Source organism: Delphinapterus leucas, unplaced genomic scaffold, assembly GCF_059928025.1.
Source record: "Delphinapterus leucas isolate spDelLeu-1000000601 "Yukka" unplaced genomic scaffold, BTC_Dleu_Yukka2 spDelLeu_asBTCV2_sq74, whole genome shotgun sequence".
In the NCBI taxonomy this organism is placed as follows: domain Eukaryota; kingdom Metazoa; phylum Chordata; class Mammalia; order Artiodactyla; family Monodontidae; genus Delphinapterus; species Delphinapterus leucas.
The window spans coordinates 318,252-606,609 of NW_028322283.1; the positions used below are offsets into that span (position 1 = coordinate 318,252).

The following is a 288,358-nucleotide window of genomic DNA, read 5'->3' on the forward strand; positions in this document are numbered from 1 at the left end:
ATTCAGGGGCCTAATTGAAGAAAGCGCAGACTACTGGTCAGAGCATCTAGGCTGGCAGAAACGGTCAGCCTAAGGTGGCCGAACAAATGTTGGGCGGGGTAAAACAGGCCCCCCCAGCGTCTCTGCGCATCTCTTTCCTGGACCCTTAAAGGTCATTAGAATCTATAACGCTTCCAATGCTGGTGCTCTGGCGGACTAGCAGGGAGGCAGGAGGCCTGGGGACAATCAACCTCACTTGCAGGCTGCTGGGGAGAATTTCTGCCCCTCCCCACCTGGTATGAGGACTCCGAACTCAGCACGAAGCAGTTACAGAAGAAGGGTCTGCACCCTCAGCCCCCCAAGAATGAGGAACGGGACAAAAGGCAGAGGAGGGCTTTGTCACCAGCAAAACCCATTAAAAATTCCTTGGAGATAAAAATAGAATCTGGGCAATAAAATAAAGTCTAACCATTTTTTCCTTTGTGCTTTGTCTAATTTCACGTGCTCCTAGGGTTCCGCATGCCGAGGTCCCACACCCTGCACTTCAGACCCGATTTCCTAGTGCAGAATGGCTGGGTCGACACCTCAGCTCACGGGGCCCCATGCAGACTCCGCGACATAGAGCCTGAGCTGCAGCCAACCTGGCCCTCAAGAGCTCCACCCCTTTCCTCCCACTGACACTGCTGGGATCCCTACACAGCAGCTCCACCCACAGCCTGTGGGGGAGTGCTCGCTCTCACCTCTCCATTCTCTCATCAAAATATAAAGTTTCCTTTGCTTCTGAACCAAACTCAGTCTCGATCTGTTGGCTCCAATGACACTGGGCAGGAGGACCCTTGTTGGGGCCCACTCTGGAGGATCAATAACAGAAATTGAGAACATTGTAACTTCAATGAACAGATATGTGAGCCAAACTGTAATTAACATAGAGCAGTGTATAAGGCTTGGGTAAAATAAGATGTTTCTAACACTTTCATTTGATATTTCCAGCACTTTATTATAAGCAAGTTCAGTGAAAAGGTTTGTCTTATTTGTCAGGTCAACATTAGAGAAATGAAGTGATTTCTTTCCAAGGATGTACATCTAATAATCATGGCTGAAGCTTCAATCTTGTTTTGAATGCTTTTCCATTGAAAATGATACCTCTTTCAGCTCCCCCATTTCTGAGAAGTATAAAATCTTATAATTTATTATTACCAAAGGGGAAAGGTGGGAGGAGGGATAAATTAACAGTTTGGGATTAACACATACACACTTCTATGTATAAAACAGATCATCAACAAGGAACTACTGTATAGCACAGGGAATTACACTCAATATTTTGCAATAACCTATAAGGGGAAATAATCTGAAAAAGAACAGATATTTTTATCGACATCATCTATCAAAGACAGATAAAATGTAACCTAAGGGAAGCCGATGGTGAGCGCTTCTGACCCTGAAGACTTCAATCATCTAAAGTTCGCACTCTGCCTACTTCCCAAGGCCCTTAATGAACATACGTGTAGCCGTATCTTAAAAATTCCCCAGTTTGGGTTTCACGGAGACACTGATTTGAAAAAATCCCTGGTGTTCTCCTTACATGCACGGGACCCTGCCTACTGCTAAAACATGCCTGTCACACCCAGAGCATAGTACACCGTCTGATCGGGAAGAGTTTGGAAAAGGCATCTCATCTCATCGCTTGGTGCTCGGGTTCACCCCTCCAGTGTCTTTCCTAACAATCTCCCCACTTGGGGATGTCAGCACCGTCAACATCCTGTTGCACACAGTTTGGAATCTGTCCAGAGGATGAAGCGGAAGGATGAGAAACAATGAGAGACAAGTCCTAGGTGTTCGGAAAGGCACATGTCACTCTAATTTCCAATCAGGAAGACGTATTGACCAAAGACTAAGATTACCCACGGAAACAGAATAGGGCTTGAGGAAATCCCTATGTTTTGTGGCCTGTTCCCTAAAACACAAGTTGAAAAATGGAACTCAGGGGCACTAAAGTTCACGAAACTGAAGAGCTGAAAATATCTATCGTCGAAAAATGTCTTGAGGTAAGTCACCGAAAAGGACTTGTAAGCAAGGGAGAATGGCAGGAAAGGGATTTGAAGAGGTAGAAAGGACTCGCCATTAAAGCACAAGAAAAGGGGCTGAACATCGCCAACGATGCAGTTGGCCAAAAAGGGCATATGCGTTTTTTCTGAATATATTCAAGAAAAGGGGATATGCCCTTTTTAGCCAACCAAACAGGTGGGCACTGGAAATCAATACTACAAAAGGTATCACTTCCCATCAGTCAGAAGAGCCATCCTCATAAAGTGTAAACACCACAAAGGCAGGACAGGGGGAGGAGAAAAGGGAGCCCTGTGAGGCTGATAGTGGAAATGTAAATTGCCAACGGCCACTCTGGAGAAGTGTATTGTGTTTGCTAAAGCATCTAAAAAATGAGCTACAGAGCATAGGGCACTTGCACTCATGGGCGTATATCTTGGGAAAAACAAAAATCGACAGGACACAGGCACCCCAATGTTTACCGCCTCTCTGTTTAAAAGATCCTCGACTAGGATATAACTTAAATGTCTCTGGAGGGAAAAACTGGATAGAGATGTGGTACTTACGTAGAGTGGAATATTACTCAGCCTGGAAATCAATGAAATATGGCCAGTTGTAACAACCCCGGAGAAGTTACGTATGATCATTCTAAGTGACATAATTCAAAAAGAAAAAGACACATATCATAAGATATCACTTAAAGGTGGAATCCAGAACGGCTACACATGAAATAAATTACAATACAAAAACATAGTCAAATATGTAGAAAACACGCATAAGGCTGCTAAAGGGGAAAGGTAGGGAGGGGTGAGGCATTATCCAGGAGGTCGAAATTAGCAAATATACCGTTCCAAATACCAAATTGATAATCGAAAAGGCCTACACCGTATCTCAAAGAACTGCACTCAGCACACTCAAGTCACCGGAAAAGAATACATACGACTGGTAAGAATCTGAAGAAAAATTTATTGATGTCTCTCTATACGTGAATCAAGTGGATGTACAGCAGCAAGAAACAAGACCATTGAAAATCAGCTGTAACCAATATGATAATAAATTTTAAAAAAAGACAGTGAGACAGAAAACTTCTTACAACTTTTGCTCAAGGGCTGTTAATCAACATGGATTGAACATATATAGACCCACAGCAGGATGAGACATAAGGCTGGAAACTGTTCGTGGTAAGAGAATTAGTGAGGTTGGGTGAGGAAATGCAGACCATTAAAAGTAATACTGCCTGGTATCCATTCCATGGGTCCCAAATCTGCAGGTTCAAGGGAACTGCCTACAGGTAAAACATGCATGGGAAACCCAGAGGACTGTACACGGTGTGAACGGGAAAGGTGGCTAAAATGCACCTCATTTTTCACCTCCTGCTGTTCAGGTTCGCCATTCCAGCCACTTTACTAAAAATCTCCCCACTTGGAGAATCAGAGCCTTTAACCTCCTGTTTCGCACAGCTGTCAATCTGTGCAGAGGATGAACGGGAAGAAGGGGAACCAATGAGACACTAGCTGTGGGTGTTTCGACAGGCACATGTCAGACTAATTTCCCATCGGGAAGAAGAATTAACCAAAGGCTCAGCCTGCCGGCCTAAAACCAGAATAGGGCCTGAAGCAATCCTGCGGTTTTGCGACCAGCACACAAAAAAGCGAGTTGAAAAATGGAGCTCAGGGGCAGTGAAATTCACAAAGCTGCAGAGTTATATATGACACCTAACGTCCAAAAATATATTGAGGTAAGACAACGAAGAGCCTCTGAATGCAAGGCAGAATTGCAGGAAACAGATTTCAAGAGGTGGATTAGTCTAGCCTTTAAAGCACATGAAAAGCGTCAGAACTTCGACAATGATGCAGTTGGCCAAAAAGGGCGTATGCGTTTTTTCCTAAATATATTCAGGAAAAACCACATACGCCCTTTTTGGCCAACCAAGCAAGTGGGCAATGCAAATCGGCACAACAAAGAAGTCTCACTTCCCACCACTCAAAAGGGCCATCCGAAAAATATGTAAAAACCAGAAATGCAGGACAGGCCATGGAGAAGAGGGAGCCTTATTACGAGGATGTGCGCGGTATAAATTGCCAAGAGCCACTCTGGAGAAGTGGATGGTGTTTCCAAAAACATTTAAAAAAGAGAGTGAAAGAGCATAGGGCACTTCCAGTCCCGGGCGAATATCTTAGGAAGACTAAAAATAAACAAGACACAGACACCCCAATGTATAGGGCTGCTCTGTTTACAAGAACCTAGATTTCGGTTCACCTTAAATATCCCAGGAAAGAGAACAATGGATAAAGCAGTTGTGGTACTTAATGTACAATGGAATTTCACTCAGCCATGAAATCAATGTCATAAGGCTAGTAGCAGCATAATGAGTGGATTTAGGTCCGATGACTCTAAGTGAAATAAGTCACACAGAAAAAGAAACTTATCACAAGATATCGCTTTTAGAAGGAATGTAACCATCGCTACACATGAACTAAATTACAAAACAAGGCAGAGTCACACATTTCGAAAACACGCTTATGCCTGCTTAAGGGGAAAGTTGAGGTGGGGTGATGCATAAAAAAAGAGATGGAAATTAGCACAAATACCGTTATATACATCAAATATGTAACAGACAAGACCTACTCCTTGCTCAATGAACTAGACTCAACACTCCCTCTTCACCAAAGAATATATCTGACTAGTAAGAATCTTAAAACCTATGTATTGATATGTCACCGTAGGGAAATCAAGTGTGTGTAGAGCAGCATAAACACAGCAGTGAAACTCAGCTATATCCCATTATAAAAATGAATTTCAAACACAAACACAAAGACCGTGAAAGAGAGAGAAATTTTTACAAAATTCGTTCATGGGCTGTGATGCAACACGGACTGAGCACATCTACAACCACAGCTGGATGAGACATAAGGCTGGACATTCTTGTGGCTGAGAGGATTGGTAGGGTTGGGTGAGAAAAGGCATACCATTTAAAGTAATTCTGCCTGCTACCCATTCCATGGGTCCCAACTCTCCAGGTTCATCGAATCTGCGTACGGTGAAAAGATGAGTGGGAAAACCAGAGGATGGTACACGGGGTGATGGGAAAGATTTCTAAAACACACCTCATTTTTTAATCTCCTGGTGCTCGGGTTCACCATTCCAGCTGCTTTACTAACAATCTCTTCACCTGAATAATAAGCGCCTTTAACCTCCTATTTCCCACAGTTTGCAATTTGTCCGGAGGATGAATGGGAAGAGGGGGAATCAATGAGAGACTAGCTATAGGTGTTTGGATGGGCACATATCACTATAATTTCCCATCAGGAAGAATAATTAACGAAAGGCTCAGCCTGCCGCTTCAGAAGCAGAATAGGGCCTGATGCAATCCTGCGGTTTTGAGGCCAGTTCACAAAAAAGTGAATTGAAAAATGGAGCTCAGGGGCACTGCAATTCACAAAACCTGCAGAGTGATAAAGCACAACTATCGTCCAAAAATATATTGAGGTAATGCTACGAAGAGGACTTGAAAGCAAGGCACAATTGCAGGAAACAGATTTCAGGAGGTAGATTGGAATTGCATTTAAAGCATATGAAAAGCGGCAGAATTTCGACAATGATGCACTTGGCCAAAAAGGGCGAATGGGTTTTTTCCTGAATATATTGAGGAAAAAACGCATACGCACTTTTTGGCCAACCAAGCAAGCGGGCAATGCAAATCCGCACTACAAAGAAGTCTCACTTCCACAGGTAAAAAGGGCCATTCGAAAAAAGTGTTAAAACCAGAAAGGCAGGACAGGCCATGTTGAAAAGGGAGCCTTGTTACGCTGACAGACGGGATGTAAATTGTGAACAGCCACTCTGGAGAAGTGTATGGTGTTTCTTAAAACATCTAAAAAACAGCTACAGATCATAGGGCACTTCCACTCATGGGCATATATATTGGGAAAACTAAAAATCAACAAGACACAGCCGCCACAAAGTTTAGGGCTGCTCTGCACACAACATCATCGACTTCAGTACACCTTAAATATCATAGGAAAGAGAAAGATGGATAAAGAAATTGTGGTACTTATGTACAATGGAATATCACTCAGCCATGAAATCAATGTCATAAGGCCAGCAGCAGCATAATGAGTGGATTCAGGTACGATGATTCTAAGTGAAAGAAGTCACACAGAAAAAGAAACTTATCATAAGATATCACTTATAGAGGGAATGTAAACATGGCTAAATATGAGCTGAATTACAAAACAGAACAGACTCACACATTTAGAAAACGCACTTATGCCTGCTTAAAGGGAAAGGTAGGTGGGGTGATGCATAAAACCGGAGTTTGAAATTAGCACAGATACCATTCCATAAACCAAATATGTAATAGACAAGACCTACTCTTGCTCAATGAACTGGACTCAGCACCCACTACGCACCGCAGAGGAATATATGTGACTAGTAAGAATCTTAAAACCTATGTATTGATATGTCTCCGTAAGGGAATCAAGTGTGTGTAGAGCGGCAGAAACACTGCAGTGAAAACAGCTAAACCCCATTATACAAATAAATTTCAAAAAACAAAAAAACACAAAGAGAGTGATGGAGAGAGAAATTCTTACAAAATTCGTTCAGGAACTGTGATGCACCCTGAATTGACCTTATCTACACCCACAGCTGGATGAGACATAAGGCTGGACACTTGGGGCTGAGCGGATTGGTGAGGTTGGGTGAGGAAATGCAGACCCTTTAAAGCAATACTACACGCTTCCCATTCCATGGGTCCCAACTCTCCAGGTTTAAGGGAATCTTCCTACAGCTAAAACATGCAAAGGAAACCCAGAGGACGGTACACCGTGTGATCGGGAAAGGTTTCTAAAACGCACCTGATTGTTCCTCTCCTGGTGCTCGGGTTCGCCATTCCAGCCGCTTTACTAACAATCTCCCCATTTGGAGAGTCAGCGCCTTAAACCTCCTGTTTCGCACAGTCTGCAATTACTGCAGAGGATGATCGGGATGAGGGGGAACTAATGAGAGAACAGCTGTAGGTGTTTGGACGGGCACATGTTACTCTAATTTCCCATCAGGAGGAAGAATTAACCAATGGCTTAGCCTGCCAGCCCAGAACCAGAATAGGGTCTGAAGCAATCCTGTGGTTTTGCGGCCAGCTCACAAAAAAGCGAGTTGAAAAATGGAGCTCAGGGGCACTGCAATTCACAAAGCTGTAGAGTTAAAAAGGACAACTTTCGTCGAAAAATATATTGACGTAAGGCAACGAAGAGGATTTGAAACCAAGGCAGAATTGCAGGAAACACGTTTCAACAGGTAGATTGGAGTCTCCTTTAAAGCACATGAAAAGCGGCAGAACTTCGACAATGATGCAGTTGGCCAAAAAGGGCGTATGCGTTTTTTCCAGAATATATTCAGGAAAAAACGCATACCCGCATTCTGCCCAACCAAGCAAGCGGCAATGCAAATCCGCACAACAAAGAAGTCTCTCTTCCCACCGGTCCAAAGGGCCATCTGAAAAAAGTATAACCACCAGAGGCAGGACAGGCCATGGAGAACAAGGAGCCTTGTTACCCTGATGGGTGGGATGTAAATTGCCAACGGTCACTCTGGAGAAGTGTATGGTGTGTTGTAGTTTTTCTTATGACAGGGCCGAAAGTAAGCTCATCACAGGAGATGAATTGTGCGGAAGCACAGCAGTAGAGGGCTGCTACTCGCTCAGGCAAAACAGCGCCGTCTGTCCTGTTGTGGTAGCTTTTATTTAAGCATTATCTATGTTTACATTTTAAGGCTTGTTTTCTTAACATTCCAGAAATGCCAAAGCAGCAACATACGCTTTTATTGATTATACAAGCAATAATGGGCTTTCTTGAAAACATGCCGTGCTTCGTCCTTGAGCGCAAAAGCAGCACAAGGACATTGCCTTGTGTTCCCACCACTCTGATTATACTGAGGACATCTCATGGATCAGTGCCCAAAGCACTCAATGCTTATTCGCAGGCCCCCGGTTTGCTGGGGGGGGGTGTCTCAAAGCACGCAGGACTGTTTACAGTTCTGGCTTATTCGCATGCCCCCGTTTTGCTAGGGGGGTGGCTCATGGGTCACGTCTCCTTTCCATGTCCTCAGTTATTCCACTACATTTCCCCCTTTTTGTTTTGCAGCTTGTGCACCTTCAAGGATAACACGGCAGCTTGTTGAGATGTTGGATGGTGGGTAGCTTTCACTCGTCGTCAGACTACAGTTAAACATATGATTATTATTATAATGAGCATTAGCAATCCTGTAGTAGAACCAAATAAAGCATGTAATTTAGACATGGGATTTAAATTATTAAATCCTTGAATAATTTTAGACCATATTTATTCTGAATTAAGTCATTGTAATTTCTTTTGAAAAGTTTGTTGAATTTTCCCTTGTAAATTCACAATTTCTTCTGTCAAATTTTTGTGATGTAATAAATGCTTTTTTATTTTTGCCCAGGGGAATGTAGACTGATTCTATCGAACCGAAGTGCCACAAAAGGCACTTTGATTCCAGTCACAATGTAGCTTCATTTGTCTTTGTAAATTTACAAGTTTGTCCCCCAACATAACCACAGCTTGTTGTAAGTCTGCTATTTCCGAATGTATTTCCGAATCAATTTGTCGTTGAGAGGAGCAAAGCATTTCAGAATTTTTATGTCAATCAGTTATATAATCAACGGTCTGAACAGATTGTTCTAAAGCAACTCCAGCTACTGCAGCAGTAGCTGTTATAGCTATAATACCCATGACAGCTGCAATCAACATTCCTACAAATCTTTTACTTTTTTTTTAATGCATCAGCTAAATATTGCAAAACAGCCACAGGAAGAGATTCTTGCCATCCCCTTCCAAGATTGACAGGAAGCCAAAGACCTGTCCGATCTCGTAAGATATACAAACTTTCAGTAGATATGTTAAAAGATATACTAGAGTTAATACAGGTATACAGAGAGCAATTTTTACACATTATAATACCTAGAGTCTTATTCCATTTATCTGGTCCCTTTAACAATATATAAAGTAATTTCACACAACTATGAGTATACCAAGTAACATTTTTATGAAAAGTCAAACTATGATTTCCAGATTTGTTAACCATATGTCCTACCCAAGCATTAATCTTTTTCAAAGCTGCCATAAGCTTCCACAAGTCCTTTTGGATAGGATATCCATTTAAATGAGGATCTGGAGGAGAAAACCCTCCAGCATGTCATACTATGGTATCATTAATAGTATTGCTATAAATAGTGTTATCCTCTCTATGCCAGTGTAAATTCTTCAGACCCCCTTTTTCTCGGGCGGAGCCAAAAGGGCTCCTATCAATGACACTTCCCCAAGAAGTATTAACAAGAACCCGAGCCATTTCTCCTCGGCATCGGGTCCAATGGACCCAATCCGATAATCGATCCACAAGAGGCACCTGACATGGAGGCAAGGTGTGGAAACATTCTCATTAAGAGTGGAATTAGAACTTTTAAAACTATAAGCACTCAAAAGATATAACCCATGATATATGCTTTCATTTTTGACAACACTTAACCATGCCTGATAATTCATTTTAAGGCAATGATCTCCATTTCCCATACAAATAAGAGGTCCACTAACACCCACGGTGTAATTTTCTATTACCCTTCCTTCTTCTTCCGGCTTCAAAGGGCCTCTATCATCAAAAGGACCAGGCAACCATCTAGACTCATTTATATATACAAGAATTCGGGCATCCCACCAGGTAACCCCCATATTAAGAGGAGGGTTAGGAATATAAGTCCAATACGTATGGTTAGTACAATTTATCTCATTGGCTGATACGCTTATTACCTGTGCAGACAACACTGCCATCATGACCATAAAAAGACTGGTGCTATTGAGGGATTTACCCTGCGAAATAACAAGATTTTCAGCAGTGCCTGTAAACTTTTTCATTTGTCCCCAGGTCAATGGAGGCGCCTTCTTTTTTCCACCAAGTCTTAAACTGTATATATTGTCCAGGTTCAAGAACAGTCTTGGCAAGCACCTCCCAATCCCGAGGAATTAATGTTTTCGGAAGCATACCTAGACAAAACACCTTGAACATAATTAGAATGCATCCCATATACATTAATGGCTTTTTTTAGCATTAAAAAAAATTTTACATCATGAGGGTTATACTCAACGTTCATATATCCATTCGGAAATTGATCATTAGCAGGCATAGCTTGTCTAACAATAGGGAAAGCAAACAATGATTCAGAATATTGCTTTTCTTCCTTATTCATTTCTTCTTCCAACAATAGTCTATTAGATTCAGGTTTTAGAGGAAAGCAAAACTGACGAGAGGCTCCAACAGGATAAGCTGCTAATTCTAAAGGAGGAGCCAAAGGAATACTAGGACATGGCTCCTGATATAAAGGAGTGGTAGCATTGTTTTTATTTTCTTCCAATTTAACCCTCAAATTTTTCAACTTTGAAAGTATATTAGAAATCTTTTTGTTGAGAAAGTGGCATCTCATTTTGTTTGCTAGCCTGCTCCCAATCTTCATCATCAGAAAAACCCCTTCATCACTGAAACCTGAAAAATCCTCTCCTGTCTCAGACACAAGGGGAGGAGGTGGCGGAGGAAGGTCCTCTATAGGAGACTCACGAAACAGAGTATGAAAAGCAGCAGAATGATCGGAATCAGAATTCGGACGCTGAGGGCGTGCCCCATTTTCACTTTCAGTTTCAGATTGTAATGGTTTCAGGGCAAGGGAAATTAATTTACAAACAGACCAAACACGGACAGATATAGGGTCTCCATGTTGATGAGCTCTTAAGGCTCGCATAACCTGTTTCCAAACTTTTAAATTCAACTGGTTATGACCAGTAGGTTGAAACCAGTAACAATGTTTACGAACCAGCGCAAACAATTCATCACAAGATTCTGGTTTCACTTTCACTCCTGAACTCCCTAATAACTGTTTCAGGAGTTTAATATATTGGAATTCTACTGAATGGGAATTCCCCATTACAGTTACTCTACTGCTCCCAAAGGTTTGGCTTACTCTTGAACGTACCAAATTCCCCTCCGGTCCCACGATCACGCGATTACTTACCTTCAGGTCCCTGTTCGGGCGCCAAATGTTGTAGTTTTTCTTATGACAGGGCCGAAAGTAAGCTCATCACACTAGATGAATTGTGTCGAAGCACAGCAGTAGAGGGCTGCCGCTCGCTCAGGCAAAACAGCGCCGTCTGTCCTGTTGTGGTAGCTTTTATTTAAGCATTATCTATGTTTACATTTTAAGACTTGTTTTCTTAACATTCCAGAAATGCCAAAGCAGCAACATATGCTTTTATTGATTATACAAGAAATAATGGGCTATCATGAAAACATGCCGTGCTTCGTTCTTGAGCGCAAAAGCAGCACAAGGACATTGCCTTGTATTCCCACCATTCTGATTATACTGAAGTAGCACAAGGACATTTCCTTGTGTTCCCACCATTCTGATTGTACTGAGGACATCTCATGGATCAGTGCCCAAAGCACTCAATGCTTATTCGCAGGCCCCCGGATTGCTGGGGGTGGGGTGGGGTGGGGCGGGGCTCAAAGCAATCAGGACTGTTTGCAGTTCTGGCTTATTCGCAAGCGCCCACTTTGCTGGGGGGCGGGGGCTCATGGGTCACGTCTCCTTTCCATGTCCTCAGTTATTCCACTACAGTGCTGTTTCCTGAAACATGTAAAAAATAGAGCTACAGAAAATAGGGCACTTCCACTCATGGGCATATTATCTTGGGAAAGTTAAAAATCAACAAGACACAGCCACCCCAAAGTTTAGGGCTCTTCTGTTTACAAAATCCACGACTTCGGTACACCTTAAATATCCCGGGAAAGAGAAAAATGGATAAAGGAGTTCTGGTACTAGTGTACAATGGAATATCACTCAGCCATGAAATCAATGTCATAAGGCCACCAGCAGCATACTGAGCGGATTCAGGTACGATGATTCTAAGTGAAAGAAGTCACACAGAAAAGGAAACTTATCATAAGATATCACTTATAGACGGAATGTAAACATGGCTACACATAAGCTGAATTACAAAACAGAACACAGTCACACATTTAGAAAACGCACTTAGGCCGACTCAAGGGGAAAGGCGAGGTGGGGAGATGCATAAAACCAGAGTGTGAAATTAACACAGATACCCTTCCATAAACCAAATATGTAATAGACAAGACCTACTCTTTGCTCAATGAACTGGACTCAACACCCCCTATGCACCGCAGAGGAATATAGGTGACTAGTAAGAAGCTTAAAACCTATGTATTCATTTGTCTCAGTAAGGGAATCAAGTGTGAGTGGAGTGGCATAAACACTGCAGTGAATATCAGCAAAATCCCATTATAAAAAGAAATTTCAAAAAGCACAAAAAACACAGAGTGATGGAGAGAGAAATTCTTACAAAATTTGTCCAGGGGCTGTAATGCACTGTGAATTGAACTTATCTACACCCACAGCTGGATGAGACATAAGGCTGGACACTTGGGGCCGGGCGGATTGGTGAGGTTGGGTGAGCAAATGCAGACCCTTTAAAGCAATACTGTGCGCCACCCATTCCATGGGTCCCAACTCTCCAGGTTTAAGGGAATCTTCCTACAGCTAAAACATGCATGGGAAACCCAGAGGATGGTACACTGTGTAATCGGAACAGGTTTCTAAAATGCCCCTCATTTTTTCTCTCCTGCTGCTCGGGTTTGCCATTCCAGCCGCTTTACGAACAATCTCCACATTTGGAGAGTCAGCGCATTTAACTTCCTGTTTCGCACAGTCTGCAATTAGTGCGGAGGATGAACGGTATGAGGGGGAACCAATGAGAGAATTGCTGTAGGGGTTTGGACGGGCACATGCCACTCTAACTTCCCATCAGGAGGAAGATTTAACCAAAGGCTCAGCCTGCCGCCCCGGAAGCAGAATAGGGCCTGAAGCAATCCTGTGGTTTTGCGGCCAGCTCACATGAAAGCTGGTTGAAAATGGAGTTCAGGGGCACTGTAATTTACAAACCTGCAGAGTTTAGAAGGGCAACTTTCGTCGAAAAATATATTGAGGTAAGGCAACGAAGAGGATTTCAAACCAAGGCAGAATCGCAGGAAACACGTTTCAACAGGTAGATTGGAGTCTCCTTTAAAGCACATGAAAAGCGGTAGAACTTTGACAATGATGCAGTTGGCCAAAAAGGGCGTATGCGTTTATTCCTGAATATATTCAGGAAAAAACGCATGCGCCCATTCTGGCCAACCAAGCAAGCGGGCAACGCACATCCGCACAACAAAGAAGTCTCTCTTCCCACCGGTGCAAAGGGCCATCTGAAAAAAGTGTAAACACCAGAGAGGCAGGACGGGCCATGGACAACAGGGAGCCTTGTTACCCTGATGGGTGGGATGTAAATTGCCAACAGCCACTCTGGAGAAGTGTATGGTGTTTCCTGAAACATGTAAAAACCAGAGCTACAGAGCATAGGGCACTTCCACTCATGGGCATGTATCTTGGGCAAATGAAAAATCAACAAGACACAGACAACCCAAAGTTTAGGGCTCTTCTGTTTACAAAATCCTCGACTTCGGTACACCTTAAATATCCCGGGAAAGAGAAAAATGGATAAAGGAATTCTGGTACTTATGTACAACGGAATTATCACTCAGCCATGAAATCAATGTCATAAGGCCAGCGGCAGCAAAATGAGTAGATTTAGGTACGATGATTCTAAGTGAAAGAAGTCACACAGAAAAGGAAACTTATCATAAGATATCACTTATAGACGGAATGTAAACATGGCTACACATGAGCTGAATTACAAAACAGAACAGAGTCACACATTTACAAAACACACTTATGCCAACTTAAGGGGAAAGGCGAGGTGGGGTGATGCATAAAACCAGAGTGTGAAATTAACACAGATACCCTTCCATAAACCAAATATGTAATAGACAAGACCTACTCTTTGCTCAATGAACTGGACTCAACACCCCCTATGCACCGCAGAGGAATATAGGTGACTAGTAAGAAGCTTAAAACCTATGTATTGATATGTCTCAGTAAGGGAATCAAGTGTGTGTAGAGTGGCATAAACACTGCAGTGAATATCAGCAAAACCCCATTATAAAAAGAAATTTCAAAAAACCAGAAAACACAGTGATGGAGAGTGAAATTCTTACAAAATTCTTCCAGGGGCTGTGATGCACCGTGAATTGAACTTATCTACACACACTGCTGGATGAGACCTAAGGCTGGGCACTTGGAGCTGAGCGGATTGGTGAGGTTGGGTGAGGAAATGCAGACCCATTAAAGAAATACTGCGCGCCACCCATTCCATGGGTCCCAACTCTCCAGGTTTAAGGGAATCTTCCTACGGCTAAAACATGCATAGGAAACACAGAGGATGGTACACCGTGTGATCGGGAAAGGTTTCTTAAAACCCACCTCATTTTTCCTCTCCTGGTGCTCGGGTTCGTCATTCCAGCCGCTTTACTAACAATCTCCACATTTGGAGAGTCAGCGCCTTAAACCTACTGTTTCGCGTAGTCGGCAATTAGTGCGGAGGATGACCGGTATGAGGGGGAACCAATGAGAGAATAGCTGTAGGGGTTTCGACGGGCACATGCCACTCTAATTTCCCATCAGGAGGAAGAATTAACCAAAAGCTCAGCCTGCCGCCCCGGAAGCAGAATAGGGCCTAAAGCAATCCTGTGGTTTTGCGGCCAGTTCACAAAAAAGCAAGCTGAAAAATGGAGTTCAGGGGCACTGTAATTTACAAACCTGCAGAGTTAAAAAGGGCAACTTTCGTCGAAAAATATATTGAGGTAAGGCAACGACGAGGATTTGAAACCAAGGCAGAATCTCAGGAAACAGGTTTCAACAGGTAGAGTGGAGTCTCTTTAAAGCGCATGAGAAAGCGGCAGAACTTCGACAATGTTGCAGTTGGCCAAAAAGGGCGTATGCGTTTATTCCTGAATATATTCAGGAGAAAACGCATGCGTTCTTTTTGACCAACCAAGCAAGCGGGCAATGCAAATCCGAACAACAAAGAAGTCTCTCTTCCAATCGCTCCAAAGGGCCATCTGGAAAAAATGTAAACACCAGAGAGGCAGGACAGGCCATGGAGAACAGGGAGCCTTGTTAACCTCATGGGTGGGATGTAAATTGCCAACAGCCACTCTGGAGAAGTGTATGGTGTTTCCTGAAACGTCTCAAAAACAGAACTACAGAGCATAGGGCACTCCCACTCATGGGCATATATCTTGGGAAAATTAAAAATCAACAAGACACAGCCACCCCAAAGTTTAGGGCTCTTCTGTTTACAAAATCCTCGACTTCGGTACACCTGAAATATCCCATGAAAGAGAAAAATGGATAAGAAGTTGTGATACTTATGTACAATGGAATATCACTGAGCCATGAAATCAATGTCATAAGGCCAGCAGCAGCATACTGAGCGGATTCAGGTACGATGATTCTAAGGGAAAGCAGTCACACAGGAAAAGAAACATATCATAAGATATCACTTACAGAGGGAATGTAAACATGGCTACACATGACCTGAATTACAGAACAGAACACAGTCACACATTTAGAAAACGCACTTATGCCTGCTTAAGGGGAAACCTGAGGTGGGGTGATGCATAAAACCAGAGTTTGCAATTAGCACAGATACTGTTCCATAAACCAAATATGTAATAAACAAGACCTACATTTTGCTCAATGAAGCGGACTCAACATCCCCTATGTACCGCAGAGGAATATATCTGACTAGTAAGAATCTTAAAACCTATGTATTCATATGTCTCCGTAAGGGAATCGAGTGTGTGTAGAGCAGCAGAAACATTGCAGTGAAAATCAGCTAAACCCCATTATAAAAAAAATTTCAAAAAACAAAAAACCACAAAGAGAGTGAGAGAAAATTCTTACAAAATTCGTTCAAGGGCTGTGATGCACCCTAGATTGACCCTATCTACCCCCACAGCTGGATGAGACATAAACCTGGACACTTGGAGCTGAGAGGATTTGTGAGGTTGGGTGAGCAAATGCAGACCCTTTAAAGCAATACTGTGCGCTTCACATTCCATGGGTCCCACCTCTCCAGGTTTAAGGGAATCTTCCTACAGCTAAAACATGCATAGGAAACCCAGAGGATGGTACACCGTGCGATCGGGAAAGGTTTCTAAATCGCACCTCATTTTTCCTCTCCTGGTGCTAGGGTTCGCCATTCCAGCCGCTTTACTAACAATCTCCCCATTTGGAGAATCAGCGCATTTAACCTCCTGTTTCGTACAGTCTGTAGTTACTGCGGAGCATGAAAGGTATGGGGGGAACCAATGAGAGAACAGCTGTAGGTGTTTGGACAGGCTCATGCCACTCTAATGTCCCATCAGGAGTAAGAATTAACCAAAGGCTCAGCCTGCTGCCCCGGAAAAAGAATAGGGCCTGAAGCAGTCCTGTGGTTTTGTGACCAGCTCACAAAAAAGCGAGTTGAAAATGGAGCTCAGGGGCACTGTAATTCACAAACCTGCAGAGTTAAGAAGGGCAAGTTTCGTCTAAAAATATATTGAGGTAAGTCAACGAAGAGGATTCGAAACCAAGGCAGAATTGCAAGAAACAGGTTTCAACAGGTAGACTGGAGTCTTCTTTAAAGCACAGGACAAGCGGCAGAACTTCAAAAGATTGAAAGATTGAAAAAAGATTCAACCCCCTCAGGGCTTTGTGGATGCTAAGCAGGGGGCTCCTGCTGGGGTAAAGTTTCAGCCTCCTCAATGAACTCTGGATGAGGAGCTCGGGCCTCCTGCTGGGATGGAGAATTTTCAGCTTCCTCTTGCGGCTCCATAGTTTTATATGGGCTCCTAAAAAAATCCCTAGGTCGCTTCTCCTCAGGTTAAATGGCATCCATACTAGTATCCAAACAACAACCCTGCAACTGTCGTTCTAGACCCCGATTGTTTTTTTCAAAATTGGCCTGTAGTTCCACCAACAACTTTGGCAAGCCGTTGATGCTGAACTAGATCTTTCTTCAGGTTTGGGGGTGAAACAATAAACTTCATTGGTTTTGACCTCTTACTACCTAGAGGTGGAACAAGTATTTTAAATGACTAGTGACCTTCAGCGTGACCTAGACCTATGTTTTTAGTCTTACTTTTGTGTCCAGAAGGAAGAACCAAGGGTTAATTCTGATCCCAGTCTAGAACTGGAACTGCCTCTGGGAGGTTTTGATGTTGGGTTTGCTTGTTATTCAGATCCTGATGGGGAACAGCAAACTGATCTGGCCCTATAGGCAGCTCTCCAACCGAATCCGTGTCCGGGTACGGAACCTCAGTCTCACTCAAATCCTGATGAGGTGGGGCCAACATCTGGACTGGAGACTAGGACGTCAAGTAGTTAAAGCCCCCGGCTTCTGCAAGGGATGTAAGGGCATGGGGCAATTTGGGAAGCGTTCTTAGGCATCTGAAGACAAAGCCTCGGTCAGCCGTGCGGGGTTGGGGATCACCTGGACGGGGCCCATGGCCCACTCCGGAGGCTGAACTGCCTGGACTAGAAGCGACCGTTGTTGCCATGTGAGGAAGAGCCGTGGGGTGCAGCCACGACACAGAGGCGCAGCCGCGACATAACATGCGGCGGCTCCCAGGCACAGTGACCCAGGCCAGTGAGGAGCCGGAGCCACATCCTCCTTCAGAGCCAAACCGAACTGCTATGCCAGTGCCGTGACGCGAGGGCTCACGTTAGCAACCGCGCGGCCCGGCCCCGCAAAACATCCCACCCGTTATTTATGACGTCTTTAGTTACGCCACCGTTATTAGGCTCGTGCGGAGATCCAATCTGCGCCACCAGAGTGGGACTTTCTGCCAGAGTCCACAGGGCGCAAGCCATCCTTCCCCTTGCAAAGGTGACAATTACCTCCTGCTGGGCCCTCTTCCCAAATCCACCCTGCGCACCCGGGCCCCAAACAATGAGGCGGGATTTGGGCTGCAGACCCGAGTGGCCCCAAACTCCGGCAGCCCAGGGGTTGAGGGGTGTTGGGAACAATGCAGAGCTTCCCGTGGAAACCAAAGGACCTGGCATTCTGGGAAATTCAAAAGTGCTAGTCCAGTTCTGACAATCTGAACTCTTCCTCCTCAAAGCTGAAGTCTGAGAGACATTCTTCCTCCCTTTGGCCAAATGGCTGACATGAAAAGTAGGTGACCTGCAAAATGAGCACCAGTTAGGGTGGCAGGAGGGGAACACTCCTTACAATTATGCTAAAATGTTGCCACTTCCTCCAAACTCTCAGTATTTACGTCTCATGATTCATTCACCACTCTATTATTAGGGGGTCACTACTGAATCAGTGATGACTCCAGAATTTCTGTAGGAGGGGTCTGGGGCAGGTGAGCAATTCATTCTGGGAAAGAGTTTAAAACCAAGTGAATGGCCCTTTACATTAGCATGGGAAAATGTCCCACATCCCACCTTGTCTCAACAGAGCCATTAATCTAGAAAAAACTACAGTGTCACTTTTCAGAGGTCTACCCTGTGTGCACACATGGAGAAGATACTTAGAATGTTAAAGTCAGCATGTTAAGTAATTTTCTTGAAATACTGTTAACTAGCACCCAGTTTACTTTCTTCACAGTCCTTTTCATAATCTATTTAATTTTACTCCTTTTTAATTTTCTGGTACACCTTTAACACCTAAACTCCAAGAGAGAAGGAGCTTCACCTTATTTCCAGTGCCTAGCACATGATGGTTTCTAAATGGAACTGATTCCAAGATTGGCCTCATTTAGGAGTGGATCTGTTGTTATAATCAGGTTTCCAGAATCTTTAGTATCAATATGGAACCCTTTCCTCTCACATTTCATAGGAAGCTAGACTTCTTAAAGCCCAAACATGGATACGTTTCAAGTTTCCTTGACTGATTTAAATTGAATCGAAATAATTATTTTGTATGGGAAAAACGTTCAAAAATTTTTCATTTTTCAGAACATAACCACCTTTTCTTTCTCTACTTTCTTCCCTTCAAAACAAACTTTGCAACATTGGGGTGAGTTAAATAATCAGAAATCTAGGCAAAAATTAAGCTCTCAATGGCATGAAACCCATTTTTTGCTCATTTTAAATAAAAATCCTATATGCAGTACATTAATGTTTTCTTTTAGAAATTACGTTGACAACTTAATCCCTAATTCGAGGTATCCATATAACTTCTTTACAGAAAGGTTCTTTGGCAAATTATTTAACACAAGATATATATGAGATCTGGGTAATACACCTTACTTGAAAGGCATGAATTGTTTTTAAACAGTGTAGCATAATCACACTTAAGACCATAGTTACTTTGTTCCCAAATCCCTGCAATTCTAATTGAGGGGAGTTCTAAAGGGCCTGTGTCCGCAACTGTAGACGTACACTGGTGGCCCTCAATCCTGCTCTCCAAACTTCAAATAAGGGGCCGGAGACAAGGCTCAGAACTTGGAAAAGTCCTAGAAATTTCCTGCCTCAAAAGCAGTTTCAGAGTTTCACCTTTTCCTAAGGAACACAGAGTTGAGTAGATATGCTGAAGTCTTCCATATCCTGCTGGTTGTTTTGAATTATGGCTACACTGGCTGTGTACCCCTTGAGCTTTTATCTCCACATACTTGAATTAAATCCTGTAGTTCCTCTTCGGTTCTAGCATCTGTGACCTCTTCACAGGGTCTATATGCCACAGCTGTTTTACCACTTTCTGTAATAAAATTAACAAGGATCGATTCAGAAGTTTTCTTGTTCTTAAACTTCCTATATACAATGGTAGCGCCAAATAATTAGACATTCTTTTGACTTCTAGAAGCAGAAAATAAGAGCATTTTCCTAGAAGTTCCCTCAACTGACACTTCAGTTTTTATCATAATTATTTGTGAAAACATATATAAGAAGTATCAACTTGGGTTCAAAAATTTATGATCTTAGAAATGAGGACTAAGGAATAAGGACATAGATATTAAAAGCTGTGGAAAAAACATGTTCAATCACAATACAATTAAATAGGTAGGCATTAGGTGGGAGTCAAAGTGAGTTCCAACCTGGGAGAGATACCAGGACTATAATAGATACTTCCTATTAGAAGCAAGGCAAGTGCCTACTCCTTGGGACAAAAATTCTACCAGATAAAATGAACAAAGCTTTGGAGACAGAGACAGAGAGAGGGAGCATTTGAACACTCTACTGGCAGAAACTGGCCCATGTACATTTTGCACAATACAGCTTTCCTCGAGGCAAGTTAGGGCCACCAGGCTTTTTGGTCTAAGGGGTTTTGGGTACATATAAGGAGTGCCTTGGCATATTAGGCACACACAACCCAGTCATTTCGTTTGGTTCTTAAAGGTTGTTACCCAGAGTTGACAGCTGATGGAGATTCTGCCTGATGACCAGGGAAATCAAACTTCACTGGAAAGATTGCCCAGGCTGGAAAGCCAAGACCAATCCAGGGTCAACTCTTACAAGCAAATAAGGTCTCTGACAACTTAGCTAGGATTTCTCAGTCTCTAAGCCTGCAGGGCTGTGAAGCAGGGGAGCAGCTCTGTTCCAGGGATCTACTAATCATAAAGTTTCCTTTGGGCACAGCTTGTGCCATTCTCACCGCTGCATAACTCAACAGGGAACAAAACCAACGCTATTCAATCGCATGACCATTTTCAAGGTTTACAAAACGTAGCCGATTATTATATAAGAATCATATTCACCCAATACATCAGAAATGAAAACTGAAATTAAACTGATTCCAAAAACATAATCTAATAAACTTTTCAACAAGAAAACAGCAGTAATCATAATAGTCAATATATTTTGTCTGCTTACTATGTTTCAGGCATAGCTCTAAGCTTGTTAGGTTCATTATCCCATTTACTCTTACAATATCCCCCATTTGGTGGTAAGCTGAATTACTAACCCTATTTGCAGATAAAGAAATTGCAGCTTAGAGATATTAAATACCTACAAATGTCTCTGGCTACAAAAATCTAAAATTGCAAGAACAACAACAAGAAAATCTAAGAGACAAAGTTAGGACTCAAACACAGGTGTCCAAGGCTTATAATCACTACACTACTCTGTATGAGAAGCAAGCAACTGAGGAAGAAGTGGATCAAACACTTTCTGTATGAACTGAGGCAAGTGACTCTACATCTAAACACTGGGGACAATAATATTTGCTGTCGTTTTTCTCATAAATGCCACAAAGCACAAATGTAAGACTGCTGCTGTGAAAGCATCTGGTGAATGAAAGAATATGTAATGTTTTAGATAACCATTATTTTCATCCAATTAACTTTTCAAATAAGTTTATTTGCTCACTGAAACTGAAGTACTCCAACGACAATCAAAAAGGTCTTACCTAAAACCACATTCAGTAATTTCTGGAATGCATCTGTCATAGCTTTCTGAATAGCAAGCTTCTGGGTTACCTTCCTTCCCATAAGGAATGATAATGACCCCAAATCCAACCAAAACAGATGAATTTAAAATGCCTATATGAATAACTGATTTCTAGGTTATACGTTTAAAACTAAAAATGCATCTGTGATCCTTAGATCACTACCTTAGTGATTAAGGGCAGGCACAACACTGGGCTATGGGTGAATGTCTCCGTTGCAGGTATACCCTGGCATGGCACATGTTTACTGCTCGGATCTATTCTGGAAGTTCCTAAAATACTAGACGGGAAATGCAAACCAAAAACGTGGCACAAATCTCATATTACTCACAGATTTCAAATGGACAAGCTGAGGCTACACTGCTACAGACCCTGCTCTCCTCTGTGTAAAGGGCTGGATTCATACAGTGAGATAGATTTGGTTGTAGTGCAGATGATCCTGCCTCTACTCAACCATCACCCACTCAGGTGGATGGTGGAGCCTCCTCCACCCCATTCGCTAACAGCCCTGCCTCTGACTTATAACCCTAAGCCCAAGTGCCATGGATTCTAGGAAAAAACTCAGTACCAATCGGAATCCCCTTTCTAGGAATCTACATTTAATTATTCTGCTCAAGCCCTTTTACAGGAGGCAAAGGACTGAACATTTACACAAGAGTTTATTTCAAGCTTTAGACAATGATTTTGTTGGGATAACTGAAGGCCAGAAGACATGTGCATTTGAAGGACTATTTTAGCACAAAAATAATTATTAACCAAAAAATAAAAACATTCCTAATTTTCCCTCCTCCTAAGCTTCTTGGCAGGCAGTGAGTTCCAAATTTCTAAAGATTAAGGTGCTGTCAGGTATTGCCTAAGATAAAAACCTATAGTGTCGGGCAGAAAAATTCTGCCCAGGGCTTTAGTTGCTTAGGTGATGATGTATCTGAAAAGTTGAGATTCAGAAAGAAAGGAAAAAAGAGAACTCCCACTCCCTCACCTCCCCCACCACACACATACTGGAAAACAGACCTTCCTCCAACTTATCCAAAGGTTCCTCAGCCATGCCAACCCAGGGACTCCTGCACTCGTGGGAGGGCAAAACCACCTCTAAAGCACAGAAGAACTTCAGGCTTTGCTTCTGAAGTGGTGTCACAATATCTGTATTTTCCCTTTCTTCAATGTTAGAAAGATCCTGAAGTTGTTAGGATTTTGAATTAAAGGCTAGATTTCAACATATTCTGTTGTTAGAAATAAATACCAAACTCCAGCAATCCCAAGTAATAGTTTAGGTATGCTATCCCTTCAAAATCAACTGAGACTTGCAAATGAATGACTAGATATGGACAACTATTTTTTTATGATATACCATACAAATACTGGAGAAAATTATGGACAGCACCATCCAAGTCATTGAGATTATCACTAATTCTAGGTGGCAGGCCAATGCTCAGATACTTCCATGTGGAACCCTCCCACATCTCCTCCCCATAGCCCTGTTCTATTCTGCTCTCTAAAGTCTAGGAGTTCAATGTCGAAAGGCGTCTGGTTAGTCAAAGAAAATCTACAGAGTTTACCTTGATGATCCTTTTTCACCACCCACGGAAACCAAAGTAGTAATTTGCCAATTCTTGGCATCTGGAGCTCTTTAGGGCAAGTGTATTATGTTGAACCGCCTTATGTCTGGTGCCGAGATGAACCTAAAGACATAAAAGACCTAAAAATATCACGACCCTACATAGAGGCTCATTTTCGATACACCTGAGATTTATCAATACCAATTTTACAGAGTGGTTGTGAAGATTAAGTAGGACATTTTAAGCAATGAGTTCACAGTGATCCCTAAATAAATGTTATTTATTATTTTTCAGTCAGTATTTTTCTGCATCATTTCCAGGACCCCTGATTAACTGGAAGGTTCTCTGACCTCTGGTGGTGAAAGTGATGATGAAAGAACCAAGGAAGCCCAGGAGAAGCCTATTATGGGGCTGGGGGTAAGCAAAGGAAGTGAACTGTTTTACTCGCCTCATCCTGTATCTCCTGCTTGAGAATATGACCTGAAGAGTAGATAAGACGGACCTGCCACTGAATTAGGACCTGAATCTGTAGCACCCCCTTCCCAAGTTACTAACCCGTTAGAAGAGGGAATATGTATACCTCTATAAATGTAAATAAAGCAACGAAAAGAATTAGAGGTTCATCTGCATTAACAGGCTTGAGAGTGCAAATATTTCCAGTCTTAACTCTCTAAAGAACTTACATATTACTGTGGAGTTTTTATATCACTAGTTCTTTCTTAGATGTCCATTTCCATTTTGAACAGCGTGTAGTATATAAAAATAGTCATAAAAATTCAAATAATACAAATAAAATCAAAGCATTGTTAATTCTTTATGGATTTGTTTGTGCATCTTCCTCTGTCACTAGTTTATGAGCTCCTTCAGTGCTTGAAGGAACCATATATTATTCTTTCCTTGTTACCAGAAAGAAGAATACACATTGGCATATAATAGAGGAGTGATGGTCTGCTGACTGAGTGAATGAATGAGTACATAAGAAAATGAAGTTACTTTCTCCGACTGAAGTTGCCTGCTGGGAAGGAGAAATGAAGATTAATTTTTAAATATTGAGTGTCGCATGGGATGCTAGGCCCTGTACGGTGAGTCATAATGGAGCTGTCCTGGACAATTAGGAAGCTTCAGAAGGGCTTGAGCCCCTGGGTAGTAGAGACAGCTGACATCTGGGATAACCTTGCCACAGTTCTTGCTGGCAAACCTTTCCCTTCGTGCTAAGAAAAACTCAGATACATTAGGCCTTTCCTTGATTTTATTTTTAGATGTTATTCTCTTTTCTGTATTTATAAAAAACACAGCGGAAGTAAGATAAGAAGTATGTATACCTGCCAATGAATAAAAGAACACATAATTGGAATTTCCATGCTGGTGTAGTGGTTAAGACTCCATGCTCCCAATGCAGGGGGCCTGGGTTCGATCCCTGGTCAGTGAACCAGGTCTCACATATATGCTGCAACGAAGAGTTTGCACGCCAAATTTCAGGAGCCTGCAAGCCACAAAAAAAGGAGCCTGCCTACTGCAAATGGGGAGCCCACATGACACAAATGGGGAGCCCTTGAGCCGCACCTAAGGAGCTATGTGCTGCAACTGAGATCCAGTGCAAGCAAATAAATAAATAAAATTGAAAAAGAACGCATAAGTAAAGTAGGGAAAAATTTCAGGATTGTGGGTAGTTAACTAAGGCTCTGCATTAAATAAACAAATCTAATACGAATGCCCTTTCCTCTCAACTCTATAGTGACTTGGAGAACATTTTCTTCATTACGCCATCAGTGACGGGCTTTATGCTGTGAAAATCTCACAACCTACGCTTATGGAATGGTCTTAATATCTAATATAAGCAAAGAACTCATTACTCGCAACTGATACCAAGTAACTGTTTCATAATCTTTCCAGGACCATCTGTAATATATGAGTGGTTATGTGAAATGGTCACAGGGTGTGCAAATTAAAGAATGTCTGACACAAAATCATTTCAATCCCAGGGAGTACTGCCAGGATTGAAGAGGGTGTTAAACAGGGTAACGAAGTGGGAGGTAGTGTACCTGGAGTCACATCTGAGGAGAGTTCTCAGATTCAATAAAGGTGAAATCAGTGAGTAAAGAAATATGGGTGAGAAGAGGCAGCAAGGTCAGTAGGAAGTAGCCAGAACAAGAAGCCAATCAGAGAAGACACACAATTATAAAGGGAAAGGTCTGGGAAATCTAAGCCTCACTCACTTATTCAGAGGAATTGAAAAGGTCCTTGAGAAAGGAATGGTGGCTGAATGGAGGTACATAATGAAATGTTAATTCTGGGGGAGTAAAATTGGATGGCATGTTGATATGGAATAAGGTTTCTACAATGCATTAAAGAATATTTTAACCATTTTCTGGAATCTGAAGGGAGTTCTGAATAGGCAGTTTGACAGTAATGATGATGATGAAGCCTCCTTTATGTTACATCTGACAAAAGTTTGTCAAGCTCGGGACTTCCCTGGTGGCACAGTTGTTAAGAGTCTGCCTGCCAGTGCAGGGGACACGGGTTCAATCCCTGGTCCTGGAAGATCCCACATGCCGCAGAGCAACTAAGCCCGTGTGCCACATCTACTGAGCCTGTGCTCTACAGCCTGTAAGCCAAAACTACGGAAGCCTGTGTGCCTAGAAACCGTGCTCCGCAACAAGAGAAGCCATTGCGATGAGAAGCCCACGCACCGCAACGAAGAGCAACCGGTGCTCGGAGCAACTAGAGAAAGCCGGCGTGCAGCAACAAGACCCAACGCAGCCAAAAATAAATGAATTAATTAAAATAAATTGTCAACCTCACACATTTAAAATCCACATAAAACTAAATATAAGGAAGACTCTTGTGAAGATTTCTTAAATTAAGGGGCAGCATAAAATGACGGGGTTTAACATCAGTTAAGTTTGGGTTTGGCCTCTTGTTTCCATATTTACTGCCATGAACCTTAAGTAAGTCACTTAACCATCCTGAATTCGCGTTTCTTCATCTAAAAAAAAGGGAGAAACCACTAGGGAACTGGCGGATCAGTGGAGCAGTGCATCTGAGAGCATTTTGCACACCACAGTGCTGTACAAACGCTGGCCATTTTTTTTTCCCCCCTGGGATCTTAGTTCCCAGACTAGGGGTTGAACCCGGGCCCTCAGCACTGAAAGCGCAGAGTCCTAACCAGTGGACCACCAGGGAATTCCCGATGGCCTATTAGTTTTAAATTCAGCACTTCCTCCCAGTAGAGCGAGGAATTCCACGTTTGGACGCACCTTCACTGGAGATGTGTGAAAAAGCTGCTTCTGGTCGCATGCCTTTTGGGCTCTGTGGGCATCCCTTGCTGAATAAAACTTGATGATGGCAGAGAACCCAGGACCGCCCACTGCTGCGTTTGGGAAGACTCAGACAGAATACAGAAGGCCAAACCAGGAAAAGACTGTGAAGAGAGAATGCTGTAGGGCGGTCCCACGCTAAGTAAGTGCAGTAAATTTCAGGCCCAGGAAACCAAACCGCCCATTCCCTTGTATTCCCCCAGCCTTTCGCCACAGGTAACTATGGTGAGTCTGGAACTCCAAACACTTCTCATTTCATGAACAAGTTTCCCTCTGAAATCCTAAGCTTCGGGAAGTATTAGGAGGCAATGCCTTCTGTTGGGAACTATGTCTGAAAAATCTATGGGGACGAGTTGACTGCTCAGGTCGTCTCTAGAACTAAGATTCCTCTCAGCAGAGACCACAGGCAGATGAGGTTCTGAAGCAGTATCCCGGGGCACCCAGTTACTGGGGCGCGGGGCGGCTTCCTCCAACCCTCCCTCCCCTCCGGCTTGTCTCACTTGCAAGGCCTCGGCCGTTTTATCCAGAGCTCAACTCCCACAGCAGCAAGGTTTTGTCACCCCCGATGGGAACCGCAAAAGCTACCAAGTGCAGCATCCTAACATCACCGCGTGTGCGCTGCTCAGGGCGCAAGTGGACTGCACCAGCGAACGTGCGCCCGCGCTTTTTAAAAAGTTAGTGCCAACAAATCTAATATATACAAAAATAGCTGAAAGCCCCTGAGTGTTTTGTGGATAGAAAAGCATGAGATTCAGACCAAGTTCAGAGCTTGAGAGTCTAAGAATAAACTAGCTCTCCATTCCATTAGAAGGACTAGATAGCAGCTTCTTGTTATGGAACCAGAAACTCTCAGGCTCCAAATAGGACATAAAACAGCATCACTTGTACTCTTTATAAAACTGCAGAAACAAACAAAGTAAACAAAAATATATTTACACCTGTCCTATAAGACAAAGGGTACTTGAGACCTAATGTATATAAAATCAGTTTACAAACTGTGATGCACTATATCAATAAGTTCTCATTTGCAGAGAGCACAGCATAGAACATGTGGCCATTAATGGTAATTCCCTTCCCCCTTGGATTCCTTTCTCTTGTTCCTTTAACTATGCGGATCCGTTACATTATTAAGCTAACAATGTAACTGAGCTATTATTAGCTTAATAATGTAACCAAGAATCTGATTTTTAGCAAGGGGGTAGTTCTTAGAAATGTAGGGAGCTGGAACTCTGAATGAATGAATTAAAATAATGCAATTACATCATTAATTTTAAAATTTATCATCATTGATTAAAAATTAAAATATTAAATTAAAAATGAAAAATTTATTATCCTGCAATTGAGACTCACCACAACGTGTTACGTCTGTCAGGCATTCATTGTCACCACGTAGCTTGAATGTCTTACAGACAACCTCAATAATATTTTTAAATTGGCAGAGGCAGCAGGCCACGTAAGATCCTACAAATAGAACCATAGGTAATTAAATTCATGGTAAAAGAGATACTTGAGTAGGCAGAAGAGGTAGGCCAAGGCCACCACAGACCAGTGCAAAAAGGAGTTCTTGGGGCATATGGACTGCAGAACTGGTTAGGGGCCGGTTGGCCAATTGCTGCTCTTGACTGTTGTAAATAAATATAGAGGAGGAGAGAGGCGTCCAACAGAAGGACTAAGATGGTAGTACATATAGTATGCCTAGAAAAAAGGGAATAGGGATTAGAATTAGGTGACACTGATCTGTAGTTTAATTCAGAAGTATCTCCTTTCAACCCGAAAGCCTCGCTTTGGGTTGAGAGTACACAGGAAGAAGGCAGACATCTAAGAAGAGTCTGAATAAGACCGCACCTTCTGGACTCCCTTTCTCAGGCCCTATTTGTGAGTAGAAATATATTAGAAATTACTCTAGTAATAAAAAAGCATCCTGTGGTTAAACAATAACAGAGATCGCATTGGCCAAATCTGGAAAAAAGGAACATTTGAAAGAATAACTTTATCATTATAATAAGGTATAGAATAGTTAATTGAAAAAAAAGCACATGAGTTCATAATGATACTCAAAATGAAAAGTGGGGGAGCTCTTCTTTATAGAACAATTTCCACTAATAAATGCAAAAGGAATGATAGAATTAGGAAAGTGTCATTTTGCATCTATCAGTATAATAATCGATTCAGACAAGGATTATCATTGATGCACAGCTGGATGAAGAGTTGTTTGAAAGTAGGATCTTTACTGATCCCAAAGGATCACCCCACATATGACTTATCAATTACCAAGTGGAAAAATAATTTTACAATGGAGAGATATGGAAGATACCACCTTAATCAAGTGATCAAACTTAGCACTGGGCCACCTGAACTGATGAAGTATGAAGAATACATCACCTACGTAGTATTCTTCCCCAAAATACTTACTTTGAATCTAATGAAGAAATAGACAAATCCAGATTGTGGGGCAATTTACAAGACAACTGGCTTAGACTCTTCAAAAATGCCAATGTCATAAAAGACCAAAAAAAACATAGTAGGGAAATATTCTAGATTAAAGGAAAAAAAGACATAACATGCAATGCCTAATCTTAATTGGACCCTGTATCAAAGCAAAACACACTTAAAGAATGTTATTGGATTCTGGCCAAGATGAAGTAACAAGGACCAATTTAACCTCCCACCTGAAACAATGAAATCATTAGACAGAACACAGGAAACAACAGTTTTCAAGAAACTGGACCTCAGGCAATAAAGTTCAGTGATCCCCAGGAGATGGGAAATAAATGAAGTGATCCCTACAACTGCCCTAGCTTACTTCTCTGAGAGAGTTTCCAGGTCATGGTACAGGGAAGAGAAGTCCAGGCAGAGACTGGTGGATTCCCTGACTGAGGAAATGGAGCTGAGTGTCTGGGAAAATCAAAGTAACTAGAGTTCACAAAGCAGACTATCAGAAAGAAAAGAACTGCACAGACAAAGAAGTCTGGAGATATGCAGAGGGATCTCCTGAGAATTCAACAAAGTATTTGTCAGTACATTTGTGTGAGGAATTACTTGATGCCAGGAAAAGAACCACATGAAAGGATTAATAAGAAGAATAACTGGATATCACACAGGGTTGTAGGAATAGTACCTGTTCTTACAAGTCAAACTGGAAAACCTCATGATACTCAGAAAAGACTTGTCTCAGTAGTTTCAAATAATGAGCTCCACACTAAAGGCTACTTAGACTCCTACCCAACGAATCTTAAAAGCTAGACCTAAAAGAATAAAATTGTTTTGAGTAACTTAATTCCACCCATAACAAAGCCCAAGCATTTTACAAGAATATAAATATATATAGCACACAAGAAAGTAAAACTCACAACATCTGGGATCATATGAAATATTGCCAAGCCTGCAAAGAAGTAGTAAAATATGCCCCATAGTGAGGAGAAAAGGCAATCAATCAAAACTAACCCATAATCTATACAGATGTTAGAATTGGCAGAAAAGAACATTTTAAAAGTTTTTACACATGAAGAAAAGTTATTATAACTGTATTTCATATGTTCAAAAACCCAGACAAAACACTGAAAATGTTAAGTACAGGCACGGAAAACAGTCCCAAATTGAGCTTCTAGCGATTAAAAACAATGGCTAAATGAAAAAGACACTGAATGAGGTTAATGGCAGATTAATGGCAGACACTGCAGAAGAAAGGGTCAGTGAACATTAAGGCATAGTAATAGAAACTATCCAAAATGAAACAAAAAGAGTAACAAAACAAAACAACAACAAAAATGAATAGAACATCAGTGAGCTGTGCAACAACTTCAAGTGGCCTAATACACGTGAACTTAGAGTCCATGAAGGAGAGGAGAAATGCAAAAATTTGAAGAAGTAATAGCCAAAAATTTTCCAAATTGGTAAACACTATAAAGCCACAAAGTCAAGATCAATGAACTTTAAGCATGAGAAACATGAACAAAACTACACCAAGGCACAAAAAATAATCAAATTACTCAGAACCAGCAATAAAGAGAAAAATTTAAAAGCAGCCAGAGGAAAAACCTATACACTACATAGAGAGGAACAAAGATATCAATGACAGCAGAATTTTTGCTGGAAACAATGTAAATGAGAACTCAGTGGAATAACATCTTTAAAGTAGTGAATTGAATTCTATCAAGCTAGAATTCTATACCCAGATGCATCAAAACAAAAGCAAAATAAAGACTGTTTCAAACATACAAAAGCTGAAAGAACTCATTACTAGTAGACTTTCACTTTAAGAAATGTTAAAAGATGTATTTTTAAGCAGAAGGAAAATGACACCATATTGGAATATGGATCTACACAAAAGATTAAGAATACTGGAATTGGGACTTCCCTGGTGCTTCGATGATTAACAACCTGCCTGCCAATGCAGGGGACATGGGTTCAATCCCTGGTCCGGGAAGATCCCACATGCCGTGGAGCAACTAAGCCCGTACGGCACAACTACTGAGCCTGCACTCTAGAGCCTGTGTGCCACAACTACTGAAGGCCACGCACCTAGAGCCGAGCCTGTGCTCTGCAACAAGAGAAGTCATCCAATGAGAAGCCAATGCACTGCAACGAAGAGCAGCCCCTGCTTGACGCAACTAGAGAAAGCCCAGGCGAAGCAAGAAAGACCCAACGCAGAAAAAACTAATTTAAAAAAATACTTTAAAAAAATTTGAAAGGATTTTAGTCATTCAATATATGTCTCTGACCACAATGGAATTAAATTAGAAGTTAACAAATCCGAAAAAGCTCCTAATATTTGGAAATTAAACAACACTCCTCTGAGTAACTTTGTGGTCAAAGAAGAAATCAAAAGGGAAAACAGAAAATATTTTGAACTCACTGAAACTGAAAACATAATATGTCAACATGTGGGATATTGCTAACGTGGTACTCAGCTTCCTCAACTTCCACCTTAAACTGGAAAAACGAGAGCAAATTAATCACAGAGTAAGAGAAGAAACAACACAATAAAGATCAAAGTAGAAATAAATAAAATGGAAAACAGAAAAACACTATAGATATTAAAAGGATGATAATAGAATATATAGAATACTTTATACCAATAAATTCAAGATGAAATGGACAAATTCCTTGAAACACATGCACTACCAAAGTTTATTCAAGAATACAGATATTAAAGAAATTGGGTGTGCAGTTTAAAACCTTCCAACAAAGAAACCTTCAAGTCCAGGTGGCTTAGCTGATAAATTCTACTGAACATTTAAGGAATAAAATAATGCCAAGTCTACACAAACTCTACCAGAAAGTTGAAGAGAAGGGAATACTTCCCAACTTATTTATAAGGCCAACATTCACCGTATCAAGATTAGACAATGACATTACAAGAAAACTATAGACCAATATCTCTCATGAACACAGAGGCAAAAAATCTTAAAATTCTAGCATATCAAATCCAATAATATATAAAAAGATGATACATCATGACCAAGTGGGGTTTATCTCAAGAATGAAAGGTTGGTTTAATATTAGAAAATCAATTTACTAAAAAAGAAAAATCAGGACATCTCTGGTGGGGCAGTGGTTAAGAATCCACGTCCCACTGCACGGGACATGAGTTTGACCCCTGGTCAGCGAAGATCCCACATGCCACGGAGCAACTAAGCCCGTGCACCAGAACTACTGAGCCTGAGCTCTAGAGCCCGTGCGTCACAACTACTGAGCCCACGTGCCACAACTAGTAAAGCCCGTGCACCAAGAGCCCGTTCTCTGCAACAAGAGAAGCCACCGCAATGAGAAGCCTGCATACTGCAATGAAGAGTAGTCCCTGCTCGCCACAACTAGAGAAAGCCTGTGTGCAGGAATGGAGACCCAATACAGCCCAAAAATAAATAAACAAATTAAGAAAACAAAAGAAGGGAAAAGCCACATAATCATTGCAATAGATGCAGGAAAAGAATGAAAAAAATCTAACATCCATCCCTGATTAAAGAAAAAAAAACAGCCCTCAGTAGACGAGGAATGGAAGGAGACTTCCTCAACTTGATAAATGACTTCTACAAAAAACTTAACATCATATTTAATGGTGAAGGACAAAGAACTTGCTCGCTAGTATCAGGACAAAGGCAAGGATGTCTGCTCTCATTATTTCTATTTCACATTGCACTGAACGTTCTAGCCAGTGCAATAGGGCAACAAAAATAAAAGAGATATTCAGAAAGGAAAAGAAGAACTAAACCTATGTTTATTTCCAGATAACATGATTATGTAGAAAACCTGATAGAATCTACAAAATTGCTACTGGAACTAATAAATGAGGTTATCAAGTTTGCAGGGTACAAGATGAACATACAAAAAGATTAATTTATGTCAACAGAGATCAAAGTTTTAAAATACTACTTATAATAGAATCAAACATATAAAATATTTAGAATAAATCTGACAAAACATGTAAAAGACTTGCACAGTGAAAACTGTAAAATATTGCTGGGGGAAATTAAGGAAGACCTAAATAAATGAAGAGATAAAATGTATTCATGGATCAGAAGATTCAATATTGTTAACACATCATTGCTCCCCAAACTGATTTATAGATCAAAATACCAGTAGGATTTTCTATAGAAATTGACAAGCTAATTCTAAAATTCATGTGGAAATAAAATTTAGAGTAACTAAAACAATGTTGAAAAAGAACAAAGTTGAAGAACTAATAGTAACTGATTTCTAGGCTTATGAAGTAACACTTTCAAGACATTGTGATAGTAGTGTAAAGATTGACAAAAAGATCAAAGGAAGAGAATAGAAAGTTCAGAAGTAGAGAGATGTGGACAAATGACTTTCAGGTTCAAAGGCATTTAAGTGGAGAGACGATAGTCTTTTCACCAAATGATGCTGGAACAATTGAATATCCAGGTGCAAAAACCAGAAAAAAAACTTCCATCCAAACCATATACAGAAATGAACTCAAATTAGTTCAACGATCTAAATGTAAAACATAAAAGTATAAAACTTCTAGAACAAAACAGGTGAAAAATTTTATGACCTTGAGTTAGGCAAGATTTCTTAGATACAACACCAAAAGCATAATCCATGAAAGAAAAAAACAGATAAATTAGACACTATCAAAATTCAGAATTTCTGCCCTGCAAAAGACACTCCTGAGAGAACGGAAAGATGAGGCATAGAATGGGATAAAATACTTAGCAACTTACATATTGGATAAAGGACTAATTTCCAGAATATATAAAGAACTCTCAAAACTCCAGAAAAATATAGATAAAAGATACAAACATACACAGATGGAAAATAAGCATATGAAAAGACTTTTGACATGATTAATCATTAGGGATGCTACAGTGAGACACAACTACACACCTATTAAACTATCTGAAATTAAAAACACTGAGCATAGCAAGTGTTGGCCGCAACGTGAAGAAAATGCAACTCTCATACACTGCTGTTAGAGATGTAAAATGATCAAACCACTATGGAAAATAGGTATTTTTAAAAACTTCAACATACACTTACCAATGATCCAGCCATTCTACTTGCAGGTATTTACCCAAGAAAAATGGAAGTATACATCCATACAAAGACTTGTACACCAATACTCATAGCAACTTTATCTGTAATAGACAAAGACTGAAACAACTCAAATGTTCATCAATGGTGAATAGATAAATTGTGGTTCATCAATATAATGCAATACTATTCAGCAATAAACAGAAATGAATTACTGATATATACAACAATATGGATGAAGATTAAAATAATCATGCTGAGTTAGAAACCAGTTACAAAAAAGTATACACTGTATGATTCCATCTACATAAAATTCTAGAAAATGCAAACAGAAAGCAGACCAATGGTTGCATGGTGATTGGGAAGTTCAAGGAACAATGGGAAGGAAGAATTACAAAGAGAGGTTAAGAAACTTTCTGAGGAGATGGACATTTTGATTTTGGTGATGTCTTCATGGTGTTTATATATGTGTGTGTGTGAACACATATTATTGTATGTCAATTATACCTCAAAAAGCTGTTAAAAGAAATATTATATGAGAGAGACAACTGGGGAAATTTGAATAGCAACTCTTTATAAGGTAATGTCATTGTGTAGGAATTTAATTTCTTCAATACTGTGTGTTAACAGTATTGTAGCTACACAGGGAAATAATTTTTAATATCCAGAGAGGAGGGCATGTAGCTGACAAGAGAGGGATCGCAATTGTGGCAGATGCTGTTGGAGGCTGAGGAAGACGAGGCTACAGCAGTGACCAATGTGTGATGGCGTGGTGAAGACACTGATTTGTCAGCTGACCTGACAAAGACAGTTGGAACAGACTGATAAACGCAGGGCCCTTTCTGCATACTAATCTCATGCAATCCCCTCACCTAGCCTTGGCATAACAGAAAGTTGCTAATAGCTTGCCATATTGGAGGGGGGATGGCACAGTTTAAGGTGCAGTAAGTTGTGAAATAAACTGTCACAATAGGATCCTACAGAAATAGTTTTTAAAATGCAAAGAAATGAAACTTGACCCTTCCCTCACATCATATATAAAAATTAACTCAAAATGAATCATAGACCTAAATGGAACTATACAACTTCTGGAAGAAAACACAGGAGAAAATCGTTGTGATTTTGGGTTAGACAATGGGGTCTCAGACAAAGATTTCTTAGATAAGACACAAAAAAGCACAAACCATCTAAGAAAAATGGCTAAGGGACTTCCCTGGTGGTTAAGACTCTGAGTTCCCAATGCAGGGACCCGGGTTCGATCCCTGGTCAGAGAAATAGTTCCCACATGCATGCCACAACTAAGAAGCCCATGAGCCGCAACTAAGGAGTCCATGAGCCGCAACTAAGGAGTCCATCTGCCGCAACTAAGACCCAGAACAGCCAAATAATTAAATTAAATAAATATGAAAAAAAAGAAAAATTGCTAAATTAGAGTTCATCAAAAATTTAAAACTTCTAGTCTTCAGAGACACTGTAATACAATGAAGATAAGTCACAATCTGGGAGAAGATATTTACTAAACACATATCTGAGAGAAATGACTTTTTCCATTGCTTTTTATATAAGGCACTCTTAAAACTCAATATAAATATCCAATTTAAAAATGGATTTGAACAGACACTTCATTTAAAAAGATGTTTGCACATAATAGACACTCAACATCATCAGCTATTACAGAAATGCAAAATGTGGCAAAAACCACGAGATGCAACTACACACCTACGAGAAAGGCTAAATTTTTTTTAAAAACAAATATAAGGATCAGGTGACGATGTGGAGCAACTGAAACGCGCATAAACTGCTACTGGGAAAGCAAAAAGGCACAGTCACTTTAGAAAACTGTTTAGCAGTTTTTTAAAAAGTTAAATATGCACTGAGCATATGATGAAGCAATCCCAACCTTAAGTATTTTACCCCCCAAAAATGAAAACATATGCTCGCACAAAACATATGTTCACACACACGTGCGAATGTTTTCAGAGGCTTTGTTCAAAACTGCCAAAAAACTAGAAAAAACTCAAATGTTCATCAATCACTGAATGTGTTAAAAAACTGTGTATCTACACAACTAGAATATTGCTCAGCAATAAAAAGGAATGAAATACTGACAGGTGCAACAAAACAGATAAATCTCCAAAGAGACTGGCTAAGTGAAAGAAGCCAAAAACAAAAGGCTACGTTCCACATTATTTCATTTATAAGACATTCTGGAAAAGGCAACATTACATGGACAAAAATCAGAATGGTTGTTGCCAGGGGCTGATAGTGGGAGGAGGATGGATTGACTACAAAGGGACATGAGGGGTCTTTTGGGAGTGCAGAAATGTTCTTTACCTCAAATGTGGTGGTGGCTACAGAACTGTATGGTTGTCAAAACACATCACACTGTATATTTAAAAATAGTGAATTTTGTTAAATGAAAATTATACATAAGTAAACCTGACTTAAGAAAATAATAAAACAAACCTAAAAAAAAGAAATGAGTGAAAATAAATGTCAGAGAAATCAACTTACAGTTTTTCCAATTCCAGGGTCATCATGAGGATGCTTTCAATTGTTGTAAGTGACACTTGTGTTGTTCCCATGTCTCTGAAGGAGAAGCCCAAACATGCATGATATAAAACCCAAAGACAAAAATTCTAAACATAAAAAGATACTTAACATGTGATTACTTCAATTCTGGCTTCTGACTTGCCATAGATGATAATTCCAAAGAGATCTTATTGAAGAAACTTAAATTTGCATCATCAAATGAATGACCTTGGTGCTGAACAGCACAATCATTTTTTCTTATCCTAGCTTCTCATTTTCAATTGCATCTACCTCTTTGATCACTGTTTTTTTAAAAAAATAATGTACCCCTTATTCCTTTTTGCTTTCTGGGATAAATAATATTCCTACACGCATCTACATCTTCATAACTATATGTGTTCTTCAACACTGTCCTCATTCTCTGCTGGCTGTCTTACCCGTATATGTTCTTTCTTAATCCTTTTCTTTGCCAGTAACTCTTATTTTCAATAACCCAGTTAAAATCTAAATTATGACTTTTTAGCCAAAGTACTCAATCTTTGACAAAAGAAAGAAGGAGCAGAAATTATCTCAAGAGCCATGAAACTGTTGCAATACTTACAAATATTTTAATGCTGGCAATTTAAAAAGATAAGAATCTTCAACTGTGGTCAAAGGATTATGATTGAGAATTCTGAAAAATGGAATGGAATTAAAATTATCTGCATTTTCAATTACTTCCATGAAAGCTTATATTCATTTTTCTTGGTATGTAACTTGAAGGTTAAAAAAAAATCATTTTCTCTCTTTACCTATAAATCATCATTAGAATTTGCAAAACACCCTTTCATTGGGAAGAAGGCAGGTCTCTAGATGATAGAGTGGAGAAGAGAAACAAAGAAAAAAATAGAAAAAAAGTGGCTAGCATAGAAAAAATATGGCAAAGAACTTTACAGGTTCAAAACCCTCAAAGCGACTATACTGGTAGGAGGCCCTTTCTCTGTAAAAAATTACTATTTCTAGTGTCCTCCATAATTCAAAGTGATTTCTTACATCTCTACAATATTTTTGAAAATTTCATGATTTAAACTACCCAGTTAAAGACAAAAATAGGTCTAATTCCTTGGTTCTGGAGCCAAAGAAGAAGAGATAAATCCAAGAGGAACTGGTGAAACCCATACTACCATCACATAGTCCCATGTGTATTCTAGTATTATAGCCTTTGTTACTGTGTATGTAATCACCGGTTTACTTGTCAGTCTCCTAGATTGTCAGCAACTTCAGAGCAGGGACCACACTTTATTCTCATTATTATTCCTGTGCCTGACATAGTGGCTATATATTTACTAGGTATTTAATAAATGTTTGCTGAATAAATAAATAACATTTTCTTTATATATCAATAAAATAAACAAATTAATTTTTGGGAACAAAATTTTATTCCAAAGTGCTGGAATAGATTTTCTTCTTAGTTCTTTCTTTCTTCTTTTTTTTTTTCCTTTGCTCTGTAAAACAAATAAGGGATTAAAAAAAACCCAAAAGAAACAGGAAGAAAGAAAATATCTGACTTTAGCTTAACTCTACTCAAGAATTATTAGTGTACTTTTGCAGAATATTATAAAGATAATCATCAAAACTAATATCTTTTGGGTTCCCAGGCTTCTGTGATCAGCATTTAACATTTAATCCTCACAGTAACCTATGTGATAGATATAGTACCCCATTGTACAAATGAGGAAACAGAGGCACAGAGAAGTTATATAACTTGTCCTAAGTCATCAAGCTAGTAAGAAGCAGAGCTAGAATTTGAACTCAGTTCTGACTCTAAAGCCTGTGTTTAACATGAATGAAAAAAAAAGGGGGGGTTTAAAATATCTGTCACTTTAATCTTAATTTGGAGAGCACTAAGTATAGAAATACCTTTTCAAACTTCATCTACCCATCTGGGAAAGCCTCTATGAGAATTTATTTTCTCTTTTTATTTATTTATTTATTTTTCTTTTTATTTATTTTTTCCTTAATCATCTCCCATGATAAATATTTAATTAGCCTATGGTCATTGAGACTTTAGAGATTTTAAAAAACATTGCAGGAAAATCAGTAATAAAATGATGGAGGAAGGGCATCTGAAAATTCATCCCTCCATAGAAGCAACAATAACAACAACAACAACGAAGCTGGCAAAAATCGTCAGAATCAACTTCTTCTGAACTCTGGAAATTTAACCAACAGACTTGCAACACATTGGGGAGCAAGTTATTCAAGGAAAACAAATTAATTTCTGTAAGAACAATGAGATCTGTGTTGCTTGAACTTGTCCTTGACCTTTGCTCTCCATGCCAGTGGTAGCCTTGAAAAACAGCCCACATCCCTGGTACCAGAAGGAGCAGCATGGACTGGGAGGTCCTTCAAAGCCTCATTCCCAAAGAACTGTCACTGTTTTACATGTCTGGTGGTCCCCTGGAAGACATCAGTTGAAAGGCTTGCCCTTTGACCTGACTGAGAGCTGTCTAGTGAGAAAAGCCGTTACTCAGGTTGCATTCCTGGAAAACAATTTCAAGAAATATTTTAACATGGCGGTTGCATGAGGCGATGGATAACAGTTTGGGGCAATAAACAGCCCAACGAAAAAGCTTAAAAAGAAAAGCTGAGGAATGAGATGTCCACAGAGACTTTGAAATGTGCCAATGTATTCCTGGGAAACTGGAAGACCACAAGACATATTCTTGGGAATCTAGGAAAATAACTGTTAGCATTAATAAAAGAATTCATCAAGGTTGTAGGATATAAGATAAATATTATTTCTACACACCAGCAATGAGTAATCCAAAAATGAAATTAAGAAAACAATTCCATGTGTAACAGCACCAAAAGAAATAAAATACTTAGGGAAAAATTTAACCAAGTAAGTGCAAGATTCACACTGAAACGTACAAAGCTGTTGAAAGAAACTGAAGAAGATCTAAATAAATATAAAGACATGCCGGATTCATGGACTGGAAGATAATCTCATTAAAATGTCACTACTTCCCAAATTGACTTCTGGTTCCATTGAAATTCCTATCAAAATCTCAGCTGATATCTTTCCAGATATTGCCAAGCTAATTCTAAAATTCATATGGCAATTCAAGGAAACAGAATAACCAAAACAATGTTGGTAAAGAACAAAGTGAGGGACTCACACATCCTGGTTTCAATACTCAGTTCAAAGCTACTGCAATCACAGTGTGGTACTGGAATAAGAACAGACATGTAAATCAATGGAACAGAATAGACATTATAGAAATAAACCCTCATATTTATGGTCTATTGATTTTCAACAAGTGTACCAAAACAATTCAACGTGGAAAGAACAGTCTTTTCAAATGATACTGGGACAACTGTACATCCCCACACAATATAATGAAGCTGGACTCCTACACTTCACACCATGCATGAAAATAAACTCCCAATGGATCAAATATCCAAATGTAAGAGGTAAAGCTATAAAACTCTTAGAAGAAAACAGAGGGCTAAATCTTTATGACCTTGCATTACACAATAGTTTCTTAGATATGATACCAGAAGTACAAACAACCAAAGAAAAAATAGATGAATTGGATTTTATAAAAATTAAAAAGTTTGTGCTTCAAAGAACACTATCAAGCAAGTGAAAAAACATATAGAATGGGAGAAAATACTACAGGTGGGAAGAATAAGAGGCAGTTGGGAGAAGAAAAGCATAGTAGTTGCTAGGTGTGACAATCTCAAAATTTTGAACTACTACAAATAAAACAGCCACCCTGAATCACCCCAAAGGGCAGACCCAAGTTATTTTTGTTTTTAGCGTTAATGCTTTTCTAAATCTGAGAAGGTGCTAGGATTCTAGTACATAGCAAAAAGTGATGACAGCACCCTGAAGTGTGTAAACTTTTGTGTGTACATAGCTATCTAAAGGAAACCAGCGCTAGCTGACTGGGGGAGCATTAGGGCTCAATTTGCCTTCACAGTGTGGCCACACCTCCCTTACTGATATTCTCAACAATGAGATAAATAATTCAATAGGGATAAGGCTTTGCTTTTCCCCTTATTCTCTCTTAGTGCTTATGTTCCTGGTACCATATTATTTTTACTTTTTTTTGCGGTACACGGGCCTCTCACTATTGCGGCCTCTCCTGCTGCAGAGCACAGGCTCCGGACACGCAGGCCCAGCGACCATGGCCCACGGGCCCAGCCGCTCTGCGGCATGCGGGATCCTCCCAGACCGGGGCACGAACCCGCGTCCCCCGCATCAGCAGGCAGACTCTCAACCACTGCACCACCAGGGAAGCCCTTGGTACCATATTAATGTACCACAGAGAAGGCAGCATGTGAATGTGCTCTGTCTGGTTAAGTTATATAGCCTTTCTACATTGTACAGTCCCACAGTTTCTAAAATCACGGAGCTTGTATTGTTAGAACCAATGAAGTGACTAAAAGACTTTTTAAAAATAAGCCATCAGTCTGGACCTTCATAGGTGAATGAAGCAGAAACACTTTGAAGTCAGAAAAAAAAGTATACTTAACATTTAGGATTATCAACCACTATTGATTTTCCAAAATATATTTCATTCCTGATTTTATCTGAAAGAGATATGATTACTACCAGCATTCAAAAAGTGGTACTTTATTAATTAATAGGCTCTTGGCTCATTTTTGAGGTTGATTTCAGATATAAAATAGACTACCACACTGCTAACTACTTCACCTGATGTTTGTCAATAACATAGAGGCTTCAGTCAAGAAACCTACTGACTTATAATCACCTGAAACCCGCTGATGAATCAAGGTTTTGTGGGGCCTGAAGCTCACCTACTTTGGAAAATCCTATCTAATAAAAACATGCAAAATTATGAATACAAAAATCGCTAGGACCCCTCTCAAGACCTTGGAAGGGACCTCTGCAAGTGAGGAGCCCTGAAGCCTAAGCTTCATTGAATTCATGATAAATCCACCTCAGCTGGGGCCCTTTTCCAAACTTATTTAATGTAGGCAACTTATAAACACCCCAGTAATATGTCATTATAGGTAGTAAAATGACTTAACTCGAGGGTGGCATCTTCCCTTGGTGGCTAGCCTTTGGAAAGAGATGCAATAAAGTTTATATCTCACCATGGCAAATGCTTCCTGAAGCAAATTAGCTATGTCTATTAGAAAGACTTATCCCAAAACAAAGACTTACTATACTGTGACAATCTTTTTTTTTTTTTCTTTTGCTGTACGCGGGCCTCTCACCATTGTGGCCTCTACCGTTGCGGAGCACAGGCTCCGGACGCAGAGGCTCAGCAGCCATGGCTCACGGGCCTAGCTGCTCCACAGCCTGTGGGATCTTCCCGGACCGGGGCATGAACCCGTGTCCCCTGCGACGGCAGGCGGACTCCCAACCACTGCGCCACCAGGGAAGCCCTGTGAAAATATTTTGAAAGTAACTGTGAACGAGTTTTAGGAGTACAGTACTAATTTATTTACAACATCAGATAGATCTGATTCTTTCACTACCTCTTTCTGTCATTTAAGAGGAACACAAATTCAAAAGGAACAAGTTGGCGCCTCTTCCATTACAAATATTTTCTAACCTACCATGCATTTTCTACTTCATCACCCCCGTCCCACACCTTGTTACCCTGCTGCATAGATGCTCGAATAGCTCTCATATATGTTTTGCCATCAACATCCATCTTTCTGCTTCCAGTATGAAAGTCTCTTGGGGAGAAAGTCCCTGTCCTATGCGTCTTTGTATCCCCAGCACTTAGTACAGTGCTGACACACAGTGGGCATGGCACTCAGTGAACATTTTTGAATGAATTCATTAATTTTTAAACTGTGATTTATTTATTTATTACCACAATGTATTTTCCCGTGTTGCCTACATAACTACAGCGAAACTCTGATTCTTACAAGGAACTCTTGCTGTTATAGGATGTTTAGGAAAGTTGGTGAGTTTCAGACGTTTTATTGACTTTACTAAAACCTCCTGGTGAAGCGACCTCATGAGCCTGCTCTCCAGTGCGCTGGAAAAGAAAAACTGACCCTTGGTGCTATCTCCCCAAGGTAGGCATCAGCAAACTAACAAGGGAAAGGAAGGAGGGCGCTAAAGATAGGCATCTGCAGGAATTGCTAATCCAGCTCCAGACACAGCCTCAACACCTTCATTAACCCAAAATGTGTGAACTGTGTGAAACTGGATTTCTGAACCACAAGACAAGTAAGAGAGTCTTTTCCAAAGTCAGGTGTAGAAGAGCTCTTTTTTACCTTGAGTCTGAAATCACCTTCGGGCCATTGAACGTACCCTCTATCATTTCCTTGTGTCATGAGAAATCACAGAATTTCTGAGCTGAAGGGGTGTACAACCCACACTTCCTATTGAAGAGTAGTCAGCAAAGAAAGTATATTGTATTAGGCTACAGCAATGTATTTTCTTTATATTTTTCACACTACAGCTGAACACAAAACATCTTTTTCCATACCTCAAAGGTTCCTATTGGCCACAGATAATTCACTTCAGAGATATATGCTTTTTGAAAAATAATGTTCTGGTTGGCTGGGGAGAGCCATGCGATGGGTGTTCAGGAATTCTTTCTGCTTTACCATTTAAAAGAGCTAATAATGGTTGGGGAAGCACCCACAGCTTTTTCTCTCTGAAGAATTCGGTGCTAAACTTAGTTCTTTGCAGCTCTGTGTTGCATACATTTTAAGCAGTTTGGAACATTGCACATGAGGAGGATTCAAAGTTAAATTCAAAAGTGGAACTTCATGGACTATTCGCATATTGGAGAGGCATCAGTGGGATTCCATGACAATGCTAATTTGAGTGTTTTTGCTTGGTGCCTTTTATTGCCCGTGCCAAAGATCAGTACTATGGAAAGCAGAGCGTTTCATATATATGAGTTAAACAAGTCTCTTGGCCTCTTTGTTCCTTAGTTTCCTCATTTGAAAAAATAAAATAAATGGCTCTCAAGACATGTTTTCCAGAATTCATACTGGTCTTACACCCAGCTAACCAATAACTGCATGATGTTTTTATACACAGTTTTTTACATGTATTCATCTTCTATTTCACTTACTACTTGTGGAAAAACTGCATTCCATGCCAGGCCTGGATGTTCCAAAGCTCAGTTCTGTGAGTAAATTGCAACCAAGATTTCTACAAAAAAAGACAGAAGCAAAAGAAGAATAAAAATATATATTCTTTCAGAACATTTATCCTTCGGCAATAATTCTAATTTATATATGATGAAACATAACATCACTACTCCCTCCATACAGTAAAGAAATCTCACTGTGGAAGATATTATGATTTATACTTTCATGATTATATATGTGGTGCATTAGATAGAAAATAGTAAATGTTCATTAAATACTTGTGTTAAGTGATCTTTATTTTTCTAGAAAGGCAGCACTCTTGGCTGGATAATTCTTTGCTGTGGGAGGCTTCCTTGAACAGTTGGATGGTTAGTAGAATCTCTGACCTCTGTTCACTAGATGCCAGTACCATATACAGTTCTGACAAGGAAAAATATCTCCAGACACTACCAAATGTCACCTGAGTGCAAAAATCACCCTAGTTGAGAACCATTGCTCCATAAAGATTCCTCTGATCTGTGTAATAATTCTCACACTAATCTTTGCTAGAGACAAAAAGGATTTGCTACATAATTTTAGTAGTAATTTATTCTTATTTCAAATTGAGTAACAAACTAATCTTATAAAAAATTAAGCTTTATAAAAATTCCAAATATAATGAAGTTATATTTGTAACTTACATAAACTGCAAAAAAGGTAGTGGTTCACATGTACGTCTTTCGATAGTCTGTATTTTATTGTAGGATAAATCTCTAGGAAATGTAAAAGGAAAATATTGCCTCAATTAGCTATTAGATATCTAATTAGTAAGAATAACTAGTAGAAGTTAGAATGATTATAATAAATAAGCAGCTTTGTTCTAATCTCCAAACCTTACGAATTACTATTTGAACCTTCCAGAGCCCCTAACCCTGCCTTCACCTCTCTTAAGAGTCTCACCTTCAGGATCTTCATAAATTAAATATACAACTACAGATCTTTATAGATTTTGGAGGTAATCTTTCCTGAGAGCAGAGGCATTGATTAGATTCCAACTTTTGTGGTCTTCTCAAATTCTAGATTATGAGCTCAAAGGTTTTATCTCTATATATCATTATAATTTCTAATATTAGAAGGAATATTCTTATATTTACACATTTCCCAGTATAGTTCTGTTTTTCTACGCCAATTCATTACCAGAAGAAATAAAAGATACCCTTTCACACAACTTGAAAGGAAGTTATTCCTATGATTAATATGTAATGTTAATTCAGGATTACACTTTCCATCATATTGACTTTTATTCGAAAATACCTACTCTTGACGATAGCTGACTATCTTATTTCCATTGATTCCAGCTTAGTCTCTCATTTCACCTAGATCGGTATAACTGTCTTCTGACTGCTGTTTCCATCTCTACCCTCTCCCTTTCTAAAACATGCTCCACAGGATCACCAGGTTAACTGCTCTGGCCGTGGAATCAGCCTCACCATCAGCAGGTGATTACTGAACAGGGACTGCATGGAGCTTGGACCTACCCAACAGCAAACCTGCTCTATCAGTGGGATCAGCCTCATACACCAACAGGCACACACCAGCTCCAGGAATACCACATTCCAGCAGCGTGTGTGACCAGAACACTCACCTGCAGGCCAGAAGCAGCCATGGACTCAGCTGGTCCTGACCCTGCCCATCAGAATGCCAACACAAGATTAGGGATACCCCAGACCCTGCAGATAGCTGTGTCAGGGACAGTGATCCAACGCCAACTCTGCAACTCCTGGGCCCTGCAGCCAGAACTCAGGACCTGTGTCTTCCTCCCAGTAGCCAGCATAGCCCCAGGACCAGGGACTGGGCACTAGCCCTGAAATCACCTGGACTGCAGTTCAACCCATAAGTGATCCAGCACTAGATGTGGTGTCCCCCAGAGTTGTACAGCCAGCTGCCTTATGATTTAGCCTCACCAAGCAGCACAGACAGCTTCCGTACTAGGCAGAGTCTGGCAAACATGCACTCTGGGGGCAGCCAAGGCTACCAGACCACCCACAGTAGTCAGCCCACCACAAAAGAAGAGCCCAAGCAGCCCACACAGGGGGTACACCTTGAACATATAGTTCTAGTGACCAGGGGACAGTGGGCTGCTGGGACACATAGGACCTCTCTTACAAAAGGCCACTTCTCCAAGGTCAGGAAATGTAATGAGCCTACTATATACATAGCAATAAAAACAGCAAGTTAAGTAAAATGAGGTGACACAGAAACATGATCCAAATGAAGGAATGAGATAAGAACTCAGAAGAAGATCTAAGTGAAGTGGAGATAGCCAATATCCTCAACAAACAGTTCAAGGTAATGACTATAAAGATGATCAAAAAACTCAGGAGAAGAATGGACGACCAGAGCAAGAAGTTAGAATTTTTTTAAAAAGAGTTAGACCATTAATGAAAAACAAAACAGAGATGAGGGATACAAGAACTGAAATGAAAAATACACTAAAAGGAAACTACTGTAGACTAAATGATACAGAGGAATGAATCAGAAAACTGAAGGACAGAGTACTGGCAATCACTAAAGATGAACGGTAAAACAATAGATTAAAGTGAAATGAGGAAAGTTGAACAGACTTGTGAAACAACATCAAGTGTACTAATATTTGCATTATACTTGTCCCAGAACCAAAAAAGGAAAGAGAAAGCAGTGTAGAACATACCTGAAGACATAAGAGCTGAAAACTTCCATAACCTGGGAAAGAAAACAGACATCCATGTCCAGTAAACACAGTAAGGGCAAAACATGATCAACCCAAAGAGGACCACACCAAGACTCATTGTAATTAAAATGGCAAAAAAAATAAAGATAAAAAGACACTATTAAAAGGAGCAAAGGAAAAGCAACAAGTTACAAACATGGGAACTTGCATAAAGTTATCAGCTGACTTTTCAGGATAACCTCTGCATGCCAGAAAGGAGTGGCATGGTATATTTAAAGTCATGAAAAGGAAAAGCCTATAACCAAAAATACTCTACCCAGCAAGGCTCTCCTTCAGATTTGATGGTGAGATCTAAAGTTTTACAGAGAAGCAAAACTTAAAGAGCTCAGCAACGCCAAACCAGGTTTATGAGAAATCTTAAAGGGGCTTTTCTCAGTGAAAAAGGAAAGGCCACGACTGAAACATAAAAATTAGGAAAGGAAACTTATTAAAGGAAAAACCTCATTGGATAAGACAAACATTCAACAAAGGCAGTAAATCAACCATGTACATAGCTAGTGGAAAGGATGAAAGAAAACAGTAATAAAGTCATCTATATTCACAATAAGAAGTTCAGGGACACACAAAACAAGCAGATGTAAAATATAAGGTAAAATTCAGTAACTGTGGGGGGAGCAGAGTAACAGTGCAGGGTTGTTAGTGTCCATGTGAAATTCAGAGCTCAGCAGCTTAAATAATCACACACACACACACAACTGCAAGAAATCCAAACATAATATTAAAGATAGTCCTCACATCACAGATGAAGGGAATAAAAGGGGAAGAAAGGAACACTGAAGAAATTAAAGAGGGATTCTAAAAATACCCTAGACAAATGAAAATGAACACACAATGATCCAAAATCTATGGGACACAGCCAACGCAGTGTGGGAAGTTATAGGGGGAAGTTATAGTGATACAAGCTTATTCTTAGGAAACAAGAAAAAGTTATACTGATACAAGCTTATTCTTAGGAAACAAGAAAAATATCAAATAGACAACCTAGCATTACACCTGAAGGAATTAGAAAAGGAAGAAAAAACAAAACTCAAATCTGCCAGAAAGAAAAAAATTAAGAAAACAATACCATATGTAATCACACCAAAAAGAGTAAGATACTTAGGAATAAACACCCCTAGGCAGGTAAAAGACATGTACTCAGAAATCTATCAGCCACTGGTGAAAGAAGTTGAAGGCAACAGAAATAGATGGGAAAATATAGCAGGTGCATGGACTTAAAGAATTAATACTATTAAAATAACCATACTACCAAAGACAATCTACAGATTTAATGCAATCCCTACCAGAATACCAAAGCATTTTCACAGAACTTGAAAAAATAATTTTAAAATTTGTATAGAAACACAAAGACCCCAAATAGCCAAACAACGTGGAGAAAGAAAACAGCTGGAAGCATCACGCACCTTGACTTCAGATTATACTGCAAAGCGACAGTAATCAAAGAGAGTTGGACCGGAGCAAAAACAGACACAAAGATCACTGGAATAGAATACGGATCCCAGAAGGAAGCCCACACACATATATTTAATTGATTTATGACAAAGCAGGCAATATGGAGAAAAAACTGTCTCTTCAATAAGTGGTACTCGGAAAACTGGTCAGCTACATGGAAAAGAATAAAATTAGAGTATTTTAGCACACCATATATAAAACCAATGCAAAACTGAATAAATACTTAAATATAGGACCATAAAACCCCTAGAGGAAAATACAGAACATTCTTCAACATAAATGATAGCAACAGTTTTAGGTTCAGTCTACAAAGACAAATGAAACAAAAGCAAAAACAAACAAATGGGACTTCACTAAACTTAAAAGATTTTGCACAGCAAAGGAAACCAAAGACAAAATGAAAAGACCACCTGCTGAAGGAGAGACAATATTTGCACATGATAAAAGGTTAACACCAAAAAGATGACCAAGCAAGGGTTCATATCTAAACTACAGAAACAGCACATAAAACTCAATATCAGAACAACACCCAAAATCATTTTTAAAAATATGAGAAGACCTAAATAGTCATTCTTCCAAGGAAAAAGTACAGATAGACAGCCAGAACTCACAAAGATGCTAAACATAGCTAATCCGGCAATAAAATGCAAATCAAAACAATGAGATATATCACCTCGGTCTTGTCAGAATGGCTGTCATCAAAAAGGTCACAAATAACAAAGGTTAGTGAGGATGTGGAGAAAGGGAAACTCTTGTACACGCTTGATGTGAATGTGAAGTAGTGCAGCTACTGTGGAAAGCAGAATGGAGGTTCCACAAAAAACTAAAAATAGAACTACCATAATATCCAGCAATTTCACTCTTGGGTATATCAGAAGAAAACAAAACCACTATTTCAAAAAAATAACTGCACACCAATGTTCATAACAGTGTTATCTGCCATAGCCAAGATACAGAGTCAAACTAAGTGTTCATCAATAAGGGGATAAAAAAGATTTTCTATGATGACTTCAGCAAAAGATGAAATTTTGCCATTTGCAAGAACATGGATGGACTTGGAGGGTATTATGCTTAGTAAAATAAGCCGCAGAGAAAACAAGCCTGGTAGGTTATCAGTTACACGTGGCATCTAAAAAATTGAATACAACAACAACAACAACAAAACAGACTCACAGATTAAAGAACAGACTAGTGGTTACCAGCAGGGAGAGACAGGGTGGAGGAGCAAAATAGTAGTAGGAGATTCTGAGGAAGAATCCACTATGTATAAAATCAATAATCTACAGTGACATACAGTATAGCATGGGGAATAGAGCCACTCTTTTATAATAAGTATAAACGGAGAACAAGCTAAACATTTATGAATCACTATGTTGTACCTCTGAAACTAATATAATAATGTAAATTAACTATAGATCAATAAAATATAAAGTAAGAAACAATAAAGAGGAGATTATTAGATAGAAATCAATTAAATAAACACAAATTTTGGAAATCAAGGAATTAAAAAACAACATGTAAGACACAACATTGGCATTTAAAGTGTACGATTATTCATTTAAAAGAAATCATTTAAGTGGTGAAAAATGGTACCCATTCTCACAATTTTGTATATCTAGCATAAATTATTAGCTACAAAAATATGTTACAAATATTCACTCAAAAAGAAAGACAAAATTTGGATTAACCCATTTTAGTATACAAATTTAATATCAAAGTCTCTATGTAACGTTGATTTGAATAAGTTCTGTTAGCCACTTCTAGTTTCTTTGTGATGTAAAATCTTTTAAAGCATAAAAATCAGCCTTTCTACATTATTCCATTAGACATACATAGAAGTTAAAAGAAATGAGAAGACAGAACAATCAACCAAGAAGGTGAATTTACTGAGAAACACTCGTTCGTTCTCTCTCCTCCTTTTCCAGGTCTCTTTCGATTCCAATCAAGAGAAGTCTTGAGAATTCTGAGAACATTTCTTTCAGGGCTTCAAATCACCATACCTACATCCTCCGCCACAACTACACACACAGGGACAAAAATAAACCTCTGCTATCTACTCATGTAGGAGGGATTCGTGCAACATAAACTCCTACATGGAGACCAACAGGTGAGTTTTCTACCTGTTCTTTGTAATGTCCTTCCATTATAGTAAATCCCACACATTCTGAGGCAAAAGGGGTTATGTGAGCTCTTCCTTGAAGTAAAAAAAACTTGCATTCATTTCAAGTACCTGGTGATCATAGGGTACAGCCAGGAAAGGTGCCATCCCCCTTGGGGGGAGGGTCAGTGAATGGGCTCCCACAGCCATGCACCTCCTGATGTACAGATTCTGGAGAAACAAAGGGCGGTCACACCACAGTCAGCCTGTCAGGCTGTCGGGCCACTGGGCAACCACACCAGCCTGGAAGTGCCCCATCAGTTGCTGAAAGCAAAACTCTGTCCCCGCTGTGAAGCCAGGCAATTTGGGCCAGAGAGTCAGAGGAGACCGGTAATCAACCCCTCCTCTCTGCTCACCTCCTTGGGGTTACAACAACCCCACCTCCAAACCCAACTCTGATCCTGGAGTGCCAAAGTGGGAGTGCAGGTGGGCTCTGCCGGTGCTTCAGCGCACTCTGGAGGTTGTCTGCTCTAATGGCAACTCTCAGCCCTTCCTCCTCCTCCTTCCCTAGTCCTGGGGGCTGCCTTGCCCTCTGCAGCTGTTGACCTGACTTCATTCTGCTTTTTTCTCCAATTACACTGAAGTGTCCTACAGAGGTCTGGAACCTCTTGAAGGAAGGTCTTTTAGTCAATACACCTTTACCGTGAGAAGTTGGTTTCAAGAATGAACCTGAAATACTCTATTTTTCTCCTGATGATTCCAAGGAGAGACAGCTCAAGTTTTCTAAATCATAAGAAAAACCAAGGTAAATATGATATTCTGAAAAAGCAGTTTTTAGCACCCCCTCCTCATGTCATATGACCGGGATTTAAATCAATCAACTGCCATTGGTTTTTAAATCACATGACCCAACTTTAAGTCAATCTGCTGCTTCCCTATAACTCATGTGACTTGGCTTTGAATAGTAAGAAATGCAGAGGTATAAAAATGTTCTGAACAACAAATGGAAAAACAACATTTTAGAAAGTTCTTTTCTTTTCAAATGGACCATTCATTGCATACAGAGTAAAGGATTCTCTTCGGGATTTCTTGAACTGTAAACACATACAATGTCTCCGTTGGCTTGACTGACTTAGCTTTTTGGGGTTGTTGCTGTTGTTAACATCTTTATTGGAGTATAATTGTTTTACCATGTTGTGTTAGCTTCTGCTGTATAACAAAGTGAATCAGCTATTCGTATACATACATCCCCATATCCCCGCCCTCTTGTGTCTCCCTCCCATCCTCCCTATCCCACCTCTAGGTGGTCACAAAGCACTGAGCTGATCTCCCTGTGCTATATGCAGCTGCTTCCCACTAGCTATCTATTTCACCTTTGGTAGTGTATACATGTCTATGCCACTCTCTCACTTCATCCCAGCTTACCCTTCCCCCTCTATGTGTCCTCAAGTCACTTCTCTACATCTGCTTCTTTATTCCTCAGCAGCGACTCCTGCGAGGGGTGGATACTTAGTTTTATGCTCAGGAGAAATCCCCTAGTTTGTATTTTTTTTTTTTTTTTTTTTGCAGTACGCGGGCTTCTCACTGTTGTGACCTCTCCCCCTCTGGAGCACAGGCTCCAGACGCGCAGGTTCAGTGGCCATGGCTCACGGGCCCAGCCGCTCCGCGGCATGTGGGATCTTCCCGGACCGGGGCACGAACCCGCATCCCCTCCATTGGCAGGCGGATTCCCAACCACTGTGCCACGAGGGAAGCCCCCTAGTTGAAAACAGATTTCAGTTTGATCCTGTGAAACCATCAGAAATTCCCACCAGAGATAAATGAGGAGATTCTGGCCATTATTACTATGCACGGTGAACACGGTTGTCCTAGCTGTACTTGCCAACCCTCCTATTTTACCCACCTATTTTTATCCACCTTCTTCCTTGTGAGTACCTTTGACCAACCCTGAGCTCAGACTCCTGACCTATTACAGTGACTTTGTCAGCCTTTCTTTAAAAATGGACAGGTAGGGCTTCCCAGGTGGTGCAGTGGTTGAGAGTCCGCCTGCCAATGCAGGGGACACGGGTTTGTGCCCCAGTCCGGGATGATGCCACATGCCGTGGAGCGGCTAGATCCGTGAGCCATGGCCGCTGAGCCTGTGCGTCCGGAGCCTGTGCTCCGCAACGGGAGAGACCACGACAGTGAGAGGCCCGCGTACTGCAAAAAAATAAATAAAAAAGGACAGGTAATAAAATGAATTTAACCTAGAAGCAGCAGCTCAGTAAGGGAAATAAAATCATCAGAAGTTATCTAATCACAGCCACAGCCATCCAGGGCTCTGTCTTATCCGCTGGGGCATAAGAATGGGACCTTCCTAGGCTTGAAGGGCATCCAATCAAATAAGTAAAGGTGTCGCTCACCTCTGGCTCTTGGAGGGATTGCTAGGCAGTCTACCCAGTGTTTACTAACTGCAAAACACTGTCATGGTTTTGAAACACCCATGTTCAAGGAAAGCTTTTTAGGGTACATGAGGAAGGTTTCTTTTTGACATCAAGCAGAAAATAAATCACCAAGCTCTTTGAGCACAGGGGTTCTTAAGAGGGAAGTAGAAGGAAGGAATGGGCAGAAAAGACGATCTCCCCTGAAGTGAAGGTCGTTTTTCCAAAAGAGTAGGATTTAGTCTCAGTTTAAGGAGAACACTTTTAAATAGCTAGGACAGCTCCAAACTGCAGTTTAGGGAACGAGTGTTTCAAAAGAACAGTGCTTTAAAAGTCCTGGCAAGGCAGCAACAGGATGAAGAGTTTGTTTTGCATAGTTTTGAACACAGGAGTAAAGAAGCAGAGGCATCTCTGACTAAAAGGACCTGAGATCCTATGGCATCAATGCGTCACTTGCAGGGGGCATGGGGTGTGGGAGACGATATTTCTCTCTCAACGTTTCCCAGGGCAGCCACCCCTCCCTACCCCACCCCCCTATTCCCTTCACCCTTCCTCCCTCCACTGTAGGGTCCCAAGGGGCAGCACTTCTTAAGCGGGAGCCCTCAGGCACCATCTCTGCAGTCTGGATTCTTCCTGGAGCCTGGAAAGTTCTGGAACAGGAAGCCAGGTCTGCAAGGCCGCTGGGATGAAGTTGGACCTGGAGGCCTGGAGGGGAACTGGAGCCCTGAAGTCCACCCACGTCCTTGAAGCCGAGGGAGGAACACATCCTCCTAACAGTACTTCTCAGGGCTCAGCGTACTCCCTACCGGGCAGTGATCCATACTCACTTGAAGCAGCAAGGACTGCCTCTAACTAGCCCCCTCGATTCCGCCTTGAGGGTCCTCACACATGTGTGAGAGCACAGGCCACAGATCTATTCAGTCAGCTGAGCCAAGTGCTGCCGGGGTCCCTCCAGTCCCATCCCCCAGCCCCTCCCGCTGGGACTGTCCCTAATAGAAGAAAGAGCACAGAGGAATTGGCTGAATCAAGGGACCTGGGAGCCTGGGTATGAGTTTGAAGACCGAGAACCTAAGGCGCAATTACATATTATTGGAAACTCTTGTGGGGTGTGTGTGGGTAGGTTAGGAGGCTGAGAGGCTGAGTCGACCTGGTGAGTCCAGCCCCAGGACGCCACACAACCCCGCCCCACCTTCCCTGCCATCAGACAAGGGGTGCCGCAACTCCAGCCGGGACTCTGCACTTCCCCCTCCCTGATTCTTCTCCAGAAGAGCAGGTGGCCCCCCTCTGAGGGCAGCGGTAAGACAACACACCAAGTCTCCCTGCACTAAGGCGCTACTGGAAACTCTTCCTGAACAGCAGTGCTGGCTTGGAGCGAACCCGTGCACCGCCAAAGTTGGTCTTGTCCTGCAGCTGAGAGAATCGGAGTTTAAGTCAGCTGCCCTGGCTTTAAATCAATCAGCCCCCGCTTTAAGTCAAGTGACCCGACTTTAAATCACTCTGTGCCCCTCAAGCCTGCAACTTCAAAAGTTGGGAACTTCACTTTGATCCCAGCAGCTCACCGAGCTGAACGCACACTGTAGTCACCCCCAAGCCTGGCTTAGAGGCAAGATATAAGGTAAGGGGATGGGCGTGCACTCATGGTGATGAGAGTGTACTTCATGTACCAGAAGGGTCTAGGTACTCTGGGGTACAGCAAGCAGTGCACGATACAGCAGCTCCCTGGCAAAGCTGGTGATGCACAGGGAGAGCAGGCACACTCATGCATGCAGAGGGTCCAGGACGGGAGCTGGGGCACAGCCAGCCGGGAGGGTGTGGAAGCAGAGGATCTGAGCCTTCTTGAGAAAGGCAGACACAGAGGATGGATGAGAAACAAAGACCAGATGAAATATGGATTTGAAAAACACACCCTGCTCTTGAAATTGGCGTGGGGGGGCACCCAAGATTTGAGTCTTCTTACTCCCCATTACCTAGTGCTTTGGCCTTTGCCCAAATACTTATAAAATTTACTGATAAGATCTAGCCCATAGAATACTGCATTTGTACTGGTATCGCGTGTTAATGTTTCTATAGTGGAATAATCTTTTCTACAAGAAACATGTACACTATCTGACATAAATTAAAACCCCTCTTTATAAAGTACTATATCGGACTTCCCTGGTGGCACAATGGTTAAGAATCTGCCTACCAACGCAAGAGACATGGGTTCGAGCCCTGGTCAGGGAAGTTCCGACATGCCGCGGAGCAGCTATGCCCATGCGCCACAACTACTGAGGCTGCAGCCCACAACTATTGAAGCTCCCATGCCTAGAGCTGGTGCTCCACAGCAAGCGCAGCAAGAGAAGCCACCGCAATGAGAAGCCCGCGCACCACAACAAAGAGTAGCCCCCGCTAGCCACAACTAGAGATGCCCGCGCATAGCAAAGAAGACCCAACGCAGCCAAAAATTAATTAATTAATTAATTTTTTTAAAGTACTATATCCTTCTGTACAACTTCTCTGGGAAGAACAGAGTGATGGCATGGGAGAGTGAGAAAGACCAATATTTAGTGCACATCTCTCATGCAAGTGCTCTGCTGGCTCAGATACATTTATCCCCACTTTACAAAGGAGGAAATAAGCTCAGAGAGCTTTAGTAATTTTCCCAAAGTCAAATAGCTATTGAGTGGCAGAACCAGGATCTGAACCAAGTCTGTTACCTTCAAAGCCTAAGTCCTCATCACAACAAAACTCAATTAATATTTACATTTATCGAATTACATTGAAGACTGGGGAGTTCTTGGCACAATCCTGAATAAGAGTGAGAAAGAAAGAAATAGCATTGTTCCTACAGTCAACCAAAATTTTTGGAGCAGCTGCTAGATGCCTGGCCCTTTTTGGGGTTCAGCAGTGATCATGACAGGAAGAGTCCTGCTTTCATGGACCACGTAGTGGGGAGGAGAGACGGGTGCAACTTGGGTGAGGGATTTCACCTTGCTGGGCCTCTGTTTTCTCATCTGGAAAATGGGACGGGTGTTCCTCATTTTGTGGGATTGTCCAGCCTTCACATTCTCTGATTCCATAAGAAGCATTTGTTTTCCTGTTTCTTTAAAATTCATTCAGGCCATGAGCCGTGATGAATGTTGTTAGCTGCTCCCCAAATCACTCTATTCCCACCCTTTTCCTGTGACCAGGTTTTTACCGAAACATGACTCACAATCAGTCAAGTCACAGAACCTAAGGGGCACCCAGCAGAAAAATTCCAACCCTTGCTTCTCAGGAGCTCTGAGGTCTACCTGCCAGGTAAACTTAAGTCACCTGGCACAAGGTGGCCATCCCCGGTTTCACATCAACGTGATCTCAGGCACAAACCTCCTTGTTTTTCCATTTTGTCTGTAAGTAACTTGTTGAAACAACTGTACAAATATGACAAAGATATAAAATCAGGCATCTTCTGCCCCCAGTGCCTACTAATAAATGATTTTCTGCCACTTTAATGATAAAAATAGAACATTTCAACATTCTGCTGACCTTATTATTTGTCATTTTTGTTGATATTTCTATTGAATACACCTTTCAATATTTTAACAATGGAACATTTATGTAGGTTGTTGCAGACCCAGCCTTTAGTGGAAAAGGTTTTGTTGTTATATTTCTGTTATGTTTCCTTTAAAAATCATTATCCTATTTAAATGGATTAAGTCAAATCTATAGGCATTTATCTTATGAACATTGATGAAATGAATACATAGAGGGCAGTAGTACAAGTTGATTGGACTTGAGAACCTCTATTAGCACTGTTACGTATAAATATTATCTATATGTAAACCAAACTACATGCTGAATGAGATTCTCTGACTCTTCACTGTCTGCCCCTCAAGCCTGTGAGAAATGGAATATTTCTTGCCATCTCAGTAAACAAAGGGTGTCACAGTCATCAGCACTTGCAGCCCTCCAGTGTGAGCCGCGGGCCCTGAGAAACTCAGGATATGCAAATACAGAATGCAGGCCCCAGAGAGCTGAGGTGCATATGAAAGGAAGGATTTCAGGGAGCCCAGACTCTGGCATCTTCTTATACAAAGAAAAGCGCTACATTCCTCACGTTGGGAGAGCTGGTTTTCCTTAGTTAACAATCACCTTTTAATGTTCCCCATTACCTGCGCCAGGGCCCTGCCCTGTCCCCTCCCCCCATACTTTAGCTCTGGAAGGAAGGAGCTCAGAGGGTCTCGGCTGAATAAGGGGCCTGCGAGCCTCGGGGGCAGTTTTCATTCGCTTTCCCTGCAGTCGGGAGGAGGGGCGCTGACGCTGCAGCCGGACCCTGCTCGTCCCTTGCCCCGTTTCCCCTCCGAACGCTCAGGCCGACCCCCTCCACACGCCCCACAGGCCCCGCGAGCCAGGCCGAGGGCAGGGGGGAGAAGAGGGACGGAAGTTCCCCGGACCAGACGCTGGGGGCCGCTCTTTCTGCACAGCAGTGGCGGGTGGCAGCGAACCCCTACCCCTCAGAAGCTGGTCTTGCGCTGCCGCCCGGGCAGCGGACCAGGCGGAGGGCCGGCGCCCACTTACCCGGCCCGCGGTCCGCACGACTCTCCCAGCTTCGGCCGCCGGGGCCCGTCCAGAACCGGCAGCCTCAGTGAGGCCGCCCTCCCCTCGGCCTCCGGGGAGTTCCGTGACGGCGGAGGGAAGAGACCCCGAGCTGCGGCACTTCCAGCTCTGCGAAAACGCGGGCTCCGTTCTGGGCGTAGGGGGTGGGACCGCTCTGACCCGAGGCCTTCCGGGAGGGAGGGGGCGCCGGGGGAGGGAGCCGCCAGGAGCGCAGGGCCCCGTCGGGGGTCCTGGAGGGGCGGCCCGGCCTGGGGGCCCCGCCCATTGTAGCCGCAGCCCATGCCTTTTTCCTGGAATCCTACACAAAAAAGTTAGAAAGATACACGGTCTCTAGTAAATATTCACAAATGATTGTTGCTGCTGTGCTTTCTATCCTATTTAAGGTGTAAAATCCATAAAACACTTTAAGTTCAAAATTAAATATGAATTTTTACCTTTCTAATGATGTCTCTGCTATTCACAATTGTCGTTAATGGATCAGAGACTGTGGCATCACTAGTTAAAAATGAGCTTGTGAAAAAAATAGAACTCAGGCCCACCGGACCTACTGAATCACAATCTACACTTTTACAATCTCCCCAGTGTACTTGTGTACCCATGAATAGTTGAAAGGTACATTTCTACCTCGACATGTCTTTTGTGTCTCAGAAATACACACATTTTATCCAATTTGATATAAATAAAACATTCAAAAATATATATGCCTGTGTTGAAACCATCATTTTCTCATTTCTTTTCCAGATAAGTATAGTCTCTATACTGGTTTTGTGACTCACATGCCATACTCTTCTTGTAGTTAGAAATAAGGTAGAGAAAGTTACTTTGTAATATATATATATTCGTGATAACTGAAGACACTCTTCTAAATTAAAACCAGTTCTCTTAACTTGCTGTGTTCTTCTTGGGTCACCTTATGAACTCTTCCCGTGGCCACATGGCATGTGTACCTTTAATTTCAGGGACTGCTGACATTCCAGGATATGGCTATAGATTTCTCTCAAGAGGAGTGAGAGTGCCTGGACCAACATCAGTGGAAATTGTACAGGGATGTGATGTTAGAGAAGTATAGGAACCTGCTCTCCTTGGGTGAGGATACCTTCCTTCTAGAATTCCTTATCCAATCACAGCGTTTAGAGTCCTTCATTTGTAGAATGTCTCCTGGAATCTTCTGCTTCCTACAATAGGGTTTCAGATTGCAATGTTTCAGGAAATATTGGGAGTTTGTGGGTATAATTTATCCTATTCTTTTAAAATTGCAGCCTCCCTCAGCGGCATAGCACAGGGAGAGCAGCTGGGTGTTTTGTGACCACCTAGAGGGTTTGGAAAGGGATGGTGGGAGGGAGGGAGATGCAAGAGGGAAGAAATATGGGAACATATGCATATGTATAACTGATACACTTTGTTATAAAGCAGAAAATAACACATCATTGTAAAGCAATTATACTCCAATAAAGATGTTAAAAAAATAATAAAAAACAAAATAAAATTGCAGCCTCCCTTTTAATATACTTTGTAACTGCTTGGGATGTGTCTATATGAACTGTGTACTATATGCTTCTGTTATAGTCCTTACAATATTTTATTGTCTTATTTTCTGTAACAATTTTCCATGGATTCTTTAGGCTTACGGTATATTAAAAGGGAGACAGCGATTCTGGGACTTCCCTGGTGATGCAGTCCTTAAGAATTCGCCTGCCAATGCAGGGGACACGGGTTCGATCCCTAGTCCGGGAAGATACCACGTGCCACGGAGCAACTAAGTCAGTGGGCCACAACTACTGAGCCTGTGCACCACAACTACTGAAGCCGGTGGGCCTTGAGTCTGTGCGCCATTTATGTTTTGGAGAATAAAACCACCTCTGAGTGATTAAAATTTAGACCAGCTAGTCAAAATGCTTTATCACCTGTTCTTAAAAACACTGATCAACGGAACGAGTTTTACTAGGGATAGCAGTGTAATTGTATTCTGGAGTTCATATCGGCAATATGGTTTATGACCTTGATGCTGGATGACGACATTTCAATGGTATAACTGCTATTAATTGTCTGTTTGTTCAATGATTAAAGTCTCACATGATCTGAGTTCAGACGGGAGACATCCTGGTTGCTTTCTGTCTATTGCAGATTTCTTCCAGTATGAAAGGACAGGAGCAATACGGCTTACTTTACAAAATGTCTGCAAACTAAATGATGATATAATCTACATTCAATTAATTTATACATACCCTACTGTAGAACTGGGTTTGTTACGGTGGCAGAGCCCAGTAATTATGTAAAACTTAAACCTTTATCTGCACTGGTTCAAGTTCTCTTCCTAAGAATATGTTTATAATCAACATTCTTTCACAAATGAACCAATTTAATTCACCATAGCATTCCTCATATTAACTAAATGGAAAATACTAGGCTATATACAAATGCAGAAAGGGCCAAAAATTATCAGCCCCCATGGAATATTACAACCCATTGCTGAGGCATTCAAATTACTTATTAAAGAACCACTATGTCCATCAACATCATCAATTTATATATTATTGCCCCAATGCTAACCTTAACCCTGGCTCTCACAACATGAATTCCTCTTCCCATATCTTATCCATTAATTAATATAAATGTAGGCATATTATTTATATTAGCCATATCACACCTAGCCATTTATTCCATCCTCAGATCTGGATGAGCTTCACATTCAAAATACTCACTCACTGGAGCTCTAGGGACAGTAGCACACACAATCTCATATGAAGTAATGTAGCAGTTATTCCATTCTCAGTCTTACTGATAAATGGATCATTTACAATTTCAACAGTAATTATTACACGAGAACACCTATGACTAATTTTCTCCTGACCCCTACCCAGAACTTGATTATCTCCGCAGTAGCAGAAATCCAATGAAGCCCCACTTGATTTAACAGAAGTAGAATCAAAACCTGTATATGTCTTCAATGTAGAAAATGTAGCAGGCCCATTCAGACCGCCCTTCCTAAAGAATATGTCAATTTCCTTATAATAAACATTTCCACAACAATCTATTTTTAGGAGCATTGGACAATCCCTAGGTGCCAGAATTATATACAGCCCAAGTCATCATTAAAACACATCTAACAATTTCCTTTCTATGAATTTGAGCATCCTACCCAGAATTTTGATATGATCAACGTATACATCTCTTATAAAAAGTTTTTTTACTACTATCGTTAGCCCTATATATATGAGAGTTTTCACTACCTGTCATCATACCAGGCAACCCAACACAAACTTAAGAAATATGTCTGACAAAAGAGTTACTTTGACAGAGTAAATCATAGAGGTTTCAATGCTCTTATTCCTGGAATTGAATTCTTCCTAAGAATTTTACATTCTCCATGCTACCACATTACACCACATGCTATATAGTAAGGTTCTCTAAGTAAGCTTCAGGCCCATACCCCCAAAATGTTGTCGTATGCCCTTCCTGTACTAATAAACTCTCATTGTTTTTACTATCATTTTACTGACCATTTTCTCAGGAAACATAACTGTATAACAAGCTCACACTGGTTAATGGTATCCCCATTCTAATAAAAAACACGAACCCATAAGCTACAGAAGCATCCAACAAATATTTTCTAAAACAATCCACCACATCAGTACTACTTATAATGGCTATTATCATTAATCTAATATACTCTGGTCAAAGAACACAATGAATAACAAAAATCTTTAATCCAGCAGCATCCACCCTCATGACAATCGCCCTTGTCACAAAAGTAGGACTTTCCCCATTTCACTTCTGAGTGCCTGAAGTCACACAAGGTATCCCATGAACAGCAGGCCTGATGCTATCAGCCTGACAAAATTGCACCCCTATCAGTTTTATATCACATGTCACCATCCATCAAGCTAAATATACTATGAATCATAGTGATATTATAAATCATAGCTGGAGGATGAGGCAGACTTAGCCATACTCACCTGGAAAAAATTACACCCTCATCAATTGCCCATATAGGATGAATAACAGCTATTATAAAGTATATTCCAATTATAACAATCCTAAACATACTAATTTATATCATAACAACACTCTCTTCTTCTTATTTATGCCCAGATGATGTACTACAAGAGTATCATTATCACACACATGAGATAAAACACCTCCCATCACAATCCTTTTCCTCACCATTATAGTATCAGTAGGACATCACCCATCACTATCAGGGTTTTTACCCAAATGAGTAATTATCCAAGAGATACCAAAAATGATAACATCATTCTACCAACACTAATAGCCATCATAGCAGTCCTCAACATATATTTCTACTTGCAGCTAACATACTCCACATCACTAACTATGTTCCCTTCATTAAACAGCACAAAAATAAAACAATTTGAACATACAAAGAAATAACCTTCCTATCATTATCAATCATAATATCCACACAATTACTACACATAACACCCATTCTATCAGTGCTGGACTACGAATTTAGGTTAGTTCAGACCAAGAGCTTTCATAACCCTAAAGAAGTAAATTTTACTTAATTCCTAAAAATAAGGGTTGCAAGACTTCATCCTACATCAACTGGATGTAAAGCAAACATTGTAATTAAGCCAAATCTTTACAATATTGATGAGTTTTAACCTCAGGAAAGTTTAGTTAACAGGCAAATCCTCTAGTCAACTGGCTTCAGTCTACTTCTGCTTCATTTGAGAAAGAAAAAAAAGGCAGGAAAATCACCGGCAGAAGTTTAAGCTGCTTCTCTGAATTTGTTGATTCACCACAGGGTTTTTGAGAAAGAGGGCTCAATCTCTGTCTTTAGATTTACAGTCGAATGCTAGCTCAGTCTTTTTACCTCTGTTCATACACTGCTGATTATTTTCAACAAGTCACAAAGATATTTTATATTTACTATTTGGTGCTTGAGCTGGAGTAGCAGGCAGCACCTTAAGTATATTAATCCAGGCTGAGCTATGCTAACCTGGAGCGCTACTTGGAGATGCCCAAATCTGTAAGGTAGTCATAACAGTCCCTGCACTTGTAATAATTTTCTTTATAGTTGTACCCATTATATTCATTATATTGTAGGGTTTGAAAATGGACTTGGGCCACTAATAACTCGAACACCTGAGGTAGCATTTCCCAAAAAAATCACGTAAACTTTTGACTACTTCCCCCATCACTCTTGCTCCTACGCATATCACCAATAGTAGAAGCAGGTTCTGGTACCAGTGGAATCCCATATTCAGCTCTAGCCTGCAATCTGGCCCACGCAGGAGCCTCTGTCGACCTAACCATTTTCTTCTTACATTTAGCCCGTGTCTCTGTAACTCTTGGTATTATTACTTTTATTACTATAGTCTTTCATACAAAACCAGCAGTCATATCCCAATACCAAACACCACTATTAGTTTAATCTTCCCCAACTATAGCCATATTACTATAATTACCAGTGTCAGTATGAGCAGCCAGAATTGCTATACTGTTAAGAGATAGAAATCTCAACACTACTTTCTTTGACCCTGCAGGAGGAGACCGTATCCTATACCAACACCTGTTTTGATTCTTTGGTCACCCTGAAGTCTGCACTCATGGCCTACCAGGGTTTGTTATAAACTTACATATCATTACATACTATTTAGGACAAAAAGTGTCTTTCAGCTATTTGGGAATAGAATGAGTCATGTCTACTGGCTTTTAAGGATTTCTCTTGTGGGCCCATCATATGTTTACTATAGGGATAGCTGTCAACTCAGGAGCACACTTTGCATCAGCTACCGTAATTACTTCTATCCCTACAGGAGTAAAAGTATCTAGCTGATTAGCAACTCTTTCTTTAAGTTTTGTTTTTTTTTGGCTGCGTTGGGTCTTCGTTGCTGCACATGGGCTTTCTCTGATTGCGATGAGCGGCAGCTACTCTTCGTTGCGGTGTGCGGCCTTTGCATTGCAGTGGCTTCTCTTGTTGCAGAGCACGGCCTCTAGGTGCGTGGGCTTCAGTAGTTGTGGCTTGCGGGCTCTAGAGGGGAGGCTCAGTAGTTGCATCGCACGGGCTTTTTACTCCGCGGCATGTGGAATCTTCCCAGATGAAGGCTCGAACCCGGGTCCCCTGCATTGGCAGGCGAATTCGTAACCACTGCGTCACCAGGGAAGTCCCTGGTTAACAAATGTTCACGGAGGTAATACTGTATGACCTCCCACTATATTATGAGTTTTAGGCTTTAGTTTTTCTTTTTACAGTAGGTGGTTTGACAGGAATTATCTTAGCCAACTCATCCCCAGACATTGTCCTCTAGGATACATACAATGTAGTAGCACACTTCCATGACCTAATGTCCATGGGAGCAGTCTTCACTATTATAGGAGGGTTCCTACACTGATTCCCACTATTCTCAGGTTATACAGTTAACTCAGCATGAGCAAAAATTCACTTAACAAGTATATTTGTAGCAGTAAATATGACTTCCTGCAGCACTTTCTTGGCCTCTCAGGGATGTCACTACGTTAGTCTGAGTACCCTGAGGCACACACAACATGAAGTATTTTGTCTTTAGGCTCATTCATCTCAGTAGCAGCGGTAATGTTAATAATCTTCATACTTTGAAAAGCATTTGCGTCTAAACAAGAAGTCTTAGCAGTGGAAACTGCTACTCCTAACCTAGAATGGTTACACGAATGCCCTCCACCATATCCTATGTTTCAAGATCCTACCTATGTAAATGTAAAATAAGGAAGGACTCAAGTCCTTTTCAACCAGTTTCAAGCCAACACCATAACAATTACGTCTTTCTCAATAAATGAGATAAAAGTAAAAAGTTAAATCATAGGCTAAAATCCTGTATATCACTAAGGCATATCAATTTCATCTAGGCTCTCAAGACACAACATCACCGATTATGGAAGAACTTTTACATTTTTGTCATCTCACAATAGTGATTTTTAAAATAAGTTCTCTAGTCCTCTATATTATTTCACTAATATTGACAACTAAACTAACTCATATATGTACAATAGATGCACAGGTAGAGAAAATGTGAACAATTTACCAGCCATTATTGTAATCTTAGCTGCTCTATCATCATTGTGAATCCTTTACATGATACATGAAATCAATAACTCTTCCCAAACCATAAAAGACTATGGGTCAGTAATGATACTGAAGCTACAAATACACAGATTATGAAGATTTAAATGTTGACTCCTCTGTAATCCCCACATCAGAGCTAAAACCAGGAGAATAATAACTAATAGAAATCAACAACCGAGTAGTTAGAGATAGTCATTGAATATTAGTTAGTTTCATCTGAAATTGTTGTACACCCCTGAGCTGTTCCTTCTCAGGCCCAAAAAGAGCTGCTATCCCAGGACGCCAAATTAAAGAATCCTAATACCAACAGGACCAGGCCTATGTTATGAACAAGTTATTCCACCATCCCCTACAGAATTTGTTCTTGTCATTGTTCACATTTGAGCCGTTCTAATGGGTGTCTCCAGCAGCCCAGTGGTGGAGGGGGGTTGGGAAGGATGCAGAACTTCCGGAGGAAACCACAGGACCTGGCATTCTGGGAAATTCATAAGTGCTAGTCAAGTTCTGGCAACCTGAACACTTCCTCCTGAAAGCTGAAGTCTGAGAGACATTCTTCCTCCCTTTGGCCACATGGCTGACAAGAAAAGTAGCTGACCTGCAAAATGAGCACCAGTTCGGGTGGCGGGAGGGGGACACTCCTTACAATTATGCTAAAATGTTGCCATTTCCTCCAAACTCTCAGTATTCACGTCTCATTATTCATGCACAACTGTGTTATTAGGGGTTACCAATGAATCAGTGATGACTCCAGAATTTCTGTAGGAGGGGTTTGGGGCAGGTGAGCAATTCATTCTGGGAAAGAGAGTTTAAAACCAAGTGAATGGCCCTTTATATTAGCATGGGAAAACGTCCCACATCCCAACTTGTCTCAACAGACCCATTAATCTAGAAAAAACTACAGTGTCACTTTTCAGAGGTCTACCCTGTGTGCACACATGGAGAAGATACTTAGAATGTTAAAGTCAGCATGTTAAGTAATTTTCTTGAAATACTGTAACTAGCACCCAGTTTACTTTCTTCACAGGCCTTTTCATAATCTATTTAATTTTAGTCCTTTTTAATTGTCTGTTACACCTTTAACACCTAAATTCCAAGAGAGAAGGATCTTCATCTTATCTCCACTGCCTAGCACATAATGGTTTCTAAATGGAACTGATTCCAAGATTGGCCTCATTTAGGAGTGCATCTCTTGTTATAATCAGGTTTCCAAAATCCTTAGTATCAATAAGGAATCCTTTCCTCTCACATTTCACAGGAAGATAGACTTCTTATAGCCCAAATATGGATATGTTTGAAGTTTCCTTGACTGATTTAAATTGAATTAAAATTAAAATAATAATTTTGTATAGGAAAAACTTTCAATTTTTTTCATTTTTCAGAACATAACCACCTTTTCTTTCTCTACTTTCTTCCCTTCAAAACAAACTTTGCAACATTGGGGTGAGTTAAATAATAAGAAATCTAGCCCCAAATTAAGCTCTCAATGACATGAAACACATTTTTTGCTCCTTTTTAATAAAAATCCTATATGCAGTACATTAATGTTTTCTTTTAGAAATTACGTTGGCAACTTAATCCCTAATTCGAGGTATCTATATAACTGGTTTACAGTAAGGTTCTTTCGCAAAATATTACACAAGATATATATGAGATGTTCAGATCTGGGTAATATACCTTACTTGAAAGGCATGAATACTTTTTAAACAGCGTAGCATAATCACACTTAAGACTATAGTTACTTTGTTCCCAAGTCCCTGAAATTCTATTTGAGGGGAGTTCTAAAAGGCCTGTGTCTTCTCGGTGTCCACAACCGTATACGTACACAGGTGGCCCTCAATCCTGCTCTCCAAACTTCAAATAAGGGGCCAGAGACAAGGCTCGGGGCTTGGAAAAGTCCTAGAAATTCCCTGCCTCAAAAGCACTTTCAGAGTTTCACATTTCCCTAAGGAAGACGTAGCTAAGTAGACATGCCTAAATCTTCCAAATCCTGCTGGTTGTTCTGAATTATGGCTACATTGGCTGTGTACCCCTTGAGCTTTTATTTCCACATACTTGAATTAAATCCTGTAGTTCTTCTTCGATTCTAGCATCTGTCACCTGTTCACAGGGTCTATATGCCACAGCTGTTTTACCACTTTCTGAAATAAAGTTAACAAGGATCAATTCAGAGGTTTTCTTGTTCTAAAACTTCCTGTACACAGTGGTAGCACCGAATAATTAGACATTCTTTTGACTTCTAAAAGCAGAAAATAGTAGCATTCTCCTAGAAGTTCCCTCATCTGACACTTCAGTTTTTATCATAATTATTTGTGAAAGCATATATAAGAAGTATCAACTTGGGTTCAAAAACTTTATGATCTTAGAAATAAGAACTAAGGAATAAGGACATAGAAATTAAAAGCTGTGGAAACAAAAATGTTCAATCACAATACAATTAAATAGTAAGGCATTAGGTGGGGGTCAACGTGAGTTCAAACCTGGGAGAGATACCACTGGACTGTAATAGATACTTCCTATTAGAAGCAAGGCAAGTGCCTACTCCTTGGGACAAAAATTCTACCAGATAAAATGAACAAAGCTTTGGAGACAGAGACAGAGAGAGGGAGCATTTGAACATTCTACTGGCAAAAACTGGCCCATGTACCCTTTGGACAATACAGCTTTCCTCAAGGCAAGCTAGAGCCACCAGGCTTTTTGGTCGAAGGAGTGTTGGGTACATATAAGGAGTACCTTGGCACATTAGGCACAAACAACCCTGGCATTTAATTTGGTTCTTAAAGGTTGTTACCCAGAGTTGACAGCTGATGGAGATTCTGTCTGATGACCAGAGAAGTCAAACTTCACTGGAACGACTGCCCAGGTTGGAAGGCTAAGACCAATCCAGGGTCAACTCTTACAAGCAAATAAGCTCTCTGGCAACTTAGCTTGGATTTCTCAGCCTACAGGGCTGTGAAGCAGGGGAGCAATTCTGTTCCGGGAATCTACTAATCATAAAGTTTCCTTTGGGCACAGCCTGTGACATTCTCACCGCTGTATAACTCGATAGGGAACACAATCAACGCTATTCAATAGCATGACCAGTTTCAAGGCTCACAAAAACTTACCGATTATTATATAAGAATCATATTCACCCAATATATCAGAAATGAAAACTGAAATTCAACTGATTCCAAAAAGATAGTCTAATAAACTCTTCAACAAGAAAACAACGGTAATAATAATAGTCAATATACTTTGTCTGCTTACTATGTTTCAGGCATAGCTCTAAGCTTGTTAGGTTCATCATCCCATTTACTCTTACAATATCCCCCATTTGGTGGTAAGCTGAATTACTAACCCTATTTGCAGATAAAGAAATTGCAGCTTAGACATGTTAAATACCTTCAAATGTCTCTGGTTGGAAAAACCTAAAACTACAACAACAACAACAAAATCTAAGAGACAATGTTAGGACTCAAACACAGGTGTCCAAGGCTTATAATCACTACAGTACTCTGTATGAGAAGCAAGCAATTGAGGAAGAAGTGGATCAAACACTTTCTGTATGAACTGAGGCAAGTGATTCTACATCTAAACACTGGGGACAATAATATTTGCTGTCGTTTTTCTCATAAATGCCACAAAGAACAAATGTAAGACTCCTGCTGTGAAAGCATCTGGTGAATGAAAGAATATGTAATGTTTTAGATAACCATTATTTTCATCCAATTCACTTCTCAAAAAAATTTATTTGCTCACTGAAACTGAAGCACTTCAACGACAATCAAAAAGGTCTTACCTAAAACCACAATCAGCAATTTCTGAAATGCATCTGTCATAGCTTTCTGAATAGCAAGCTTCTGGGTTACCTTCCTTTTCATAAGTAATGATAATGACCCTAAATCCCACCAAAACAGATGAATTTAAAATGCCTATATGAATAACTGATTTCTAGATTATATGTTTAAAACTAAAAATGCATCTGTGATTCTTAGATCATTACCTTAGTGATTAAGGGCAGGCACAACACTGGGGTACAGGTGAATGTCTCTGTTGCAGGTATACCCTGGCATGGCACATGTTTACTGCTCGGATCTATTCTGGAAGTTCCTAAAATACTAGACGGGAAATGCAAACCAAAAACGTGGCACAAATCTCATATTACTCACAGATTTCAAATGCACAAGCTGAGGCTGCACTGCTACAGACCCTGCTCTCCTCTGTGTAAAGGGCTGGAATCATACAGTGAGATAGATTTGGTTGCAGTGCAGATGATCCTGCCTCTACTCAACCATCACCCACTCAGGTGGATGGTGGAGCCTCCTCCACCTCATTAGCTAACAGCCCTGCCTCTGACTTAAAACCCTAAGCCCAAGTGCCATGGATTCTAGGAAAACAGTACCAATCGGAATCCCCTTTCTAGGGATCTATATTTACTTTTTCTGCTCAGGCCCTTCTATAAGAGGCAAAGGACTGAACATTTACACAAGAGTTTATTTCAATCTTTAGACAATGATTTTGTTGGGATAACTGAAGGCCAGAAGACATGTGCATTTGAAGGACTATTTTAGCACAAAACAAATTATTAACAAAAAAACCCCCCCAAAAAACAAAACAAAAAAAACTAACTAATTTTCCCTCCTCCTAAGCTTCTTGGCAGGCACTCAGTATTAAAATTCTAAAGTATAAGGTCCTGTGATGTATTGCCTAAGATAAAAACCGATATTGTCAGGCAGAAAACTTCTGCCCAGGGCTTTAGTTGCTTAGAAAAGATGATGATGTATCTGAAAATTTGAGTTTCAGAAAGAAAGGAAAAAAGAGAAATCCCACTGCCTCACCTCCCAACACACACATATACTGGAAAACAGACCTTCCTCCAACTTATCCAAAGGTTCCTCAGCCATGCCAACTCCAGGACTCCTGCACTCGTGGGAGGTCAACACAACCTCTAAAGCACAAAAGAACTTCAGGCTTTGCTTCTGAAGTGGTGTCACAATATCTTCATTTTCCCTTTCTTCAAGGTTATAAAGATCCCGAAGCTGTTAGGATTTTGAATTAAAGGCTAGACTTCAACATATACTGTTGTTAGAAATAAAAACTAAACTCCAGCAATCCCAGGAAATAGTTTAGGTATGCTACCCCTTCAAAATCAACTGAGACTTACAAATGAATGACTAGATATGGGCCACTGTTTTTTTATGATATACCATACAAGTACTGGAAAAAATTATGGACAGCACCATCCAAGTTATTGAGATTATCACTAATTCTAGGTGGCAGGCCAATGCTCAGATACTTCTATGTGGAAGTCTCTCACATCTCCTCCCCATAGCCATGTTCTATTCTTCTCTCTAAAGTCTAGGAGTTCAATGTTGAAAAGAGTCTGGTTAGTCAAAGAAAATCTACAGAGTTTACCTTGATGATACTTTTTGACCACCCATGGAAATCAAAGTAGTAATTTGCCAATTCTTGGCATCTGGAGCTGTTTAGGGCAGGCGTATTATGTTGAACCGCCTTATGTCTGGTGCCGAGATGAACCTAAAGACATAAAAGAGCTAAAAATATCACAACCCTACATAGAGACTTATATTGGATATACCTGAGATTTATCAATACCAATTTTATAGAGTGGTTGTGAAGATTAAGTAGGACATTTTAAGCAATGAGTTCACAGTGAGCCCTAAATAAATGTTATTTATTATTTTTAAGTCAGTACTTTTCTGCATCATTTCCAGGACCCCTGATTAACCGGAAGGTTCCCTGACCTCTGGTGGTGAAAGTGATGGTGAAAACAACCAAGGAAGCCCAGCAGAAGCCTATTATGGGGCTGCGGGTAAGCAAAGGAAGTGAACTGTTTTACTCGTCTCATCCTGTAGCTCCTGCTTGAGAATATAACCTGAAGAGGAGATAAGATGGACCTGCCACTGAATTAGGACCTGAATCTGTAGCACTCCCTCCCCAAGTTACTAACCCCTGTTAGAAGAGGGAATATGTATACCTCTATAAATGTAAATGAAGCAACGAAAAGAATTAGAGGTTCATCTGCATTAACAAGCTTCTTTGAGAGTGCAAATATTTCCAGTCTTAACTCTCTAAAGAACTTCCATATTACTGTGGATTTTTTACATCACTAGTTCCTTCTTAGATGTCCATTTCCATTCTGAACAGGGTATAGTATATAAATATAGTCATAAAAAATCAAATAATACAAATAAAGTCAAAGCATTGTTAATCTTTATTGATTTGTTTGTGCATCTTCCTCTGTCACTAGTTTATGAGCTCCTTAAGTGCTTGAAGGAACCATATATTATTCTTTCCTTGCTACCAGAAACAAGCATAGATCCTGTATTATAATAGAGGAGTGATGGTCTGTTGACTGAGTGAATGAATGAGTACATAAGAAAATGAAATTACTTTCTCCAATTGAAGCTGCCTGCTGGGAAGGAGAAATGAAGACTAATTTTTAAATGTTGAGTATCACATGGGAGGCTAGGTCCTGTGCGGTGAGTCATAATGGAGCTGTCCTGGACAATTAGGAAGCTTCAGAAGGGTTCTGAGCCCCTGTGTAGTAAAGACAGGTCACATCTGGGATAACCTTGCCACAGTTCTTGCTGGCAAACATTTCCTTTCATGCTGAGAAAAACTCAGATACATTAGGCCTTTCCTTCATTCTATTTTAAGCTGTTATTCTCTTTTCTGTATTTATAAAAAACACAGGGGAAAAAAGCTAAGAAGTATGTATACCTGCCAATGAATAAAAGAACACATAATTGGAACTTCCGTGCTGGTGCAGTGGTTAAGACTCCTTGGTCCCAATGCAGGTGGCCCGGGTTCGAACTCTGGTCAGGGAACTAGGTCTCACATGCATGCTGCAACTAAGAGTTCACACGCCACATTTAAGGAGCCTGCAAGCCATAACTAAAGGAGCCTGCCTGCTGCAACTGGGGAGCCCACATGCAACTGGGGAGCCCTTGAGCCACAACTAAGGACCCCGCCTGCTGCAACTGAGACCTGGTGCAACCAAATAAATAAATAAATAAATAAAATTGAAAAAGAATGCATAAGTAAAGAAGGAAACAATTTCGGGGATGTGGGTAGTAAACTAAGGCTCTGCATTAAATAAAGAAAACTAATACGAATGTCCTTTCCTCTCAACTCTATAGTGACTTGGAGAACATTTTCTTCATTACTCTATCGGTGACGAGTTTTATGCTGAGAAAATCTCACAACCTATGCTTATGGAATGGTCTTAATGTCCAATATAAGAAAAGAACTCATTACTCACAACTGATACAAAGTAACTGTTTCATAATCTTTCCAGGACCATCTGTAATATATGAGTGGTATGTGAAATGGTAGCAGGGTCCGCAAATTAAAAATGTGTGACACAAAATCATTTCAATCCCAGGGAGTACATCCAGGATTGAAGTAGGTGTTAAACAGGTTACAGAAGTGGGAGGTAGTGTACCTGGAGTCTTATCTGAGGAGCGTTCTCAGATTCAATATAGGTGAAATCAGTGAGAAAAGAAATATGGGTGAGAATAGGCAGCAAGGTTAGTAGGAAGTAGCCAGAGCAAGAAGCCAATCAGAGAAGACACACAATTATAAAGGGAAAGGTCTGGGAAATCTAAGCCTCACTCCCTTATTCAGAGGAATTGAAAAGGTCCTTGAAAAAGGAAGGGTGGCTGAATGGAGGCACATAATGAAATGTTAATTCTGGGGGAGTAAAATTGGATGGCATGTTGATATGGAATAAGGTTTCTACAATGCATTAAAGAATATTTTAACCATTTTCTGGAATCTGAAGGGAGTTCTGAATAGGCAGTTTGACAGTAATGATGATGATGAAGCCTCCTTTATGTTACATCTGACAAAAGTTTGTCAAGCTCGGGACTTCCCTGGTGGCACACTTGTTAAGAGTCCGCCTGCCAGTGCAGGGGACACGGGTTCGATCTCTGGTCCAGGAAGATCCCACATGCCGCAGAGCAACTAAGCCCGTGTGCCACAACTACTGAGCCTGTGCTTTGAGCCTGTGAGACACAACTACTGAAGCCCGCGTGCCTAGAACCCGTGCTCCGCAACAAGAGAAACCGTCAAGATGAGAAGCCCATGCACGGCAACGAACAGCAACACCCGCTCGCCGCAACTAGAGAAAGCCGGCGCACAGCTACGAGACCCAACGCAGCCATAAATAAATAAATAAATAAATAAATAAAAAATTGTCAACCTCACACATTTAAAATCCACATAAAAGTCAATATAAGGAAGACTCTTGTGAAGATTTCTTAAATTAAGGGGCAGCAGAAAATGACATGGGGTTTAACATCAGTTAAGTTTGGGTTTGGCCTCTAGTTTCCACGTTTACTGTCATGAACCTTAAGTAAGTCACTTAACCATCCTGAGTTTGAGTTTCTTCATCTAAAAAACAGGAAGAAACCACTAGGGAACTGGGGGATCAGTGGAGCAGTGCATCTGAGAGCATTCTGTACACCACAGTGCTGTTGAAACGGTGGCCTTTTTTTTTTTTCCCCTGGTATCTTAGTTCCAAGACCAGGGGTTGAACCTGGGCCCTCAGCAGTGAAAGTGCAGAGTCCTATCCACTGGACAGCCAGGGAATTCCCGATGGCCTATTAGTTTTGAATTCAGCACATCATCCCAGTGGAGCGAGGAATTCCACAGTTGGACCCACCTTCACTGGAGATGTGTGAAAAAGCTGTTTCTGCTCGCATGCCTTTTGGGCTCTGTGGGCATCCATTGCTGAATAAAACTTAATAATGGCATAGAACGCAGGACAGGCCACTGCTGCGTTTGGGAAGACTCAGACAGAATACAGAAGGCCAAACCGGGAGAAGACTGTGAAGAAAGAATGCTGTAGGGCGGTCCCACGCTTAAGTAAGTGCAGTAAATTTCATGCCCAGGAAACAAAACCGCCCATTCCCTTGTATTCCCCCAGCCTTTCGCCACAGGTAACTATGGTGAGTCTGGAACTCCAAACACTTCTCATTTCATAAACAAGGTTCCCTCTGAAATCCTAAGCTTCGAGAAGCATTAGGAGGCAATGACTTCTGTTGGGAACTATCTCTCAAAAATCTATGGGGGAGAGCTGACTGCTCAGGTCATCTCTAGAACTAAGATTCCTCTCAGTGGAGACCACAGGCAGATGAGGTACTGAAGCAGTAACCCGGAGCGCCCAGTTACTGGGGCGCGGGGCGGCTTCCTCCACCCCTCCCTCCCTTCCGGCTCGTCTCACTTGCAAGGCCTCGGCCGTTTTATCCAGAGTTCAACTCCCACACCAGCAAGGTTTTGTCACCCCCGATGGGAACCGCAAAAGGTACCAAGTGCACCATCCTATCGTCACAGCGCGTGCGCGGCTCAGGGCCGCAAGCAGACTGCGCCAGAGAACGCGTGCCCGCGCTTTTTAAAAAGTTAGTGCCAACAAATCTAATATATAGAAAAATAGTTGAAAGCCCCTGAGTGTTTTGTGGATAGAAAAGCTTGAGATTCAGAGCAAGTTCAGAGCTTGACATTCTAAGAATAAACTAGCTTTCCATTGCATTAGAAGGGCTAGGTAGCAGCTCCTTGTTATGGAACCAGAAACTCTCAGGCTCCAAATAGGACATAAAACAACATCAATTGTACTCTTTATAAAATTGCAGAAACAAACAAAAATATATTTACACTTGGCCTATAAGACAAAGGGTACTTGACACCTAATGTATATAAAATCAGTTTACAAACTGTGAGGCACTATATCAATAAGTTCTCATTTGCAGAGAACACAGCATAGGATATGAGGCCATTAATGTTAATTCCCTTCCCCCTTCCATTCCTTTCTCTTGTTCCTTTATGTATGCGGATCAGGTACATTATTAACCTAACAATGTAACTGAGATATTATTAGCTTAATAATGTAAACAATAATCTGATTTTTAGCAAAGGGGTAATTTTTAGAAACTTAGGGGGCTGGAACTCTGAATGTATGAATTGAAATAATGCAATTACATCATTAATTTTAAAATTTATCATCAGATTAAAAATTAAAATATTAAATTAAAAATTTACTATCCCACAATTGAGACTCACCACGTGTGACGTCTGTCAGGCATTCACTGTCACAACGCAGCTTGACTGTCTTTCAGACAACCTCAATAATATTTTTAAATTGGCAGAGGCAGCAGGCCATACGGCTAGGTAAGATCCTATAAATGGAAACACAGGTAATTAAGTTCGTGGTAAAAGAGTTACTTGAGTAGGTAGAAGAGGTAGGCCAAGGCCACCACAGACCAGTGCAAAAAGGAGTTCTTGGGACACATGGACTGCAGAACTGGATAGGGGCCGGTTGGCCAATTGCTGCTCTTGACTGTTGTAAATAAATATAGAGGAGAAGAGAGGTGCCCAACAGAAGAATTAGAATGGCAGTAGGTATTGCATGCCTAGAAAAAAGGGAATAGGGATTAGAATTGGGTGACACTGATCTGTAATTTAATTCAGAATTATCTCCTTCCAACCCGAAATCCTCACTTTGGGTTGAGAGTACACAGGAAGTAGGCAGACTTCTAAGAAGAGTCTGAATAAGACCGCACCTTCTGGAGTCCCTTTCTCAGTTCCTATTTGTGAGTAGTAATATATTAGAAATTATTCTAGTAATAAAAAAGCATCGTGTGGTTAAACAATAACAGAGATCGCATTGGCCAAATCTGGAAAAAAGGAACATTTGAAAGAATAACTTTATCATTATAATAAGGTATAGAATAGTTAATTGAAAAAAAAGCACATGAGTTCATAATGATACTCAAAATGAAAAGTGGGGGAGCTCTTCTTTATAGAACAATGTCAGCTAATAAATGCAAAAGGAAAGATAGAATTAGGAAAGTGTCATTTTGCATCTATCAATGTAATAATAGATTCAGACTAGGATTATCATTGATGCACAGTTGGGTGAAGAGTTGTTTGAAAGTAGGATCTTCACTGATCCCAAAGTATCACCCCACATATGACTTATCAATTACCAAGTGGAAAAGTAACTTTACAATGGAGAGATATGGAAGATACCACCTTAATCAAGTGATTAAACTTAGCACTGGGACACCTGAAGTGATGAAGTATGAAGAATACATCACCTATATAGTATTCTCCCCCAAAATATTTACTTTGAATTTAATGACAAAACAGACAAATACTGATCGTGGGGTAATTTCACGACAACTGGCTTAGATTCTTCAAAAACGCCAATGTCATAAAAGACCAAAAAAAAAATAGTAGGGAAATATTCCATATTAAAGGAAACAAAGACATGACATTCAATGCCTAGTCTTTAATTGGAACCTGTATCAAAACAAAACAGACTTAAAGAATGTTATTGGCTTCTGGTCAAGATGAAGTTACAAGGACCAATTTAACCTCCCACCTGAAACAATGAAAACATCAGACAGAACATATGAAACAACAGTTTTCCAGAAACTGGACCTCAGGCAATAAAGTTCAGTGATCCCCAGGCAATGGGAAATAAATGAAGTGATCCCTATAAGTGCCGTAACTTACTTCTCTCAGAGAGTGTCCTGGTCATCGTACAGGGAAGAGAAGTCCAGGCAGAGACTGGTGGACTCCCTGACTGAGGAAATGGAGCTGAGAGTCTGGGAATACCAAGGTAACTAGAGTTCACAAAGCAGACTACCAGAGAGAAAAGAAGTGCACAGACCAAGAACTCTGGAGATATGCAGAGGGATCTCTTGAGAATTCAACAAAATATTGGTCAGTACATTTGTGTGAGGAATTGCTTGATGCCAGGAAAAGAACCACATGAAAGGATTAATAATACAAATAACTGGATATCACACAGGGTTGTAGGAATAACAGCTGTTCCTACAAGTCAGACTGGAAAACCTCATGATACTCAGAAAGGACTTGTCTCAGTAGTTGCAGATAATGAGCTCCAGACTAAAGGGTACTTGGACTCCTACCCAACGAATCTTAAAATCTAGACCTAAAAGAATAAAATTGTTCTGAGTAACTAAATTTCACCCAAAACAAAGCCCAGGCATTTTACATGAATATAAATATATATAGTGCATAATAAACTAAAACTCACAACATCTGGGATCATATGAAAAATTGCCAAGCCTGCAAAGAAGTAGGAAAATATGACCCATAGTGAGGAGAAAAGGCAATCAATCAAAACTAACCCATAATCTATACAGATGTTACAACTGGCAGAAAAGAACATTTAAAAAGTTATTATACCTGAAGTAAAGTTACTATAACTGTATTTCATATGTTAAAAAACGTAGACTAAAAACTGAAAATGTTAAGTACAGGCATGGAAAAGGTAAAAGATACCAAAATTGAGCTTCTAGCGATTAAAAACAATGTCTAAATTAAAAATATATTGAACGAGGTTGATGGCTGATTAGACACTGCAGAAGAAAGGGTCACTGAACATTAAGGCATAGTAATAGAAACTATCCAAAATGAAACAAAAAAAGTAACAAAACAAAACAACAACAAAAATGAATAGAGCATCAGTGAGTTGTGCAACAATTTCAAGTCACTTAATACATGTGTACCTAGAGCCCATGAAGGAGAGGAGAAATACAAAAATTTGAAGAAATAATAGCCATAATTTTCCCAAATTGGTAAACAATATAAACTCACAAACTCAAGAAGATCAATGAACTTTAAGCATAAGAAACATGGACAAAACTACACCAAGGCACAAAAAATAATCAAATTGCTCAAAACCAGCAATAAAGAGAAAAATTTAAAAGCAGCCAGAGGAAAAAACTACACAATACATGCAGAGGAAGAAAGAAAACAATGACAGCAGAATTTTTGTTGGAAACAATGTAAATGAGATCTCAGTGGAATAACATCTTTAAAGTAGTGAATTGAATTCTATAAAGCTAGAATTCTATACCCAGATCTGTCAAAACAAAAGCAAAATAAAGACTATCTCAGACATACAACAGCTGAAAGAATTCACTACTAGTAGAATTTCACTATAAGAAATTTTAAAATAAGTATTTTTAAGCAGAAGGAAAATGACACCAGATTGGAATATGGATCTACACAGAAGACTAAGAATACAGGAATAGGGACTTCCCTGGTGGTTCAGTGGTTAAGAATCTGCCTGCCAATGCAGGGGACACGGGTTTGATCCTTGGTCCGGGAAGATCCCACATGCCGTGGAGCAACTGAGTACGTATGCCACAACTACTGAGCCTGCACTCTAAAGCCTGTGTGCCACAACTACTGAAGCCCATGCACCTGGAGACTGTGCTCTGCAACAAAAGAAGTTATCCAATGAGAAGCCAATGCACTGCAACGAAGAGCAGCCCCTGCTTGCTGCAACTAGGGAAAGCCCAGGCGAAGCAACAAAGACCCAATGCAGCAAAATAATAAATTTAAAAAGATACTTAAAAATTTTTTAAAGGATTTTAGTCATTCAATATATGTCTCTGAACACAATGGAATTAAATTAGAAATTAACAAATCTGAAAAAGTTCTAAATATTTGGAAACTAAACAGCACACTTCTGAGTAACTTTGTGGTCAAAGAAGAAATCAAAAGGGAAATCAGAAACTATTTTGAACTCACTGAAACTGAAAACATAATATGACAACATGTGGGATATTGCTAAACCTGTACTCAGCTTCCTCAACTTCCACCTTAATCTGGAAAAACGAGAGCAAATTAATCACAGAGTAAGAGAAGAAAGAACACAATAAAGTTCAAGGTAGAAATAAATAAAATGGAAAACAGAAAAATACTATAGATATTAAAAGGATAATAAGAGAATATTATAGAATACTTTATACCAATAAATTCAAGATGAAATGGACAAATTCCTTGAAAGACATGCACTACTAAAGTTTATTAAAGAATAAAGGTATCAAAGAAATTGGATTTGCAGTTTAAAACCTTCCAACAAAGAAAGCTTCAAGTCCACGTGGCTTAACTGATAAATTCTACCGAATATTTAAGGAATAAAATAATGCCAATTCTACAAAAACTTTACCAGAAAGTTGAAGGGAATATTTCCCAACATTTTTATAAGGCCAACTTTCACCGTATCAAAATTAGACAATGAGATTACAAGAAAACTATAGGCCAATATCTCACATGAACACAGAGACAAAAACTCTTAATAAAATTTTAGCATATCAAATCCAGTAATATATAAAAAGATGATACATCATGACCAAGTGGGGTTTATCTCAGGAAAGAAAGGTTGGTTTAATATTTGAAAATCAATTTACCCAACTTAGTACACTATAAAAAAGAAAAATCAGGACATCTCTGGTGGGGCAGTGGTTAAGAATCCACCTGCCAGTGCAGGGGACATGGGTTTCAGCCCTGGTCCAGGAAGATCCCACATGCCACGGAGCAACTAAGCCCATGCACCACAGCTACTGAGCCTGTGCTCTAGAGCCTGTGAGCCACAAATACTGAGCCCATATGCCACAACTGGTGAAGCGTGTTCACATAGAGCCTGTGCTCTACAACAAGAGAAGCCACCGCAATGAGAAGCCTGCATACTGCAACAAAGTTTAGTCCCTGCTCGCCACAACTAGAGAAAGCCTGCATGCAGCAATGAAGACCCAATGCAGCCAAAAATAATAAATTAAGAAAAGAAAAGAAGGGAAAAATCACATAATCATTGCAATAGATGCAAGAATGAAAGAATCTAACATCCATTCCTGATTATAGAAAAAAAAAAACCCTCAGTAGAATAGGAATGGAAGGAGACTTCCTCAACTTGGTAAATGACTTCTACAAAAAACCTAACATCATATTTAATGGTGAAGGACAAAGTACTTTCTCTCCAGGATCAGGACAAAAGCAAGGATGTCTACTCTCATTACTTCTATTTGACATTGCACTGAAGGTTCTAGCCAGTGCAATAGGGCAACAAAAAAAAAAAGAGATATTCAGAATGGAAAGGAAGAAGTAGAACTACTTTATTTGCAGATAACATGATTATGTAGAAAACCTGATAGAATCTACAAAATTGATACTGGAACTAATAAATGAGTTTATCAAGTTTGCAGGGTACAAGATCAACATACAAAAAGATTAATTTATCTCAACCAACAATCAGAGATCAAAGTTTTTAAATACTACTTATAATAGAATCAAACATATAAAATACTTAAATAAATCTCAAAAAAGATGTAAAAGACGCACACTGAAAACTGAAAAATATTGCTGGGGGAAATTAAGGAAGACCTAAATAAATGGAGAGATATAATGTATTCATGGATCAGAAGATTCAATATTGTTAAGACATCAATTCTCCCCAAATTGATTTATACATCAAAATCCAAGTAGGCTTTTCTATAGAAATTGACAAGCTAATTCTAAAATTCATATGGAAATAAAATTTAGAATAACTAAAACAACGTTGAAAAAGAACAAAGTTGAAGAACTAACAGTAACTGATTTCAAGGGTTATGAAGCTACACTTTCAAGACATTCTGATAGTAGGGTAAAGACAGAGAAAAAAAATCAAGGGAACAGAATGGAAAGTTCAAAAGTAGAGAGATGTGGACAACTGACTTTCAGTTTCAAAGGCATTTAAGTGGAGAAACGATAGTCTTTTCACCAAATGATGCTGGAACAATATCCAGGTGCAAAAAAGAAAAAAGAACTTCCATCCAAACGATATACAGAAATGAACTCAAATTGTTTCAGAGATCTAAATGTAAAACATAAAAGTATAAAACTTCTAGAACAAAACAGGTGAAAAATTTTATGACCTTGAGTTAGGCAAAATTTCTTACATACAACACCAAAAACAGAATGCATAAAAGAAAGAAAGAGATAAATTAGACACCATCAAAATTAAAAATTTCTGCCCTGCAAAAGACACTCCTGAGGGGACGAAAAGATGAGTCACAGAATGGGAGAAAATACTTAGCAACTTATATACTGGATAAGGACTAATTTCCAGAATATATAAAGAACTCTCAAAACTCCAGAAAAATATAGATAAAAGATTCAAAGATATACACAAGGAAAATAAGCATATGAATAGATGTTTGACATGATTAATCATTAGGGATGCTACAATGAAATACAACTACACACCTATTAAACTACCTGAAATTAAAAATACTGAGCATAGCAAGTGTTGGCCCCAACGTGAAGAAGATGCAACTCTCATACACTGCTGGTAGAGATGTAAAATGATCACACCAGTATGGAGAACAGGTATTTTTTAAAAAATAAAACATACATTTACCAATGATCCAGCCATTCTACTTGCAGGTATTTACCCAAGAGAAATGGAAGTATACATCCATACAAAGACTTGTACACAAATATTCATAGCAACTTTATCTGTAATAGACAAAGACTGAAACAACTCACATGTCTATCCATGGTGAATAGATAAATTGGGGTACATCCATATAATGGAATACTATTCAGCAATAAACAGAAATGAATTACTGATATATACAAAAATATGGATGAAGATTAAAATAATCATGCTGAGTTAGAAGCCAGTTAGAAAAAAGTATACACTGTATGATTCTATTTACATAAAATTTTAGAAAATGCAAACAGAAAGCAGATCAATGGTTGCATCGCGATTGGGAAGGGCAAGAAACAATAGGAAGGAAGAATTCTAAAGAGACGTTAAGAAACTTTCTGAGGTGACGGACATTTTGATTTTGCTGATGTCTTCATGGTGTGTATGTATGTGTGTGTGTGAACACAGATTACTGTATGTCAATTATACCTCAAAAAGCTGTTAAAAGAAATGATATTATATGAGAGAGACAATTGGGGAAATTTGAATAGCAACTCTTTATTACGTAATATTATTGTGTAGGAATTTAATTTCTTCAATACTGTGTGTTAACAGTATTGTAGTGACATAGGGAAATAATTTTTAATATCCAGAGAGGAGGGCATCTACCTGACAAGAGAGGGATCGCAATTGTGGCAGATGCGGTGGGGGTCTGAGGAAGATGAGGCTAGAGCAGTGACCAATGTGTGATGGCGTGGTGAAGACACTCATTTGTCAGCTGACCTAAGATGGTTGGAATAGAGTGCTAAATGCAGGACCCTTTCCACATACTAATCTCATGCAATCACCTCAACTAGCCTTGGCATAACAGAAAGTTTCTATTAGCTTGCCATACTGGAGGGGGGATGGCACAACTTAAGGTGCAGTAAGTTGTGTAATAAACTGTCACAATAGGGTCCTACAGAAAGTTTTTTTTAAATGGCAAAGAAAAGAAACTTGACCCTTCCCCCACAACATATATGAAAATTAACTCAAAATGAATCATAGACCTAAATGGAACTATACAACTTCTGGAAGAAAACACAGGAGAAAATTGTTGTGATTTTGGGTTAGACAATGGGGTCTCAGACAAAGATTTCTTAGATAAGACACAAAAAAGCACAAACCATCTAAGAAAAATTGCTAAGGGACTTCCCTGGTGGTTAAGACTCCGAGTTCCCAATGCAGGAACCCGGGTTTGATCCCTGATCAGGGAACGAGATCCCACATGCACACCGCAACTAAGAGTTCAAATGCCACAACTAAGAAGCCCATGAGCCACAACTAAGGAGTCCATCTGCTGCAACTAAGACAAAGAACATGCAAAGAAATAAATTAAATAAATATGAAAAAAAGAAAAATTGCTAAATTAGAGTTCATCAAACATTTAAAACTTCTAGTCTTCAGAGACACTTTAATACAATGAAGATAAGTCACAATCTGGGAGAAGATATTTACTAAACACATATCTCAGAGAAAGGACTTTTCCCATTGCTTTTTATATAAAGCACTCTTAAAACTCAATATAAATATCCAATTAAAAATGGATTTGAACAGACACTTCATTTAAAAAGATGTCTTCACATGAATAGACACTCAACATCATCAGCTATTACAGAAATGCAAAATGTAGCAAAAAACATGAGATGCAACTACGCACATACTAGAAATGCTAATTTTTTTAAAAAAATATATATAAGGATCAGGTGACGATGTGGAGAAACTGCAACTCTCATAGACTGCTAGTGGGAAAGCAAAATGGCACAGGCACTTTAGAAAACAGTTTAGCAGTTTCTTAAAAAGTTAAATATGCACTTAGCATATGATGAAGTAATCCCACCCTTAGGTATTTTACCCCAAAGAAATGAAAACATATGATCGCACAGAATATATGCTCACACACACATGTGAGTGTTTTCACTGGCTTTGTTCATAATAGCCAAAAAACTAGAAAAAACTCAAATGTTCATCAAACGATGAATGTGTAAACAAACTGTGTATCCACACAACTAGAATACTACTCAGCAATAAAAAGGAATGAACTACTGACAGGTGCAGCAAAACAGATGAATCTCCAAAGAGACTGGTAAGTGAAAGAAGCCAAAAACAAAAGGCTATATAACACATGCTTTCAGTTATAAGATATTCTGGAAAAGACAACATTATACGGACTAAAATCAGATTGGTGGTTGCCAGGGGCTGGTAGTGGGAGGAGGATGGATTGACTACAAAGGGACATGAGGGGTCTTTTGGGAGTGCAGAAGTTTTCTTTACCTCAAATGTGGTGGTGGCTACAGAACTGTATGGTTGTCAAAACACATCACACTGTATATTTAAAAATAGTGAATTTTGTGAAATGAAAATTATACATAAATAAACCTGACTTAAGAAAATAATAAAGCAAACCTAAAAAAACAATTGAGTGAAAATAAATGTCAGAAAAATCAACTTACAGTTTTTCCAATTCAAGGGTCATCATGAGGATGCCTTCAATTGTTGTAAGTGACACTTGTGTTGTTCCCATGTCTCTGAAGGAGAAGCCCAAACATGCTTGATATAAAACCCAAAGACAAAAAATCTAAACTTAAAAAGATACTTAACATGTGATTACTTCAATTCTGGCTTCTCACTTGCCATAGATGATAATTCCAAAGAGCTCTTATTCAAGAAATTTAAATTTGCATCATCAAATGAATGACCTTGGTGCTGAACAGCAAAATCATTTTTTATTATCCTAACTTCTCATTTTCAATTGCATCTACCTCTTTGCTTACTCATTTAAAAAAAAATAATGTACCCCTTATTCCTTTTGGCTTTCTGGGATAAATAATATTCCTACACGCATCTACATCTTCATAACTATATGTGTTCTTCAACACTGTCCTCATTCTCTGCTGGCTGTCTTACCCGTATATGTTCTTTCTTAATCCTTTTCTTTGCCAATAACTCTTATTTTCAATAACCCAGTTAAAATTTAAATTATGACATTTCAGCCAAAGTACTCAGTCTTTGACGAAAGCAAAAAAGAGCACAAATTATTTCATGAGCCATGAAACTGTTGCAATACTTACAAATATTTTAATGCTGGCAATTTAAAAAGATAAGAATCTTCAACTGTTGTCAAAGGATTACGATTGAGAATTCTGAAAAATGGAATGGAATTAAAATTATCTGTATTTTCAATTACTTCCATGAAAGCTTATATTCATTTATTTTGGTATGGAACTTGAAGGTTAAAAAAAATCATTTTCTGTCTTTACCTCTAAATCACCCTTAGAATCTGTAAAACACTCTTTCATTGGGAACCACCCAGGTCTCTAGATGATAAAGTGGAGAAGAGAAACAAACAATCAAAGAAAAAAATAGAAAAAAAAGTGGCTAGCAAAGAAAAAATATGCCAAAGAACTTTTCAGGTTCAAAACCCTCAAAGTGACTATGCTGGTAGGAAGCCCTTGCTCTGTAAAAAAGTACTATTTCTAGTGTCCTCCATAATTCAAGGGGTTTTTCCTTCATCTCTACAATTTTTTTAAAATTTAGTGATTTAAACTACCCAGTTAAAGACAAAAATAGGGCTAATTCCTTGGTTCTGGAGCAAAAGAAGAAGAGATAAATCCAACAGCAACTGGTGAAAGCCATACTCCCATCACATAGTACCATGTGCATTCTTCTATCATAGCCTTTGTTACTGTGTATATAATCACCTGTTTACTTGTCAGTCTCTTAGATTGTCAGCAACATGAGAGCAGGGATCACACTTTATTGTCATTATTATTCCTCTGCCTGACACAGTGCCTAATATTTACTAGGTATTTACTAATTGTTTCCCGAATAAATAAATAACATTTTCTTTATATATCAATAAAATAAACAAATTAATTTTGGGGAGCAGAATTTTATTCCAAAATGCTGGGATGGATTTTCTTCTTAGTACTTTCTTTCTTTCTTTTTTTCTTAATTCTTTAAAACAAATAAGGGGGGAAAAATACCCCAAAAGAAACAGGAAAAAAGAAAAGAATATCTGACTTTAGGTTAACTCTACTCAAGAATTATTAGCATATTTTTGCAGAATATTAGAAAGATAACTATCAAAACTAATATCTTTTAGGTTGCCAGGCTTCTGTGATCAGCATTTAACAGTTAATCCTCACAGTAACCTTATGTGATATATTACCCCATTGTACAAATGAGGAAACTGAGGCACAGAGAAGCTTCATAACTTGTCCTAATTCATCAAGCCAGTAAGAAGCAGAGATGGAATTTGAACTCAGTTCTGACTCTAAAGCCTGTGTTTGACCTGAATGAAAAAAGAAGTGGGCGTGTTTTAAACATCTGTCACTTGAACCTTAATTTTGAGAGCACTAAATATATAAATACCTTTTCAAACTTCATCTACCCATCTGGGAAATCCTCTATGATAATTATATTTTCTCTTTTTATTTTTTTATTTATTTCTCTTTTTATTTATTTTTTCCTTAATCATCTCCCATTACAAATATTTAATTAGCCTATGGTCATTGAGACTTTAGATATTTTAAAAAACATTGCAGGAAAATCAGTAAAAATGATGGAGGAAGGACATCTGAAAATTCATCCCTCCATAGAAGCAACAATACCAATAACAACAACAACAACAACAACAAAACTGGCAAAAATCGTCAGAATCAACTTCTTCTGAACTCTGGAAATTTATCCAACAGGTTGCTGCACATTGGGGAGCAATTTATTCAAGGAAAACAAATTAATTTCTGTAAGAACAATGAGATCTGTGTTGCTTGAACTTGTCCTTGACCTTTGCTCTCCATGCCAGGGGTAGCCTTGAAAAACAGCCCGCATCCCTGGTACCAAAAGGAGCAGCATGGACTGGGAGGGCCTTCAAAGCCTCATTACCAAAGAACTATCAAGCCGCTTCTCAGGTGGCATTACTGGAAAACATTTTCAAGCAAATATTTTAACATGGCGGTTGCATGAGGCAATGGATAACAGTTTGGGGCAAAAAACAGCCCAACGAAAAAGCTTAAAAAGAAAAGCTGAGGAATGAGATGTCCACAGACACTTTTAAATGTTCCAATGTATTCCTGGGAAACTGGAAGACCACAAGACATATTCCTGGGAATCTAGGAAAATAACTGTTAGCATTAATAAATGAATTCAGGAAGGTTGTAGGATGTAAGATCAATATTATTTCTAGACACCAGCAATGAGAAATCCAGAAATGAAATTAAGGAAACAATTCCATGTATAATAGCATCAAAAGACATAAAATACTTAGGGAAAAATTTAACCAAGTAAGTGCAAGATTCACACTGAAAAGTACAAAACTGATGAAAGAAATTGAAAAGGATCTAAATAAATATAAAGACATGCTGGATTCATGGACTGGAAGATAATCTTATTAAAATGTCACTACTTCCCAAATCGACCTATGGTTCCACTGCAATTCCTATCAAAATCCCAGCTGATTTCTTTCCAGAAATTGCCAAGCTAATTCTAAAATTCATATGGCAATTCAAGGAAACAGAATAACCAAAACAATGTTCGTAAAGAACAAAGTGGGGGACTCACACATCCTGGTTTCAAAACTCCATTCAAAGCAACTGCAATCACAGTGTGGTACTGGAATAAGAACAGACATGTAAATCAATGGAACAGAATAGACATTATAGAAATAAACCCTCATATATATGGTCTATCGAGTTTCAACAAGCATGCCAAAACAATTCCATGTGGAAAGAACAGTCTTTTCAAATGATCCTGGGACAACTGTACATCCACACACAAAATAATGAAGCTGGACTCCTACACTTCACACCATATATGAAAATTAACTTCAAATGGATCAAATATCCAAACTTAAGAGCTAAAGCTATAAAACTCTTAGAAGAAAACACAGGAGTAAATCTTTATGACCTTGCTTTAGACAACAGTTTCTTAGATATTATACCAGAAGCACAAAGAACCAAAGGAAAAATACATGAATGGGATTTTATAACATTTAAAAAGTTTGTGCTTCAAAGGACACTATCAAGAAAGTGAAAAAACATATAGAATGGGAGACAATACTACAGGTGGGAAAAATAAGATGCAGTTGGGATAAGAAAAGTATGGTAGTTTCTAGGTGTGACAATCTCAAAATTTTGAACTATTACAAATAAAACAGCCACCCTGAATCACCCCAAAGGGCAGACCCAAGTTTTTTTTTGTTTTTAGCGTTTATGCCTTTCTGAGAAGCTGCCAGGATTCTAGTACATAGCAAAAAGTGATGACAGCACCCTGAAGTGTGTCAGCTTTTGTGTGTACATAGCTATCTAAAGGAAACCAATGATAGTTGACTGGGGGAGCATTAGGGTTGCTCTGTGATGACAGCTCAATTTGCCTTCATAGTGTGGCCACACCTCCCTCATTGATATTCTCAACAATGGGGTAAATAATTCAATATGGATAAGGCTTTGATTTTCCTCTTATTCTCTCTTAGTCCTTTTGTTCTTGGTACAATATTGATGTACCACAGACAAGGCAGCATGTGAATGTTCTCTGTCTCCTTAAGTTATATAGCCTTTGTACAATGTAGAGTCCTTCAGTTTCTAAAATCTAGGAGCTTGTATTGTTAGAGCCAAAGAAGTGACTAAAAGAATTTTAAAAATAAGCCATCAGTCTGGACCTGCATAGGTGAATGAAGGAGAAACACTTTAAAGTCAGAAAAAAAAGTATACTTAACCTTTAGGATTATCAACCACTGCTGGTTTTCCATAATATATTTCACTCCTGATTTTATCTGAAAGAGATATGATTACTACCAACATTCAAAAAGTTGCACTTTATTAATTAATAAGCTCTTGGCTCATTTTTGAAGTAGATTTCGGATTTAAAATAGACTACCACACTGCTAACTACTTCACCTGATATTTGTCAATAACATAGAGGCTTCATTCAAGAAATCTGCTGACCTATAATTACCTGAAACCCGGTGATGACTCAAAGTTTTGTGGGGTCTGAAGCTCATCTACTTTGGGAAATCCTATCTAATAAAAACAAGCAAAGTTATGAATACAAAAATCGCTAGGACCCTTCTCAAGACCTTGGAAGGGACCTATGCAAGTCAGGAGCCCTGAACCCTAAGCTTCATTGAATTCATGATAAATCTACCTAAGCTAGGGCCCTTTTCCAAACTTATTTAATGCAGGCAAATTATAAATACCCCAGTAATATGTCATAATAGGTAGTAAAATGACTTAACTTGAGGGTGGTGTCTTCCCTTGGTGGCTTGCCTTTGGAAAGAGATGCAATAAAGCTTATGTCTCACCATGGCAAATGTTTCCTGAAGCAAATTACCTTTGCCTATTAGAAAGAGTTAGCCCAAAACAAAGACTTACTATACTGTGACAATCTTTTGAAAGTAACTGTGAACGAGTTTTAGGAGTACAGTACTAATTTATTTCCAACACCAGATAGTTCTGATTCTTTCACTAACTTTTTCTGTCATTTAAGAGGAACACAAATTCAAAAGGAATGAGTTGGTGCCTCTTCCATTACAAATCTTTTCTAAAATACCACCCATTTTCTACTTCATCACCCCCCTCCCTCACCTTGTTACCCCGCTGCATAGATGCTAGAATGGCTCTCATATATGTTTTCCCATCAACATCCATCTTTCTCCTCCCAGTATGAAAGTTTCTTGGGGAGAAAGTCCCTGCCCTATGCGCCTCTGTATCCCCAGCACTCAGTACAGTGCTGACACACAGTGGGCATGGCACTCAGTGAATGTTTTTGAATGAATTCATTAACTTTTAAACTGCGATTTATTTATTTATTCATTTCCACAATGTATTGTCCTGTGTTGCCTACATAACTATAGTGAAACTCTGATTCTTATAAGGAACTCTTGCTGTTATAGGATGTTTAGGAAAGTTGGTGAGTTTCAGACGTTTTATTGACTTTACTAAAACCTCCTGGTGAAGGGACCTCATGAGCCTGCTCTCCGGTGTGCAGGCAAAAGAACAACTGACCCTTGGTGCTCTCTCCCCAAGGTAGGCATCAGCAAACTAACAAGGGAAAGGATGGAGGCCGCTAAAAATAGGCATCTGCAGGAATTGCTAATCCAGTTCCAGACACAGCCTCAACACCTTCATTAACCCAAAATGTGTGAACTGTGTGAAACTGGATTTCTGAACCACAAGACAGGTAAGAGAGTCTTTTCCAAAGCCAGGTGTAGAAGAGTTCTTTTTACCTTGAGTCTGAAATCACCTTTGGGTCATTGAACGTACCCACTATCATTTCCTTGTGTCAAGAGAAATCGCAGAATTCTTGAGCTGAAGGGGTGTAAAACCCACACTTCTTATTGAAGAGTAGGCAGCAAAGAGAGTATATTGAATTAGGCTACAGCAATGTATTTTCTATATATTTTTCACACTACAGCTGAACACAAACAACATCTTTTTCCATACCTCAAAGGTTCCTATTGGCCACAGATAATTCACTTCAGAGATACATGCTCTTTGAAAAATAATGTTCTGGGTGGCTGGGGAGAGCCCTGTGGTGGGTGTTCAGGAATTCTTTCTGCTTTACCATTTAAAAGAGCTAATAATGCTTGGGGAAGCACCCACACCTTTTGCTCCCTGAAGAATTCGGTGCTAAACTTAGTTCTTTGCAGCTCTGTGTTGCATACATTTTATGCAGTTAGGAACTTTGCACATGAGCAGGAATCAAAGTTAAATTCAAAAGTGGAACTTCATGGACCATTTGCATATTGGAAAGGCATCAGTTGGATTCCATGACAATGCTAATTTGAGTGTTTTTGCTTGGTGCCTTTTATTGCCCGTGCCAAAGATCAGTACTATGGAAAGCAGAGCGTTTCATATATATGAGTTAAACAAGTCTCTTGGCCTCGTTGTTCCTTACTTTCCTCATTTGAAAAAAAAAAAATAAATGGCTCTCAAGAAATGCTTTCCAGAGTTCATACTGGTCTTACACCCAGCTAACCAATAACTGCATGATGTTTTTACACACAGTTTTTTACATTTATTCATCTTCTGTTTTACTTACTACTTGTGTAAAAAGTGCATTCCATGCTGGGCCTGAAACGTTCCAAAGCTCATTTCTGTGAGTAAATTGCAACCCAGATTTCTACAAAAAAAGACACAAGCAAAAGAAGAAGAAAAATATATATTCTTTCAGAACATTTATCCTTTGGCAATAATTCTAATTTATATATGATGAAACATAACATCACTACTCCATACACTAAAGAAATCTCACTGTGGAAGTTATTATGGTTTATACTTTCATGATTATATATGTGGTGCATTATATACAAAATAGTAAATGCTTATTAAATACTCGTGTTAAGTGATCTTTATTTCTCTAGAAAGGCAGCACTATTGACATTTTGGGCTGGATAATTCTTTGCTGTGGGAGGCTCTCCTGTACAGTGTTGGATGTTTTGTAGCATCTCTGGCCTCTGTCCACTAGATGCCAGGAGCATATACAGTTCTGACAAGCAAAAATATCTCCAGACACTACCAAATGTCACCGGTGTGCAAAATCACCCTGGGTGAGAACCACTGCTCTATAATGATTCACTCTGATCTGTGTAATAATTCTCACACTAATCTTTGCTGGAGACAAAAAGGATTTGCTACAAAATTTTAGTAGTAATTTTTACATTTAAAAATGAGTAACAAATTAATTTTATAAAAAATTAAGCTTTATAAAATTTGCAAACATAATGAATTATATTTGTAACTTACATAAACTGCAAAAAAGGTAGTGGTTCAAATGTACATCTTTCGATAGACGGTATTTTATTGCAGGATAAATCTCTAGGAAAAGTAAAAGGAAAATATTGCCTTGATTAGCTATTAGATATCAAATTAGTAGGGATAACTAGTAGAAGTTGGAATGATAATAATAAATAAGAAGCTTTGGTCTAATCTCCAAACCTTAGGAATTACTATTTGAAACTTCCAGAGCCCCTAACCCTGCCTTCACCTCTCTTAAGAGTCTCACCTTCAGGATCTTCATAAATTAAATATACAACTATAGATCAATAGATTTTGGAGGTAACTTTTTCTGAGGGCAGAAGCACTGATTAGATTCCACCTTTTGTGGTCTCATCAAATTCTAGATTATGAGCTCAAAGTTTTTATCTCTATATATCATTATAATTTCTAATATTAAAAGGAATATTATATTTACACACTCCCCAGTATAGTTCTGTTTTTCTAGGCCAATTCATTACTAGAAGAAATAAAAGATAACGTTTCACACAATTTGAAAGGAGGTTACTCCTATCATTAATATGTAATGTTAATTCAGGATTACACCTTCTACCATATTGGCTTTTATTCGAAAATACCTACTCTTGACGATAGCTGACTATCATATTTCCATTGATTCCAGCTTAGTCTCTCATTTCACCTGGATAGGTATAACTGTCTTCTGACTGGTTTTTCCATCTCTACCCTCTCCTTTTCTAAGCCATCCTCCACGCGACCACCAGATTAACTCTTTGGAAGCGGTTCTCAAATACCAGCATCACTTGTGAGCTTATTGAATATACAAATATTCAACCTACTCTGGACCTCTTGAATTAGTAACTACGGGGGTGGAACTTGTGTTTTCACAAGCCCTCCAAGTGGTTGGTTCTGATGCAGGCTAATGCTTGTCCTAAAGCACTGCTGTGGTAACATGCTAGCTTGGCATGCTATCCTTGGCTTGGCCTCCAAAGCCCTAGATGATCTGGCTCTAATCTCTTACTCTTCCCACTTGTACTCTACAGGTACTGAGTATTTCTTCTGTGTTTTGCCTTTCTCCCACTTTCCTTTTGCAACCTTATTCTTCCCAAGATGTCTGTCATTGATACCCAATGGCCCTTCGTGCTCCCATTTAAACAGCATTGCTCTAATAACATCTTCCCTGATCCAATTTGAAGTCTTTTTTTCCCTCTTTTGTGCTCTAATACCAACTTACAGCTCTCCTTCCCCATATTCATTTCTTTCTTTAAATATAGCTCTTTTTGCAACCCATTTCCTCTGAGCATAAACTCCTTCAAAGTATGGACTAGATTCTGCTTATGTGCATCATCTATCATGTTTAAAGCCAACGCGTGGACATGAAGCAAACTCAAATATTTATAAAATCAGCAAATAGCTGGGGAGTGAACAGAAGGAGGAAATGACTGTTTTTTAAAAGAAGTGTAGATTTATTACTTCATGGTGCCTCCATAGCACTTTGTCATTATGGTTTGAGCTTATTATATGTTTATTTTACCTATGAGATCATGAGTTGCTAAAAGGAATCCTGTCTTACCCATCTTCATGTTTACAACACTAGGCATAGTGCGTATTAGCATATTCTTTTTTTGCTTTTTTATTGATTGGCATTTTTTTTAAAGAATGAGAATACTTATGCTAACATAAAATAATCAGATTATAAAGTATTTCATAGTAGAAGTAATGAAGGGCCTAGTCCACTGAGCAGTTATCTTATTTGTTTTTCTGCAAACTGTGTTTGTAAGGTTTGGAGCCCAGATGGCAGAGAAGAGACTAATATAAAGGTGATTGTCCCTTAATGTTTGGAAGGTTTGATAATTAAAAGAACTATTTTTCGGGTCATGTGAGGCTCTTTATACCCATTTCCCTTAAGCCTTTTATATTTGCAAGAAGAATCTATTTGCTAAAGAGGATCATTAATTGGCCTAATAAGGAATAATGACATATACAGCTTTGGATGCCATGGACAAAGGACAAAAACTGAGCTTTTATAGCAAAAAACACAGTTATCTCCTTATCCCCAAATAAAAAGAAATACTAGGCAATCATTTCCTCTTTGATAAAGAAGCTGGAGAGGGAATTCCCGGCGATCCAGGGGTTAGGACTCGGCGCTTCCACTGCTGGGGACCTGGGTTCAATCCCTGGTCAGGGAACTAAGATCCTGCAAGTCGTGTGGCATGGCCCTAAAAACAAAACAAACAAACAAACAAAAAAAACAGAAAACAAAAGGCTGGAGAGATTTTTGTTAGGGGCATTTCTGATATGCTTATTTAGTGTGAACATTTCTAAATATACCACTTAACCATCATTTTAAACATTCGTAATTATCAGTATAACAGTTTATGCACTGAAATCCTTAACAACAGTTTGTTCTTGTGGTAACTTAATGTGTTCCTGACAGTACTGATTTTTTTTTGATGTGGACCATTTTTAAAGTCTATACTGAATTTGTTACAATATTGCTTCTTTTTTTTTTCATGTTTTGGTTTTTTGGACATGAGGCATGTGAGATCTTAGCTCCCTGACGAGGGATTGAACCCACACCCCCTGCATTGGAAGGCAAAGTCTTAACCAGTAGGCCACGAGGGAAGTCCCTTTACAATACTGTTTATATAATTCATCTGCTTAAATATTTAACACTTAAATGTTAATTTAATTTAGATTAAATTATCAAAGCTATGAGTTAATGGCATTCATATTAATGTAAGTGTGCTATATTTTCTTGTCCTGCAGGTGACAATTTGAGGTTAACTTTAATTCCTCTCATTTCACTAAACCAACTTTTTCAATCCTTTTCTGTAAAGACCAGATAAGTAAATATTTTAGGCTTTGCAGGCCACATACAGTCTCTGTCACATATTTTTTGTCTTTTTTCTTTTTTCTCATTTACAGCCCTTTAAAAATCACTTTTAAGTTATGGGCTGTATAAAAATGGACTGTGGGCCAGATTTGATCCATAGGTCATAAACAAAATGTAAATACAGATGGAGACTATATGAACACTTATATAACAAGGTTCATATGGGAGTCTATAATGGCTGAGACCTCATTACCACTTTTCCTCTACAACTAAAGGGTATTTTTCTATCTATACCTTGTCTATATAGTTAAAAAATTAAAAATGAATAGGAAATATTTAGTGCTAGTGATGGGCTGGGGGCCTACACAGACTCACAGAATTGTAGAATTTAATTGCTAGAAGAAATTGAAGACATTATCTCACTTGAACCCCTTAATTACTGTATATATAATCTACTTTATAGATAAGAACTCATAAATAAATATGATTAACTTACAAATATTAGAGGGGTAGCAAGCCTTCAAATGAGTTCTTATGTAATTCAGTCAAATAATTTTCACTGAGAATTCTGAAAAATGAAAAGGTTATTTCTGGATCAAAATGCAAAATAACTACAACTATATACTACATAGGACTAACTCCTATATGTGGAGGAAAGCTGGGTAAAGGTGCCACCTAAACAACATAATTCTTTTTTAATTTAGGGATGGTGATTTCTGCTCTGTTTCCATTTAAACCTTCTTTTCACGTCCTCCTTTGTGTCCATCTCTCTCCATCACACATGTGCTTACATGCACACACACACACACACCACGCACTCTTCCCACCAAATCATATAGTTAATGCCTACTCTCTAGATCAGGAAGTCTCGGTTAGAACCCTGCAGTTGCAGTGATTCCCTTCCTTACTCTCTTTCCCCAAACCTTATTGGGAAGTCCCACACAGAACTGTATCAGGGCAAATGAAGCCATCTGATTTTTTCCCCCATTACAAACTTTTTGAAAACTACAATCTGCATAAAATATACATAACTGTTCAATAATTCAATTGAACAACTGTTCAACTATTTAATAATTACAAAACATATGCCCAAGTAACACCATTCATGTCAAGAAAGAATCCTGCCAGCATCCCAGAAGCCCCCCGTGTGCCCTTTTCCAATCACAACGCTCTCTCTGACTTCCTAGAGGTAACAACTATCCTGACTTTAGTAATAATTTCCTTGCTTTTTAAATGTGGTTTTGCCTTTTCGCTATCAGCCATAAACAACACAGTTTAGTCTTGCTTCTTCTTGAACTTTATATGAGTGGAATCATATTATATGTATTATTTTCCACATGGATCTTTTCATTCAACATTATTTTGTAAAATTATTTTATTTTTGCCTGTAATATGTAGTGTTGCATGTCCAACTACATGAGGATTCTGAGTATTTGAAAGTGGCTAATGTGACTAAGGAGTTGAATTTTTAATTTAATTAATTTCAATTATTTTAAAATTAAAACTGATACTCAATGTAATTATTGGAAAATGTTTATGTTATCAAAATTTTCATATGTGATACATTTTCGACTGTAAATCTTACGAAATCTAAATACCAATCAAGTATTTGTAATAAAATTTAGCAACCAAATTGGGATTTCAAAGAGTTAGTATGGGCAAAAAATGTAGATCCTCTCATTAGTTTTTATATTGATTACATGTAGATATGATAATACCTTGGATATTTAAAAATACTTAGTATGAAAAAAGCATAGAATATCTTATTAATAATGTATATAATGATTACATGTTAAAATGATAATATTTTGGATATAAGGGTTAAATAAAAAATATTAACATATATTTCATCTGTTTCATTTTACTTTTATTTTTAAGTGGCTATCAGAAAACTTAAGATTACTTATGTGGCTTGCATTATATTTCTGATGAAGTGTATGACTTCTAAGTATGATTATACCATAGTTTACTCATTCAACTGTTGGTGTATACTGAGATTTTTTCTAGTTTTTATTTATTAAAGACAATACTGCTTTGAAACTTCTTGTATTTGTATCCTGATACATATTTGCCTGAGTTTGTCTAGTATGTAATAGGGATACAAAATTGTTTCCTAAGAAGTTGTGCTATTTCAAGTTGGCAGATTGAAGCATGTCAAGTCTCCACCCCTTCAACTTCCACCAAAATCCTTAAGAATGATAGAAAAGATATAACTTAAAAATCACAACCTTAGCTCAATGTGTGGGAGCACCTCCCCTACCAGAAACGTCCCGGAGCTGCCTACAGGGTGATCAGTTGGAATAGTGCGGTAGGAGCAGCCGACAGCACACATCAACCCCACATCTTCCCTCCTTGATCAAGGCAGCAAAAGGTGTTTTCTTCTAGGCAGAGCAATTGGTGTTAGAAAGGGGGCAAGGTCCCAGAACCCTGAAAGAAAGGTATGCACTCCCTGACTAGCCACAAGAAGTCACCTTCCACCTCTACCTTATTACCAGGGGAACCCATTGGGTGTAATAAGCCCCAACAGCTCATTTCACTTCTCCCCTTAAGCTAGGAAAGAAACGCTGTAGAATCTCAACTACAAAGATGAATTACACTCAGGAATGACCAAACAATGTGAGAAAGTCAACTCCATTAAGGACAGAAAACAAAAACAAACATAAGAGCTTATAGCCGATGAATCAGTTAACAAAGCACAAGAGGACCTTAGGATAGCACAATTATTACCCTCAGACAGATGTAAGCAGATAGTGCCTCCATTAATCAAGAATATACAAATGAAAAGTGTTAGCAATAATAAAAAAAAACTCAGTATATGAGCAGCAGAAGTGACAGTTAAAGAATAAATTAGGAAACTGAGAGATGCAGCCAATGACTTCTCCAGAATGCAGAATGAAGGGAGCAGGAACGATTCACAGTCAAGCCTGACGCCTGGGTCTGCATGAAGAATGTTAAGCCCTTTGCTTCTGCTGGTCTCAAAATAAAGTCTAGTAACATGCTGCGGGGAGGAGGGCGTGGTGTTTTGCACCTGTTTCTTATGTCTGATAAGCAGGAAGGAACATAACCAGTATCCCAAGAGTGGAGTGAGGGAGTGGTAGAGAGAGCCAGTACAGAAGAAACTCTGTAAGATGTCAAAGGTAGGTTTCTCTTGCCTGGAAGTATCCCCTTCCTTGCAGGTAATACTAACAGTGGTACATCCTTCAGGAGCCTTGGGGATCTGAGCACAAGCTATGTTGCCTTGTGAAGCTATTTCCACTGAGTTCTGCATTTAAAACGTTCTGCTTTTCACTCACAGTGTCTCTTGGTCACACATTTATATTAATTCCATCTCATAGCTTAATTCCAGCTCAAAAATTAATTCTTTACTCATAGCTTATGAGAATTAAAATATTACTACCTGGAAACTCTGCAACTCAGTTATTAAGGTGGTTCATATTATACAGAATATAGTCACACACATTTGTATAAGATCACTAAAACAAAAACACAAAAGACTTCAATTCCCACAAAGAACTCTTGGAGCCCTGAGCATGCTTCAAAGACCCTGACCTCAATTTGAAATTCACCATTTTAGAAGGAATCGCAGTGATTGTCAGAATACATGCTAGGGGGCAGGGTCAACAGATGGTGCTAAGATTGATTGTTTTCTCACTTCTAAGTAGTGGTTTCATATTTTCATGGAAATGATCCAAAAAGAAAAAAAACAAATCAATATGTCCAACGACATTTATGGTAACCCTTTCCATACCTTCAAAGGTAGGAAAAAACTCTACCTCCCCATATGGCGTAAAACTGTATGTATACACCATACATGATATACAAACGTCACAGGAAATGATGGTATATGAAAAAAAGCTACATAAAAGTGGAACTCATATATACTAATTATAACTTTGAACCTTGGCAAGAATTCAGTAAGTACAGCAAAGAGATGATCCTCAACTGTTTATGGCACTGTCTTCTCTGACTGGCTGATGCCCATATCAGACTGGTTACAGTTTGAATATCATGGTAGGACAGGGCGTAACCAAACAGTATGTATTTCAAATTAATGGGGTTTCTTTCTCTGGAGTTGTTTGGATGACAGGATAGTAGAAATTTTTAAAATAACAACGGTAAATTCAGCCTAGAAGTAAACTTGAGATTGAGAATGAGTTAAGTCACCGAAAATTTACCCAAAAAGGAGCTTCAAATAAGCAATAACTGAAACAAAATACATTAATCTGTAAAATTCCAAATATTCATTTTGACTGAAGAAGAAAATTTTTAAACTATGGGGAATCAGAGTTAAAGCCAGATCTAAAACTTTCTCACACCATGAAAATATCAAACCAGGCATGAAGTAACATTTAGGAAAGATCCATGTCTAACTTTTGACCAGGGTTCTAGTCTAAGGCAATCTTCTGAATTTCACATTCATTCTTGATTCTGTATTACTGACAATTATCCTTCTTTCCACCTCTGTAACTTCTAGGAAATTGAGAGATCTCAGGGTTTCTTTGTTTCATTGATTTAACTATATCAATCAACTATATATATATATAATGCAAACAATAGGCATTTCTGGAACTGATCTACTCTCCTTCCCCTGCTTTCTTTCTCCACAAAGTACTTAGCAATGCTTGAAATTATATCTATTTATTATACTTATATACTTATTTCTATATATTTGCAAACCCCCTGAGAACTGGTATACTTGGTCTGTTTCATTCTTGGGCCTGTAACCCTAGCATGTAAAAGAGTTCCTGGCATATAGTAGATATTCGAAAAATATTTTTTGAATGAATTCAGAAAGTGACAAGTTATCAACTATCAGATACTTTTATTTAAAACAAATTATCCATTTATCGTCACTCATGAGGATAAGTACAGGAAAAGAAATGTCTTTCTTCTCCCCTACATTTGTGACTCAATCTTTTGAGACAAGAATCCTTTGAGAATTTCATAAAAGCAATGGTTCTTTTCCCTAAAAAACTGCACTTTCTTGAACACACGCAAAAGTGTGCATGCAATTTCGACTTGTGGATCATCCTTTTAGGGCAGAGGTCTGTGAATCGAGAGGACTGAATCCAGAGTGCCAAACTTGGATGGGAAATAAAAGTACATCTCAGTTTTCACAAATCTCTAACTAAAATCAGCACTTCCTTCCATTATGAATGTAGGCAACAAACCACAGTAGATCAGCAGTACAGTTAATTTGGGCCTAACAAAAATCACAGGTCATTTCATATCACGTATATGTTGCAGATACCTCGAAATATCATTTATTCTCATCACTACCCTGGAGTTATAATATTTATTAGACCTACCACTGTATCTTGTTTTTTAATGTGTTAAGAGAAGCATATTTATTACTATTTCACTAATTTTAAAAATATTCTGAAAACTATTTCAATATAGCTGGTTTCCTTTGTTTTTCTATATAGTTGGGCTTATTATACATTTTAAAACATTATCCCAAGAACATAAGCTTCTGCAGCTTGCCGAAGAGGTATACGCTGGGGAGCAGGAGGGAGGTTAAGGAATTCTGCTTTGGGGAACCACTGACCTCAAGTTAGGAACCCCTGCTTATAAGGTATAAACTTCAAGCTGACTTAGAACTCTTCAAACCTTACCAGACTCATGTTATAGTGTATCACCTCCCAAACACATGCTTTTTAAAAATCAATTTTTAAATTTCAATTTATTTTTTAAAAATATGTAATATATATTCACATCTCAAAATTCCAAAAATATGTAGCACACAATTCAAACTTTTTCTCTTACCTCTGTCCCTCTGCCTACCACTCCCCTCCACTCCCAGAGGAAATTAAGTTATCTATTTCTTGTGCCAAATGATTTTCATTTTTCTTACAAGTTTGGGAAATAAAATCTCCAAGTTAGATACTATCATGGGAAAGGTAAACTACATATAATATTTAGGAAATCTGTAAATTAAAAAACATTGCCTGGTTCTAGCAGTTTTTTCCTTACCAATAAGATATCAGACTAAGGAGGCATCTCTTTAAGGGTGGTCACAATACCTGTTTTTAGATTGACTGTTATGTCTTTTATTATTAATTTAGAAGTCATTTATGACTTGTCTATTCAAGTTGAACTACGGATATGACCACAGACTGTTATGAAAAATTACTTTGAATGTTTTTTTTCCAAAATCACTAAACTGACATTTTCTACAAATCTATAAAAAAAAATAGTAACAGAAAAATGGGCAAAGGACAGACAATTCAGAGATAAAATACAAATGTACAGTAAAAATATAAAGATATTAAATTCACAAGTAATAAGAAAAATTCAAATTCAGATGGGCCTCCTTTTATTCACCCGTCAGATTAGCAGAAAAAAAAAAAAAGGGAGAATATCCAGTGGTGGTGGAAGGGTGTGGGGAAATGAATGTCATCACAGCATGATGACTGGAGTATAAGTTGGCACAACTTTTTTGAGGGCAATTAAAATTTTATGTCTAAATAGTCTTCACCCCAACAATCTCATTTCTAGATAACTATTCTATAGAAATTAATGACCAGGCTCACAAAAATGCATGCACAAGGATATTCATTGCAGCAATGCAAGTAACAAGAAAACTGGACATAATCTAAACATCCTTCAATAGGGGCATTATTAAACTGTGATACATTCATACTATGGAATATTAGGCAAGAGTTTAAATGAATGGGGTAACCCTCTATGTACTGGGAAGGAAAGAAATCTAAGACATATCATGAAATGAAGGAATCAAGTTGCAGGATGTTACTTATGTATAAAAAAGATAAGAAAAACACACAAACCTATTTTGCTATCTGTAAATATGTATGTACTCACACGTATGGAAAAGAGTCTGGAAGGATTAATACAAAACTCAAAGTAGTGGGTGGGGGATTAGGGCACAAGGAGGGTTTTCACTATATCTGTTATTTCATTGTTATATATTGAGAATACAATCATGTATTACTTGTATAATGGAAAATAAGTTTAAATTGTCTCTTACTGATTTTAAAGAGGTCCTGCCAAATTTAATTTTTAAAATAAACACAGAATTTCAATCATTAGGTTGCTTTGGGATATGGAAGGGGAAATACCTTTTCTCACAGGTATTGACCTCAAAATTCTGGACCAAGAAAGATCTTACAATGCAGTTAGCTTTTTGTATTGATATTTGGGGAGAGTATACTCACAGCTTCTAAGCCCAGCAGTATGCCTTCCATATACTTTCATCAATGTAAGAAATAAAGTTTCCTTGGAAATTTCTGTGAAGAAACACAGTTCATATCCTTTTATAGGTAGGAAGAGAATGCAGAGAATAAGGAAAAGAATAGTGGCCACCGAGTGGGAAATACTCAAATGCAGAAAAGACCAGCTTTCCAGTTCCCACAGCTTATCAGCTTATCAGTGTGCACAATTAATAAAAACATACCGTGAGGCCACTGGCGCAAACAATGAAGCATCTCCTCAGAACCTGAACTTCCTATCTGTCCAATTTCTTGGATACACGCCAATTACTTTTTTTCCAAAATCACTTATGTGTCTAAAATGACTCCTACAAATCAATGAGAAAAATGGCAAACATTTATCAATATCAGAAAATAAATATAAAGAAATCCTATGCCAGGAAACATCAAGGCTTTGGCTCAGTCCACTCAGAATCTCTCCATGTGTTAGAAGGATACAGGCAATTAGAAATCATAGGGAGTAATACGAAAATATCTCTTCAACATATTGCATAGGGAAAAGCACAAGTCACTGAGCAAGGAATAAAGTTATTACCTCATTAGGGGAACAAAATACAAAGGAAAGAGATCGGAAGGAAGGACACACATCAAAACAGTAACAGGAGTTACCTTATTGGTGGTAGGGAAGGTGGGGTGCAATTTTCACATTTTATCCTATATACTTCTGTGACATTTCTTTTTTTAAACAGTGAGAATGTATCCAGGAATTAGACATGTTTAAGACAAGCTGTTAAATGCCTGAGGTTCAGTTTCAACCACTAACTCAGTGGTTGACTTTGAATCTTTCGCTTTAGCTTTGCCCTCTTCCCTCAGCAACAATGTAACTATTCAGTTTATACGCACATTTTTCACGGGAGTCAGAAAGAAGTCAAAATGGATACCTGTCTGCCCATCTGCCTGAGGGACATTTTCACTCAAACAGAGCCTTCTGCTTGCTTTATACTCACCAATAAAAGATGCCTAAGACTGAAGTCATCTCCCTCAAACTGACCCTGCTTCCCAACTGCTGTATTTCCACCTGTTATACCACCATCATTCTTCCCATCAACACATACGAGTTTTCTCTTTCCTGTACTACAATCCCCCAACTCTAGTCAATTACTGCTTCTTACCAGTTTTTCCTCTGTAGTACTCTCAGGTTTTTCTTTCTACTTCCATCACAACCACTCTAATTCGGCCCCTTCTCACTTTACTCCTAGATTTTGCTAAAGCATTCTGTCTGGTCTCCCTGAAGCAAGCTTTCCTCTCTAGATCCCTCTACATATGAAATCTAAAATAAGCATCTTATATTAATCATTTATCTCTCTTGCTTGAAAACTTGCAGTGGCTCCCCATATCTTATAGCATAATTTTCAAACACCCATTGCCGATAGCCAATGTATTTTTATAATCCTACCTTTCATTGTTGCCTAACCCAATTCTTTTCAGCCAGACTAATATATAAAATTCTGCTCAGTCCTGCAGTCACACTTTTGCCTAGACGGTACTGCCTCTTATTTTTCTGACAAATCACAGCCAATCTTTAAAGTCCCAGCTAAAGATTTAGGTTATCCATGCAGCCTTCTGTGACCTCCACACCCCTGTTATTACAGGTTCTGGTGAATTACAGCACCTATCTGTATTTCTCTTAATACTTAATTATATATTACCTCCCTTTTAAGGCATATCCCCTTTCTTCCCACTTGTCATTGTCATGTTCTGGAGACAATGCCATATACTTCTGTGGCTCCTAAAGTACTTAGCCCTGGGTTGGGCACAAAATGGGTGCTACATATAGAAAGCCAGGGGACAAAGATGACTTCTAGATATAACTGAGGGATGGAATAATAATAATAGCTAACACTAAAATATATGCTAGGCACTGACAGACGAGCTTTACCTATATTAACTCATCTAAATCACCCAATGAGATTGGAGTCATTGGGAGATTTAGGAGTCATAGGAGTCACCCTATGAGATGATGACTACCATAATCCCCATTTTACAGATGAGGAAATTGAGTCATAAAGCTAATAAATGACAGACCTGGGTTCAAACCCAGGTAGTCTGGCTCCAGAATCTCTACTCTTAACCACTTTGCTGTATTACCACAAATGAGATGGGGAGAGGGACAAGTTGCTGTAAAGAGGATGGAATAAAGATGGAAGAAGAGTAGATGTTAAGGAATTAAATAATGGGGTAAAAAATGGAGAAGGAAAAAATAAGGGCAATTAAAAGTAAAAGACTGGAGGAGAGGGAAAAATAGTAAGAAAGAGAAGGAAGATAAGGAATCATTGACAAACAAAAGGTGAAAACAGGAAGTCAGTCACTGTGGATTGGTGAGATAAGGAGGACCCAGGAATACCTGAAGAAAGGCTGCCATGTCAGGCAGGATGCAGAGAACAAATGAGGAGAGGCGATTCTTACATGATGGTGAAGGTGCCGTTATAGGTGTTAGGCTCTGGCTCAGGCACTCTGTGGAGCTTCTGCTTTGGGCTGAGGCCATTACATGACAGCGTCTCATTTTTGCAGGTACAGAGCTCACATATGCTGATGTTTGTGGTGGCCGTTCCGGCTGCTTCTTTTCTGGGGTATATTTTACACCAGGAAGACCTGTGGATACTGAATACTGAGTCGAAGGAAAAAGAACTGTCTCAGATGCCTTGGTTGCAGAGATATGTTAACTCACAGGTCCACAGGTGGAACTGTGACTTGAGTCAGGTTTGGTTGTGCAAGTGTCACCTCAGGGTGTTTTGGCTGGGGAGCTGTAGTCTGCTGTAGGGATGTAGAATGTCCAGCCTCCATAGTGGGCTCTGGAATTGTGGTTTGCTCTAGGTCCACATGATGAACTGTGATGCTGGATGATGCTGAACACTGACCTTGATCCTTGCTTCAAGTTGGAACTGTCACCTCCTGCTGGAATGGAGATTGAATTACTACATCCTGAGGTGCCTCTGGAGGCTGAGTTGTGGTCTCCTGCATGATTGGAGAAGGTACAGTCTCCATATTGCATCCTGCAGTAATGGTAAGTTGCACATCCATAGGTTGAATTGTGATTGAGTCAGGTTTGGCTGTGCAAGTGTCATCTCAGGGTGTTTTGGAGGGGAGCTGTAGTCTGCTGCCGGGCTGTAGAATGTTCAGACTCCGTAGTAGGTGCTGGAGTTTTGCTAAGCTCCAGATCCAAAGGTTTAACTGTGATACTGGGTGATGTTCGATGCTCAGCATGATCCTGATCTGGGGCTGGAACTGGCACCTCGGGATACAATGGAGACTGAGCTACAACTTCCTTAATGAGCTCTGGAGGCTGAGCTTGGGTCTGCTGCATTGCTGGAGAAGGTTCAACCTCCCTACTGGATTCCAGAATTAATGTAAGTTCCAGGTCGAAAGGTTGAACTGTGACCTCAGTCAAGGTTGGATGCTGAGCCTGAACTTGCTCTGGGTTTAGAAGTGCCACCTCGGGGTATGTTGGAGGATCTACACTCTCCTGCAGGGGTGTGGAATGTTCACCTCCATAGTAGGTTCTGGAGTTGTGGTAAGCCCCTGGTCAAAAGGTTGAACTGTGACACCAGGTGATGTTGGAAGCTCGGTGTGATCCTGATCTGGTGTTGGAACGATTGGGTCCTGATATACTGGAGGATGAGCTACAAAAACCTCCTTAGGTGGTTATGGAGGCTGTGTTAAGTTATCCTACATGGATGGAGAAGGTTCATCTTCCTTAGTGGGTTCTGGCCTTATCGTCAGTTTAAGGTCCAAAGGTTGAATAGTGACCTCAGTCAAGGTTGGATGATGAGCCTGAACTTGCTCTGCATTTGGAAATGTCACCTCGGGGTATGTTGGAGGAACTGCAGTTTGCTGCATGGCTGCAGAACGTTCAGCCTCCGCTGTAGGTTCTGGAGCTCTGGGAAGTGCCAGGTGCAAAGGTTTAACCCTGACCCTGGGCAAGTTTAAATGCTGAGCTTGGTCCTGCCCTAGTGTTGGAACTGTTATCTGATAATGCACTGGAATTTGTGCTACAACCTCCTTAGGTGGCGCTGGAGGCTGAGATGGGGCCTTCTGCTCGGCTGGAGAAGGGTCTGTCTATTTAATGGGTTCCAGAGGTAGGTCTGGGAACTCCTGCTGGACTGGAGAAGATTCCATATTCTCAGGGAGCTGTAGAAGCTGAGGAAGGGTCTCTTGAGGGACTGGAAATGGTTCCACCTTTGCAGGGAGCTCTGATGACTGAGCCTGAAGCTGCTGCTGTGTGGGAGAAAGTACCACCCATCCATAGGGGCCTCAGGAGATATATCTGAGCCCCACTACGGAACTGGAGATTGAGCTGGAGCCTCTTCCTGGGTTAAAGAAAGCTCTATCCCTCCAGGGGGTTCTGGAGTCTGAGAAGGGTCCTCCTGCTGCACTGGAGGATGTTCAACCTCATTAGTGGGCTCTAGAGTTAAGACAACTGCAAGATCCATGGGTTTAACTGTGGTATTAGGCAACACTGGATGTTCAACTTCACCTGGACCTAGAGGTGAGAATGTCACTTCATTATGTACTGAAGGTTGAGCTGCACCATCTGTAGAGGCCCCTGGAGGCTGAGTTGGGTGCTGATGCTGGACTGGAGAAGGTCCAACTCACTCAGTGGGCTTTGGATGCTGAGCTGAGCTCTCCTGCTGGCTGGGAGAAGGGTCAGTTTCCTCAGGAAGCTCTTCAGGTTGAGTTGGGGCTGCCTGCTGAACTGCAAAAGATTCATCATTTTCAGAGGGGGTTGGATGCTGATCTGAAATCTCTTGCTGGACTGACAAAGGTTCCAACTGCTGAGGGGAGACTGTAGACTGAGCCGAGGTTTCTTGTTGGGGTGGAGAAGTTTCAACCTCATTAGTGAACGCTGGAGTTACGATAAGTGCAAGATCCACAGGTTTAACAGTGACATCGGGCCACTGCAGAAGCTGAGCTTGATCCTGACCTAGAGGAGAAACTGTTGTCACAGGATGCTCTGGAGAGAAAACTACAGTCACATTAGAGAGCTCTGGAGACTGAGTTGGAGAGGATTCCACCTCACCATGGGACTCTGGATGCTGAGCTGTGGCTTCCTGCTGAGGTGGAGAAGGTACAAACTCAGGAGCCTTTGGAAGCTGATCTAGAGTCTCCTGCTGGTATAATTTCTTCTCCAGAATACTTTGGATACTGAGCTGGGGTCTCCTCTTGTACTGAAGGTTATTATGTGTACCAGCTTCTGGAGATTGGGCTGGAACCTCCTCTTGAACTGGCAAAGGTTCAACCTCCTCAGGTGGCTGTGAAGGCAGCGTGTGGGCCTCATGCTGGATTGTAGAAAATTCTGCATTAGCAAGGGCCCCTAAGGGCTGAGCTGAAGGACTGTGCTGATTTGGAGAAGGTCCCACCTCCGGAGTGGGTTATTTTCTTATGGTAAGCTCCACATCTGCAGATTTGACAGCAACACTGGATAAGTCTGAATGCTGAGCATAAGGGTGACTTGGAGGTGAACCTGTCATTTCATGATGCTCTGGAGGTTGAGCTGGCTGTTCCTTTTGAGTTGGAGAAGGTTCCACCTCCCCTGAAGAAGGCTCTGGAGGCTGATCTGGTTGCTCCTGCAGTGTTGCAGAAGGTTCTCTGTCTGCTGGAGAAACAGCTGGGATCTCCTGCTAGGTTGGAGAAGATTCTGCTTAATAGGGGTCTCTGGAGACTGAGCTGTGGCTTTCTCTTTTGTTGCAGAAGTTTCAGCTTCTCCAAAAGACTCTGAAAGCTGAGCTGGAATGTCCTGCTGGGTTGCTGTTTTCACCTCCTCAGGAGGCTCTGTAGGCTAAGAAGGCTGAGCTGGTTGATCCTGTTCACTTGGAGAAGGCTCAGCTTCCACAAGAGGCCCTGGGGGCTGACCTGTGGGCTCCTGCTGGGTTGGAGAAGGTTCAACTTCCCCAGGAGGCTCAGAAGGCTGAGCTGGTTGCTCCTGCTCCCTTGAAGGCTCAACCTCTCCGGGAGGCTCTGGAGGCTTAGCTGAGGTCTCTTGTACGGTTGGAGAAAATTGTGCTGCTCAGGATGCTCCAGAGATGGAGCCAGGTCGTCCTGCTGAGCTGTAGGAAATTCAGCTTCTGTAGTGGGCTCTGGAGTGATGATAAGTTCCAAGTTCAGAGGTTGAAGTGTAACACTGGGCAAGTTGGAATGAGCATGACGCTGAACGCCAGGTAGAGATACTACCACATCACTCACTGGAATCTGATGTAAATACTCAGTAGGAAACCCTGGAGCCTGAATTGGGGACTCTTGATGGAGTAGAGAAGGTTCAATCGTCTCAGGGTGCTCTGGAGCCTGAGATGGGGCATGCTGCTGGATTGGCAGAGGTGCAACCTCCTCAGGGCTCTCTGGAGGCTGAGATGGGGTCTCCTGCTGGACTGGAGAAGGATCAACCTATTTAGTGACCTGTGGAGTTATGGTAAGTGCCAGATCCAGAGTTTTATCAGTGACATTGTACAAGTTTGACTGCTGAGCTTCATTTACCCCATGATGTGCTACTCGTCAAACTACAACCTCCTTAAGTGTCTGCAAAGGCCGGGCGAGGGCCTCCTGAGAACTTGAAGTTTCTAGTTCCTCAGGGGCCTCTGAAGGCTGAGATGGAGCCTCCTGCTGAAGTGGAGGTGGTTCTACCTCTTCAGTGGGCTCTGGATGCTGAGTCTGGGCCTCTGCCTGGGGTGAAAAAGATTCAACCTCCTCGGGGTCTGTGGATGCTGAGCAGGGGCCTCCTGGGGAAAAGATTCAGCCTCCTCAGTGAGCTCTGGATGACGAGTTTGGGCCTTCTTCTGGGATGGAGAAATATCTCATCCTCATCAGAAGACTCCCTGTCGTGTAGCTTTTGTGCCATGTTTTCCTTGCGTGTGGCGTTGAGAGGCCTATATGTATCCCTAAGCCAAAGTGGCCGCCTTCTCCCAAAAAAGCCTTCCTAGAACACAGAAAGGGAAATATTAATTCTGCATCTCTCCTGCTGTCTCTGGTCACAGTACTTTATCCTCCTCAAATTTTCCTGACTCTCACCTCCCCTGAGCTTCTCTTACGCAGCAGAAATCGAAAAAAGCCCCTTGGAGGAAAACACACACAGTTAGTGTTACATGTCATTTTTCATCTGTCTCACAATGTGTTATCTCTGGTCTTATTAGGACTAAATGGGTACCTCAGTCCATAATCACAATGAGCAAAATCACAACAGACCCGGGATCTTGAAAATCATTCCATGCATGCTGGCCTTCCAGAAGTTCTCTGTGTCTGTCCAAAATGGCCCCCTAGTGTCTCTGGGGAGACCTGTGCATGTGGCTTAGCATGGAGTATAGGCAGGATTTTCAGCCCCATTCACCTTTCTTGGCCCCCTGCCAAGTGCCATCGTGCAGAGAAAACACTGCACAACAGCTCTGGGCAGAAACACGTTAGTTACTCTCTAGATGTGCTTCACACCAGTCCGTTTCGGACTCAGTCACACATGCAGCATTTGCTGGGGGTGTGGGTGTGGGGAGAAGGTGCTTTTATTTTCCTGGCTACTCTATCCTATAAGTTGAACCACACCAAGTAGCACCTGAACCCAATGTGCAAAGTTATCTATAACTCTCTGACTTTCGTACTGCAGGCTGTCACTAAGGTGACAGTGAATTGTGGAATCAGTTTAAAGGCCATGACCAGCAGAGAAACACAAAATACTCTTTCTGAATACAAATAGAAGAGAAAAGCATCAGAGTGCACAATAAGTTTGTTTCAGAAACTACTCATGTCCATATAGTACGTGTATACTGAATCGTGGCATAAAACGAAGCTCACAGCCCAAGCACAGTGTGATCAGTAGAGAAGTCCTCAGTGGAAAGGGACAATCTTCTTTTTGATAATCACTAGCAGTATGACCATGGGGCAAGATATTTTCCCTTTCTGTTTCTCCAGTTCCTTATTATAAAAGGAAGAGACAAACTACTGTCTAAAGCTTCTCCCGGTTAAAATTCTATGAGCTTCGGATAAAGGGAATAGAGAGTAGGGGTCTGAAAAACAGTAGGATGAGAAGGGAAGTTTTCTTGCCACTTTACAGAAGGGACTCATATATTCTACCTTTCATCAGCTTTGAGTGAGGCCAGCCCCTAAATCCCCAACCATGTGGACCTCCTACTCCAGAGCCTCCTAGAAGGCCTCTGGCGTGGCCTGATGTCTAGGAACCAGACATCAGGCCAGCAGGAACAGGTACAAAAAAAACCTCTCCCCGTTCACCCTCTTTCCTTAAAGGACTAGTGAAAGCAGATGAACCTGTGCCAGTCTTGTTCTAACTCACCTCGGCTGGGGAGCTAATTCTGCTGATAAATAAATTAGGGTAAACCATTAGGGTAATTAAACATTCTTCCTGCCTTTGGTGAGGAAATTGAAATAGATGAGTTCTAAGTTTCCTCTAGTTGTAAAATTCTGCTTTAAAAGACCAATATTTACCTTCTGCTTCTTTTTTTCACTTCCTCTTTTGCAATTCTATGAGAATAAATCTGTTTTGAAAGAAAACATGATCATGATTATCCATTACAACTATTTCCAAATCCTTATTCATTCCTTTTTACTTTAAATCTTATCTACCCAGTGAGATGACAACTTTTTTAAGGAAAGGAATTCTACCCTGTTTAATAATCCTTTGACTCTTCCACAGTACCTAACTTAGGGTCTTGCATGCAGCCGGTGATATATTTTATTGACTGTTTTAGATAACGTTCAACAGATCATTCTTAATAAAAACTCTTAAAAGTAGGAAGAGAAAATAAAAGTTTCTAGCAGAAACCTAAGCATTGTTTTAAAGTCAAGAACAAGAGTAGGATGTCCATGATTACTGCTACTATTGATCATTGTGAAGGAGGTCTCAATCAGTACGACAAGAAAAATGAAGTATTGGAAAGGAAGAGACAAACATATTTGCCTAGGAAATGAGGGACCTAAAAAGACCAAAAGAATCAACCGAAATTTTATTGGAAGTAAAATGAGTAAGATGGCTCCATACAAAATCAAGAGATCAACATATAAGCCTCAATAGCTTTCCCATATAACACAAATAACTAACTGAAAAACAGAAGACACATCCCATTTAATATATCAATAGAAATGCATAAAGTACCTAGGAATAAACTTAACCAAAAATTTGTAAGACCTATGTGATGAAAATATTAAAAATTTTCTGAATGACATTAAGAAGCAGTACTTACATGGCATGAGATACCATCCTCCTAGAAGGTTGTAAAGACATCTATTCTCCTCACATTAACCTACAAATTCAATGCAATCCATTTATATCCAAAATAATTTTTTAAAAAAACCTGGCCAGCTGACATTTGGTCCGAATATATGTAAGAATAGTTATGAAATTTATGAAAAAGATGGTCAAAGAGTAGGACCTTGCCCTACCAGATATAACATATGTTATAGAGCAACTGGAATTAAGCAGTGTGATATTGGTACTGGTACAGGATGAGATAACTGGATCACAGAATAGAGTCCAGATGAAGAGAGTATATTAGACCAGGGAAGAAAGAATAAATCATTTAGTGAAAGATTTGAAAACAATTAGATCTTCATGTAGGAGGAAAAAGTTAGATCCCCTACCTCAAACACACGAAAAAACAAATACAACAAATTCTAGACAGATTATTAAAGTACTTGAAGAAAATATTAAAGATTATTTTTACGTCATGAGGTGACAAAGGCCTGGCTAACAAAACCCACCACATAAGAGCCATGAGGAGAGGACGGGCAGATATGGTGGCTGACTGTCAACACACATCCTACTCTTCACAGCCCTTGCCCCCTTTTTCCCTGGACTGTTTGTCTTCTTCTTGTTGACTTATGAAACTCTTGGGAGTTCCCTGGTGGTCCAGTGGTTAGGCCTTGGCGCTTTCACTGCTGTGGCCCGAGGTTCAGTCCCTGGTCAGGGAACTAAGATCCCGCAAGCTGCACAGCATGGCCAAACCCCCCACGCCCAAACAACCAAAAAAACAAACAACAAACTCCTTATAGTAAAGAAATACTGGCTTTCATTGAATTTCAGTGTTTCGAATCTTTCCAGTTTTTTTGTCTCTGAGGAGACAAGACAAAAGAGTGGAGTAGGGAGCACAAGCTTTGCAGTCGGGTGAAACTGGCTTCTGCTTTTGGTTTGGCCACTGGGGCCTTACATTGATCTCCTTCATCTATGAAGGAGGGGTAGTAATATCAACCTTACAGGACTGTGGGCATTAAATCAGACAATATATGGAAAACTCTTCCTCTTACGCTTGGCATGAATCAGTGCTAAGCTGGTGTCACAGACAAGATGGTGGAATATATCAAAGGCTCTGCTCGTGGCATCAGGCTCTGAAGGCTCTTTCCCACCATAAGATTATAAAAATATTGCTTTATTTTCTCTAATACCTTTATGTGGTCTTTCTTCACATTTATGGAAATATGTTTATTTAAGATGAAAAATGGGGATCTGCTATTATTTACCCCCCAAATAGTTAGGCAGCTATTCTATCACCATTAATTCATTTTTCTTCACTGATTCGAATCTTAGAACATGACATTTCAAATGTCTTAAGAAAACATGGGTCTACTGCTTGACTCTATGCTACTTCAGATAAATATTCGGCTGCATTTTTCCTCACTGTGGAATTAACATAATGCCTCATCTCTCTTCCGTTGAACGGCATTATTGGCTACCATAGGAAGAGCACTGCATGGCCCCTGTCCTCAAAGCTTATCATGTAAGTGGGGAGAGGAAATAGCGGTTAGGACTCCTCGCTTTCACTGCCGAGGGTACAGGTTTAATCCCTACTTGGGGAACTAAGATCCCACAGGCCTAAACAAAACAAAACAAAACAAATGCAAAACAAAAGGTTACACTACATAGAAGTTAAAAACAATAAAAAGGGTACTTTACAGAAATCGTAAAAAAGCAAAAGGCCATATGTCAGCTGGAGATGTAGAGGGTACAGTCTGGGCAATGGCCAATGACTAGCAAGCTGACCCCATGCTAGTCCCCAGCCTCCTAGGCTCAGAAATCATACTCTTCCTCACCAAGAGAGAACTCATGTCTTCCTGTTGTGGCGGTCTCACTTTATCAATATCACAGGATTGATCAAAAATCAGAATGCCAAATTATTACTGGACAATGAGAAATACATCTGTTCTACAAACAGGGCATCCGTGTCTGCACAATCAGTGAATTACCTTTTGTAGATACAGGCCTCAGTGTCACACTCAAACACAGTCACAAAATCGAAGGCTACTTGGTGAGAACAGAATTAGAAAAGGAGTCAGCTGAATCGAGAATTTAATGGGAAGGCCTGAGGTAGCTGGATCCGTCCATCTCCTCAACAGGCACAGCCTAGCTAGTGGGCCTGACTCTTCAGTTATGCTGCCTAAGGTGCCATCTCTACTCTCGGGCAATGTGAGGATGGGCACTGTCCATGTTGGTCTCTCCTCACCTTTTCTATGCTTTCACTACTGACCAACCCTCCTGCAGATAGACACATTTCTCTTGAGAAGTTAGTACATCATGTCAGGTTTTATTCAAGTCTGATAGGCCAGGAAGCCATTGGTCCTTACACATCTCTGCTCAGCTCCGTGATGTGCTAACATTGGTGTTTCTCTCTTGGGGGGCTGCCTTTTAAAAACTGCTTACCACTGTTGTCAGTTCTGAGGGGAGGGGACTGCTTTGCTATGGCCCCTAAGAAATGGTGACAAACCTCACAGGACAAGGATCAGGAGGGCTGGAGTATTCAGGGAACGCTTTATGAAGAAAGATATCTGAACTTGAGCTGCTTTGTGAGAGATTCATAGGACTTCCACAGGCAAAGCAAAGTAAAGGAATTTTCGATGGGTAAAGGCACAGACAAAGTAGGAATGGGTTTGGTGTAACTAGCGTATAGTGAGGAGCTGCTTTGGCTGGAATGGGGGACTGCCATTACAAGAGAAAAGGTAAATAAAGTAGGTTGGGTTGGTAGGGCAGAATCAAGATTGTCAGCTTATTAAAGTCACTCTTTTAATGTTAGCAACTGCCTGTTGGGAAAAGTAATAAACCATTATGTAACTGAACAAAACGTAAACAGGCTAGCTCCAGGAATAGGCTACTATAAATATGACATACTTTAGGGTAGCCTGCTGCAGGATTTTACTTGCAGTGTTTTAATGGAAGATATCTACACAATTCCTAATACACCGGAGAAGAAAGCTGCTTAGTAAACCTGAGGAATTGAAGAGATCACACTTTTGTCTTTTAGGCACGTCCTTTTAGCCCTCCCAGTGTGACTGATAGCTCCATGAGTATGGAGATCCTATATCTCTCATCACTTCAGCCAACAAGGAAAGAAATCAACAGTAGAATGTGTGTGACTGGTGAGTACATCAAATAAGCATAGTTTTTTGAGTTGAAGAAATTTTACTATCATGTCAACTCTGGCTGTCTTATAAACTTAACTTGTCAAAATAGTCCAATGACTTGTTATCATGGATCCAATTCCACAGAGATCTCCTGAGAGTAGAGTTCCTTTAAATTCTGTGGTGACTTCCCTGGTGGCGCAGTTGTTAAGAATCCGCCTGCCAGTGCAGGGGACGCGGGTTTAATCCCTGGTCTGGGAAGGTCCCACACGCTGCGGATTAACTAAGTCCGTGCGCCTCAACGCCTGAGCCTGCGCGCCTAGAGCCTGTATTCCACAACAAGAGTAGCCACCACAATGAGAAGCCTGCGCACTGCAATGAAGACCCAACACACCCAAACAAACAAACAAACAAACAAAAAAAACAAAATCCTGGGAATATACTTTTCAGTAAAAGAACAAAATGTATTCAGTCCTCATGACTAAGAGAAAAATCAAGTAGTAGTAGGTGGAAAGGTGGCTTTCATTCTCAGTTTGTGGGTTCTGAATCTGAATTAATTATTGTCCTTACCTCAGTGAGACAGAATTGTAACCAAAATCGTCACTACTACAATTACAGATATTGCCAAGATGACTTTGTTGTTATAGCCATATCCTGGAACTTCTTCTGTGAGCTAAAAAAATAAACAACAATTTTTTAAAAACAAGGAGATGGAAGGGATGAAAGCTAACTATTCTTAAACCTATTCTAAACGATAGCTAACTATTCTTAAAATAATATAAAAGGCAATCCTTTCAGGCGAGTAGGTTCTATAAGAACAAGCCAAATTTAATGTTATTAATCTTATCATTAGCATTTTCTTCTACAATTTATTTATCTTGTGTTATGTCCTTTTCTCGTCTACCCTAGGAATAGTGGCACACTCTCTAAACGAGCAAAGTGGGAGATCACTGTCTTAGCCAGTTTCATGGCTGAAGATAAGGTACAGACTACGACCCCGTGGTATTCCTGCTTGGGCACGTTAATGGCATGTCCTAAACTGAGTAAAAGTCCAGCTCCCATGTGTCAGGGGTTATCCTCACCTCACTTGACTCCTGCTCTTTCTGCTCACTCTGGGCTTCTGTGCTCTCACTGATATAGTTGTCAGTTTTCCACTGGTCCGTATGCCATTCCGCTTTGGAAACACTTACTTCTTGCTGCTTTCTGAGAAGCTTCATCAGGAGGCCTGTTTTAGAGATGAGGTTGGCACAGGCCAGTGCACGTGGGTCTCTGAGCAGTCCATTTTCAAAGTCTGGATAACATGAGAAATGAGCTTTCGCATGTCATTGTTGGGGACGAGGGACCAGAGCTGCTGGTTTAGCTGAGTTTCAACTTGATCACCTGGGGATGTGAGCCCTGGGAAAGTGAAGCCTGTGGGCTTGGGGATAATTCAGTGCCCGTGTTGTGGTACTCCCATTGTGTTTTGTTGGTGTGTTGAACAGTTGGCATACTGTTATCTGCAGCAACAGTAGAATGTGCAGTGGAGACGTTCCTAAGAGTAGTGTTTCCAGGGCCGGTTCCTCCTGGCAGAGTAGAGTTTCCTGTAGAAAAAATTTCTTCAGAAACATTTTGTGCAGTATTGTTTTCTGAAGTAGTGTTTTCTGCAGAAGTGTCTGTAAAAGAAAATAATGCTGGAAAAGGATTTTCCTGAGAAGTCACCTCACTTGAAGGTGAAACAGCCTTTCGTGGAGGGGAATTTGAGAGGCTCCTCACTACAGAGAACGGAGAGCTTGCAAGCATCATTCTATTGAGTGAACTTTTCTTTCTGCACTTTCTACTCCTTTTGACTTTGGTTTTCTGTGGACCCGATGAGACTGAGTTTTATGGAAGATGTATTTTTTCCCAGAATGTGAGATTAGTTCAGGAGCCTTAATATTTCTAACTCTAGCCTTTACAGCTTCTAAAACAAAAATAGTGTGGGATAAGTCTTTTGATTTGCTTTTAACCTCAGATGGGGATTTTGGAGGGATGGAGGCAGAAGGCCTGCCCTTGAAGGACTGTTTCAGGGAAGAGGAGCCTGCTGCCTTGTGTTCCTTTGTGAATGAAGACTCTGCATTGGACGACTTTCCTACCAGCTTTCTGGGCCTCTGCACCATGAGAAGCTGTTTCAGCTTTCTTGGGGATGGCCTCCTGAGCCTTCTTTCTTCGGCAGTGTTCGCCACAGATTGCTGGGCATTCTGTTTCCTCCTGACGCTCTCATCTCCCACTGCTTTGAGGTGCATTTTCTGTATGCCCCTTGGGCCCCTGAGGCCCCTGTTCACTCTCAGCAGGTGTTTCTCTGTAATCTCAATCTTTGCTAGGCTGTCTTTCTCTGGTTGGGCAGCTTCCAATTTCTTTTGAAAGATGTAGAGTTTAAACATGGCACTTAAATGGTTGGAACGCATATGCGTGGCAGGTTTATCTTCCTTTTTAACCTCATCAAATTTTTCTTCGGTTTCTGCATCTACCAAATTTTCCAGAATGTGAAGTTTCTTCAATTTATTTTTATTAGTTGAATTGTTGGGTACAGCTTTAACAGAAGGGCTCCTTGTATTGATTTTCAAAATGCCCAGTGGCATATCTCCATCTTGTGTATTGAATGAAAGGTAATAATATTGATTCCATATCTCCTAGATTTCCCTCTGAGATAAAAGGCAGTATGTAATTCATGCACTGATAATATCACTTTTATTATTAAAGTCCAGCTGCTCATTCATGAAGCCTGACAAGCTGACAGCACTTTATCTGAGGATGCCCTCTCTGACTCAATAGTCAGCTCGCTGCTGTTCTTCTTCCAGGCTTGTAACACCTTCATCAACGATGCTTCTGCATTCCCTATAGATGTTTCTTCATCTGTCAAAAATAACTGTTTTTGATCATTGAAGACTGATGGGACAGCTTTTAGTCAGTCCACAGCCAAATAAATTAGGAATCAGTCAACGTTTGAGTGACAGGAGAAAAAGAAACACACACTTAAACCTATAACTGGCAACAGCAAAATGCGAAAAGATATCTCTTGAAAAAGTGGCTATCTACTCAGAAAATTCTGTAGCGTGAAATATACTAACTATATTCAGGATTACTCCACTGGTTCACAGGGGCCAGTACTGAAGAAAAGCCAAGGCTGGAAGACAAATATTCCCCTACTCAGCTGGACTCTCTGCAGATCTACTGGGACTCCTCACATTCATATACCCCATCCTGTCCCTCCTCAGAGGCAGAGGAGTGTGAGCCTTCCTCTATCCACCTCTTTAGTGTGCTTGTGTCCTTGCTACTATCACAGATGACCACGACAACAACCGCCGTTAACAGATCGTCATCTGGACATTTTCTTCTCCACCCACCCACCAAGTCCTTTGCTCAGTCCCTGCTTCCATATATCCCAGCCCTCATAACAGAAGGCTCTATACACAAAAAAAAAACACTATGTCCACCCAAGCTCTTTGCTAAAATTTGGGCAGGGATCTGGGGTATAAGTTAAGAGATTTGCCCAATTGTATGCCAATGTGGAATGTTCAACAAATCAATGGAATAATACTTGAGGTCCAAAATGCAGAAGGGAAAAAGCAACTTCTGTCAGATGGCTACTTTGCTTTCATTTCATTTTACTTCTAATATTTCCAGCTTTACTTGGGGAACCATCCAAAGCTTCTGACTGTGTGAAGGTAATGTGTACCATTGTGTAGCTAGGCTTCTCTTCCAAAAGGATTAAAAGTATTTTTCCTAAGGGTCAAAGGAGGAGGGAAGGGTCATGAGAAAGGAGGAGCATGGGCTTGCAGAGAGCCCAAACTGGAGAGAAGAGATCGGGGCACTAAGGTCATAGCACTTAACATCTCTGATCTTGTTTCTCCTCACCTCTAAAAGGAGATTAAAAATGACTTTTCTGCCCACTTCTGGGGTAGAAGGGAGTAATACAACTAGTAAAAAAATTGTTTCGGGGAGTTCCCTGGTGGTCTAGTGGTTAGGACCCGGCACTTTCCCTGCTGTGTCCCGGGTTCAATTCCTGGTTGTGGAGCTAAGATCCCACAAGCTGTGTGTCACAGACAAAAACAAATTGTGTTGAAAAATCAGCGATATTGTCTTTATATAAGTAGCAAAGTATTATTATTTATGATGTGCTCTAGATCAGTGATAGAGACCTGTATTCAAGCTACGTGGGCATGAAAGCACATTTTGGAAGTCACCAAGTTAGTGTCAATAAATCTAATATATAGAAAAATAGTTGAAAGCCCCTGTTTTGTGGATAGAAAAGCTTGAGATTCAGAGCAAGTTCAGAGCTGGACAGTCTAAGAATAAACTAGCTCTCCATTCCATTAGAAAGGCTAAGCAGCAGCTTCTGGTTATGGAACCAGAAATCTCAGGCTCCAAATAGGACATAAAACAGCATCACTTGTACTCTTTATACAATTGCAGAAACAAACAAAATAAACAAAAACATATTTACACCTGTCCTATAACACAAATGGCACTTGAGACCTAATGTATATAAAATCAGTTTACAAACTGTGATGCACTCTATCAGTAAGTTCTCATTTGCAGAGAGCATAGCATAGGATATGTGGCCATTAATGTTAATTCCCTTCCCGCTTCCATTCCTTTCTCTTGTCCCTTTATGTATGTGGATCAGTAACATTATTAAGCTAACAATGTAACTGAGCAACTATTAGCTTAATAATGTAACCAAGACTCTGATTCTTACCAAGGGGGTAGTTCTTAGAAACTTAGGGAGCTGGAACTCTGAATGAATGAATTAAAATAATGAAATTACATCATTAATTTTAATTTTAAATTAATTTTTAAAATTATCATCATTGATTAAAAATAAAATTAAATTAAAAATTTATTATTCCACAGTTGAGACTCACCACAATGTGTGAAGTCTGTCAGGCATCCACTGTCAGAACACAGCTTGACTCTCTTACAGACAACCTCAATGATATTTTTAAATTGGCAGAGGCAGCAGGCCATATGGTTAGGTAAGATCCTGTAAATGGAAACACAGATAATTAAATTCTTAGTAAAAGAGTTACTTGAGTAGGTAGAAGAGGTAGGCCAAGGCCACCACAGACCAGTTAAAAAAGGAGTTCTTTGGGCATATGGACTGGAGAACTGAATAGGGGCCGGTTAGCCAATTGCTGCTCTTGACTGTTGTAAATAAATATAGAGGAGGATAGATGTGCCCAAGAGAAGGATTAGAATGGCAGTAGGTATGGTATGCCTAGAAAAAAGGGAATAGGGATTAGAATTGGGTGACAATGATCTGTACTTTAATTCAGAAGTATCTCCTTCCAACCCAAAAGCCTCACTTTGGGTTCAGAGTACACAGGAAGAAGGCAGACTTCTAAGAAGAGTCTGAATAAGACTGCACCTTCTGGAATCCCTTTCTCATTTCCTATTTGTGAGTAGTAATATATTAGAAGTTATTCTAGTAATAAAAAAGCATCGTGTGGTTAAACAATAACAGAGATCGCATTGGCCAAATCTAGACAAAAGGAACATTCCAAAGAATAACATTATCATTATAATAAGGTATAACATAGTTAATTTCAAAAAAAGGTCATGAGTTCACAGTGATACTCAAAATGAAGTGGGGGAGTTCTCCTGTATAGAATAATGTCAGCTAATAAATGCAAAATGGATGATAGAATAGGAAAGTGTCATTTTTCAACTATCAATGTTATAATCCATATAGACAAAGATTATGACTGATGCACAGTTGGGTGAAGAGTTGTTTGAAAGTAGAACCTTCACTGATCCCAAAGTATCACCCCACAGATTATTTATCAATTACCAAGGGGATAAATAACTTTACAATGGAGAGATATGGAAGAAACCACCTTAATCAAGTGATCAAACTTAGCACTGGGCCATCCTGCTGGGATGGAGAAATTTCAGCTTCCTCAGGGGGTTCCGTAGGTTCATCTGGGTGCCCCAAAAATTCCCTAGGTAGGCTGTCCTCAGGATAAATGGCATCCATACTGGGATCTAAATAATCACCCTGCAACTGTTGTTCTAGACCCTGAGTGTTTTTTTGAAATTGGCCTATAGTTCCAACAATAATTTTGTCAAGCCGTTGATGCTGAACTAGATGTTTCTTCAGGTTTGGGGGTGAAACAATAAACTTCATTTGTTTTGAGCTGTTACTACCCAGAGGTGGAACAAGTATGAACAAATGACTGGTGGCCTTCAGCCTCATCTAGACCTATGTGTTTAGTCTTACTTTTGTGTCGAGAAAGGAGAACCAAGGGCTGATTCTGATCCCAGTCTAGCACTGGAACTGCCTCTGGGAGCTTTTGATGTTGGGTTTGCTTGTTATTCAGATCCTGATGTGGAACAGCAAACTGATCTGGCCCTGTAGGCAGCTCTCCAACCGAATCCGTGTCCGGGTATGGAACCCCATTCTCAGTCAACTCCTGATGAGGCCGGGCCAACATCTGGACTGGAGACAAGGACGTTAAGTAATTAAAGCCCCCGGCTTCTGCCAGAGGTGTAAGGGCATGGGGCAATTTGGGAGGAGGGTCTGAGGCCTGTGAAGACCAAGCCTCTGTCAGCCGCGGGGGGTTGGGGGTCACCTGGACGGGGCCCAGGGCCCACTCCGGAGGCTGAACTGCCTGGACTAGAAGCCACCGTCCTTGCCATGTGAGGAAGAGCCGTGGCAACCAATGGCACAGCCGGGACATAACATGTGGCGGCTCCAGGGGCAGTGACCCAGGCCAGTGAGGAGCCGGAGCCACATCCTGCGTCCGAGCTGAACCGCTATGCCAGCGCCAAAGCGAGGGCTCACGTTAGCAACCGCGGGCCCCGCCCCCGCCTAACGTCCCTCCCGTTATTTATGACGTCTTTAGTTACGCCACCGTTATTAGGCTCGTGTGGAGATCCAATCCGCGCCACCAGAGTGGGCCTTTCTGCCAGAGTCCCCAGGGCACAAGTCATCCTTCCCCTTGCAAAGGCGACAATTACCTCCTGCCGGGCCCTCTTCCCAACCCCGCCCTGCCCTCCCTGGCCCCAAACAATGAGGCGGGATTTGGGCTGCAGACCCGAGTGGCCCCAAACTCCAGCAGCCCAGGGGTTGAGGGGGGAGGGAAGGATGCAGAGCTTCCCGTGGAAACCAAAGGACCTGGCATTCTGGGAAATTCAAAAGTGCTAGTCCAGTTCTGGCAATCTGAACTCTTCCTCCTCAAAGCTGAAGTCTGAGAGACATTCCTGCTCCCTTTGGCCACACGGCTGACAAGAAAAGTAGCTGACCTGCAAAATGAGCACCAGTTAGGGTGGCGGGAGGGGAACACACCTTACAATTATGCGAAAATGTTGACATTTCCTGCAAACTCTCAGTATTCACGTCTCATTATTCATACACCACTCTGTTAACAGGGGTCACCACTGAATCAGGGATGACTCCAGAACTTCTGAAGGAGGAGTTTGGGCAGGTGAGCAATTCATTCTGGGAAAGAGAGTCTAAAACCACGGCCCTTTACATTAGTATGGAAAACATCCCCCATCCCAACTATTCAAAACAGAGCCATTAATCTAGAAAAAAACTACAGTGCCACTTTTCAGAGGTCTACCCTGTGTGCACATATAGAGAAGACACTTAGAATATTAAAGTCAGCATGTTAAGTAATTTTCTTCAAATACTGTAACTAGCACTCAGTTTAATTTCTTCACAGGCCTTTTCATAATCTATTTAATTTTACTCCCTTTTAATTTTCTGGTACACCTTTAACACCTAAACTCCAAGAGAGAAGGAGCTTCACCTTATTTCCAATGCCTAGCACATAATGGTTTCTAAATGGAACTGATTCCAAGATTGGCCTCATTTAGGAGTGGATCTGTTGTAATAATCAGGTTTCCAGAATCTTTAGTATCAATACGGAACCCTTTCCTGTCACATTTCATAGGAAGCTAGACTTCTTAAAGCCCAAACATGGGTACATTTCAAGTTTCCTTGACTGATTTAAATTGAATTAAAATAATTATTTTGTACAGGAAAAAACTTTCAAAATTTTTACATTTTTCAGAACATAACCACCTTTTCTTTCTCTTTCTTCCCTTCAAAACAAGCTTTGCAACACTGGGGTTAGTTAAATAATCAGAAATCTAGCCAAAAATTAAGCTCTCAATGACATGAAACACACTTTTGCTCCTTTTTAATAAAACTCCTATATGCAGTACATTAATGTTTTCTTTCAGAAATTACGTTGACAACTTAATCCCTAATTCGACGCATCCATATAACTGGTTTACAGAAAGGTTCTTTGGCAAACTATTTAACACAAGATATATATGAGATTCTGAGATCTGGGTAATATACTTTACTTGAAAAGCATGAATAGTTTTTAAATAGTGTAGCATAATCACACTTAAGACTACAGTTACTTTGTTCCCAAATCCCTGCAATTCTATTTGAGGGGAGTTCTAAAAGGCCTGTGTATTCTCCTGTGTCCACAACCGTAGACATACACTGGTGGCCCTCAATCCTGCTCTCCAAGCTTCAAATAAGGGGCCAGAGACAAGGCCCGGGACTTGGAAAACTCCTAGAAATTCCCTGCCTCAAAAGCAGTTTCACCTTTTCCTAAGGAAGACAGAACTGAGTAGATATGCTGAAGTCTTCCAAATCCTGCTGGGTGTTTTGAATTATGGCTACACTGGCTGTGTACCCCTTGAGCTTTTATCTCCACATACTTGAATTAAATCCTGTAGTTCCTCTTCGGTTCTAGCATCTGTGACCTCTTCACAGGGTCTATATGCCACAGCTGTTTTACCACTTTCTGTAATAAAGTTAACAAGGATCAATTCAGAAGTTTTCTTGTTCTAAAACTTCCTATATACAATGGTACCACCGAATAATTAGACATTCTTTTGACTTCTAAAAACAGAAAATAAGAGCATTTTCCTAGAAGTTCCCTCATCTGACACTTCAGTTTTTATTATAATTATTTGTGAAGACATATATAAGAAGTATCAACTTTATGATAAATTTTTGAAAAACTTTATGATCTTAGAAATAAGAACTAAGGGGACTTCCCTGGTGGCACAGTGGTTGGGAATCCGCCTGTCAGTGCAGGGGACATGGGTTCGAGCCCTGGTCTGGGAAGATCCCACATGCCGCGGAGCAACTGGGCCCGTGCGCCACAACTACTGAGCCTGTGCTCTACGGCTAATGAGCCGCAACTACTGAAGCCCACGTGCCACAACTACTGAAACCCCAGCACCTAGAGCCCGTGCTCCACAACGAGAGAGGCCTCAGCAATGAGGAGCCCGCACACCACAATGCAGAGTAGCCCCCACTCGCCCCAACTAGAGAAAGCCCATGTGCAGCAACAAAGACCCAACAGAGCCAAAAAAAACCAATAAATTTATAAAAAAACGAAATAAGAACTAAGGAATAAGGAAATAGAAATTAAAAGCTGTGGAAACAAAAATGTTCAATCAAAATACAATTAAATAGGAAGGCATTAGGCGGGGGTCAAAGTGAGTTCCAACCTGGGAGAGATACCAGGACTATAATACATACTTCCTATTAGAAGCAAGGCAAGTGCCTACTCCTTGGGACAAAAATTCTACCAGATAAAATGAACAAAGCTTTGGAGACAGAGACAGAGAGAGGGAGCATTTGAACATTCTACTGGCAGAAACTGGCCCATGTACCCTTTGGACAATACAGCTTTCCTCAAGGCAAGCTAGAGCCACCAGGCTTTTTGGTCGAAGGAGTTTTGGGTACATATAAGGAGTACCTTGGCATATTAGGCACAAACAACCCTGGCATTTAATTTGGTTCTTAAAGGTTTTTACCCAGAGTTGACAGCTGATGGAGATTCTGCCTGACGACCAGGGAAGTCGAACTTCACTGGAAGGACTGCCCAGGCTGGAAGGCCAAGACCAATCGAGGGTCAACTCTTACAAGCAAATAAGGTCTCTGACAACTTAGCTAGGATTTCTCAGTCTCTAAGCCTGCAGGGCTGTGAAGCAGGGGAGCAATTCTGTTCCGGGAATCTACTAATCATAAAGTTTCCTTTGGGCACAGCCTGTGACATTCTCACTGCTGTATAACTCGATAGGGAACACAATCAACGCTATTCAATAGCATGACCAGTTTCAAGGCTCACAAAAACGTAGCCGATTATTATATAAGAATCATATTCACCCAATATATTAGAAATGAAAACTGAAATTCAACTGATTCCAAAAAGATAGTCTAATAAACTCTTCAACAAGAAAACAACGGTAATAATAATAGTCAATATGTTTTGTCTGCTTACTATGTTTCAGGCATAGTTCTAACCTTTTTACATTCATCATCTCATTTACTCTTACAGTATCCCCCATTTGGTGGTAAGCTGAATTACTAACCCTATTTGCAGATAAAGAAATTGCAGCTTAGAGATATTAAATACCTTCAAATGTCTCTGGCTAGAAAAACCTACAATTGGGACAACAACAACAAAATCTAAGAGACAATGTTAGGACTCAAACACAGGTGTTCAAGGCTTATAATCACTACACTACTCTGTATGAGAAGCAAGCAATTGAGGAAGAAGTGGATCAAACACTTTCTGTATGAACTGAGGCAAGTGACTCTACATCTAAACACTGGGGACAATAATATTTGCTGTCGTTTTTCTCATAAATGCCACAAAGAACAAATGTAAGACTCCTGCTGTGAAAGCATCTGGTGAATGAAAGAATATGTAATGTTTTAGATAACCATTATTTTCATCCAATTCACTTCTCAAAAAAATTTATTTGCTCACTGAAACTGAAGCACTTCAACGACAATCAAAAAGGTCTTACCTAAAACCACAATCAGCAATTTCTGAAATGCATCTGTCATAGCTTTCTGAATAGCAAGCTTCTGGGTTACCTTCCTTCTCATAAGGAATGATAATGACCCTAAATCCCACCAAAACAGATGAATTTAAAATGCCTATATGAATAATTGATTTCTAGATTATATGTTTAAAACTAAAAATGCATCTGTGATTCTTAGATCATTACCTTAGTGATTAAGGGCAGGCACAACACGGGTACGGGCGAATGTCTCCGTTGCAGGTATACACTGGCATGGCATATTTTTACTGCTCAGATCTATTCTGGAAGTTCCTAAAATATTAGACGGGAAATGCAAACCAAAAACGTGGCAGAAATCTCATATTACTCACAGATTTCAAATGCACAAGCTGAGGCTGCACTGCTACAGACCCTGCTCTCCTCTGCGTAAAGGGCTGGAATCATACAGTGAGATAGATTTGGTTTTAGTGCAGATGATCCTGCCTCTACTCAACCATCACCCACTCACGTGAATGGTGGAGCCTCCTCCACCCCATTCGATAACAGGCCTGCCTCTGACTTAAAACCCTAAGCCCAAGTGCCATGGATTCTAGGAAAAAACTCAGTATCAATAAGAATCCCCTTTCTCGGGATCTACATTTACTTTTTCCGCTCAGGCCATTTTATAGGAGGCAAAGGACTGAACATTTACACATGAGTTTATTTCAATCTTCAGACAATGATTTTGTTGAGATAACTGAAGGCCAGATTACATGTGTATTTGAAGAATTATTTTAGCACAAAACAAATTATTAACCAAACAAATAATAATAATAACTAATTTTCCCCCCTCCTAAGCTTCTTGGCAGGCAGTGAGTTCTAAAATTCTAAAGTTTAAGGTGCTGTCAGGTATTGCCTAAGATAAAAACCTATATTGTCGGGCAGAATAATTCTGCCCAGGGCTTTAGTTGCTTAGAAAAGGTGATGATGTATCTGAAAAGTTGAGTTTCAGAAAGAAAGGAAAAAAGAGAAATCCCACTGCCTCACCTCCCCACGCACACACATACTGGAAAACAGACTTTCCTCCAACTTATCCAAAGGTTCCTCAGCCATGCCAACTCCAGGACTCCTGCACTCGTGGGAGGGCAACACCACCTCTAAAGCACAGAAGACCTTCAGGCTTTGCTTCTGAAGTGGTGTCACAATATCTTCATTTTCCCTTTCTTCAAGGTTAGAAAGATCCTGAAGCTGTTAGGATTTTGAATTAAAGGCTAGACTTCAACATATTCTTTTGTTAGAAATAAAAGATAAACTCCAGCAATCCCAGGTAATAGTTTAGGTATGCTATCCCTTCAAAATCAACTGAGACTTGCAAATGAATGACTAGATATGGACAACTATTTTTTATGATATACCATACAAATACTGGAGAAAATTGTGGACACCACCATCCAAGTCATTGAGATTATCACTAATTCTAGGTGGAAGGCCAATGCTCAGATACTTCCATGTGGAAGTCTCTCACATCTCCTCCCCATAGCCATGTTCTATTCTGCTCTCTAAAGTCTAGGAGTTCAATGTTGAAAGGAGTCTGGTTAGTCAAAGAAAGTCTACAGAGTTTACCTTGATGATCCTTTTTGACCACTCATGGAAAACAAAAATGTAATTTGCCAATTCTTGGCATCTGGAGCTGTTTAGGGCAGGCGTATTATGATGAACCGCCTTATGTCTGGTGCCAAGACGAACGTAAAGACATAAAAGACTTAAAACTATCACAACCCTACATAGAGATTTATTTTGGATATACCTGAGATTTATTAATTCCAATTTCATAGAGTGTTTGTGAAGATTAAGTAGGACATTTTAAGCAATGAGTTCACAGTGAGCCCTAAATAAATGTTATTTATTATTTTTCAGTCAGTACTTTTCTGCATCATTTCCAGGGCCCCTGATTAACAGAAGGTTCCCTGACATCCGGTGGTGAAAGTGATGATGAAAGCATCCAAGGAAGCCCAGCAGAAGCCTATTATGGGGCTGGGGGTAAGCAAAGGAATGGACTGTTTTACTCATCTCATCCTGTAGATACTGCTTCAGAATATGAACTGAAGAGGAGACAAGATGTACCTGCCACTGAATTTGGACCTTAATCTGTAGCACTCCCTCCCCAAATTACTAACCCCTGTAAGAAGAGGGAATATGTATACCTCTATAAATGTAAATAAAGCAACGAAAAGAATTAGAGATTCATCTGCATTAACAAGCTTCTTTGAGAGTGCAAATATTTCCAGTCTTAACTCTCTAAATAACTTACATATTACTGTGGATTTTATACATCACTACTTCTTTCTGAAACGTCTATTTCCATTTGAACAGGGTGTAGTATATAAATTTAGTCATAAAAATTCAAATAATACAAATAAAATCAAAGCATTGTTAATTCTTTGTTGATGTGTTTGTGCATCTTCCTCTCTCACTAGTTTATGAGCTCCTTAAGTGCTTGAAGGAACCATATATTGTTCTTTCCTTGTTACCAGAAATAATACATATTGGCATATAATAGAGGAGTGATGGTCCGTTGACTGAGTGAATGAATGAGTACATAAGAAAATGAAATTACTTTCTCCAACTGAAGCTGCCTGCAGGGAAGGAGAAATGAAGACTAATTTTTAAATATTGAGTGTCACATGGGAGGCTAGGTCCTGTGCGGTGAGTCATAATGGAGCTGTCCTGGACAATTACGAAGCTTCAGAAGGGCTCTGAGCCACTGGGTAGTAGAGACAGTTGACATCTGGGATAACCTTGCCACAGTTCTTGCTGGCAAAACTTTCCCTTCGTGCTACTGAGAAAGACTCAGATACATTACGCCTTTCCTTCATTCTATTTTAAGATGTTATTCTCTTTTCTGTATTTATAAAAAACACCGGGGAAAAAAGATCGGAAGATACCTGACAATGAATAAAAGAACACATAGTTGGAACTTCCTTGCTGGTGCAGTGGTTAAGATTCCGTTAGTCCAATGAAGGGGGCCAAGGTTCGATCCCTGGTCAGGGAACTAGGTCTCACATTCATGCTGCAACTAAGAGTTCACACGCCACATTTAAGGAGCCTGCCTGCTGCAAACGGGGAGCCCTTGAGCCACAACTAAGGAGACCACCTGCTGCAACTGAGACCCGGTGCAAGCAAATAAATAAATAAATAAATAAAATTGAAAAAGAACGCATAAGTAGGGAAAAATTTTGGGGTTGTGGGTAGTAAACTAACGCTCTGCATTAAATAAAGAAATCTAATACGAATCCCCTTTCCTCTCAACTCTATAGTGACTTGGAGAACATTTTCTTCATTACGCCATCAGTGACGGGCTATATGCTGTGAAAATCTCACAGCCTACGCTTATGGAATGGTCTTTATGTCAAATATAAGAAAAGAACTCATTACTCACAACTGATACTAAGTAACTGTTTCATAATCTTTCCAGGACCATCTGTCATATCTGAGTGGTACGTGAAATGGTCGCAGGGTCCTCAAATAAAAGCATGTCTGACAAAGATCATTTCAATCCCAGGGAGTACTGCCACGATTGAAGAGGGTGTTAAACAGGGTACAGAACTGAGAGGTAGTGTACCTGGAGTCACATCTGAGGAGAGTTCTCAGATTCAATAAAGGTGAAATCAGTGAGTAAAGAAATATGGGTGAGAAGAGGCAGCAAGGTCAGTAGGAAGTAGCCAGAGCAAGAAGCCAATCAGAGAAGACACACAATTATAAAGGGAAAGGTCTGGGAAATCTAAGCCTCACTCCCTTATTCAGAGGAATTGAAAAGGCCCTTAACATAATGAAATGTTAATTCTGGGGAGGTAAAACTGGATGGCATGTTAATATGGAATAAGGTTTCTACAATGCATTAAAGAATATTTACCCATTTTCTGGAATCTGAAGGGAGTTCTGAATAGGCAGTTTGAGAGTGATGATGATGATGAAGCCTCCTTTATGTTACATCTGACAAAAGTTTGTCAAGCTCGGGACTTCCCTGTTGGCACACTGGTTAAGAGTCTGGGTGCCAATGCAGGGGACACGGGTTCGATCCTTGTCCGGAAAAATCTCACATGCCGCAGAGCAACTAAGCCCGTGTGCCACAACTACTGGGCCTGTGCTCTAGAGCCCGTGAGGCACAACTATTGAAGCCCGTGTGCCTAGAACCCGTGCTCCGCAACAAAAGCAGCCGTCGCGATGAGAAGCCCACGCACTGCAACGAAGAACAATCTCCCCTCGCCGCAAATAGAGAAAGCCGGCACGCAGCAACAAGACCCAACGCAGACAAAAATAAATAAATAAATTCATTAATTAATTAGAAAAATTTTTGTCAACTTCACACATTTAAAATCCACATAAATGTATATATAAGGAATATTCTTGTGAAGATTTCTTAAATTAAGGGGCAGCAGAAAATGACATGGGGTTTAACATCAGTTAAGTTTGGGTTTGGCCTCTAGTTTCCACGTTTACTGTCATGAACCTCAAGTAAGTCACTTAAGTATCCTGAGTTCGAGTTTCTTCATCTAAAAGAAAGAAAGAAACAACTGGGGAACTGGGGGATCAGTGGAGCAGTGCATCTGATAGCATTCTGTACCCCACGGTGCTGTACAAACGCTGGCCGTTATTTTTGTTTGTCGGTTTGTTTGTTTTTTCCCTGGGATCTTAGTTCCCAGACCAGGGGTTGAACCCGGGCCTTCAGCAGTGAAAGTGCAGAGTCCTAACCAGTGGACCACCAGGGAATTCCCGATGGCCTATTAGTTTTAAATTCAGCACTTCATCCCAGTAGAGTGAGGAATTCCACATTTGGACCCACCTTCACTGGAGACGTGTGAAAAAGCTGCTTCTGGTCGCATGCCTTTTGGGCTCTGTGGGCATCCCTTGCTGAGTAAAACTTGATGATGGCAGAGAACCCAGGACTGCCCACTGCTGCGTTTGGGAAGAGTCGGACCGAATACAGAAGGCCAAACTGGAGAAGACTGTAAACAGAGAATGCTTTAGGGTGGTCTCACACTAAGAAAGTGCAGTAAATTTCAGGCCCAGGAAACCAAATCGCCCATTCCCTTATATTCCCCCAGCCCTTCACCACAGGCAACTGTGGTGAGCCTGTAACTCCAAACACTTCTCATTTCATAAACAAGGTTCCTTCTGAAATCCTAAGCTTCGAGAAGCATTAGGAGGCAATTCCTTCTTTTGGGGACTAACTCTCAAAAATCTATGGGGGAGAGCTGACTGCTCAGGTCGTCTCTAGAACTAAGATTCCTCTCAGCAGAGACCACAGGCAGATGAGGTACTCAAGCAGTACCCCGGGGCGCCCAGTTACTGGGGCACGGGGTGTCTTCCTCCACCCTTCCCTCCCCTCCAGCTCGGCTCAATTGCAAAGCCTCGGGGGTGGGTCCAGAGCTCAGCTCCCACACCAGCAATGTTTTGTCACCCTCGATGGGAACCGCAAAAGGTACCAACTGCACCATCCCACCGTCACCGCACGTGCGCTGCTCGGGGAGCAAGCGGACTACGCTTGCGCACGTGCACCCGCGCTTTTTAAATACTTAGTGCCAATAAATCTAATATATAGAAAAATAGTTCAAAGCCCCTGAGTGTTTTGTGAATAGAAAAGCTTGAGATTCAGAGCAAGTTCAGAGCTTGACAGTCTAAGAATAAATTAGCTCTCCATTCCATTAGAAGGGCTAGGTAGCAGCTTCTGGTTATGGAATCTGAAACTCTCAGGCTCCAAATAGGACATAAAACAGCATCACTTGTACTCTTTATAAAACTGCAGAAACAAACAAAATAAACAAAACTATATTTACACCTGTCCTATAAGACAAAGGGTACTTGAGACCTAATGTATATAAAATCAGTTTACAAACTGTGATGCACTATATCAATAAGTTCTCATTTGCAGAGAGCACAGCATAGGGTATGAGGCCATTAATGTTAATTCCCTTCTGTAGTGGGATAACTGAGGACATGGAAAGGAGACGTGACCCATGAGCCCCCCCGCAGCAAACTGAGAGCTGGCGAATAAGCCAGAACTGCAAACAGTCCTGATTGCTTTGAGCCGCGCGCCCCCGCCCCCCCACCCCCCCCCCACCCCGGCAAACCGGGGTCTTGCAAATAAGCCAGAGTTGTGAACAGTTCTGAATGCTTCGAGCGCCCCCCCGGCAAACCGGGTGCCTGCAAAAGAAGCATTGAGTGCTTTGGGCACTGATCCATGAGATGTCCTCAGTATAATCAGAGTGGCGGGAACGCAAGGATATGTCCTTGTGCTACTTCAGTATAATCAAAATAATGGTGGGAACTTTGTGCTGTTCTTGCGCTCAAGGACGAAGCACGGCAGGTGCTCACGAAAGCCAATTATTGCTTGTATAATTAATAAAAACATAGGTTGCTGCTTTGGCACTTCTGAAATGTTAAGAAAACAAGTCTTAAAGTGTAAATCTAGATAATGCTTTAATAAAAGTTACCACAGCAAGACAGACGGCGCTGTTTTGCCTGAGCGAGCGGCAGCCCTCTCCTGCTGTGCTTTGGCACAATTCATCTCGTGTGATGAGCTTACTTTCGGCCCTGTCCTAAGAAACTACAACATTTGGCGCCCGAACAGGGACCTGAAGGTAAGTAAGTAATCGCGTGATCGCGGGACCGAAGGGGAAATTGGTCCGCTCAGAGTAAGCGAAACCTTCGGCAACAGTAGAGTAACTGTAATGGGGAATTCCCATTCAGTAGAATTCCAATATATTAAACTCCTGAAACAGTTATTATGGAGTTCAGGAGTAAAAGTGAAACAGGAATCTTTTGATGAATTGTTTGCACTGGTACGTAAACATTGTTACTGGTTTCAACCTACTGGTCATAACCAGTTAATTTAAAAGTTTGGAAACAGGTTATGCGAGCCTTAAGAAGAGCTCATCAGCATGGAGACCCTATATCTGTCCATGTTTTGTCTCTTTGTAAATTAATTTCCCTTGCCCTGAAACCATTACAATCTGAAACGAAAAGTGACAATGGGGCACATCCTCAGCGTCCGAATTCTGCTCCCCATCATTCTGCTGCTTTTCGTACTTTGTTTCGTGAGTCTCCTATAGAGGACCTTCCTCCGCCCCCTCCTCCCCTTGTGTCTGAGACGAGAGAATTTTTCGGATTCCAGTGATGAAGGGGCTTTTTATGATGGTAATAAAGATCGGAAGCAGGTTAGCAAACAAAATGAAATGCCACTTTCTCAACAGAATGAGATTTCTGACATACTTTCAAAGTTAAAAAATTTGATGACTAAACTGGGAGAAAATAAAAGCAATACTACTACTTCATATCAGGAGCCATGTCCTACTATTCCTTCGGCTCCTCCTTTAGAATTAGCAGCTTATCCTGTTGGAGCCTCTCATCAGTTTCACTTTCCTCTAAAACCTGAATCTAATAGAATATTGTTGGAAGAAGAGATGAATAAACAAGAAAAGCAATATTCTAAATCATTTTTTGCTGTCCCTATTTTTAGACAAGCTATGCCTGCTAATGATCAATTTCCGAAAGGATATGTAAATGTTGATTATAACCATCAGGATATAAAAATTTTTTAAATGTTAAAAGAAGCCATTAATGTGTATGGGATGCATTCTAATTATGTTCAAGGACTTTTCTCTGGGTATGCTACTGAAAACATGTTAATTCCTCATGATTGGGAAGCGATTGCCAAAACTGTTCTTGAACCTGGACAATATATGCAGTTTAAAACTTGGTGGAGAGCGGAAACTGAAACCATGGCAAGGACTAATGCGGTCCGCAATCCTCCAGGGCCACTTCTAGATGAATTAATAGGAGCAGGTGCATTTAGTAATCTACAAGCTCAAACTCAATTTGATGATTTACGAATCATTCAAATACGTATGTGTTGTTTACGAGCATGGTTACGAGTGGAACCCCCTGGAAAAACAGCACAATCTTTTACTAAGTTAATGCAAGGGCCTAGTAAGCCTTACACTGATTTCTTGTTTAGACTGCGTGCAGCCATTCAAAGAGCTGTAGCACAAATAGACATGCAAGATTTATTATTACAATCTTTGGCTTTTGAGAATACAAATTCTAAATGCCAGAAGGCACTGTGGCCTTTACAGGCTGTAAACGCTCCAGTTGAGGAGTATATAAAAGCTTGCCATGATATTGGATCTCCTACTTACCAGGCCAATTTACTTGCAGCTGCCATAAATGAAGGGTTGAAAGATAATCGTATTAAATGTTACAATTGTGGAAAGTATGGACATGTGATGCGAGATTGTCGAAAAGGGCAAGGCCAGATATCAAAACAGGTTAAGAATGAGCAGCTACCTGGTATGTGTCGCCAATGTGGTAAAGGACGACACTGGGCTAATAAATGCCGTTCAAAAAGGGATAAGTTAGGAAATCTTTTGCCTCCACGAGATAATGTCTCGGGAAACGGGAAGCTAGGCCCAACCCGGGGCCACAACAACAATACGGGAAAAGTGACAGTAAACTCTCAACAGTATCCAGTAAGCAATGCCAGCTTTTATCAGACATTACAGGACAGTCTCAACCTCGGCTCTTAGTTACTGATCTCATGCACGCTACCAGCGGCAATGCTGCCGTTGACCTAATTGCTCCTCGAGATTGTATCCTTAGGCCAGCAGGAGGAGTACACAAATTAGCTACAGGAATTTATGGCCCTATACCTGCAGGAACTGTGGGACTATTATTAGGACGAAGTAGTTTGACTCTGCAGGGTGTAACAGTTCATACTGGAGTTATTGATGAGGATTATAATGGAGAAATTTCTATTATGATTTCTGTTTCAAATCTATAGAATTTAATAAGGGACAAAGAATTGCTCAATTGTTATTGTTACCATATGTAAAACAAGCAGCCGCCCCCATAAAACATACAGGGGGGTTCGGCAGCACGGGAAAAAATGTTTTTTGGCAATCCTTTCTCAATGACCAACGTCCTCAATTAATGATTACTTTTAACAATAATGTAAAATTTATGGGCCTTGTTGATACGGGAGCTGATGTGTCTATAATAAAACAATCTGAATGGCCTTCATATTGGCCTTTAGAAAAGGTGGAAGTTACTTTTACAGGAATAGGAACATTGCGTATGATTTGGCGCAGTAAGGAACTGTTGGGATGTAAAGGCCCGGAAGGACAAAAAGCTGTGTTGCAACCATATGTGGCCAATATTGGAATTAATTTATGGAGAAGAGATATACTACAACAATGGGGAACCTCTGTCTCCATACCAACAATTTCCCCTGAAACAATGCAAATGATATCAAATAAGGAATATGATTATTCGCAATTAAATGCTACTGAACCCCAATATGTAACTAAAATGGGAAAAGATTATACTGGGCTTGGATATCCAAATTTAGTGTAGGGGCCACTGCTCAAAAATTTGCATTACCATTAAAATGGTTGAAAGATAACCCTATATGGACACAGCAGTGGCCCTTAACTCAAGAAAAATTACAAGCATTACACCAATTAATACAAAAACAATTAATAGCAGGACATATTAAAATATCCACTAGCCCTTGGAATTCACCTGTTTTTATAATTAAGAAAAAATCAGGTAAATGGAGAATGTTGACAGATTTACAAAAAATTAATGAGATTATTCAACCTATAAGGGCATTGCAATCTAGAATTCCATCTGCTGCAATGCTCCCTCGCAATTGGGAACTTATAATTATAGATTTAAAAGACTGTTTTTTTACTATACCATTACAATCTCAAGATTGTGAAAGATTTGCATTTACTGTACCAGCCTTAAATCAAGAACATCCAGCTCAAAGATTTCAATGGAAAGTTCTCCCTCAGGAGATGTTAAATAGTCCAACTATATGCCAATTTTTTGTTAATCAGCCTCTGGAGGAATTACGTCACATGTATCCTGAGGCACGTATTCTTCATTATATGGATGACATTTTATTTGCTCATCCTCATCAACAAACATTACAGCAGATGTTACAACAAGCAGAGTTAAAATTTAAAGAATGGGGTTTACAGATAGCTCCTGAAAAAAATTCAAAAATGTGCTCCCTGACAATATCTCGGACAAATTGTAACCAATACTCAGATTATTCCTCAAAAAGTACAAATTAGACAAGATTCTCTTGTAACATTAAATAATTTTCAAAAATTATTAGGAGATATTAATTGGTTACATCCTAGGAATTCCTAGTAGGAATTCCTACTTATAAGTTACAAAATTTATTTCACACCTTAGAGGGCGATCCAACATTAAATAGTTACCGTAAACTTTCTCCCCAGGCTGAACAAGAACTTAAATGGATAGAAAAACATATACATGATGCACAACTGGATCGGATTGAGTCTCTGGATCATTTACGACTTATTGTATTTCATACTCCTCATTCTCCTACTGGTTTACTACAACAACAAGATCTCATAAAATGGATATTTTTAGCTCATAAAGCTCAAAAGAAATTGCAATCTTATGTACAAAAAATAGCTGATATTATTATTAAAGGTAGGTTACGATTAAGGCAACTATGTGGTCAGGACCCACATAAACTTATAGTCCCAACAAAAAAATACAAACTCTTTCAACTAGAGGATAACTGACAAGTTGCCTGTGCTCATTATATAGGTAAAATACATAATCATTATCCTTCTGATAAACGTTTACAGTTTTTGAAAAAGACTAATTGGATTTTGAAAAAAATAGTTCAATTAGATCCTGTTATAGGACCAACTTTTTTTACTGATGCCAATAAAACGGGAAAAACAGGATATGCTAACAGTCATGATCATAAGGTGTTACAATCTCCATGTTTCAATTCAAAAAACAGAACTATTTGCTATACTATTGTTATAAGATTATCCAATTGCTCTTAATATAACTACAGATTCTCAATATATGAAATTTACAGTTAAAAATATTAAAACCGCTTTTATCCCAGATAATGGATCAGAACCACATTCTTTATTTTTACAAATACAACATATAATTAGACTACGTACTACACCACTTTATATTACTCATATTCGTGCTCATACTCATTTACCCGGTCCATTGGTAGATGGAAATGATTTTATTGATACTTTAGTGAGTGCTATACAATTAGCTACAGCAGAACATCATAGATATCATACTAATGCCAGAGAATTAAAAAATAAATTTAATCTTACATGGAAACAAACAAAAACTATTCTCCGTACATGCCTGGAATGTGCTGCTATTAATCAACCTTATTTGAATACTGGAGTTAACCCTAAAGGCTTATCTGCTAATACTATCTGACAAATGGATGTAACTCAATATCGTGGTTTTGGAAAGTTAAAATATATTCATCATTCTGTAGATACCTACTCTCATTTCTCATGGGCAACTCCATTATCTTCTGAAAGCTGATGCTGTAATAACTCATTTATTAGAAGCTTTTGCTGTTATGGGAATTCCCGACAGCATAAAAACTGATAATGCTTCTGCATATTATTCTCAAAAATGTCAGACATTTTTGCCACACATAATATACAACATGTTACAGGTATCCCAGGAAACAGTACGGGACAAACGGTTATTGAACGACAAAACCACACTTTGAAAAAAATGCTTATAAAACAAAAAGGGGGAGATGAGGTACAAAGTCTTGCTTTATTTACTCTTAATTTTTTAAATCATGGAGAAGATGATCTTAGTGCAGCTGACAGACATTGGACAAAAACAAGTACACAAGAACTTAGACAGCCTGTTTTTATATTAAATGAAAATACTAACACTTGGGAACCTGGCGAGGTTCTTCGTTGGGGTCGAGGATATGCTTTTGTTTCTGCAGGAGCTAAATCCTATTGGGTGCCGGCTAAGATAAAGCTTCGGCATGGCAACTAAGCGTAGCCTTGATGTGACGGGAATGACAAAGGGATTTGCAGAGATGGATTTGAGCAAGAGAACACTCCGTGTGCCATTGGATCAAACAAAGAGGGCGTCTCAATTGACTTGGGGGCAAATGAAAAAGTTTGCAGGCACTGCTGAGAATCTTGTCATTTCACAGGGTAAACCCCTCACTAGCACCAGTCTTTTTATGGCCATGATGGCAATGTTGTCTGCACAGGTAATAAGCATATCAGCCAATGAGATAAATTGTACTAACCATACTTATTGGACTTATATTCCTAACCTGCCTCTTAATATGGGGGTTACCTGGTGGGATGCCCCAATTCTTGTATATGTCAATGAGTCTGGATGGTTGCCTGGTCCTTTTGATGATAGAGGCACTTTGAAGCCAAAAGAAGAAGGAAGGATAATAGAAAATTACACTGTGGGTGTTAACGGACCTCCTATTTATATGGGAAAAGGAGATCATTGCCTTAAAATGAATTATCAGGCATGGTTAAGTGTTGTCAAAAATAAAAGCAGATATCATGGGTTATATCTTTCAAGTGCTTATAGTTTTAAAAGTTTTAATTCCACTCTTAATGAAAATGTTTCTGCACCTTATTTGCCTCCATGCCAGGTGCCTCTTGTGGGTCGATTATCGGATTGGGTCCACTGGACTCAATGCCGAGGAGAAATGGCTCAGGTTCTTGTTAATACTTCTAGGGGAAGCGTCATTGATTGGAGCCCTTTTGGCTCCGCCCGAGGAAAAAAGGGTTTGAAGGATTTATACTGGCATAAAGAAGATAACACTATTTATAGCGATACTATTAATGATACCATAGTATGACATCCTGGAGGGTTTTCTCCTCCTGGTCCTCATTTAAATGGATATCCTATCCAAAAGGACTCGTGGAAGCTTATGGCAGCTCTGAGAAAGATTAATGCCTGGGTAGGACATATGGTTAATAAATCTGAAAATCATAGTTTGATTTTTCATAAAGATGTTACTCGGTATACTCGTAGTTGTGTGAAATTACCTTATATATTGTTAAAGGGACCAGCTGTATGGAATGAGACTCAAGGTATTATAATGTGTAAAAATTGCTCTCTGTATACCTGTATTAACTCTAGTATATCTTTTAACATATATACTGAAAGTTTGTATATCTTAGGAGCTCGGACAGGTCTTTGGCTTCCTGTCAATCTTGGAAGGGAATGGCAAAAATCTCTTCCTATGGCTGTTTTGCAATATTTAGTTGATGCATTAAAAAGAAGTAAAAGATCTGTAGGAATGTTGATTGCAGCTGTCATGGGTATTATAGCCATGACAGCTTCTACTGGAGGATTGTTAATGCTCATTATAATAATAATCATATGTTTAATTGTAGTTCGACAACGAGTGAAAGCTACCCGCCATGCAACATCGCAACAAGCTGCTGTGTTTTCCTTGATGCTGCACAAGCTGCAAAATAATTCCATGTAGTTTAGTACCGAGAGTAATGCTGCCGTGTTCTCCTTGATGCTACAAAAATTATAAAACAAAAAGGGGGAAATGTAGTGGGATAACTGAGGACATGGAAAGGAGACATGACCCATAAGCCGCCCCCCCCCAGCAAACTGAGGGCCGGCGAATAAGCCAGAACTGCAAACAGTCCTGATTGCTTTGAGCCGCGCGCCCCGCCCCCCCGCCCCCCCCCCCCCCCCCCCCCCCGGCAAACCGGGGGCATGCAAATAAGCCAGAGTTGTGAACAGTTCTGAATGCTTCGAGCGCGCCTCCGGCAAACCGGGTGCCTGCAAAAGAAGCATTGAGTGCTTTGGGCACTGATCCATGAGATGTCCTCAGTATAATCAGAGTGGTGGGAACGCAAGGATATGTCCTTGTGCTACTTCAGTATAATCAAAATAATGGTGGGAACTTTGTGCTGTTCTTGCGCTCAAGGACGAAGCACGGCAGGTGCTCACGAAAGCCAATTATTGCTTGTATAATTAATAAAAACATAGGTTGCTGCTTTGGCACTTCTGAAATGTTAAGAAAACAAGTCTTAAAGTGTAAATCTAGATAATGCTTTAATAAAAGTTACCACAGCAAGACAGACGGCGCTGTTTTGCCTGAGCGAGCGGCAGCCCTCTCCTGCTGTGCTTTGGCACAATTCATCTCCTGTGATGAGCTTACTTTCGGCCCTGTCCTAAGAAACTACAACACCCTTCCCGCTTCCATTCCTTTCTCTTGTTCCTTTATGTATGCGGTCAGTTACATTACTAAGCTAACAATGTAACTGAGCTATTATTAGCTTAATAATGTAAACAAGAATCTGATTTTTAGCAAGGTGGTAGTTCTTAGAAACTTAGGGAGCTGGAACTCTGAATGTATGAATTAAAATAATGCAATTACATCATGAATTTTAAAATTTATCATCATTGATTAAAAATTAAAATATTAAATTAAAAATTTATTATCCCACAATGGAGACTCACCACAACGTGTGACGTCTGTCAGGCATCCACTATCACAACGCAGCCTGACTGTCTTTCAGACAACCTCAATAATATTTTTAAATTAGTAGAGGCAGCAGGCCATACGGCTAGGTAAGAACCTATAAATGGAAACACAGGTAATTAAATTCGTGGTAAAAGAGTTACTTGGGTAGGTAGAAGAGGTCGGCCAAGACCACCACAGACCAGTGCAAAAAGGAGTTCTTGGGGCATATGGACTGCAGAACTGGATAGGGGCCGGTTGGCCAATTGCTGCTCCTGACTGTTGTAAATAAATATAGAGGAGGAGAGAGGTGCCCAACAGAAGGACTAAGATGGTAGTACATATAGTATGCCTAGAAAAAAGGGAATAGGGATTAGAATTGGGTGACACTGATCTGTAGTTTAAATCCAAAGTATTTCCTTCCAACCTAAAAGCCTCACTTTGGGTTGAGAGTACGCAGGAAGAAGGCAGACTTCTAAGAAGAGTCTGAATACGACCGTTCCTTTTGGAATCCCTTTCTCAGTTCCTATTTGTGAGTAGTAATATATTAGAAATTGTTCTAGTAATAAAACAGCATCGTGTGGTTAAACAATAACAGAGGTCACTTTGGCCAAATCTGGACAAAAGGAACATTCCAAAGAATAACATTATCATTATAATAAGTTATAATATAGTTAATTAAAAAAAAGCACATGAGTTCATAATCATACTCAAAATGAAAGTGGGGGGTGCTCTTCTTTATAAAATAATGTCAGCTAATAAATGCAAAAGGAATGATAGAATTTGAAAGTGTCATTTTGCATCTAATAATGTAATAATCGATTCAGACAAGGATTATGATTGATGCACAGCTGGGTGAAGAGTTGTTTGAAAGTAGGATCTTCAGTGATCCCAAAGTATCATGCCACATATTATTTTTCAATTACCAAGGGGAAAAATAACTTTACAATGGAGAGATATGGAAGATACCACCTTAATCAAGTGATCAAACTTAGCACTGGGCCACCTGAAGTGATGAAGTATGAAGACTACATCACCTATATAGTATTTTTCCCCAAAAAGTTTACTTTGAATCTAATGAGGAAACGGACAAATCCAGATTGCGGGGCAATTTACAAGACAACTGGCTTAGACTCTTCAAGAATGCCAATGTCATAAAAGACCAAGAAAAAAAATAGCAGGGAAATATTGTAGATTAAAGGAAACAAAGACAAGACATGAAATGCCTAATCTTATTTGGATCCTGTTTCAAAGCAAAACACACTTAAAGAACATTATTGGATTCTTGCCAAGAAGAAGTAACAAGGACCAATTTAACCTTGCACCTGAAGCAATGAAAAAATAAGACAACATATGATAACACAGTTTTCAAGAAACTGGACCTCAGGCAATAAAGTTCAGTAATCCCCATGAGATGGGAAATAAATGAAGTGATCCCTATAATTGCCCTAATTTACTTCTCTGAGAGAGTTTCCAGGTCACGGTACAGGGAAGAGAAGTCCAAGCAGAGATGGGTGGACACCCTGACTGAGGAAATGGACCTGAGATTCTGGGAAAACCAAGGTAACTAGAGTTCAAAAAGCAGAGTATCAGAGACAAAAGAAGTGCACAGTCAAAGAACTCTGGAGATATGCAGAGGGATCTCTTGAGAGTTCAACAAAGTATTTGTCAGTACATTTGTGTGAGGAATTACTTGAGGCCAGGAAAAGAACCATATGAAAGGATTAATAATAAGAATAACTGGATATCACACAGGGTTGTAGGAATAGTACCTGTTCTTACAAGTCAGACTGGAAAACCTCATGATACTCAGAAAGGACTTGTCTCAGTAGTTGCAAATAATGAGCTCCAGACTAAAGGGTACTTGGACTCCTACCCAACGAATCTTAAAATCTAGACCTAAAAGAATAAAATTGTTTTGAGTAACTTAATTTCACCTAAAACAAATCCCAAGCATTTTACAGGAATATAAATATATATAGCACACAATAAACTAAAACTCACAATATCCGGGATCATATGAAAAATTGCCAACCATGCAAAGAAGTAGGAAAATATGACCCATAGTGAGGAGAAAAGGCAATCAATCAAAACTAACCCATAATCTATACAGATGTTAGAATTGGCAGAGAAGAACATTTAAAATGTTATTATACCTGAAGTAAAGTTATTATAACTGTATTTCATATGTTAAAAAACATAGACTAAAAACTGAAAATGTTAAATAAGTACAGGCATGGAAAAGGTAAAAGATACCAAAATTAAGCTTCTAGCGATTAAAAACAATGTCTAAATTAAAAATATATTGAACGAGGTTGATGGCTGATTAGACACTGCAGAAGAAAGGGTCACTGAACATTAAGGCATAGTAATAGAAACTATCCAAAATGAAACAAAAACAGTAACAAAACTAAACACCAACAAAACTGAATAAAGCATCAGTGAGCTGTGGAACAACTTCAAGTGGCCTAATACATGTGTACTTAGAGTCCATGAAGGAGAGGAGAAATGCAAAAATTTGAAGAAATAATAGCCAAAATTTTTCCAAATTGGTAAACACTATAAAGCCTCAAAGTCAAGAAGATCAATGAACTTTAAGCATAAGAAACATGGACAAAACTACACCAAGGCACAAAAAATAATCAAATTGCTCAAAACCAGCAATAAAGAGAAAAATTTAAAAGCAGCCAGAGGAAAAAACTATACACTACATACAGAGGAAGAAAGAAAACAATGACAGCAGAATTTTTGTTGGAAACAATGTAAATGAGAACACAGTGAAATAACATCTTTAAAGTAGTGAATTGAATTCTATCAAGCTAGAATTCTATACCCAAATCTGTCAAAACAAAAGCAAAATAAAGACTATCGCAGACATACAAAAGCTGAAAGAATTCATTACTAGTAGACTTTCACTTTAAGAAATGTTAAAAGAAGTATTTTCAAGCAGAAGGAAAATGACACCAGATTGGAATATGGATCTACACAAAAGATTAAGAATACAGGAATAGGGACTTCACTGGTTGTTCAGTGTTTAAAAATCTGCCTGCCAATGCAGGGGTCAAGGGTTCAATCCCTGTTCCGGGAATATCCCACATGCCATGGAGCAACTAAGCCTGTATGTCACAACTACTGAGCCTGCACTCTAGAGCCTGTGTGCCACAATTACTGAAGCCCATGCACCTAGAGTCTGTGCTCTGCAACAAGAGAAGACATCCAGTGAGAAGCCAGTGCACTGCAACGAAGAGTAGGCCCTGCTCGCTGCAACTGGAGAAAGCCCCGGCAAAGCAAAAAAGACCCAACGCAGCAAAAAAATAAATTAAAAAAATACTTAAAAATTTTTTAACAGGATTTTAGTCATTCAATATATGTCTCTGAACACAATGGAAATAAATTAGAAATTAACAAATCTGAAAAAGCTCCAAATATTTGGAAACTAAACAACACACTTTTGAGTAAATTGTGGTCAAAGAAGAAATCAAAGGGGAAATCAGAAACTATTTTGAACTCACTGAAACTGAAAACATAATATGTCAACATGTGGGATATTGCTAAATCTGTACTCAGCTTCCTCAACTTCCACCTTAATCTGGGAAAACGAGAGCAAATTAATCACAGAGTAAGAGAAGGAAGAACACAATAAAGATCAAAGTAGAAATAAATAAAATGGAAAACAGAAAAATACTATAGATATTAAAAGGATAATAAGAGAATATATAGAATAAACCAATAAATTCAAGATGAAATGGACAAACTCCTTGAAAGACAAGCACTACTAAAGTTTATTCAAGAATATAAATATTAGGGCTTCCCTGGTGGCACAGTGTTTGAGAGTCCGCCTGCCGATGCAGGGGACACGGGTTCGTGCTCCGGTCTGTGAAGATCCCACATGCCGCACAGTGGCTAGGCCCGTAAGCCATGGCCGATGAGCCTGCGCGTCCGGAGCCTGTGCTCTGCAACGGGAGAGGCCACAACAGTGAGAGGCCCGCAAAAAAAAAAAAAAAAAAAAAAGAATACAGCTATTAAAGAAATTGGATGTGCAGTTTAAAACCTTCCAACAAAGAAAGCTTCAAATCCAAGTGGCTTAACTGATAAATTCTACCGAACATTTAAGGAATAAAATAATGTCAATTCTACACAAACTCTACCAGAAAGTTGAAGAGAAGGGAATATTTCCCAACTTATTTATAAGGCCAACTTTCACCGTATCAAAAATAGACAATAACATTACAAGAAAACTATAGACCAATATCTCTCATGAACACAGAGGCAAAAAGTTTTAACAAAATTTTAACATATCAAATGCAGTATTGTATAAAAAGATGATACATCATGACCAACTGGGTTTATCTCAAGAATGAAAGGTTGGTTTAATATTTGAAAATCAATTTACCCAACTTAGTACACTAAAAAAGAAAAATCAGGACATCTCTGGTGGGGTAGTGGTTAAGAATCCACCTGCCAGTGCAGGGGACATGGGTTTCAGCCCTGGTCCGGGAAGATCCCACATGCCACGGAGCAACTAAGCCCGTGCACCACAACTAATGAACCTACGCTCTAGAGCCTGTGAGCCACAACTACTGAAGCCCGTTCACCTAGAGACTGTGCCCTGCAACAACGGAAGCCACCGCAATGAGAAGCCTGCATACTGCAACGAAGTTTAGTCCCTGCTCGCCACAACTAGAGAAAGCCTGCGTGCAGCAATGAAGACCTAAAGCAGCCAAAAAAAAATAAACAAATTAAGAAAAGAAAAGAAGGGAAAAATCACATAATCATTGCAATAGATGCAGGAAAAGAATGAAATAATCTAACATTCATTCCTGATTAAAGAAAATAACAGCCCTCAGTACACTAGGAATGGAAGGAGACTTCCTCAACTTGATAAATGACTTCTACAAAAAACTTAACATCATATTTAATGCTGAAGGACAAAGTACTTTCTCTCCAGAATCACGACAAAAGCAAGGATGTCTACTCCCAATACTTCTATTTGACATTGCACTGAAGGTTCTGGCCAGTGCAATAGGGAAACAAAAAAAAGAGATATTCAGAATGGAAAGGAAGAAGTAAAACGATCTTTATTTGCAGATAACGTGATTATGTAGAAAACCTGATAGAATCTATAAAATGCTACTGGAACTAATAAATGAGTTTATCAAGTTTGCAGGGTACAAGATCAACATTCAAAAAGATTAATTTATCTCAACAAACAATCAGAGATCAAAGTTTTAAAATACTACTTATAATAGAATCAAACATATAAAATACTTAGAATAAATCTGATAAAATATGTAAAAGACTTGCACAGTGAAAACTGTAAAATATTGCTGGGGGAAATTAAAGAAGACCTAAATAAATGGAGAGATATAATGTATTCATGGATCTGAAGATTCAATATTGATAAGATATCAATTCTCCCCAAATTGATTTGTAGATCAAAATCCCAGTAGGCTTTTCTATAGAAATAGACAAGCTAATTCTAAATTTTATATGGAAATAAAATTTAGAATAACTAAAACAACATTGAAAAAGAACAAAGTTGAAGAACTAACAGTAACTGATTTCAAGGCTTATGAAGCTACACTTTCAAGACATTGTGATAGTAGCGTAAAGATACACAAAAAATCAAAAGAACAAAATAGAAAGTTCGGAGACGTGGACAACTGACTTTCACGTTCAAAGGCATTTGAGAGGAGAAACGATAGTCTTTTCAGCAAATGATGCTGGAACAATTGAATATCCAGGTGCAAAAACCAAAAACCAAAAACAAAAAAAAAAAAAAAAAAAAAGAACTTCCATCCAAACCATATACAGAAATGAACTGAAACTGGTTCAAAGATCTAAATGTAAAATATAAAAGTATAAAACTTCTAGAGAAAAACAAGTGAAAAATTTTATGACCTTGACTTACGCATGATTTCTTAGATACAACACCAAAAGCATAATCCATAAAAGAAAAACATAGATAAATTAGCCACCATCAAAATTAAGAATTTCTGCCTTGCAAAAGACACTACGGAGAGAATGAAAAGATGAGTCCCAGAATGGGAGAAAATACTTAGCAACTTACACATTGGATAAAGGACTAATTTCAAGAATATATAAAGAACTCTCAAAACTCCAGGAAAATATAGATAAAAGATTCAAAGATATACATATGGAAAATAAGCATATGAAAAGATGTTTGACAAGATTAATCATTAGGGATGCTAGAGTGAGAAAAAAGTACATACCTATTAAACTATCTAAAATTAAAAATATTGGGCATAGCAAGTGTTGGCCGCAACGTGAAGAAGATGCAACTCTCATACACTGCTGGTAAGAGATGTAAAATGATCAAACCACTATGGAAAATAGGTATTTTTTAAAAACTTAAACATACACTTACCAGTGATCCAGCCAATCTACTTGCAGGTATTTACACAAGAGAAATGGAAGTATACATCCATACAAAGACTTATACACAAATATTCATAGCAACTTTATCTGTAATAGACAAAGACTGAAACAACTCACATGTCCATCAATGGTGAACAGATAAATTGGGGTACATCCGTATAATGGAATAATATTCAACAACAAACAGAAATGAATTACTGATAAATACAAAAATATGGATGAAGATTAAAATAATCATGCTGAGCTTAGAAGCCAGTTAGAAAAAAGTATACACTGCATGATTTCATTTACATAAAATTCTAGAAAATTAAAACAGAAAGCACATCAATGGTTGCATGGCGATTGGAAAGGGCAAGGAACAATGGGAAGCAATAATTACGAAGAAACGTTAAGAAACTTTCTGAGGTGATGGACATTTTGATTTTGCTGATGTCTTCATGGTGTGTATGTATGTGTGTGTGTGAACACAGATTACTGTATGTCAATTATACCTCAAAAAGCTGTTAAAAGACATGATATTATATGAGAGAGACACTTGGGGAAAATTGAACAGCAACTCTTTATTAGGTAATATTATTGTGCAGGAATTTAATTTCTTCAATACTGTGTGTTAACAGTATTGTAGTTACATAGGGAAATAATTTTTTTTTTTTTTGCGGTACACAGGCCTCTCACTGCTGTGGCCTCTCCCATTGCAGAGCGCAGGCTCTGGACGCGCAGGCTCAGCGGCCATGGCTCACGGGCCCAGCCGCTCCGCGGCATGTGGGATCTTCCCGGACCCGGGCACAAACCCTCGTCTCCTGCATCGGCAGGTGGACTCTCAACCACTGTGCCACCAGGGAAGCCCCGGGAAATAATTTTTAATATCCAGAGAGGAGGACACCTAGGTGACAAGAGAGGGATCACAATTGTGGCAGATGCTGTTGGAGGCTGAAGAAGATGAGGCTAGAGCAGTGACCAATGTGTGATGGCGTGGTGAAGACACTCATTTGTCAGCTGACCTGACAAAGACGGTTGGAACAGACTGCTAAATGCAGGGTTCTTTCTGCATACTAATCTCATGCAATCCCCTCACCTAGCCTTGGCATAACAGAAACTTTCTATTAGCTTGCCATACTGGAGGGGGGATGGCGCAGTTTAAGGTGCAGTAAGTTGTGTAATAAACTGTCACCATAGGGTTCTACATAAATAGTTTTTTTTAAATGGCAAAAAAAAGAAACTTGACCCTTCCCTCAAAACATATATGAAAATTAACTCAAAATGAATCATAGACCTAAATGGAACTATACAACTTCCGGAAGAAAACACAGGAGAAAATCTTTGTGATTTTGGTTTACACAATGGGGTCTCAGAAAAAGATTTCTTAGATAAGACACAAAAGCACAAACCATCTAAGAAAAATTGCTAAGGAACTTCCCTCGTGGTTAAGACTCCAAGTTTCCAAAGCAGGGAGCCCGGGTTCGATCCCTGGTCAGGGAACTAGATCCCACATGCATGCTGCAACTAAGAGTTCGCATGCCACAACTAAGAAGCCCATGAGCTGCAACTAAGGAGTCCATCTGCTGCAACTAAGACCCAGCACAACCAAATAAATAAATTAAATAAATATGAAAAAAATTGCTAAATTAGAGTTCATCAAACATTTAAAACTTCTAGTCTTCAGAGACATTTTAATACAATGAAGATAAGTCATAATCTGGGAGAAGATATTTACTAAACACATCTGAGAGAAAGGACTTTTTCCATTGCTTTTTATATAAAGCACTCTTAAAACTCAATATAAATATCCAATTAAAAAATGTATTTTAACAGACACTTCATTTAAAAAGATGTTTGCACATGAATAGACACTCAACATCATCAGCTATTACAGAAATGCAAAATGTGGCACAAACCACGAGATGGAACTATACACCTACTAGAAAGGCTAAACTTTTTTAAAAAACAAATATAATGATCAGGTGACAATGTGGAGAAACTGCAACTCTCATAGACTGCTAGTGGGAAAGCAAAATGGCACAGGCACTTTAGAAAAAAGTTTAGCAGTTTCTTAAAAAGTTAAATATGCACTTAGCATACGGTGAAGCAATCCCACACTTAGGTATTTTACCCCAAAGAAATGAAAACATATGCTCGCACAATACATATGTTCACACACACATGTGCGTGTTTTCAGAGGCTTTCTTTATAATAGCCAAAAACCTACAAACAACTCAAATGTTCATCAAATAATGAATGCATAAACAAATGTGTATCCACATAACTAGAATACTACTCAGCAATAAAAAGGAATGAAATACTGACAGGTGCAACAAAACAGATGAATTTCCAAAGAGACTGGCTAAGTGAAAAAGCCAAAAACAAAAAGCTACATTCCACATGATTTCATTTATTAGATATTCTGGAAAAGGCAACATTATACAGACAAAAATCAGATTGGTGGTTGCCAAGGGGTGGTAGTGGGAGGAGGATGGATTGACTAGAAAGGGACATAAGGGGTCTTCTGAGAGTGCAGAAGTTTTCTTTACCTCAAATGCGGTGGTGGCTACAGAACTATACGTTTGTCAAAACACATCACACTGTACGTTTAAAAATAGTAAATTTTGTTAAATGAAAATTGTACATAAATAAATCTGACTTAAGAAAATAATAAAAGAAAACTAAAAAAAACGAATTGAGTGAAAATAAATGTCAGAAAAATCAACTTACTGTTTTTCCAATTCAAGGGTCATCATGAGGATGCTTTCAATTGTTGTAAGTGACACTTGTGTTGTTCCCATGTCTCTGAAGGAGAAGCCCAAACATGCTTGATATAAAACCCAAAGACAAAAATTGTAAACTTAAAAAGATACTTAACATGTGATTACTTCAATTCTGGCTTCTGACTTGCCATAGATGATAATTCCAAAGAGCTCTTATTCAAGAAATTTAAATTTGCATCATCAAATGAATGACCTTGGTGCTGAACAGCAGAATCATTTTTTATTATCCGAACTTCTCATTTTCAATTGCATCTACCTCTTTGATCACTCTTTTTAAAAAATAATGTACCCCTTATTCCTTTTGGCTTTCTGGGATAAATAATATTCCTACACGCATCTACATCTTCATAACTATATGTGTTCTTCAACACTGTCCTCATTCTCTGCTGGCTGTCTTACCCGTATATGTTCTTTCTTAATCCTTTTGTTTGCCAGTAACTCTTATTTTCAATAACCCAGTTAAAATCTAAATTATGACATTTCAGCCAAAGTACTCAGTCTTTGACGAAAGCAAAAAAGAGCACAAATTATTTCATGAGCCATGAAACTGTTGCAATACTTACAAATATTTTAATGCTGGCAATTTAAAAAGATAAGAATCTTCAACTGTGGTCAAAGGATTACGATTGAGAATTCTGAAAAATGGAATGGAATTAAAATTATCTGCATTTTCATTTACTTCCATGAAAGCTTATATTCATTTATTTTGGTATGGAACTTGAAGGTTAAAAAAATCATTTTCTGTCTTTACCTCTAAATCACCCTTAGAATCTGTAAAACACCCTTTCATTGGGAAGGACCCAGGTCTCCAGATGATAAAGTGGAAAAGAGAAACAAACAAACAAAAATTAGAAAAAAAGTGGCTAGCAAAGAAAAAATATGCCAAAGAACGTTTCAGGTTCAAAACCCTCGAAGTGACTGCTGGTAGGAAGCTCTTGCTCTGTAAAAAAGTACTATTTCTAGTGTCCTCCATAATTCAAGGGGTTTTTCTTTCATCCCTACAAATTTTTTTAAATTTCATGATTTAAACTACCCAGTTAAAGACAAAAATAGGACTAATTCCTTGGTTCTGGAGCCAAAGAAGCAGAGATAAATCCAGGAGGAACTGGTAAAAGCCATACTCCCATCACATAGTTCCACGTGTATCCTTGTACCATACCCTTTGTTACTGTGTATGTAATCACCTGTTTACTTGTCAGTCTCCTAGATTGTCAGCAACTTGAAAGCAGGGACCACACATTATTCTCATTATTATTCCTGTGCCTGACATAGTGGCTAATATTTACCAGGTATTTAATAAATGTTTGCTGAATAAATAAATAACATTTTGTTTATATATCAATAAATTAAACAAATTAATTTTGGGGAACAAAATTGTATTCCAAAATGCTGGAATACATTTTCTTCTTAGTTCTTTCTTTCTTTCTTTTTTTTTTCTTCGTAGTTCTTTACAACAAATACGGGGGGGAAAAGAAAACAGAAACAGGAAGAAAGAAAAGAATATCTGACTTTAGGTTAACATTACTCAAGAATTATTAGCATATTTGTGCACAATATTATAAAGATAATTATCAAAACTAATATATTTTGGGTTGCCAGGCATCTGTGATCAGCATTTAACAGTTAATCCTCACAGTAACCTTATGTGATAGATATATTACCCCATTGAACAAATGAGGAAACTGAGGCACAGAGAAGTTACATAACTTGTCCTAAGTCATCAAGCTAGTAAGAAGCAGAGCTGGAATTTGAACTCAGTTCTGACGCTAAAGCCTGTGTTTAACCTGAATGAAAAAAAAGGGGGGGGGTGTTAATACATCTGTTACTTGAACCTTAACTTTGAGAGCACTAAATATATAAATACCATTTCAAACTTCATCTACCCATCTGGGAAAGCCTCTATGAGAATTATATTTTCTCTTTTTATTTATTATTTCTCCTTTAATTTATTTTTTCCTTAATCATCTCCCATCATAAATATTTAATTAGCCTATGGTCATTGAGACTTTAGAGATTTTAAAAAATATTGCACTAAAATCAGTAAAAATGATGGAGGAAAGACATCAGAAAATTCATCCCTCCATAGAAGCCACAATACCAATAACAACAAAAACAACAACAAAACTGGCAAAAATCAGAATCAACTTCTGAACTCTGGAAATTTAACCAACAGGCTTGCAGCACATGGGGGAGAAATTTCTTCAAGGAAAACAAATTAATTTCGGTAAAAACAATGAGATCTGTGTTGCTTTAACTTGTTCTTGACCTTTGCTCTCCATACCAGTGGTAGCCTTGGAAAAACAGCCCACATCCCTGGTACCAGAAGGAGCAGCATGGACTGGGAGGGCTTTCAAAGCCTCATTCCCAAAGAACTGTCATTGTTTTACATGTCTGGTGGTCCCCTGGAAGACCTCACTTGCAAGGCTTTCCTTTGACCTGATGGAGAGCTGTCTGGTGAGAAAAGCCGCTCCTCAGGTGGCATTTCTGGAAAACATTTTCAAGCAAATATTTTAACATGGCGGTTGCATGAGGCAATGGATAACAGTTTGGGGCAAAAAACAGCCCAACCGAGAAGCTTAAAGAGAAAAGCTGAGGAATGAGATGTCCATGGAGACTTTGAAATGTTCCAATGTATTCCTGGGAAACTGGAAGACCACAAGACATATTCCTGGGAATCTAGGAAAATAACTGTTAGCATTCATAAATGAGTTCAGCAAGGTTGTAGGATATAAGATCAATATTATTTCTACACACCAGCAATGAGTAATCCAAAAATGAAATTAAGAAAACAATTCCATGTGTAACAGCATCAAAACAAGTAAAATACTTAGGGTAAAATTTAACCAAGTAAGGGCAAGATTCACTCTGAAATGTACAAAACTGTTGAAAGAAATTGAAGAAGATCTAAATAAATATAAAGGCATACTGGATTCATGGACTGGAAGATAACCTTATTAAAATGTCACTATTTCCCAAATCGACCTATGGTTCCATTGCAATTCCTATCAAAATCCCAGCTGACTTCTTTACAGAAACTGCCAAGCTAATTCTAAAATTCATATGGCAATTCAAGGAAACAGAATAACCAAAACAATGTTGGTAAAGAACAAGTGGGAGGACTCAAACATCCTGGTTTCAAAACTCAGTTCAAAACTACTGCAATCACAGTGTGGTACTGGAATAAGAACAGACATGTAAATCAATGGAACACAATTGGCAGTATAGAAATAAACTCTCATATGTATGGTCTATTGATTTTCAACAAGCGTGCCAAAACAATTCAATGTGGAAAGAACAGTCTTTTCAAATAATGCTGGGACAACAGTACATCCACACACAAAATAATGAAGCTGGACTCCTACACTTCACACCATATGTGAAAATCAACTGAAAATGGATCAAATATCCAAATGTAAGAGCTAAAGCTATAAAACTCTTAGAAGAAAACACAGGAGTAAATCTTTATGACCTTGAATTACACAATAGTTTCTTAGATATGATACCAGAAGCACAAACAACCAATGGAAATATAGATGAATGGGATTTTATAAAAACTGCAAAAGTTTGTCCTTCAAAGGACACTATCAGGAAAGTGAATAAACATATACAATGGGAGAAAATACTACAGGTGGGAAGAATAAGATGCAGTTGGGAGAAGAAAAGTATGGTAGTTTCTAGGTGTGACAATCTCAAAATTTTGAACTATTACAAATAAAACAGCCACCCTGAATCACGGCAAAGGGCAGACCCAAGTTATTTTTGTTTTTAATGTTTATGCCTTTCTAAATCTGAGAAGCTGCCAGGATTCTAGTACATAGCAAAAAGTGATGACAGCACCCTGAAGTGTGTAAGCTTTTGTGTGTACATAGCTATCTAAAGGAAACCAATACTAGTTGTTGGGGGGAGCATTAGGGCGGCTCTGTGACCGCAGCTCAATTTGCCTTCATAGTGTGGCCACACCTCCCTCATTGATATTCTCAACAACGGGGTAAATAATTTAATAGGGATAAGGCTTTGATTTTCCTCTTATTCTCTCTTAGTGCTTATGTTCTAGGTACAATATTGATGTACCAAAGAAAAGGAAGCATGTGAATGTGCTCTGTCTGGTTAAGTTATATAGCCTTTCTACATTGTAGAGTCCTTCAGTTTCTAAAATCATGGAGCTTGTATTGTTAGAACCAATGAAGTGACTAAAAGAATTTTAAAAAATAAGTCATCAGTCGGGACCTGCATAGGTGAATGAAGGAGAAACAATTTATAGTCAGAAAAAAAAGTAAAGTTAACATTTAGGATTATCAACCACTGCTGGTTTTCCATAATATATTTCATTCCTGATTTTATCAGAAAGAGATATGATTACTACCACCATTCAAAAAGTGGTACTTTATTAATTAATAAGCTCTTGGCTCATCTTTGAGGTAGATTTCGGATTTAAAATAGACTACTATACTGCTAACTACTTCACCTGATGTTTGTCAATACCATAGAGGCTTGATTCTAGAAACCTACAGACTTATAATTACCTGAAAACTGGTGATGAATCAAGGTTTTGTGAGGCCTGAAGCTCATCTACTTTGGGAAATCCTATCTAATAAAAACATGCAAAGTTATGAATACAAAAATTGCTAGGGCCCCGCTCAATATCTTGGAAGGAACCTATGCAAGTGAGGAGCCCTGAAGCCTAAGCCTCATTGTATTCATGATAAATCCACCTCATCTGGGGCCCTTTTTCAAACTTATTTAATACAGGCAACTTATAAACACCCCAGTAATATGTCATAATAGGTAGTAAAATGACTTAACTCGAGTGTGGCATCTTCCTTTGGTGGCTTCCCTTTGGAAAGAGATGCAATAAAGTTTATATATCACTATGGCAAATATTTTCTGAAGCAAATTACCTTTGCCTATTAGAAAGAGTTAGCCCAAAACAAAGACTTACTATACTGTGACAATCTTTTGAAAGTAACTGTGAACGAGTTTTAGGAGTACAGTACTAATTTATTTCCAACACCAGATAGGTCTGATTCTTTCACTAACTTTTTCTGTCATTTAAGAGGAACACAAATTCAAAAGGAACAAGTTCCTGCCTCTTCCATTACAAATCTTTTCTAAAATACCACCCATTTTCTACTTCACCACCCCCCTCCCTCACCTTGTTACCCCACTGCATAGATGCTAGAATGGCTCTCATATACGTTTTCCCATCAACATCCATCTTTCGCCTCCCAGTATGAAAGCTTCTTGGGGACAAAGTCCCTGGAGTATGCATGTTTGTATCCGCAGCACTTAGGACAGTGCTGACACACAGTGGGCATGGCACTCAGTGAATGTTTTCTGAATGATTTCATTAATTTTTAAACTGTGATTGATTGATTGATTTTTTTATTTCCACAATGTATTTTCCCGTGTTGCCTACATAACTATAGTGAAACTGATTCTTATAAGGAAGTCTTGATGTTATAGGTGGTGAGGTTATGACGTTATATTGACGCTACTAAAACCTCCTGGTGAAGGGACCCCATCAGCCTGCTCCCCTGTGTGCTGCCAAAAGAAAAACTGACCCTTGGTACTCTCTCCCCAAGGTAGGTATCAGCAAAGTAACAAGGGAAAGGAAGGAGGGAGCTAAAGATAGGCATCTGCAGGAATTGCTAATCCACCTCCAGACACAGCCTCAACACCTTCATTAACCCAAAATGTGTGAACTGTGTGAAACTGGATTTCTGACCCACAAGACAGGTAAGAGAGTCTTTTCCAAAGTCAGGTGTAGAAGAGCTCTTTTCCTTGAGTCTAAAATCAACTTCGGGCCATTGAAAGTACCCACTATCAATTTCCCTGTGTCAAGAGAAATCACAGAATTTTTGAAATGAAGGGGTGTAAAACCCACACTTCTTATTGAAGAGTAGGCAGCAAAGAAAGTATATTGAATTAGGCTACAGCAATGTATTTTCTTCATATTTTTCACACTATAGCTGAACACAATGTCTTTTCCCATACTACAAACGTGCCTATTGACCACAGATAATTCACTTCAGAGATATATGCTTTTTGAAAAATAATGTTCTGGGTGGCTGGAGAGAGCCTGTGGTGGGTGTTCAGGAATTCTTTCTGCTTTACCATTTAAAAGAGCTAATAATGGTTGGAGAAGCACCCACACCTTTTGCTCCCTGAAGAATTCGGTGCTATAGTTAGTTCTTTGCAGCTCTGTGTTGCATACATTTTAAGCAGTTAGGAATTTTGCAAATGAGCAGGAATCAAAGTTAAATTCAAAAGTGGAACTTCATCGACCATTCGCATATTGGAGAGGCATCAGTTGGATTCCATGACAATGCTAATTTGAGTGTTTTTGCTTGGTGCCTTTTATTGCCTGTACCAAAGATCAGTACTATGGAAAGCAGGGTGTTTCATATATATGAGTTAAACAAGTCTCTTGGCCTCTTTGTACCTTAGTTTCCTAATTTTAAAGGAAAATAAATTGCTCTCAAGACATACTTTCCAGAATTCATACTGAGCTTACACCAGCTAACCAATAACTGCATGATTTTTTCACACAGTGTTTTTTACATGCATTCATCTTCTATTTCACTTACAACTTGTATAATACCAGCATTCCATGCCAGAACTTTCCAAATCTAAGTTCTGTGAGTAAATTGCAACCAAGATTTCTACAAAAAAAGACACCAGCAAAAGAAGAAGAAAAATATGTATTCTTTCAGAATATTTTTCCTTTGGCAAATATTCTAATTTATATATGATGAAACATAACATCAGTACTCCCTCCATACACTAAAGTAGTCTCACTGTGGAAGACATTATGATTTATACTTTCATGATTATATATGGGGTGCATTAGATACAAACTAGTAAATGCTCATTAAATACTTGTGTTAAGTGATCCTTATATCTCTAGAAAGGCAGCACTATTAACATTTTGGGCTGGATAATTCTTTGCTGTCGGAGGCTTTCCTGTACACTGTTGGATGTTTGTAGTATCTCTGGCCTCTGTCCACTAGATGCCAGTAGCATATACAGTTCTGACAAGCAAAAATGTCTCCAGACACTACCAAATGTCACCTATGTGCCAAATCACCCTGGTTGAGAACCACTGCTCTATAATTATTCACTCTGATCTGTGTAATATTTCTCACACTAACCTTTGCTAGAGACAAAAAGGATTTGCTACAAAATTTTAGCAGCAATTTTAATCAAAATGAGTAACAAATTAATTTTATAAATAATTAAACTTTATAAAAATTTCAAATATAATGAAGTTATATTTGTAACTTACATAAACTGCAGAAAAGGTAGTGGTTCAAATGTACGTTGTACAATAGACGGTATTTTATTGCAGGAAAAATTTCTAGGAAATGTAAAAGGAAAATATTGCCTCAATTAGCTATTAGATATCTAATTAGTAGGAATAACTAGTAGAGGTTAGAATGATAATAATAAATAAGAAGCTTTGGTCTAAACTCCAAACCTTAAGAATTACTATTTGAATCTTCCAGAGCCCCTAACCCTGCCTTCACCTCTCTTAAGAGTCTCACCTTCAGGATCTTCATAAATTAAATATACAACTATAGATCAATAGATTTTGGAGGTAACCTTTCCTGAGAGCAGAAGCATTGATTAGATTCCACCTTTTGTGGTCTGATCAAATTCTAGATTATGAACTCAAAGATTTTATCTCTATATATCATTATAATTTCTAATATTAAAAGGAATATTCTTATATTTACACACTTCCCAGTATAGTTCTGTTTTTCTAGCCCAATTCATTACCAAAAGAAATAAAAGATACCCTTTCACACAACTTGAAAGGAAGTTACTCCTATCATTAATATGTAAATTTAATTCAGTATTACACTTTCTATCATATGGACTTTTATTCGAAAATACCTACTCTTGACTATAGCTGACTATCTTATTTCCATTGATTCCAGCTTAGTCTCTCATTTCACCTGGATGGGTATAACTGTCTTCTGACTGATATTTCCATCTCTACCCTCTCCCTTTCTAAGCCATCCTACACGTGATCGCCAGATTAACACTCTGTAAGTGGTTCTCAAATACCAGCATCACTTGTGAATTATTGAAGATACAAATACTCAGCCCTACTCTGGACCTCTTGAATCAGTAACTACGGGGGTGGAGCTTGTGTTTTCACAAGCCCTCCAAGTGGCTAGTTCTGTTGCAGGCTAAAGGTTGTCCTAAAGCACTGCTGTGGTAACATGGTGCTTGGCATGTTATTCTTGGCTTGGCCTCCAAAACTCTAGATGATCTGGCTCTAATCTTCTACTCTTCCCACTTGTACTCTACAGGTACTCAGAGTATTTCTCCTGTGCTTTGTCTTTCTCCCACTTTCCTTTTGCAAGCTTATTCTTCCCAAGATGTCTGTCATTGATACCAAATGGCCCTTCAAGGTCCCGTTTAAACAGCATTGCTCTAGTAATATATTCCCTGGTCCAATTTGAAGAATTTTTTCCCTATTTTGTGCTCCAGTACCAACTTATAGTACTCATTGCATATATTCATTTCTTTCTTTAAATATAGCTATTTTTGCAACCCATGTCCTCTGAGCATAAACTCCTTCAAAGTATGGACTAGATCCTGCTTATGTGAATTGTATATCGTGCTTAAAGCCAATGCGTGGACATAAAGCAAACTCAAATATTTGTAAAATCAACAAATAGCTGGGGAGTGGAGAGAAGGAGGAAATGACTGTTTTAAAAGAAATGTAGTTTTATTACTTCATTGTGCCTCCATAGCATTTTGTGATTATGGTTTGAGCTTATTATATGTTTTTTTCCCTGTGAGATCATGAGTTGCTAAAAGGAGTCCTGTCTTACCCATCTTAATGTTTACAACACTAGGCATAGTGCGTATTAGCATATTCTTTCTTCGCTTTTTTATTGATTGGCATTTTTTTTAAGAATGAGAATACTTATGCTAACATGAAATAATCAGATTATAAAGTATTTCATAGTAGAAGTAATGAAGGGCTTAGTCCACTGAGCAGTTATTTTATTTGTTCTTCTCCAAACTGTGTTTCTAAGGTTTGGAGCCCAGATGGCAGAGAAGAGACTAATATAAAGGTGACTGCCCCTTAAGGCTTGGAAGGTTTGATAATTAAACGAACTATTTTTAGGGTCATGTGAGGCTCTTTATACCCATTTCCCTTAAGCCTTTTATATTTGCAAGAAGAATCTATTTGCTAAAGACGATCATTCATTCGCTTAATAAAGATTAATGACATACACAACTTTGGATGCCATGGACAAAGGACAAAAACTGAGGTTTTATAGCAAAAAACACAGTTATCTGTTTATCCCTAAATTAAAAGAAATACTAGGCAAGCATTTCCTCTTTGATAAGGAAGCTGGAGAGGGAATTCCCTGGTGATCCAGAGGTTAGGACTCGGCACTTCCACTGCTGGGGATCTGGGTTCAATGCCTGGTCAGGGAAATAAGACCCCACAAGTTGTGTGGCGTGCCCAAAAAACAAAACAAACAAACACAAAAAACAGAAATAAAAAGGCTGGAGAGATTTTTGTTAGGGGCATTTCTGAGATGCTTATTTAGTGTGAGCATTTCTAAATATACCACTTAACCATCATCTTAAACATTCTTAATATTAATATCACACTTCCTGCATTAAAATCCTTAACAAGTGTTTGTTATTTTGGTAACTTAATGTGTTCTTGACAATACTGATTTTTTTTAATGTGGACCATTTTTAAAGTCTTTATTGAATTTATTACAATATTGCTTCTTTATTTTTATGTTTTCATTTTTGGCCATGAGGCATGTGGGACCTTAGCTCCCTGACCAGGGATCGAACCCACACCCCCTGCATTGGAAGGCAAAGTCTTAACCACTACACCACCAGGAAAGTCCCTTGGCAATACAGTTTACATAATTCATCTGCTTAAATATTTAATATTTAAATGTTAATTTAATTTAGATTAAATTATCAAAGTTAGGAGTTAAGGGCATTCATATTAATCTAAGTGTTCTATATTTTGTCTTGTAGGTGACAATTTGAGGTTAACTTTAATTCCTCTCATTTCACTAAACCAACTTTTTCAAACCTTTTCCGTAAAGGCCAGATAAGTAAATATTTTAGGCTTTGCAGGCCACATACAGTCTCTGTCACGTATTTTTCTTCGTTTCTTTTTTTTTCTCATTTACAGCCCTTTAAAAATCAGTTTTAACATATGGGCTGTATAAAAACGGACTATGGGCCAGATTTGATCCATAGGTCATAAACAAAATGTAAATACAGATGGAGACTATATGAACACTTATATAACAAAGTTCATATGGGAGCCTATAATTGCTCAGACATCATTACCACTTTTCCTCTACAACTAAAGTGTATTTTTCTGTATTGTCTGTATAATTAAAAAATTAAAAATGAATAGGAGATATTTAGTGCCAGTGATGGGCTGGGGCCCTACACAGACTCACAGGATTGTAGAATTGTGCTGCTAGAAGAAATTGAAGAGATTATGTAACTTGAACCCCTTAATTACTTTATAGATAATCTACTTTATAGGTAAGAACTCATAAATAAATACGATTAACTTACAAATATCGGAGGGATAGCAAGCCTTCAAATGAGTCCTTATGTAATTCAGTCAAATCATTTTCACTGAGAATTCTGAAAAATGAAAAGGTTATTTCTGGATCAAAATGCAAAATAACTACAACTATATACTACATAGGACTAACTCCTATATGTGGAGGAAAGCTGGGTAATGGTGTCACCTAAACAAACTAATTCTTATTTGATTTAGGGATGGTGATTTCTGCTCTGTTTCCATTTAAACCTTCTTTTCACGTCTCACACACACACACACACACACACACACACACACACACACACACCACCCACTCTTCCCACCAAATCATATAGTTAAAGCCTACTCTCTAGACCACGAAGTCTCTGTTAGAACCCAGCTCTGGGTGGCACCAACGTTGCAGAGCTGCTCTTCCCTCCTCTCTTTCCCCAAACCTTATTGGGAAGTCACCCACACAACTGTATCAGGGCAAATGAAGCCATCTGATTTTTTTCCCCCATAACAAATTTTTGAAAATTAAATGCGAATAAAATATACATAACTGTTCAATAATTCAATTGAACAACTGTTCAACTGTTAAATAATTACAATACAGATCCCCACGTAACACCATTCATGTCAAGAAAGAATCCTGCCAGCATCCCAGAAGCCCCCCATGTGCCCTTTTCCAATCACAACCCTCTCTCTTACTTCCTAGAGGGGACCACTATCTTAACTTTAAGAATAATTTCCTTGCTTTTTAAATTTACTTTTGCCTTTTCTCTATCAGCCATAAACAACATAGTTTAGTCTTCCTTCTTCTTGAACTTTATATAAGTGGAATCATATTATATGTATTGTTTTCCACATTGCTTCTTTCATTCAACATTATTTTGTAAAATTATTTTCGTTTTGCCTGTAGTATGTAGTGTTGCATGTCCAACTACATGAGGCTTCTGAGTATTTGAAAGTGGCTAATGACACTAAGGAGTTGAATTTTTAATTTAATTTCAATTATTTTAAAATTAAAATTTAAAAAACAGATATGCAATGTAATTATCGGAAAATGTTTATGTTAGCAACAATCTGCATATGTGATACTACTTTTTTGACTGTAAATTTTATGCAATCTAAGTATTGATCAAGTATTTGTAATAAAATTTAGCAACCAAATTGTGATTTCAAAGAGTTAGTATGGAAAAAAAATGTAGATTCTCTCATTAATTTTTATATTGATTAAATGTAAATATGATAATACTTTGGATATTTTTAAATCCTTAGTATGAAAAAACCATAGAATATATTATTAATAATGTATATAATGATTACAGGTTAAAATGATATTTGGGATATAAAGGTTAAGTAAAAGATATTAACATTTATTTCATCTGTTTCATTTTACTTTATTTTTAAGTGGCTACCAGAAAATTTAAGATTACTTATGTGGCTTGCATTATGTGTCTAATGAAGTCTATGACTTCTAATTATGATTATATCACACTTTATTTATTCAACGGTTGGTATATACTGAGATTTTTTCTAGTTTTTATTTATTAAAAACAATACTGCTTTGAACATTCTTATATTTGTATCCTGATACATATCTGCCTGAGTTTGTCTAGGATGTAATAGGGATACAAAATTGTTTCCAAAGAAGTTGTGCTATTTCAAGTTGGCAGATTGAAACATGTCAAGTCTCCACCCCTTCAACTTCCACCAAAATCCCTAAGAATGACAGAAAAGATATAACTTAAAAATCACAACCTTAGCTCAATGTGTGGGAGCAGCTCCCCTACCAGAAACGTCCCAGAGCTGCCTACAGGGTGATCAGTTGGAATAGTGCGGTAGGAGCAGCCGACAGCACACATCAACCCCACATCTTCCCTCCTTGATCAAGACAGCAAAAGGTGTCTTCCTCTAGGCAGGAGCAATTGGTGTTAGAAAGGGGGCAAGGTCCCAGAACCCTGAAAGAAAGGTATGCACTCCCTGACTAGCCACAAGAAGGCACCTCCCACCTCTGCCTTATTCTCAGGGGAACCCATTGGGAGTAATAAGCCCCAACAGCTCATTTCACTTCTCCCCTAAAGCTGGGAAAGAAACGCAGTAGAATCTCAACTACAAAGATGAATTACACTCAGGAATGACCAAACAATGTGATAAAGCCAACTCCATTAAGGACAGAAAACAAAAACAAACATAAGAGCTTATAGCCAATGAATCAGAGTTAACAAAGCACAAGAGGATCTTAGGATAGCACAATTATTACCCTCAGACAGATGTAGGCAGATAGTGCCTCCATTAATCAAGAATATACAAATGAAAAGTGTTAGCAATAATAAAAAAAAACTCAGTATATGAGCAGCAGAAATGACAGTTAAAGAATAAATTAGGAAACTGAGAGATCCAGCCAAATACTTCTCCAGAATGCAGAATGAAGGGAGCAGAAACGATTCACAGTCAAGCCTGACCCCTGGGTCTGCCCGAGGAATGTTAACCCCTTTGCTTCAACTGGTCTCACAATACAGACTAGGAACATAGTGCGGGGAGGAGGGGGTGGTGTTTTGCACCCGTTTCTTAAATCTGATAAGCAGGAAGGCACATAGCCAGTGACCCAAGAGTGGAGTGAGGGAGTGGTAGAGAGAGCCAGTACAGAAGAAACTGTATAAGATGTCAAAGGTAGGTTTCTCTTGCCTGGAAGTATCCCCTTCCTTGCACGTGATATTAACAGTGGTACATCCTTCAGAAGCCTTGGGGATCTGAGCACAGGCTATGTTGCCTTGTGAAGAAGCTATTTCCACTGAGTTCTGCATTTAAACGTTCTGCTTTTCACTCACAGTGTCTCTTGGTCACATATTTATATTAGTTCCATCTCATAGCTTAATTCCAGCTCAAAAATTAATTCTTTATTCATAGCTTATGAGAATTAAAATATTACTACCTGGAAACTCTGCAACTCAGTTATTAAGGTGGTTCATATTATACAGAATATAGTCACACACATTTGTATAAGATCACTAAAACAAAAACACAAAAGACTTCAATTCCCACAAAGAACTCTTGGAGCCCTGAGCATGCTTCAAAGACCCTGACCTCAATTTGAAACTCACCATTTTAGAAGGAATCGCAGTGATTGTCAGAATACATGCTAGGGGGAAGGGTCAACAGATGGTGCTAAGATTGTTTTCTCACCTCTAAGTACTGGTTTCATATTTCCATGCAAATGATCCAAAAAGAAAAAAAACAAATCAATATGTCCAACGACATGTATGCTAACCCTTTTCATACCTTCCAAGGTAGGAAAAAACTCTACCTCCCCATATGGCGTAACAAAACTGTATGTATATACCATAAATGATATACAAACGTCACAGGAAATGATGGTATATGAAAAAAGCTACACAAAAGTGGAACTCATATATACTAACTATAACTTTGAACGTTGACAAGGATTCAGTAAGTACAGCAAAGAGATGGGGCTGATCCTCAACTCTATATGGCACTGTCTTCTCTGATTAGCTGATGCCCATATCAGACTGGTTGGAGTTTGAATATCATGGTAGGACAGGGCGTAACCAAACAGTATGTATTTCAAATTAATAGGGTTTCTTTCTGTGAAGTTGTTTGGATGACAGGATAGTAGAAATGTTAAAAATAACAACAGTAAGTTCAGCCTAGAAGTAAACTTTAGACTGAGAATGAGTCAGTCACCAGAAAATTACCCAAAAAGGAGCTTCAAATAAGCAATAACTGAATAACTGAAATAAAATACATTAATCTGTAGAACTCCAAATATCCATTTTGACTGAAGAAAAAATTTTAAAAATATGGGGAATCAGAGTCAAAGCCAGATCTAAAACTTTCTCACACCATGAAAATATCAAAACCAGGCGTGAATGAACATTTAAGAATGATCCATGTCTAACTTCTGACCAGGGTTCTGGTCTAAGGCAATCTTCTGAATTTCACATTCATTCTTGATTCTGTATTATTGACAATTATCCTTCTCTCAGCCTCTGTAACTTCTAGGAAATTGAGAGGGCTCAGGGTTTGTTTGTTTGTTTTATTGATTTAACTATATATATAATGCAAACAATAGGCCTTTCTGGGACTGATTTACTCTCCTTTCCCTGCTTTCTTTCTCTCCAAAGTACTTAGCAATGCTTGAAATTATATCTATCTATTTATTATACTTACATACTTATTTCCATATATTTGTAATTCCCCTGAGAACTGAGATACTTGGGCTGTTTCATTCTTGGGCCTGTAACTCTAGCATGTAATAGTGGTGAGAGTAGGCAACCTTGTCTTGTTCCTTATCTTAGAGGAAATGGTTTCAGTTTTTCACCATTGAGGACAATGTTGGCTGTGGGTTTGTCATATATGGCCTTTATTATGTTGAGGATAGTTCCCTCTATGCCTACTTTCTGCAGGGTTTTTATCATAAATGGGTGTTGAATTTTGTTGAAAGCTTTCTCTGCATCTATTGAGATGATCACATGGTTTTTATACTTCAATGTGTAGGCAGAACACTCTATGACATAAATCACAGCAAGATCCTTTTTGACCCACCTCCTAGAGAAATGGAAATAAAAACAAAAATAAACAAATGGGACCTCATGAAACTTAAAAGCTTTTGCACAGCAAAGGAAACCATAAACAAGACCAAAAGACAACCCTCAGAATGGCAGAAAATATTTGCAAATGGAGCAAATGACAAAGGATGAATCTCCAAAATTTACAAGCAGTTCATGCAGCTCAATAACAAAAAAACAAACAACCCAATCCAAAAATGGGCAGAAGACCTAAAGAGACACTTCTCCAAAGAAGATATACAGATTGCCAACAAACACATGAAAGAATGCTCAACATCATTAATCATTAGAGAAATGCAAATCAAAACTACAATGAGATATCATCTCATACCGGTCAGAATGGCCATCATCAAAAAATCTAGAAACAATAAATGCTGGAGAGGGTGTGGAGAAAAGGGAACACTTGCATTGTTGGTGGGAATGTAAGTTGATACAGCCACTATGGAGAACAGTATGGAGGTTCCTTCACAAACTACAGATAGGGGGGTTTCCCTGGTGGCGCAGTGGTTGAGAGTCTGCCTGCCGATGCAGGGGACACGGGTTCATGTCCCGCTGAGCCTGTGCCTCCGGAGCCTGTGCTCTGCAACGGGAGAGGCCACAACAGTGAGAGGGCCGCGTACCGCAAAAAATAAAAAACTACAAATAGAACTACGATACAACCCAGCAATCCCACTACTGGGCATATAACCTGAGCAAACCATAATTCAAAAAGAGTCATGTACCAATATATTCATTGCAGCTCTATTTACAATAGCCAGGACATGGAAGCAATCTAAGTGTCCATTGACAGATGAACGGCTAAAGAAGGTGTGGCAAATATATACAATGGAATATTACTCAGCCATAAAAAGAAACGAAATTGAGCTATTTGTAGTGAGGTGGATGGACCTAGAGTCTGTCATACAGAGTGAAGTAAGTCAGAAAGAGAAAAAGAAATACTGTATGCTAACACATATATATGGAATCCAAGAAAAAAAAAAAGTCATGAAGAACCTAGGGGTAAGATGGGAATAAAGGCACAGACCTACTAGAGAATGGACTTGAGGATATGGGGAGGGGGAAGGGTAAGCTGTGACAAAGTGACAGAGTGGCATGAACATATATACACTACCAAACGTAAAATAGATAGCTAGTGGGAAGCAGCCACGTAGCACAGGGAGATCAGCTCGGTGGTTTGTGACCACCTAGAGGGGTGGGATAGGGAAGGTGGGAGGGAGGGAGACGCAAGAGGGAAAAGATATGGGAACATATGTATATGTATAACTGATTCACTTTGTTATAAAGCAGAAACTAACACGCCATTGTAAAGCAATTATACTCCAATAAAGATGTTAAAAAAAAAAAGCTAACTGCATTATAAGATCCTTCTTGGTTCAGAATTTTGAGGTCAATACCTGTGAGAAAAGGTATTTCCCTTTCCATATCCCAAAGCAAGCTAATGATTGAAATTCTGTGTTTATTTTAAAAATCAAGTTTGGCAAGACCTCTTTAAAACCAGTAAGAGACACTTTAAACTTATTTTCTATTATATAAGTAATACATGATTATATTCTCAATATATAACAATGAAATTACAGGTATAGTGAAAACCCTCCTTGTGCCCTAATCCCCCACCCACTACTTTGAGTTTAGTATTAATCCTTCCAGATTCTTTTCCATACGTGTGAGTACATACATATTTACAGATAGCCAAATAGGTTTGTGTGCTTTTTCCTATCTTCTTTTTACATAAGTAACATCCTTGCAACTTGATCCCTTCATTTCATGATATGTCTTAGATTTCTTTCCTTCCCAGTACATAGAGGGTTACCCCATTCATTTAAACTCCTGCATAATATTCCATAGTATGAATGTATCACAGTTTAATAATGACCCTATTGAAGGATGTTTAGATTATGTCCAGTTTTCTTGTTACTTGCATTGCTGCAATGAGTATCCTTGTACATGCATTTTTGTGAGCCTGGTCATTAATTTCTATAGAATAGTTATCTAGAAATGGGATTGTTGGGGTGAAGACTATTTAGATATAAAGTTTTAATTGCCCTCAAAAAAGTTGTGCCACAGTTCTGGCAGAGAACGCGGTGAGAAGGGGATCGCGGCCTTCTAGTCTGGGGCCCTCCAGGCCCTCCGGCCTCCGGTCGTCAGGTGAACTGGGGAGCCCCCGGGACAGGCTCAGGCTGTGTCTTGCCGAGCCCCAGAGCCCTCGCCGCAGCTGCCCACGGGCAGTGCCCGAGCCCGGAAGCAGCAACGAACTGCTCCCCCACCCCCACCTCCGCGACCTAATGGCGGCGGCCCCTCGGAGCCCAGATCCCACCTACAGCCGGGTCTCTTGACCTCACGCTGCAGGGGTTAGGCGAAGCCTCCGGCAGGCCACCGAGAACCTGGCGCCTTTGGGCGTCGGGCGTGGCAGGGCGAGAAGAATGGCGGCCACTGGAATGCTGCGGAGGGACATTAGAGCCTCGAGGGCCCGGGAAGGAGGGTCTACATGTACGCCAGCTCAGCCACCCTTAGGCCTTGGAGCCCGCGCGATCTGGGACCTGAGGTGACCTCTCTGTCCCAGCTGGACAAGACCTCACCTCGTCCGGACAACGACAAAGGCCTTAACGGGCCCGGAAGGTGAGCGGAGCCGCGGTCGACGACGGGTGGAACGTTAGCGGGTCATCGGGCGGTTGGTCTTCGTTCTACTAAGACCTAGATGTTGGAAGATAGAAATGGTAGAATAACGTACCACATGTGGCCAATAGGAAGTGCCCGCCACCCTTTGGGAAGATTTACTGGCCGTTTATAGAAGGCCTGTGTATATAATATGAAAAGGCTGCTCTCAACTTTCCCCCCAACCTTTCGAAAACTTTTCGCTACATATAGGCCTTCTAGATGTGAAGAGGTTGCCGACGTATGATAGTTAAAGTCACATGTCTTGTAAATGCCCATTTGTTTCTTTAAAAAAACCGTAGAAAAGAAATGTCTTCTGGAAATGACTTTTCGAAATGGAATTGTTTGACCACCTCTAGAGGTGACATCAGGAGCCACAGAGCTCCACGTTTGTTCAGTGGGTTAGAGGACATGGAATGGAAGACGTTGAGGAGGAAGAAAAGAAGGTTCTATGCCAGACTGGTCACAGTCTGAGGTCTTCTGCCAGCGTTCAGTAGGTGTTCTGTAGGAGTTGTTCCACATGTAGATGTATTTCTGATGTATTTGTGGGGAGGAAGATCACGTGATCTCTGTGTCTTACTCTTCCGCCACTTGAAGCTCCTCCCGGCATTTTAAATATGGGCTGGTTGGAGTAGCAAATGCCCAAAGAAAAAGCAGAAACCACAGATGTTCTTTAAATATCACTCTTGGCATACTGTAAATGCTCAGTACATATTAGGTATTACTGCCTCGTTCTTTAATGTTGTTGTTGTTGCCATGATGGTTAATAATAATAAACCATCTTGTTACAAAGCTGTCAGTTACTGACAATATAAGTTCATTAACAAATATCTTCCACTGTTAGAAAAACCAAATATATCAGGGAAAAATGTCATAGATGTAAATTTAAGAGCTACCAGATTTTTTTCAATGTTAAGTTTACATTAGTCAAGCAACCAGTGGGTGTGAAGGCCTGGACTGACAATTAGTCTTCAATTTGATAAGAAAATGAAGAATGTAACCCCTTGATTAGGAGTACAGACTCTATAGCTGCTTTGAATCTCAGCCTACCCACTTCCTTATTATTTGATTCTGGGAAATTAGATTAGTCTCTCTACATTTCAGTTCTCTCATATTTAATTCATTGAGTTAACTGAAGTAGACAATCCACTTAAAGCATTCACAGAGTCCCTGACACTTAGTACATGCTCAGTAAATGTTAACTATGACTCTTATTCAGTAAGCGGCAGAAGTTCATGACTTCACTCTTTTACCTGTCTGCCCACAGCATATAAATGATAGATCTGCAAAATCAGGCATGGCCTCTACTGGACATTTTGATAAACAAAAATAGCCAAACAATTATGAAAACCCTGCATGCTGAGGATAAAGACTTAATCTGGCAAATATTTTTCTGAGGAAAAAAAAAGATTTACTAAGATTTTAAATTTGCTTGTATAGAAAAAAAAAGTCCACTTAAAAAGAGATTTAATTATTTGGCAATAAAATTATCTTTTATTGTGATTTCAGTGTGCAATTTAACCACACTTTTTGAGCTCATGTGTGTGTACATTGTAATAATCATTCAACTGTCTTAATTTAGCTATTTGTCTCCTTTGTCTTATAAATTGCTTTATATTTGCACTGAAACAAGCTTTTTAAAATTATCACAAATATTTGTTTTACATAACCACTGTTGAGGAAAAAAGAAAAGCTTGCTGGGACTTCACTCGTGGTGCAGTGGTTAGGAGTCTGCCTGCCAATGCAGGGGACACGGGTTCAAGCCCTCATCTGGGAAGATCCCACATGCCGTGAAGCAACTAAGCCTGTGCGCCACAACTACTGAGCCTGTGCTCTAGAACCCACGAGCCACAACTACTGAGCCCACGTGCTACAACTACCAAAGCCCGCGTGCCTTCAGCCCGTGCTCCGCAACAAGAGAAGCCCCAGCTCAATGCAGCTAGAGAGAGTCCACACACAGCAATGAAGACCCAATGTAGCCAAAAATAAAATAAATAAATAAATATATAAACAAATTTATAAAAAAAAGAAACAAAGATGTTGTTGATTTCCATGTAATTCTAAAGGATACAGAAAATGATACTTTCTTACTCCCTGCATTATCAGGCTATAGTTATGTAAATGGGATCTGTGACCAAGTATTTACTGCACTTGCATTCACTGAACACTGCAGCTGAGCAGGACCCAGGAATTATAAAACGTGTAAATTTACTGATCTATAGCATCTCTTCCTTGTTTAATCTATGGCTTTTTAAAGATGCAGAAGAATCTAACTAGGGGTTTACCAAAATGTTAGTTCCATAATAGCTGCTGACCTCAATGGCTGGGCATGACTTTTAAAGAAAAGGGGGAAAAAAATCATCATTTTCACATCTCTCACTAGTGGGTTTTTGCTTTGGAAGTCCCCATTCTTATGGACGTGAATCCAGACAAACCTAGGCCCGAGCTCTCTCTTTGCCATTTACTCCTTATGTAACTTCATATTTCAGTTAACTTTGCTGAGCCCTGGTTCCTAGGAATCCTGGTCTCTATTTTATTGGGTCTGTGGAAGAATCAGAATAATATTTCTGAGTTTGTATTTGTGGTCCCAATTATATCAGAATGGTCCTCCCTCTCAGAGGTGACTTCATTCTTCACAATGACCTTGGTTTGCCTATTCCTCAATCTTGATAATCCTGACCAAAGAATTAGATTCCCAGAACAAATTCCTGTTCTGCTTTTCTTTCTGCCTCTTTACTCTTTTGTCCGCATCGGCATCTCTTCTTCTTCCTACTATTCCACACATGGAGAGCCCCATAACACAACTGAGTCCTTGGCCTCATGTTCCCTTATACCTTCATTCCTAGAAACTTTAAAAAATTCTTATTCCGCTAATAATTAGCATCAAGTAGTAATGGCACGTATCCTAATTCTTGCAACAATTCTACAAGTTGCTTCTAATATTTGCCACTTTTACACATTGGTTTTATTCCTAGCCTTCAAAAGAAAACTTAAAACCAGATTTGCCTGACCCAAATGATCATACTCTTTCAGATATACACGCTACTTCTTTATTTACACCTTGGCTCTAGACCTGGCCACCTGAGTCCTTGGCTTATATATACAGCTAATTAGGTCTGAGTGTTTTTAACTGGAGGGTAATCAATGTCCCATAGGCATACTCCTCTATGCCCATCCCAGTTTCTGTCCATTAGAATTAGCACTATCCTCATAGTTTCCTCAATGGCTGGGATCTTATAGTATCTACATCAAAGGGTCAGTTGTAAGGACAAAATATATGAATAGGTATAGATGGGGTAGTATCTGGCACATGATCCATTCTCAATAAGTTGTTGTTCTTATTATTACTAATACTAATACTACTACTTCAAAAATGCTTTAAAAGCTTAAGATCTAGAAAATGAGTAGATACATAGGGAGTAACAACTGAGTCAGTTAAGTGCTCTGATAGATATTTGTATAAGATGCTCTATGATCACAGCAGAGAGTGTCTAAATGTACAATGCCTGCACTTTTTAATATTTAGTCACTAAACACACACAGACACACAAGCACACACACTGACTATATGTGCACCCCATATTTTGGAGAAGGAAAGTATATTGGTAAGATTCCTCTGGACTATCCCCCATGGAATGAAATTCTTAGTGAATGCCACTCTGAAGTGAGACTTTCTATCTTCAGTTACCAGATTGTCTCCTGAAGTAATTGAAACTCGTGAGCCTTGAATATAAAGCTGCTCAGTGCCACTGATCATAATAGAGCAATGCGAGCTGAGCTGACAATACTGTTTTTGAAATGGGAGGGTTAGCTTAGCCAATATAAAATATATAAACATATATTTATTTAAATACATAATTTTTAAAGGATTTGTGCCTGAGTGGTGCAGCTCCTAAATCTCTAATTACATTTAATATAGTAAGGAAGCCTAGTCATTGCTTCCTGGCCCTTCCAACGAGAGTCAGAATAACATCCAGGGAACTTCATGAAGCAAAAGCCCAATGACCTTCTCTCTCTTTGGAGAATCCTAAAGCAACAGAGCCTGGATGGTCAATGCTACTACTGATAGGACAGTTTCTTGCTAGCCATTACCTGAAGGGATGAGAAAGTAACCATTAAATTCCTACATCTCTTAACTTATTGAGATCTGAAGAGGAAAAGGACAGGAGATGGCATTAAAGCTTAGTTCCACTTACTTCTACTTTTGCCTCTGTGAAAATTAGAAAATTAGTCCTTACTTGGACTAAGTCAGAGGAGGAAGTTAGATGGGTAGAAAAGGAACCACATGCTTCTTAATAACCTCACTGTCACTAATGCACCCTGAGGAAGGCACCAGTGCCCGGCAGTCATGTGAGAAGCAGGGGAGATAGTTGTTTTATTCAGAAGCACAGTGACTGAGTAGGGTGGTGTTCCAAAGAAAGACAAATGGAGGAACTCTTGAAACAGAATTGCTCATGTTTAAATCCTGTATCATATTTGCCAGCTGTGTGACTTTGGGCAAATGATTCTAATCCTCTGAATTCCAGTCGCCTCATTTGTATAATGGGGACAAAACTTACGTTAAAAACCCGTTGATAGAATTTAAGATGATGCAGGTAAATGGTGTAGCATGTAATAAATATCCAATCAATTATGGTTTCCTTCTTTGTTTTGCCTACCAATTCTATTTCCTCCAATACCACATTTAAGAGCAGTACATCAATTGATATAAAAGTCAGATCATTAAGAAAATTTAAATTATTTTCTGATTAAAAAGAGGAAAGAAGTTGGGAAAATCTTTTTGAAATTTGTGTTGAAAAATATTCTGAGGTCAAGTTAGGACCTAAGTGGGTAGAGTGTTCTGATTGGTTAACTATCTACACAGACAGAGGAGGGGACAGTAGTTACTTGCATACCATATAGTTATGATCACTCGGCTAACATGTCTTAGAGATATTTGCAGCATTTGAATCACAAAGTCCTAAATATCCAACTACATAGAAACTAAATTATGACTGACTTTTGCCTCTTATTAAATTTTATTGGGAGTATAAAGAGGGATGACATAGTCCTTGTCCTCCATTAACCAGGTAAATAAGGATAGAAAAGATATTCTACAGAAATAAATGACATCTACAATCAAATAAATAAAGGACCTAGGAATAAATTTAACCAAGGAGGTAAAAGATCTGTACACTGGAAACTATAAGACACTGATGAAAGAAACTGAAGAAGACACAAATAAGTAGAAAGGTATTCCATGCTCATGGACTGGAAGAATTAATATTGTTAAAATGTCCATACTACCCAAAACAATCTACAGATGCAATGAAATCCCTAACAAATTCTTAATGGCATTTTTCACAGAAATAGAGCTAACATTCCTAAAATTTGTATGGAACCACAAGAGACTCCAAATAGCCAAAGCAACCTTGAAAAGAAGAACAAAGCTGGGGTTATCATGCTTTGTGATTTCAAACTATATTACAGAGCGATAGTAATCAAAACAGTATGGTATTGGCATTAAAACAGACACATAGATCAATAGAACAGAATAGACAGCCCAGAAATAAACCATGCACATATGGTCAGTTAATCTACAACAAAGGAGCCAAGAATATACAATGGGGAAAGGATAGTCTCTGCAATAAACAGTGTTGAGAAAACTAGATAGCCACATACAAAAGAATGAAACTGGACTACTGTCTCACACCATATACAGAAACCAGCTCAAAATGTATTAGACTTGAACATAAGACCTGAAACCATAAAACTACTAGAAGAAAACATATGGGTATACTCCTTGATACTGGTCTTAGCAATGATTTTGATTTGACCTTAAAAGCAAAGGCAACAAAAGCAAAAATAAACAAGTGAGACTACAACAAACTAAAAGGCTTCTGCACAGCAAAGGAAATTATCAACAAAATGAAAAAGCAACCTATGAAATGGGATAAAAAATTGCAAACCACATATCTGATAAGCAGTTAATATCCAAAATATACCTGGAACTCACACAACTCAACAGCAAGAAAAAACAAATAACCTAATTTAAAAATGGGCAAAGGACCTGAATAGACATTTTTCCAAGGAAGACATGAAAATGACCAACAGCTACAAAAAGGTGCTTAACATCACTAATATCAGGGAAGTGCAAATCAAAGCCACAAATGGTATCACCTCATACCTCTTAGGATGGCTATCATCAAAAACACAAGAGAGAAATCATGGTGAGAATGTAGAGAAAAGGGAACGCTTGTACACTGTTGATGGAAATGTAAACTGGTACAGCCACTATGGAAAACAGTATAAAGGTTCCTCAAATTAAAAATAAAACTACCACAAGATCCAGCAATCCCAATCCCGGATATATATCCAAAGGAAACAAAATTACTATCTTAGAGAGTTGTACTCCAATGTTCATTGCAGCATTACTCACAATAGCCAAGGTATGGAAACAACATAAGTTTGTCAGTAGATCAGTGGATACAGAAAAAGTGATAGATACACACACACACACACACACACACACACACAGAGGAATACTCTTCAGCCTTGAAAAAGAAGGGAATCCTGCCATTTGGATGAATCTGAAGGTCATTATGCTACATGAAATAACCCATAACAGAAAAATGAACACTGCATGGTATCACGTATGTGTAGAACCTGGAAAAAAAAAAGTTGAACTCATAAAAACAGAGAGTAGAATGGTGGTTGCCAGGAGATGGGGAATAGGAGAAAGAGGGATAGGTGGTAAAAGGGTACAAACTTTCAGTTATAAAATGAATAAGACCTGAGGACCTAATGTATAACATTGTGATTAGAGTTGATAACACAGTGTTGTATAACTGAAATTTGCTAAGAGAGTGGAACTTAAGTGTTCTCACCAAAAGAAAAAAAAAGTGAATAAATATGTGAGGTGATATATGTGTTAATTAATGTGATGGTAGGAATTCTTTTACAATATATACGTATATCAAATTATCACATTGTACACTTTATAAATTGTAATACAATTTGTCAATAAAGCTGGAAAAACATATGAGGAGTATTCATACTCGTCTTATCAAAAGGTGGGAGTCTATGTCCCCTAATGTGAATCTGGATAGGGTTGCACTTTCCAACATCAATTTTCTAAAACCAATGAGGTGTCCTAAAATTCAAATGAATTCTGATACCAACTACCCAGATATAGCACAGACCCCATAGGCTAAAAGGCTCAGTGCTATGAGACGGCCCCTACTTTGGGCCCCAGCTACAGGTGCTAGAGACTACTATACTTTTGACCAATAGGCTTGGCTACAAATTCAGGGGTTCCCCTGATCCCCTACAGTTTCAATAATTTTCTAGAACAACTCACAAAACTCAAGGAAGTGCTATATTTAAATTACCATTTTATTATAAAGGATATAAATGAACAGCCAGTTGAACAGGTACATGGGGCAAAGGTCCCAAGCACTGGAGCTTCTGGTCCCATGAAATCAGAGTATGTCACCCTCCCAGTACATCAATATGCTCACCAACCAAGAAGCTCTCTAGTCCCTCTACCCTCCAAGAGGGACTAGAGAGGTCAGGGGATGGGACTGAAATTTCCAACCCTCTCATCACATGGTTGGTTTTGCTGTCAATCAGCCCCCATGCTAAAGCTATCTAGAGGCCCCACTATGAGTTACCTCACTGCATAAATTCCGATATGGTTGAAGAGGGGTCATTATGAATAACAAAAGACACTCTAATCCCTCAGAAAATTCCAAGGATTCTTGAAACTCTGTGCCAGGAACCAGGGACAAAGACCAGATATATTCTTTATTATACCAGACCTTGCAATTGCTTTTACAAAGAGAGAACTGCTAAAGTGATCCTGTGTGATGCACAAAGCTGTGCCATAAAAGGCCATGCAGCTTCCACCTTGTTCAATGGACCATTCATACTCAGAGCCCTGAACCATACTCTAAGAAACCTAACTCCACGAGGCCTCCATGCCATAAACCAATCAAACCACATGTAGGCACTCTGATTTGAGTCATTCTAACAGATATGAGTCTTTAGAAGTTTCTAGCCACCAGCCTTCTCGTCAACTTAGCCAGTGAGTCTTCCCAACTGAATCCCCAGAATGTGGATCAGAGAAAAGCAGTCCCTGTTGGGTCCTATCTGAATTCCTGACCCGTAGAATCTGTAAGCATAATAAGAGGGCTATTTTAAGCTGTTAAATTATAGGGTACCTTGTTACACAGCAATAGTAACTGGAACAAGTCATAACAAGTGAGGCTGGAGAAGTAGAATGGGGCCAGGTCGTGCCATGTGAAGAGCATTGAGCTTTATTCCATAGATAATCAGTTTTTAGAGTGGGGAGGAACACATCAGAGTTGGACTTACTTTTTAGATAACTCATACTGGCTGCAGTGAGAAGGTTAAATTTAAGACAGGCAAGACCAGAGTCAGGGAGATGGTAAGAGACTACTGAAAGATGAGGAGGACATTTACTAGGACAGTAATGATACAAATAGAGAAGGGAGGATAGCCTTGACAAAAAAAAACCAAACCAAAACGAAACAAAATTTAGAAGGTAAAAGCAGCAGAATTTGGTGGAAAATCCAATGCAGAATTCAGGAAGAGGAGGGAGAAGGAAGAATTAATGGTGACCCACATGTTTCTGGATTGAATGGCTAGGAAGCTGATAGGGCTATCAATTGAGATTTAATACTAAAGAAGTTAACTACAGTTGATGAAAATATAATATCCACCAAGTTTTGAATGTGTTAAATTGAAATTTCTTTGGAATGCTAGATGGATATACCCAGCAAAGCGCTCACAAGCCTAAAGCTTGGGAAGGAAGTTAGGACAGATGGTAGTAGATTTGAGAATCAACAGTCTCTATAGTTAGACCAATGAAAACAGATTAGATCATTTAGGGGAATTATTCAAAATAAGTAAAATGGACAATCAAAGATAAATCTCTATAGGTCCAGTATCTAAGAGTCTTATAGGGTAGGAATGACCAAGGAAACAAAGAAAAAAGGAAAGTAAGGCCAGAGAGGAAAGCAGGAGTGACACTGACTCCAAGGAGTAGAGTTTCAGAAAGCCTTTATTGCTCTCTGTCATTAAATGGAGCAGAGAGTGCCGCTAACCCCATGCCAAGACCTTTCCAAGACACTGAGAATATAAATCTGAATACATCATCACTCTAGCCTTCACAGAGACATAGACAGGTAAACAAATATGTGACAGTAGAGTGGCAACAGTGCAAGATAGAGCTGTTATTCAGCACAGAATTACCTCAAGGAAGGAGAAACTGAGTTAGTGAAAATAAAATCTTCAGAGAATATAATACATCAGGTTTTTGTCTTCTAAAATGGTGTGCAAGCCACTTGAATTCAAGAATCAGAACTTTTTTCATACTCAAGCCTTGAGGACCACTACGTGTTCTTCAGTAAGTGAGTACACACGATGGACCTGAAATTCTGTAACTTCTGGGAAAGTCACACATTCTGAAATGATAATTTGCATTAAAGTGTAAAAAAAAAAAATCCCACCCAGAGGAGGAAGAGGGTTGCCATTCACACCAGACCCCAAGGGAAGCGGGGCCCTTCTTCCTGTCCGGCATCAGTACAACTAATCTGTAAACTGCCTTTCTGGACCCTGGACCTCCCTGTTGGTATTCTGACCCTGTGCCATTATGTGGGGTGGAGAGCACCTGAAAGAAGCATTTATTACTGCCTTGAATTGAAATCTAGAAGCCAGAATTGTTTGGGAGCTAAAAGCAATTTATTCCTAAGCTTTCATGTTTATAAAGTTGAGATGATTCCCACGTCCAGTCCCTCCTCCCTCCAAGCTTTCCATCTTCAAGTTCCAGGGCAGGTGAGTTAGGTTTTGGGACTGGTTCAACTCCAGATGGTTTCAAACTTTTGCACAGGCCTAAGGATTTACACAACCTCAAGTTTTACCTTTAAAGAAACAGCTAGCCATGTATTTTTGGATGTAGAAGAATTTCTTCCATAGTCAAATGCACAAAACCATGTAAGTAACATACATACAACTGGTAATTTTAGTATGAAACCTGTCCCTTCAAAGTGCTAGCATGTGTGTGCATGCGTGTGTGCACGTAAGTGTGTGTGTGAGAGAGAGACAGAGAGAGAGAGAGAGGAGGGAGAAAAAAGAGGGAACCATGATTTCAACCAGGGACTATTTTACCTTCCAGGAAACACTTGACAATATGTGGAGATATTTCTGGTTGTCACAACTGAGGGGGGCGGGTGCTACTGGGATCATAGCCCAGGGATGCTGCTAAACACCCTACAAGGCACAGGGCAGCCCTTCACGACAAGGAATTTCCCAGCCCAAAATGTCAATAGTGCCACAGTTGAGAAATCTTGAGAGAGAAAGACAGGAAGAGGAATCAAGTAGTTATTCCAGTGTTTTTTTCTACACAAATCAAACCTAGTCACAGAACCATCACGTCTTCGGGTTGCGAGGATATTCTAGTCATCACACAGTCTCATGTACCATGAAATACAGCATCAGCATGGCAAGACTGGTTTGTGTATTATAATTCTATTAGACAGACTTGTTGGATGAAAGAGAAAATGTGGAACACAATTCCATAATAAGGCTACAAAAGCACTGCTCTGTGCTCTGACTAAAGAGAGATAACCCCTCAAGCTAGCAACAGAAGGAAGCTGACTACATGAGGAGACAACAAGAGAGAAAATATGTTTAATGTTCCAATTGCAAAGAGGCGCCAGCTAGATACAGCTTTGAGATGGTCTTGTAGATTTAGGAACCAGAAGGGAAAATGGTCTTTGACCTCGAGGAGTTGCTGGGAAACAGATGCCTGAAGAGCCCAGGGAAGAATTTTTGACCCAACAACAGGCTTCTTTCATGTGTCAAATGGTATTTCTTTGTGTGTGAAAATTTGCTGTTTCTTTCTAAAATATGAGAAAATGTCCATATTCTTGTGCAGCCTCCCTGAGGCTTCAGCTCATCTGGTTGGCCACACTCCCAGCTGGAATTTCTGATACCCAAATTCTTTCACTGCATGTTACTTAAGGATCCGCTGTTCTAAGAAACAGCGTGGGGTTTTCCCCTTGTCTCATGGCTCGCTGGGCAGCACAAGTCTTTGTAGAGATTTCAGAAAGTTAGAGGTATATTCACAGCGAAAAAACATGAGCTTGAGGAACAGACAAGCTTGAGTTTGAATCCTGGTTAGATTCCTATCCGAGCCTGTGACGTTGGTAACATATTAACTTCTCCAAATCTCAATTTATAAATAAGTCAATGAGGAAACATGATTCTTGTGAGAATTAGGTGTGACAACATATTTAATTCTGCCAGGACACTGCCTAGTTTATGGTGGGTATGCATTCAGATGGCTATTATTGAGATAGGTATTATTTCTGAAACACAAGATTTAAAAATACTTTTCTACCTATATTATTTTGTGTTTCTGCTTATAATCTAGCTGAGACAAATACAAAGTTGAACGATGTTCCTTGTACTTCTTACTAATCATGCTGGTGACAAAGTGACAAAGGCACAGGCCACACAGGATGGAAATAAAGGTACTAGAAATTGAGAGACAGCTTTTCCTTTCGAAATAAATTTGAGTCTGCACATATCTGTCCATATTTTTCCTGAACTTCTTCACAATGAAGAAATACAGTAGAATGTCTAATTAGAATAGATGGGGAGAGGTGATTCATATGAATGCATGGCCTCTTAAAAGAAAACATTTTCTTATACTCAAGTACTTTTAATACCTAAAGAGATATAGTGTGTATCATTTTTCCCTTCATATGCACACTTCCCACAATCTTCTAGAAGGCAGTGGAAGGGAATGGATATACTGCTCTGAAATACAGTACATGAAATTTCATGCAGTCAGAGATTTCAACTGTGAAAAATCATTCTAGATGTTATATCCACTTGATAATACTAATAATTTCAAAAATGAAGGCACTAAAAATGTGAAACATAGTTTTGTTTTAATCCAAGGATCCAGTGCTTCCATATGACCTTCTAAGTTCTGAAGTTCTACCAACTCCTACCCTCAAGTGTCTTTCAGAGCCAATGTGCTAAAGGAAACACCACGGCAGGCCAAGACAGATGCTAGAAACAGCATGCTTGGGTGTGAGTCCTGTCACCAGCACCTACCAGCTATGTGAATTTGGCAAAGTAATTTCACTCTTCTGAGGCTCAGTTTTCTCACTTGTAATACAGGAATATTCTCATCTACCCTGAAGGCTTGCTTGAAGATATTAAGTAAGATAATGCATATAAAGCATGTGAGATAGCCCCTGATGATAGCCTTATCTTTGCTACTACAGATTCCCATTTCATCTTTCCTCAGAAAAGTTGCACAGTGTTATCTGTGCTGTCCTATCAACTCCATCTGATGGCTTGATGCTTACTGTTTCTGACCATTCTCTAAGTTGAAGCTTTTTTGGCACACTTCCAAGCCACTAAGGGAAATACTACTTTATTTGGACAGATTCCCAGGTATAGCCACTATCCTACTGTACTTCAAAATGGAAACACCCCAGCCGATGTCTCACCAACTGTGATAAGCCTTCTGCTATGATTAATGTAATTATCTCTAACCTCTCAGAGCCTTCTGGATCCTTCACCCCAGTATCCTTGTATTTTTCTGGGTTCTCCAGAGAAAAAGAACAAATAGAACGTATATAGAGATTTACGGTTGAGAGTCCGCCTGCCGATGCAGGGGACGCAGGTTCGTGCCCCGGTCTGGGAGGATCCCACATGCTGTGGAGCGGCTCGGCCCGTGAACCATGGCCGCTAAGCCTGCGCATCCAGAGCCTGTGCTCTGCAACAGGAGAGGCCACAACAGTGAGAGGCCCGCGTACCGGAAAAAAAAAAAAAGGTCACCAATGTAAATGCTAATTTCATCTTAAACCACCCTCACAGAAAAATCCAGAATAATGTTTGACCAAATATCTGAATACCATGGCCCAGCCAAGTAAAACAAAATTAACCATCACAATCCTCTCTTAGGGCTGTTGTCCAGGCAGGTTATATTATCTGAATGTCCTCAACCCCAACATAGGTTTTCATTTGCTGCTGGTCCCCTCTGTACAAGTTTTGGCACACAGCTTTCTGTGCTGTGATACCAATCCCTAACTGTCAAGCAGCATAATGTCCCTAGTCATTTCAAGAACAATCAGATCATCAAAATCATAAACCTTTCATATTTTAGACCAACCCATAGTACCCAGCATTGCATTCTTCAGACAATAATATGTACCACAAATATTTGTTAAGAACATACCAAATTCTAGGCTTTTATCAGTCTTAAATATGGGGGAAAAAAGAAGCCCCCCACTCACACAAAACTTATTTGCTGACTTCATTATTTTGGAGGACATCTAGTCAGAAATGACTCCTTTCATTGCATTTATCACAAGCTGAAATCATCAAGGCACTGTGATAGAGTCTGAAGATGGAGGGCAATTTACATGCAAAAGCCTGGGAAGGTCTGAGGGTGACATTTGAGCTGAAACTGAAGGATCAGAAATGAAAAGAACTGTGAGAAACTCCAGGTAAGGGAACAATAAGAAAAAGATTTTGAGATGCAAAGAGCAATGTGATTGGAGTATACAATTGAGAGGACAGTTTGGCGGCAAAAGGTCTAGATCATATAGGATGTGGTAGGTCATGGTAGCGCTTATGTTACATTAAAACTGCCACAAGACATGAGTGCATTTTAAGTGAGGATGTGGGACAAACCAATTTACATTTTAAAACATATTCCTTGGACTTTTATGAAGAAAACAGAATGAGAATGTGGCCTACAAAATCTGCCCAATTATCTATCAACCATCTATAACATTGGACCTGCTTGTTTATATTTGTTCCAGTTGGCACAGTTGGGAGATTTAGTTAAATGCTTCCATCATCTTACTTGCCTTGATGGTTTAATTTCTGCCTAATCCCATTAGTCCTACAATAGAGACTTAGTCACAGTTTGGAGTAATCCCTGAAGCTTCAACAGTCTTGGTTTGCACCATAATCCATCCTTACCATTCATTCAAGGAACCAGGGGCTTGTATACTTTATTATAGTTAGGGATAGGTTTGAAAAGAGATATAGAAAATGAAGACATTATAGTTCTTCAGAATCTCTATATTAGCATTTATGCACACACTTAAAATATTTATGAAACGTGTACTATGTTTCAGGCACTGTGTTGGCCACTAGGGTTATAGTAACTGATAAGACAGGCTATTCCTATGTGAAAGAGAATAAATGCATCTCAAACTGTTAAGGTCAAAGGTCATATTAATTAACAAATTTTTCCTCTAAAACAAGAAAGTGTCTTCATCTGCAAATGGGGACGACAAGATTGTTTTAAGGATAAAAAATTTTTAATTGTCACATTGACTAGCACATAGCAGATACATTTTAAAAAGCCACATTTATAGACCTCTGGATATCATAAAGTGAAGTGCTTAGAATTATAGCACTACTCTGATTTCCTGTCCTATAATCAAGCCTTCTTTGAGCTGCAGATGCCAATGGATTTTAGGAATGGATTTATATATGATCTGCTAGGAATGAGCAATTTCTTAGCATATTACCTAGACCACACCAGTTGGGTTCATCCTTCAATTATATTGTATATACTGTTGTATATTAATACACATTTTATCTGTCAAACGGGCCATGAGCTTGGCTTTAGGAACAAAATTAGCTTTAAAAAGCTAATTTTTTAATGTACAAATAGAGATAGCAATCTGAATCTGATTGGTAGCAGAACAGCATTTAGGGACTCACAGACAGTGGGTATCACTTTCTTCCAGACAAGATAGAAGTGAGGTATTGTATTATAAGTTTAGTAGTAACAATTGCATCATTTGTGTCATGAGAACAAATGTGAACTTTATGAATAATAATCTATTCTCCTGGACTGGAGATAATCTAATAATAATAATAAATTCCATTCATTGACCATCATAATGACAATAGTTATAATGGCATTTATTGACACTTATGTATCTGTCTTAAGCACTTTGTATCTCACTTAATCTCCTAGCAGACTAATAAAATTGTCTCTTGCCTCCATTTACACTTAGTACAGCTGGGGCTTGGAAAGGTTATGCAAGTCACCAGTGGAACTGATAATCAAACCAAGGCATTCATCAAACCAGAGCCATGCTCATCATGACTCATCATGCTCATCATCAATACTGCACCAATATAGGGTAGTGGTCTTGTGTAGGTATGCCTACCTGGCCAGAAGTGCTGCTTCAGACCTCCTCTATGGATGAACAAAGTAAGGCTGTTCAGGAACTACCATGCTGGAAATAAGCAGCTTTCAGATGCCAACGGCAATGACACAAAGTACACTGGTGGTAAAGAGGAGCCTTCTGTAACAACTAACATAAGCTTTTGCCAAAGATGTAGTTGCAACACACTGGCTGAGAAAGCCACACTCCTTCTGTGAAATCTGCAATTCTGCACACTTTGCAGAATTGTACTGTATTACTTCTGAGCACACTGAATTTTAGAGCATTCTCTAGAAGAGAAAAAAAAAGCAAACTCAGTAAATCCCAGTATTTTTACTGCCTTTGCCAAATTTGACATCTTTCAAAGTAACTGTAAGAAGCGCGCACAATCTCTGCCAACTGCATGATTTAGCAGCTATAAAATCTCTCTGAATCAAACCCATTTTGAAATAAAAAGGAACCTGCTTGAGAATTTCATTGCACTGTTGGATACCTACTCAAAGATCAGTCACCTCTCTTCATTCTGTATTCCTGGTATATTTTTAAGTTTAATCTTTTTTGCAGCTTACCCATTTAGTTAAGGGTAGAATTTTAAAAGACTAAAGATTGAGAAAGGAGGAGGAGGACATGAAATCTGAACAAAGAGCTTCTTTATATTCTGCACAATAGAATTGAAAAGGATGGTCTATTTTCTTTTCATCTTTTTCCCCAATGGTGCAGTACCTAGATTCTCAAAACTTGAGTGTCCTTTCCCCCAAGGAAAATAGTATCTCTCTGCAGGCTGTCTAGTACGATGAAACAGCTGTGTTTCCTACTCCACAGGGGATTTCTTCAGATGAAAGTCTATTTTCTTTTGCAGAATATGCTTGGGTGAGCAGAAGGCTAAACACATTGCTTATGGTAGGCCTCCAATGACAATTGAAAAAAGGTGTTCATAAAATGTAGTATAAAAGGAATTAATTTAACTATCTTGAGACTGAAATATACGTTGTAAAATAAAATACTGGCTATAAGGAATATAAAGTTGTGAATAGCACCAAGCCTCAAAGGAATAAAAACAAAATTGTTTGAATTTTGGTCTCTATAAAGGTTTAGTGTCTATGGAAAATAAAATTCTTGGCTCTCACTTTGAGTCTCACTAATGCAAACATTTCAGTTATGACATATGCACAGACACTTCAGTTATACTGTATGTTTAAAAGTGAAGGCAACAAAGGAAGATACTTTTCCTCACAATAAGAATGTTTATTTAAAGGACTAATAATATTCACCTATAGAACTACTAAAAAAATACTAAGAAAAGTCAGATATGAGCTAAATTCCCATTAAGGGGCAAAACCTTATGTTGGAAATACCTCATAGCCTTTATCTTCCTCTCTCTGGAACAAGTCTCCCAAAGAATCACACCTAGAAATCATTCATAGACTCTAATTGTCTACTAGACCGTATTTTTCTGGTTTGGACAACCAATAACATTTTATTAATAACCCAAATTCATTTCAAGAGTAGTCAACTTCAATGTGTATCCATTCATGTAGAATTGGTATGGCGCTCCCAACATGAGGAATAGATTTGCAATTGTGTCAGTATAAGGAGCCCACAAGCCACAACTAAGGAGCCAGCCTGCCGCAACTGAGGTGTAGTGTGACCAAATAAATAATTTTTTTTAAATATAAGATCTCTGAAAGGGTGTATGTTTACTCTGCATAAAGCCATGAAGTTGCTAAATTGTGATTAATATCTTAGATGCAAAACACACATAGTATCTGCAACATCATTATAAAATCCACTGTAGGCTAGATTGTGTGTGTGTGTGTGTGTGTGTGTGTGTGTGTGTGTGTGTTGGAGAGTCTGGACCACAGGAAAATTTAGAAATAAAAATAATAATTTGCCACTGAAACATAAATTAGAATGTGGGTTATTAGTAGAGTGTTCATATAAATTATTATCTTAAATGGACAATCATGAGAGTTAAAGGGGGCACAATTAATAATTGCACTGAGACAACAGGCATAAACTAGGATATATAATGACACTATATATTAGCAAAATATTCTCTTCCTAATCAGAACATAAGAAAACAGCAGCATGATGGGGGGAGGGAGGGTGTGCTTTGGAAGCAGCTAGGCTTAGATTTGAATCTAAACTCTGACTTACATTAGTTATATGCATTTGTTTCCTTATCTCTCCATTTCCTCATCTGTAAGACAGCAGGATGTATATCTAACTTTGATGTAGTGTTTACAATGCACCAGAAAATATGTTAAGGTGTAATATTGAATAGCTTCATTTAAATCTCTTAACAACTACTCATATTATTACTCTTTTCCCTATTCTACACGTGAAGCAATGAATTAAGTGAGGTTAAATGACTTGCTTGTGCTCATTCAGCAAGTGGTAGAGCTGAAATATGAACCCTGGCAGTTGGTCTTCAGTGTTCATACTCTTAAACCTTGTAATATCCTGAAGATGTCAATACCAATTTTTCAGAGTTTTTGTTAAGACTAAATGAGATACTGGATGCCAGACAACAAGCACAATGCCCAAAACATAGCAGAAAATAAAATCAGAGTTACTAAAATGCTTTTTGTGATAACCCATCTGGGACTACTTTGGAGGTGACATTTATTTATAGTGCGGTCCTTTGGTAATTCTATAGCTAAAGCTCTCACTTGACTAGAAAACTCTACTAACCTGACTGATACTGAATAATTGCTTATAAATCACAAGGTGAGACTGAAGTAACAGTCATTTTAAACTCCTGGTAATCTGGGATTACAGCCATTACTGAAATGTTTTACTCAAGTCATTCAATAATTTTTGTACAAGTATTTCTTCTCAAGAAGTAAGAAGAATCAACCAGGTTGAAAATGCCTTGTCAAAAAGCATTTGACAAAAGTCAACAACCATTCATGGTAAATAACCCTCAACAAACTAGGAATAGAAGAAAATTTTCTTTAAGCTAATAAAGGGCATTTAGGAAAAAACACGGTTCAGCTAACATCATACGTCATGGTGAAGGCTGAATACTTTTCTGCAGAGTGGACAAGACAAGGATATCCACCCTCCCCACTTCTATTCCACATTATACTGAAGGGCCTAGCCAGTGCAACTAGTCAAGATACATAGATAGATAGATAAACAGATAAATGTATAAAGATAAATAATAGTATATATATTGAAAAAGAAGAAATAGAACTATCTCTATTTTCAAATTATAAGATTGTCTTCATAGAAAACCCAAGGAAGTCTACCCAAAAACCCCTCTAGAACTAATAAGTGAATTTATCAAAGTTACAAAACTCAAGACCAACAGAGGGACTTCCCTGGTGGTGCAGTGGTTAAGAATCCACCTGCCAATGCAGGGGACATGGGTTCAAGCTCTGGTCCAGGAAGCTCCCACATGCCGTGGAGCAACTAAGCCCGTGCACCACAACTACTGACCCTGTGCTCTAGAGCCCGCGAGCCACAACTACTGAGCCCGTGTGCTGCAACTACTGAAGCTCGTGCACCTAGAGCCCATGCTCCAAAACAAGAGAAGCCACTGCAATGAGAAGCCTGCACACCACAACGAAGAGTAGTCCGCGCTCACCGCAACTAGAGAAAGCCCGTGTGCAGCAACGAAGACCCAATGCAGCCAAAAATAAATATATTAATTAAATTAAATGTTTAAAAATGATCAACATAAAAATCAACTGTATTTCTTCATATAGTAATGAAAAATTGTAAACAGATTTTTAAAGTGTTGCCTTCTCTCCCTTAGTATGTGTAAATCTGGAAAGAGTATCACTCCCACCTAACAATAAGGAAAAGCCGGATAATCAACAAAACTATAACTTCTGTCAAATCTTTTGGAGAGCTGTGGTCACAGCAACCAAGTAGCCTAAGGAAAGACAATATCTCCAATGAGAGACGAAAACACAGCACTGCTTTACCTAAGACACAGCACTTGACAAAGACAAAGCCACCATAGAACCAGGTAAAAATATTTCTGTTAAAATTTTTAACAAACTCCTGAAGGATAGAACCCCTAGGAGCTACAGACACAGTGAGTGTCTGTAGTCCATTTCTAGATTCTTCCCCGTAGAATCTCATGGGTGCCTGTTACGGTTTGAAAATTTATATGTTGAAGTCATAATCCCCAGTAACTCAGAATGTGGCCTTATTTGGAGGCAGGGTCTTTATAGAGATAATCAAGTTAAAACGAGGTTCATTATGGTGGGCACTAATCCAATATGACCAGTGTTTTCATAAAAAGAGGAAATCTGGACAGAGATACACATAGAGGGAAGACGATGTGAAGAGACATGAGAAAAAGGTGGCCACCTACAAGTCAGGTAAAGGTGTGGAACAGATCCTTCCCTCACAGACCTCAGAAGGAACCAAACCTGCCAACACCTTGATGATAGATTTCTAGACTTCTAACCCACAAGACAATAAATTTCTGCTGTTTAAGTGACCCAGTTTGAGGTCCTTTGCTGTGGCAAGCCTAACAAACTAATGCCGTGCTGATGAGAAAAATGGGAGTAGAGTGGGAAACCAGAGATAGCTTCCCTCACTGGTGCTGGCCTGGCAGAAAGGAGCAGCAGTTCACCACAGGAAAGGAACAAAGCCCCAAACGGATCCTTCTCTCCTATCTCCCCTAAAGAACAAAAGTCATAAGCAGGAAACCCTGCAGCACACATAGCACAGGTGAAGACCCATTGAAGCAACTGGAAGGAAACAAAAAATAATAATAATCCTCTGCCTCAAGAAGGGGCAAGACTCCACCTTGGACCTACCATTAGAAATACCCTAATACTACCCACTAGGTAAGGGCAGAATCACTGAAAAATCCTCATCTTCAAGACCAAGAAACAATGGGTGTGCCTAAGACTGAGGCTACAATGAGACAGAATCCCCCCCGACACATACCACCAGGTAGCAACGAGCAAGTCACACATAACAGCAGTCTAATTCAGGGGAAAGGTACAAAACTTAGGGAAAAGCTCTCACTCTTGACGTTCATGCTGATAAGAGAAGTCTAAATCTAGAGTAGAACAGAAGAACTGAGAGAAGTCCTCCAACACCCAACCCCAACCTAAGCAGAAAGTAATCAAAGGAATTTGAAGCCAGTGATTTACTGAGAGGAACCACTGTAACAACAAAACACAAACTCAGCACATCTCTTGGGTAAATTAATTGAACTCCACACACTAATAGCCTAGCAGAAAAAGAGCTATGTCTCTTTCCTGGCATATACCTTAGTCTCTACTGTTCTACAGAGAATATCTTCCATTCAACTAAAAGTGATGAGACTCAAGTTCAGAAAGAAAGAAAGAAAAAAAAACATTGCCAAGAGACAAAATAATCAATGGAATTAGACTCATGATAGTTCAAAATATCAGACAAAGAATTTAAAATTCCTTAAGAAAGTCCTTAAGACAAGGAAAGAAAAGTAACTTGCTATAACTCCAGTGGTAAAGGTGAAAAATATAAAGGAACAAATGCAGAATTTTAACAGAGAGATGAAAACTACAAGAAAGAATCAAATGGGATGTTAGGGAAAAATGGTAAAAGAAGTTAATAATGCTTTTGGTGGGTTCACCAGTGCTCTAGGCAACTGAGGAAAGAATCAGTGAATTTGAAGTTAGGTCATAGAAATTATCCAAACTGAAATGCAGAGAGTCAAAAAAAAAAAAAAAAGAAAGAAAAGAAAAGAACAGAGTATGCAAGAGCTTAAAGACAATAACAAAAGGTCCAATACACATGTAATTGGACTCCTCAATGGAAAAGAGAAAGAACAGGGCAGAAGAAACATTTGAAAAGATAATGGCAAATATTTTCCAAAAATAATGGAAGATGTAAAATCAAAGATCCAAGAAGTTCCAAGAACACCAAACAGGATTTTTCAAGTAAATAAATGAAACATCACATTCAAACTGCTGGAAACCAAGCATAAGGAGAAAATCTTGTCAGAGAAAAAAGACATATTACATTAAAAGGAACAAAGATATTAATTATAGAAGAACTTCTCATCAGAAGCCATATAAGCCAGAAGGGAACAAAGTGACATTTTTAAGGTGCTGAAAGAAAAAGAAAATCCTCAACTCAGGACTCTATACTAAGGGGACAATATCCTTTAAAAGTGAAGGAAAATAAAACAGCAATGAGATACCACTACACCTATATTAGAATGACAAAAATCCAAAACACTGACAACACCAAATACTAGCGAGGATGTGGAGCAACAGAAACTCCAACTCACTGCTGTTATGAAGGCAAAACAGTACAGCCTATTGGAAGGTAGTGTGGCAGTTTCTTACAAAGCTAATCATAGTCTTACCATATGATCCAGCAATCATGCTCCTTGGTATTTACCCAAAGGAGTTGAAAATTTACATCCACATATAAACTTGGACACAAGTTTACCATAGCTTTATTCATAATTCCAAAAAATTGGCAGTAACCAAGTTGCCTTTCAATAGTTAAATGAATAAAAAACCTGTGGTAAACACAAAATGTATTAGATACCTAAATGTTAAACCCCAAACCTATAAAATTTCTAAAATAAAAATAGGAGAAAGTATTTGTGACTTGGGTTAGGCAAATATTCTTAGCTACAACACCAAAATCATGATCCATTAAAAAATTTAATGAATCATTAAATAGGATTAATCAAAATTATAAACTTCTCTGTAAAAGACACAACAGAACGAAAAGGCAAACCACATTCTGAGATAAAATATTTGCAGAAAACACATCTGACAAAAGACTTGCATCCAGAATATATGTCCAGAATATTAAAAAGAATCTCAAAACTCAAGAAAGCAAACAACACAATTTTTTTTTTAATTGCAGAAGACTTGAACACACACTTCAGCAAACAAGATATAAAAATGGCAAATAGGGCTTCCCTGGTGGCGCAGTGGTTGAGAGTCTGCCTGCCGGTGCGGGGGACACGGGTTCGTGCCCCGGCCCGGGAGGATCCCACATGCCGCGGAGCGGCTGGGTCCGTGAGCCATGGCCGCTGGGCCTGCGCGTCCGGAGCCTGTGCTCCGCAGCGGGAGAGGCCGCAGCGGTGAGGGGCCTGCGTACCGCAAAAAAAAAAAAAAAAAAAAATGGCAAATAAGTACAAGTATGATGCCTAACATTATTAGCCATTATAAAAATGAAAATTAAAAATATAGTCACCTCGGGCTTCCCTGGTGGCACAGTGGTTGAGAGTCCGCCTGCCGATGCAGGGGACACGGGTTCGTGTCCCAGTCCGGGAAGATCCCACATGCTGTGGAGTGGCTAGGCCCATGAGCTATGGCTGCTGAGCCTATGTGTCCGGAGCCTGTGCTCCGCAATGGGAGAGGCCACAACAGTGAAAGGCCCATGTACCGCAAAAAAAAAAAAAAAAAAAAAAATATATATATATATATATAGTCACCTCATACTTGTTAGAATGGCTATTATCAAAAAGACAAGAAATAACAAGTGTTGGAAAGGATGTGGAGAAAAGGTAACCTGGTGCACTGATAGTGGGAATGTAAATTGGTGCAGCCTCTATGGAAAACAGTATGAAGGCTTTTCAAAAAATTAAAAATAGAACTACCATAGGATTCAGCAATTCCACTTTTATGTATTTATCTGAAGGAAATGAGAATGCTCACTCAAAGGGATATCTGCTCCTTCATGTTCACTGCAACATTATTTACAAAAGCCAAGACATGAAAATAACCTAAGTGTCCACTGATGAGATGTGAGATAGATAGACAGATATAGATATAATATTATTCAGCCATAAAAAAGGAAATTTTGCCATTTGCAACATGCATAGACCTTGAGAGCATATGCTAAGTGAAATAAGTCAGACAGAGAGACAAATTCCATGTGATCTCACTTTTATGTGGAATCTAAAAAGAAAAAAAATGAACTCATAATACAGAGAACAAATTGGTGGCTGCCAGAAGCAGGAGACGGGGAGTGTGAGAAATGGGTGACAGTGGTCAAAAGGTACAAACTTCCAGTTAAAAAATAAATAAGCCCTAGGGATGTCATGTACAGCATGGTGACTCTAGTCTGTACTATACTGTATATTTGAAAGTTGCTAAGAGAGTAGATCTTAAAAGTTCTCATCACAAGAAAAAACAAATTTGTTACAACATGTGGTGATGGATGTTAACAAGACTTATTGTGGTGATCATTTCACATTATTATATACCAGCAGTCCCCAAACTTTTTGGCACCAGGAACCGGTATCATAGAAGACAATTCTTCCACTGACTGGGAGGGGGATGGTTTCAGGATGATTCAAGTGCATTACATTTCTTGCATACTTTATTTCTATTATTATTACATTGTAATATATAATGAAATAATTATACAAAGCAATTGATTTATTATGGTCTCTGTGCAGTCAAACCTCTCTACTAATGATAATCTGTATTTGCAGCCGCTCCCCAGTGCTAGCTAGCATCACTGTCTCAGCGCCACCTCAGATCCTCAGGCATCAGATTCTCGTAAAGAGCGCGCAACCTAGATCCCTCACATGTGCAGTTCACAGTAGGGTTTGCACTCCTATGAGAATCTAATGCTGCTGCTGATCTGACAGGAGGCAGAGCTCAGGCAGTTATGCAAGTGATAGGGAGCGGCTGTAAATACAGATGAAGCTTTGCTCTCTCACCTGCTGCTCACCTCCTGCTGTGAAGGCCGGTTCCTAACAAGGGGTTGGGGACCCGTGTTATATATAATACATTGAATCATTAAGTTGTAACCTGAAACTAATATAACATTATATGTCAATTATATCTCAATTAAAGAAAATTAAAAAACAAAACCAAAAAACCCCATAATGAGATACAGTACCAAGTGCTGGCAAATATGTACTTGGAATTCTCTTACATCACTGATGGGAATGCAAAATGTTACAGCCCCTTAGAGAAGTTTTGCAGTCTAATAAATTGAACATACACATACAATATTACCATGTAGTCCTACTCCTATGTATTTACTCATGAGAAATTAAAACTGGTTTACACAAAAAAATTGAACATGAATTTTTAGTGTTTTTTATTCATAACCCCCTACCCTGGAAATAAATGAAATATCCACTGGTGAATGGAGAAACCAGCTGTGGTACATCTATACAATGGAATGCTGCTTAGCAATAAAATGAACTGAACTACTGATACACACCAACATCATGGATAAATCTTATACGTATTTTGCTAAGTGAAAGATACAAAGGCCGCGAGGGAAATCTGAGAGATGACAAAGCTGTCACATATCTTCATTGTGATGGCAGTTACATGACTGTGCATTTTGCCAAAACTCAGAACTCTTAACTTTTACTCCTAAATTTTCTCTACTTAGCATTAAATTACTTATTTTCTCTCAAATTCTTTAGAAACAAAGAAGCATCTGCATCCTCTACTCATACTTTTATAGAACAGTAATTAAACATCTGAAAATGATGGATACGATTTGAAATACTGTGCAAATAGAGAATTATTAGAAAATAATTTGTTGGTTCATTCTCTCTAATATTTATTTTTAAAAACACGCACAGAAGAGGGGGGACCTTCAAGATGGTGGAAGAGTAAGACGTGGAGATCACCTTCCTCCCCACAAATACGTCAAAAATACAACTAAATGTGGAACAACTCCTACAGGACACCTACTGAACACTGGAAGAAGACCTCAGACTTCCCAAAAGGCAAAAAACTCCCCACGTACCTGGGTAGGACAAAAGAAAAAAGAAAAAACAGAGTCAAAAGAATAGGGATGGGACCTGCACCTTTGGGAGGGAGCTGTGAAGGAGGAAAAGTTTCCACACATTAGGAAACCCCCTCACTGTTGGAGATGGGGGTGGGCAGGGGGGGAGTCTCAAAGCCACAGAGGAGAGCGCAGCAACAGGGGTGCAGAGGGCAAAGCAGAGAGATTCCCGCACAGGGTATCGGTGCCGACCACCACTCAACAGCCTGAGAGGCATGTCTGCTCACCTGCCATGGTGGATGGGGGCTGGGAGCTGAGGCTCAGGAATTGGAGGTCAGATCCCAAGGAGAGGACTGGGGTTGGCTGCAGGAACACAGCCTGAAGGGGGCTAGTGCGCCACAGCCAGCCAGGAGGGAGTCCGGGAAAAAGTCTGGAACTGCCCAAGAGGCAAGACACCACTGTTTCAGGGTGAACGAGGAGACAGGATTCCTCCACTGTCAGCCCACAGAGGCAGAGCACAACATAAATGAGCTCCAGAGACGGGCGCAAGCCGCAGCTAATGGCACAGACAACAGAGATGAGCATGAAATGCTAACGCTTCTGCTGCAGCCACCAAGAAAATACATATATTTTTGTAACCTGAAACTAATATATATATATATATATAACATATAGATACATACATACATATATATATACATATATATATGTATGTATATACATATACATATATATATATATATATATATATTTCCTGAAAATATTCAGGAAAAAAAGCATACGCACTTTTTGGCCAACCAAGCAAGCAGGCAATGTAAATCCGCACTACAAAGAAGTCTCACTTACCACAGATCCAAAGGGCCATCCGAAAAAAGTACAAAAACCACAGAGGCAGGACAGGCCATAGAGAACAGGGAGCCTTGTTACCCTGATGGGCGGGATGTAAGTCGCCAACAGCTACTCTGGAGAAGTGTATGGTGTTTCCTGAAACATTTAAAACACAGAGCTACAGAGTACAGGGCACTTTCACTCATGGGCATATATCTTGGGAAAACTAAAAATCAAAAAGACACAGCCACCCCAAAGTTTAGGGCTGCTCTGTTTACAAAAACCTTGACTTCGGTACACCTTAAATATCCCAGGAAAGAGAAAAATGGATAAACAAGTTGTGGTACTTATGTACAATGGAATATCACTCAGCCATGAAATCAATGTAATAAGGCCAGCAGCAGCATAAGAGTGGATTTAGGTACGATGATTCTAAGTGAAATAATTCACAGAGAAAAAGAAACTTATCATAAGATATCACTTATAGAGGGAATGTAAACATGGCTACACATGAGGTGAATTACAAAACAGAACAGAGTCACACATTTAGGAAAAGCACTTATGCCTGCTTAAGGGGAAAGGTGAGGTGGGGTGATGAATACAACCAGAGTTTGAAATTAACACAGATACCATTCCATAAACCAAATATGTAATAGACAAGACCTACGCTTTGCTCAATGAACTGGACTCAACACCCCCTATGCACCGCACAGGAATATATCTGCTTAGTAAAAATCTTAAAACCTGTGTGTCTCTGTAAGGGAATCAAGGGTGTGTAGAGCGGCATAAACAGAGCAGTGAAAATCAGCTAAACCCCATTATAAAAATAAATTTCAAAGAAAAGAAAAACACAAATACAGTGACAGAGAGAGAAATTCTTACAAAATTCGTTCAGGGGCTGTGATGCACCCTGGATTGACCATATCTACACCCACAGCTGGATGAGACATAAGGCTGGACACTTGGGGCTAAGAGGATTGGTGAGTTTGGGTGAGGAAATGCAGACCCTTTAAAGCAAAACTGCGTGCCCCCATTCCATGGGTCCCAACTCTCATCTTCCTACAGCTAAAACATGCATGGGAAACACAAAGCATGGTACACCGCGTGATCGGGATCGGTATCTAAAACGCACCTCATTTTTCCTCTCCTAGAACTCAGGATCGCCATTCCAGCTGCTTTACTGAAAATCTCCCCATTAGGAGAGTCAGCGCTTTTAACCTCCTGTTTCGCACAACCTGCAGTTAGTGCGGAGGATGAATGGGATGAGGGGGAACCAATGAGAGAATAGCTGTAGGTGTTTGGACGGGAACATGTCACTCTAATTTCCCATCAGGAAGAAGAATTAACCAAAGGCTCAGCCTGCCGCCCTGGAACCAGAATAGGGCCTGAAGCAATCCTGTGGTTTTGTGGCCAGCTCACAAAAAACCGAGTTGAAAAATGGAGCTCAGGGGCACTGCAATTCACAAACCTGCAGAGTTATAAAGGACAACTATCGTCGAAAAATATATTGAGGTAAGGCAAAGAAGTGGATTTGAAACCAAGGCAAAATTGCAGGAAACAGCCTTCAAGAGGTAGATTGGAGTCTCCTTTAAAGCACATGAAAAGCGGCAGAACTTCGACAATGATGCAGTTGGCCAAAAAGGGCGTATGCGTTTTTTCCTGAATATATTCAGGAAAAACCGCATACGCCCTTTTTGGCCAACCACGCAAGCAAGTTGGCAATGCAAAACCACACTACAAAAACATCTCACTTCTAACCGGTCCAAAGGGTTATCTGAAAAAAGTGTAAAAAACAGAGAGGCAGGACAGGCCATGGAGAACGGGGAGCCTTGTTACCCTGATGGGCGGGAGGTAAATTGCCAACAGCCACTCTGGAGAAGTGTATGGTGTTTCCTGAAACATCCTAAAAACAGAGCAACAGAGTACAGTGCACTTCCACTCACAGGCATATATCTTGGGAAAACTAAAAATCAACAAGACACCACCACCCCAAAGTTTAGGGCTGCTGTGCTTACAAAAACCTCGACTTCGGTACAACTTAAAAATCCCAGGAAAGAGAAAAATGCGTAAAAAAGTTGTAGTACTTACGTACAATGGAATATCACTCAGCCATGAAATCAACTTCATAAGGCCAGTAGCAGCATAATGAGTGGATTCAGGTACGATGATTCTAAGTGAAATAAGTCGCACAGAAAAAGAAACTTATCATGAGATATCACTAATAGAGGGAATGTAAACTTGGCTACACATGAACTGAATTACAAAACAGAAAAGAGCCACACATTTAGAAAACACACTTACGCCTGCTTAAGGGGAAAGATGAGGTGGGGTGAAGCATAAAAGTAGAGTTTGAAATTAGCACAGATACTGTTCCATAAACCAAATATGTAATAGTGAAGACATACTCATTGCTCAATGAACTGGACTCAACATACCCTATTCACCGCCGAGGAATATATCTGACTATTAAGAATCTTAAAAAGTATTTATTTATATCTCTCTGTAAGTGAATCAAGTGCGTGTAACACAGCATAAACAGCAGTGGAAATCAGCTAAACACCATCATAAAAATAAATATATTCAGGAAAAACGCATACGCTCTTTTTGGCCATGCAAACAAGCACCAAATGCAAATCAGCACTACAAAGAAGTCTCACTACACATTCGTCAAAAGCGCCATCCTGGAAAAGTGTAAAACCAGAAATGCAGCACAGGCCATGGAGAAAAGGGAGCCTTGTTAAGTTGATGGGGGGAATGTAAATAGGCACGGCCACTCTGGAGAAGTGTATGGTGTTTCCTAAAACATCTAAAATGAAGAACTACAGAGCATATGGCACTTCCACTCTTGGGCGTATATCTTGGGAAAACCAAACATCGACAGGACACAGGCACTGCTACGTTTAGTGTTACTCTGTTTAGAAATGCCTCGACTTGGGTACAACTTACATGTCCTTCGAAGTAAAAAATGGATAAAGAAGATGTGGTACTTATTTACAATGGAATATTACTGAGCAATTAAATCAGTGAAATAAGGCCAGTTGCAGCAACTCGTGGAGGTACGATCATTCTATGTGACATAAGTCAGACATAAAAAGAGACTTATCATAAAGTATCACTTATAGATGGTATCTAAAAATGGCTACACATGAACTCAATTACAAAACAGAAACAGAGTCACACATTTAGGAAACACACTTATGGCTGCTAAAGGAGAACGGTGGGGTGGGGTGATGCATAAATGAGGAGGATGGAATTAGCATAGATACGGTTCCATATACAAAATAGGTAATCGACAGGACCTACTGTATATCTCAAAGAGCTGGACTCAGCACACTGTTGTCACCGGAAAAGGATATATAAGACTGGTAAGAATCCTTAAAAAATTTATTGATGTCTCTCTTTAAGTGAATCAAGTGGATAGATGTAGAACAGGAAGAAAGGCAGTATTGAAAATCAGCTATACCCTATTATAAAATTAAATAACAAGAACAAAAAAAAAGACAGTGAGAGAGAGACAAATTCTTACAAAATTTGTTCAAGGGCTGTGATGCAACCTGGACTGAACACGTCTAGACACACAGCTGGATGGGACGTAAGGCTCTACACTCCTGGGCCTGAGAGGCTTGGTGAGGATGGGACAGCAAATGCAGCACTTTTAGAGTAATATTGCCTGGCCCCCATTCCATGGGTCCCGCATCTCCAGGTGCAGGGGACACTTCCTACAGCTAAAACATGAATGGGACATCCAGAGGATGGTACACTGTCTGTTCAGGAAGAGTTTGGGAAAGTCACCTCATCTCCACTTCTCCTGGTATTCGGGTTCCCCAGCTCCTTTCCTTAGAGTCTCCCCACTTTGGAAAGGCAGCACACTCAACAGCCGGTTTTGCACAGCTTGGAATTTTCTGTGAGAAGAAGGGGAATGGGGGGATGGAATGAGACACAAGCCCTAGATGTTTGGACAGACATATGCCACTCTAGTTTCCTAATCTGGAATAAGAATTTCCCTATCCTTCAGGTGCCCCAGTAACCGGAATGGGTCTGTAGAAATCCTGCCCCTTTGTGGCTGCTTCCCTAAACAAGAGGTTGAAAACTGGTGCTCAGGGGCACTGCAATTCACAAACATGCAGGGTTGTAACTGACACCTCTAATGGAGTCATTTCTTGAGCCAAGTATTCATAAAGGCCTTGTAGCAAGGCAGAATTGCAGGAAAGGGATTTCAAGAGGTAGTTTGCACTCGCCATTAAAGCATATGCAAAGCTGCTGAACATCGCCAATGATGCAGTTTGCCAAAAAGGCCGTATGTGTTATTCTTTAATATATTCAGGAAAAACCCTTACTCCATTTTTGGCCAACAAAACAGGAGGGTAATGTAAATTAATACTACAAAGAGGTATCACTTCGCACCAGTCAGAATGGCCAAGCTCACAAAATGTAAAACCTGAAATGCAGGACAGGGCGTGGAGAAAAGGGAACCCTGACAAGCTGATGGTGGGAATGTAAATTGATTACAGCCACTGTAGAGAAATGGGTGGTGATTCCTTAAAAATCTCAAAAACAGAGCTTCAGAGCATATGGCGCTTCCACTCCTGGGCCTGTATGTTGGAAAAAACGTAAATTGACAGGACCCATGCACTCCAAAATTTATGCAGCCCTGTTTACAAAAGCCTCTACTTGGTAGCTACCTAAACGTCCTTGGAAGGAAGACTGGATGAAGAAATTATGGCAGATATGTACAATGGAATATTACTCAGCCATTAAATGAATGGAATAAGGCCATTTGCAGCCACTCGGAAGGACACAGATACATTCATACTAAGTGTCATAAATCAGACAATGATAAATATCATATGATATTACTTATCGGTGGAATCTAACAATTGATACAAAGATACTATCTTACAACACAGAAACAGAGTCCCAGACTTAGAACACAAACTTATGGTTACCAAACTGGAAAGGTGTGTTGGAGGCATAAATCATGAGGTTGGAGTTAGTATATACATATTTACAGAGAGAAAATTTGTAATCAACATGGACCTGCTGTAGAGCACTTGGAACTCTTCTGAACACCCTTTAGTAACCTCAATGGGAAAATAATTCCAGAAAGAATATATAGTCATCTCTGTATAAGTGAATCATGTTGGTGTATATCAAAAGGGAACACAACATGGTAAATCAACTATACTCCACTATAAATTTAAAATTGAATTATAGAAAAGAAAAATGATCACTAAATTCGTTTAGTCTCAGTTAACGTGCTAGTGTCACATCCCTGGACACAGACACAATTTGGTCCCAAGGCTGGACTGTTGTGGGCCTAAGGACCTCGGGAGGATATGCCAGCTAATTCGACCCCTTGAACATGTAGTACCTGGTCCCCTCTGCATGGGATCACAATCTCCAGATCTAAGTGTGCCCTCATACTAGTAAACCAACCCTCTGACACACAAAGGATGGTGGACTCTCTGGGCTGGATGACATTTGGAAAATCACCTGGTCTGAACATATCCTCGTGTTTAGGTTCCGACCTCCCGACTCCTTCATTAGGGTCATCCCACTCTACAAGACAGCACCCTCAACAGGTGATTTTGCAGGGGTATATACTAGTTCGGGGGATGAAGGGTAACGGGGAAGAAGGAATGGGACAGAAGCCCTTAAATGTTTGGTCAGGCACATTCCACTCTAATTTAAAACCCAGGAACAGGACTTTCCCTACATCTAAGGTTGTGTCAGTAACCAGAGAGGGACAGTAGAAATCCTGCCGCATTCTGTTTCCCATAACAACAATTCTAAAACTGGACCTTATAGGCACTTCACATTCACAATGCCTGGGGAGCTGTAAATGGCAACAGCCCTCAAAAAATGTCTTGGGGTAGGTAATCGAAATAGACTTCAAAACAAGGCAACCTTTCAATAACCCTTTTTCAAGGGGTAAATTTTACTCACACTGTTCAAAAAAAAAACAGCACATATGAAGGTGCTCACCATTGCTTTATGTTAGACAAATGCAAATCAGATGTACAAAGAAGTATCACCTGGAACCACTCAGAATAGCCATCCTCACAATGTCTCGAAACAAGAAATGCTTCAGAGGGTGTGGAAAAAAGAGAAACCTACTACTTATTATTTTTTAATCTGTGTTGGGTCATCGTTGCTGCGTGCGGCTTCTCTATAGTTGCAGCAAGCGGGGGCTACTCATCGTTGTGGTACGCAGCCTTCTGTTTGCGGTGGCTTCTCTTGTTGTGGAGCACAGGCTCTAGGCACACAGGCTTCAGTAGTTGTGGCACGTGAGCTCAGTAGTTGTGGCTCGTGGGCTCTAGAGCACAGACTCAGTAGTTGTGGTGCACAGGCTTAGTTGCTCTGCAGTGCGTGGGATCTTCCAGGGCCAGGGCTCGAACCTGTGTCCTGTGCACTGGCAGGCGGATTCTTAACCACTGTGCCACCAATACTACGTTACTAGTGGCAATGCCAACTGGTAACAGCCACTATGGGGCACAGAATGGAGGTTACCAGAGTAAGGGGAGGCAGGAGGGATAAACTGGAAATTGGGATTAACATATACACGCCACTACATATAAAAGAGATATCAAATAAGGGCCTACTGTATAGCACAGTGAACTCTACTCAATACTATGTAATGACCTGTATGGGAAAGGAATCCAAAAGGGATTGGATATATGTATAACTGCTTCACTCTGCTGTGCAGCAGAAAGTAACACAACATGATGGTAAATCAACTATACTCCAAAAAAATTGAAATTGAAATGAAATGAAATAAAATAAAATAAAATAGAGCTACCAGATGATCCAGCAAGTTCACTCCTGTGCGCATATCTGGAGGAAACCATAAATCGAAAAGACACATCTTCCCCAATGTTCACTGCAACACTCTTTACAATAGCGAAGACATGGAAGCAACCAAAATGTCCATCAACATATGAATATAGGTAAAGGATATGTGATACATATATATAATGGAATATAACACAGCCATAAAATAGAAGAAAATAATGCCAATTGCAGTAACATGGATGGACCTAGAGATGATTGTACTAAGTGAAGTAAGTCAGACGCAGTAAGACAAATATTGTATGATATCACTTCTAGGTGGAACCTAAAAATTGATACAAATGAACTAACTTACAAAACACAGGCAGACTCACAGACTTGGAAAACAAACTTATGGTTACCAAAGGGGAAAGGTGGATGGTAGGGATAAATCAGGAACTTGGGGGAAACATACGAATACTGCTATATATAACATAGATAAGCAACAAGGACCTACTGTATAGCACAGAGAACTCTACTCAATATTCTGGGAATACCTTTATCAGAAAAGAATCTGAAAAAGAATGAATATATGCATATGTGTAACTGAATCACTTGCTGTGCAGCTGAAATGAACACAACGTTGTAAATCAACTATACTCCAAGAAAATTTAAATTACAAAATAAAGAAAATCACCTATATTTCAAAAGAAAAAAAGAATTCCCACATATTTTTATGGCTTGATAGCTTACTTTTTTAGTGCTCAATATTATCCCATTCACAGAATATATTAATACTGTATCATTTCATTCACCTATTGGAGGACACATTAGTTTCATTCACATTTTGGCAATATTGACTTAGGTGCTATAAACATCCATATGCAGGTTTTCGTCTGGAAGTATGTTTTAAACTACTTTCAGTAAATATCCATGAGAACACTTGCCGGATTGTACAGTAAGGGAATGTTCAATATTATAGCAAGTGTCAATCAGACTACCAAAGTAGGTGTATTATTTTTCATTTCCACCAATAACAAATGACATTTCCTATTGTTCCACATCCCCTACAGAATTTGTTCTTGTCATTGTTCACATTTTAGCCATTCTAATGGCTAAAATCTTATGTAAATATATTGTTAATTTGCTTTTTGATGGCAGCATGTAATCTGAATTATTCTTCTGTATACTTATATGCATAGTGTCTATTTTCTTTGGTGAGGTGTCCGTAAAGTATATTGGTCCACATCTTATTTAGGCTGCTTTCATTTTTTTCTACCCAATCTGTATTTGTTTTATTTATTTTCGTGCCTTATTGCATTACCAAGGACTTGGAGTAAAATATGGAAAAGGAGTCATGAGAGGGAACATCCTTGCTTTTACCTGAACTTAGTGGAAAAGCTTCATGTTTTTGACCATTAATCATGATGTCAGATAAAAGTTTCCTCTAGATCTTTGTTATCAACTTGAGAAAGCACCAGTCTATTTCTTTAACTGAGAGTTTTTATGAAGAATGAGTGTTAGATTTTTTCAAAGGTCTTCTGAATCTATTGATATGCTAACGATTGTCTTTAGGGTGTTGATATGATGGATATAATTATTTGATTTTAGAATGTTGAACCAGCCTTGCATAGTTGGGATTATTCCCTCTCATTCATGATATAAAATTCTCTCAAAATATTGTTGGATTCGATTTGTTAATATTTTGTTGAGGATTTTTACATTGATGTTCCTGAGAGATATTGGTCAGTTTTATTTACTATTCATATGTTCCTCTAAGTTTGGATGCTGTGGATTTAGTATCAGACATTCATTTGGGGGAGATTCTCAGTCATTTTTAAAAAATATTTTCTGTTCTTTGCTATCTTTATTCTCCTCCTGCTATACCCATTATGTATAGGTCACAGCATTTTCATTGTTCCACAATTATTGATTACTCTGATCTGTTGATTTCTTTCCTGCCCATTTTCTCTTTTCTTTTGAGATTTAAAGGTTTCTCTTGATATGTCTTCAAGCTCACAGATGTTTCTCCTCAGCCAGCTCTTTGACTGCTAAAACAAAATACGAGGGACTTGGTATTTTATAAATAACAGAATATTTTTGTTTTCTCATAATTGCTGAGGCTGAAAATTTTCAAGAACAAGTTACCAGGGGATTCACTGGTGGCGCAGTGGTTAAGAATCTGCCTACCAATAAAGCGGACACAGGTTGGAGCCCTGGTCCTGGAAGATCCCACATGCCATGGAACAACTAAGCCCCCATGCACCACAAATACTGAGCCTGTACTCTAGAGACCACAGGCCACAGCTACTGAGCCCGTGTGCCACAACTACTGAAACCTGCACACCTAGAGCCCATGCTCTGCAACAAGAGAAGCCACCCAATGAGAAGCCCGCACGCTTGGCAATGAAATCATGTGATGGGCATGAGATTTGTGTGCTACATTTATTAGGTCACTGATCCCATGTTTGAGGTCTCTGGCCTCATGACCTAATCACCTCCCAAAAGCTCCACCTCCTAATACCATCAACATGGGAGCTGGGTTTCAAAATTTTAAAATTAGAGGTACAAAATGTTTACACCATAACAGGGACCACAGAGTTAACTGATTTTTCCTTTCATGTTAAAGGTTTGCACATTTATATTTATTATATACTCCCAAAACCCTTGTTCTTTTTTTTAAGATTCTTTTCCCATATATGCCAGTACACAACATTGAGTAGAGTTCCCTGTGCTATAAAGCAGGGCCTTATCAATACTTATCTATTTTATATATACTATTGTGTATAGGTCAGTCCCAATCTCCCAATTTATCCCTTCCCCACTTATCCCCTGGTAACCATAAGCTTGTTTTCTATATCCATGACTCTATTTCTGTTGTGTAAATAAGTTCATTTGTACCTTTCTTTTCTTTTTTAGATTCCTCATATAAGCAATATCAAATGATATCTGTCTTTCTGTGTCTGACTTGCTTCACTCAGTATAACAATCTCTAGGTCCATCCATGTTGCTACAAAACCCTTAATTGTTAAGGATAACTCTCAATTTTTTCCAGTATCATCAGCAATTCTTTCTGTCAGACATGTGATAACACTTTTTAAACAGGGATATTGAGACCAAGGCTCCTGACCTGCAAACAAACAAAACATCATTTATATAGTGAAAACTTATCATGTCAAAGGATGAAAGCACTTGGTGTAAATCCCTTTGCACCCACTGCTGACAGAGGGCAGAGGAGTTTGACTCACTAATCTTCCTTACGTGCACTTCTTCCTAACGGGGTATTCCATCTAAAACTTATAAGAAGTGGGAATGCATCATGGAACACACCAATCTCTACTACAGATTCTGAAGCAGCAAAAAAACAAAAACAAAAACATGATGAATCCATCCAAACGGTTCTGTCCACATTGTTGCAGTAGTTTCCCTCGCACTGTGAACCCTTTTCAAACCATATCACTTGAACCTACTTTCATTTTTTTCAACAAAAATAATGTTAATCTGCAGTCACACGCTCCAGTAATATTACACTATCCCTTGTGCAAGTGCGTAGGGATTTGAGGAGCTATGGGAAGCTATCATAAGAGGTTGCCTAGAGTAATTAGGACATTTCATTTAATGTTGGCTCTTCTCCCTAAGATGTCTGCTCTCCTCTTCTTTTTGTAGCTACTAGCATTGAGAAAGTGACCAAAATAAGGCCCTTCTCTTTTACTGCCCATGAATGCAGCTGTGATTAACCCCACAGACATTGGTGCTTCCAGAATCCCCTGAACCTACTGACCCTCCAGGCATGGCATGACATAGATAAGGATGGTGACGTGTATACTTGTATAGAGCATGCTATAAAATTTTCGAGTCTTCCCTTCCTCATAATTCCAAAGAATAGATTTCTTTGGATTTCTGCTTAATGCTGCTGGAGTTGGTACATAAGTTGAGGGAGGTATCAGGGCACACCAAAAGAGAGGGTAACTGAACAGAAAATACAAGCAGGTATATTTCTGTGTAGTTTCAAGCAGCTTATTTGCTATATCAACCATGGTGACATGTTGAGCCTTCCTCTTTCTACTAGTAGTACAACAAATATAAAGGATAATTAGGCTGCTTGTTTTATCCCCACCTCTCTCAATTGATCTGCATTCACATATAGGACAATGAAGTGCCCTTTCTACCATCTTAACCAATACTTGAGAACTAGAAAATGTCCAGATTTTTCCAGGGATTATTTTCATATTCCCCAATCAGGACTATGAAGAAATCTAACCTATTGTGTTTAATGAAGTCATATCTCTGACGGCATCCCATCATCAACAAAACTGGAAAAAAATTTGAAGGGTCTTAGATTTACCATATTTGAAATTCCAATATTTTAGCCTGACACATTTTTGGATTTTAGAAAAAAATATTTTACATGAGACAAAAAATCATTTTTATGACACAAAAAGACAGCAATAGTTTTATATTTTTATCTGTTCCACTTGCACACAAATGTCTCATGGGGTTACGTAAAGCAGTCCTGTTGGGTGCTGTGCATGGTGCAAGTATGGATTAAAGCTTAGGGATCTTAAGCTTCAGTCACCTGAAACTTTTAAATTAGGATGCAAGCAATCCTGTCCAACATTTGAGCAGAGCAAGACACTGTCTTTATTTTATTTGTCAGGTAATTAATCTTCTTTTTCCCCAAAGAGAGAAACAACTGGCATCTTCCATCAATGTGTTGTACAAAAATCTTTGAACACAGAGTGCAAGCAGAGTCTGTTACAAGATGTGAAAAAAAAAAAGAGAGAGACCCTTGTGGCATTTTCTCCTAACTTATTGCAATCTCCCATTTAAAATGTGGGAATAATCAATCTTCTGAGGAAAAAAACCCAAGGAAGGTTTTTGCTTCTGTGGAATAATGGGATTGCGAAAGATTTCAGGAGGCCAGACGAATTAGTAAGAATGACCATGAGAAATCAGAGAAAAGTCAAACCCATGGATGAAGTGATGTTTACCTCTGTGAATCAGTGAGAAGTAGGAGCAAATGAAAAGAAAGCTGAATACAACATTTTCTGAATAAATGTAACCTTTCAGCTGTCATAGAAAAATTAATAGTCACTATGATACAACATATTTAGTTTAGAAAGTTAATTAAAGATTAATAATTAGATTTATTGAAGAAAGGAAAACATATTTGTGGTTTAGAATAAATAATGTGTTCTGCTACAGATAATAAGACTACATAAATAAACAGAAATAAGACTAAATAAATAAATAGGAAAATAACAAATTAGATGTTATTAACATTAAAAACTGACACTCATCTAAAGAAAGAGAAGGATAGACAGAAAGAGAGAAGAACTCATAGCAAGCATATATTAAAAACTCCTAAATAAGAAGTCTTCGGATGTTAAAAAAAAAAAAGAAGTCTTCAATTAGAAGATAATGTAATAGCAAAAATGGGGAAAATATACCAAAAGATATTTCAAAAAAGAGAGTACAGAATGTTAATTAAACATATCAAAACATGCTTGGCTTCTTAGTAGTCAATTAAATGCAAAAAAGTGATACCTTTAATTATCACTCACCAACCAGAAAGTTCAAATGAAAATGACAGGTATTATCAAGTTTGACAAGAATGTGCATAATCCTTGAATCTCATTCACTGCTGCTGAGGATAAAAAATCATACAAATGAGTGAAGTAAGTCAGAAAGAGAAAGACAAATACCATATGCTAACACATATACATGGAATTTAAGAAAAAAAATGTCATGAAGAACCTAGGGGTAAGACAGGAATAAAGACACAGACCTACTAGAGAATTCCTACTATACATGGAATTTAAGAAAAAAAATGTCATGAAGAACCTAGGGGTAAGACAGGAATAAAGACACAGACCTACTAGAGAATGGACTTGAGGATATGGGGATGGGGAAGGGTAAGCTGTGACAAAGCGAGAGAGTGGCATGGACATGTACACACTACCAAACGTAAAATAGATAGCTAGTGGGAAACAGCCGCATAGCACAGGGAGATCAGCTCGGTGCTTTGTGACCACTTAGAGGGGTAGGATGGGGAGAGTGGGAGGGAGCGAGATGCAAGAGGGAAGAGATATGGGAACATATGTATATGTATAACTGATTTGCTTTGTTATAAAGCAGAAACTAATACACCATTGTGAAGCAATTATACTCCAATAAAGATGTAAAAAAAAAAGAAAAAGAAAAATCATACACGTTTTGAAAATATTTAGAAATATCTAAAAAGATAAACACATGAAAGCTATGACTCGAACATTTTACTACTACATGTACGCTGAACAATAATTTATACACACACCACCAAAGCTCAAGTTCTAGAATTTATATACCAGTGCTATTCTCAACAGACACAAACTGAAAATCACTCATATTGTAATATACATTGGAATAAATTGTTAAATATTTACACTATGAAATCCTATGCAACAGTGGCAATGCATGATCACAACAGGAAACCATACAGGCATATTCACAAGCAATATAAAATAAAAAAGCCGAATCCAAAAGTGATTTTACTGTGCCATAACATTTATATAAACTACAAAATACAGGTAACATGATCTTTTTCTTAGATACAAGAACAATCTTAAACCTTAAGGGGAGTCACTAGAATGGGACCAGGGGGCCTCTGAGTATCTGGCAATTTTCTGTGTCTTTATCTAGAAGCTATGTATAGTGTATTCAGATTCTGAATTTTCTGAAATTTGTCATTTCCTTACAAACCATGCATGTTTTTAGTTGTTTTTTATACATAACAAAAAGTAAAAACGATAGACTAGGGAAGGTAATTATATTAGCACTTTAATATCCATGCTTTTCAAGGTGGAACTGAAAGGTATTAAATACTTGACACTGTGATTACTCCTTAAAAGGTGAAAATTTGAGATTAATAAATAAGACATACTTCTTCATATATAATCCTCAAACAGGAGGGGTAGAAAGGAGTATTATTATGTTTTTATTTAATACAGAATTGTTAAGATAGAAAATAATGAAAACAGACTAGGTTTAAAAAAGAGCACAATGGACTTCCCTGGTGGCACAGTGGGTAAGAATTTGCCTGCCAATGCAGGGGACAGGGGTTCAATCCCTGGTCTGGGAAGATCCCACATGCTGCAGAGCAACTAAACCCGTGTGCCACAACTACTGAGCCTGCGCTCTAGAGCCAGCAAGCAACAACTATTGAGTCTGCATGACACAACTACTGAAGCCCATGCACCTAGAGCCCATACTCCACAACAAGAGAAACGACCACAAGGAGAAGTCCGTGCACCACAACGATGAAAGCCCTGCTTGACACAACTAGAGAAAACATGTGCAGCAATGAAGACCCAACACAACCAAAAATAAATAAAATTAAATCTTCTGAATTCTGAGATGACTCACTCACGTGGCTGTAGGTAAGAGGCCTCAGTTCCTTGCCACATGGATCTCTCCTTAGGTCTGCTTGAGTGTCCTCATGACATGGCAGCTGGCTTACCCCAGGATGAGTGATCTAGCAGAAACCAAAGCAGAAGCTGCAATGTCTTTTATAATTTTGGATGCTTCACTTTGTCATTTCTGCAATTTCTTATTAGTTTAACAGTCAGCCCTTTTCAAGTGCGAGGAGCCACACAGGTACATGAAGACTGGGAGATAATTAGGGGATAATTAGGGCCATCTTAGAGGCTGGCTACCAAAGTGCTGACTAGCCAAAAACTGAATTTTGTTTTCTTCACTTCTGGAGAGAAAATGGTCAGTGAATCTCATTGGTGGTCTTTGAGGTGTACCAAAGCTACCTCTTGCCCTCACCCCCAGCCATGTGGCTGACAGGGTCTTGGTGCTCCAGCCGGGTGTCAGGCCTGTGCTTCTGAGGTGGGAGAGCTGAGTTCAGGACATTGGTCTACCAGAGACCTCCGGCACCTTGTAATATCAAACAGCGAAAGCCTCCCAGGGATATCCGTCTCAACGCTAAGACCCAGCTCCACTCAGAGACCAGCAAGATCCAGTGCTGGATATCCCATGCCAAACAACTAGCAAGACAGGAATGCAGGCCCATCCATTAGCAGAGAGGCTGCCTAAAATCAAAATAAGGCCACAGACACCCCAAAACACACCACCGGATGCAGACCTGTCAACCAGAAAGACAAGATCCAGACGCACCCACCAGAACACAGGCACCAGTCCCCTCCACCAGAAAGCCTACACAACCCACTGAACCAACCTTAGCCACTGGGGGCAGACACCAAAAACAACGGGAGCAACGAATCAGCAGCCTGCGAAAAGGAGACCCCAAACACAGTCCCCAAAGCCAAATAAGACAGAGAAACACACAGCAGATGAAGGAACAAGGTAAGATCCCACCAGAACAAACAAATGTAGAGGAAATAGGCAGTCTAGCAGAAAAAGAATTCAGAGTAATGATAGTAAAGATGATCCCAAATCTTGGAACTGGAATGGAGAATGTACAACAAACATTTAACAAGGACCTAGAAGAACTAAAAAGCAAACAAACAATGATGAACAACACAATAAATGGAATTAAACATGCTCTAGAAGGAAACAATAGCAGAATAACTGAGGCAAAAGAATGGATAAATGACCTGGAAGACAAAATAGTAGAAAAAACTACTGCAGAGCAGAAAAAAGAAAAAAAGAATGAAAAGAATTGAGGACAATCTGAAACACCTCTGGGACAACATTAAACACACCAACATTAGAATATAGGGATCTCAGAAATAGAAGAGAAAAAGAAACAGACTGAGAAAATATTTGAAGAGATAATAGTTGAAAACTTCCCTAATATGGGAAAGGAAATCATTAATCAAGTCCAGGAAGTGCAGAGAGTCCCATACAAGATACACCCAAGGAGAAACTTGCCAAAATATATATTACTCAAACTATCAAAAATTAAATACAAAGAAAAAATATTAAAAGCAGCAAGGGAAAAACAACAAGTTAACATACAAGGGAATCCCCAAAAGGTTAACGGCTAATCTTTCAGCAGAAACTCTGCAAGCCAGAAGGGACTGACAGGACATATTTAGAGTGATGAAAGGGGAAAAGCTACAACCAAGATTACTCGACCCAGCAAGGATCTCATTCAGATTTGACAGAGAAATTAAAACCTTTACAGACAAGCAAAAGCTAAGAGAATTCAGCACCACCAAACCAGCTTTACAACAAATGCTAAAGGAACTTCTCTAGGCAGGAAACACAAGAGAAAGAAAAGACCTACAATAACAAACCCAAAACAATTAAGTAAATGGTAATAAGAACATACATATCAATAGTTACCGTAAATGTAAATGGATTAAATGCTCCAACCAAAAGACATAGACTGGCTGAATGGATACAAAAACATGACCAGCAAATATGCGGTCTACAAGAGATCCACTTCAGACCTAGAGACACATACATACTGAAAGATAGGGGATGGAATAAGATATTCCATGCAAATGGAAATCAAAAGAAAGCTACAGTAGTAATTCTCATATCAGACAAAAAAGACTTTAAAATAAAGACTATTACAGGAGACAAAGAAGGACACTACATAATGATCAAGGGATCAATCCAAGAAGAAGATATAACAATTGTAAATATTTATGCACCCAACACAAGAGCACCTCAATACATAAGGCAAATGCTAACAGCCATAAAAGGGGAAATCGACAGTAACACAATCATAGTAGGGGACTTTAGCACCCCTCTTTCACCAATGAACAGATCATCCAAAATGAAAATAAATAAGGAAACACAAGCTTTAAAAGATATATTAAACAAGGTGGAATTAATTGATATTTATAGGACATTCCATCCAAAAACAACAGAATACACTTTTTCTCAAGTGCTCATGGAACATTCTCCAGGATAGATCACATCCTGGGCCACAAAAAAAGCCTTGGTAAATTTACAAAAATTGAAATCGTAACAAGTACGTTTTCTGACTACAATGCTATCAGAATAGGTATCAATTACAGGAAAAGATCTGTAAAAAATACAAAATACAAACACATGGATGCTAAAGAATACACTACTTTATAACCAAGACATCACTGAAGAAATCACAGAGGAAATAAAAAAATACCTAGAAACAAATGACAATGAAAACATGAAGACCCAAAACCTAGGGGATGCAGCAAAAGCAGTTCTAAGAGGGAGGATTATAGCACTACAATTCTACCTCAAGAAACAAGAAACATCTCAAATAAACAAGCTAACCTTACACCTAAAGCAATTAGAGAAAGAAAGAAAAAAAAACCCAAAGTCAGCAGAGGAAAGAAATCATAAAGATCAGATCAGAAATAAGTGACAAAGAAATGAAGGAAACAACAGAAAAAGTCAAAAAAACTAAAAGCTGGTTCTCTGAGAAGGTAAACAAAATGGATAAACCATTAGCCAGACTCATCAAGAAAAAAAGGGAGAAGACTCAAATCAATAGAATTACAAATGAAAAAGGAGAAGTAACAACTGACACTGCAGAAATACAAAGGATCATGAGAGATTACTGCAAGCAACTATATGCCAATAAAATGGACAACCTGGAAGAAATGGACAAATTCTTAGAAAAGCACAAGCTTCCAAGACTGAACCAGGAAGAAATAGAAACTATAAACAAACCAATCCCAAGCACTGAAATTGAGACTGTGATTTAAAATCTTCCAACAAACAAAAGCCCAGGACCAGATGGCTTCACAGGCAAATTCTATCAAACATTTAGAGAAGAGTTAACACCTACCCTTCTCAAACTCTTCCAAAATATAGCACAGGGGGTAACTCTCCCAAACTTATTCTATGAGACCACCATCTCCCTGATACCAAAACCAGACAAAGATGTCACAAAGAAAGAAAACTATAGGCCAATATCACTGATGAACACAGATGCAAAAATCCACAGCAAAATATTAGCAAACAGAATCCAACAGCGCATTAAAAGGATCATACACGAAGAGCAAGTAGGGTTTATCCCCGGGATGCAAGGTTCTTCAATATATGCAAATCAATGTGATACACAATATTAAAAAACTGAAGGATAAAAACAATATGGTCATCTCAATAGACACAGAAAATACTTTTGACATTATTAAACACCCATTTATGATAAAAAACCTCCAGAAAGTAGGCACAGAGGGAACTTTCTTCAACATAATAAAGGCCATATATGACAGACCTAGCCAACATCGTTCTCAATGGTGAAAAGTGAAACCATTTCCACCAAGATCGGGAACAAGACAAGGTTGCCCACTGTCACCACTATGATTCAACACACTTTTGGAAATTTTAGCAACAGCAACCAGAGAAGAAAAAGAAATAAAGGGAATACAAATCGGAAAAGAAGAAGTTAAGCTCTCACTGTTTGCAGACGACATGATACTATACATAGAGAATCCTAAAGATGCTACCAGAAACCTACTAGAGTTAATCAATGAATCTGGTAAGGCTGCAGCATACAAAATTAATGTACAGTTATCTCTTTCATTCATATACACTAAAGATGAAAAATCTGAAAGAGAAATTAAGGAAACACTCCCATTTACCACTGCAACATAAAGAATAAAATACCTAGGAGTAAACCTACCTAAGGAGACAAAAGTCGTTTACTCAACAAACTATAAGACACTGATTAAAGAAATCAAAGATGACACAAACAGATAGAGAGATATACCATGTTCCTGGATTGGAAGAATCAACACTGTGGAAATGACTATACTACCCAAAGCAATCTACAGATTCAATGCAATCCCTATCAAACTACCAATGGCATTTTTCAGAGAACTGGAACAAAAAAATTCACAATTTGTATGGAAACACAAAAGACCCTGAACAGCCAAAGCAATCTTGAGAAGAAAAACAGAGCTGGAGGAATCAGGCTCCCTGACTTCAGACAATGCTACAAAGCTACAGTAGTCAAGACAGTATGGTACTGGCACAAAAAGAGAAATATAGATCAATGGAACACGAGGGAAAGCCCAGAGATAAACCCATACACATATGGTCACCTTATTTATGATAAAGGAGGCAAGAATATACAATGGAGAAATCACAGCCTCTTCAATAAGTGGGGAACTGGGCAGCTAGAGGTAAGAGAATGAAATTAGAAGATTCCCTAACACCATACACAAAAATAAACTCAAAATAGATTAAAGACCTAAATATAAGGCCAGACACTATAAAACTCTTAGAGGAAAATATAAGCAGAACACTCTATGACATCAATCACAGCAAAATCCTTTTTAACCCACCTCCTAGAGAAATGGAAATAAAAACAAAAACAAACAAATGAGACTTAAAAGCTTTTGCACATTAAAGGAAAATGTAAACAAGACGAAATGACAACCCTCAGAATGGCAGAAAACATTTGCCAACGAAGCAACTGACAAATGATTAATCTCCAAACTTTACAAGGAGCCCATGCAGATCAATATCAAAAAAACAAACAACCCAATCCATAAATGGGCAGAAGACCTAAATAGACATTTCTCCAAAGAAGATATACAGATTGCCAACAAACACATGAAAGAATGCTCAACATCACTGATCATTAGAGAAATGCAAATCAAAATTACAATGAGGTATCACCGCACACAGGTAAGAATGTCCATCATCAAAAAAATCTACAAACAATAAATGCTGCAGAGGTGTGGAGAAAAGGGAACCCTCTTGCACCGTTGGTGGGAGTGTAAATTGATACAGCCACTATTGAGAACAGTATGGAGGTTCCTTAAAAACCTAAAAATAGAACTACCACTACCATATGACACAGCAATCCCAGTACTGGGCATATACGTGGAGAAAACCATAATTCATAAAGAGTCATGTTCCACAATATTCACTGCAGCTCTATTTGCAATAGCCAGGACATGGAAGCAACCTAAGTGTCCATCAACTGATGACTGGATAAAGAAGATGTTGCACATCTTCAATATAAAATGGAATATTACTCAGCCATAAAAAGAAATGAAATTGAGTTATTTGTAGTGAGGTGGATGGACCTAGAGTCTGTCATACAGAGTGAAGTAAGTCAGAAAGAGAAAAACAAATACTGTATGCTGACACATATATATGGAATCTAAAAAAAAAGAAAAAATATGGTTCGGAAGAACCTAGGGGCAGGACTGGAATAAAGATGCAGACATAGAGAATGGACTTGAGGACATAGGGAGGGAGAAGGGTAAGCTGGGATGAAGTGAGAGAGTGGCATGGACTTATGGCTACCGAATGTAAAATAGATGGCTAGTAAGAAACAGCTGCATAGCACAGGGAGATCAGCTCAGTGCTTTGTGACCACTTAGAGGGGTGGGATATGGAGGGGGGAGGGAGACGCAAGAGGGAGGAGATATGGGGATATATGTATATGTATAGCTTGTTCACTTTGTTATAAAGCAGAAACTAACAAACCATTGTAAAGCAATTATAGTCCAATAAGATTATATAAATAAATAAATAAATTATGCCCCCCCCAAATTAAATCTTTTTTTAAAATAAATAAATAAAAAACAGCACTCGATAACATGGTAACTCTAAACCTAAGTATTTTCAGTACTATAGTAAATGTAACTGGATTAGTATCTCCTATTGAAGTGTAATTTTTTATATTATGTGCAACTAAATTTTTTTCACAATATACAGGTAAAATGAAAGAATTACGTTAGAAACGAGAAAACATTCCACGTATTTAAAAACAATAAGCATATAATATCATGCTTATAATAAGCATATACTAAGCATGTATAATATCATATAATATATAAGCATACAATATCATGCTCATAATAAGCATATAATAAGCATCTTAGATAAAATGGTCTTTAAGTTCAGAACACTTTGTCATTATTGTAATTAGTATTATCCCAATTTCTTAAAACTATTTCAATACTTCTATTTGAAAAAATATTTTAATATTTTTTTCTTCACTCTTTTGTGGTCTAATACATGATAAGTATTTAGGTGCTAACATAACCTAAAAATATATGTTGTTTTTTCACAGCCAAACAAAACTGAATTGAGAAGAAATAGAGGGCTTCCCTGGTGGCGCAGTGGTTGAGAGTCCTCCTGCCGATGCAGTGGACACGGGCTTGTGCCCTGGTCCGGGAGGATCCCACATGCTGCGGAGCGGCTGGGCCCGGGAGCCATGGCCACTGAGCCTGTGCGTCCGGAGCCTGTGCTCCACAACGGGAGAGGCCACAACAGTGAGAGGCCCGCGTACAGCAAAAAAAAAAAAAAAAAAGAAGAAGAAGAAAAAATAGATAACTTGAACATACTGCTCACTAAAAGCAAAATAGAATCTGTAATTTAAAAAACTCCCTACCAACAAAAGTCCAGTATCAGATGGTTTCACAGGCAAATTCTTCCAAATATACAAAGCAAAACTTATACTGATTCTTCTCAAACTCTTCGAAAAATTGAAGAGTAAGGAATACTTCCAAAGACATTCTATGAAGCCACCATCACCCTGATATCAAAAACAGATGGGGGGCACTTCCCTGGTGGCAGAGTGGCACAGAATCCATCTGACAATGCAGGTGGCATAGGTTTGAGCCCTGGTCTGGGAAGATCCCACATGCTGTGGAGCAACTAAGCCTGTGTGCCACAACTACTGATCCTGCGCTCTACAGCCCAGGAGCCACAACTACTGAGCCTTATAGCCACAAGTGCTGTAGCCCGTGCACCTAGAGCCCATTGTCTGCAACAAAAGAAGCCACCACAATGAACAGCCTGCACACCACAATGAAGAGAAGCTCCCGCTCGCCACAATTAGAGACAGTCCACACACAGCAACAGACACCCAATGCATACAAAAATAAATAAATAAAGAAATCTACTAAAAAAACCCAACCAACCAAACAAACAAAAAAACAGATGGGGACTTTTCTGGTTGTCCAGCAGTTAAGATTTCACCTTCCAGTGCAGGGTGGGGGGCAGGTTCAATCCCTCATGGTGGAGCTCAGATCCCACATGCCTCACAAACAAGAAACCAAAACATAAAACAGAAGCAATATTGGAACAAATTCAATGAAGACTTTAAAAAAAACACAGAGAAAGACACTACCAAAATAGAAAATTGCAGACCAATATCTTTGATAAATATAGATGCAAAAATTCTCAACTGAATATTAGAAAACCGAATCCAACAATACATAAGAGGATCATACACCATGACCAAATTTGATTCTCCCCAGTGTCACAAAGTTGTTTCAGCATATGCAAATCAATCAACATGATACACCCCATCAACAAAGGAAAAACACAAAACAAATGATCATCTCAATAGATGCTGAAAAAGCATTTGAAAAACTTCAACATCCACTGATGATAAAAACACTTACCAGGGTTGAGAGTCCACCTGCCGATGCAGGGGACACGGGTTCGTGCCCTGGTCCAGGAAGATCCCACATGCTGGGGAGCAGCTGGGACCGTGAGCCATGGCCGCTGAGCCTGCGCGTCCGGAGCCTGTGCTCCACAATAGTGAGAGGCCCGCGTACCTCAAAAAAAAAAAAAAAAAAAAAAAAAACCAACAAACAAAGAAAACACTTACCATGGCTTCCCTCGTGGTGCAGTTGTTGAGAGTCCGCCTTCCGATGCAGGGGACACGGGTTCATGCCCCACAGAGCGGCTGGGCCCGTGAGCCATGGTCACTGAGCCTGTGCATCCGGAGCCTGTGCTCCGCAACGGGAGAGGTCACAACATTGAGAGGCCCGTGCACTGCAAAAAACCAAAAACAAAACAATACAAAACAAAACACTTACCAAAGTGGGTATAGAGGAAACATATCTCAACATAATAAAAGCTATTTATGAAAAACCCACAACCAATATAATACTCAATGTTCATAGGCTGAAAGCCTTCCCCCTAAAATCAGGAACAAGACAAGGATGCCCACTCTCACCTCATATCTTCAACATAGTATTGGAAGTCCTAGCCACAACAATCAGACAAGAAAAAGAAATAAAATCTAACCACATTGGAAGGGAAGAGGTAAAGTTGTCATTATATGCAGATGGCATGATAATATATATAAAGGAAACCCTAAAAGTTCCACACAAAAACTACTAGAAGTGATAAACAAATTCAGCAAAGTAGCAGGATACAAGATTAACATACATAAATTGGTTGCATTTCTTGGTTTTTCTTTTTCTTTTTTAAATTTATTTTGGCTGCACTGGGTCTTCATTGCTGTGCACGGGCTTTCTCTCGTTGTGGCCAGTGGGGGCTAGTCTTCATTGTGGTACACAAGCTTCTCATTGCAGTGGCTTCTCTTGTTGCGGAGCACGGGATCTAGGAACACGGGCTTAGGTAGTTGTGGCACATGGGCTCAGTAGATGTGGCTCACAGTTTCTAGTGTTCAGGCTAAGTACTTGTGGCACACAGGTCTAGTTGCTCCACGGCATGTGAGATCTTTTGGCACCAGGGCACAAACCTATGCCCACTGTATTGGCAGGCGGATTCTCAACCATGGAGCCACCAGGGAAGTCCCTGGATGCATTTCTTTACACTAACAATGAATAATCAGAAAGGAAATGTAAACAAGCAATCCTTTTTAAAATGGCATCAAGAAAATAAAATACTTAGGAATACACCTCACTAAGGAGGTGAAAGACTTGTATGCTGAGAACTACAAAACATTAGTAAAGGAAACTGAAGATGATTCAGAGAAATGCAAAGACATCCCACGCTCTTGGATGGGAAGAATTAAAACTGTTAAAATGGCTATACTACCAAAGCAATCTACATAGTTAATGTGATTCCTATCAAATTGCCCATGACACTTTCCCCAGAACTAGAACAAATAATCCTAAAATATATCTGGAACCATAAAAAGTCAGAACTGTCAACACAATCCTGAGGAAAAAGAGAAAGCAGGAGGCATAACCCTCCTAAACTTCAGACAATACTACAAAGTTACAGTAATCAAAACCGCATGGTATTGGCACAGAAGCAGATACATGGATCAATGGAATGGAATAGAGAGCCCAGAAATAAACTCACACACCTATGGTCAATTAACCTTCGACAAAGGAGGCAAGAATATACAATGGGGAAAAGATAGTCTCTTCAGCAAGTGCTGTTTTGAAAGTTGGATAGCCGTATGCAAATCAGTGAAGTCAGAACAAACCCTCACACCATACGCAGAAATAGACTCTAAACAGCTTACATGCTTAAATATAACATAAAACTCCTAGAAGAGAACATAAGCAAAACGTTCTCTGACATAAATCATACCAGTTTTCCTAGGCAGTTCTCCCTAGGCAGTACAAATACAGTAAGTCACCTACATATGCACCTTCAAGTTGCAAACTTTCAAAAATGCAAACGTCCATTTGCATGTTCAATTCGCATGTAAGTTAGTTCATGTGACTGGCATACATTTTCATGTGCGTGCATCCTCTATAAGCGGTTGTGCTTTTGTGTTCCTTACAGTACTGTATAGAGTACAGTAGTAGAGTACCTTTATTTCAAGCCCAAGATGTCTGGAAGCAAGCGTAAAGGCAGCAGTGATGTAGCTGGTACTGTTAAGAAGGGCCAAGCGATAATGATGGAAACAAAAGTGAAAGTAATTGAGAGAGTGGAGCGAGGCAAAAAGATGTTAGACATCGCTCATTCTTATAACATGAATCATTCAATCACTGGCATGAATCTAAAGAACAAGGACAAGATCATGGAACATGTGAACTCTGAACTTCTCAGTGTGCAGATGCAGGATCAACATCAGCGCTGAGTCCTGCTCAGCTTAATGCTGACTCAAGAGAAAGCTAAAAGCCTATGAAGACTTGAAGAAGAAACACGGCAAAGAATCAGAGGGCACGTCTTTTAATGCCAGCCATGGCTGGTTTCATCGGTTCAAGGCTAGAGCCAACCTTCACAATGTAAAAGTAAGTGGAGAGGCAGCAAGTGCAGATAGGGTAGCTGTCCGGGAACTTCCGGAAACACTCTGAGCAATTATTGATGATGATGTATATTTACCCAACCAGGTTTTTAATGTGGATGAGACACAACTCTACTGGAAGAGGATGCCAGACCGAAGTTACATCAGTAAGGAGGAAAAGTTGATGCCGGGCTGTAAAGCAGCAAAGGATAGGCTAACTGTTGTTTGGCGGCAATGCTTCCGGTGAACTGAAGCTGAAGCCTCTCTTAGTTTATCATTCAGTGAACCCAAGAACCCTTAAAAACATAGCCAAGGGCTCTCTTCCTGTTGTGTGGAAGCGTAACCCCAAATCCTGTATTACACAGGCCACGTTCCAGACTGGTTTTGCCAGCACTTTATCCCAGATGTAGAGAAATATTGCTTGGAGAAGGACGTTCCAGAAAAACATTCTTTTGCTGCTCGACAATGCTCTGGGCCACCCCCCATCCATGGATGACTTTCATCCCAATGTCAAAGTAGTGCATCTGTCACCGAATACTATGTTGCTCATCCAACCTATGGACCAGGGAGTTAGAGCGACTTTCAAGAAGTATTATTTATGTCACACTTTTTGTGAGGCAGTAAAGGTAAGTGACAAATCAGGAACAACCTAGGGACAACGTTGGAAGGACTATAACATCTACAAGACCATAAAAACATTGACTTTGCATGGTGGGAAGGTACGGTGGTCACCATGAATGGGGTTTGGAAGAACCTTGGCCCACAGTTCATGATTTTTGTGGGTTTGAGAAGGTAGATCAGAAGTCTGAAGAGGTCTTCACCAACGTAGTGACCCTCAGCGAGAAGCTGGAACTAGATCTGCAAGAGGATGATTTCATTGAACTCCTTGCTGTGCAACATGAGGAGCTTACTGATGGAATTGGAGGTCCAGAGAAAGGATGAAGAGGGACAGGAGGAAGAAGTAAATGAAGAACTGAAGAGATTCGCAACAGAACATGGCAAGGGAATCTTCTTTATTTGAGGAAGCACTGTTAGTTTTTGAGGCACAGGACCCGAAACTAGAATGGTACCCAAAGGTGGCAGCAGCCATTCAGAATGAAATCCAGTGCTACCTTGTCATCTATGATGAGAAAAGAAAAAGCTATGACCCAGACATCAATGGATCATTTTTTCCAGAGGGCAGATAGAATTAAATCCAGCAAGGAAGCAGAACTTGTACCATCAACGTCAGGTATGAGTGAAATGGCAGCTTGACCTCTGTCTCCTACTGCTGATAATCCTTTACCTCTACCTTCTCCCACGTCCTCTCCCTCCTCTAATCAGTAACTCATCTCGCCTGTTCCCTCGATGCCAGCCCGAGTATCCCAGCTGTTGTAATGTATTACTGTACTTTTCAAGTTACTGTACTGTAAGATTTTAAATGTTTTCTTTATTTTTGTGTTTGTTTTTTATGTATTGTTTGTGTGAAGAGTATTATAAACCTATTACAGTACAATACCATATACCCAACTGTGTAAGATGGGTACCTAGGCTAACTTTGTTGCACTTACAAACAAACTGGACTTACAAATGCACTCTTGGAACAGAACTTGTTCATATGTAGGGGACTTACTGTAAAAGCAAAAAAGAAACAGGAACTAATCAAACTGATAAGCTGTTGCACAGAAAAGGAAACCATAATCAAAATGGAAATACAACCTATGGACTGGGAGAAGATATTAGCAAATGATGAGACTGACAAGGGCTTAATTGCCAAACTATACAAACAGCTCATACAACTCAATAACAAAATGAGAAATAACTCAATGGAAAAATGGGTAGAAAACCTAAAGAAATATTTCTCCAAAGAAGACATACAGATAGCCAATAGACACATGAAAAGATGCTCATCATCACTAATTATTAGAGAAATGCAAATCCAAATTACAATGAGGTATCACTTCACACTGATCAGAATGGCCATCATTAAAAAAATCTACAATTAACAAATGCTGGATGCGGTATGGAGAAAAGGGAACCCTTCTACACTGTTGGTGGCATTTTAAGTTGGTGCAGCCACTATGGAAAACAGGATGGAGGTTCCTCAAAAAAACTCTAAAGAGAGTTGCCATATGATCTAGCAATCCCACTTGTGGACATATATGTAGACAAAACTATAATTCAAAAAGATACATAAAACCCGATGTTCATTGCAGCAGTATTTACAATAGCCAAGACATGGAAACAACCTAAATGTTCATTGAAAAATGAATGTATAAAGAAGGTGTGGTATATGTATACAATAGATATTACTCAGACATAAAAAAATAATGAAATAATGCCATTTGCAGAAACATGGATGGACCTAGAGATAATGATACTAAGTGAAGTAAGTCAGAAAGTCAAATACCATATAATATCACTTATATGTGGAATCGAAAACAGGACACAAATGAACATGTCAGTGAAACAGAAACAAACACAAAAATATAGAAAACAGAGTTGTGGTTGCCAAGGAGAGAGTGATGGAAAGATTGGGAGTTTTGGAATAGCAAAAGCAAACTATTCTACATAGGATGGACAACCACAAAGACCTACTGGATAGCAGAGGAAACTATATTCAATATCCTGTGATAAACCATAATGGAAAAGAATATATATATATATATATATATGTGTGTGTGTGTATATATATATATATATATATATATATATATATATATACAGAAATTAACACAACAATGTATAAAGGCTGCAGAGGGTGTGGAGAAAAGGGAACCCTCCTACACTGTTGGTGGGAATGTAAACTGATACAGCCACTATGGAGAACAGTATGGAGTTTCCTTAAAAGCTAAAAACAGAACTACCATATGACCCAGCAACCCCACTGGTGAGGTGGTTGGACCTAGAGTCTGTCATACAGAGTGAAGTAAGTCAGAAAGAGAAAAACAAATACCGTACACGAACACATACATATGGAATCTAGAAAAATGGTACTGACGAACCTAGTGACAGGGCAGGAATAACGACACAGATGTAGAGAACGGAATGAAGAACACAGGGCGGAAGGGGAGACAGGGACGTAGTGAGAGAGTAGCACTGACCTATATACACTACCAAATGTAAAAGAGCTAGTGGTAAGCTGCCGCATAGCACAGGGAGATCAGCTCGGTGCTTTATGTCCCCCACAGGGGTGGGATAGGGAGTGTGCGAGGGAGCCCCAGGAGGGGGGGATATGGGGATATATGTATACATATAGGTGATTCACTTTGTTGTAAAGCAGAAACGAATACAGTGTTATAAAGCAATTATACTCCAATAAACATGTATTTAAAAAACCCACAACATTGTAACTACACTAGAAAATATTTCTTAAGTGCAAAAGATATTTTGAATATAAGTTTTATTGTGTGTGTGTACCACAGGTTCAATATATATGAATTATGTCAAATTGATTACATTGTTTTTCAAAATAATTTTTGATATTCTACATCAGCTTCATTATACAAATGCAGAAAAACTATATTATTTTTTTCTAAAATTCAGAAATAGCCATTTTGCTCATTCAGTATACGATAAACCACTAACTGTTAAAAAGGGATTCGTGACCTCTTCCTTCCAAAGAAATATTTCTGCACTCATACATGTTTAATAGAATGTTCTGCCATGAACTGACTTCCCACCTTAGAGACACCAGATTTGCATCCTGAAATCTCTTTCTTGCAAAAATGTCCAATTAGCATCCTAGCATTACAGAAAAGAAATGCTTTTTTCCAGATCTCAAATTCCATACAATTTTATCAAGAAATCATCTATTTTTTTTCACACACACAGACTGTATTTTATTTTTACAAGAGAGAAATCAACTGACACCAAGCATTGTAAATGGATGACCACAACAAAAGCAACAATGACTGCAATTAGCAAACATAAAACACACTCATACTATGTCATAATATTGACATTAAGTCCAGGAATACTCCACTGTGAGAGCTCCTTTACTTCGCAGTGAAAGACATCATGTATTTTTAAATTATCAGCACTCACCTGAGATCTTCAAAAATCAACAAAAACATAATTTTGTGTTCTCTTTCATTTATTCTGGTTCTAAGTGGTCATTTCTAAACGAAAGTATTTAAGTATGTTAACGTCATCTTATAACATCATATTCCAGATGACTACCGTCTCTCCAAAGATGAAATATGAGGAACTCATAATTAGGCTCTCCAAAGTATTATTCTCTGAATCTGTATTACCCTTCTGCTAAACTCCACACTGTTCATTATTCTTTGAGAATATTCTTTTTTCTTGTATGGCCATCACATGCTCTTTCATTTCATGAAGTGTTTTCCTACAATTTTATGCCTAGTTTATTTCTGAGAATATGCATTATTTCTGATTGATATTTATAGACACAAAGACTTCTCTATAATTCCCTGAGAGTTTCAAGAACTCCTACTTCTTTTTTTCTAATACCTAGATTCTGAAGCTCTCCACAAAGCATTACTAAAATTGCATTTACATAAGTATCTACATATTAATCACACATTAATGCATTTACAATTTTATTATGCTTTATTGCTAATTTCGGAGCATAAATGTAGCTGTCTTATTTACCACCCTCTTGGAAATCACTTTAATATTTGCACTTAGGACTTGAAAGAGAATGGACAAATAAAAACCTGAAGAATATGCAAATACAATTTATATATTTCTCATAAAATTAGGTGATTATCTAACCTTTATCCAGAAAAAAGAAGAGCCCAGATACTCTGCAGGCATGATACTCGACAATGTGTGGTCTTCCAGCAGGAAAACATGCAGTAATCCATGTGGCAGAGTTTACCTGTGACCATCTGGGGTTAGTGACCTATGCATTCCTTACATGCAACATATCAGGAGTGGAAAAAGGGAATTTGTCAGTTGTGGCAATAAGTATAATGAAGATTTGTAGCAGGTCATGCTCATATATTCAACACAGGTACAATCAAAATTTTGCTCAGGGCTTCCCTGGTGGCGCAGTGGTTGAGAGTCCGCCTGCCGATGCAGGGGACGCAGGTTCGTGCCCCGGTCCGGGAAGATCCCACATGCCGCGGAGCGGCTGGGCCCGTGAGGCATGGCCGTTGAGCCTGCGCGTCCGGAGCCTGTGCTCTGCAACGGGAGAGGGCACAACAGTGAGAGGCCCACATACCGCAAAAAAAAAAAATTTTGCTCAATTCTGGTAAATCTAAGTCTCTATCTGTTACCTTGTCTTTAACGAGGAAATGTCAGAACTGACTTACAAAAAAAAAAGTGTTTTGTTTGTTTGTTTTAATTACAGTCATGGTGAGTAAGACATAGCTCAGAACAGCTAATGTGACCTAGTGATTCTCCCATCAGGAAATACAGGTTCTACTTCCCTGTTTATTCTCCACATCCTGTAGTAAGTTAAGTTTCAATGAAAGATAAATCTATAGAGCGAAAAAGAAAAGAAAACTTTCATGTGTTGATAAGATCATTCTGACAAGTTTTACCACGTATGTCAGTGTTTGTGCTGATGGACACAAGCCAGAGCTCCCTACTCTGACATTTTCACTGATGTCATTCCCCTTGATCCTCAATTTAAAAGTGGATAAATATGTTTTCTATGTTGTCTTCTTTAAGAAATTAAATAATGAATGCTTTCTAGACGTGATCCTCTAATGATTTTCAGTCAGTGGTCATCAAGAGAGGAAAAGCACAGAATCTCATCCCCACAGAAGGATGACATTCAGTCAGGTAATAAAATTCTCCCCAAAATCAGAGCTTCACCTTTAACATGCAATCAGAGGCTTTCACAGGTTCCTGATCACTGTGCACTCAGCCCTACCATATGGGATTGGCTCTAAGAATCTCACATCAGATGACTGACAAACATTTCACAGTACACTGATCTGGTACCAGATCCTGCCCTTCTTACTACAATATTCTAGGGTATTTCCTGGAGCCCTCTACTCTATACAGGTACACTTCCAAGTAGAAACAGAAGCTTTGATTCTCACTGGGACCCCTGCTCTATCCAACCAACCTCTCTCGAAATACGATGTTCTAATCTCTCCTGATGAGAACATTTCAAGGTCTCTCCCTGTGCTAATTTACTAAAGGTAAAAGAGAAATAAGAAAGAGGTAATTATGCAGGGAGCAATATATAAGATTCCTTTACTTAATGTATTTATCTGATATACCCAAATATTGAGAAATATATATTCATTTTATAATGGTCAAGAAAAGAGGAGGAGGAACCTCCATGCCAACAGTATATATAAAATGGAATCAATATTGCATAAGCTCCAGCTTAAGCTTAGCTACGAGGTACTAACTCTTCTCATAAAGAAGCAATAACTCTCCATCATTTGAAGCACACTGAGGACTCAGACAGCTGGACTCTGAGGGTGTAGTCTCCTCACTCGAATTCTGTACTTGCATCACAGAGCAATGAAATATTCCCAACGAATTATTAAGGATGAGGTGGGGAGCCAAAATAAAAAAGATGAATCCATAGTCTGCCCTACCATCTATTCTGCCAGATATTACCACCATCATGGCCCAATATGACCTTCCCACCTTTCTCTGGGCCTCCCTACTTTCCACCTCCATCCTCTCATTATATCTTACCTACACTTGGAAACGACTCTAGTTTTTCCACTTATCTTTATCAACAAGTAATCCAAAGAGCAACTTTGTATATAACTCCTTAGAAACCTCAGGTCTGACTCAGTAATACATGACCTTCTAAGTCCAAAGCTTTCCTTATTCCCTTTATTATGTTTTTTCGAATTTCCATGTACTTACACTCTCTGGACCTCCACTGTTCTCAGGTTCGTCTTCCCTGCAAAATCTGTCAACCTAGACATAGACTTAAGTACCACCCTCTAATTATCTCCTAGGGAATCCAGGTTTTAAAAAAGCCTCAGCAAGCCTTATGGACTTTATTAAAGACTCTTTAAGATTACCCATGGCAGATAGCAGTACACCCACAGATATCTATTTAATACACCCTCAGAGTATTTTTTTTCTTTTTAATAAGGTCTCTTCTGTCCAATGAAGACTCTCAGCTCTTCTTCTTCAACATAGGCAGTGTCTCACCCTTCTGATTACTCTCTCCTCTACCCCATGGTCACTCCCCTTCCTCATATTACATTCTTTCCCAATTTTGTATGTTAGTAAAATCAAATAACATAAAATATAACGTGAATTATTATAAAGTGCACCTTTCAGTGATATTACATACATTCATTTTACTGGGTGATGAACATCGCCATCTGTCTTTCTAATTCTTTTCTACGTTTTAAAACTGTGACTCTATATCCTTTAAACATCACTTTCCTTTTTGTTCCATAACCACCTGAAAAGCATCATTACCCTCCCAATTTCTATGGTTTTGACTACACTAAGTACCCCATATAATTGAAATAAGTAGTTGTACTGTTATGACTCACTAAAAGTCACAAAAATGGCATTTTGGTATCTAAATTTCCTCAAGATTCATCCATGCTGTAGCATATTCCTAGATCTTTTCCTTCTTAACAGTGAACAATATTGTATTATATGGGTATACCACACTTTGTTTATCCAGAATCTAGTGGATGAACACTTAGGTTGCTTTCCTATTTTAGCTACTGTGATTATTACTGCTCTAAACACTGGAGTACAAATATTTCTTTAGGACCCTGATTTCAATTCCTTTGGGTATACCTCATAGTAAAATTCCTGGATCATGTAGTAATTCTATTTTTCAATATCTGAAAACTTGCCATACTCTTCTGCAAAGCAGCTGTATCATTCTACATTCCCACTGACATAGCACAATGCTTCCAACTCCCTCACATCCTCACCAATACTTGTTTTCTGCTTGTGTATGTGTCTGTGTGCTTGTGTGTGTATGCATGCACACAAATATATAAACATGCATTTAGTGATATGGAGCATCTATTCAAGTGCTTAGTCATTTGTACATCTTTTTGAAGAACCATCTATTCAAGTTTTTTATCCATTTTTGAATCAGGGTGTTTGCTTTTTGTTGACTTGTAGGAGTTCTCTGTATATTCTGAATAGAAATATCTTGTCAGATAGATGGCTTTCAAATATTTTCTCCTATCTTGTGGGTTGCCATTTTATTCTGTTTACATCTCCTTGATACACATTTTTTTAAAATTATGTACTGAAAATTGTTTATTTTTTGTTAGCTCTACCTCTGTTGTTCCTTCATTTCATATTGAGGAAAACACTGCCAAATCCAATGTCATGAAGCTCTTGTCCTGTGTCTTCTTCTAAGACTTTCTATTTTATTAGGTCTTATATTTAGTTTCTTGACACGTGTCCATTAATGTATGCATATGATGTTAGGTAAGGGTCCATCTTCCTTCTTTTGCATGTTGACAACAAGACTTCTCAGCATCATTTGTTGAAAATACTATCCTTTCTACTTTGAAAAGTCTTGGCAACTTGTCAAAAATCATTTGGCCATATATCAGGGTTTATTTCTGGGTGTTCTATTCTATTCTATTAGCCTTGAATAAGGGAGAAAATAGTATAACTTATCCAGGTTGATGAAGAACATAAAGAAAGTCCAGGACTGAGAATTAGGAGGGCAATATAAAACAGCAGGGAGTAAAAGACAGTGTGAGAGAAGATCTTGTATTTGCAAGTTCATGGAAATATGATCATGTTAAACCACTAAATGCTTGACTTTGAACAATACGGTAAATGTGCTAGCAAGAAACATAACACTTACCCATGTCCGGGAAATATAGTATGGGCATAAAGATAAAATACACACAAATATATTTAAAAGGGAACAGTTTTCATGGTGTGAGAACATTGTGGGATTTGAAATACAATTTACTTCTGTTCTACCATTGTCTCTAAAATTTATCAAAGTGTATATACAAGCAATTCCAATTCTGGTAATGTGCTTGACAGGTTTATATATGGACTTCAGACGACCAGTAAATGTACATTCATAGTAGGACTGTTCTTTAATCCAAAAAACAAAACAAAAACTGGAAAGACTAGAGGTCACTTTTTCAACACATATACAGACGCAGTGATGGTTAAGGGTCCAAAAACAGACGGTGAGCATGGGTGCAAGAGGTTAATCCCCAGGCTGGGGTGGGGAGCAGAGTTTGAGGGTAACACAGGTAGAAAAGGCTTTTGTCCTACCCTTGATTTTTGAGGTATGGAAATTCACAGGTCACTACCTTCATTTCAAAATGAATGAATGCACTATTCAATTTTTTAAAACAGGAGAAGTAAACATGAGTGATAATAAATTTCCAACTGTCGCTAATCAAATAGGATACTAAGAAAAATTAAATAATATGATTTTAGAATGAAGTGGAGGGCTTCCCTGGTGGCACAGTGGTTGAGAGTCCACCTGCCAATGCAGGGGACGCGGGTTCGTGCCCCGGTCCGGGAAGATCCCACATGCCGCGGAGCGGCTGGGCCCATGAGCCATGGCTGCTGAGCCTGCGCATCTGGAGCCTGTGCTCCGCAGCGGGAGAGGCCACGGCAGTGAGAGGCCCGCGTACCGCAAAAAAAAAAAAGAATGAAGTGGAGAGATTGTCTAAGATGGTAGCATTCAAAGACCCAGAGCTTGATGCCTCTCATGGGCACACCAAACTCACAACTGTTTACAGAACAGCAATAGATGAAAAAGGCCAGGACCTACCATAAAAGATGTTTTAGAGCTAAAGATATAAGGAAGGCACCTCGGCAAGACAAGAAGGAAGGGCAAAATCTCAAGAGAGTCAAGATCCATACCACCAGGTGGGTGACCCACAAATGGGAGAATAATTACAATTACTGAGGTGCTCCCAGGTAGCGAGGGGTATGAACAGAGCATCAGGCTCCCAAACCCAGGGATCCTGTGCTGGAAAGAAGAGTTCCTAGAAAGTTGGGCTTTGAAGACGAGTAGTGCTTATTTTCCAGAGAGCCACAGGGTTGTGGGAAATAGAGAGTCCACACTTAAAAGATGCTCACAGGGCTTCCCGGGTGGCGCAGTGGTTGACAGTTCGCCTGCCGATGCAGGGGACACGGGTTCGTGCCCCGGTCCGGGAGGATCCCACATGCCGCGGGGCAGCGGCCCGTGAGCCATGGCCGCTGAACCTGCACGTCCCGAGCCTGTGCGCCACGATGGGAGAGACCACAAAGGTGAGAGGCCTGCGTACGCCCCCCCAAAAAGAAGATGCTCATAAATTCCCACATGACTGGAGAATCAGAACAGAAGCAGTCATTTGAAAGGATCCTGGGTCACACCTACCTCCTGATCTTGGAGAGTCTCCCAGAGAGGCAAGAGACAACTACAGCACAGCCTCAGGGACATAGACACTGGCAGCAGCCATTTGGGGGAGCTCCTTCTACCTCGTGGCCACTGGTACCAGCAAGCATAATTTCTGAATCCTCCCTCTATCTTTTTAGCCTCAGGATCTAGCCCTACCCATTTCCACCAGACCATAGACACAAGTACTAGGATGCTGCAGGCCAAGCAACTAACTGAGCAGTGGCATAGCCCCATCTGCCCTCAAACAGGCTGCCTTCAGACGCTCTCAATGCACAGCTGCCCCTGGTCATGGGCCCAGCCACCAAAAGCCCCAGGACCAGCCTCCACACCTCAGTGGACAGACACCAGCCCCAGAGTCCCTGGCCCCTCGGACAAGTGAGCCTGCTCTGACCTTGGAATCAGCCTCACCATTGGCAGGTGATTACTGCACAGGGACTGGATGGAGCTTGGACTTACCCAACAGCAAACCTGCTCTAGCAGTGGGATCAGCCTCATACATCAACAGGCACACACCAGCTCCAGGAATACCACATTCCAGCAGCGTGTGTGACCAGAACACTCACTTGCAGGCCAGAAGCAGCCATGGACTCAGCTAGGTCCTGACCCTGCCCATCAGAATGCCAATACAAGATTAGGGATACCCCAGACCCTGCAGATAGCTGTGTCAGGGACAGTGATCCAACACCAACTCTGCGACTCCTGGGCCCTGCAGCCAGAACTCAGGACCTGTGTTTTCCTCCCAGTAGCCAGCATAGCCCCAGGACCAGGGACTGGGCACTAGCCCTGATATCTCCTGGACTGCAATTCTACCCATGAGTGAACCAGCACTAGATTTGGTGTCCCCCAGAGTTGTGCAGCCAGCTGCCTTACGATTTAGCCTCACCAAGCAGCACAGGCAGCTTCCATACTAGGCAGAGTCTGGCAAACATGCACTCTGGGGGCAGCCAAGCCTACCAGACCACCCACAGTAGTCAGCCCACCACAACAGAAGAGCCCAAGCAGCCCACATATGGGGTACACCTTGAACATATAGTTCTAGTGAGCAGGGGGCAGTGGGTTGCTGGGACACATAGGACCTCTCCTACAAAAGGCCACTTCTCCAAGGTCAGGAAATGTAACGAGCCTACTACATACATAGCAATAAAAACAGCAAGTTAAGAAAAATGAGGTGACACAGAAACACGATCCAAATGAAGGAACGAGATAAGAACTCAGAAGAAGATCTAAGTGAAGTGGAGATAGCCAATCACCTCAACAACGAGTTCAAGGTAATGACTATAAACATGATCAAAGAACTCAGGAGAAGAATGGACGACCAGAACAAGAACTTAGAATTTTTTTTAAAAAGAGTTAGACCGTTAAAGTACAACAAAACAGAGGTGAGGAATACAGTAACTGAAATGAAAATTTCACTAAAAGGAAAATACTGTAGACTAAATGATACAGAGGAATGAATCAGAAAACTGAAGGGCAGAGAACTGGCAATCACTGAAGATGAAGGGTAAAACAATAGATTAAAATGAAATGAGGAAAGTTGAACAGACTTGTGAAACAACATCAAGTGTACTAATATTTGCATTATACTGGTCCCAGAAGCAAAAAGGAAAGAGAAAGCAGTGTAGAACATACCTGAAGACATAAGAGCTGAAAACTTTCCTAACCTGGGAAAGAAAACAGACATCCATGTCCAGTAAACAAAGTAAGGGCAAAACAGGATTAACCCAAATAGGACCACACCAAGACTCATTGTAATTAAAATGGCAAAAAAAATAAAGATAAAAAGACACTATTAAACGGAGCAAAGGAAAAGCAACAAGTTACAAACATGGGAACTTGCATAAAGTTATCAGCTGACTTTTCAGGATAACCTCTGCATGCCAGAAGGGAGTGGCATGGTATATTTAAAGTCATGAAAGGGGAAAGTCTATAACCAAAAATACTCTATCCAGCGAGGCTCTCCTTCAGATTTGATGGTGAGATCTAAAGTTTTACAGAGAAGCAAAACTTAAAGAGCTCAGCATCACCAAAACAGCTTTATGAGAACTCTTAAAAGGGCTTTTCTCAGTGAAAAAGAAAAGGCCACGACTGAAACATAAAAATTAGGAAAGGAAACTTACTAAAGGAAAAACCTCATTGGAAAAGGCAAATATTCAACAAAGGCAGTAAATCAACCATATACACAGCTAATAGGAAGGATGAAAGAAAACACTAATAAAATCATGTATATTCACAACAAGAAGTTAAGGGATACACAAAACAAGTAAATGTAAAATACAAGGTCAAATTCAGTAACTGTGGGGGAGCAGAGTAACAATGCAGTGTTGTTAGTGTCCATGTGAAATTCAGAGCTCAGCAACTTAATCAGACACACACACAGATACACACACACAGACACACACACACAACTGAAAGAAATCCAAACATAATATTAAAGATAGTCCTCACATCACAGATGAAGGGAATAAAAGGGGAAGAAAGGAACACTGAAGAAATTAAAGAGGTATTCTAAAAATACCCAAGGCAAATGAAAATGAACACACAATGATCCAAAATCTATGGGACACAGCCAACGCAGTGTGGGAAGTTATAGGGGGAAGTTATAGTGATACAAGCTTATTCTTAGGAAACAAGAAAAAGTTATAGTGATACAAGCTTATTCTTAGGAAACGAGAAATATCAAATAAACAACTTAACATTACACCTGAAGGAATTAGAAAAAGAAGAAAAAACAAAACTCAAATCTGCCAGAAAGAAAAAAAATAAGAAAACAATACCATATGCAATCACAACAAAAAGAATAAGATACCTAGGAACAAACACCCCTAAGCAGGTAAAAGACATGTGCTCAGAAATCTATCAGCCATTGGTGAAAGAAGCTGAAGGTAACAGAAAAAGATGGGAAAATATAGCAGGTACATGGACTTGAAGAATTAATACTGTTAAAATAACCATACTACCAAAGACAATCTACAGATTTAATGCAATCCCTATCAGAATACCAAAGCATTTTCACAGAACTTGAAAAAGTAATTTTAAAATTTGTATAGAAACACAAAGACCCCAAATAGCCAAACAATCTTGAGAAAGAACAGAGCTGGAGGCATCACGCACCTTGACTTCAGGTTATACTGAAAAGCAAGAGTAATCAAAGAGAATCGGACCGGAGCAAAAACAGACACAAAGATCACTGGAATAGAATAGAGATCCCAGAAATAAGCCCACACACTTATATTTACTTGATTTATGACAAAGCAGGCAATATGGAGAAAAAACTGTCTCTTCAATAAGTGGTACTGGGAAAATCGGTCAGCTACATGGAAAAGAATAAAATTAGAGTATTTTAGCACACCATATATAAAACAAACGCAAAACTGAATAACGATCTAAATGTAGGACCATAAAACCCCTAGAGGAAAATACAGAACATTCTTCAACATAAATGATAGCAACAGTTTTAGGTTCAGTCTACAAAGGCAAATGAAACAAAAGCAAAAATAAACAAATGGGACTTCACTACACTTAAAAGATTTTGCACAGCAAAGTAAACCAAAGACAAAATGAAAAGACAACCTGCTGAAGTAGAGAAAATATTTGCACATAAGAGGTTAACACCAAAAAGATGACCACGCAAGGGTTCATATCTAAACTACAGAAACAGCACATAAAACTCAATATCAGAACAACACACAAAATATTTTTATAAAAAATGAGAAGACCTAAATAGACATTTTTCCAAAGAAAAAATACAGATAGACAGCCAGAACTCACAAAGATGCTAAACATAGCTAATCCGGCAATAAAATGCAAATCAAAACAATGAGATATATCACCTCAGTCTTGTCAGAATGGCTGTCATCAAAAAAGTCACAGATAACAAAGGTTAGTGAGGATGTGGAGAAAGGGAAACTCTTGTACACTCTTGATGTGAATGTGAATTAGTGTAGCTACTGTGGAAAGCAGAATGGAGGTTCCACAAAGAACTAAAAATAGAACTACCATAATATCCAGCAATTTCACTCAGGTATATAAGAGGAAAGCAAAAACATTATTTCAAAAAAATAACTGCACACCGATGTTCATAACAGTGTTATTTGCCATAGCGAAGATATAGACTCAAACTAAGTCTTCATCAATAGGTTAGGGGATAAAAAAGATTTTTCATGATGACTTCAGCAAGAAATGAAATTTTGCCATTTGCAAGAACATGGATGGACTTGGAGGGTATTATGCTTAGTAAAATAAGCCGCAGAGAAAACAAGCCTGGTAGGTTATCAGTTACACGTGGCATCTAAAAAATTGAATACAACAACAACAAGAACAAAACAGACTCACAGATTAAAGAACAGACTAGTGGTTACCAGCAGGGAGAGACAAGGTGGAGGAGCAAAATAGTGGTAGGAGATTCTGAGGAAGAATCCACTATGTATAAAATCAATAATCTACAGTGACGTACAGTATAGCATGGGGATAGAGCCACTCTTTTATAATAAGTATAAATGGAGAACAAGCTAAACATTTATGAAGCACTATGTTGTACCTCTGAAACTAATATAATAATGTAAATTAACTATAGATCAATAAAATATAAAGTAAGAAACAATAAAGGGGATACACTGGTTATTAGATAGAAATCAATTAAACACAAGTCTTGGAAATCAATGAATTGAAAAACAACATGTAACACACAACATTGGCATTTAAAGTGTATGATCTATTCATTTAAGTGGTTAAAAATGGTACCCATTCTCACAATTTTGTATATCTAGGATAAATTATTATCTACAAAAATTAGTTACAAATATTCACTCAAAAAGAAAGAGAAAATTTGGATTAACCCATTTTAGTATACAAATTTAATATCAAAGTCTCTATGTAACATTGACTTGAATAAGTTCTGTTAGCCACTTCTAGTTTCTTTGTGATGTAAAATCTTTTAAAGCATAAAAATCAGCCTTCCTATATTTTTCCATTAGACATACATAGAAGTTAAAAGAAATGAGAAGACAGAGCAATCAACCAGGAAGGTGAATTTACTGAGAAACAGTCATTCATTCTCCCTCCTCCTTTTCTTTTCCTCCTTTTCCAGGTCTCTTTCCGTTCCAATCAGGAAAAGTCTGGTGAGTTCTGAGAATATTTCTTTGAGGGCTTCAAATCACCACACCTACATCCTCTGCCACAACTACACACACGGGAACAAAAATAAACCTCTGCTATCTACTCATGTAGGAGGGATTCGTGCAAAATAAACTCCTACATGGAGACCAACAGGTGAGTTTTCTACCTGTACTTTTTAATGTCTTTCCATTATCGTAAATCCCACACATTACGAGGCAGCAGCGGTTATGTGAGCTTTTCCTTGAAGTCAAAAAACTTGCATTCATTTCAAGTACCTGGTGATCACAGGGTACAGCCAGGGAAGGTGCCATCCCCCTTGGGGGAGGGCGGTGAATGGGCTCCCGCAACCATGCACCTCCTGATGTACAGATGCTGGAGAAACAAAGGGCGGTCACACCGCAGTCAGCCTGTCAGGCTGTTGGGCCACTGGGCAACCCCACCAGCCTGGAAGTGCCCCATCAGTCGCTGAAAGCAAAACCCTGTCCCCCCCTGTGAAGCCAGGCAATTTGGGCCAGAGAGTCAGAGGAGACCGGTAATCAACTCCTCCTCTCTGCTCACCTCCTTGGGGTTACAACAACCCCATCTCCAAACCCAACTCTGACCCTGGAGTGCGAAAGTGGGAGTGCAGGTGGGCTCTGCCGGTGCTTCAGCACCCTCTGGGAAGCCCCCTAGTTTGAATATGATTTGAGTTTGATCCTGTGAAACCATCAGAACTTCCCACCAGAGATAAATGAGGAGATTCTGGCCTTTATTAGTACACACGGTGAACACGGTGGTCCTGGCTGTACTTGCCAACCCTCCTATTTTACCCACCTACTTTTATCGACCTTCCTCCCTGTGAGTACCTTTGACCAACCCTGAGCTCAGACTCCTGACCTATTACAGTGACTTTGTCAGTCTTTGTTTAAAAATGGACAAGTAGGGCTTCCCTGGTGGCGCAGTGGTTGAGAGTCCGCCTGCCGATGCAGGGCACACGGGTTCGTGCTCCGGTCCAGGAGGATCCCACATGCTGCGGAGCGGCTAGGCCTGTGAGCCATGGCCGCCCAGCCTGCATGTCCGGAGCCTGTGCTCCGCAACGGGCGAGACCACAACAGTGAGAGGCCCACGAACCACAAAGGAAAAAAAAATGGACAGGTAATAAAATGAATTTAACCTAGAAGCAGCAGCTCAGTAAGGGAAATAAAATCATCAGAAGCTATCTAATCACAGCCACAGCCATCCAGGGCTCTGTCTTATCTGCTGGGGCATAAGAATGGGACCTTCCTAAATTTGAAGGACATCCAATCAAATAAGTAAAGGTGTCGCTCACCTCTGGCTCTTGGAGGGATTGCTAGGCGTCTACCCACTGTATACTAACTGCAAAACACTGTCATGGTTTTGAAACATCTATGTTCCAGAAAAGCTTTTTGGGGTGCATGGGGAAGGTTTGTTTGTGACATCAAGCAAAAAATAAATCACCAAGCTCTTTGAGCACAGGGGTGCTTAAGAGGGCAGTAGAAAGAAGGAATGGGCAGAAAAGACGATCTCCTCTGAAGTGAAGGTCGTTTTTCCAAAAGAGTAGGATTTAGTCTCAGTTTAAGGAGAACACTTTTAAATAGCTGGGACAGCTCCAAACTGCAGTTTAGGGAACGAGTGCTTCAAAAGAACAGTGCTTTAAAAGTCCTGGCAAGGCAGCAAGTGGATGAAGAGTTGGTTTTGCATAGTTTTGAACACAGGAGTAAAGAAACATAGGCATCTCTGACTAAAAGGCCCTGAGATCCTATGGCATCAGTGGGTCAGTTGCAGGGGGCAAGGGGTGTGGGGGCAATATTTCTCTCTCAACGTTTCCCAGGGCAGCCACCCCTCCCTACCCCACCCCCCTACTCCCTTCACCCTTCCTCCCTCCACTGTTGGGTCCCCAGGGACAGCACTTCTTAAGCTGGAGCACTCAGGCACCATCTCTGCAGTCTGGAATCTTCCTGGAGCCTGACAAGTTCTGGGACAGGAAGCCAGGTCTGCAAGGCCGCTGGGGTGCAGTCGGACCTGGTGGCCTGGAGGGGAACTGGAGCCCTGAAGCCCACCCATGTCCTTGAAGCCGAGGGAACACATGCTTCTAACAGTACTTCTCAGGGATCAGCGTGCTCCCCACCCGACGGTGATCCATACTCACTTGAGGCAGCAAGGACTGCCTCTAACTAGGCCCCTCGATTCCGCCTTAAGGGTCCTCGGACATATGTGAGAGCGCAGGCCCCGGATCTCTTTAGTCAGCTGAGGCCAGTGCTGCCGGGGTCCCTCCAGTCCCATCCCCCAGCCCCTCTCTCACGGACTGTATCTAATAGAAGAAAGAGTACAGAGGAATTGGCTGAATCAAGCGACCTGGGAGCCTGGGTATGAGTTTGAAGACCGAGAACCTAAGGCGCAATTACATATTATTGGAAACTCTTGTGGGGTGTGTGCAGGGAGGTTAGGAGGCTGAGAAGCTGAGTCCGCCCGGTGAGTCCAGCCCCAGGACACCACACAGCCCCGCCCCCTTTCCCTGCCATCAGACAAGGGGTGCCGCAACTCCAGTCGGGACTCTGCACTTCCCCCTCCCTGATTCTCCTCCAGAAGAGCAGGTGGCCCCCCTCTGAGGGCAGCTGCAAGACAACACACCAAGTCTCCCTGCACTAAGGCGCTACTGGAAGCTCTTCCTGAACAGCAGTGCTGCCTTGGAGCGAACCCGTGCACCGCCAAAGTTGGTCTTGTCCTGCAGCTGAGAGAATCGGAGTTTAAGTCAGCTGCCCTGGCTTTAAATCAATCAGCCCCCCCTTTAAGTCAAGTGACCCGACTTTAAATCACTTTGTGCCCCTCAAGCCTGCAACTTCAAAAGTTGGGAACTTCACTTTGATCCCAGCAGCTCACCGAGCTGAACGCACACTGTAGTCACCCCCAAACCTGGCTTAGAGGCAAGATATAAGGTAAGGGGATGGGCGTGCACTCATGGTGATGAGAGTGTACTTCATGTACCAGAAGGGTCTAGGTACTCTGGGGTACAGCAAGCAGTGCACGATACAGCAGCTCCCTGGCAAAGCTGGTGATGCACAGGGAGAGCAGGCACACCCATGCATGCAGAGGGTCCAGGACGGGAGCTGGGGCACAGCCAGCCGGGAGGGTCTGAAAGTGGAGGTTCTGAGCCTTCTTGAGAAAGGCAGATACAGAGGATGGATGAGAAACAAAGACCAGATGAAACATGGATTTGCAGAACACACCCTGCTCTTGAAATTGGCGTGGCGGCACCCAAGATTTGAGTCTTCTTACTCCCCAGTACCTAGTGCTTTGGTCTTTGCCCAATTACTTATAAAATTAATGATAATATCTAACCCATATAATACTGCATTTGTAGTGGTATCGCATGTTAATGTTACTATAGTGGAAAAATCTTTTCTACAAGAAAAATGTACACTATCTGAAATAAATTAAAACCCCTCTTTATAAAGAACTATATGGGACTTCCCTGGTGGCGCAGTGGTTAAGAATCTGCCTGCCAACGCAGGGGACATGGGTTCGAGCCCTGGTCAGGGAAGATCCCACATGCCGCAGAGTAGCTATGCCCATGTGCCACAATTAGTGAGCCTGCAGGCCACAACTGCTGAAGCCGGCGCACCTAGAGTCGGTGCTCCACAACAAGTGCAGCAAGAGAAGCCACCACAATAAGAAGCCCGCGCACTGCAACAAAGAATAGCCCCTGCTTGCCACAACTAGAGAAAGCCCGCGTATAGCAATGAAGACCCAACGCAGCCAAAATTTAATTAATTAATTAATTAATTTTTAAAAGTACTATATCCTTCTGTACAACTTATCTGGGAAGAACAGACAGATGGTGTGGGCGAGTGAGAAAGACCAATATTTAGTGCACATCTCTCGTGCAAGTTCTCTGCTGGCTCAGATACATTTATCCCCACTTTACAAAGGAGGAAATAAGCTCAGAGAGGTTTAGTAATTTTCCCAAAGCCAAACAGCTATTGAGTGGCAGAACCAGGATCTGAATCAAGTCTGTTACCTTCAAAGCCTAAGTCCTCATCACAACAAAACTCAATTCATATTTACATTAAACGAATTACATTGAAAAGTGGGGAGTTCTTGGCACAGTCCTGAATAAGAGTGAGAAAGAAAGGAATAGCATTGTTCCTACAGTCAACCAAAATTTTTGGAGCGGCTGCTAGATACATGGCCCTTTTTGGGGTTCAGCAGTGATCATGACAGGAAGAGTCCTGCTTTCATGGACCATGTAGTGGGGAAGAGAGACGGGTGCAACTTGTGTGAGGGATTTCACCTTGCTGGGCCTCTGTTTTCTCATCTGGAAAATGGGACGGGTGTTCCTCATTCTGTGGGATTGTCCAGCCCTCACATTCTCTGATTCCATAAGAAGCATTTGTTTTCCTGTTTCTTTAAAATTCATTCAGGCCGTGAGCCGTGATGAATGTTGTTAGCTGCTCCCCAAATCACTCTTTTCTCACCCTTTTCCTGTGACCAGGTCTTTACCGAAACATGACTCACAATCAGTCAAGTCACAGAACCTAAGGGGCACCCAGCAGAAAAATTCCAACCCTTGCTTCTCAGGGGCTCTGCGGTCTACCTGTCAGGTAAACTTAACTCACCTGGCACAAGGTGGCCATCCCCGGTTTCACATCAACATGATCTCAGGCACAAACCTCCTTGTTTTTCCATTTTGTCTTTAAGTAACTTGTTGAAACAACTGTACAAATATGACAAAGATATAAAATCAGGCATCTTCTGCCCCCAGTGCCTACTAATAAATGATTTTCTGCCACTTTAATGATAAAAATAGAACATTTCAACATTCTGCTGCCCTTATTATTTGTCATTTTTGTTGATATTTCTATTGAATACACCTTTCAATATTTTAACAATGGAACATTTATTTAGGTTGTTGCAGACCCAGCCTTTAGTGGTAAAGGTTTTGTTGTTCTATTGTTTCCTTTAAAATCATTATCCTACTTAAATGGATTAAGATCTATAGGCATTTATCTTATGAATATTGATGAAATGAATACACAGAGGGCAGTAGTACAAGTTGATTGGACTTGAGAACCTCTATTAGCATAGTTACGTATAAATATTATCTATATGTAAACCAAAGTACATGCTGAGTGAGATTCTCTGACACTTTTTCACCGTCTGCCCCTCAAGCCTGTGAGAAATGGAATATTTCTTGCCAGCTCAGTAAACAAAGTATGTCACAGTCATCAGCACTTGCAGCCCTCCAGTGTGAGCCGCGGGCCCTGAGAAACTCAGGATATGCAAATACAGAATGCAGGCCTCAGAGAGCTGAGGGGCATATCAAAGGAAGGATTTCAGGGAGCCCAGACTCTGGCATCTTCGCATACAAAGAAAAGCGCTACATTCCTCACGTTGGGAGAGCTGGTTTTCCTTAGTTAACAATCACCTTTTGATGTTCCCCATTACCTGCGTCAGCCCCCTGCCCTGTCCCCCCCCACCCCCGATACTTTAGCTCAGGGAGGAAGGAGCGCAGAGGGACTCAGCTGAATAAGGGGCCTGCGAGCCTCGGGAGGAGTTTTCAGCCGCTCTCCCCGCAGTCGGGAGTAGGGGCGGGACGCTGCAGCCGGCCCCTGTGCCTTCCTTGCCCCGTTTCCCCTCAGGACGCTCAGGCCGACCCCCTCCCCACGACCCCCACGCCCCGCGAGCCAGGCCAAGGGCAGGCGCGAGAGGAGGGACCGAAGTTCCCCGGGACCAGACGCTGGGGGCCGCTCTTTCTGCACAGCATCGGCGGGGGGCAGCGAACCCCTGCCCCTCAGAAGCTGGTCTTGCCCAGCCGCCTTGGCACCGGACAAGCCAGAGGGTCGCCGCCCACTTACCGGCCCGCCGTCCGCACGACTGTCGCGGCTTCGGCCGCTGGGGCCCCTCAAGAGCCGGCAGCCTCAGTGAGGCCGCCCTCCCCTCGGGCTCCCGGATAGTTCCGTGACGGCGAAAGGAGACACCGAGCTGAGGGAGCTCCAGCTCTGCGGAAACGCGGGCTCCGTTCTGGGCTTAGGGGGTGGGACGGCTCTTCCCCGAGGCCTTCCGGGAGGCAGGGAGGCGCCGTGGGAGGGAGCCGCCAGGAGCGCAAGGCCCCGTCGGGGGTCCTGGAGGGGCGGCACGTCCTGGAGGCCCCGCCCACTGAGGCCGCAGCCCAGGCCTTTTTCTTGGAATCCTACACAAAAAAGTTAGAAAGATACACGGTCTCTAGTAAATATTCACAAATGATTGTTGCTGCTGTGCTGACTATTCTATTAAACGTGTAAAATCCATAAAACACTTTAAGTTCAAAGTTAACTATGAATTTTTACCTTTCCTTATTATGTCTCTGCTATTCCCAATTGTGGTTAATGAATCATAGACTAGTTTAACTCATGTTTAACTAGTGTGGCATCACTAGTTAAACAAGAGCTTGTTTAAAAAAATGGAATTCAAGCCCACCAGAACTACTGAATCAGAATCTGCACTTTTAAAATCTCCCCAGTGTACTTGTGTACCCATGAATTGTTAAAAGTTTCATTTCTACCTTGACATGTCTTTTCTGGCTGAGAAATACACACATTTTATCCAGTTTGATATAAATAAAACACTCAAAAATGCATATGCCTGTGTTGAAACCATCATTTTATCATTTCTTTTCCAGATAAGTATAGTCTCTATACTGGTTTTGTGGGTCACATGCCATACTCTTTTCTTGTAGTAAGAAATAAGATAGAGAAACTTACTGTGTAAAAAAAGTACATACATACATATATATATATATATATATTAGTGGATAATTCAAGACAGTCTTCTAAATTAAAAACAGTTCTCTTAACTTGCTGTTTTCTTCTCGGGTCATATTATGAACTCTTCCCGTGGCCACACTATATGTGTACTTTTAGTTTCAGCGACTGCTGACATTCCATTATGTGCCCATACATTTCTCTCAAGAGGACTGTGAATGTCTGGACCAAGATCAATGAGAATTGTTACAGGGATGTGATGGTAGACAAGGTTAGGAACCTTCTCTCCTTGGGTGAGGACACCTTCCTTCCAGAATTCCTTATCGACCCATAGGGTTTAGAGTCCTTCACTTGTAGAATGTCTCCTGGAATCTTCTGCTTCCTACAATAGGGTTTCAGGTTGCAACGTTTCAGGAAAGATTGGGAGTTCGTGGGTATAATTTATCTTATTCTTTAAAACTGCAGCCTCCCTTTTAATATACTTTGTAACTGCTTGGGATGTGTCTACATGAACTGTGTACTATATGCTTGTGTTACAGTCCTTACAATATTTCATTGTTTTATTTTTTGTAACAATTTTCCATGGATTATTTGGGCTTAAGGTATATTAAAAGGGAGACTGCAATTCTGGGACTTCCCTGGTGATGCAGTGGTTAAGAATTCACCTGCCAATGCAGGGGACATGGGTTCGATCCCCGGTCCGGGAAGACCCCACTTGCCACGGAGCATCTAAGCCAGGCGACCACAACTACTGAGCCTACGTGCCACAACTACTGAAGCCGGTGTGCCATGAGTCCATTCGCCATTTATTTTTTGGAGAATACAACCACCTCTGAGTGATTAAAATTTAGACCAGCTAGTCAAAATGCTTTATCACCTGTTCTTCTAAAACACTGATCAACGCAACAAGTTTTACTAGGCATAACAGTGTAATTGTATTCTAGAGTTCATATCGGCAATATGGTTTATGACGTTGATGCTGGATCAGGACATGTCAATGTTATAACTGCTATTAATTGTCTGTTTGTTCAACGATTAAAGTCTCACGTGATCTGAGTTCAGACTGGAGTCATCCTGGTTGCTTGCTGTCTATTGAAGATTTCTTTCAGTATGAAAGAACAAGAGCAATACAGCTTACTTTACAAAATGTCTGTAAACTAAATGATGATATAATCTACATTCAATTTATTTATACATACCCTACTGTAGAACACGGTTTGTTTCGGTGGCAGAGCCCAGCAATTATGTAAAATTGAAACCTTTATCTGCGTGGGTTCAAGTCCTCTTCCTAAGAATATGTTTATAATGAACATTCTTTCACAAATGACCCGATTTAATTGACCAGAGCATTCCTTCATATTAACTAAATGGAAAATCCTAGGCTATATACAAATCCAGAAAGGGCCAAAAATCATCAGCCCCCATGGATTATTACAAACCATTGCTGAGGCTTTAAGTTATTTATTAAAGAATTACTATGTCCATCAACATCATCAATTTATATATTATTGCCCCAATGCTAGCCTTAACCCTGGCTCACACAACATGAATTCCTCTTTCCATATCTTATACATTAATTGATGTAAATCTAGGCATACTATTTATATTAGCCAAATCACAGCTAGCCATTTATTCCATCCTCTGATCTGGATGAGCATCAGATTCAAAATACTCACTCACTGGAGCCCTAGGGACAGTAGAACATACTATCTCATATGAAGTAATGTAGCAGTTATTCTATTCTCAGTCTTACAGATAAATGGATCATTTACACTTTCAACAGTAATTATTACACAAGAACACTTATGACTAATTTTCTCCTGACCGCTACCCAGATTTGATTATCTCCGCAGTAGCAGAAATCCAATGAAACCCCACTAGATTTAACACAAGTAGAATCAAAACCTGTATATGTCTTCAATGTAGAAAATGTAGCAGGCCCACTCACCCCTTCTTTCCTAGAGAATATGTCAATTTTCTTATAATAAACATTTCCACAACAATCTATTTTTAGGAGCATTCAACAATCCCTAGGTGCCAGAATTATATACAGCCCAAGTCATCATTAAAACACATCTAACAATCTCCTTTCTATGAATTTGAGCATCCTACACACAATTTTGATATGATCAATGTCTAGATCTCTTATAAAAAGTTTTTTTACTACTAATATTAGCCCGATGTATATGAGAGTTTTCACTACCTGTCATCGTACCAGGCAACCCACCACAAACTTAAGAAATATGTCTGACAAAAGAGTTACTTTGATAGAGTAAATCATAGAGGTTTCAATGCTCTTAATCCTGGAATTGAATTCTTCCTAAGAATTTTACATTCTCCATGCTACCACTTTACACCACATGCTATATAGTAAGGTTCTCTAAGTAAGCTTCAGGCCCATACCCCCAACATGTTGTCGTATGTCCTTCCTGTACTAATAAACTCTCATTGTTTTTACTATCATTCTACTGACTATTATCTCAGGAAATATAATTGTATAACAAGCTCACACTGGTTAATCGTATCCCCATTCTAATAAAAAAACACGAACCCATAAGCTACAGAAGCATCCAACAAATTTTCGTAAAACAATCCACCACATCAATACTACCTATAATGGCTATTATCATTAATCTAATATACTCTGGTCAAAGAACACAAAGAATAACAAAAATCTTTAATCCAGCAGCATCCACCCTCATGGCAATCGCCCTTGTCACAAAAGTAGGACTTTCCCCATTTCATTTCTGAGTGTCTGAAGTAACACAAGGCATTCCATGAACAGCAGGCCTGATGCTATTTACATGAAAAAAGTGCACCCCTATCAGTTTTATATCACATGTCACCATCCATCAACCTAAATATACTATTAATCATAGTGATATTATAAATCATAGCTGGAGGATGAGGCAGACTTAGCCATACTCACCTGGAAAAAATTACACCCTCCTCATCAATGCCTATATAGGACGAATAACAGCTATTATAAAGTATATTCCAATTATAACAATCCTAAACATACTAATTTATATCATAACAACACTCTCTTCTTCTTATTTATGCCCAGATCATGTACTACAAGAGTATCATTATCACACACATGAGATAAAACACCTCCCATCACAATCCTTTTCCTCACCATTATAGTATCATTAGGACATCACCCATCACTATCAGGGTTTTTAACCAAATGAGTAATTATCCAAGAGATACCAAAAATGATAACATCATTCTACCAACACTAATAGCCATCATAGCAGTCCTCAACATATATTTCTACTTGCAGCTAACATACTCTACATCACTAACTATGTTCCCTTCATTAAGCAGCGCAAAAGTAAAACAATTTGAACATACAAAGAAATAACGTTCCTATCATTACCAATCATAATATCCACACGATTACTACACATAACACGCATTCTGTCATTGCTGGACTAGGAATTTAGGTTAGTTCAGACCAAGAGCTTTCATAACCCTAAACAAGTAAAATTTACTTAATACCTAAAATTAAGGATTGCAAGACGTCATCAATTGAATGCATCAATTGAATGCAAAGCAACAATTGAATGCAAAGCAATCAATTGAATGCAAATCAATTGAATGCAAAGCAAACATTGTAATTCAGCCAAATCTTTAGGAGATTGATGAGTTTTAACCCCAGGAGACTTTAGTTAACAGGCAAATCCTCTAGTCAACTGGCTTCAATCTGCTTCTCCTTCATTTGAGAAAGAAAAAAAGAGAAGAAAGACAGGAAAATCTCTGGCAGAATTGAAGCTGCTTCTTTGAAATTACAATTCAACTTGTTGATTCAGCACAGGGTTTGCGAGAAAGAGGGCTCAATCTCTGTCTTTGGATTTACAGTCGAATGCTAGCTCAGTCTTTTTACCTCTGTTCATACACTGCTGATTATTTTCAACAAATCACAAAGATATATTATATTTACTATTTGGTGCTTGAGCTGGAGTAGCAGGCAGCACCTTAAGTATATTAATCCAGGCTGAGCTATGCTAACCTGGAGCGCTACTTGGAGATGCCCAAATCTGTAAGGTAGTCATAAGAGTCCCTGCACTTGTAATAATTTTCTTTATAGTTGTACCCATTATGATTGCAGGGTTTGAAAACTGACTTGGGCCTCTAACAACTCGGACACCTGAGGTAGCATTTCCCCGAATACATCATATAAACTTTTGACTACTTCCCCTATCATTCTTACTCCTACTCATATCACCAATAGTAGAAGCTGGCTCTGGTACCAGTGGAATCCTATATTCAGCAATCTGGCCAACGTAGGAGCCTCAGTCGACCTAACCATTTCCTTCTTTTATTTAGCAGGTGTCTCTTCAATTTTTGGTGCTATTATTTTTATAACTATAGTCTTTAATAAAAAACCAGCAGTCACATCCCAATACCAAACACCATTATTAGTTTAATCTTCCCCAACTATAGCCATATTACTATAATTACCAGTGTCAGTCCAAGCAGCCAGAATTGCCATACTGTTAAGAGATAGAAATCTCAACACTACTTTCTTTGACCCTGCAGGAGGAGACCAAATCCTATACCAACACCTGTTTTGATTCTTTGGTCACCCTGAAGTCTGTATTCATGGCCTACCAGGGTTTGTTATAAACTCACATATCATTACATACTATTTAGGACAAAAAGTGTCTTTCAGCTATTTGGGAATAGTATGAGTCATGTCTACTGGCTTTTTAGGATTTCTCTTGTGGGTCCATCATATGTTGACCATAGGGATAGCTGTCAACGCAGGAGCATACTTTGCATCAGCTACCGTAATTACTTCTGCCCCTACAGGAGTAAAATTAGCTAGTTGATTAGCAACTCTTTCTTTAATTTTTCTTTTTTTTTTTTCTTTTGGCTGTGTTGGGTCTTGGTTGCTGCAGGTGGGCTTTCTATGGTTGCAGTGAGCGGCAGCTACTCTTCGTTGTGGTGCGCAGACTTTTCATTGCAGTGGCTTCTTTTGTTGCAGAGCACGGGCTCTGGCACACGGGCCCAGTAGTTTTGGCTCGCGGATCTAGAGCGCAGGCTCAGTAGTTGTGGCACACGAGCTTTCTGCTCTGTGGCATGTGGAATCTTCCCGGACCAGGGATCGAACCAATTTCCCCTGTATTGGCAGGCCAGTTCTTTACCACTGCATTACCAGGGAAGTCCCTGATTAGCAACTGTTCACGGAGGTAATAGTATATGAGATCCCACTCTATTATGAGTTTTAGGCTTTGTTTTCCTTTATACAGTAGGTGGTTTGACATGAATCATCTTAGCCAACTCATCCCCGGACATTGTCCTCCAGGATACATACTATGTAGTAGTACACTTCCATGATGTAGTGTCCATGGGAGAAGTCTTCACTATTATAGGAGGCTTTCTACACTGAATCTCACTATTCTCAGGTTATACAGTTAACTCAGCAGTAGCAAAACTCACTTCACAGGTATATTTGTAGTAGTAAATACGACTTCCTGCAGTACTTTCTTGGCCTCTCAGGGAGGTCACTACATTACTCTGAGGTACACACAACATGAAATATTTTGTCTTTAGGCTCATTCATTGCAGTAGCAGCAGTAATGCTAATAATCTTCATACTGTGAAAAACATTTGTGTCCAAACGAGAAGTCTCAGCAGTGGAAACTGCTACTACTAACCTAGAATGGTTGCACAGAGGCCCTCCACCACATCGTATATTTGAAGATCCTACCGATGTAAATGTAAAATAAGGAAGGGCTCAAGTCCTTTTCAAGCAGTTTGAAGCCAACAGCATAACAATTATGTCTTTCTCAATAAATGAGATAAAAGCAAAAAGTGATGCAAATTTTTCAAAGTAAAATTATAGGCTAAAATAGTGTCTATCACAAAGGCATATAAATTTCACCTAGGGTCTCAAGATACAGCATCACCGATTATGGAAGAACTTTTACATTTTCATCATCACACAATAGTGATTTTTAAAATAAGTTCTCTAGTCCTCTATATTATTTCACTAATATTGACAACTAAACTAACTCATATATGTACAATAGATGCACAGGTAGAGAAAATGTGAACAATTTACCAGCCATTATTGTAATCTTAATTGCCCTATCATCATTGTGAATCCTTTACATGATACATGAAATCAATAACTCTTCCCAAACCATACAAACTATGGGTCAGTAATGTTACTGAAGCTACAAATACACAGATTATGAAGATTTAAATGTTGACTCCCCTGTAACCCCCACATCAGAGCTGAAACCAGGAGAATAATGACTAACAGAAGTCAACAACCGAGTAGTTAGAGACAGTCATTGAATATTAGTTTCATCTGAAAATGTTTTACACTCCTGAGCTGTTCCTTCTCAGGCCTAAAAAGAGCTGCTATCCCAGGATGCCTAAATTAAAGAATCCTAATACCAACAGGACCAGGCCGATGTTGTGGGCAATGATCAGTAGAGGTCGTTTTCCTGAGTTCAAAGAAAGGACAGAGGGATATGGCTAAGATATGGGGTGAATCGGGAGCCCATGGGGATGCACTCTCCAAGCTCCAGGATAGGAAAGGGGCCTCTGGGGTCCCAGACCTCCCACCACGCCCTCCCGAGCAGCATCTTGGCAACATTCCCTGTCAGTGATGAGGCAGCCCCAGCACTTGTCATGCCCCAATGCTGTGTCCTATGTGGGTCCCATGCTCTTGGGACCACACCCACACTCTGCAGGTCCATGCTGCAGGGTCCTTTGTGCCTCAGGAGTAGAGACCACACAGCAAGCAGTTCCCTCCCCAACCAGCAGGAGGAGGGGAGGAGAGCAGGGGCACCAGGGAAATCTCGCTCAGACAACAACACCCCAGGGTTGGCCAATGGGGCCAGTGATGATGCATATGAGGCACAGACCAAGAGGTGGAACCAGAGGACCCAAAAGGCAGCTGGTCAGGTCCTGGCTCATCTGCACCCCGGACACCTTTGTCCCTCATACACCCCCTTCCTCATACACCCTCTCCTTAAATGCAGATTCTTCAGAGGCAAACAGGCAGAGCTTCAGACTGAAAATCAGCTCTTCCAAAGTGACCCATCAGCAAACACTGCAGGATTCCACTCCAGTGGGTGCCCTGGAGTCAGCAACTCAGGGACTGAAATGGATATCGGTGCCAGGGGCAGTGGGAGGGAATGGGGAGTGAGACTTTCATGGTTGTGGAATTTTAGTTTTGCAAGATGAAAAGTTCTAGGGATGGTGGTGATGGCTCCATGAGAAAGTGAATAGATCTGATGCCTCAGAAATGTGCACTTAAAATGGTGACGATGGTAAAGGGAATGTGACGTGTGTTTTATTTCACTTAAAATAAATTCTTAAAATAATGTCTTGTTAATTGAGATTCCATTTCGACTCCTCTTCATCAAAAATGTCAGAGGCCCAGACATAGTCCCCTACCTTAGAGGCCATCATGGTACCCTCACATAGCACAAGGGAGACCATTCTTAGGGGGGGGCTAGTCTGTGCTCACCTGACCTCTGTCCAGGCGGACCCAGGCAGTGGTGACCCCCACAGATTAGACATATGATATTCTATGATATTAATATGATACCACCAAGCATTGTCACTCACCAGAACACAGAGCAGCAACCCACTCAAACATGCCTGACCTCATATGAATGTGACAAGATTAAGAGAAGAAAGGGAACCACAGGTTAATCAGGGCAATACCCTTAATGCAGAGGTTGGAAATCTCAAAGGGGAAAATACACACTGCAGTCAAAGAGCACATATGCGGTCTCCCCGTACCTGTGATCCTGACCCATGCAGATGTGGTGAGACCCACACAGACCCACACCCTATACCTGGGGTCACGTATCCACACTCACCAGGGTGACCCACCTCCCCAGACCCTGCACCTAAAGTCACACATTCTATCTCAACTGGTGACCCCTCCTACCCAGATCCTGCATCTAAAGTCACACATACTCTCTCAAAAGGTGACCCCTCCTACCCAGACCCCTCCACCTGAGTCACATGTCCACAGTCTCAGAGTGAATTGCCCTCCCAAGACTCCCCCACCTGGGGTCACAGGTGCACAGTCTCCAGGGTGACTCCACCTCCCCAGACCCTGCACCTGGGGGTCACACCTCCCCTTGGTCAGGACACCATGGCTCTGCTGGTGGCTCCCCTACTGTGGAAACAAGCTGGGTCCCCGGGATGGGAAAAAGTGGCAGGTGGGTCTCCTCTGCCCACGCTTGTCCCAGAGAAGTCCTCCTCTTTTTCCTTTGGTTCTGTTGATTTTACCTGTTTTTAAAGCTTTCATGCTAGAGTTGAACACACTTCCTTGGTTCTCGCAGGCTCAGTCCCTTCTTGTCTCACTTACTTGTTGAGAAAACTCACAGGACAGCAGGGCTGAAAGCTTAGGGGCAGCTCTGGACGCTGCTGAGTAGGGACGGGAGACTGGAAGGAGAGCTCAGCAGCAGCCTTAGCTGCTACCCATCGGCCTTTTATCCGATCTGCCTGCCCTGCAATCAATTCACCAGCTAAACCTGCCTCCCTACGCACCATGCACGTGCTGGTGAATTAGAATTATTGCCAGGTAGGCCTCCTGCAGATTCTCCACGAGCCCCAGGGAAGGTGAACCTTGCAGGGATTAAGACTAAGGCCCCGACCATAGCACTGACCGTTGGGAGGACCAGGTAACCACACTCAGAAGAGAGGCTGTTACTTAGACAAGCCCACCTCAGCCCCAGACCCCAGACATCTAAGCACTGACCTTCAGATGCAGGCACAGAGCTTCCCAGTGCTGAGGCCAGGCCGGGTTTCTACCCAGCTCCCCATAGTCCTAGCGTACACAGAACATGGTCAGGTCTAAATCTTCTTATTATAGACAGTACATGGTCAGCTCTAAACATAATTAGTAGACAGGACAGGCAGAGGTCTAAATCTACTGTGTAGACAGAACTTGATCATGTTTAAACTAGCTTAGGGCTGATCTCACAGGAGGTACAGATCACACACATGGGTCTCTCATCTTCGGACACCCACATCAGGAAACTGAACAAAATCTTTGTCATTAAACATTTCAACAGGCAAAACAGAAATGTTACCAATATCTCTGGCCACCTGATGGTCAGGATCCATGGGTGAGCCACGAACTTCTTAGAGTGCAGCCCAGTCTGCTGCCAGGACAGACAAGAAGTGGCCTGATTCCAGCCTCCCAGGCTTCCAGAGGAGGCGGCCGCACTGGAAGCCCAGGCAGGACACTCCTGCATGGTCCGGGCCGGGAGATCCAGTCTGTCCATTCCGCTGGCTGATTCCGGGCGGGGCGCTCAGGGCCGCTGAGAGCCCTGCACTCAGGTCCTGCTTCCCTGCAGCGTGTGCATGTGTGTGTGCGTGTACGTGTGCGTTTGTGTGTAGAGGGGCGGTGGCTGATGGCTCCCATGGCTCCCGTCCCAGGCACCGTGCTGTCTTCAAGGGGAGGCACGGGGAGAGGTAGGGGCACAGAAGCCTTTGGAGAGGAGAACCCACAGCGGAACTCCTTGCACACTGGCTCGCCCCACCTGGGGACCCGCCTGCCCAGAGTGGGCCGCATGTCACCCCCCAGCCCCCTCCCCTGAGGGCAGGGTGCCTGCTCTTTCAAAAGCACAAGGTCTCACGTGAAGGAGACCCAATGGGGCTGTCATGCCCCCATTCCTGATACTGAGGGGCAGAATGAACCCCCTTGACTGGGCAATGCGACCTTGTGAGGAAAGAGGTGGCGGCCCCATCCAAGTCAGGGCCTGGCTGAGAGATGGGAATAGAGGAGCCAAGTGCAGAGCTTGGAGGCCAGGCCAACAGGAGGGGCACCCCCAGCCTTGGCCAGGCTCTCCAACTGTGACATTGTAGCTTTAGGGGACTTGGGGCAGGTGACTGAATGTAATGGGGGTCTAAACTGGACCCTGAATGGGGCTTAAAGAAGGTGTGAAGGATGTTACTGAGACAGTGACAGTCATTGGAAGACAGACTCTGTCAGGACATCCTGCTCCATCCATTTAAACCCCTGAGATCTGTGACCTTTACATGGCTATGCAGGACTGTTAGAGCAGCTGCGTGTGGATATATCTGGGGCACAATTCAGTGTGCAACCAGCTTGCAAGTGGTTCCAGAAAACACACAGTGTGTGCACAGGCAAGCACAGCACACACACAAACATATGGAGGTGCACAGCACAAATATATTCACACACTAGCATATGAACACACATGCACGCATATGCCCATGCACACGTTAACGTGTGCAAGTGAACATACCTATGCACATGCACAGCACATGTATGCAAACAGGCATATGCACATACATAGCACACACACAGGGAATAAAGTGAATACCGTAAAGCATTAATTCCTGAACACAAGTGAAGCTGACATGTATTCATCTCTTTTTCTTAGCTTTGATGTTTTTCACAATAAAAAGTTTAAGAAAAAAGTTAATGGCAAATGACTTTTGATTCATAGGACTTTCTGACGTTATTCCACAAATATTAGGACATGAGAAATGAATGTAGATATTACATGTGTCCACTAATGGATGAATGGAGAAGCAAACCATGGTCCATCAATACAAGGGGATGTTATTCAGCCTAAAAAGGAAGGCAATTCTGACCCAGGCTGCAGCAGGGATGAACATTGAGGGCATTATGCTCAGTGATGTAAGCTAGACACAAAAAAACAAACAGTGCTTGATCCACTCATACAAGGCCCCTAGAGCAGTCAGAACCATAGAGACAGAAAGCAGGATGGTGGGTGCAGGGGCTCTGGGAGGGAGAATGGGGAGTGAGTGTTTAATGGGGACTGTTTCAGTTTTGCAAGATGAAAAAGTTCTGGAGGACGATGGCGGTCAGGTTTGCACAACAGTGTGAATTACTTCTTGACCGTGAAATGTGCACTTAAACAAGGCTAAGATAGTAAAATTTATGTTTTGTGTATTTGACCACAATTTTTAAAACTTTTTAAAAAAGAACAGGAAATAGTCCATGAAAACTACAAGATGCACAACTTCACTAACAACCGAGGGATTAAAACCATAAGAAAACTACTGTGCACACACCTACCAGAATGGCAGACATGAAGACACAGTATCAAATATCAGCAGGACGTGGAGCAATGGAAAGCCTGGTGTGCAGCAGGCGGTGCAAACACTTCTGAAACAATCGGACCTCAGAGAGCGCACTCCGGGCACACAGACCCACAGTGTTCCTCCCAGCTGAACACAAACCACCCAGCCCTGCACCAGGATACACGGACATGGGCTCCACAGCCACAGCAGCCAAACCTGAAAGAAACTGAAGGCCATCACAGGCGGATGCAGAAGTGAACCATGCACGCTCCTAGGAAGGAATATTCCACAGCAATGGAGTACGATTTGTTTATAGGTAGTAAAACAATAAAAATTATTTTTTAAAAAAACTATATTCACAAGATGAAAGAATCTCATGGACACAATGCTGAGCCATCAAGAGCAATAAAGCAGCAAGCACGGTACACCTACTGACGGACTTTGGAACTAGGCACAGCTGGGCTGCGTTGTTTAGGGGTGCGTGCTAGGGTGTAAACTATGAGGACAAGTCACTGACACAACATCAGGAGAGCAGCTACCTCACGGCGGGGAGGAGGCTGGGATGAGGGAAGGGCACTGCTGGGTGTCCACCCATCAGGTTCTGATTCTTGATGTTTATGATTATTGTTTACATGTATATAACCTAATCCCTAATATGTACTTACAGTTTATCATTATTCTTTATTAAAAAGGTGATCTCCCCAACAAAGTAGAAGGAGACCTGCTTCTCCCAGGGAAGAAAAGGAATAGTTTCTACCAGTGAGGTATGGATACCGTGGCTGCTTCAACCATCAAGCCTGACAGCAACTCCCGTGAGAGGGGCACCGCGGCCACGACACTCAGAAGGAGGCTCTGGGGCCTCAGTCCTGGGTCACTGCCTCTGCGGAGCCCACGGCACCTGGTCAGAGTTCTCAGTCTTTTTGTGCACGACCCTTTTGCCTTGGTTGCTCTGGCACAGCTCGGCCGGCACCATCGCTGGGAGAGAAAGAAGAAACGTGCAGAAGAGGGAACCAGATTTCCAGCTGACCCACCTCCTTCTACGGAGACAAAGCCACAGTCCCTAAGAGAGGACAGCAAGGCCACGGAATCCAGCCTCTCTGCCTGAGGCCTGGCCACACTACCACCCCACGCTTCTGGTGCCACAGGGAGAATTTCACATGGTGCCCTCAGACCACCTGGTTTGACACATGGGGCTTTCAGACACGCAGGTCCTGTCTGACCCTGCACCTCTGCTATCACATTCTGGAGGTGGGCCTGGAAGCCTCCAGGTTTTCGCTTTTGGTAACAGTTTTATTGAGACTGAATTTCTTTACCACACGGTTAGTTAACCCATTTTAAGTATTAAGCTCAGTGGTGTTTTGCATATTCACAGGGTTGTGCACCCACCAGCACAATCCATTTGACAACATTTCCATCATCTCCCCAAACGCCCACTCTTTAGAGGTCACCCCTCATTTCCCACAGCCCCGGCATCCCCGGTCCACGTTCTGTCTCTGTGGGCTTGCCTGTTCTGGATGTCTCATGTAAGTGGAATCCACTAATTGTCTTTTTCTGTCTGGCCTCTCTCACTGGGCATCATGATTTCGAGGTTCATCCACATCATAGCCTGTGTCAGTGCTTCACTCCTTTTCCATGGCTGAGTCACCCTTAGTCTCTCTGCTTTTAACTCTATAATTAATTGTGTCTCCCTGCCTGCACCACACAGGGCTGATGAGGATTTCACCTTCCATCATTCTTGGGCTGTAAGCTGAACTTTGAACCAACACCAAGGGGTCTTGTGCAGAGGCTGAAAGCCCAGCCCCACATGGTGCACAGTCGCCGTGTGTGACCAGAGCCCAGGAGGAAGGGTGAGATGGGCCTGCCTGTTTAGGGGACCAGCGTCCTACGGTCTCTTGGGAAACCAACTCGCTCATTCAGCGTCTCGTGAGAGCTGCTCCCCACCGTGCCAAGCGGGCAAGACAGACTGGTCAGGGACCACGGTGCTGCCTCCAGTTCAGGCCCACTCATACTAACTGTCTAGTTGGAAAGTGCTGAGGCTCCAGGGGAGGGTCCTTCCTGCTTCTTCCAGCTTCTTGGGGCCCCAGGCATCCCTGGGTTTCTGGCTGCATCCCTCCCATCTCCGCCTTCATCTTCATGTGGCTTCCCCTCTGTGTCTTTGTCTCCACTCATCATATAAGGACGCAGTTACACAGGATTGGCACCACCCTAAGGCCCGTGTCTCATCTAGTTACACGACAAGACCCTACTTCCAAATGAGGTCCTGGCCTGAGCCCCTGGGGTCAGGGCATGGACGTCTCTTTCCTTGGGGGGTACACAATCCCCCTTCAGTCTGAGGTAACAGTAATGTTGCCCACGAAACAAGCAAGCCCCTTACCTAAGCCAGCCCCTCGAAGAGCTCTGAGCCTGCCTGGTCTCTTGGAAACTGACTGGGCAGGAGAGTGTGGCTCAGGACCCGAGTGTGAAGGACACCAGGAAGCACCCGTGTGAGGCTCCCCTTTGCAGCGGCAGTGGTGGACCCGCTGATGAGGTCCAGCAGGGCAACCCCGAGCTCCTTAGAGGACTTGACCCACATGGACCGGGAGCGACAGGCAGCAGTGGGTGGGTGCGTGATGAAGTGTATGTGACAGGCCTGCAGTGAGCAGGTGAGCACATCTGTGTGTGTGACATCAGGCACACGTGATGGGTCAGCAGTGAGCACACGTGTCTGAGATCAGGTGCGGTACACACTCACGTGATCAGGTTCGCATGGCATCTTAGGGAGCAGGGCACCACAGGGCTGCAGTGCTGCCACGGGCTTGAGCCACCAACTCTGCCTGGTGTGGAGCATCCCTCCCCCACCACGTGCCCCAGCAGCTCCCACGTCCGCGACTGCGCAGTGGCTGCACCTGCACAGAGTACTTCCCCTGGGCAAGTACTTCTTGAAGAGGGTCACCTCCATGGTGACGGCGACCTTCCTCTTCTGCTGCTTCAGTGGGGGTGCCCCTGCCAGTGCATGTTTTCAGCAAGGCATCCGGGCCACAGAGGGCTTGTCCCTGCACCTGAGACCAAAGAGAAGGACTTGAGGGACTGCGCTTTCTCGCACAAGGAGCCTCATATCCAGGGGGGCCAGTGGGGGCATGTCAGACACACAGGGCCGGACATTCTGGTTCATCTTCCCCCAACACGGTGGGTGAAAGGACAGCCACGTGGGACCTCAGACCACGTAGGACAAGGCATGTGTCAAGGACCAGTGAGTGCTCATTGTTGCAGCACATCCATCCTCTATCAGACCAGCCCCCCTCCCACGAAGGCTGGGTCTATTAACACAGGGGACCCTGCAAGGGAATTTTCTGTCTGCTGCTTCACTGAAGCTGGGTGTTTGGGGGACATGGGGCAGTCTGCAGTTTTGGTGAAGACATTGTTATCTTCAGGGAAAGAGGTGAACACTCAGTCCCCTCTCTGTGGATGGTCTAGTCCTCTGGGTGTCATGTCTCTTCTTGTGGGTCACTGGGGTTTTATCCTCACTCCATGGGGTACAGGAGGGGAGGGATGGACACGTCCTGGGCTCACTGTGCCTCGGCTCCTGGGGAGGACCTCTCTGGCCCACATGTTCACAGGCCTCCATCCCCCCTGCTCGACAACCCCCTCCAGAGGCTCAGCAAGAGGACCTACCCTGTGAAACGGGGTGCCTGGGTCGGGGAGCTTGTGGTTCCCTTCTCAGATGGCCACACTCAGGTCTTGGGGTGGGTGCGGTGGCCTGTGGCCACTCGCCAGGGTCACCACGCCACTGTGGCTCCTTTCTGGGGCCTGAGATGCCCAGGGGTGGCTGGGGGAGGTGGGGAGGTCGCTGTGATGGGGACGTGTGGGATGGGGGTCCTGGGCCCTGGTTCCCTCCCCAAGGAGGAGTGGGGGTCATGCCCAGAGGGGGGGCATCTGGTGACGGTCCTGGGTGTCAGCAGGCACAGTGCCGCGCCCCACAGGCCTGGTGTGGGATTCCTGTGGTCCTGGCATAGAAACCAGATGGGGGGTGGTGTTGGGACAGGGGATGCTTCCTCTCAGGCCTGGGGCCCAAGGTCAAGGTGCTGGGGGCCCTCTCCTCCGCGGGTTCTGGGGTCAGTCGGTCCCAGACCCCTCCCAGCCCCGTCTCCGTCTCTGCCATGACATCGCCTTCTCCCCCGTGTGTGTGGGTCCAAATGCCCCCCATGAGGATGCCCGCACACAGGTCAGTGACCTCGGCTCACCCCGGGCAGCTCTGTGGTGGCCCATCTGCACACAAAATCCCATTCTGAGGTCCCGGGGAGTCCGTCTTCCGGGGCCTCTTGAGGTGACAGTCCTTGTGGTTGACACAGCTCATGGGGTCGTGTGGGTCCCCCAGGCCGAAATCCAGGAACCTCACGGAGGAAGCCGTGTCCTGACTCAGGGAAGACGGACGGATGGGCAGCAGTGAGACGGAGGCCGAGGGGCAGTCAGCCCTGCCCTCCGGGGAGTGGGGAGTCTCTAGAGCGCCGGGCCGGAGCTGGCGGGGGGACGCGGCGGTCAGAGGTGGGCGGCCTGGGCTGCGACGGGTGGCGTCACTTAGGGGCAGGAGCACGGGGGCCTCATGGATGCCCTCTGTCTGCTCCTATGAAGGTGGCCAGCCGCGGGGTCCCAGCCAGGTCGGGCCAAACGTGGAGCGGTTTGAAGACACACCCCAGGGCCGCCTTCGAGAAGTGCCTTTTGCCTGGGGACACGGAGCCTCCAGCCTGCTGGGGAGTGTGTGGGCTGGTGGTACGTGGGGCTGCATCAGGGCCCTGAGGAACTCGAGATGCCTGCTCCAGGCCTCACCTGGTCCAGGACGAAGGGCAGCTGCCCAGGGCCTCCTTCTTTGCGCACCACTCCTGGGCTGGGTGGGGCCAGCGGGTCCCCTGACCCGTCACTGCAGCCAAGCTGAGGCTGCTGAGCTGCCAGGACCGGAGCACGGCCTGTGGATGGGATGTGCGTGAGGAGGTCGCAGGACAGTGGTGGGGCGCCCGCATCAACAGAGGTGGGCTGTCCACTGGACATATGACAGGAGCGAGCGGGACAGCAAGGCAACCCAACGCCCAGCTAGGGTGGGGAGGCGGCTGCGTGTCCTCCATCTTCAGCACCCAGACGTGTGTGTAGAGATGCTCGTCCAGATACCAAGGGGCTCTTTCCTCCGATGCCTCGTGTCTCATTATCTGGCAGGTGTGCAGGTCCTGGGGTGACTGTGACAACATGCTGCAAGCTGGGGGGGGGGTCACAACAGCAGAGATTTCTCTCTCGCAGCTCTGGACACTGGAAATACACAATGAAGGTGTGGTTGGTTCCTCCTGGAACTTCAGGGAATACGCCCTGGCCTCTCCTGGCTTCTCTGGTCTCCAGAAGTCCTTGGGCCCATGGACTTGGGGCTGCATCACCCCCACCTGTGCCTCCATCATCACGTGACTTCTCCTCTGTCTGTGTCCAGATTTCCCTCTTCTTATAAGGACACCACCTGCTGGATTTAGGGCTCTCCCTAATCCAGCATGACCTCATCTTAACCACATCTGCAGAGACCCTGTTTCAGAAATAAGGCCTGATTCTGGGGTCAGAACGGATATAAATTGGGGGAGGGGGGACACTACTGAACCCACAGTAGTAAGTGAGGTGTTAGCAGATGGAGGGAACGAGAAGTGCCCACCGAACTGACAGGGCATCGTCAGACTGAAAACTGAGGCACGCAGCTCCAGGTAATTAAAGGATCAGTTTATTATTGGGTAGTTTACTCACAGGGTGGGATTGGGATGTGGTGAACAATGACCGGAAGCATGTGCCACCACGCTCTGCATGGCCAAGGGGCCACTGGGACAAGTTATGGTTAACTTGTGGGCGGGGTGTGCTTGGAAACAGAACACACATTCCTAAGTCAAGGTTCATGAATGGGTAACTGGCCTCATGGGCACCGGGGACACATCAGTGAAGGTCTTCCTTGTTTGGGGACTAACAAAGCATACAGGCCACCTGGTCCTGATAATTACTAAACAGCCTCTATTAACTACAAAAGCCTTGAGGACAGAGAAGTGATTGACCACACAGTACAGTCCTGGGTAAGGTCAGAGGAAGGATGAGCCCAGGATGGCATCAGTTATGCTGACAGCCTTACATGGCAGGGAGGCAGGGCTGGGGAAGTTGTGGGCTTGAGTCCCGCAGGTGCGCCAGAGAAAGGGACGTGGGCTGGCAGTGGGGTGGGCCTTGAACCTCAAGTGGGGCAGGGGCATGGCCCTCAGAAGTGACCTGACACTTGTTCGTAGGGACCCCTCTGTGCAGGGTGGACGCACCTGTGTCCAGAGTCATGTCCTGCTGCATGGGGCCCGACCTCTGCGTGACCTCTGCAGGCCGTCCTGAGTGGGAGTATATTGTATCAGGAGCCTCAGGTAGAACATCCTCCGGGTTTGGGGAGGACCCCCAGGAGGCCTTGGAGGTCAATTCTGGTGGGAGAGGGGTGAGGGTTCAACTCTGCCGCCGTAAGGGCGGCGTCCACACATGGAGGGGGCGGTGTTATCAGTTTACCTGAGAAAACACACTTTCAGGTCCCCCTTGCGTTACGGGAAAATCCCGTCTCTAACATGCGGGTGTTCAGGTAGCTGGAAGTGCTCTGGCCTTACTCTGTGGCTGGGCCCGTGCTCCTGCAGCTCCCGAAGACTGACTGCAGCGCCGTTGGCTTCACCTGGCAGGTCCCAGCCTTGGGGCGAGGGAGGTTGGGTCACGGCCTCGGTGTCCAGGGCTGCAGTCAGGCAGTGCCCGGCCGCCGGCCCCATGGGGCTGTTCACAGTGCAATGACAAATCCAAATGGATTCTGTCCTGTGCTGTTTGGAACAAGCCCTGGGTCTGCCTCTGGACTGTCCCTGTGTGGGGTTGTTCATGCCATCATTTACACTCCACAGCCCCCACGAGGTCACCTGGGGTCCCAGGAATCACCTGGGAAAGCAGACAGGTTCTCTTGGCAGAAATGGAAATTCCCTGAGGTGTCAAGTTCTTGATGTGACGAATTTTTTTTTTAGTTGTGATTAAAATACATGTAACATAAAATTCACCATTTACCATTAACTTGAACAACTCAGTGGTATTGATCACATTCACAATGTTGAGCCAGCACCACCTCCATCTGGTTGTAAAACATTCTCATCCCCCCAAAAGGAGACCCCTCCCCCTCCCCTAGCCCTTGGCACCACTAACCCCCTCCTGTCTCTGTGGCTTTGCCTCTAATGGACATTTCATATAAATGGAATCATAGTTTGTGGTTGTTCTTGGCTGAATGTTTGTGTCCCTCCAAAATTCACATGTTGAAATCCTTACCCCCAAGGTGATGGTATTAGGAGGTTGTGCTTTTGGGAAGTGATAAGGTCATGAGGGTGGAGCCCCTATTATGGGATTAGTGTCCTTATAAAAGAGACGTCAGAGAGCTCCCTCACATCTTCTCCATGTGAGGACACAGGGAGAAGATGCCATGTATAACCAAGAAGAGAGCCGCACCAGAACCTGACCGTAGTGGCATCCTGATCTCTGACTTCTGTCCTCCAGAACTGTAGGAAATACATTTCTGTTGAATACCCCAGCCTGGTAGTTTCTTATGGCAGCCCAAGCAGACTAAGACAGTGTCCTTCTGTGTCTGGCTTCTCTCACTGAGCATTGTGTTCTTGAGGTTTGTCAACATTGTAACGAGTGTCAGTGCTTCACTCCTTTTCATGGCTGAGTAATATTCTATTGTGTGGATGGACGACATTGTGTGTATCTATTCACTATTTACCAGTTCATGGTCATTTGGGTGGTTTCCACATATTGGCTGTTGTGAGTCATGCTGCTATGAACATGCATGTACAAGTGTTTGCGTGGACGTGTGGTTTCCTTTCTCTGGGGTTTATACATAGGAGTGGGATTGCTGGGCCTTGTAGCGACTCCATGTTTGACATTTTGAGGAACTGCCAGACTGTCTTCCAAAATGGTGGCACCATATCACATTCCCACTAGCGGTGTTTGAATGTTCCAATTTCTTCCCTTTTTATTGTCTGTCTTTTGGATTCTAGCACCTTAGTAGGAATGAAATGCTATGTCATGGGTGTTCTGTCAGCCCATCAGACCCTCACCCCTTTTATATCAAGTACTTTGTAACACTCCCCTCGCTTTCTGAAATCAGAGGCAGAGATAAGATAATCTCTCTACACATATAATTTAAGTATAATTATGTATATGTGTGTATGCATCTCTAGTTACAATAGAGAGAATTAAAGGTAAATACATTTTATTGAAATAATACATAATAGGTGAATGCTTGGCTTCAACTACACTAAGTAATCAGATGTTTGCTTAAATTTTTCTTCAATTTAGATTTAAGAAAAGGCAGGTAACATTCAACTCGATTCAAACTTTATACTTAATGTTTTTAAATGAGGACAAATAGGCATTGTTGTATAGAATTCGAACTACTGTGGTGACAGCAATCCTAGTGCATTTACTGACAATTCAGAAACTCTGAGCCACTTTACCAGGAGATTTGATTTTCCAAAATGTCAAAGAATTCTTGGTAAAGTTCTGAATAACTGTGAGAACAAGCTTTCCTAGAATCACATGGTTGTTCTTTTCCTGCAAAATTCAGTATATCTTAAAGCCATATAGAAATAACTTGTGTGTAAAGCAGAAGAGAGTCAGATTCTCAGCTCAGAAAATCACGAGCAAGTCCTTCCCAGGAAGGGCGGGCAGGCACAGGACAGTGCCTAAAACAACTGTCAAATGCATAGTTCTATAAGATCAGTGATTGTAATAGTATAACTCTAGATATGGGAAGACTCTACAAGAGGGAACCATTTCCTGGACCATAAGAGACTAGTAGGACACGCAACCCAGTGGCTTTGGACTACTGTTAACAGGGCCTAGTCCAGTAACAGCACATTGAGTGGCCTATCAATGAAATCCTCACCTGAACTGGGAATGAGTATTCCTAGCGCCGTGGGATAAATTGGTCCTGAAATGCCTCCTAAACCTTGGTCAAAATTAAGACCAAAAGAGAGGGGATTGTAACATAAAGAAAGTTGCCCACGATTCAGTTCTACAAGAATGAAGTCATCATCCACCACAATCGCTGACTTACAGGACACCCTGAAAGGAATTCAGGGCAAAGGTCAGGATGCGGTACTTTGTGCTCTGGGCCAGAACCAGCCTGCAGAGAGTTCGCTATTTTCAGAGAAAATTTTTATGAACCTGGATTCTTGCCTCTTCCCACATTTAGAAAGGCGCTAAAACCATTAAGGTATCTGTCCCTCCTGAATAGCAGTAACCTCCTATCAAGCTGTGTGTTTGGTTGCACGTACCCTTTCACCAAATTCACACAAATGGGTCACTTTTTAAATACAAGCAGTTCTTTTCAGCTTTCACGTAGAAAAAAGACAGTCATGAACAGCATTTCACAGGAGAGCAAACTGAATGGACCAAATGACAGTGGTGAGATGCGCGCCGTGTTCTACGTGGTCTGAGGTCCCATGTGGCGGTCCTTTCACCCACCGTGTTGGGGGAAGATGAACCAGAATGTCCGGCCCTGTGTGTCTGACATGCCCCCACTGGCCCCCCTGGATATGAGGCTCCTTGTGCGAGAAAGCGCAGTCCCTCAAGTCCTTCTCTTTGGTCTCAGGTGCAAGGACAAGCCCTCTGTGGCCCGGATGCCTTGCTGAAAACATGCACTGGCAGGGGCACCCCCACTGAAGCAGCAGAAGAGGAAGGTCGCCGTCACCATGGAGGTGACCCTCTTCAAGAAGTACTTGCCCAGGGAAAGTACTCTGTGCAGGTGCAGCCACTGCGCAGTCGCGGACGTGGGAGCTGCTGGGGCACGTGGTGGGGGAGGGATGCTCCACACCAGGCAGAGTTGGTGGCTCAAGCCCGTGGCAGCACTGCAGCCCTGTGGTGCCCTGCCCCCTAAGATGCCATGCGAACCTGATCACGTGAGTGTGTACCGCACCTGATCTCAGACACGTGTGCTCACTGCTGACCCATCACGTGTGCCTGATGTCACACACACAGATGTGCTCACCTGCTCACTGCAGGCCTGTCACATACACTTCATCACGCACCCACCCACTGCTGCCTGTCGCCCCCGGTCCATGTGGGTCAAGTCCTCTAAGGAGTTCGGGGTTGCCCTGCTGGACCTCATCAGCGGGTCCACCACTGCCGCTGCGAAGGGGAGCCTCACACGGGTGCTTCCTGGTGTCCTTCACACTCGGGTCCTGAGCCACACTCTCCTGCCCAGTCAGTTTCCAAGAGACCAGGCAGGCTCAGAGCTCTTCGAGGGGCTGGCTTAGGTAAGGGGCTTGCTTGTTTCGTGGGCAACATTACTGTTACCTCAGACTGAAGGGGGATTGTGTACCCCCCAAGGAAAGAGACGTCCATGCCCTGACCCCAGGGGCTCAGGCCAGGACCTCATTTGGAAGTAGGGCCTTGTCGTGTAACTAGATGAGACACGGGCCTTAGGGTGGTGCCAATCCTGTGTAACTGCGTCCTTATATGATGAGTGGAGACAAAGACACAGAGGGGAAGCCACATGAAGATGAAGGCGGAGATGGGAGGGATGCAGCCAGAAACCCAGGGATGCCTGGGGCCCCAAGAAGCTGGAAGAAGCAGGAAGGACCCTCCCCTGGAGCCTCAGCACTTTCCAACTAGACAGTTAGTATGAGTGGGCCTGAACTGGAGGCAGCACCGTGGTCCCTGACCAGTCTGTCTTGCCCGCTTGGCACGGTGGGGAGCAGCTCTCACGAGACGCTGAATGAGCGAGTTGGTTTCCCAAGAGACCGTAGGACGCTGGTCCCCTAAACAGGCAGGCCCATCTCACCCTTCCTCCTGGGCTCTGGTCACACACGGCGACTGTGCACCATGTGGGGCTGGGCTTTCAGCCTCTGCACAAGACCCCTTGGTGTTGGTTCAAAGTTCAGCTTACAGCCCAAGAATGATGGAAGGTGAAATCCTCATCAGCCCTGTGTGGTGCAGGCAGGGAGACACAATTAATTATAGAGTTAAAAGCAGAGAGACTAAGGGTGACTCAGCCATGGAAAAGGAGTGAAGCACTGACACAGGCTATGATGTGGATGAACCTCGAAATCATGATGCCCAGTGAGAGAGGCCAGACAGAAAAAGACAATTAGTGGATTCCACTTACATGAGACATCCAGAACAGGCAAGCCCACAGAGACAGAACGTGGACCGGGGATGCCGGGGCTGTGGGAAATGAGGGGTGACCTCTAAAGAGTGGGCGTTTGGGGAGATGATGGAAATGTTGTCAAATGGATTGTGCTGGTGGGTGCACAACCCTGTGAATATGCAAAACACCACTGAGCTTAATACTTAAAATGGGTTAACTAACCGTGTGGTAAAGAAATTCAGTCTCAATAAAACTGTTACCAAAAGCGAAAACCTGGAGGCTTCCAGGCCCACCTCCAGAATGTGATAGCAGAGGTGCAGGGTCAGACAGGACCTGCGTGTCTGAAAGCCCCATGTGTCAAACCAGGTGGTCTGAGGGCACCTTGTGAAATTCTCCCTGTGGCATCAGAAGCGTGGGGTGGTAGTGTGGCCAGGCCTCAGGCAGAGAGGCTGGATTCTGTGGCCTTGCTGTCCTCTCTTAGGGACTGTGGCTTTGTCTCCGTAGAAGGAGGTGGGTCAGCTGGAAATCTGGTTCCCTCTTCTGCACGTTTCTTCTTTCTCTCCCAGCGATGGTGCCGGCTGAGCTGTGCCAGAGCAACCAAGGCAAAAGGGTCGTGCACAAAAAGACTGAGAACTCTGACCAGGTGCCGTGGGCTCTGCAGAGGCAGTGACCCAGGACTGAGGCCCCAGAGCCTCCTTCTGAGTGTCGTGACCGCGGTGCCCCTCTCACGGGAGTTGCTGTCAGGCTTGATGGTTGAAGCAGCTACGGTATCCATACCTCACTGGTAGAAACTATTCCTTTTCTTCCCTGGGAGAAGCAGGTCTCCTTCTACTTTGTTGGGGAGATCACCTTTTTAATAAAGAATAATGATAAACTGTAAGTACATATTAGGGATTAGGTTATATACATGTAAACAATAATCATAAACATCAAGAATCAGAACCTGATGGGTGGACACCCAGCAGTGCCCTTCCCTCGTCCCAGCCTCCTCCCCGCCGTGAGGTAGCTGCTCTCCTGATGTTGTGTCAGTGACTTGTCCTCATAGTTTACACCCTAGCATGCACCCCTAAACAACGCAGCCAGCTTTGCCTAGTTCCAACGTCCGTAAGTGGGTGTACCGTGCTTGCTGCTTTATTGCTCTTGATGGCTCAGCATTGTGTCCATGAGATTCTTTCATCTTGTGAATATAGCTTTTTTAAAAAGTAATTTTTATAGTTTTACTACCTATAAACAAATCGTACTCCATTGCTGTGGAATATTCCTTCCTAGGAGCGTGCAGGGCTCACTTCTGCATCCGCCTGTGATGGCCTTCAGGTTCTCTCAGGTTTGGCTCCTGTGGCTGCGGAGTCAATGTTTGTGTGTCCTGGTGCAGGGCTGGGTGGTTTGTGTTCAGCTGGGAGGTACACTGTGGGTCTGTGTGCCCGGAGTGCGCTCTCTGAGGTCCGATTGTTTCAGAAGTGTTTGCACCGCCTGCTGCACACCAGGCTTTCCATTGCTCCACGTCCTGCTGATATTTGATACTGTGTCTTCATGTCTGCCATTCTGGTAGGTGTGTGCACAGTGGTTTTCTTATGGTTTTAATCCCTTGGTTGTTAGTGAAGTTGTGCATCTTGTAGTTTTCATGGACTATTTCCTGTTCTTTTTTAAAAAGTTTTAAAAATTGTGGTCAAATACACAAAACATAAACTTTACTATCTTAGCCTTGTTTAAGTGCACATTTCACGGTCAAGAAGTAATTCACACTGTTGTGCAAACCTGACCGCCATCGTCCTCCAGAACTTTTTCATCTTGCAAAACTGAAACAGTCCCCATTAAACACTCACTCCCCATTCTCCCTCCCAGAGCCCCTGCACCCACCATCCTGCTTTCTGTCTCTATGGTTCTGACTGCTCTAGGGGCCTTGTATGAGTGGATCAAGCACTGTTTGTTTTTTTGTGTCTAGCTTACATCACTGAGCATAATGCCCTCAATGTTCATCCCTGCTGCAGCCTGGGTCAGAATTGCCTTCCTTTTTAGGCTGAATAACATTCCCTTGTATTGATGGACCATGGTTTGCTTCTCCATTCATCCATTAGTGGACACATGTAATATCTACATTTATTTCTCATGTCCTAATATTTGTGGAATAACGTCAGAAAGTCCTATGAATCAAAAGTCATTTGCCATTAACTTTTTTCTTAAACTTTTTATTGTGAAAAACATCAAAGCTAAGAAAAAGAGATGAATACATGTCAGCTTCACTTGTGTTCAGGAATTAATGCTTTACGGTATTCACTTTTTTCCCTGTGTGTGTGCTATGCATGTGCATATGCCTGTTTGCATACATGTGCTGTGCATGTGCATAGGTATGTGTACTTGCACACGTTACTTAGTGTGCACTTGCTCACGTTAGTGTATGCATGGGCATCTGTGTGCATGTGTGTTCATATGCTAGTGTGTGAATATATTTGTGCTGTTCACCTGCATATGTTTGTGTGTGTGCTGTGCCTGCCTGTGTGCACAACTGTGTGTTTGCTGGAACCACTTGCAGATATATCCACACGCAGCTGCTCTAACAGTCCTGCATAGCCATGTAAAGGTCACAGATCTCAGGGGTTTAAATGGATGGAGCAGGATGCTCTGACACAGAGTGTGCCTTCCAATGACTGTCACTGACTCAGTAACATCCTTCACACTTTCTTTAAGCCCCATTCAGGGTCCAGTTTAGACCCCCACTACATTCAGTCACCTGCCCCAAGTCCCCTAAAGCTACAATGTCACAGTTGGAGAGCCTGGCCAAGGCTGGGGGTGCCCCTCCTGTTGGCCTGGCCTCCAGGCCCTGCACTTGGCTCCTGTGTTCCCATCTCTCAGCCAGGCCCCAACTTGGATGGGGCCACCACCTCTTTCCTCACAGGGTCCCATCGCCCAGTCAAGGGGGTTCATTCTCCCCAAACTCTGTATCAGGAGTGGGGGCGTGACAGCCCCATTGGGTCTCCTTCATGTGGGACCCTGTGCTGTTGAAAGAGCAGGCACCCTGCCCTCAGGGGTGGGGGCTGGGGGGTGACATGCGGCCCACTCTGGGCAGGCGGGTCCCCTGGTGGGGCGAGCCAGTGTGCAAGGAGTTCTGCGGTGGGTTCTCCTCTCCAACGGCCTCTGTGCCCCTACCTCTTCCTGTGTTTCCCCTCAAAGACAGCGTGGTGCCTGGGATGGGAGCCATGGGAGCCGTCAGCCACCGCCCTCTCTACACACACACAAACGCACATGCACACGCACACGCTGCAGGGAAGCAGAACCTGAGTGCAGGGCTCTCAGCGGCCCTGAGCACCCTGCCCGGAATCGGCCAGCGGAATGGACAGACTGGATCTCCCGGCCCGGACCATGCAGGAGTGTCTTGCCTGGGCTTCCAGTGCGGCCGCCTCCTTCTGGAAGCCTGGGAGGCTGGAATCAGGTCAGTTCTTGTCTATCCTGGCAGCAGACTGGGCTGCACTCTAAGAAGTTCGTGGCTCACCCATGGATCCTGACCATCAGGTGGCCAGAGGTATTGGTAACATTTCTGTTTTGCCTGTTGAAATGTTTAATGACAAAGATTTTGTTCAGTTTCCTGATGTGGCTGTCTGAAGATGAGAGACCCATGTGTGTGATCTGTACCTCCTGTGAGATCAGCCCTAAGCTAGTTTAAACATGATCAAGTTCTGTCTACACAGTAGATTTAGACCTCTGCCTGTCCTGTCTACTGATTATGTTTAGAGCTGACCATGTGTTGTCTATAATAAGAAGATTTAGACCTGACCATGTTCTGTGTACGCTAGGACTATGGGGAGCTGGGTAGAAACCCGGCCTGGCCTCAGCACTGGGAAGCTCTGTGCCTGCATCTGAAGGTCAGTGCTTAGATGTCTGGGGTCTGGAGCTGAGGTGGGCTTGTCTAAGTAACAGCCTCTCTTCTGAGTGTGGTTACCTGGTCCTCCCAACGGTCAGTGCTATGGTCGGGGCCTTAGTCTTAATCCCTGCAAGGTTCACCTTCCCTGGGGCTTGTGGAGAATCTGCAGGAGGCCTACCTGGCAATAATTCTAATTCACCAGCACGTGCATGGTGCGTAGGGAGGCAGGTTTAGCTGGTGAATTGATTGCAGGGCAGGCAGATCGGATAAAAGGCCGATGGGTAGCAGCTGAGGCTGCTGCTGAGCTCTCCTTCCAGTCTCCCGTCCCTACTCAGCAGCGTCCAGAGCTGCCCCTAAGCTTTCAGCCCTGCTGTCCTGTGAGTTTTCTCAACAAGTAAGTGAGACAAGAAGGGACTGAGCCTGCGAGAACCAAGGAAGTGTGTTCAACTCTAGCATGAAAGCTTTAAAAACAGGTAAAATCAACAAAAACAAAGGGAAAAGAGGACTTCTCTGGGACAAGCGTGGGCAGAGGAGACCCACCTGCCAATTTTTCCCATCCCAGGAACTCCCAGGAGCCCAGCTTGTTTCCACATTAGGGGAGCCACCAGCAGAGCCATGGTGTCCCGACCAAGGGGAAGTGTGACGCCAGGTGCAGGGTCTGGGGAGGGCGGTTCACCATGGGACTGTGGACATGTGACTCAGGTGCAGGGGGCTGGGTAGGAGGGGACACCTGTTGAGAGAGAACGTGTGACTTTAGGCGCAGGGTTTGGGGTGGTGTGGTCACCGTGGTGAGTGTGGATGTGTGACCCCAGGTATAGGGTGTGGGGACTGTGTGGGTCTCACCACATCTGCATGGGTCAGGATCACATGTACGGGGAGACCGCATATGTGCTCTTTGACTGCAGTGTGTATTTTCCCCTTTGAGATTTCCAACCTCTGCATTAAGGGTGTTGCCCTGATTAACCTGTGGTTCCTTTTCTTCTCTTAATCTTGTCACATTCATATGAGGTCAGGCATGTTTGAGTGGGTTGCTTCTCTGTGTTTTGGTGAGTGACAACCCTTCGTGGTATCATATTAATATCATATTATATCATATGTCTAATCTATGGGGGTCTCCACTTCCTGGGTCCGCCTGGACAGCGGTCAGGTGAGCACAGACAAGCCCCCCTTAAGAATGGTCTCCCACGTGCTCTGTGAGGGTACTGTGATGGGCCCTAAGGTAGGGGACTGTGTCTGGGCCTCCGACATTTGTGATGAAGGGGAGTCGAAATGGAATCTCAATTAACAAGACATTATTTTAAGAATTTATTTTAAGTGAAATAAAACACACGTCACATTCCCTTTACCATCATCATCATTTTAAGTGCATGTTTCTTTTTTTTTTTTTTTTTTCCGGTACGCAGGCCTCTCACTGTTGTGGCCTCTCTCATTGCGGAGCACAGCCTCCGGACGTGCAGGCTCAGTGGCCATGGCTCACGGGCCCAGCCTCTCCGCGGCACGTGGGATATTCCTGGACCGGGGCATGAACCCGTGTCCCCTACATCGGCAGTCAGACTCTCAACCACTGCGCCACCAGGGAAGCCCAAGTGCATGTTTCTGAGGCATCAAATCTGTTCACTTTCTCATGGAGCCGTCAGCACTATCGCTAGAACTTTTCATCTTGCAAAACCAAAATTCCACAACCATGAAAGTCTCACTCCCCATTCCCTCCCACTGCCCCTGGCACTGATACCCACTTCAGTCCCTGAGTTGTCGACTCTAGGGCACCCACTGGAGTGGAATCCTGCCATGTTTGCTGACGGGTCACTTTGGAAGAGCTGATTTTCCGTCTGAAGCTCTGCCTGTTTGCATCTGAAGAATCTGCATTTAAGGAGAGGGTGTATGAGGAAGGGGGTGTATGAGGAACAAAGGTGTCCAGGGTTCAGATGAGCCAGGACCTGACCAGCTGCCTTTTGGGTCCTCTGGTTCCACCTCTTGGTCTGTGCCTCATATGCATCATCACTGGCCCCGCTGGCAACCCTGGGGTGTTGTTGTCTGAGTGAGATTTCCCTGGTGCCCCTGCTCTCCTCCCCTCCTCCTGCTGGTTGGGGAGGGAACTGCTTGCTGTGTGGTCTCTACTCCTGAGGCACAAAGGACCCTGCAGCATGGACCTGCAGAGTGTGGGTGTGGTCCCAAGAGCATGGGACCCACATAGGACACAGCATTGGGGCATGACAAGTGCTGGGGCTGCCTCATCACTGACAGGGAATGTTGCCAAGATGCTGCTCGGGAGGGCGTGGTGGGAGGCCTGGGATCCCAGAGACCCCATTCCTATCCTGGAGCTTGGACAGTGTATCCCCATGGGCTCCCGATTCACCCCATATCTGAGCCATATCCCTCTGTCCTTTCTTTGAACTCAGGAAAACGACCTCTACTGATCATTGCCCACAACATCGGCCTGGTCCTGTTGGTATTAGGATTCTTTAATTTAGGCATCCTGGTATAGCAGCTCTTTTTACGCCTGAGAAGGAACAGCTCAGGAGTGTAAAACATTTTCAGATGAAACTAATATTCAATGACTGTCTCTACTCGGTTGTTGACTTCTGTTAGTCATTATTCTCCTGGTTTCAGCTCTGATGTGGGGGTTACAGGGGAGTCAACATTTAAATCTTCATAATCTGTGTATTTGTAGCTTCAGTATCATTACTGACTCATAGTTTGTATGGTTTGGGAAGAGTTATTGATTTCATGTATCATGTAAAGGATTCACAATGATGATAGGGTAATTAAGATTACAATAATGGCTGGTAAATTGTTCACATTTTCTCTACCTGTGCATCTATTGTACATATATGAGTTAGTTTAGTTGTCAATATTAGTGAAATAATATAGAGGACTAGAGAACTTATTTTAAAAATCACTATTGTGTGATGATGAAAATGTAAAAGTTCTTCCATAATAGGTGATGCTGTATCTTGAGAGCCTAGATGAAATTAATATACCTTAGTGATATACAGGATTTTAGCCTATGATTTAACTTTGACAAAGCTACATCACTTTTTACTTTTATCTCATTTATTGAGAAAGACATAATTGTTATGGTGTTGGCTTGAAACTGGTTGAAAAAGGCTTGAGTCCTTCCTTATTTTACATTTACAAAGGTAGGATCTTGAAACATAGGATATGGTGGAGGGCATTCGTGTAACCATTCTAGGTTAGGAGTAGCAGTTTCCACTGCTGAGACTTCTTGTTTAGATGCAAATGCTTTCCATACTATGAAGATTATTAGCATTACTGCTGCTACTGAGACGAATGGGCCTAAAGACAAAATATTTAATGTTCTGTGTGCCTCAGAGTAATGTAGTGACATCCCTGAGAGACCAAGAAAGTGCTGCAGGAAGTCATATTTACTACTACAAATATACCTGTGAAGTGAATTTTGCTACTGCTGAGTTAACTGTATAACCTAAGAATCGTGGGAATCAGTGTAGGAAGCCTCCTATAATAGTGAAGACTTCTCCCATTGACACTACATCATGGAAGTGGGTTACTACATAGTATGTATCCTGGAGGACAATGTCCGGGGATGAGTTGGCTAAGATGATTCCTGTCAAACCACCTACTGTAAAAAGATAAACTAAAGCCTAAAACTCATAATATATTGGTAGGTCATATAATATTACCTCCATGAACAGTTGCTAACCAGGGACTTCCCTGGTGATGCAGTGGTTAAGAATTCACCTGGCAATGCAGGGGACACGGGTTCGAGCCCTCGTCTGGGAAGATTCCACACGCCGCGGAGCAAAAAGCCTGTGCGCCACAACTACTGAGCCTGACCTCTAGAGCCCGCAAGCCACAACTACTGAAGCCCATGCGCCTAGAGGCCGTGCTCTGCAACAAGAGAAGCCACTGCAATGAAAAGGCTGCGCACCACAACGAAGAGTAGCTGCTACTCACCGCAAGGAGAGAAAGCCCATGTGCAGCAACCAAGACCCAATGCAGCCAAAAAAAAAAAAAGAAAAGAAAAGAAAAAGAAAGAATTGCTAATCAGCTAGGTACTTCTACTCCTGTAGGGATAGAAGTAATTACGGTAGCTGATGCAAAGTATGCTCCTGCGTTGACAGCTATCCCTATGGTAAACATATGATGGACCCACAAGAGAAATCCTAAAAAGCCAGTAGACATGACTCATACTATTCCCAAATAGCTGAAAGACACTTTTTGTCCTAAATAGTATGTAATGATATGTGAGTTTATAACAAACCCTGGTAGGCCATGAATACAGACTTCAGGGTGACCAAAGAATCAAAACAGGTGTTGGTATAGGATTTGGTCTCCTCCTGCAGGGTCAAAGAAAGTAGTGTTGAGATTTCTATCTCTTAACAGTATGGCAATTCTGGCTGCTCGGACTGAGAGTGGTAATTATATTAAGATGGCTATAGTTGGGGGAGATTAAACAAATAATGGTGTTTGGTATTGGGATGTGACTGCTGGTTTTGTATGAAAGACTATAGTAATAAAAGTAATAACACCAAGAATTGAAGAGACACCTGCTAAATGTAAGGAGAAAATGGTTAGGTCGACAGAGAATCCTGCGTGGGTCAGATTGCAGGCTAGAAGTGATTATACGGTTCCACTGGTAACAGAACCAGCTTCTGCTATTGGTGATATGAGTAGGAGTAAGAATGATGGGGGAAGTAGTCAAAAGTTTACGTGATTTTCTTGGGAAATGCTACCTCAGGTGTCCGAGTTATTAGTGGCCCAAGTCCATGTTCAAACCCTACAATATAATGGGTACAAGTATAAAGAAAATTATTACAGGTGCAGGGACTGTTATGACTACCTTACAGATTTGGGCATCTCCAAGTAGCGCTCCAGGTTAGCATAGCTCAGCCTGGATTAATATACTTAAGGTGCTGCCTGCTACTCCAGCTCAAGCACCAAATAGTAAATATAAAATACCTTTGTGATTTGTTGAAAATAATCAGCAGTGTATGAACAGAGGTAAAAAGACTGAGCTAGCATTCGACTGTAAATCTAAAGACAGAGATTGAGCCCTCTTTCTCAAAAACCCTGTGGTGAATCAACAAATTGAATTGTAGAAGCTGCAGAGAAACAGCTTCAATTCTGCCAGTGATTTTCCTGCCTTTTTTTTCTTTCTCTAATGAAGGAGAAGTAGACTGAAACCAGTTGACTGGAGGATTTGCCTGTTAGCTAAAGTCTCCTGGGGTTAAAACTCATCAATCTCCTAAAGATTTGGCTGAATTACAATGTTTGCTTTGCATTCAATTGATGTAGGATAAAGTCTTGCAATCTTTATTTTTAGGAATTAAGTAAATTTTACTTGTTTAGGGTTTTGAAAGCTCTTGGTCTGAAATAACCTAAATTCCTAGTCCAGCACCGATAGAATGGGTGTTATGTGTAGTAATCGTGTGGGTATTATGATTGGTAATGATAGGAAGGTTATATTTTGTATGTTCAAACTGTTTTATTTTTATGTTGTTTAATGAAGGGGACATAGTTAGTGATGTGGAGTATGTTAGCTGCAAGTAGAAATATATGTTGAGGACTGCTATGATGGCTATTAGTGTTGGTAGAATGATGTTATCATTTTTGGTATCTCTTGGATAATTACTCATTTGGTTAAAAACCCTGATAGTGATGGGTGATGTCCTACTGATACTATAATGGTGAGGAAAAGGATTGTGATGGGAGGTGTTTTATCTCATGTGTGTGATAATGATACTCTTGTAGTATATCATCTGGGCATAAATAAGAAGAGAGTGTTGTGATGATATAAATTTGTATGTTTACAATTGTTATAATTGGAATATACTTTATAATAGCTGTCATTCATCCTATATGGGCAATTGATGAGGAGGGTGTAATTTTTTCCAGGTGAGTATGGCTAAGTCTGCCTCAGCCTCCAGCTATGATTTATAATATCACTATGATTAATAGTATATTTAGGTTGATGGATGGTGACATGTGATATAAAACTGATAGGGGTGCAATTTTGTCAGGCTGATAGCATCAGGCCTGCTGTTCATGGGATGCCTTGTGTTACTTCAGACACTCAGAAGTGAAATGGGGAAAGCCCTACTTTTGTGACAAGGGCGATTGTCATGAGGGTGGACGCTGCTGGATTAAAGATTTTTGTTATTTTTTGTGTTCTTTGACCAGAGTATATTAGATTAATGATAATAGCCATTATAAGTAGTATTGATGTGGTGGATTGTTTTAGGAAATATTTGTTGGATGCTTCTGTAGCTTATGGGTTCGTGCTTTTTATTAGAATGGGGATACCATTAACAAATGTGAGCTTTTTATACAATTATATTTCCTGAGATAATGGTCAGTAGAATGATAGTAAAAACAATGAGAGTTTATTGGTACAGGAAGGATATACGACAACATTTTGGGGGTATGGGCCTGAAGCTTACTTAGAGAACCTTACTATATAGCATGTGGTGTAATGTGGTAGCATGGAGAATGTAAAATTCTTAGGAAGAATTCAATTCCAGGATTAAGAGCATTGAAACCTCTATGATTTACTCTATCAAAGTAACTCTTTTGTCAGACATATACCTTAAGTATGTGGTGGGTTGCCTGGTATGATGACAGGTAGTGAAAACTCTCATATACATCGCGCTAATGTTAGTAGTAAAAAAAGTTTTTATAAGAGATGTATATTTTGATCATATCAAACTTCTGGGTAGGATGCTCAAATTCATAGAAAGGAGATTGTTAGATGAGTTTGAATGATCACTTGGGCTGTATATAATTCTGGCACCTAGGGATTGTCCAATGCTCCTAAAAATAGATTGTTGTGGAAATGTTTATTATAAGGAAATTGACATATTCTCTAGGAAAGAAGGGGTGAGTGGGCCTGCTACATTTTCTACATTGAAGACGTATACAGGTTTTGATTCTACTTCTGTTAAATCAAGTGGGGCTTCATTGGATTTCTGCTACTGTGGAGATAATCAAATTCTCAGTAGGGGTCAGGAGAAAATTAGTCATAGGTGTTCTTGTGTAATAATTACTGTTGAAATTGTAAATGATCCATTTATCAGTAAGACTGAGAATAGAATAACTGTTACATTACTTCATATGAGATTGTGTGTGCTACTGTCCCTAGAGCTCCAGTGAGCGAGTATTTTGAATGTGAAGCTCATCCAGATCTGAGGATGAAATAAATGGCTAGGTGTGATATGGCTAATATAAATAATATGCCTACATTTATATTAATTAGTGGATAAGGTATGGGAAGAAGAATTCATGTTGTGAGAGCGAGGGTTAAGGCTAGCATTGGGGCAATAATATATAAATTGATGATGCTGATGGACATAGTGGTTCTTTAATAAGAAATTTAAATGCCTCAGCAATGGGTTGCAATAATCCATGGGGGCTGATGATTTTTGGCCCTTTCTGCATTTGTATATAGCCTAGTATTTTCCATTTAGTTAATATGAGGAATGCTATGGTGAATTAAATTGGTTCATTTGTGAAAGAATGTTGATTATAAACATATTCTTAGGAAGAGGACTTGAACCAGTGCAGATAAAGGTTTCAGTTTTACATAATTACCGAGCTCTGCCACCATAACAAACCGGGTTCTACAGTAGGGTATGTATAAATTAATTGAATGTAGATTATATCATCATTTAGTTTGCAGATGTTTTGTAAAGTAAGCTGTATTGCTCTTGTCCTTTCATACTGGAAGAAATCTGCAATGGACAGCAACCAGGATGACTCCAGTCTGTGCTCAGAACACGTGAGACTTTAATCATTGAACAAACAGACAATTAATAGCAGTTATACCATTGAAATGTCGTGATCCAGCATCAAGGTCATAAACCATATTGCTGAAATGAGCTCCAGAATACAGTTATACTGTTATCCCTAGTAAAACTTGTTGCGTTGATCAGTGTTTTAGAAGAACAGGTGATAAAGCATTTTGACTAGCTGGTCTAAATTTTAATCACTCAGAGGTGGTTGTATTCTCCAAAAAATAAATGGCACACGGGCTCAAGGCACACCGGCTTCAGTAGTTGTGGCGCACAGGCTCAGTAGTTGTGGCCCACTGGCTTAGTTGCTCCGTGGCACGTGGGATCTTCCCAGACCGGGGATCGAACCCATGTCTCCTGCATTTGCAGGCGAATTCTTAACCACTGCATCACCAGGGAAGTCCCAGAATCGCAGTCTCCCTTTTAATATACCTTAAGCCCAAAGAATCCATGGAAAATTGTTACAGAAAATAAGACAATAAAATATTGTAAGGACTATAACAGAAGCATATAGTACACAGTTCATATAGACACGTCCCAAGCAGTTACAAAGTATATTAAAAGGGAGGCTGCAGGGCTTCCCTGGTGGTGCAGGGGACACGGGATCATGCCCCGGTCTGGAAAGATCCCACATGCTGTGTGCTGGGCCTGTGAGCCATGGTCGCTGAGCTTGCGCATCTGGAGCCTGTGCCCCGCAACGGGAGAGGCCGCAACAGTGAGAGGCCCGTGTACCGCAAAAAAAAAAGGGGGGCTGCGATTTAATTTTATTTTTTTAACATCTTTATTGGAGTATAATTGCTTTACAATCATGTGTTATTTTCTGCTTTATAACAAAGTGAATCAGTTATACATATGCATATGTTCCCATATTTCTTCCCTCTTGCATCTCCCTCCCTCCCACCCTCCCTATCCCACCCCTCTAGGCGGTTACAAAGCACCAAGCTGCTCTCCCTGTGCTGTGTGGTTGAGGGAGGCTGCAGTTTTAAAAGAATAAGATAAATTATACCCACAAACTCCCAATATTTCCTGAAACGTTGCAATCTGAAACCCTATTGTAGGAAGCAGAAGGTTCCAGGAGACATTCTACAAATGAAGGACTCTAAACGCTGTGATTGGATAAGGAATTCTAGAAGGAAGGTATCCTCACCCAAGGAGAGCAGGTTCCTATACTTGTCTAACATCACATCCCTGTACAATTCCCACTGATGTTGGTCCAGGCATTCTCACTCCTCTTGAGAGAAATGTATGGCCATATCCTGGAATGTCAGCAGTCCCTGAAATTAAAGGTACACATGCCATGTGGCCATGGGAAGAGTCCATAACGTGACCCAAGAAGAAAACAGCAAGTTAAGAGAACTGGTTTTAATTTAGAAGAGTGTTTTCAGTTATCCACTAATATATATATATTTACAAAGTAACTTTCTCTACCTTATTTCTAACTACAAGAAAAGAGTGTGGCATGTGATCCACAAAACCAGTATAGAGACTATACTTATCTGGAAAAGAAATTATAAAATGATGGTTTCAACACAGGCATATACATTTTTGAATGTTTTATTTATATCAAATTGGATAAAATATGTGTATTTCTGAGACACAAAAGACATGTTGAGGTAGAAATGTACCTTTCAACTATTCATGGGTACACAAGTACACTGGGGAGATTGTAGAAGTGCAGATTGTGTATGATTGAGGAGGTCCGGTGGGCCTGAGTTCTATTTTTTTCACAAGCTCATTTTTAACTAGTGATGCCACAGTCTCTGATCCATTAACAACAATTGTGAATAGCAGAGACATAATTAGAAAGGTAAAAATTCATATTTAATTTTGAACTTAAAGTGTTTTATGGATTTTACACGTTTAATAGAATAGTCAGCACAGCAGCAACAATCATTTGTGAATATTTACTAGAGACCGTGTATCTTTCTAACTTTTTTGTGTAGGATTCCAGGAAAAAGGCCTGGGCTGTTGCTACAATGGGCGGGGCCCCCAGGCCGGGCCGCCCCTCCAGGACCCCCGACGGGGCCCTGCGCTCCTGGCGGCTCCCTCCCCCGGCGCCCCCTTCCCTCCCGGAAGGCCTCGTGGCAGAGCGGTCCCATCCCCTGCGCCCAGAACGGAGCCCGCGTTTCCGCAGAGCTGGAACTCGCGGCTCGGGGTCTCTTCCCTCCGCCGTCACGGAACTGTCCCGGAGAGCGAGGGGAGGGCGGCCTCACTGAGGCTGCCGGCTCTGGAGGGGCCCCGGCGGCCGAAGCCGCGACAGTCGTGGGGACGGCGGACCGGGTAAATGGGCGCCGACCCTCCGCCTGGTCCGCTGCCCGGGCGGCAGCGCAAGACCAGCTTCTGAGGCGCAGGGGTTCGCTGCCACCCGCCGCTGCTGTGCAGAAAGAGCGGCCCCCAGCGTCTGGTCCCGGGGAACTTCGGTCCCTCCTCTCGCGCCTGCCCTCGGCCTGGCTCGCGGGGCCTGGGGGGCGTGGGGAGGGGGTCGGCCTGAGCGTCCTGAGGGGAAACGGGGCAAGGGAGGCACAGGGTCCGGCTGCAGCGTCAGCGCCCCTACTCCCGACTGCGGGGAAAGCGAATGAAAACTCCTCCCGAGGCTCGCAGGCCCCTTATTCAGCTGAGTCCCTCTGCGCTCCTTCCTCCCTGAGCTAAAGTACCGGGGTGGGGTGGGGGGACAGGGCAGGGGACGGACGCAGGTAATGGGGAACATCAAAATGTGATTGTTAACTAAGGAAAACCTGCTCTCCCAACGTGAGGAACGTAGCGCTTTTCTTTGTATGCGAACATGCCAGAGTCTGGGCTCCCTGAAATCCTTCCTTTGATATGCACCTTAGCTCTCTGGGGCCTGCATTCTGTATTTGCATGTCCTGAATTCCTCATCGCCCGCGGCTCACACTGGAGGGCTGCAAGTGCTGATGACTGTAACATCCTTTGTTTACTGAGCTGGCAAGAAATATTCCATTTCTCACAGGCTTGAGGGGCAGACAGTGAAAGAGTGTCAGAGAATCTCACTCAGCATGTACTTTGGTTTACATATAGATAATATTTATATGTAACTGTGTTAATAGAGGTTCTCAAGTCCAATCAACTTGTACTACTGCTCTCTATGTATTCACTTCATCAGTATTCATAAGAAATGCCTATAGATTTGACTTAATCCATTTAAATAGGATAATGATTTTTAAAGGAAACATAATAGAAATATAACAACAAAACCTTTACCACTAAAGGCTGGGTCTGGAACAACCTACATAAATGTTCCATTGTTAAAATATTGAAAGATGTATTCAATAGAAATATCAGCAAAAATGACAAATAATAAGGTCAGCAGAATGTTGAAATGTTCTATCTTTATCATTAAAATGGCAGAAAATCATTTATTAGTAGGCACTGGGGGCAGAAGATGCCTGATTTTATATCTTTGTCATATTTGTACAGTTGTTTCAACAAGTTACTTACAGACAAAATGGAAAAACAAGGAGGTTTGTGCCTGAGATCACGTTGATGTGAAACCGGGGATGGCCACCTTGTGCCAGGTGAGTTAAGTTTACCTGGCAGGTAGACCGCAGAGCTCCTGAGAAGCAAGGGTTGGAATTTTTCTGCTGGGTGCCCCTTAGGTTCTGTGACTTGACTGATTGTGAGCCATGTTTCGGGAAAGACCTGATCACAGGAAAAGGTGGGAATAGAGTGATTTGGGGAGCAGCTAACAACATTCATCATGGCTCATGGCCTGAATGAATTTTAAAGAAACAGGAAAACAAATGCTTCTTATGGAATCAGAGAATGTGAGGGCTGGACAATCCCACAAAATGAGGAACACCCGTCCCATTTTCCAGATGAGAAAACAGAGGCCCAGCAAGGTGAAATACCTCACCCAAGTTGCACCCGTCTCTCCTCTCCACTACGTGGTTCATGAAAGCAGGACTCTTCCTGTCGTGATGACTGCTGAACCCCAAAAAGGGCCAGGCATCTAGCAGCTGCTCCAAAAATTTTGGTTGGCTGTAAGAACAATGCTATTTCTTTCTTTCTCACTCTTATTCAGGACTGTGCCGAGAACTCCCCAGTTTGCAATGTAATTCGATAAATGTAAATATGAATTGAGTTTTTTTGTGATGAGGACTTAGGCTTTGAAGGTAACAGACTTGGTTCAGATCTTGGTTCTGTGACTTAATAGCTGTTTGGCTTTGGGAAAATTACTAAACCTCTCTGAGCTTATTTCCTCCTTTGTAAAGTGGGGATAAATGAATCTGAGCCAGCAGAGCACCTGCATGAGAGATGGGCACTAAATATTGGTCTTTCTCACTCTCCCACGCCATCTCTCTGTTCTTCCCAGAGAAGTTGTACAGAAGGATATAGTACTTCTTTTAAAAAATTAATTAATTAATTAATTTTTGGCTGCGATGGGTCTTCTTTGCTATGCGCAGGCTTTCTCTAGTTGCACCGAGCGGGGGTTACTCTTTGTTGCGGTGCGCGGGCTTCTCATTGTGGTGGCTTCTCTTGCTGCACCTGCTGTGGAGCACCGCCTCTGGGTGTGCGGGCTTCAGCAGTTGTGGCCTGCAGGCTCACTAATTGTGGCGCATGGGCATAGCTGCTCCGCGGCATGTGGGATCTTCCCTGACCAGGTCTCGAACCCATGTCCCCTGCGTTGGCAGGCAGATTCTTAACCACTGAGCCACCAGGGAAGTCCCATATAGTACTTTATAAAGAGGGGTTTTAATTTATTTCAGATAGTGTACATTTTTCTTGTAGAAAAGATTATTCCACTACAGAAACATTAACATGCAATACCACTACAAATGCAGTATTCTATGGGCTAGATCTTATCAGTAAATTTTATAAGTAATTGGGCAAATGCCAAAGCACTAGGTACTGGGGATTAAGAAGACTCAAATCTGGGGTGTCCCCCCATGCCAATTTCAAGAGCAGGGTGTGTTTTGCAAATCCATGTTTCATCTGGTCTTTGTTTCTCATCCATCCTCTGTATCTGCCTTTCTCAAGAAGGCTCAGAACCTCCACTTTCAGACCCTCCCGGCTGGCTGTGCTCCAGTTCCCGTCCTGGACCCTCTGCATGCATGGGTGTGCCTGCTCTCCCTGTGCATCACCAGCTTTGCCAGGGAGCTGCTGTATCGTGCACTGCTTGCTGTACCCCAGAGTGTCTAGACCGTTCTGGTACATGACATACACCCTCATCACCATGAGTGCATGCCCATCCCCTTACCTTATATCCTGCCTCTAAGCCAGGCTTGGGGGTGACTACAGTGTGCATTCAGCTATGAGAGGTGCTGGGATCAAAGTGAAGTTACATCTTTTGAAGTTGCAGGCTTGAGGGGCACACAGTGATTTAAAGTCGAGTCACCTGACTTAAAGGGGGGGCTGATTGATTTAAAGCCAGGACAGTTGACTTAAACCCTGTGTCCCTCAGCTGCAGGACGAGACCAACTTTGGCGGTGCACGGGTTCGCTCCAAGGCAGCACTGCTGTTCAGGAAGAGCTTCCAGTAGCGCCTTAGTGCAGGGAGACTTGGTGCGTTGTCTTGCCACTGCCCTTAGAAGGGGGCCACCTGCTCTTCTGGAGGAGAATCAGGGAGGGGGAAGTGCAGAGTCCCGACTGGAGTTGCGGCACCCCTTGTCTGATGGCAGGGAAAGGGGGGCGGGGCTGTGTGGTGTCCTGGGGCTGGACTCACCAGGTCGACTCAGCTTCTCAGCCTCCTAACCTCCCTGCACACACCCCACAAGAGTTTCCAATAATATGTAATTGCGCCTTAGGTTCTCGGTCTTCAAACTCATACCCAGGCTCCCAGGTCCCTTGATTCAGCCAATTCCTCTGTGCTCTTTCTTCTATTAGGGACAGTCCCAGAGGGAGGGGCTGGGGGATGGGACTGGAGGGACCCCGGCAGCACTTGGCTCAGCTGACTGAATAGATCTGTGACCTGCGCTCTCACACATGTGTGAGGACCCTCAAGGCGGAATCGAGGGGGCCAGTTAGAGGCAGTCCTTGCTGCCTCAAGTGAGTACGGATCACCGTCGGGTGGGGAGCACGCTGATCCCTGAGAAGTACTGTTAGGAGCATGTGTTCCTCCCTTGGCTTCAAGGACGTGGGTGGGCTTCAGGGCTCCAGTTCCCCTCCAGGCCTCCTGGCCCGACTGCACCCCAGCGGACTTGCAGACCTGGCTTCCTGTCCCAGAACTTGTCAGGCTCCAGGAAGATTCCAGACTGCAGAGATGGTGCCTGAGTGCTCCAGCTTAAGAAGTGCTGTCCCTGGGGACCCAACAGTGGAGGGAGGAAGGGTGAAGGGAGTAGGGGGGTGGGGTAGGGAGGGGTGGCTGCCCTGGGAGACGTTGAGAGAGAAATATCGCCCCCACACCCCCTGCCCCCTGCAACTGACCCATTGATGCCATAGGATCTCAGGGCCTTTTAGTCAGAGATGCCTCTGTTTCTTTAGTCCTGTGTTCAAAACTACGCAAAACCAACTCTTCATCCACTTGCTGCCTTGCCAGGACTTTTAAAGCACTGTTCTTTTGAAGCACTCGTTCCCTAAACTGCAGTTTGGAGCTGTCCCAGCTATTTAAAAGTGTTCTCCTTAAACTGAGACTAAATCCTACTCTTTTGGAAAAATGACCTTCACTTCAGAGGAGATCGTCTTTTCTGCCCATTCCTTCCTTCTACTTCCCTCTTAAGAACGCCTGTGCTCAAAGAGCTTGGTGATTTATTTTTTGCTTGATGTCAAAAAGAAACCTTCCCCATGCACTCCAAAAAGCTTTCCTGGAACATAGGTGTTTCAAAACCAAGACAGTGTTTTGCAGTTAGTATACACTGGGTAGACTGCCTAGCAATCCCTCCAAGAGCCAGAGGTGAGCGACACCTTTACTTATTTGATTGGACGCCCTTCAAGTGTAGGAAGGTCCCATTCTCATGCCCCAGCTGATAAGACAGAGCCCTGGATGGCTGTGGCTGTGATTAGATAACTTCTGATGATTTTATTTCCCTTATTGAGCTGCTGCTTCTAGGTTAAATTCATTTTATTACCCGTCCCTTTTTTTTTTTGCAATACACGGGCCTCTCACTGTTGTGGTCTCTCCAGTTGCAGAGCACAGGCTCCAGACGCGCAGGCTCAGCAGCCATGACTCACAGGCCCAGCTACTCTGCGGCATGTGGGATCCTCCCGGACCGGGGCACGAACCCGTGTCCCCCGCATCGGCAGGCGGACTCTCAACCACTGTGCCACCAGGGAAGCCCTACCTGTCCAGTTTTAAAGAATGACTGACAAAGTCACTGTAATAGGTCAGGAGTCTGAGCTCAGGGTTGGTCAAATGTACTCACAGGGAGGAAGGTCGATAAAAATAGGTGGGTAAAATAGGAGGGTTGGCAAGTACAGCCAGGACCACCGTGTTCACCGTGTGTACTAATAAAGGCCAGAATCTCCTCATTTATCTCTGGTGGGAAGTTCTGATGGTTTCACAGGATCAAACTCAAATCATATTCAAACTAGGGGACTTCCCAGAGGGCGCTGAAGCATCGGCAGAGCCCACCTGCACTCCCACTTTGGCACTCCAGGATCAGAGTTGGGTTTGGAGATGGAGTTGTTGTAACCCCAAGGAGGTGAGCAGAGAGGAGGAGTTGATTACCAGCCTCCTCTGACTCTCTGGCCCAAATTGCCTGGCTTCACAGTGGGGACAGAGTTTTGTTTTCAGCAACTGTTGGGGCACTCCCAGGCTAGTGGGGTTGCCCAGTGGCCCAACAGCCTGACAGGCTGACTCCGGTGTGACCGCCCTTTGTTTCTCCAGAATCTGTACATCAGGAGGTGCATGGTTGCGGGAGCCCATTCACCGCCCCCCCCAAGGGGGATGGCCTTCCCTGGCTGTACCCTGTGATCACCAGGTAGAAATGAATGCAAGCTCTTTGACTTCAAGAAAGAGCTCACATAACCCCTTCTGCCTCATAATGTGTGGGATTTACTATAATGGAAGGACATTACAAAGAACAGGTAGAAAACTCACCTGTTGGTCTTCATGTAGGAGTTTATTTTGCATGAATCCCTCCTACATGAGTAGATAGCAGAGGTTTATTTTTGTTCCCGTGTGTGTAGTTGTGGCAGAGGATGTAGGTATGGTGATTTGAAGCCCTCAAAGAAATATTTTCAGAATTCTTAAGACTTCTCTTGATTGGAACCGAAAGAGATCTGGAAAAGGAGGAAAAGAAAAGGAGGAGGGAGAAAGAATGTCTGTTTCTCAGTAAATTCACCTTCCTGGTTGATTGTTCTGTCTTCTCATTTCTTTTAACTTCTATGTATGTCTATTGGAATAATGTAGAAAGGCTGATTTTTATGCTTTAAAAGATTTTACATCACAAAGAGACTAGAAGTGGCTAACAGAACTTATTCAAATCAATTTTACATAGAGACTTTGGTATTTAATTTGTACACTAAAATGGGTTAATCCAAATTTTCTCTTTCTTTTTGAGTGAATATTTGTAACATATTTTTATAGATAATAATTTATCCTAGATATACAAAATTGTGATAATGGGTACCATTTTTCACCACTTAAATGAATAGGTCGTACACTTTAAATGCCAATGTTGTGTGTTACATGTTGTTTTTTAATTCCTTGATTTCCAAAACTTGTGTTTATTTAATTGATTTCTATCTAATAATCTGTCTCCCCTTTATTATTTCTTACTTTATATTTTGTTGATCTATAGTTAATTTACATTATTATATTAGTTTCAGAGGTACAACATAGTGATTCATAAATGTTTAGGTTGTTCTCCATTTATATTTATTATAAAAGAGTGGCTCTATTCCCCATGCTATACAGTACGTCACTGTAGATTATTGATTTTATACATAGTGGATTCTTCCTCAGAATCTCCTACTACTATTTTGCTCCTCCACCCTGTCTCTCCCTGCTGGTAACCACTAGTCTGCCCTTTAATCTGTGAGTCTGTTTTGTTGTTGTTGTTGTTGTATTCAATTTTTTAGATGCCACATGTAAGTGATGACCTACCAGGCTTGTTTTCTCTGCGGCTTATTTTACTAAGCATAATACCCTCCAAGTCCATCCATGTTCTTTCAAATGGCAAAATTTCATTTTTCGCTGAAGTCATCATAAAAAATCTTTTTTATCCCCTAACCTATTAATGAACACTTAGTTTGACTCTATATCTTGGCTATGGCAGATAACACTGTTATGAACATTGGTGTGCAGTTATTTTTTTGAAATAGTGTTTTTGTTTTCTTCTGATATACCCAAGAGTGAAATTGCTGGATATTATGGTAGTTCTATTTTTAGTTTCTTGTGGAAACTCCATTCTGCTTTCCACAGTAGCTGCACTACTTCACATTCACATCAAGAGTGTACAAGAGTTTCCCTTTCTCCAAATCTTCACTAACCTTTGTTATTTGTGACCTTTTTGATGACAGCCATTCTGACAAGACTGAGGTGATATATCTCATTGTTTTGATTTGCATTTTATTGTCAATGAGCTATGTTTACCATCTTCGTGAGTTCTGGCTGTCCATCTGTATTTTCTCCTTGGAAAAATGTCTATTTAGGTCTTCCCATTTTTTTGAAAAAAGATTTAGGGTGTTGTTCTGATATTGAGTTGTATGTGCTGTTTCTGTAGTTTAGGTATGAACCCTTGCTTGGTCATCTTTTTGGTGTTAACCTCTTATCATGTGCAAATATTGTCTCTCCTTCAGCAGGTTGTCTTTTCATTTTGTCTTTGGTTTCCTTTGCTGTGAAAAATCTTTTAAGTTTGGTGAAGTCCCATTTATTTTTGCTTTTGTGTCATTTGCCCTAGTAAACTGAACCTAAAACTGTTGCTATGAAGAATGTTCTGTATTTTTCTCTAGGGGTTTTACGGGCCTACATTTAGGTCTTTATTCAGTTTTGCATTTATTTTATATATGGTGTGCTAAAATACTCTAGTTTTATTCTTTGCCATCTAGCTGACCAGTTTTCCCAGTACCACTTATTGAAGAGACAGTTTTTTCTCCATATTGCCTGCTTTGTCATAAATCAAGTAAATATAAGTGTGTGGGCTTATTTCTGGGATCTTTATTCTATACCAGTGATCTTTGTGTATATTTTGGCTGTGGCACAATTCTTTTTGATTACTGTCGCTTTGCAGTATAATCTGAAGTCAACGTGTGTGAGGCCTCCAGCTCTGTTCTTTCTCAAGATTGTTTGGCTATTTGGGGTCTTTGTGTTTCTATACAAATTTTAAAATTACTTTTCCAAGTTCAGTGAAAATGCTTTGGTATTCTGATAGGGATTGCATTAAATCTGTAGATTGTCTTTGGTAGTATGGTTATTTAAAGGTGACTCCAATCTACCACTTGAAATCTGTTTCCTGCAATTCTGCCTTGCTTTGAAATCCTCTTCGTTGTCTTACTTCAATATATTTTGGGATGATAGCTGTCCTTTATAACTCTGCAGGTTTGTGGATTGCAGAGACCCTGAGCTCCATTTTTCAACTCACTTTTTTGTGAGCTGGCCGCAAAACTGCAGGATTGTTTCAGGCTCTATTCTGGTTCCGGGGTGGCAGGCTGAGCCTTTGATTAATTCTTCTTCCTAATGGGAAACTAGAGTGACATGTGCCCGTCCAAAACCCTACAGCTAGTCTCTCATTGGTTCCCCCTCTCCCCGTTCATCCTCCCCACTAACTGCAGACTGTGCGAAAGAGGAGGTTAAAGGCGCTGACTCTACAAGTGGGGAGATTGTTAGTAAAGCGACTGGAATGGCGAACCCGAGTACCAGGAGAGGAAAAACGAGGTGCGTTTTAGAAACCTTTCCTGATGACACAGTGTGCCATCCTCTGGGTTTCCCATGCATGTTTTAGCTGAAGGAAGATTCCCTTAAACGTGGAGAGTTGGGACCCATGGAATGGGTAGCACGCAGATTGCTTTTAAAGGTCTGCATTTGCTCACCCAACCTCACCAATCCTCTCAGCCCCAAGTGTCCAGCCTTATGTCTCATCCAGCTGTGTGTGTACAAGTGGTCAACCCAGGTTGCATCAGAGCCCCTGAACGAATTTTGTAAGAATTTCTCTCTCTTTTGCTGTCTCTGTGTTTTGTTTTTGAAATTTATTTTTTTAATGGGGTTTAGCTGATTTTCACTGCTGTGTTTATGCCGCTCTACACACACTTGATTCCCTTACGAAGACATATCAATACATAGGTGTTAAGATCCTTACTAGTCAGATATATTCCTCTGTGGTGAATAGGCATTGTTGAGTCCAGTTCATTGAGCAAGGAGTAGGTTTTGTCTATTACATATTTGGTTTATGGAACGGTATCTGTGCTAATTTAAAACTCTGGTTTTATCCATCACCCCATCTCACCTTTCCCCTTAAGCAGGCATAAGTATGTTTTCTAAATGTGAGACTCTCTTCTGTTTTGTAATGCAGTTCTTGTTTAGACATGTTTACATTCCCTCTATAAGTGATACCTTATGATAAGTTTATTTTTCTGTGTGACTTATTTCACTTAGAATCATCGTACCTAAATCCACTCATTATGCTGCTACTGGCCTTATGACATTGATTTCTCGGCTGAGTGATTTTCCATTGTACACAAGTACCACAACTGTTCTTTCCATTTTTCATTTTCCTGGGATATTTAAGGTGTACCAAAGTCGAGGTTCTTGTAAAGAGAGCAGCCCTAAACTTTGGGGTGTCTGTGTCTTGTTGATTTTTAGTTTTCCCAAGATATAAGCCCATGAGTGGTAGTGTCCTATGCTCTGTAGCTCTGTTTTTTAGATGTTTTATGAAACAGCATACCCTTCTACATAGTGGCTGTTGGCAATTTACATCCCACCCATCAGCATAACAAGGCTCCCTGTTCTCCATGGCCTGTCCTGCCATTCTGGATTTTACACTTTTTTCTGATGGCCGTTTTGACCGGTGGGAAGTGAGACTTCTTTGTAGCGCAGATTTACATTGCCCACTTGCTTGGTTGGCCAAAAAGGGCTAATGCATTTTTCCCTGAATACATTCAGGAAAAAATGCACAATGCCTTTTTGGCCAACTGCATCATTGTCGAAGTTTTGCCGCGTTTCTTGTGCTTTTAAGGAGACTCCAATCTACCTCTTGAAACCTGTTTCCTGAAATTCTGCCTTGCTTTCAAATCCTCTTCATTGCATTATCTCAATATATTTTTGGACGATAGTTGTTCTTTATAACTCTGCAGGTTTGTGTTTTGCAGTGCCCCTGAACTCCATTTTTCAACTCGCTTTTTTGTGAGCTGGCCGCAAAACCACAGGATTGTTTCAGACCCTATTCTTGTTCCAGGGCGGCAGTCTGAGGCTTTGTTAAATTCTTCTTCCTCATGGGAAATTAGAGTGAAATGTGCCCATCCAAATACCTACAGCAAGTCTCTCATTGGTTCCCCCCTCCCCGTTCATCTTTCGCACTAATTGCAGACTGTGCGAAACACGAAGTTAAAAGCGCTGACTCTCCAAGTGGGGAGATTGTTAGTAAAGTGGCTGGAATGGCGAATTCGAGCACCAGGAGAGGAAAAATGAGGTGCGTTTTGGAAACCTTTCCCGATCACACGGTGTACCATCTTCTGGGTTTCCCATGCATGTTTTAGCTGTAGGAAGATTCCCTTAAACGTGGAGAGTTGGGACCCATGGAATGGGTAGCATGCAGTGTTGCTTTAAAGGGTCTGCATTTGCTCACCCAACCTCACCAATCCTCTCCACCCCAAGTGTCCAGCCTAATGTCTCATCCAGCTGTGTGTGTACATGTGGTCAATCCAGGTTGCATCAGAGCCCCTGAACGAATTTTGTAAGAATTTCCCTCTTTCGCTGTCTCTGTGTTTTGTTTTTGAAATTTATTTTTATAATGGAGTTTAGCTGATTTTCACTGTTGTGTTTATGCCACTCTACACACACTTGATTCCCTTACAGAGACATATCAATATATGGGTTTTAAGATTCTTACTAGTCAGATGGAATCTTCTGCGGTGAATACGGGGTGTTGAGTCCAGTTCATTGAGCAAGGAGTAGGTCTTGTCTATTATATATTTGGTTTGTAGAACGTTATCTGTGCTAATTTCAAACTCTTGTTTTATGCATCACCCCACCTCACCTTTCCTCTTAAGCAGGCATAAGTGTGTTTTCTAAATGTGTGACTCTGTTCTGTTTTGTAATTCAGTTCTTATGTAGCCACATTTACATTCCCTCTATAAGTGATACCTTGTGATAAGTTTCTTTTTCTGGGTGAATTATTTCACTTAGAATCATCGTACCTAAATCCACTCATTTTGCTGCTGCTGGCCTTATGACATTGATTTCATGGCTTAGTGATATTCCATTGTACATAAGTACCAGAACTCCTTTATCCATTTTTCTCTTTCCTGGTATATTTAAGGTGTACCGAATTCGAGGTTCTTGTAAACAGAGCAGCCCTAAACTTTGGAGTGCCTGTGTCTTATTGATTTTTAGTCTTCCAAAGATATACTCCCATGAGTGGAAGTTCCCTATGCTCTGTAGCTCTGTTTTTTAGATGTTTTAGGAAACACCATGCACTTCTCCAGAGTGTTTCTCGGCAGTTTACACCCTGCCCATCAGCGTAACAAGGCTCCCTGTTCTCCATGCCCTGTCCTATATTTCTGGTTTTTACAGTTTTTTCGGATGGCCCTTTTGACTGGTGGGAAATGAGACTTCTTTGTTGCGTGGATTTACATTGCCGGCTTGCTTGGTTGCCCAAAAAGTGCGTGTTTGTTTTTTCCTGAATATAGTCAGGAAGAAATACATATGCCCTTTTTGGCCAAGTGCATCATTGTCCAAGTTCTGCCGCTTTTCATGTGCTTTAAAGGTGAGTCCAATCTACCTCTTGAAATCTGTTTCCTGCAGTTCTGCCTTGCATTCAGATCCTCTTCATTGCCTTACCTCAATATATTGTTGGACGTTAGTTGTCATTTGTAACTCTGCAGGTTTGTGAATTGCAGTGCCCCTGAGCTCCATTTTTCAACTCCCTTTTTTTCTGAGCTGGCTGCAAAACCGCAGGATTGCTTCAGGCCCTATTTTGGTTCTGGGGCTGCAGGCTGAGCCTTTGGTTAATTCTTCTTCCCAATGTGAAATTAGAGTGACCTGTGCCTGTTGAAACCCCTACAGCTAGTCTCTCATTGGTTCCCCTTTTCCCGTTCATCTTCCGCACAAATTGCAAACTGTGCAAAACAGGAGGTTAAAGGTGCTGATTCTCCAAGTGGGGAGATTCTTAGTAACGTGGCTGGGATGGCAAACCCGAGCACCAGGAGAGAATAAATGAGGTGCATTTTAGACACGTTTCCTGATCACATGGTGTACAGTCCTCTGGGTTTCCCATGCATGTTTTAGCTGTAGGAAGATTCCCTTGAACCTGCAGATTTGGGACCCATGGAATGTGTACCAGGCAGTATTACTTTAAAGGGTCTGCATTTCCTCATTCAACTTCACTAATTCTCTTAGCGCGAACGGTTTCCAGCCTTATGTCTCATCCTGCTGTGGGTCTAGATATTTTCAATCCATGTTACATCACAGCCCCTGAGCAAAAGTTGTAAGAATTTCTCTCTTTCTCACTGTCTTTTATTTCTTTTTATTTTATTATTATATTGGTTACAGCTGATTTTCAAAGCTCTGTTTCTTGCTGCTGTACATCCACTTGATTCATGTACAGAGAGACATCAATAAATTCTTTTTCAGATTCTTACCAGTCGTATATATTCTTTTCTGGTGACTTGAGTGTGCTGCATACAGTTCTTTGACCTATCGTGTAGACCTTGTTGATTATCAGTTTGGTATTTGGAATGGTACCTTTGCTAATTTCAACCTCCTGTATAATGCCTCACCCCCCCCACCTTTCCCCTTTAGCAGACTTATGCGTGTTTTCTACATATTTGACTATGTTTTTGTTTTGTAATTTATTTCATGTGTAGCCATTTTGGATTCCACCTTTAAGTGATATCTTATGATATGTGTCTTTTTCTTTTTGACTTATGTCACCTAGAATGATCATACATAAGTCCTCCAGAGTTGTTGCAACTGGCCTTATTTCATTGATTTCCGGGCTGAGTAATATTCCACTCTACATAAGTACCACAACTCTTTTATCCATTTTTTCCTTCCAGGGACATTTAGATTATATCCTAGTCGAGGCTCTTTTAAACAGAGAGGTGGTAAACGTTGGGGCGCCTGTGTCCTGTCAAGTTTTGTTTTTCCCAAGATATATGCCTATGAGTGCAAGTGCCGTATGCTCTGTAGCTCATTTTTTAGTTGCTTTAGTAAACACAATACACTTCTCCTGAGTGGCCGTTGGCAATTTACATTTCCACTATCAGCCTCACAGGGCTCCCTTTTCTCCTCCCCCTGTCCTGCCTTTGTGGTGTTTACACTTTATGAGGACGGCTCTTCTGACTGATGCGAAGTGATACCTTTTGTAGTATTGATTTCCAGTGCCCACCTGTTTGGTTGGCTAAAAAGGGTGTATGCCCTTTTCTTGAATATACTCAGAAAAAACGCATATGCCCTTTTTGGCCAACTGCATCGTTGGTGATGTTCAGCCCCTTTTCTTGTGCTTAATGCCGAGTCCTTTCTACCTCTTCAAATCCCTTTCCTGCCATTCTCCTTTGCTTACAAGTCCTTTTCGTTGAATTACGTCAAGAAATTTTTCGACTATAGATATTTTCAACTCTGCAGTTTCGTGAATTTTAGTGCCCCTGAGTTCCATTTTTCAACTTGTGTTTTTGGGAACTGGCCACAAAACAGTGTGATTTCCTCAAGCCGTATTCTGTTTCCATGGGCAATCCTAGCCTTTGGTCATTTCGTCTTCCTGCTTGGAAATTAGAGTGACATGTGCCTTTCCGAACACCTAGGAGTTATCTCTCATTGTTTTTCATCCTTCCTCTTCATCCTCTGGACAGATTCCAAACTGTGCGCAACAGGATGTTGACGGTGCCGACATCCCCAAGTGGGGAGATTGTTAGGAAAGACGCTGGAGGGGTGGACCCGAGCACCAGGAGATGAGGAGATGAGATGCCTTTTCCAAACTCTTCCCGATCAAACGGTGTAACATCCTCTGGGTGTGACAGGCATGCTTTAGCAGTAGGAAGGGTCCTGTGCAGGTAAGGAGAACACCAGGGATTTTTCCAAATCAGTGTCTCCCTGAACCCCAATCTGGGGAGTTTTTTAAGCCACGGTTACACGTATGTTCATTAAGGGCCTTGGAAAGTATGCAGAGCCCAAACTTTAGATGATTGAAGTCTTCAGGGTCAGAAGTGCTCACCATCGGCTTCCCTTAGGTTACATTTTATCTGTCGTTGATAGATGATGTCGATAAAAATATCTATTCTTTTTCAGATTACTTCCCCTTAGAGGTTATTGCAAAATATAGAGTGTAGTTCCCTGTGCTATACAGTAGTTCCTTGTTGATGATCTATTTTATACATAGCAGTGTGTATGTGTTAATCCCAAACTGTTAATTTATCCCTCCTCCCACCTTCCCCCTTTGGTAATAATAAATTATAAGGTTTTATACTTCTCAGAAATGGGGGAGCTGAAAGTGAGGTATCATTTTCAATGGAAAAGCATTCAAAACAAGATTGAAGCTTCAGCCAAGATTATTAGATGTACATCCTTGGAAAGAAATCACTTCATTTCTCTAATGTTGACCTGAAAAATAAGACAAACCTTTTCACTGAACTTGCTTATAATAAAGTGATGGAAATATCAAATGGAAGTGTTAGAAACATCTTATTTTACCCGAGCCTTATACACTGTTCTATGTTAATTACAGTTTGGCTCACACATCTGTTCATTGAAGTTACAATGTTCTCAATTTCTGTTACTGATCCTCCAGAGTGGACCCCAACAAGGGTCCCCCTGCCCAGTGTCATTGGAGCCAACAGATCGAGACTGAGTTTGGTTCAGAAGCAAAGGAAACTTTATATTTTGATCAGAGAATGGAGAGGTGAGAGCATGTGCTACCCCGTGGGCTGTGGGCTGGGCTGCTGTGTAGAGATCCTGTCAGAGTCAGTGGGAGGGAGGGGGCAGAGCTCTCGAGGGCCGGGTTGGCTGCAGCTCAGGCTCTATGTCGCGGAGTCTGCATGGGGCCCTGCGAGCTGAGGTGTCGACCCAGCCATTCTGCACTAGGAAATCGGGTCTGAAGTACCGGCTGTGGGACGGCTGCATGTGGAAACCTAGGAGCAAGTGAAATTAGACAAAGCACGAGGGAAAAAAAGGTTAGACTTTATTTTATTGCCCAGATTCTATTTTTATCTCCCAGGAATTTTTCATGGGCTTTGGCGGTGACAAACCCCTCCTCTGCCTTTTGTCCCGTTCCTCATTCTTGGGGGGCTGAGGGTGCAGACCCCTCTGTGTAACTGCTTTGTGCTGAGTTGGGAGTCCTCATACCCAGTGGGGAGGGGCAGAACTTCTCCCCAGCAGCCTCCAGGTGAGGTTGATTGTCCCCAGGTCTCCTGTCTCACTGCTCGTCCGCCTGAGCACCAGCATTGGAAGTGTTATAGATTCTAATGACATTTAAGGGTCCAGGAAAGAGATGTACAGAGACGCTGGGGGGGCCAGTTTTACCCCGCCCAACATTTGTTCGGCCACCTTAGGCTGACGGTTTCTGCCAGCCTAGATGCTCTGACCAGTAGTCTGTGCTTTCTTCAATTAAGCCCCTGAATTAACGTACAAAGAGCACCAGGTGTCAGAGCCCTTCCCGCTCAACTCCCAGACAGTCCAGGGCCCGTGGTGATCCAGGACCATGACAGCCACTGAGTCAACGGCCTTTTAAAGTAGCCAGGAGTCCAGCTGGTCTTATTGG

At 40.8% G+C, this 288,358-nt stretch overlaps 1 long non-coding RNA gene and 3 pseudogenes across 4 annotated transcripts; all 4 read right to left on the reverse strand.

The window, feature by feature from the left end:
- Positions 1-741: 741 nt before the first annotated feature.
- LOC111171311 (uncharacterized) lies at positions 742-107,022 on the reverse strand (annotated as a pseudogene). Its single transcript, XR_016391762.1, has 21 exons — positions 106,995-107,022; positions 105,601-106,605; positions 102,228-105,439; positions 99,768-99,839; positions 93,089-93,160; positions 89,769-89,840; positions 89,065-89,145; positions 83,097-83,168; positions 82,479-82,553; positions 73,818-73,933; positions 72,424-72,536; positions 69,150-69,272; positions 68,605-68,773; positions 67,534-67,632; positions 65,808-65,893; positions 61,665-61,798; positions 56,651-56,987; positions 52,659-52,853; positions 22,425-22,587; positions 19,642-19,727; positions 742-18,212 (listed from the first exon to the last, which is right to left on the reverse strand). The product of XR_016391762.1 is annotated as an uncharacterized LOC111171311 (transcript).
- A 5,225-nt stretch (positions 107,023-112,247) lies between these two features.
- Positions 112,248-184,833, reverse strand: LOC149743808 (leucine-rich repeat-containing protein 37A3-like; annotated as a pseudogene). Its single transcript, XR_016391764.1, has 5 exons — positions 147,002-184,833; positions 146,386-146,460; positions 117,023-117,141; positions 113,222-115,010; positions 112,248-112,812 (listed from the first exon to the last, which is right to left on the reverse strand). The product of XR_016391764.1 is annotated as a leucine-rich repeat-containing protein 37A3-like (transcript).
- LOC149743809 (leucine-rich repeat-containing protein 37B-like) lies at positions 117,575-123,051 on the reverse strand (annotated as a pseudogene). The gene is made up of 2 exons (XR_016391763.1): positions 119,275-123,051; positions 117,575-118,596 (listed from the first exon to the last, which is right to left on the reverse strand). The product of XR_016391763.1 is annotated as a leucine-rich repeat-containing protein 37B-like (transcript).
- Positions 184,834-193,177: 8,344 nt separating the features above from the next.
- LOC149743810 (uncharacterized) lies at positions 193,178-236,035 on the reverse strand. Its single transcript, XR_016391765.1, has 4 exons — positions 235,845-236,035; positions 234,606-234,703; positions 212,268-212,434; positions 193,178-204,248 (listed from the first exon to the last, which is right to left on the reverse strand). It is a non-coding gene; the product is annotated as an uncharacterized LOC149743810 (long non-coding RNA).
- Between the last annotated feature and the right edge of the window lie 52,323 nt (positions 236,036-288,358).